Source organism: Panthera uncia, chromosome E1 (genome assembly GCF_023721935.1).
Source record: "Panthera uncia isolate 11264 chromosome E1, Puncia_PCG_1.0, whole genome shotgun sequence".
NCBI lineage: Eukaryota > Metazoa > Chordata > Mammalia > Carnivora > Felidae > Panthera > Panthera uncia.
The window spans coordinates 45765290-45988687 of record NC_064814.1 but is presented as its reverse complement, the minus strand read 5'-3'; the positions used below and the strand labels follow the sequence as shown (position 1 = coordinate 45988687).

The 223398-nt window shown below is 45.7% G+C and overlaps 10 protein-coding genes across 17 annotated transcripts; 7 read left to right on the top strand and 3 right to left on the bottom strand.

The window, feature by feature from the left end:
- The first annotated feature begins 8111 nt into the window (after positions 1 to 8111).
- P2RX5 (purinergic receptor P2X 5) lies at positions 8112 to 23890 on the top strand. Of its 2 annotated transcripts, XM_049636822.1 has the most exons (12): positions 8112 to 8451; positions 11974 to 12124; positions 12774 to 12845; positions 13134 to 13209; positions 13297 to 13393; positions 13670 to 13750; positions 14082 to 14220; positions 14778 to 14914; positions 15370 to 15463; positions 15586 to 15651; positions 17642 to 17724; positions 20222 to 23890. In XM_049636822.1, the coding sequence occupies exons 1-12, from the start codon at positions 8315 to 8317 to the stop codon at positions 20289 to 20291; spliced, it is 1203 nt and encodes a 400-aa protein (XP_049492779.1). In that variant the 5' UTR covers positions 8112 to 8314; the 3' UTR covers positions 20292 to 23890. The 2 variants fall into 2 exon arrangements, with proteins under 2 accessions (XP_049492779.1, XP_049492778.1); XM_049636821.1 differs by lacking the exons at positions 17642 to 17724; positions 20222 to 23890 and having other exon boundaries at positions 15586 to 17629.
- A 1964-nt stretch (positions 23891 to 25854) lies between these two features.
- Positions 25855 to 26684, bottom strand: EMC6 (ER membrane protein complex subunit 6). The gene is made up of 2 exons (XM_049636828.1): positions 26579 to 26684; positions 25855 to 26405 (listed from the first exon to the last, which is right to left on the bottom strand). Exon 2 carries the CDS (start codon positions 26365 to 26367, stop codon positions 26035 to 26037), a length of 333 nt encoding a protein of 110 aa, XP_049492785.1. The 5' UTR covers positions 26368 to 26405; positions 26579 to 26684; the 3' UTR covers positions 25855 to 26034.
- A 182-nt stretch (positions 26685 to 26866) lies between these two features.
- TAX1BP3 (Tax1 binding protein 3) lies at positions 26867 to 31857 on the top strand. Of its 2 annotated transcripts, none has more exons than XM_049636826.1 (4): positions 26867 to 26994; positions 29942 to 30061; positions 30460 to 30537; positions 30847 to 31857. In XM_049636826.1, exons 1-4 carry the CDS (start codon positions 26956 to 26958, stop codon positions 30982 to 30984), a joined length of 375 nt encoding a protein of 124 aa, XP_049492783.1. In that variant the 5' UTR covers positions 26867 to 26955; the 3' UTR covers positions 30985 to 31857. The 2 variants fall into 2 exon arrangements, with proteins under 2 accessions (XP_049492783.1, XP_049492784.1); XM_049636827.1 differs by lacking the exon at positions 30847 to 31857 and adding an exon at positions 30731 to 30840.
- A 1020-nt stretch (positions 31858 to 32877) lies between these two features.
- CTNS (cystinosin, lysosomal cystine transporter) lies at positions 32878 to 50622 on the bottom strand. 3 transcript variants are annotated; one of them, XM_049636825.1, is made up of 11 exons: positions 50303 to 50622; positions 47692 to 47771; positions 43696 to 43774; positions 42035 to 42119; positions 39054 to 39157; positions 38808 to 38939; positions 37939 to 38038; positions 37736 to 37855; positions 36523 to 36693; positions 34554 to 34671; positions 32878 to 34270 (listed from the first exon to the last, which is right to left on the bottom strand). In XM_049636825.1, exons 2-11 carry the CDS (start codon positions 47750 to 47752, stop codon positions 34137 to 34139), a joined length of 1104 nt encoding a protein of 367 aa, XP_049492782.1. In that variant the 5' UTR covers positions 47753 to 47771; positions 50303 to 50622; the 3' UTR covers positions 32878 to 34136. The 3 variants fall into 3 exon arrangements, with proteins under 3 accessions (XP_049492782.1, XP_049492781.1, XP_049492780.1); XM_049636824.1 differs by having other exon boundaries at positions 34177 to 34671; positions 50105 to 50622; XM_049636823.1 differs by having other exon boundaries at positions 34177 to 34671.
- Positions 50379 to 81807, top strand: SHPK (sedoheptulokinase). Of its 2 annotated transcripts, none has more exons than XM_049636820.1 (7): positions 50379 to 50440; positions 56666 to 56807; positions 64740 to 64923; positions 65461 to 65613; positions 66598 to 66773; positions 70509 to 70709; positions 74907 to 81807. In XM_049636820.1, the coding sequence occupies exons 2-7, from the start codon at positions 56774 to 56776 to the stop codon at positions 75317 to 75319; spliced, it is 1161 nt and encodes a 386-aa protein (XP_049492777.1). In that variant the 5' UTR covers positions 50379 to 50440; positions 56666 to 56773; the 3' UTR covers positions 75320 to 81807. The 2 variants fall into 2 exon arrangements, with proteins under 2 accessions (XP_049492777.1, XP_049492776.1); XM_049636819.1 differs by lacking the exon at positions 50379 to 50440 and adding an exon at positions 50870 to 51113.
- Positions 81808 to 83959: 2152 nt separating this feature from the next.
- Positions 83960 to 112433, top strand: TRPV1 (transient receptor potential cation channel subfamily V member 1). The gene is made up of 15 exons (XM_049636818.1): positions 83960 to 89457; positions 90262 to 90428; positions 90506 to 90658; positions 91147 to 91287; positions 91435 to 91733; positions 92313 to 92492; positions 94487 to 94645; positions 96095 to 96190; positions 97886 to 97956; positions 102077 to 102242; positions 102673 to 102739; positions 105177 to 105499; positions 106922 to 107049; positions 107590 to 107705; positions 112245 to 112433. Exons 1-15 carry the CDS (start codon positions 89171 to 89173, stop codon positions 112415 to 112417), a joined length of 2526 nt encoding a protein of 841 aa, XP_049492775.1. The 5' UTR covers positions 83960 to 89170; the 3' UTR covers positions 112418 to 112433.
- Positions 112434 to 119663: 7230 nt separating this feature from the next.
- Positions 119664 to 153303, top strand: TRPV3 (transient receptor potential cation channel subfamily V member 3). Its single transcript, XM_049636817.1, has 17 exons — positions 119664 to 119782; positions 126148 to 126252; positions 126426 to 126512; positions 127466 to 127620; positions 128362 to 128538; positions 133298 to 133438; positions 135210 to 135490; positions 137597 to 137773; positions 138724 to 138882; positions 139535 to 139636; positions 141487 to 141560; positions 143738 to 143903; positions 145388 to 145454; positions 146762 to 147036; positions 148073 to 148185; positions 149314 to 149393; positions 149898 to 153303. The coding sequence occupies exons 1-17, from the start codon at positions 119664 to 119666 to the stop codon at positions 149990 to 149992; spliced, it is 2373 nt and encodes a 790-aa protein (XP_049492774.1). The 3' UTR covers positions 149993 to 153303.
- A 2680-nt stretch (positions 153304 to 155983) lies between these two features.
- Positions 155984 to 174368, bottom strand: ASPA (aspartoacylase). Of its 2 annotated transcripts, none has more exons than XM_049636815.1 (6): positions 173983 to 174368; positions 170124 to 170319; positions 168336 to 168429; positions 165132 to 165239; positions 161018 to 161127; positions 155984 to 157342 (listed from the first exon to the last, which is right to left on the bottom strand). In XM_049636815.1, the coding sequence occupies exons 1-6, from the start codon at positions 174216 to 174218 to the stop codon at positions 157145 to 157147; spliced, it is 942 nt and encodes a 313-aa protein (XP_049492772.1). In that variant the 5' UTR covers positions 174219 to 174368; the 3' UTR covers positions 155984 to 157144. The 2 variants fall into 2 exon arrangements, with proteins under 2 accessions (XP_049492772.1, XP_049492773.1); XM_049636816.1 differs by having other exon boundaries at positions 165132 to 165233.
- A 5197-nt stretch (positions 174369 to 179565) lies between these two features.
- SPATA22 (spermatogenesis associated 22) lies at positions 179566 to 194654 on the top strand. 2 transcript variants are annotated; one of them, XM_049636813.1, is made up of 9 exons: positions 179566 to 179661; positions 181058 to 181172; positions 182886 to 183014; positions 185155 to 185215; positions 185346 to 185441; positions 186854 to 187196; positions 189363 to 189492; positions 191314 to 191411; positions 194333 to 194654. In XM_049636813.1, exons 2-9 carry the CDS (start codon positions 181130 to 181132, stop codon positions 194522 to 194524), a joined length of 1092 nt encoding a protein of 363 aa, XP_049492770.1. In that variant the 5' UTR covers positions 179566 to 179661; positions 181058 to 181129; the 3' UTR covers positions 194525 to 194654. The 2 variants fall into 2 exon arrangements, with proteins under 2 accessions (XP_049492770.1, XP_049492771.1); XM_049636814.1 differs by having other exon boundaries at positions 179583 to 179661; positions 181064 to 181172.
- A 5889-nt stretch (positions 194655 to 200543) lies between these two features.
- Positions 200544 to 201604, top strand: LOC125927665 (olfactory receptor-like protein DTMT). Its single transcript, XM_049638159.1, has one exon. It carries the CDS (start codon positions 200544 to 200546, stop codon positions 201486 to 201488), a length of 945 nt encoding a protein of 314 aa, XP_049494116.1. The 3' UTR covers positions 201489 to 201604.
- Positions 201605 to 223398: the final 21794 nt, after the last annotated feature.

The window sequence follows — 223398 nt, the reverse complement described above, 5'->3', positions numbered from 1 at the left end:
TGGGAGAAAACACCACTGACCCACTTTGATTCTGCAAAACTTTGAGATTTCCTAGTCTAGGAAAAGGTTACCAGCCTAACTCCTGGAATTCGACACTGGGGCTTGGGGTCCTTTGTCCAATGATGAAGAACTCACCTAGTGAGTGAGTGAAGACTGGCTAGCCAGTAAAGGACACTAGTACCACTAGGTCAGGGGTTTCTAACTTTTTTCCTAGGCCATAAACCCCTCTGGTGGTCTGGTGAAACCTAGGCACCCCTTTTCAGATTTCTCCCAACATTGTATTATGAAAAGTTGAATTCTGCGTTGTGAACAGCTGTCTTCCCACCATCTAGTTTCTTCCATTAACATTTTATACTATGCTTGCTTTATCACATATTTTCCCATCTGTCCATCCATCAGCTTGTTTTCAAGTACATAAAAATAGAAGTTTACAGGGGCACCTGGGTGGCTCAGGCGGTTAAGAGTCCATCCGACTTAGCCTATAGGGTCATGATCTTGTAGTTCATGGTTTGAGTCCCATGTCGGGCTCTGTGCTGACAGCTCAGAGCCTGGAAACTGCTTCCGATTCTGTGTCTCCCTCTTTCTTTGCCCCTCACCGGCACATGCTCTGTCTCTCTCTCTTTTTTAAAAAATTAAAAAAAAAAGTTTACAAAGAACCAATTATATTGAAATACAATAATCAGAATATTGAAAAATTCTTATGGAGACTCATGTGCTTCTTTTTTAAAGCAACAGGTCTAATAACTACCCTTCTTTTATTTATTTTTTAATGTTTATTTTCGAGAGAGAGAAAGAGACAGAGTGCAAGCAGGGGAGGAGCAGAGAGAGAGAGAGGGACACACAGAATCCGAAGCAGGATCTAGGCTCTGAGCTGTCAGCACAGAGCACGACACGGGGCTCAAACTCCCAAACCGTGAGATCATGACCTGAGCTGATGTCAGACATTTAACTGACTGGGCCACCCAGGCGCCCCTTAACTACCCATCTTTTAAAGTAGTGGTGAGCTTAAAATGTATTTTGAGATATCTGCAATAACTGTAATGTGGGAAAATATCTGTAATTTCTATTGGTGTGAAGATACAGATACTGCTAACATGGCCATGTTTTGTTGCCTACATTCATAATTAAAGGAAATGTTACATTTCAGTCAAAGAGTGGTAAAAAAAAAATGTAACATATAGAGACCTCCTACTTCATATGTTCTGGTGCATTTAATAAACGCAGTGTCCTAGGGGCACCCAGGTGGCTCAGTTGGTAAGTGTCTGACTCTTGATTTTGGCTCAGGTCATGATCTCACAGGTTGTAAGTTCAAGCCCTGCATCAGGTTTTGTGCTGACAACATGAAGCCTCCTTGGGATTCTCTCTCTCCCCACCTCTCTCTCTCTCTCTCCCCCTCTCTCTCTCCCTCCCCCTCCCCTGCTTGGGCTGTCTCTCCAAATAAATAAATAAACTTAAAGAAAAAAAAAAAAGCAGTGTCCTACCCTGGGCTTTGTACTTTTGCAGCTAATCTTAATGATCATTCCAGAGAGTTTTAGCTCTGTTTTCTGAAGGAAGAAACAACCCCACAGGTCTAGTTATAGCAGAGCTGTTGGAACAACAGAAGATTTTTGGATCTCCAAATCGAATGGTTTTTTTCCACAAAAGCTTCCCGTCGGCTTGGCAAGACGGAGCTGACAGCCCTGGGCGGAGTGGCGGTTTTCAGACTTTGCTGGCACAACAGTTGCAGGTGGCTCAGTTCTTCAGGTTCCTTGGCCTTGCCCACTAAGGGCTGTGATGCTCTGGCCCAGCTTGGGCCTGAAAAAATCTGCTTTTTTGGCAAGCCCTCCAGATGATTTTCATGCAAGGGTCACCCCCTGGGAGATGCTAATTATGAGATCAAATGTGTTCATCTGATTACACTTCTGTCAATGGATAGGCCTTAGCACAGACTTGGAGCCTTGGTGACCTAGAAGTTGCTTCAGAAGACAAATTTAACTTAATGCTCTGGCAGAATTATCTCTGAAATCTATGAATATGCACAGGCTTAGTCACTCTGTCCTCAGACGCTTCAAATATGCCGGCTAATGGCCAGAGGCATGGTGATCAGGAATCAGTCCATCCTCCCTCCCTCCGTTTCTTCCTTCCTTCCTTTCTGTCCCCCTCCCCCATCTCTTATCATTCTACAAGACTCCGTGACCACCTACTCGATGAAGGCCCCGTGGTACAAAGTAAGGTAAATCCCTTTCCTGCACTCATAGTCCTATATGACAGATATGTATCCAATGGTAACCGCCTAAATTGTACAGATCCTGTCCTTTGGGTATTTAGGGAAGAAGAGGGGGTCCTGGAAGCCTTCATGAAGGAGACAGACCCCTGTAAGGTGAGCCTTGAAGCCATGGAGGACTGAGGGGAGACCAGCCGTGGCAAAGGCACAGAGGTTGGAAAATGACAGATGTGGTAAAGCATGTGAGCCAATTCGGCTGAAGCCGAGTGTGCATGATGTGGCGTGTGAGCTGGAAAGGCAGGCGGGGACAGTAAGTACGATCAAGAATCACCTAAGGAATCACCTTGTGTACAGGAACTACGTGAAGCACAACTACTCACGGTGTATTTTTCATACGAGGATTTCCTGCACGTTCTCATTTCATTACTACCTCAGTTATGTGAACTGGAGAGTGGAGGGGAGTGGAAGGGATGGCTGTGAGGAATTTCGTGAAGGTTACGGGAGAAAGCAGTGCAGGGAGCAGGAGGAAGGAAAAGATGAGATTGCCCTAAGGTACACCTTGTGAGAGATGTCGCTACTCTGAGGGTTTGGTTGACTTGAGTGAATCTTTAGCCTTTTTAGTGCTCGGCAGACCATCACTTGACTCTGCCCTTTTTAAGTACTTGATATCTCCGTAGAGTTTTTCCCCAGGTTGCATTTTGAGAACTAAGTAATGAATAACAACCCATCAATTAAGATGGGTCACACAAGCCACTGATGGACTCAGAAATGCTTCCCACAGAGAGGAGCCACCTTTTCCTGTTGACTGTACTGAAATGGCATTAATAATGCATCTGCTATTTCTTAAATGGACCAGTAATGTCTATTAATGGAATGTGTTTATCATAGAAGGACTGTCGGAGGAAAAGAAAAGCTAAAGGACAGATTACTTTGCAAGGTCTTTTATTGTGAAACCCTTCCCACACCCACTCTTATTGTGAGACCTTTCCCACTCTTGTCCCTTCTGGGCCATCCAGGATACTCAGGACTCAGAAGGAAACCCAGGTCTGCCGATGGCCCTCTAAGGCCTTATGTTGTGGTGACCTCCTCTTGTGCCCCAGCACAGACTCAAATCTACCTCTAGGCCTTGCGTGAACCCTCCTCTCTTAGGGGTGGGAAATAGAAACACATTCGCTGTGTGTAAGTAATATCTGCACCTCTGCTGCAAGAACCATATTATTATATGGAATTTGTGGTTTTTAAATTTCTTTTTGTCTTCCTTTAATGTTTTGGAGAACAGTTTTTGTTGGCCTCCTTGGGCTAAAGGGAAAGCTTTAGTACCTAGGGGAATTTCCACCCTTGCTAGGGCTATAGGGAAAAGTATGTCTTCTGAGGCCACAGGGTGACCAAGTGCTACTTCCAAGCCTCTGATGGAAACGCAGTGATGCTATTGGCTACTCCTGTGGAGCCACCCACCTGCAGGCAGAGTGGTTTCCCTCTTAGAAGCTCCTCATCTCCTAGAGACTGGAGTTTTTCTTGATTAAAGGGGTGATTTCTGGGGCACCTGGGTTGGCTCAATCGGCTAAGCGTCTGACTTACAGTTCGTGAGTTCGATCCTCACGTCAGGCTCTGCACTGTGAGTTTGAGCCCTACGTTGGGCTCTGTGCTGACAAGCACGGAGCCTGCTTCAGATTCTGTGCCCCCCTCTCTCCTTGCCCCTCCCCTGCTCATGCTCTGTCTCATTCTCTCTCTCTCAAAGATACTAAACATTTAAAAAAAAGATTATAAAGGGGTGATGTCCTTATAATTCTCCTGCCTCCAGGGCCCACTCTATTGCACCATACCCCCTCCCTTATGATCTACAAAATTCGTGGGAATAAGAAGAGAGAATGGTATAGAGAAAAGGTTGGAGTCAGAATCATGAGGGTCTGTTTCCCCTTAAATAAAGAGTCCAGCACATTTCTTTGGGGGAGACATGTGAGGGCTCTGTCTGTGTCAACTTCAACATTTGAGGCTCCATCATGTTTTTAACTAGAAATTATCCCAGGACCCGGAGGAGACCAAGATGGCCACAGCAGGGGGTCCAGACCACACAGAACAATAAGCTTAAAATGTTGGCAAGTCTTAGGAGCAAGTGAGATGATATAAAAAGAAAAAAAAAAAAAAAAAGCCCTTTAAAAATTCATTTTCCAAAAAAAAAAAAAAAAAAAAATTCATCTTATAATTCCCTATCACTTTACTGCTGGTGCCTTAACTCTTTCAGCTGGACAGTCTTGTGAACCAGATGAGAATGCTTCACTCACTGCCAACACTCATTATAATGAAGCATCATGTAGACGTCTCTGGGAGAGGGGAGGGAAGGGATGTGGTGGTGAGCCAGGGAGGGGTTTTCACTACTTTGAAGACAGGCCATTCACCCCTGACCCCTGACCCCGGAAGTGAAGTTTCAAGGCACGCGGTCAGTTCTTGGCATGCCAGAATGCGCTCCACCCCCCGCAGCAGTGGGAGCTCCTGCAGAAGGTGCCCATTCTCTTGACGGACCCCTCACTCCAATATGGCATCATGAGAGAATCCATTGCCCTCTGCGGAGCTCTATACTTCTGGGCCTTGGCAGTGGCTTCCCTCCACAGCAGCAGGGCAAACGTGTGAGCTACATATTAAAGGTCATCCAGAGGAAGCCACAGTTCCAGAGGGCTGAGCCCTGAGTGGATGGCTGGGAGACCTAGGACTAATTTTAGCTTTTTAGGTGACCTGGGACCTTGTTCCATCAAATGTGTAATGGGATTGACAGCTACCTCTCTGGCTGGGTTCACAGAATGAGTCAAGTGAATTGATGTGGAAACTGTAAAGCACTGTGCTCATGGTGACAAATGGAGATGACCGCTGGGGTTGGAGAGCCAGATCACCTGGATTCAAATTCTGGCTCAGATGCTTACTCGTAGACTCATCTAGCCTCTTAGGGAAAAATAAAGATAATGATTGTACCAACCACATAGGTGGTTAGGGTGGTGATGATTAAGTGAGCCCACACACATAGTGCATTTAGAAGAGTGCTCGGCAAGTAGTGAGTGCTAAGACATCTGGTAATGGTGACGATACTGGAGCAGGGTGCCTTGGGGCTTGTAAGACGAGATAGGGTTAGGTAGAAGCTGGAAAAACTATCAATCAAAAGCAGTAGGCAATTTTCTTTCAAGTGGAGAATTCATCTTGGATCTGGAAACATCCCTTAGAATTTGAATGATGGAGATGTAAAGTGCATAGGCCCCTTCTCCTGCCTTGGGTATATTGGGTGTTTGGCTGAACTGGTGGGAGTGGTGAGCTGGCCTCCCCCATATAGAGGCAGATTGCAGATACTTGGGTTTGCAGCTTTCTAGAAGCATTTTTCACAGTGTTGTGACCATGAGCCCCAGGAAGAAATACATTCCACATCAGTGGACACACTCATACTAAAAACAAAAGTTTCACGAAAACTATACCTACCCTACACTGGTATTTTCGCTCTCATTTTTGCTTTTGCTCTTGAACTCTTCAACTCTTGAAATGTCTCTCTCTCTCTCTTTTTGAATGTGCTTGGTTGTAACCCTGTAAATCGATACCATGACCCACTGATGGGTCTGGATCTAGCAGTCTTAGGGAGCTGCGCCATAAGGGAATCCACAGGAAGGGTCTGGCCCGGCCCCAAGAGTGGCCCTTTCCCCTTCAGTCTTCCCTCATATGGTCCCTAAAGCTTTAGGATAGTTGTGTCAGAAACCGCAGCCTGGTCTTGGCTGAGTCATGGGGTGGTTCGAGAGGGGCTGCCCACACTGGTGGGCGAATAAGTGCAGAGACCCTTCCCTAGAAGGGTCTAGAGTGGCAGTTATATGAGCCACAGAGGGCAGGGAGCCTTGCATTTCAGCCTCTGCCGCAGCGCACAGTAGGTACTCGGTATAGCGAGAACAGGGGAGAGTGCACTGGACTGGGGCTAGTGCTAGGCTGTGCCCTATGACCTGGGGCCTCAGTGATCCAACCTGCAAAATGAAGGCCGTGGCCTCTAGGATCTCTCAGGAGAACACGCAGGCCATGCCACAAAGCCTGGAACTCCCTTTGTGGGGGGGAGAGACCCAGTGGGGCACATCCTATACGTGGCTTATGCAAGGGTGAGGGGGCTCTGTAGGAGGTGATGCTTTCCAGCCTCGAACTCTTCAGGCCAGATCTTGAGGTCTTGAAAGGCCTCCTCGTGGGCTCAGGTTAATGGGAATCTTCACAGATGTGGTGTCACTCCATTGAGGCTGCCTCTTCCCTGAGTATTGGAGATCCATGTGAGAGGAGGGCTGAGGAAGAGGCCTGTAGGAGAGTGGAAGGGAGGTCTGGTGACAATTCCCAAGCCTCCCCCCCAGGATGACATCAGCTTCTAAAATCCTTAGTCATGACTGGGACAGGGTGGCAGCTCCAAATCTCCTCCCTATTTAAAAAAACCAGGCCTGATTTTGTTCACTCACTCAACATATATATATTGAACTAATATATGGCAGATACAGCAGTGAGCATAGTATACAAAGATGTCAAAGGCAAGGTCCCCATCCTCCAGGAGCTTTCTGGTCTTAGTGGGGGACCCAGTCAATAAGTAAGCAAGATCCTATCCAAGAATGACAAGTGCTTTCAGGGAATAAGAAGGGGTAATGGAACAGAAAGTGACTGGGGTGGGGAACCTAGGAAGGAGGGACAGAGAGAGAGAGGGAGACATAGAATCCCAAGCAGGTCTCGTGCTTGGGTCAACACAGAGCCCTACGTGGGGCTCCATCTCACGAACGTCAAGATCATGACCTGAGCCCAAATCAAGAGTCAGATGCTTAACCCACTGAGCCACCAGGCGCCCCTGTAGTTTTTACTTTTAGAGGCACATTTGGTGAGCTTTCGGGATCCTTCCAACTCCTGCAGCCTGTGGTTCAGGGAAGGGAACTTCTCACAGGTATATGAAAGGCCAGGGTAGAGAGAGGAGCCAAACTGTTTCTGGTCAGGTGGCAGGATGTAGAAAGTGAGTGGGCGTACTGTGTTAGCTCAAGGCAGGGGGTGGAGGGGGGGCACACATAGCTCGCCCAGGGGCCTGCCTCTCCGGGGCTGTCGTAACTTCTAAAACTGATCTCAGACATGCCCTCCTTCATCCCAGGGCTCACACCCTCTCATTTCATTTCACCTCTTGTGAAGAGGGGTGCAGGGTTAGCACCCTAGACTAGGCCCATCTCTTGCTTTGAGGACCTTTCAAACAGTTGGTCTGAACACCCCCCTGGCATATTTTATGATCCTAGGTCTTGGTTGCCTGCATCTCCACACCCCCAGCCCATCCGTCTGTCCTAGGTGTGGTGGGGAGTTCATGCTGTGGGCGCTGGCTGGGGCCTGCTTGCCAACTGACCCCCTGGGAACGTGGGGTTTTAAAAGAGAGGCAGCTGCCGCAGTAGGAACACCCACTTAAACACAGAGGACACAGGAGCCGTGGGTCGGGCCTGTCTTCAGTGTTTTCAGCCTGAGTGGTGAGAATCAAGGTTCCCCAGAGAGCAGGTAAAATCAAGAAACCTGGTGTGTTTGCCTCCAACTTTTTTTCAACCCCTCCTCACTTCCTGCGCTGTAGGTCCCTCCTCCCCTGGCCTCAGTTTTCCTATCTATTCCATCTATTCAACGCCCCCTGGGATTTCTTTGGGAGTAGAGAAAGGTGGGTTTGAAAAGCAGCCCTGCCTACTCTCCTCTCCTCGCCCCTGCAGCGCCGGATTTCCGATTTCCTGCGCCGCACGTGCGGTCCTGCGCCTCAGGAGTGCCCTCGCCGGCCGGTGGCCCGGCAGATGGTCGGGGTGTCGCCGTCAGCAGAGGAGGAAGAGGGCGAGGTGGCAGCAAGGTCGCGGCCCGGCGCCGCCCCCGTCCCCATTCCCACCCCCACCCCCCGGGCCCCGGCCGCGGCTTCCGCAGCCTCGCCCGCAGCGACCGGTGCCCCCGCGCGCTCCTCGCCCTGCACGCCCGGCCGGCGACCCCGCTGCTTGGAGTCGCGCCCTCGGGAGCCGCAGTGCCGAGCCTCCTAGGACCCGCGGGGAGCAGCGGCGAGAGGCGACTCCCATGCGGCACCCGAGCGGAGGCCCGGGCCGCAGGCGCAGGTGAGGCAGCGCCATGGGGCAGGCGGGCTGCAAGGGGCTCTCCCAGTCGCTGTTGGACTACAAGACCGAGAAATATGTCATCGCCAAGAACAAGAAGGTGGGCCTGCTCTACCGGCTGCTGCAGGTCTCCATCCTGACCTACCTGGTGGTGTGAGTTCTCCGGGGGCTGTCGGGGGGTGGGGGAGGCGCGGGGCCACGGCTGCCCCCTCCAGGGACCTGGGACCTGGACGAGCGTTCCTCGGGCTCGGCCAGGGGCTCTTAGGTCTAAGGGTGGCAGGTAAGGAGAGAGCCCTCTTCCCCCACCGGCTCTGGAGGTGATGAGATGCGGGCAGGGAAATCTGTGTTCCTTCATTTATCAGCCTCTCCGTGGGCAGCTCCTTCCTCTGGGCCGGGGCCCTGGGGTCGGGGCCACTCGAAAGGGGCAAAGACGCAGGGGCCTGGCTCCAGCTGTCTCTCTGGGAGCCTCCCTGGTCTCTTTGGTGCAGGCCCAGGCACCGGGTGGGTTATTTATAATCACTGAGCTCAGTGGCAAGCTCCTGGCCGGGACAACTCAGCAGCCTGGTATGTCCCAGCACTCCCTTCTGGTCAACTCAGCACACCCCGGGCAGGCGGCCTCTCTGGTGTCCCGCTGGGGGTCCTGCCCTGAGGCCCTCTACCGGGCACCCAGCCGGACCTTCTGCCTCTACCTTTCCCCCCTCCCACCTGGCGGGAGCTGGCACCATGGGCAGAGGGGGCAGCTCCTTGGAGTTGCTGGGCCAGGCACTGTTCAGTACCCTCCCCCCAAGGAGGGAGGGAACAGGTGGAGGGAGGAAATGATACCAGATGTCTGGGAGGCTGGTGTGCCTCTTTTGCTGCTTCAGTAAATGCTGTTGAGTCCCTACTATTTCCTGACTGGGGGAGGAACAGATGCTCCTCCTGGGAGCGCCACCCTGACCTCACTAGGAGGCCAAATGCCCCCACTGCCCCAACTGCCCGTGGAGCTTCATCCCAAGGCACCTGCATGCCTCCCACCTGAGGGCCTTTGGACACGCTGTTCCTCAGCCACGTGCGCCTTTACGCCTCTCCTTGGTTAGCGCCCGCTCATGCTTCAGACCCACGTTCTCGAATAACTCTGATGCATTCCACAGGGATCGTTTGCTTAATGCCTGACTCCCGTCCATTCTGGAGACACTATGAAGGCAGGCAGGGCCTGGCATCACCTAACTGCTAGGAAGTAGGTGTGAAATGAATGAATGAATGAGTGAATGAATGAGTGTTGTTCCCTGAGAATTTGCTCAATGTTTCTGTCCAGGCTGGGCCCAGTTTGTGCCTACTAATGTTGGCTCACTGTCCCAGCCCTCTCAGGGTTCCTTGGAGACAAGGAGAATCTAGGGCTTAGGGCATAGCAGGTCTGCCTCCAGAGATGAAGAGGGTGGGCACATTTTAGTTGGCACCTGCTATGCAAAGAACCCTTACTGGCATCATGGGAAGTGAAGGCCATCCCCCATTACTCCTGCATGACCTCAGGCAGGCAGCTTCCTGCCCTCTCCTGGCCTCCCAACTTTCCCAAGCGGTCAAGCTGTATCGTCTCTAACCTTAACTGTCACGTCATCAGTAAGTTGATGAATTGTATTTATTGAGCTCTTCCCTGGCCTGGCAGGCACTGTGCTAAGCAATTTACATGTGCCATCTCATTGAAAAAACAAAATTTTTTTTGATATTTTGAAATAATTTTAGATTTACAGAAAGGTTACAAGAGTAGCATAAACTTTTTGAAACGTCCTTCACCTAGATTGCTCAGATGTTAACATTTTACTACGTTTGTGTTGTCCTTTTCCCTTTTTCTCTCCACACATGTGATGTGTGTGTATATATGCAATTTTTTCTGTTTAAGAGGAAGTTGCAGACATTATGCCCCTTTACCACTAAATACTTTGGTGTGTATTTCTTAAAACCAAGGAATTCTCTTATTTAACCAAGTACAGCTACGGAAATTAGATAATTAACATTGAATCAATATTATTTTCTAACCTACAGACCTTTTGTAAATGGTTCCAATAATTACCTTTATTTATTTTTTATTAAAAAAAAGTTTTTATTAAGTTTATTTTTGACAGAGAGAGAGAGAGAGAGAGAGAGAGAGAGAATGAGTGGGGGAGCGGCAGAGAGAGGGAGACACAGAATCCCAGAATCCCAGGCAGGCTCCAGGCTCCGAGCTGTCAGCACAGACCCGATGCAGGGCTCGAACTCACAGACCGCGAGATCATGACCTGAGCTGAAGTTGGACGCTCAACCGACTGAGCCACCCAGGCACCCCTAATAATTACCTTTAATAACAAAAAAAAAAAAAAAAAAAAAAATCAAATCCTGCCTTGCATTCATTTGTCTTATCTCCTTAGTCTCCTTTAATCTGTAATTGTACCTGAGACTGTCTTTGTATTTCATGACACTGATGTTTTTTGAAGAGTGCAGGATTTTTACTTTATTACAGTTTTTAAATTGAAGTAAAATTCACATAGTATGTAACGCACCGTTTCAAGCATTTAAAATTATCCGATTCAGTGGCTTTTAGAATACTCACCATGTTTACAACTGTCACCGCTATCTTGTTTCAGAACCTTTCCATCACCCCAGGAGGAAACCCGTAACTAACTGCTAGCAGTGGGTTGGCATTCTCCCTTACTTCACTTAACAGAATGTTTCCAAGGTTTACCTATGCTGTCGCGTATATCAGTCATTCATTCCTTTTATGGCTGAACACGATCCCACTGTATGGATAAACCGCATTTTGTTTATCTGTTCTGTGTGGACAGACATTTGGGTTGTTTCTCCCTTTTGGCTGTCACAGACAACATTGCCGAGACCATTCGTGTGCAAGTTTTTGTGTGCACGTGGGTTTCCAGTTCTCTGGGGTGTATATTTTGGAGTGAAGTTGCGAGGACAGATCATTACCTTTTGAGGAATGGTCAGACTTTGCCACAGCAGCTGTACCGTGGCAGGTACCCGTTTCTCTGCAGCCTCACCAACACTCGTTATTTTCCTTTTTTTTTTAACTGGGTTATTTGTGTTTTTTATTGCTGAGTTGTAAGAGTTCTTTATATGTTCTGGGTACCAGACCCTGACCAGCTATCTGATTCGCAAATATTTCTCCCCTTCTGTGGGTTATCTTTTCATTTGCTCGACAGTGTCCTTTGATGCACAAAAGTTTTTAATGTTGGTGAAGTTCCACTCATCTATTTTTTCTTTCATTGCATGTGTTTTGGGTGTCAAAGAGTATAGGATTTTGTACTCTTGTTTTGTAGAATGCCCCAGGTTGGATTTGTCTGAGGTGTCCTCATGATTAGTTTCAGGTTGTGCCCCATTTCCTTTAACTGTCCTCACACCCCTGGAGGGAGGCACTGTTGTCCCTGTGCTGACCCCCGGAGTTCATCGGCCCTCCCGAGGTCACATCACCAGCGCAGGGGTGAGCGGGCTGGCACAGCCTGGGCCAGCTTCAAGGCCTTAGCCCCTGAGGGCAGCCATCTTCCTGCTCTCGGGGTTGCTTGTCGCCTCTGCTGCTTGCAGGACCGGGTCTCAGGCAGCAGTGCCGTCGTGGCCCCTGCCCAGGAGCTGGGGAAAGGTGAATACCCCGGGGAAAATTCCCAGAGGGTAGCAGTGACGCTGATGCCCACCTGCCGGGCCCTCTTCCCACAGGTGGGTGTTCCTGGTGAAGAAGGGTTACCAAGACACCGACACCTCCCTGCAGAGCAGTATCATCACGAAAGTCAAGGGCGTGACCTTCACCAACACCTCTGAGCTCGGAGAGCGACTTTGGGATGTTGTGGACTACGTCATCCCACCCCAGGTCTGAGCCCCACCCAGCACTGGGACCTCAGCTAGTAGGGCTTGGCTCGGGGTGGGTCACATAGGAAGCTGCTGAGGTACCCAGGGACTTCATTGATTTTCTCCCTTGGCCCGGGACAGCTGCCAGGGTTTGCAGATGGAGACCCTGCACAGATCCTTCCCCCAACACCAACCCCTTGTCCTCCTTGACTGCACCTATGGGACCGCTCCCTTCCCAACAAACCCTGAGCCTGTAGAGACCAAATGGGGCCCCAAGGAGTTCCAGATCAGTGTGAGTCAGGTGGCCTGGCACAGAGAACTGCTCCCATACATTAGCTGCTGCCCTTGGGAATGGCTCCCTGGCCTATTCACAACTGGCCCGGGCCAGGGCCTTGGCCACCCTGTCAGTACCTCTTCTCCCAGATCTGGGCTTAGATCCCAGGGGCTGAGGTCAGAATAGGGATCCGTGGATGGGGCCAGTTTGGGGTTGTGGGCCTGAAAGGGACCTATCGAAGGACATCTACTCAAGGACTTCAGAGTCAGTGGGCAAATGGGTGGGATGCACTGATTTTGTGGCCCCATTGTCCTCAACAACCCCTGCCAGGAATCCTGGGAAGGAGGGTCCCCGAGAGGGTAAGAGGATGTCCCTCAACCCCTCTCTGGCTTCTCAGGGAGAGAACGTCTTCTTTGTCATCACCAACTTGATCGTGACCCCCAACCAGCAGCAGAAAACCTGTGCTGAGGTTTGATTTGGTGCAGAAAGCTGGGGGTGGGGGGGGTGAGCCTCCATCAGTGGTTGGGGTCTACCCTTCTCCTGAAATAGGGGTTTCTGCCCCCTTCCAATGCCCGGAGGATATGTACACTGGAGCACAGACCTGCATCGCTTGGGGGGAGAGAAGCAGGTTTCCCAGGGTGTGTGTGGCCCCACTCAGGGGAGGAACCCCCGTCCCAACACCTGGGGTGGGGCCTTGGTTATGAACTGGAGCCCCTGCAGGGGAACGCCCAGCCAGGTGCCCCTTCTCTTCCGGCAGAGTGAAAGCATTCCGGATGCCTTGTGTTACAGAGACAGTGACTGCCCTCCTGGGGAGCCCGTTGTGGCTGGAAATGGTGAGGCCTGGAATGGCGGGGTTGGGAGCAAAGCGGGGGGATTGGAGCCAGGAGGCTTATAGCATTGTTCCTGTCCCAATCTCGCAGGAGTGCGGACTGGCCGCTGCCTTCGGGTGGGGAACATGCAAAGGGGCACCTGCGAGATCTTCGCCTGGTGCCCAGTGGAGACAAAGTCCAGGCCAGCGTGAGTGGCTATGGCCTGGGGACCCTGAAGAGCTACCCGGGCAGTGAGCGGGTCTCAGCCTGATGGTGGAGACATGTGTACTCTGAGATCCTCTTTCTGAGGACGCCCCACAAAGGCCTGAGGATCACCCCAACATGAACAAATTGGTGGTCCTCGGCAAAGGCTCCAGGGGACCCAGGGAGCAGGCAGGCTTCAGCCGTGCCACAGGCCTGGGGGGATGTACAGAGGGAGCAGGGCCAGGGCCTCCTGGACAGACTGTCCTGGCTTGATTTGCAGGAAGCCACTCCTGGGCAAGGCTGAAGACTTCACCATTTACATAAAGAACTTCATCCGTTTCCCCAAATTCAACTTCTCCAAGTATGTGGGACTTGGTTCCTGGGGATCTAGGGCCTGCCTCCTTGTTCACTGTGCGTGGGCCCGTGTGCATGGGCGTGTGCGACATCTGCATGTGAACGAACCACTGGGTGATGCTGGGGCACGCCTCCCCTCTGCTGTGGGAGGGGCGTTCTGTCCTTGAATGGAGGAGGGTGCTGAGGGGGAGTAGCCAGGACTTGAGTAGGGGCTGAAGTCGGGGACTCAGCCTGGACCAAGTAAAGGCCCTGGGACTCCTGCGTCAGTCAGGCTGTGTCTGGCCTGGGAACAGCCAGTCTCGGCTTCATTTCACTGTCTGTTCGTGGCCTCCATCCAGGACCAATGTGCTGGACACCAAAGACAAGGCTTTCCTGAAGTCCTGTCACTTTGGCCCCGAGAACCCCTACTGCCCCATCTTCCGACTGGGGTCTGTGGTCAGCTGGACAGGGAGCAACTTCCAGGAGATAGCCCTGCAGGTGGGTAGCGTGCACTCAGGAGCCCTGCCTGGGGGCTCGCGGGCCCAAGAGCTCTGGGCCTGGGCCCAGGAAGAGGGTGGTGAGGAGGGGGACCCCTGGGGTTGGGTAGTAGTGCAGAGTCCCCTGCCCCAGGGACTCACTGTCTTCAGGATTAGCTCTGACGCACAGCCTGTCAGAACCCAGGCACTCAGTGAAACGCACAGCGAGCACCTGCTGTTTGGTTCGTAGTCCTTGGGGGCATCAGTTGAAACCGAGCCCGAAGGAGCCCCACTGGTGCGTCTGGCTCTCATGTAAGGTGCTGGCTCCAGTAGTTCCCTTCTCCTTGGAAGCATGAAACAGGGGACTTGGGGGGTGGGGGCTGTCACAAAGTGCTTTTCTCAGCCTCTCCAAAGGGACCTGGAGCTTCTGCCTTCCTCCTGGGAGGATGCTCCGGCGGGGCTGACCCGTGGCCTGAGCACTTTCCCCGTCTTGTCCAGCTCTCGGTGAAGAGCCGGTCTGTGACTTCTGCCCATCTCCACAAAGTTCTGTGCACTAATTCTTGTCTCTTCTTCATCAAGGGTGGTGTGATAGGAATTCAGATTGAATGGGATTGTGATCTTGATAAAGCTTCTTCTGAATGCAACCCTCGCTATTCTTTTAGCCGTCTGGACAACAAATTTTCAGAAAACTCAATCTCCTCTGGGTACAACTTCAGGTAACTGGGGCTAGACTTGCTGTCTTGTGATCCTGGGCACATTTTGTCCTTTTCTGGGTGCCAGCACTATGACACCCCTTACTCGGGGGAGGTTGTCAGAGTGGGAGGTGTAGGGAGAAGGAGCTGAGGAGAGGTGAGGGGTGCCAGCTGGGAGCATCACTGGGAGAGGAGAGAAGTTCCTGTCACCCTGTGGGTTCGCCAGGAAGCTGAGGCTTAGCTTCTTAGCTCGGTCACTTCCATCAGTGCTTTAGTGGCCCTGGGTTGGCCCAGTGTGTCGTGGGAAAGCCCTTGCCTCTTGGGGGATGTCTGTAAGGATTTCAAAGATCTGGATGAGTCTTTACCATAACGTTAGCAAGAGGGTCTCCAACCTCCCCGGGGGTGCTCATAAATCTCCAAAGCGGCCTGGTATGTGTTGCCAAGCACAGAAGGTCTCCCCTGGGCCGTGTCTCCCCTAGGTTTGCCAAATATTACCGAGATGGAGCTGGAGTGGAGTTCCGCACCCTCATGAAGGCTTATGGGATCCGCTTTGATGTGATGGTGAATGGCAAGGTGTGTGGGTGTATCTCCCATCCTGAGGCTGGGCAGGTCTGGAGTGGGGCATGTTGGGAGTACCTAGGAATCTCGCTGTCCGCCCTTCCTTGTTCACCCTGCTGTGTTTCTCTGTGCTACAGGCAGGGAAGTTCAACATCATCCCCACAATCATCAACATTGGCTCTGGGGTGGCGCTCATGGGTGCTGTGAGTACCTCCTTCCCCTCACCTTCACCCTCTGAGCACTGGCCGGGGAGGGGGACACTGCTCCAGAGGTGCTGTCCTTATGCTTCAGAAAGAATAAGAACGGGCGAGGTCAGTGGGATGCGGGTAAAGAGGGCTTTCTGGGACTTGAAACCTGCCAACAGCCCCCAGGTGGCAGTGACTGACTGACTTTCTCTTTCCAGAGCCAGAGAGGTATCTGCCTGGAGCTCTGGAGCTGGGGGCGGGGCTGGGGTTCTCTGGGATCCTGGGTCAACCCTGAACTTCTAAGCTTCATCTCCACTGCTGCTAAAAAGAAGCAGGATCCAGCTATATGCAGGGCTGCTCAGCTGTGGCCCTACTGCTAATGCTCTTCTGTGTGGGGCCACCCTGTGTGCTGTGAGATGATTAACAGCATCGCACTACCTCCCCGCTAGATGCCCACAGTGCTTTCTCTCCCCCTTGTGAAAGCCAGAAATGTCTCCAGAAATTGCCACATGTCCCCCGGGGAACAAAATCACCCCCGGTTGGAAATCCGGGGGCTAAAAAGATGAGCATCGAGGGAGTCAGGCTGTGGTCCTTCCTCAGATCTGTCCAACTGGGCCCAGAGGGACGCACAGGAGAGGAAGTAGTTGCTGGAGGGTGGGCATTGCTTTCCCCCGAATCTCTTGTCATGCCCCTTTTTTCTTCTGGAAGTTTTTTTTAAAGACACGGGAGCTGTCCGTGGGTGGCCCTTGCCCATCCTGGCAAGTTCCTTGCCAGGGTTTCCGGCAGCCTCGTCCTCTTGGCCCCACTGGAGGCCTCTCGCAGGACCTAGGATGGACTTTTTATTGAGGCCAGGAAAAACCGTGTAACAGTATCAACAAGTCACAGGATTCAACAAGGCTGTTCTCCTGAGAGGTGGTGGGTGACAGTGAGCCCCAAAGGATTCCTCTTCACTGCAAACACCCAGTTAGGGAATCCTGTGTTTGCTTATGTAACTTTCTTAGAGAGGGGCCACTGTCAGTCATTACTTTCTTATGATGTGGGTAAATCGGAACACGAGGGTGTGGGGTACATACCTATGAAATCAAGGTAATGGGAAAGGTGGTGGCGGAGGCTGGGTTGGGTGGTGTTCTCTGTGGAAGGAGGAGTTGATAAATAACATTTGGGGCATCTGGGCAGGGGCGGGGGAAGAGTTGTGCAGTGCCCTGAGTCAGAGGCCCAGGTCTCCCTTGGCCCACCCCCCTGCTTCATCCCCTCCTCTTTCTGGTAGGAAACACCCCCACCCCTCCATGCTGCGGCTGGAGTGGCCCTCTGGTGGACGAGACGGGCGTGTGCACCATGCACTCTGGTCCAAAGCCCCTGTGAACAGGTGTGGGTGGGTTCCCCTGAGTTAGCTCCGTCCTCAACCTCATCCTGTCGTTTGCCCCATCCCTGACCACCCCTGTCATTCTTGTTCTTCAGATCCTCTCCAACCCGTCTCTCACACTGACTACCAGAAAGAACGTTAGAAATTTCTAGAATGCCACAGTTCTGTGTCTGCCCCTATTCAAGGCCTCCCCCTGAGGGATTAAGACCAAGGCCTCAAAGGCATTATAAGAAAATTTTCAGGCTGGTCCCCATGTCCCCATCCCCATCTCCAGAAGTGTCTCTTGCTTTTGCAACACGGGCCCTCTGGAATTTCCTTTGCTCCCTCTGCAACGCCTGTGCTCAGTAGACATTTGTTGAAGACATGATTGGATGGGGTCAGGGCAACGCAGGGGTGCCTGGCCTGATAGAGCAGATGGAGTCCATCTGCTAACTCCGGGCTAACTTTGGCTGTACCACGGACAAACTTTGTGGCCTGGGACAAAGGTGCCTCTTTCTGAGCCCAGTTTCCTATCTATTGATTGGGGATAATGGTGCTCTTTATGGGTTTTTGTAGGGTCCGACGGAAGGTACTGTGTGTCAAATGGCAGGGTGCTTTCTGGAAACCTAGGATTCTGAGTCAGGAACCCTAACTCTTTTGCTGCAGGGGGCTTTCTTCTGTGACTTGGTACTTATCTACTTAATCAAGAAGAGCCACTTTTACCGAGACAAGAAGTACGAGGAAGTGAGGTCAGTTATGCTTCTTCCCCTGCAGCCTGGGGGGACCTTTGTGGGGGCCCCCTTAATCAGAGCTCCCTTCCCTGGCCTAGAAACTTTACCCTGGTTGGATGGTAATGCTTGGTGTGTGGCGGCAGGGCCATTGGGAGCTCCCCTGGAAGGGCCGTGGAAGGTGGAATGTTCTGAGAACATGCTTTATAGAGCTGGATACAGCCTCAGAGCAGCTGGCAGAAGAAAAGGCCTCCAGAGGCCATGGGCAGGGGACGTGGTTTCCAGGCCTGACTCTGCCGCTATCTGCCATGTGACTTCAGACAAGTCCGAGGCCTCCTTGGGCCTCAGTTTCTCTCTCCGTGAGCATGCTAGCACTTATGTTTTAGGATTCTTGGACTTGGTAGTCCTGGTTGGCTGGGGTTGAGGGTAGCTGGAGTGGTAACGGAAGAAAACGATAGATTTCTTGTTTTTTCCTGTGGGGGCCATTTCCAGGCTCTCTCGGGCCCTGAGCATGGTGATGTGTATGCGTGTATTCATAGCAGCAGAACATAGTATGAGTGGGAAATCCTGATGTCTGTGGGCATACTGGAAGGGGAAAGGGGTTCTGACCCAGCCATTCTGGAGGAGCTGGGATCAGAATGGGCAATTGCAGATGGTGGGCTCCAGATGGGCACCTGGGCACTCCCTCCACCCCACCGCGGCCTGGGACAGCAGGTGGAGGGTCAGCCCGCATCACTTGCCTGGACTGAACCCAGCCCTGATGCAGGCTGAGCCCTCAGCCCTGACCCTGGTCGCAGACGGAGCCCTCATTGCCCATGCCTCCTGGCTGAGCTGCTGGAGGAAGAGGGGTGCCCCCCACAGGGCGAGGGGCTCTACAGGGCCTGCCCCACGCCCCCACCCCGCCAGTCTGGGGAAGGTGGGCTGGGCTCTGCAGGCCAGGGTTAACTGGGTCCTGTCCTGCCCAGTGTCCTACGGGTCCTGGCTGAGTCCTCGCAACAGGACGGGACCCCAGAGGCAGAGGAGGCGGCGGCGGGGCCTGGGTTGGCCGAGCAGCCGGAGGCACAGCACGGAGGCGGCAGCCAGAAGGAGAATGGCTGCCCGCCAGGTGAGGGGCTGCTGGGCTGAGGACCCGAGAACAAGCCTTGCAGAGACGGCCTGGCCCTCTCCTCTCCTCCCTGCTCCAGGGTGACCTGGACACAAGGCAGGACATCCGGGACGCAGGAGCACCCACCCAAGCTGGACTTTGTGGGGGACAGGGGTGCTTTAGCTCCTTTGTGATCCCCATTATTTCCTCAACACCCCTAAGTTACCACAAAGCAGTCTGCTTGCCGTGCTATCCCAGAATTAAGACAAGAGTACCATGTCATTTCCTCAGGCTTCCTCTGCCTGGCACCTCTCCTCTCTGAGCTCTTTGTTTGTATGAACCCATTTCAGCAACTTAATGAGGTGGACACTCACAGTCCCTGTTCTAATGAGGAAACCGAGGCAAGAAAGGTTGTGGCTTGCTCAAGTCACACAGCTAATAAATGGCAGAGCTGGGATTTGAACCTAGTCAGTATGTCTCTAGAATCCAGTTCTTCTCCCTGATGCTTTTCTGCCTTATCAAGCCCCCCATTCCCCTACTCCTCATCAGATGCCTTCCAGAAATTCTGGAGCTGCCCTCGCCTTAGGAGGGTGGTGGTATGTTGACAGGTGGGCCTGCAGGCTGCCCTTCCCTGGGGAGCCTGGCCGTATCTGCAGATGCGACCTCAGCCTGGTGCAGGAGGCGGCCCTGGGCTGGGTCAGGAGGCTGGCCTTAGGCCTCTCCTTCTGCCTGTGTGTCCTTGAGCAGGTACGTGGCCCGTTTTGGGCCTGTAAACGCCCTTTATTTCCCCAACTGGGGGCTGCACACAGGGGATCCTCTTGCTCAGTCAGGCTGGGCTGCTAACTCTCCTTTTGTAAACCATATCCATTTACTGGCCCGGACCGGGGGACTTTCCTCTAGTTCCCAGCTTTCATTCTTTGTTGACTCAGGGACTGGCAGCTTCCAGTGGGGAGCTGGGCCTGTGCAGGGCAGGAGTGAGAAATGGACTGGGAAGGAGAGGCAGGCAAAGGAGGGAGAGAAGTGAGGAAGACAGAGACAGGGCTGGGGCATGGAGGCAGGGAGGCTGGGGTCCCAGCAGCAGTTCCCAATGTGCTCCCTGAGCTCCTCAGCCTGTGAGAGGGAAGAATGACCACCCCGCTGGTGTTGGCTGTGGGACCAGCCTTGCCTGTTGCTCTGGGAGGCCCCGGTGCCCTCAGGGTGCCACCACAGGGCAGCTGCTCATTGCTGGTACAGCTCCGGAGGCCCCGGCCCGAGCACCTACACGGACCTGGGCTGTGGCCAGGGACTCCGCCAGTCTGCCCGTCTCTGCGAACTCTCTGCCTGCAGTGCCACCAGCGAGAGGCTGCCGCGGGTGGAGTCTGCCCTTAGGGAGGCCTGCCCTCTTCACAGGGTCCCCAGTTGTCCTCTGTGTGCCCCCTACTCCCCCCCACACAGGTCTGGCCACCCGGGGAATGGAAAGGTGAATGTGGAGCAGCTACAGAACCTGCAGACAGCGGAGGCATAGCCAGAGGTGTTCGCTGAGAGCAGATTTGGTGAAGATGTTGCGGCAGAACCGCCTGCAGCTCTGAAAATCTTTGTGTTTGCGTGGGAGAGGTGCTTCCGGTCACAGCCATCTCTTCTGCACCTTGGGATCTTACTGCAAGCTTTTCGTTGTGTGTCAGGGGAGGGAAGCCTCCTAGTGGCCAGTGTGGCTCGGATCTAGAAGAGGAGGACTTGGAGAGGGAAGTGGGGAAGGCCAGGGGCCTGAGTGGTACTCGAATGTTGTCATTTTTCCGAGAACTCCGTTCATTCATTCATTCACACAGTGAATGCTATGTGCTGTGGGCTGTGCTCTATCCAAGAGATGCTTAAATGAGATGCTGACCTGGCCCCCGGGTGCGGGGAGCACACGTGTAATTCCTTCCAGAGCCAACAGACGTCACAGCCCGGCTCAGCCACTCTGGCCTTCCTCCAGCCTCTAGCTGAGACTTTCACAAATCCCTGTTGAGAATGATGGCTCCTCAGAGAAAGACTTTGGCCGGCATCCAAGGGGACGTTTGGCCTTGCCCTCAGGGATAAAATAATAGGTGGCCAAGGAAGCAACCAGGGAAGGACTGGGCCTGGAAAGAGGCAGCTAGCCCTTGAGGGGAGAGGCAGCCTCTGAGGGTTTCCAGGTAAGGTGGGGAAGGGGAGGCAGGGAGGCTTCTGCTCCAGTCCTCCTGCCTAGCCTCAGGAAGCTCTGGGCATAGTGTCTCCCCCAAACGGGAGACCAGCTGCCTGGGTCGTTTCTCCCTCGCGGTTCTGTGGGGCTGAGTGTCCCTACCCGCCTTCCCTCGCTTTCTCCTCATAGGCGGGGTCTGAAGGGCTAAGGAGATAAGAATAGGTGGAGCTCACTTGGCAGGTGGAAGCAGTTGTTAACAGGGAGGCCCTCGCCCCTCACCCCAGCCTCTCTCCCTACCCTCCTCCTTCCCAGCCCCACACTGCTGAACTATGCTGCTTCCCCCATTTAGTGGCTGCAGAGCCTCGCTACTCACTCAGAGGTGTGGCCTGTGGACCAGCAGCATCAGCATCACCTGGGAGCTTGTTGGAACGGCAGTCTCTGCCCCCTCCGTCGTCCTCCGAAATCAGAACCTGTGTTTCAACAAGACTTCGGGTGATTTATACGAACGTTCCCGTGTGAGAGCACTGGTTAAGGAGATACGCAGCGCCTGGTTCTGAGGGAGGAGAAGGCCAGCTTTGGCAGCCGCTGCGGATTTCAGGTCAGACTTACACACATTCTACTTTGAGAGCAAGAGGATTCCACCCCACCCCCACCCCCGGGAAGGTGACATTATGCTCAATGCATTTAAAGTAAAATATTTTGACTAGATAATACTTATATGATTCAAAAACCAAACAAAAGGTACAAAAGAATAGACAGTGAAAAGCCTGCCTCCCACCCCTGTTCCCCAAGGCGACGTTACTGATGCCAAGAGGCTCTACTGTTTTGCTGAGAATCTGCTTGGTTGCTTGTGCCCTCGCTCAGCAAATGAACTTTTCCTGATGGCTGCAACGTCCCATCAAGTCTCCTCTGTCACGAAGGGACACGATGGAATACAGTGAAGTACCGGGCTAGCTCCCTTCTCCCTCTCCCACCGTCTGAGGAGTCCTCGTGTAAACCCAAGGGGAGAGACCTATAGCTCATCACTAACTGTTGTCTGGTCTGCTCGGTAGCAAAGGCCTGTGGGGCTGCCTGTGGCTCAGCAAGCTCCATGGTTGGTTTGCACAGCTCCCCGGATGCTAAGGAGTGTCCTCTTTGGAAGTGCTCTCTCTGGGCCTCCCTCAGGCCAGAAGGGTTTGGTTCTCCTCTGCACACAGAGGAGGCGGGAAGCATCCTTCCACCAACCGGGGCCTTTGGAGAGGGACAGAGGGGCTTGCAAAAGGCTTTGCCACTGGAGCAGGGCATGGTCCCCGAAACGGGAAGCTTGCTCCTTCTGGAGCAAGTGGCTCCTTCACTCTGGACTGGTAACCTGTCAACAACCCACCTGCTCTCTGAATAGAAAGTGAAAAATCTGGGTGATCTACTATGGTGTTTCACTTCCTCACTAAAGCAAACCCTAGGATTTGATATACTTTTACATTTGGGAGGAAGCAGAAAGGGCAGGGGTCATGACTGCTTAGGAGTTGGTCTGGTTTCTTTTAGCCTGTTTTTGGAATTGCTTTGCGGCAGCCATATAACCTGGGGAAAATTGTACTATTCGTTTTACACTGGAATGAAAATGTCTCCCTACAGTTTTCATTCAGTTGGTAAATATTTATTGAGTACCTGTTGTCAGGTGATGGACTAAATCTGGTAACAGTTGTGAGAAACACAGAAACTGTCCCTGCCCAAGTGCTTACAGTCTAGGAGGTGAGCCTTAATCAGTGGTCACACATAGAATCACAGACCGAATTTTCAGTGGAGTAGCCAGAGGTTTCCCCCAGGACGTGACATATAAGCCGAAATCTGAAAGCAGTCTAGTTGATGGGGGAAGCATTCCAGGTAAGGGAACCACATGTGTAAAATAAATGCTTTGACATGAGGAGTAATTGAGGAGCTGGATGGAGATAGTGTGACTGAAGCCGGTTTTATGAGGCTTTCTTTCCATCAAGTCTCTTTAATCTTAAGGGCTGCCCCATTAAACTTCACTGCCACAGAGGACCTAACCTAATGGTTTCAAGTCCAGCCAAGCTTTCCAGGTGGCCTCCCCTACATGTCATGGGTCTGTGCTCAGAAAAGCCAGTGACCCCATTACAGCTTCTGGATAGTGCTGCACACTGCCAGTTTCCTTGCTTTTGCACAGCTCCCCACTACCCCCTCTTTCTTTGCATAATCTTGGTGCATGAATGGGAGGTTCATAAATCTTACAGAAACTGGCTTTGAAATGGCAAGCGAAGTGGGAACTCGAGCTCTGTTTGGGAGAGTCCCTTTCTCTCAGGACGCCAGTTGCCTCACCAGGTAGATGAGCACGCCAGCCTCTACAGAGCTCCTGTCCGTGCTGACATTACAGGATCACCTGAACCGTCGCCTATGCTCACATTCAGGCTGTGGCCTAAAGCTATCTACCTAGTAGTTTCCTAATGATTAATTCCATGCCTTGGGAGTGCCATGATGCTGGCTAACGGGATTTGAAAACTGGGTGCTACCAATGTGCCATCAAGAGGACCAGCCATGAAAGAGCAAAGCGCCCTCTACTCCTGATGCAGGGGTCACCAGGACTGCCCAGTCATGGCTGCCTTTTTGCCACCATCCCATCAGCTCTTTCTCCGTGGCTTGCTGCCCTACTGGGGGACCAGTTGTAAAGGGGGAACATGACTTCCTCCAGGTGTCTAAGCACCCCAGCTATGGACGACAGTGCCCTGCAGAGTCCCTAAATCACCCCACTTGGAATGGCATCTTGCATGTCCGGAAAAGGACTCCACCTGGTTGCTACCCACTCCCCTCCACCCAGATGACACAACTTTTCTCAGAGCATACTCTCCAGTGGACCCAAGAGCACCGTCTCCAAAAGGCACACCTTTCTCCCAGCTCTTTGTTTCCCCTCAGGCCAGTGCACAGAATTAAAGGAGGAAAGATGGCAGCCAATATCTGAGACCTGCCCCATAAATGTATTCTGATATTTTTATTTGGTTATAAAACAATAAAAAGTTTTAACTGTAAACATGTCTTGATTTTTTTTTCCCTTCAAGTCTTAGTCACCCCGTGTTTTAGAGGAAAATGTAAGGAGAAAGTGAGCCCTAAAGAGGCAGACACAATTAGTAAGCAATATATTATGTTCCTTATTCTCTTGCAAAGAATTCAAATGGAAATAAGGAAACTCTTTAAATGAGCAAACATTAAAGGACTAGGAAGGCACTGATAAAACTGGTAATTTTCATTCAATGAGTGTAATTTGATAAAACTCTGGAAAGCATTTGGAATCAAGCTTTTATCTTGTTTTAGGAGCTTATTAAGTTCCCTGAAAACAATACAGACATTGATATTCTTTGCAGTATTTTTTTTCTAACAGTTAACATTTCAAACAACCTTAACTGCCTAGAGATAGAGAAATAGTTAAGTGAATCAGTTCACTTATTCCACCCCCTCACCCGCCCCCATATCCAGTAGGACTCTCCCTTTACTCCACATCAGGAGTGAATCTTCCCTTCTCCAGAGAAGGCCCTGAGGGGACGGGGGAGTTTAAGAAGGGGGAGTATGCAAATCATGAATGTGAGCCTCTTTAGTCGGGGTCTGAGAAAGGGTTTAGAGGTCTTTGGGAGGGGGAGGCAAAGCTGTGGCCTCACCGGCTTCTTCCCTTCATGTGCAAGCATGTGGTCCAGAGCCCCAAATGGGATTCAGGAGGCCTGGGTCCCAGATCCATTTACGTTATTGGCCATAGACCATACACCATGTGTCAAAGGAGACTTGGACTCAAGCTCTCCGATCATCTTCTGATCTAAAGCTGATCTTTTTTGAAAATCCAAATGTCACATCACTCCTGGCTAAAACTTCCAAAGGCTCCCCCAAACTGCTCTTAGGACCAAGACCAAAAAATCCCCACCGTAGCCTTCCAGGTCCCGGTCATGGCCTCTTCTCTAACTCCAGATACATGTCAAACTCCCTCCTGCCCAATGGCCCCCACACATGTGCTTTCTTGCAAGAAGCCTCTTCAACTTTGTTCCTCAACACTGTTCTTCAACTCTGAGGTCTCAAATGTAATGTTATCTCCTCAAGGCTTTCTTGATCCCCACTCCCCAACCTGAGCTCAGTTTGGGGCTCCTATGTGCTCTCTTCACAGCACTTACCATAATTTAAATATTTGTGAAATTAGGTAATACTGGTCTTCCTAGTTAACTATAAATTCCTTGAGCAACATGTTTGCTACTATAACTCTAACGCAATACATATTTCTCAATTAAGTATATGCACTTTATTCTGATGTAACCCCTCAACCCCGACAAGAAGGGATCGTAGATTAGCATATAGACAGACACTCTAAACAAGCCCAAAGTTTAGCTTCAATGTCGTCTGTTTAATCTCCATTAGACATATTCTAGAAAAGAGCTTGAACTTATTTAAAATGGAAATGACAGCCAGCTGTAACCAGGTGAAATGGAACTAAAATGGCACCATTCATACCTGAAAGCAGTGGTTACTGGGAGGGAAGGCTGGAATCTGAAAAGGTACACTCGTCAGTACAGCAAGAGGAATTAAAAGACCTGTATTTGAAATTTGGCTCTGCCTCTTTCTAGCTGTGCCTCTAATGGCAGAGGTATATTTAACCAGAGCCCCAGCTTCATCAACGAGGGATAACGTATCTACCCCATAAGGATATTGCTAGAATTAAGCGAGATAATGGGTGTAAAAGGTACAAGGCACAACGCCTGGCATATAGAAAACACAATAAATATTAACTGTTATTACTTCTCAGGATGTTAACAGTAAGTTTTCTTTTTATTTAGGCCCTACTGGCCCTCTCTGGGTGGCCTATGTGTAAATGCAGGGAAATTACAGAAGCCAGTCCCAGCTCTCCAATTTTGCACCCACGGCACACATGGGGTATGAGTTAAGGTAGGCAAAAAACTCCACGAAGTGTCTCACGCTTCATTTAATCTGAAGAATATTACAGACTCTTCGTCTTCAGATATAAGTTATGACGTTACAGAACAAGCAGCGAATTCAACAATTTAAAAACTAAGTGTACACGGTGTTAAATCCTGGCGACAGTCCTCCCAATCTGGTTTTTTAAAAAAGTCATCCCTGCCCCCATTCAGTAGACGTGCACCATGCCATAGAGGAATGTCCAAAACAGGACGTAGGTGAAGAGGCCTCCGATGAGACCTCCTGTAAAGAGCGGTCTTCGTGATTTGAAGTATTTGTTCCACCTCCTTCCCGCTTTGAGAATTAAGAGCAGGGAGAGCAGGACGGAGGCAAGCAGGTAGAAGATGAAGCCGTAGAGGCCGGTGAGGCCGAGGATGCCGGCCGTGGCCCCCGACAGCGCTGACACTGAGGTCCGGCAGTAATCCAGGACAGCGGCGTTGCCTCGCACAGCTGCCTCGCTGATGAACGGCGGCCCTTCCCGCTTGGCCACCACAGCGGCCATCGCACCCGCCGGGGTTCAGCCTCTGCTTTCTCGCGGAGCTGCAGAGGAAACCAAGTTACAAGTGGCCCCGGGAGCCTGGCGAGTTGCGCTCACGCCGCCCCTCCCCCCCCGGGACTTCCAAGACCTCCCACCATTCGCGGATCTCGGACCTTCGCGAGACGCAGAGGGGGCTGAGGGTTCGGACCGGCCCTGCCCAGTTTCGCCCAGGTACCTGCAACACGGCGGCGGACACAGACACTTAGCGTTCCCTCAGACGGCCAGCGGCAGACAACCTCCCCACGCCATCTTGCGCTGGAGGTTGCTGGGAGGACCCAGGTTGCGCATGCGCCAAAACCTCGCTCCCGCCCCCTGACGCGTACGCGGCGGGCTCCTCGAGCACGCTCCACCCCCTCCCCGTCCTTCTGCGCACGCACAGGGACTTCCGAAAGCTGAACAGCGCTCCGACCGGTGACTGGCTGGGGATCTGCTAACTATTCATGAGGGGGCGGGCCGAGTTGGGTTGCCTTTGTTAACCAAGGAGGGCGCGGCCGCTGGGATTTTCGCTGCGGGCTTCACTGAGCTGAGCTTGGTTGCCAGATTGCGGTCGAGATGTCCTACATCCCCGGCCAGCCGGTCACCGCTGTGGTGGTGAGTGCGCTCGCGGGCTCCTCCTCGTCTTGGCTTGTCCCCACTTTGCAGATAGGTAAACTGACGCCCCAGACAGGTTGACAAAGCGTTGAACCCAGGGCTCTTGCAAACCGGCGCCAGGGCTCTGGTCCCGGCTCTGCCTGAGCGGGACCGCGGTCTTCCCCAGCCAGGCAACAGAGATGGCTGGGACCCAAGCGCCTCCTGAAGACCCTGAACCGAGGCCGGACCCCGCACATTACCGCCGTTGCGTCGGACTCCTTCCTGCGGGAAGGACTGAGGAGAAAGTCCCCAGCTGTGGGAATACCGGGAGAGCGCCCCCTTCCCAGGCCTGAGTCCCCAGCTGAGCAGCCGAGGGGGGCGGGCACCGGGCCCGACGTCCGTGAGTCGCAGCCTCTGGAATGAGGAAGTGCTTCCTCCGCTGCAGCCGACGCCGCCGCCCAGAAGGAAACTTGGGGGGTGGAGATGGCCTGAGCCTGAGTAGCAGCCCAGTATCCTTCCCATCCAGGCTTGCTTGTTCGGACCTTCCGCCGCCCGCTCCAGAGTGAAGGCTCATGCAGTTGGCTCGCTCCTGCTCCAAACTTTCCCCGGATCCCTAGCCCTGGGGCAAAGTCCAGGTTCCTCGCCTGGCACTTCGGGCTAGCTCAGGGCCCTGCCTACAGCCCCCCCCCCCCCTCCCCCATTGACTTGTCTTGGGTGCCAGATGCTATTAGACTAGGCAGAGGGAAGAAGGCAGGCTGGGACATTAGACTCAGAAGCCAGTGCCAAAGCTGAATGAAGCCTGGAGGCAAACTCCAAGGCGGAGGTGGGGAAACTGAGTCCCAGAGAGAAGTCTAGTCATGTCCACGCCTAAAGGAAGTCCTCAGGAAAAACCCAGATCTCTGAGAAGAAATGCCTGCCAGGCAGCATTGGGTCAGATGGAAGTCCCAGTCCTGAGGCCATGGGACTTGCCGCAGAATCTCAGATGGGTGTACAGCGGAGCTCCTGCAGTCAGAAGTTGGCAGGGTGTGAAGCTGCTGATAAAGGTGGCATGTGAGTTTGAGCTTAGAGAACGAGCTGTGGCCTGGGAAAGTACATTTCTGGATCTGGGGACAGCTGTCCTAAGCTTCACCCTGGCCGCACCAACCTTGGCTTTCTAGATCCCTAGCTGCCTCAGAGAGAAGGGGCCAGGTTTGCTTCTTATGGAAAAAAGGGGGTGTACGGGAGGCACCAGAAAGGGGCCTTAACCTTCCTGACTTCACCTAGTGGGTCAGTGACAGGGCCTTGTCTTCCAGCCCAAGGGCCTGTACTCCCTTCTGACCTTGAGGGTGGGTCAATGGTGTGCAAAGTTCTGTTTTGGAGGAGGGGGAGCAAGCCTGGAGGAGCTCACACTTTTGGGCACAAGGACCTAGGTCTAGTGGGCCTAGTTATACTTCCTGCTTCCCCTCTCTCCTATTCTGGCAGGTCCGCAGGCCTTCCTCAAAACTGTAAGACCATGACCTTCCAATTCTTGGGAACACTAGGATCATGTCTGAACATGGTGGGGGTCTGGCCTCTCCCTCTTGCGTTTTGGATTGGGGAAGGGGTAGAGGAGGCTTCCTTCCTGCTTCCTCCCATGTAGTTACCATTTTGCGAATGTTAAAACCATTTTCGCTTCTCCTCTGAACTCTGGTTCCATAGGTCCTTCTGCCTTCTGGACACTTGCCTGGGTGGCTCCTGGAACTCCAAAATGCTTCTTCAGGGTCACCAGCTGAGAGATGGTTGTGTTCAGCCAGGCCAGGTGGCTGCGTGTTTCCCTTGACTCCTCTCCACCATGGGCAGTCCCCAAGTCTGTTGACCTCATTTTCCAAGTAGTCGTGTTCCCTGGCCTCCACATCCCACCTCTGGGATACACCCGTTGCCCTCCTGACTACCCAAGTGGTCATTCTAGCCTCAAACCTGACCATGACCAACCTTACTCCTGGGAGCCCTAGTGGGCCCAGAATCAAAATCAGGTGTCCAGACTCCTGTCACTCCTTCAAGGCCTGCTGCAAATGATCCTTCCTCCGTCCAGATCAAGTCACTTTGGTTTTTTTTCCTTCCTGTTAGAACTCAACTTTGGGTGAGGGGGAGTGGTGGGGAGGGGGCGGGGGCGGGCAGTGATCTTGTCCCACCCCTACTATTTGGTGATTGAAGGGTGCCTGCTGAGGGCTTTGAAAGGAGCTTGGCAGTTTGGGGATCACAGACCTAGAACCCTCTTCTGCCTCCTACACTGCATGAACAGCAAGGTCTGGGGCTCAGGGAGAAACTCCTTCCTTCAGGGCTAGCCTCTTGGGCCCGCACTCCGCAGCTTTTCTGATCTGGCCCCAGCCTTACCTCAGCACCCAGTTCCAGACCTATGCTGTACACTCATCTCATGGACATGTATCTGTACCACTTTCAAGTCTATGCTCTTGTCCCTTGGCCAGGACAGCCCTTCCTCTCCTTTCTGTGCAAGTTTGAACTTCTCTGCTTTTCTGGAGCATCTCCAGTCTTGCCCTTGATAGCGTTGGCTCAGCAATGAGCTGCCTCAGCAAGGTACCTACATTCCCTCCCCCCTCCCCCCACAGGGCCTGACCCCTTCTGCCCTGTGTGGTCCTTCCCCTGGGACATAGCCCCCTTCCTCTCCCCTCCCAATCCATAGCAGCCATAGCATGCTGGCTCTTGGGCCAGGAGGGGCTTAAAGCGCATGTTGACTAAGGTTGGTGCCTGAGACTAATAGGAAGGGGAACAAGGCTCCGACAGCTTGCGTAGGTGGATTGTTGTGGCTGAGTTCTGAGTCTCACCCCCGTCTCCCAGGCTGGTGACCAGCTGGAATCTTGAAGAGGGCCCTGGGCCCCACCCCCTTGGCATGGCTCTGAGCTGGCTTAGCAGCCTGAGGCTACTGCTGGACACAGATCAGATTTGTTGTCCACATACCCACCTGCCTCCAACATGTTTTTCCCTTTGCCAGCAAAGAGTTGAAATTCACAAGCTGCGTCAAGGTGAGAATTTAATACTGGGCTTCAGCATTGGAGGTGGAATTGACCAGGATCCCTCCCAGAATCCTTTCTCAGAAGACAAGACAGATAAGGTGAGAGAGACCAGGGGCCTGGGATCTCTCCATTGGGCTCAGAGGCCTGAGATGGTGGGTCTCTGCTTCCAGGGCCTTCACGGAGGGAGCAGACCTCTGTCTTTCAAATAGTCCTCCCTAAGAAGGTTTAAGAAATGATCTGGTGGGAATACATAGGGATGGAGGTGGGGGAGTGGACCTCCCAGCCCTAGGAAGACTCACTCAGGAGTCCAGGAGGAACAGGAAGAGGCCGGCAGGAGGTGCCAGAGCATGGTGGGGCAGCCCCGCTCTCCCCTAGGCTGTCTTGGCACAGCCTGTGCTGGGGGCAGGCTTGTGCAGAGTTGGCTGGGAGTTTGCCATGTTGGGCTTTGCTTTCTGGGTAAGGGACCAGTCTAATGACCTAGGCTGTCTCTTTCCAGGGCATTTATGTCACACGGGTATCTGAAGGAGGCCCTGCTGAAATTGCTGGGCTGCAGATTGGAGACAAGATTATGCAGGTAACACATGTCCCAGACGAGGAAAATAACGCTTGGGTCAGGGTCTGAAGCACTTGGGTTGGGGGCTGCCCCTGCTTCCTGGGGCACCTGGGAGGCTCCCTGAAACTGTTTGGAGCCCCTGCTGGTGTTGCCCCCAGAGGAAGTTGGCTCTCTCCTCTGTGTGCCTCAACTGTGGTACTTGGTGATCCCTCAGCCAAGAGACATCAGCTTGGGAGCCTGCTTGGGTGACCCAGGACCCCAAAACCCAACCTGCTTCCAGATCCGAGAGGGCAGAAAACTGAGGTAGGCTCTATTTTCTCCTTGGGCCAGGTGAATGGCTGGGACATGACCATGGTCACGCACGACCAAGCCCGGAAGCGGCTCACCAAGCGCTCGGAGGAGGTGGTGCGTCTGCTGGTGACGCGGCAGTCGCTGCAGAAGGCAGTGCAGCAGTCCATGCTGTCCTAGCAGCCTGCTGCGGTCCCTGACTTGTGCCTGCCTGCCTGCATTGACGCCACCACGCTCTGTTTGCCCCTCATCTTGGCTTCTGATGTGTGCTGGGCCCCAGCTCTGAAAGGCCAGAGCTGGTCCCAGAGGCCTGTCCCTGGCCTGACTCGGCCTTCCTTCCCCTCTCCCACCACTGGCTTGAGCGTCTGGGACCAGCTCTCTCCTGCAGACACTGATGGAAAGTAAGGGCCTGGAGTTGAATTGTATTCAGTCTGTAGTGACCACAGGTTTGGCCCGCAGACTCTGCTGCTGCATGGCCTCAGCAGTGACCAGATGGGCAGAGGCCCCACTTCATGAGAGCCACCACAAAGTCGGAGGATGCCAGGTGGGGCCAGCCTTTCCCACACTCAGTCCCAACTGTAGGGCTTGGCCTTGTCCCTGTGTCTCAGCTCTGCAGTGACCGTGCCCCATGTTTTTCCCTGCCTTCCCCGGCAGGGACTCGACACACTACCAGAGGTGCTACAGAGGTTTGCCCATGTGGAAGCCAGGCAGGCTCACAGTTCACCCCATTACACCCCATTTCCCCAAGGGGCGCTGACCTCCCCAGGATTCACCTGCTTACGAGACTTAGACGAAATTCGAGGCTGACATTTCAGGGCAGTTCTGAGGATTGCCATCTCTATGCCTGTGCGTTTAACTTTATATTTTTTTAATCACAACTTTGATACAAAAGCATTTTTATCTTACCGTTTGGAGGTGCCAATTCTACTTCTGAATTTAGCTTACTAATTCACACCTGGGAACAAGCATTGCTCTGGTTCCTGTGGAAATGGGGCAGTATGAAGCTGCCCATACCTGACATCTTGTGCCCAAATAAAGTGCTGGAATTCATAAGGGGTTTTCGCTGAGGCGTGGGGTAGGGACATCTGGGGATGGATGACAACTAGAGCTCTGGTCGTTGGGCTGGCTTAGCTTGGTCCCCGTCCACTTCTGAGACGAAGCCCAGCTATTCCCAGGCCTGCCTGTTGCTGTCTGGTCAGGGCTGCCTCTGTGGGAACGTCTGGAAGCACCTTCACTGGAACTGGGGGCAGGGAATTCCGAACTTCCCATGTGTCATTTATGTGCTGCTGCACCTTGCAGGGGTGGGGGAGGACTCATGGGCACCGAGGTGTTCATGGGAACCCCTCCCACCCCCCGCCAAGACTCTTGGGAGCATGCAGTTTCCTGCAGGCAGGAGTGCAGCTCCACATTCCAGAGGCTGTCCTCCGAGGAGATGGAGGTAAGCTGGACAACACTGGGGCCTCTGCCTGGCCCAGTGTTGCTGTGCTACCGGCTCTGGGGATTACTGTCATTCATGGATCTGCCTCCAAGCATCAAATCCAGTTTTCCAAATTTTCAAACTGGAAATTTGGTATCTCCTATTTTTGCAGGGTGGCACCCAATAAAACAGGTCTGTGGGCTTGGTCAGCCTGCAATCTCTGCTTTTGGGGAAACAAGATCTGAAATTCTTTGATATTTGGATAGAGGAAGAATCTGGAAGATAAGACCCCACCCCCACCCCTGCCAACATGAAGAGTATACACTTAACCCACCCAACCTGTGCTCACAACCACAGTCTAAGTGTCATAGAGAGACATGGTACCTGTGGGACCTACCTGGCCCTGAGCAGGCAGGCATCTTGCACTACCCACGAGGGCTCCCCGATGAAGTGCAGGATCGGCATGCAGCTACCTTGGGATCAGTGTACTTTGCAACCCCTGGCGTTTCCTTTCACGGGTTGAGTAGGGCTGTCTCCCTAAGCCCTAAGGATTGTTTCTGAAGCCAACACACCTGCCTTCTGCATCTGGCAAAGGCTCAGTGTGCAGAAAGGAAACAAATCAGGTTTTAATTAAGGATACAGGCACCTCACATTGATCTCGTAGTAAAAAAGTCTTGAGAGTGAACTGACAAGGCACATCCTGGGACACTCCCCTCCTGCCACAGGAAGGAGAGCTGCCTGGGATAGAAGAGAAGGGGGTTTGGAATAAAGGTTGGGCCCATGAGGATTGTGTGAGGTGGTTTCAAGTCCGTATGTCAGGCTCAGGCTCCTGAACAGCCAAAAAATTGGTGAGGCTCAGGTAGGAATCTGGGGGAAGTGAGGGAAGGGGGCCAGTTTTCCCCTGTAGGGGAGCTACACTCACCAATTGGCAGGTCTTACAGGCCTCTAAGGCACAGGTTTGTGTGTGTGTGTGTGTGTGTGTGTGCGCGCGCGCGCGTCCATCCCATACTCCAGATGCAGGATGAGGAGCAGTTGGAGGGGATTACGTGGGGCCCCAGACTCTGGGAAAGTGGAGGTAGGCAGAAGGTGAAGAAATTAAGCTACTTACTTCCAAAACATCCCTCAAAAAAATCCAAAAGGGGTTAGTGTGATAAAGATCCAGAGGGATTGGGCATAAGCCTAGCTCAGAACCAATCTGTTGGGCACTTCAAGGCTCAGAAATACAGTTTCTTTGCCAGACCCTGGCCGGGGCCACCTGCGATTAAGTTGTGGGAGTTGAATTATGTAGGAGTGTCAGGACGGTGAGTGCTCAGAGATTGTGGCCTTCAGAGAAGGGACCCCAAAGGCCTGACCCCAATATCCTATCCCCTCTGCCACCAGCACCAGCACCTCTGAGTCCACTGGCCACGTCACCAGGCTGCTTGGTCTCTGGGAACACGGCAGTGGCAGCAAAGCGCCCTTGGTTCACAACTGCAGGGTCAGTCCTTCAAGCTGCTCCCAGAAACACTGGTTGTTTAGGTCAAGGCCTTCGGCTCCAAGCTCAGCACTCAATCCTGCCTGGGACGGCTGTCAGAACCCGTGTGTGCTGCCTGAAGCCTTAAAGAAAATAAAGACGGTGGCATCAAGATGCAGGAGGGCCAGATGCCTGGCCGGCAAGGCCTGGGAAGGGCCGTCAGCAGTGTGGTTTTCCGTATCAGAGCAGAATCTGCTGTCTGTCTCAGAGAGAGGTTCCTCCCCAGCCCGGCCTGGGAGAATCCTGGCTGAAGGCAGGCTGGTTTGCGCATAAGGCGTTTGGCCCCGAGGAAGAGAGCGCTTCAACACTGTCAGCACAAGGCGCCAGCCCTGCACTCCAGACTCTGCCCCAGCCTTCGTGGCGGGCGCAGGGCCTGGGCCATTTATGCTGGGTCCCTGGGTGCTAGTTCAGTTGGTCATACCCTGGTTTCTTTCTGTATAAGCAGAAGTGCTGAATGAAGAAGACAATATCGAAGAAGATGGAGAAGACGCCGAGTCCAAACTTGGTTGGGTCTCCAAAGATCAGTGTCCACTGGTCTGTTAATAGCCACAGGGGACAGAGTTTGGCTTTAAGTTGGCAGCTCCTGAAGCAGCTGGAGCATATGGGGCTGTGGGGGTGGGGGGGTCCTCATCTGCCCAGGAAACCACAAATCCTCCAGCTGCCAAGGCCCCTAGGTAAGTCTCACCTTGGGTGTTGGGATTGGCTTGGATTCCCAGGCTGAAGGACTGGGGGTCAGATGGAGGGGTGTCCCAGGAAGCCTGGCCCCCACCCTGTGCCTCCAGCCCGCTGAACGGGCAGGCAGCCTGCTGGCTGACTCACCATTGTTGTAGGACTGGAGGAACATCTGGAGGAGGCTGAAGCTGCCCCCGGTGAAGTCCAGAAGCACGTTACCAATGCTCCAGCCCTCAGTGCTTTTGTAGTAAAAGTTCATGTAGGCCTGAGTCAGACACATGGGCAGACATAAGGTCGGCAGTGAGGGGGCTGAGTGGCTGCCTCATGCACCTTGTGACCGCCACTCTAAACAAGAGCAGCTCTAATTCCTCCCACTCATGTGCTTGGGCCTCAGCTCCAAAGAACACAGTGACCTTTGGGCTCTGACAATCTCTGCCAGCAGAGGAAGGAGTATGGGCGGGTCCAGGGGGGGTCTCATCTGGGTGCACGGCCAACAGCCCTCCTCCTCCCATCCCTGCACCTAGCAACTGCAAAGGAGTGGGGGATGTTGCTTCTCCATAGTCTTCATCCTTTCCTGTTCTGTGACAAAACCCTGCCCTGGTTTTCTAGCAACTGATTTTTCTTCTCATCTCCATTGAAGGGTCTTCCTAAACTCAGCCTGGACTTCGTGTTGTGCTTATCAACATAGGCTAGGAGTCTGATTGTCTGGTCTGGTACCCCAGCTCCACCCCAGGAAGGAGGTTATCTCGGGAGAGTTACTGGAGTTCTCTTAACCTCAGTTTTCCCCATCGGTAGAGTGGACTGGACTTCCACCACAGCTCTGGCTGGGCTCTGGGGACTCAGCTTCCTAGGTCTAGTGGGTGGGTCTACGTGGACATCCCCCCACTTCCTGCCGCCGCTGCCCCACATCCTTCCTCCAACACCAGAACCCTCTGGACTTCTCTGACTGGGGCAACCTCCCTATCATCCAAGAGGGAGGGCATGGCCCCTGTGGTGGTCTTCTCTCAGCCAGCCACCTGTGAGTTCCCCTTTGTCCTCTCCCACCCTCTTTTATGCTTGCGGCCACCTCTCCAGTTTTGGGACAATTCCAAGCGTCTCCAGGTGGGGCTCCTGCCTCCTAGACTGACCAGGCCCAAGCCTTCCCACACTCAGGAACTGTGGCCCCGGTTCCCTCAAGACCTATCCCCCTCAACTGCGAAGCCTTCTTCCCCAGCCCCCTAGGGCCCTCTTAGTTTCAACACTGCTCAGCCAGCAAGGTCTCCTTGCTGCCACCCCCCCCCCCCCCCCGAATGCCCCCTCCTCTCTCATCCACACAATTAAGTCCTGCTCATCCTTAAGGCTCTTGATCTGTTTCCGTGCCCTCCAGGAGATGGACCTTGACTCTGGCAAAATGGTATCCTTCCTGAGCCCAGGAAATACAAGCCTCCCTGCACCAGGGAGACTGAAAAGGGGGCTTTTGCACTGGAAATGGGGTAGGTTAAAGGAGGCCCTAGATTCAGGGGTGGAGCCCACCATTAGCAGCTATTTCACACCTTCCCCTGTCCTGGGCCATTGGGCTATGGGGCAAGATGTGTTTGACTCTAGGTCTCTGCATCTGAACAGGCCTTAGTACTTGAGGGAGCATGCTGAAGGCCCCTAAAGTGGACCCTGGATGAGACCTCTGAGGAAGGCATCTCTGGATGGGAGATGGAGGTCAGAGGTCGCAGCCCTGGGCCACTTCCTCTCACTTAATCTTTTCCAAGTATCCGGCTGCTGCTCTTCAGGGTCATCAGTTGTGCTAACAGGGGGCGAGAGTAGGGGGCAGACGAAGTCATTAGGAAAGACTGGGATGGCGAGAGAAGTGACCTGCACAACCTGACTCTCAGAGTGGAGCATGAGCTCAGAGAAGTCTCCACTGACTTCCTCAGGCGATTCCTGGCTCCAGGGAGGAGCAGCAGTACTTAAGGCCGGCTTTCTGCCTGGCCCTGCTCTGGCTGCGCTCGTGGCTTCCACTGCAACCTTCCATTCATGCCTCCTCACCCCGGCTACGGGCTGCCCCGTGGGAGGACCTGGGGTCTGTATCTCATCCCTCTCACTCTAATGGCCATGTGGAAAGTAAGGAGGGCCCTGGAGGTACCTGTGGAAAATACTTGACCAGCGTCACCGCGAGCTTGATGTAGGAGAAGCAGAGGAGAAACCGCAGCCACGTGGTTACCCCGACTGCAGCCAAAATCATGGTGATGAGCACAAAGAGCCACGAGAGCACCAGGAAGCTGATGGCAGGCCAGGACACGTGCTGGCTGCCTCGCTGAGGATGATGGAGAGAGGGAAGGGAAGGGGATAGGTGGTGGGGGTTGAGAGTCCAGTGCCAAGCACACCACTGTCGCTATCAGGATCTCTAGTTCAGTCATTCTTGGACTTTCCAGAGCCCATTTGCTTCTTGTTCCCACACTGCAGAACGGGTACCTCTCAGAGGCCACCAAGGGCTGGGAACGTGGCCCCCAACACACTGGAGGCCTGGTGCCCCATTCCAGCCCAGACTTGTTCCATGATCCAGGTGGAGCCTGATCATCTCTGGAATCTATCCCTCACCCCTACCTTTCCCCAAAGCAGGTCTCCTTCACCAGGCTTCACAGAAAGGTAACCTAGAAGGTCCATGACAGTGGGAACCAAGCAGTCCCCGGCTGACCTTGCATGTGCAAAGGGAACTCCCTGAAGGAAACACTGCACCCACAGGGAAGTGAGAGAAGACGTGCAGGTCAGTGATCCCCTGAAAACCGGCCTTATGGTGCCTTCTTTGCTGAGGCACTCAACAGCCCCCAGCAGTGCAGCGGAGGCCATTCTCCTCAGCCTGGCACTCCAGACCCTTGGACCCCTCAGGAGCCTGCTCCCCTCACCGGGACCCTGAACCCCAGCCACAAACATCTGGTCATAGTTCCTCTCACTGCCCCCTGGCCTTCAGAGTTCTGTCCTCCCACTGGGGCCGCCCCACCACCACGGCAACATCACTTATACTATGGACCACAACTCAGAGCCACTTCCTTGACGCCCTCCCCCTCCTCTCTGGTTGTGTCAGGGCCTCCATGAGCTGCCCGTGTCCTCCCGTCCTACTCAACTCTCAACCCGCTGGGTCATCACTGCCTCTGTGTCTCTCACCCCACACCTGGGGGTCCTGAGGGCTTGGGCTCATGGGTGTTCCCTATGTCCAGCATGGGGCCGGGCCTCTTATCTCGGCCCCAGTAAGCAGATGCCGAGTTTCTGTGTCTTCTATAAAATAGGAGGTATGGGTGGCGGCTGGTGGTGGTGGGTGTTGGCACCTGAGGTGGGGTGGGCACCAGCTCATCTCTCACCTCGTACAGGAAGCACTGCACGATGATAACCAGGGTGAGGGCGACTGCGTGCAGGCTGAAGAAGACGTCGTTACTATCCACGGGGTTCACTCCATTGGGGTACTTGAGGAAAAACTGCTCCTGTTTGAGGGGTTGGGAGAAGCCTGGGGGTGAGGTGCAGCCAAACTACCAAACAACCGGGGCCAAGCTGCAGTGGGCATTACCTTGATGTAGGGCACCCAGAAGAGGCCAACGTTGAACACACTGTAGGCCACGAAGCCTGTCAGGTTCAGCGCCACGAAGTCAAAGCTTAGACCAATGACACTGGCATGGGAGCGACAAAGAGACAAAGCAGGGTAAAAGGTGAGACTGGAAAGATGGGAGGGGACAGAGCTCCCAACACATGGGGAGGAGGGCCCAGCTCTCCCAAGGAGAGCACTGTCCTCAGGCCCCTTTGCACACCGCAATCGATGCCACACTATCCCACCCTCTTGGGAACCAGTGTCCTCCCTCCTTCCCCTGTCTCTGCCTCCATAAGCCCTGGCCCGGAGGGAAGTCTGGAGGCCTCCTTCAGAGAGAAAGCATCTCCGTCCCTGGCTCCCAGCTTAGCAGCCCTATGAGGCCCATGTGGCTGGGGTAACTGCAGGACAGCTTGGGTCCTTGCTATGCAAAGACACAACTCCAGGCCCACTTTGTCTTTAAAGTCAGGGTGGGGTCGCTTAACCTCCAAGGCTGAAGGACCCAGCTGTAGCACTGCAGCAGGACTTGACACTAATTCCTGCAGGGCTGGATGGACCAAGAACCGCAGATGTGGTGGACTCCTCCCTCCCAGCACATTCTCTGCTTCCCTGAGAAGCCCCAATTCGTTGCTTTCACAGGGAGGGGCTGAACTGGGCCACAGACCAAATGCCTAGCACTGCAAGTCCTGCCACAGGCTCTTAGAGCTTTCATACTGGACAACTTTCTAGAAAGGGCAGGAAGAGAGAAGAGCCGAGGAAGAAAGTCTGAACCCATGCTGCCTACAGCCTCGCTGGGATGCCTCCCATCTTACCAGCCCCAAGTGACTGCAAGTAAAGCTCAGTGAGTTGGTTACCTTTTCCGCCTCCAGTTGGTGATCACCTGAGGGTAGAAGGAAATGGACCAGGCCACAAAGTAAATCCAGCCAATCACCTGGTTTATGATGCTAACGATATTGCTGTGGACGACCAAGAAGCGGATCCTCGGGCTAGAAAGAATTTGGGGATGAGCGGAGGCTGGGCTCGAAGGAAGCCCCCATGTGCCCAACGATGCCCGCCTCCCATCTCATCATTTAAGCCTATGTGGGCTGAGGCCAGCCTACCCGGTCTGGTTGGAATGGTTTCCGTGCAGATAAGCAGTAAGTTGTCCAACATTTTGAGACGTCACTTGAAAAGAGGAATCTGTCACGCCGGGAGGCACCACAACCTGTTAGGAAAACTGAATTCGATCCAGTGCTACATAGTTATTGGGACCTGAGTGTCCAGCTCCAGGCTCCACTCTAGGAAATAGTGGGACGGATCACACACAGTGCGGACCTTCCAAGAGCTTACTAACAAAAGGGAGAAACATTGGACCAACTACCCCTCCCCCAAGAACCCCCTCCCCCCACCTGTGTGTTAGACTTTCTGAGCAGAACAATAGCCCTGCCCTCAGGCCTCAACTCCCAGGGAAGGTGGGACAGCTCTCCTCTCACTAACCATGTGATCTCAGGCAAGTTATTCAACCTCAGTTTGCTCACCTGTACAAGTGGATAACAGAAGTGTCTACCTTTCAGGGTTGCTATGAATGACATAAAGTCCATAAATACTATGTCTGTTATTACTTCTACTTCTGCTATTATGGAAGGCTCCTCAATATCCACAAACAACATCTGCCCCACGCCCAGTGTGGCTGCCAAGTGACAAAACAGAAGAGGTACAATCAACAGACACTTGTCAGGGAGAACATTCTCACCCTCATTTCTGATAAACATTTTATGTTTATCAAAAGTTCTCTCCAAGAAAGAGAGAGGCTTGCCTGCAACATCTGATCTCCCAGTCATTTCCTTGGATACTCTCAAATCCCCCGAATGTGGCAGGGAGCAGGATGATACCTTTGCTGACCCAAACTGTCTCCCCCTCTTTGCTCCTTGGGTAATGCTCTGGGCCCCACACCTCCACCCATATCACAGGCGTTGTGAGGATGCAGTCATTAGAATTCAGTGGCTTCTTTATGAGGACCCTGGAAGGACTTTATGTTTTTAGCATTAGAAATCAGGGGGCTTTGGCGGAACAAATAAAATGGTATGAGCGGCTGCCGCAAAGCCCAGAGTCTAATTCATGGCCCACCTCTTGCAAGCCACGTCCTCATGATGCATACTACTTTTGGCTATTTTTTTCTTATTTTTAACAGGTTTTCTTGGCAATGTTGTTTGTATATCTGTAAGTGGGCCACTACGTCCCTTCAGGAACTAGGAAGGAAGAAAACTGGTCAACTGGAAATCAACTGGTACAGGGCAGAAGGAAATCATAACTACCACTATCTTTTTTTTTTTTTTTTAATTAATAAACTTTATTTTTAAGAGCAGTTTTAGGTCCACAAAATCTACCACTATCTTTCACTCTGTGCTTTCTTTCTGCATGCCAGGTACAATCCTAGACATTTTATACTCGCTATGGCTTTTAATCCTCATAACCCTTGTCAAGCAGACATTATTAACCTTATGTCTACAAGTGAGGAATCTGTGATGTGCTGGGTGGGGTACCTTGTCCAAGGCTCATAGGTCAGGCCCCTAGTTCTAACCAGTAGTTTCCAAAGGCAGGAGACAGGACTGGCTAGAGTTGGATGGGAGGGGCCATATAGGTTGGCTCCTGGAAAGTGGGTTGGTACTCATATGGATCACTCTAAAACTGGATTTGACTCCCACCATTGATTTTTTTTTTTTTAATTATAGTTGACATACAATGTTATCCACCATTAACATTTTTATGAAAGTGAATTATAACATATGTGCAGAAAAGTTTACACATCACAGCTTGATGAAATAATATCCACAAACCAAGATCAAGCACTCGGGTCAAGAAATGGAACACTTCCAGCATTCAGAAGCCCTATTCGGCTCTTTTCCAGTCACACCTAAGCCCCAAGGGGAAACCACTATGCTGACCAACACCACAGATTTGCCTTGACTGGGTGTGCACTTTATGCACAAAGAAGCATACAATCTACTTTACTGTGTCAGGCTTCTTTTGCTTAAAATGATGTTTGACTTTCACGGATTTCGAAAAGATGATACTTTTACTTAGCAGTCTGACCTGAAACTAGGCGATCAATGTCATTCCTCAGAGTCTAAATTTGATCTGTGGATCATGCCAGACGTCAGCTGGGTGCCACAACCTGCTGTAAGAACCACCAGGCTTTTCTTACCCTGCAGCAGGCTTCATACCCCAGGGCAGGAGGAAGTGGTGAGAAGTGGCTCAGTCTAATGAGGCGTGGTGCTCACCAAAGGGTGAGAGGGGACTCCCTTCCCACACAAGGCCCTTCTGGGTTGACAGGCTTTATCTGATCGCATGCTTTAGTGCCGTTTTCTTGCCAGGGGCCTCAGAGCCAACTTGCAGCCCATTTCTACAACCACACAGGGCCTGTGACATGCCTCAGAGTTATCCCTGCATTTATTCTGTCTTTTTTTTTAAACCACTGTTTATTCTCTACATTATTCTCCCCTATTGGTATTTTTTACTTAGTCAATTTGTAATTGGCTCAAATGTTGGTAAGGTAGAAGCAGTGTGTATATTAACATATAAATGCATAAGGGCTATGAATCGTGATCATTAGACAGCATTTGGCACTGATTTTTGGAAATAACACTCAACCAATGGAATCTCAGAATAATGCTTTGCAAACTTCAGTGTGGACCTAAATAATCTGGGGATCTTGCTCATACGCAGGTTTTGAATCAGTAGGTCTAGGATGGGGCCCATGATTCTGCATTTCTAAAAGGTTTTCAAGAAGGGACAATAGTATTGGTCCACCAATACCCTCTAAGTAGCACAATTTTAGAAAATCATCATATGAATTTCTTCTACGTTCCCAGGACCATTTTTGCCTCAAATTTCTTACCATCACTTTCCTAATTCCATCTATGTGGCATAAAATGCCCATCGTCAAAGAGACCAACAAAGCCAAAATCAGAGATTTCGAGAATGATGGAACAGGGGCGGCCCACAGTATAAAAACAAGGTGGCCTATTTCTACAGGTACGCACTTAAAGACTATTTTGTTACCCAGCAGTTCTCCACCCATCAGTTAAAATTCATTACTTACTTCATCAGGGAGCTCAAGGATAGTAACATTTTTTGAACGAAATGTGATTTGAAAAGTGATCACCAAAGTTGCATTTAACGGATGCCTGTGGAGGACAAGAGTCTGATTACTACTGAGAAGCCGGACACTGTGAGATCTCAACCAACCCTCTCGATTTCACATAGGCCTGTCACTTCTCAAGCAATTAGCATTAAATGTGCTATGTGCTAGGTCCTGAGTCTCAGACAGGTGGGGTCCTTGCTCCTTAGGAGCTTTCTATCTGTATTAGGAGACAAGAAGCCCATGGGGGCCAGGTGAGACCCTGAGAAGGTGGGGAACTGGCTGTGACTGCCAGAGGCCAACAGGACCATGCCATTTGCTCTGGTGGAGAAGGCTTCCAAGGACTCAATTGTGAGCAGGGATAGGTGTGTCCCTAGAAAGCCATGAGATGTGTCTGATGGGAGTAGTCGGTGGTGTCCTCAAGTGTGGATGTACAGGCCTGGAGTTAATTTGGAAGGCTATGGAATGCCACTCAAGGATTCTGGAGAGGGACGATGTGGTGAGGGGATGGCCTGTCAGATTTATAAGGTATCCACATAGAGAGGTGGCAGGAATTGGGACGGAATGCAGGTCTGTTAGGGAGCCTTGCTACCAAAGCTTTGGTCTGAGATCAGACTGCCCAGGAGAGGTAAAGAAAAGGCAGAAGGGCAAAGAGTAAAGGACAGGGTTCTAGACCTTCATCCTGGGGAATCCTCCTGGCTGGGAGGCAAGAGTAGAGAGAAGCAGTGAAGAATATGGAAGAGGAGGCAGGCTCTCTGGCAGTCTGTACTCAGCCAGCACCTCACCCCTAAACCAGCAAAGGTCAGCAAGGAACACTCTCAGACAAGGCGAAGCATGAGGGTTGCCATGAATGGGATTCACCCAGTATGTTCACTTCTGCTTTCAGGAGGGATCTCAGAAGTGTTGGTGAGCAGCTCAGCAACTTGCCCCCTGATCTTCAGGGCTGTCATCAAATGCTCAGAGCCTTGGGAAGGACCACCCTGAGGTCTGACATCAACTGCTGGTCACTTAAGGACATCTCTCAGAAGGGGAAAAGGTTCACGTCTCTATGGAGAATCCCCCTTCCTCCTCTTCTGACCAGAAACAAGGATTCAGCGGCTGGTGGGGAAAGACTCTAGGACCTCAATCTGCAGACCACCTGCTATCGCCTCTCTTTCTCTGGCTTGTCTTTTGGTTTTTGTTTTTAAAATTTTATTTTTTCAAGAGAGAAGGGACTTGATAATACCATATAGAATACCATATAGCATATCCACTGACCCTTCTCTGGCTTGTCTTTTTCTAATTTTTATTTTGAATGTTTACTTATTTTTGGGTGGTGAGGACAGAGCATGAGCAGGGGAGGGGCAGAGAGACAGGGAGACACACAATCCGAAGCAAGCTCCAGGCTCTGAGCTGTCAGCATAAAGCCCGATGTGGGGTTTGAACTTGTGAACTGGGAGATCACGACCTGAGCCTAAGTTGGACGCTTAACTGACTGAGCCACCCAGGCACCCCATAGTTTGTCTTAAAGTGAAGAGGCAAAGGCATCACACTTGAAATATGAACGGAGCCAGGGGTCAGCTCTGACCCAGCCACAGGGTGAATGAACTCAGCTGATAGTAGAGTTGAGCCCGGGAACTTACTGAAGGGTGATGCTGATGTTGGCCGAACTTCCATTTTCCAGCTTCACAGTGGGAGGAACAGTGAGATCGACTGTCGACTCTGGAAGGGCCCAAACCAATGACAAGCCATCAGGTCAGAGAACTCAGGCCCACAAGGAAAAGCTGGGACAAGGATCCCTGACATCTGAACTCATGAGCGCTGACTCACGGCAACCCCCATGTTCTAGGAGAAGATGTGGACGCCCTGGGGGGCATAAGTGATGGACCTGGAAACCTGAGCCTTCATTACATTCTTTTCCCTCTGACACCAGAGAGACAGAGGCAGACACAGGCCTGAGCAGGAAACAGTGTAGCTTCCTCTTTCCCACACCAAGAAGCTCTGGGGCTGAGTTACCCAGAGATAGGAGCCCCAAAAACTGTCATGCAGGAATTCAAGGATCGATCCGGGACTGGAAAATGTGGACTTGAACCACCTCTTCAGATGGGAAAGCACAGGGGTCTCCTCTGTTCATGGGGCTAAAATGGCCCTGTAGAACTGCTCCAGCCCCTTCCTGTACTCTCAGAGACACACAGGGCCCAGCTATCCTGTTTCTAAAGAACCCTTTTGGGCTCCATACTAACTTAGCTAAACCCATTCACTGATCCCCTTCCTGAGGCTGACTCTGGGGGCTGGAGAATGGTGAACACCACAGTCTCACATAGGGATTTCTTCTTGGCATTAAGGTGTTGATGCAGGATAAAGTAGACAAATAGGCCTTGGGAGTGAGGGCGGAAGCAGGTTGGGAAGGCCAAATACCCTAGAGCAACCTGGCTATAGAACCAGAGTGAGCCAGCCTCTCCCCCACCTCTTCCAGTGTTCTTTGGGCAGCCCACACTCACACCCCACCCCTACTCCCAGGTGTGCTCAAAGCCCCAGGCACCTGTCCACCTCACCTCCCTTACCTCGAGGCCTTCACGGTTATGCAAGGGCTAAGGAGTGGTCACGAATCTAGACTGGGCAGGAAAGGGAGTCCACAGGGGAAAGAAGGAGCTCAACTTGATTAAAGAGGGAGCAGCTGTAGGCAGCCCCAGGTTTCTCTCTCCCCACTCCCCTCTGGGCAGAAGATGAGGAACTGAGATCTGAGATTTTTAGGTGTTCAGATTGGAAGGGAACATAAAAGTTCCCTAATTTAACCTCCACTGTCTGATCCCATTTTTCATTACTCCTACCTGGAAGGTGCTCTTCCTCTGCCTGAACATCTCTAGGAATAGTAACCTCATCTCCTGCAAAGGAATTGGCTAGCCTGGAACTTGTACTCCCGGGCCTGGCTCTGCTGCCTGGGGCCCCTGAGGGGCCCACATTAGCCCTGCACACATGAATGCAGACCCAGGCTCTGTCACCTGCATCTGCAAGCCTCCAAGCTGAGACTCCCACAGTCTGAGGTCTCTAGTTCCATGCTCTCAGTACAGCTGCCTGGCTGAGTGCCGCTGAGTAGGTCTGTCCCCATGCTGGCCCTTTCAGAGGCCAAGCTTCTCAGAGCTGAGTAAGATGATCCCTCCCTTAAGTGTAGCCTCAGGGCCTGGAGGCGGCTTTGGCAACTCTGCCCCTTTTCCACACTCTGATGTCAACGCGAAGCTTTGTTCTGGGCTTGTTCTGGGCTTGCACAGCTGGGGGTGGGGTGGAGCGGGGTGGGGCAGTAGTGTGTAAGTCCCTGATGTTACTTTCTGTCTAGAGTTGAGGGCCACACTAGACAAGCAAAACCACTGACGAGACAGTGCCCAGGACAGGGATACTGAAAGTGAGGCCAGGCAGCTACCCACACCTCTGGGTCCACCCATAAGCTCTGGTGCCCTAGGGTTCTGCTGGGCTGTGGTCAGGGTGAGTGAGAGATCAACATGCCTTTGCTCATCCGCAGTCTTTGCATTTTAAGAGAGGAGGCTGTGAACTCTCATAGAACCACATCAGGGAATGTTTACTCTCCCCTCACTTAGAGCCAGGGAAGACAGTGGCACTTAGCAGCTGACAGACTGGGCTCTGAAGTCACACGGTTCATCCTGGCTTTGTCACGTCCTCGCTGTGTGACAACGGGTAAGGTTCTGAGCCTCTATGGGTCTGTCTTTCCTCACCCATAAAATGGGGAGAATGGCACTACATGTAACACTGGTGTTTGCGACCCACCCTCCACATGGCCTGAGTGCTAAATAATTGCTGGTGACCATTCTCGTCATCATTTAAACACTGCAGAGCATTTTTAAGCCCAAGATGGAAGGCAGTTACAAAGCAGGCATCATATCCAGGGAAAGCATATTTTACAGTTTGCCCTGGAGGAAGAGTCTCTGGACACATCAGAATTACCAAATAAGTCTTAATGAAACCACCCCAAGTTTCCCCTGAGAAAAACCTGGGTTTTTTTTTAAGAAATACTTGTTGGCACCGCCCACTGTGCTCCCCACCCCACCCACTCTGCTAACACTGTTAACCCATTCTCTAATTATTGTAACAGTGAGAGGTGGGTATTCTCATTTCCAATTCAGATATAAGGAAACTGAGAATCCCAAGAGGGAGTGTCTTGCCCACACGGCTCAGTGATGGAGGCAGGATTCAAACCCAAGTTTCAAGCCCAGGTTCTTGCCACTAGGTCGTAGTACCTCAAGATTCCACCCGGAGAAGTCAGACACCACAAACTCTGAAGGCCAATCATCTCATCCAGTCCTGGACGACCGACGCCCAAAGTAAAGAGCAGACAGGCAAGGCAGAATGAGGTCAGAAACCCAATTTCACTCACTTGATTTTATGGTGGTTTCCACCATTCTTTTTCAATGAGATTCAGGAAAGGAGGTGAAGTAATAAAATGGAGCAGGGATCCTAGGCAGGTTCCACCTTTGCTGTTTTCTAGCTCTGTGACTTTGGGGAAGACTTTTACCCCCTCCTGGGCCTAAGTTTCCCCTCTGTTTAATTGAGATGGTGGTGGCTGGATATGCTCTTCTCTCCTAAGGCTTTATCTAAAGCCTGCTAATGCGGGTGTGACATACACTTGGGCCTTTTAGGCCCCAAGAATATGATCCCACAGGTCTGGGGCGGGATTCTGGAATCCGTATTGAGGAACACCAGGATGGTGCAATCTTCCCTTTCTTGGCAATTGCTTATCCACAAGGTGTGACTGCAAAGTAACATGACTGATTGTTTAATAAACCTGGAAGAGCCTTCAAGAGGCCAGATAACTGTAATGGTACAGCCACTGTGTATGGTTGGGAAGCCTCTGCAGGATTTGTATTGCTTGTATAAGGTTCATTTGAAATTGTTAGGGATTTGAAGATATCCCTTAAATAGCCTTGCTATTGTCCCTTGACAATAGCCAAGCTGATGATCAAAATAACTGGCCTGCCATCTTAGGAGTGCTAAACACTTTCTTTTCTTTTCATGAAGGAATCTCAGCAATGTTTCAGGCAGTAGGAGAACTGATAGAATGATGCAGCCCTCTAAGGGCCCTGCTCTGAAGATCAAGCTTCACAAAGATGCACAAACCCTAAGGCATCTTTCGACGACCAGCCTGCGTTCTGTGAGGCCCTACCCCTTCCTGGGCTGCGGCACCCTGTTCCTCGGTTCCTAAGAGAAGGTCTTTTCATCTTACCAGGGGATGCCAGGCAGACTCCTCAGGTATCTGAACCTGAGAGAAGAACCAGGTACAAAAAGGTGGCCACCTCATTTGCTTCTGCGCATCTCCCAGGACCCACATAATTCCTCTGTGAGGTCTACAGGGCAAGAAGTTGTCGGAGTTCCACAGTTTGACTTTGGTGACATGGAAAAGTAACAGGGACCCTGTGAAAAAGGCCAATTATCTTGGAACCGTCTGGCTCCCTGTCAAACTCCTGGACTCCAGACCTGGGTCTGCTCCATCACCGATTGGTCGTTTGGCCACGGGCAGGCAGGCGCATGCAGAGTCTGGACAATCCTAAGCCACTGGCTACAAACAGGTCAGGCCACTTACTCTATAGCACCATCTCCCTCTTTACAAAGAGGCCCATTTCTAAACTTACCACATTTCTCTATGAACTTCAGGGGAAGAAGGATAGAAATCATCAGCCAACTGCTTATCATGTTCTTCAATTTCAAAGAACTAGGAAAAAGAACACACAGCAAGAGAAGTTCAGGTTAAAGTTGGAGCAGCTCAGCAACAAGTGGACAATATGCCATTTGGAACCATGGCATAGACAGTTCATAAAGGACTTTCACCTCACACCTGTGACCTCATGGGCTTTGTATCACCAGCTTGGAGGAGGAGACTCTAGGGTGAGTGGGTGTGAGGAGACTTAGTTTTGTTTGATATGTGGGGAAATGGGCTCAGAGAGGCTAAGCGTGTTGTGTAAGGTTCCACTCTGAGGAAGTAGACAAACACTGAATTTTTCCCCTCTTCAACTGCTTCTTGCAACCTAGTTAACGAAAAGAAAGAATGCACTCTTCCCGGTTGAGGGTCCTTTTTTTCAAAAAGTTATTCACACTGTAGTCAGATATTTGACTTTGCGAACCTAAAACCCTTAAGGAAATTAATTTCATTCCCCGTCCAGAGACAAAAGCCTAAGGGGCTAATGCCACCAACTGACATTTGGTTAAGTCCCTCCAGGACTAGCAGGGATCACTCATGATGGGGAGCCAGTGAGGGACAAGGCCCTGATTAGCCCAGGAGAAACTCACTGGTGAAGCGAGGGAGATGCACTGCATAATACCCATAATCCCCGACACACAGCAGGTGAACCATGTGTCAAGATGGGGCAGGTCAGCATGGATATCTGTAACTTGGTCTATACATGTTGCCTTGGCACACAGAGCCCAGGCCTTCCCACCTGACAGCCTCTGGGGATCCCTGTGGGGACAGCTAGGAGAGGTCTGTGTGGAAACATCCCTTTGGTTTCAGTTTTCCCAAAAGGCCTCAAGGAGCCTCCTGATACACCCCTCCCTTCAAATAAGTCTTCCTCACTGCTCCAGCCTGCCTGACTTCTGCTTGTCCTTGCCTCCTCCAGGGGCCTCTCTGCCTGATGCAGCTCCCTTTGACTGTTAGGTCTTATCTCCGGAGCTTTTCCCCTTGCTGGCACTGACCTCCTCTCTCTAGCCTTCTCTGGAGGCCTCGCCTTTGGCATCCCTGTGCCCTCTACCACCCACTTTCTGTACTGTGACCTGTAGGGAATTGCTCTCCTGTGTCTGGAATGACCATGCATCTCCCATTCACTCTTGCCACTCTCTGCTCCTCACACCTGCCCATGTCCTCAAGTTCAGGATTAAGAATGTCCCTCAGGGTAGAGTCTAGATTTTCCTCTGGAAATCAGATACAAATCAGGCCTAACCAACTCTTCTCTCATCCTGCAGGAATGGAATGTGGGCTGAAAAACTCAAATATTTGGTTAGCAAAGGTCTCCCAGGCTCAGAGGCTGAGATACCTTGGAGGAAAGACATCAGGACAGATAGACATTAAGAGGTAAGTCGATTAAAATGTGAGAAAAAGGTCAGATTCATAGCTACACACTAAAACTATGTCTTGTGAACGCTGCAAGGTAGAAATGGAGAATTTCATGACAATGGGCTCAGTCAGGCATGCCCCTCTTCCTGTGTTAAGGTCTATCTTCCAGGCCTCACTCAGATACCACTTTAAGAGGTCTCTCACTCCCAAACCATCCATTCCAGAAGAAACCTGTGGCTAGGGGTCTCCAACTCCTGTCAGGTATCTGATTTAGTCCTGTCAACTGTTTTATAACCTGGAATTTCTTGCGTCTCCTCTTGAAGAATACAGAAAGTGGCAAGGAACGTGTACCCTACAGACAGACTGCACAGGTTTGAACCTGAGCTCCCCACTTATTAGCCGTATTACTTTGGGGTGCTATTTAACTTGAGGAGTCAAGTTTCAATTTCCTAATGTAAAACAGGGACAGTGAGACTACATCATACGACTTTTAAAGGAGATGAAAAGTAAAGCATGGCTTGTGGCCTTCCAAAGAGCCACAGTTCACAAACAGAGTTAATTCGTGGTATTAAAATTTCATGGTGGTGGGGACAGTCTGGTTAGGAAAAAAGACTGAGAAACAAAGTTGTAAAATGATTACTGCTGTTGCCTAGGGCGCCTAGCAAGCTCTCATAAAGCATAGGTGTTACTTTTTCTCAATTCTGTTGAAAAGGCAGGGCCCAGTCATTTGTCATCCTTTCCTCCAGCCTGAAAGCCCCGGAATGCAGGGCAGGGTCTCATCATACCCAGTTCCCCAGAGCCCAGACCCGCGCTCAGCACATCAACTGGAGTTTCTGGAAGGGCCTTCTCAGCATCTCCTCTCTCCAAAGTCGACTGCAAACTCCGCGACCTGGATTCAGGCGGCAACTAACCAGAAGGCGGGGAAGGGGTTCAGACTTGCACTGGGATAGAGCCACCCACACCGCCTCATCAGCCCAACGTCCCCTGCCTCTGCTCACCACCAAGCGGGCCTTTCAACCTCGAGGCTGTCCGGTGTCTCGAGGCCGGGACTGCTCGTAGGTGGTGGAGCCCTGGCGCGGCTGGGGGGGAACTAGATGCGCTGCAAGATCTCAACCGACTTACTGTACCAGTCTTTAGCCCTCTGGGGTTCCGTCTGGGAAATGGGGGGAGGCTGTTGGGGCCGCGCCGGCTCTCACCTGAGATCCTCTAGGCCCGGGGAACCCAACACACGGCACGCAGGAGCCGTTTGTGACTGCACCCGCTTCCCCCGGCCGGCTTGACTTGGGGTGAGGGCGGACCAGAAGTCACCGGACTCCGGCCACCTGATTCTCCGGGTACAGATTTCGGCGCTATGCACTCTGGGAACTGTAGTTTAGTCGTAGCCCGACCATCAGGAAGGGTTGGGGGCGGAGCAGAGGGGCGCAGGCGTCTTGGGAGGGATGAGGGCTCGGGTGTGAGGGAAGATTAAGCCCCCTTTACGACACAGAGACCCCTGGAGCGCCCAGTGCCTGTAGGCGTGCCCTGCGCTAGTTCGGTAAACGAAGCCCGGGCAGCGCTGCACTGCCCTGGAACTGCTGCCTTGCAGGACGGGCCTTCTAGGTCCCGCCTTCCATAGCCTCTCCGCCTATAGCCAGGGCCTGCCATGAGGGGTGGTGCGGGGCTCCGCTTTTCTTGACCAATGGGAAGGCGAGAGGCCTCCATGTTGGTGTGGCTGAAGGATTGGCAGGAGAGGCCTCGCGTCGGAGCCTTGAAGCCGGGTGGAGGGTGCGGGAGGGGGCGCTACTCCTCCGACGTCACCTGTGTTGCGCTTTGAAGCTTTGGCAGCTTCGCCCTCCGACTATGGCTGCACGGTCGGTCATTCTCGGTATCGACCTGGGCACTACGTCTGTGAAAGCGGCCCTGGTGGAGTCCGCGCCCGGCGACCCATCCGGGTTCTTGGTACTGGCGAGCTGTGCCCGGGCTGCGCGGGCCGAGGCAGCGGCCCAGAGCGCTGCGGCAGGGCCCCAGGTGAGGCAGCGTCCTGGAGTTGCACCGCCTCGGGGAGCCACTCTCTTGCTCCTCAAAGGAGGCCTCCCCCCCACCCCTTTTCTGCAAGGAAGTCTCCCCGATTTCTCCAGCCTGCCTGACCTCTGCCTGTCTGCTGCAGCTCCCTTTGATCCGTTAGGTTTCTTCCCGGTAGCTTTCCCACCTGCTGGCACCGATCTCCTTCCTCACTCTCTGGCCTCTGGTGTCCTTGCTTATGGCGCTGTATCCCCGTGCTCTCAGCCCTCCACTTGACCTGCGGGAAATTTCTCTCCTTGTGTCTGTGGAGTGACCTCAGGCCTCTCTTGTTCTTGCTGTCTCTGCACCTCACACCTGCCGGTGTCAAGTTTAGGATTCAGTTTGTTCCCCAGGGCAGAATCTGGATTTTCCTCAGGAACTAAGAGGAAGAATCAGGGCGAAAGAGGCTCTTCTCATTCTGCAGGGGTGGAATGTGGACTGGGGAATTGAAACACTTGGTCAGAAAAAGACACCGGGTTCCAAAAGCTGAGACACCTTGGAGGAAGGACTGCAGAGACTGAAAGACAGGAGAGAGAAGCCGATTAAAATGTTAGAAAAAGATTGGATTCATCATTATACTCAAAACTAGTGTCTTGTGAGAGTTACAAGGTAGAAATGGGGGAGAATTTCACCACAATGAGAGCTCTGGGTTCAGTAACATCATCAGTTCTTAGAACTGGATTCCATTAATTCCCTGAAAAAGGTAGATTCCATTAATCTACCTGGAATCTAATCTACCTTTAATCTAAAACTGGATTCCATTAATTCCCTGTGTTCAGTTAATTGACAATAGAAATTAATATGTAGGAACTTTCTGTGTAACCTTTGGACTTTTTTTCCTGGATCTCTGCTTGTTCTCCTAGTTGTAATAGGCCTCTAAGGCCCCTTCCAGCCACAAACTCCGATTTTTCTGGGCCATACTCCCAAGAGCTTGTTTTTCACAATCTCTTGCCAGTTATCTGGACTCAGTTGTTTACAGTTCAGAGTCCGTCTTGCTCAGAAACATTTCAGAAGATAAAGATTACAGGAGCACTTTGCATTTTCATTTTTTTTTAAATATATGAAATTTATTATCAAATTGGTTTCCATACAACACCCAGTGCTCATCCCAAAAGATGTCCTCTTCAATACCCATCACCCACCCTCCCCTCCCTCCCACCCCCCATCAGCCCTCAGTTTGTTCTCATTTTTTAAGAGTCTCTTATAGCCCTTTGCATTTTCATAGAGACTTTCAAAATTAGTTTGGTTGGGGCATCAGGGTACTTTAGAATGATTATTTCACCTCATGGACTGTGAAACGGGGGCAAATTCAGCTCTGACCCTGTGGGGGTGAGCAGCTGGGATTAGAGGATGTGAGTTTAGGCAGTGCCCTTTCTCTTGCAATAGGGCCACTTCTTGAAAACTGCTTTCTCAGCTTCCCCCAGCGTTCAGCAGGCTGTTCCGCGTTTACAGGCACACAGTGTGCCACACCTGCCTAATGAGGGGTTTTGGAGAGGCCAGTAATACCCCCCTTGCATCTTCCATGTGTGCTTTGTGCTCTGGGACAAACGGCATTGCTGTAATTTAATCTTTAGCAGAATTTCTCCACCCTGGCACTGTTGATACTTGGGTCAGATGATTCTTCGTTGTGGGGAGCTGTCCTGTGCATTGTAGGATGTTCAGCACCCCTACCTACTACATGCCCGTAGACCCTTCCTACCCAGTTCTGACACCCCAAAATGTCTCCATATTGCCAAATGTACCCTAGGGGACAGAAACACCTGGTGTCCCTGTGTTCTCTCTATGTCCATACTTTTCATTCTTAAGAAGTATTGTGTAGAACAAGGCCAAGCTTGGCAGCTGTATAGAAAGTCAGGCTTTTAGGTGTTTGCAACCTTAAAATACCAGGATTTTTGAGTGAATCTCTGTGACCCTTTCGGAGTTAGTTTTTCCTTTCTGGGCCTCAGTTTCTTCATCTGTAAAGAGGGGTGTGGAGGAGGAGGGTTGACTTGAGTTTCTAAGTTCTGTTCTCAAATCTAAAGTTCTAGGATTTGATCTGGATAGAGTGATTGATAGTCTGAACCAAGAAATGGAGGCAGCGCCTTTCCTGTTACCTTGTGGGTATGCCCATTGTTCGAGAGCTACTCCCTCATCATACTCACCACTGAAACTCGAACTAATTGCTGAACACTGACTGCCTCCTTGTCTTCGCTCCCACCTGGCCCATTTCCCTCCTTCACCGTCCCACCCACACAACTCACACACCAGTGGGCCCATTTTAAACAGTGGCTCCTCTGTCCTGGGTTGATATACCATCTGGCCATGTGGGAACTCTTTAAACTAGCACTGTCCTGTAGAAACTCTAGCTATGAAGCTGACCCACACCTGGAATTTCCAGTTCTCTAGTATTAAAGTAAAAAGTAACAGCTGAAATTAATTTTAACTGCATATTTTATTTAGCTCCCTGTATCCAACAAACTATCATTTCAATATATAATAATGAATATAAATTTATTAATAAGGTATTGTGCATTTTTCATACTAAATCTGAAGTCTGGTATGTATTTTACACTTGCAACACATCTCAATTCAGTGCCAGCCATGCACCTCCTCTCTGCTGGGCTCTCACTGCCCAGCCAGTTCTGCTGTAGTCTCTCCCATATACAGTCTCTTTAGGGTCTGGGGCTGCCTCCTCAGGAAAATGATTTGTGTTCCCTCTGCACTCTTTTCCCCATTCTACTCATCCTCACCTTCCTTTTTTTCTGTTTCTTTGTTCACGCTTGTTTGGAGCCTAGAACTGCCCCTGCCCAAGGCCAGCAGGCTGACGGACGAGTGAGGGGTCTGTCCCAAGGAGGGGGAGGGCTGTGTTCTGCCCTGGGCAGGATAGCCTGGGGCTTGAGGGCTCAGTCTTCAGATGCTTTTCCAAGACCGGAAGCTTTCTCAGTTCCCCAGAGACCAGACATTTATTAAGAACGGAGCCACATTTCTCTTCTGAGTTTTCCAGGGGTCCTTCTAGTTGTTAAGCTTATTATACCTTGAGGTGATTTTTGTGTGCCAGAAACATTGCACTTTGGTTGAAATCAAAGTAAGTATTCAATTTACTAAATTCAGAACTCTAGTTCTTAAACTTTTAAATTTAGGTTATAAAGCTGGTTCCATTTATAAGTCTAACATGTCACTATCATTTTTGAGGGCTTTTGAATAATACTTAATGCTATTTCAGTTAAGTATCTTAGTTATACAGTATATAAATATATATATTTATATATATAGGTAAATATATATTTATCTAGTGTATAACTAAGATACACTATATACACTAGATAAATATATATTTATCTATATATAGATTTATATTTATATTTTTTATAAATAAATTTATAAATTTATAAATATTATATTTATATATATTTATATTTATATATATTTATAAACCTATCTATCTATCTATCTATCTATCTATCTATATATTTAGGTACTGTAGTTGCCTGACCCACAGCTTTTCAGAATACTTAAATAATTCTTATAAATCTAATAAGTTAAATGGATAACTACATAAACTTTAAATGCTCTTATATGTTTAAAATCCTTTTATAAATATACAGTAATGAGATTTGAACTTATAATCACAAATCTAGATCAGTTACTCAATTTCACATTTTAACTTGGAGTTGCGGAGGTAACCTAGGCCAAATTCTCTTAAACATATAAATTTACCTAAAATACCAAATGCTCAGATTTCCTTAAGCACAAATGTTAATCACATAGGTATGACTCTTTTAAACATGCATGTTTAATTCTTGATCAAGGAAGCAGTTCTGTCATCTGGGTTGCTTTTCCAAGTCTATATATTTTGGTGGCCTCCTTAGCTTATTGAGACTTCTTACTGATTAGAGGCATCTCCTGGGATGGGATGGGATCTTGGAGTCTGATTTCTAGCCTTTAACAGAGACTTCATAATTTAGAAGAAGAGATGGTCATGGAAACCTAAATTTTTTGGTGTGAGTCACCTACTTTTGAAGTTATATTAGTTTCTACCTCCCACCCATCTGGATGTACTGCTTGATTGGATTTGGCATTTCATTATCTCTAAGATCCCTAAATGTGTTTTCCCATCTGATTCCAGACATCTCTAACTTTTTTCAAATCCTGCATTCTATTCATATTCTTGTCTCTTAAGACCACTGGACCCAGAGATATTAGCATGCTATTTGATTATGTTCTTAACTCTCATGACTTTGTTTTTCAAGGTTATTTTGCCTAGACAAGTTTGTAAGGAGGCAAATCAGGGGAAAAGGCAAATCAGGAGAAGATGGTCCTGACTTTCTTGAATCTCATTTCCACCCCTAAAAATCTTTCTATATTATCAGTCTCGTTCTGGGTACCTTATCTCATTGCCTAATTAATATTCTGAAAACACTGCTCTGATGATGATACTGTCCCATTCAGAAAGCCCCAAGGGCTCCCCATTGGCTTTAGGAGGAGCCCCTTACTCTGGGGCTCAAGGTCTGCCATTGGGCTCAGCCTCTCTTTTATAGCCTCATTTCCCACCACACCCTTGCATGGACCATCTCACTGTTGCTGTGCCCAGGTATTCTCTGGGCTTTCTTCTTGCCTGCCTCCCCTAGTGGATGTTTTATTCTTTTTTTTTTTTTTTTTTTTTTTGGTAAGTTTATTTATTTATTTTGAGAGAGAGAAAACACGTGCGCAAGTGCCCCAGGGTGAAGGCTCGTGTGTGAGAGCCAGGGAGGGGCAGAGAGAAAGGGAGAAAGATAATCCCATGTGGGCTTTACGCTGTCAGCACAGAGCCTGATGCAGGGCTTGATCTCAGGAACCGTGAGATCATGACCTGAGCCAAAATCAAGAGTTGGACAGTTAACTGACTGAACCACCCAGGTGCGCCCCTGCCCCCCCCCCCCCCCCCCCCCGCCCCGCCCCGTCGGTGTTTTGTTTCCAAGTCTAAGGCCTGGCCCTAAAGGCACTGAGGAAATGTTTGTCAGATGGATGAACTAAAGTCCCAAGTAGAAGCAAACACTAGGGCTTGTCCACGAGGCCTTTCCTGGCTACACCTTTCCTTCCAGGTTCCTTCCTGCTGTGTTCCATCCTGCCCTTATCCCAATCCTCTGTGTGCCTTGAGATAGACCCTTAATTTCTCCTTACATCTTGGTCTTGTGTTTTCCTATCCTTAATGTTAGACTGTCAGTTCCTATAGGGCAGGGGCAGTGCTCTTCTCAGCTCAGACTTGCCCACAGTAGAGGGCAGAGTCTTAGCCATTTTGGAACCTCATCTGCCCCAGCACCTCACCTGTGTGGGGAGGGAGTGGAATCTCATCCACCACATTCCTACTCTAGGAACTGCTGGAGGTGGTGGAGAACCCTCAGTCCCACATGTCATCCGTGAGCCTAGTCAGCAGGTCCTGGAAGTGACCCCAGTGGAATTAGCTGGGCAGCCGCTACCCAGGAAATCCCTTGGGCCTCTGCCCCCCCCCCCCCCCCCCCCGTCTGTGTGCCACTGCCTGACACGTCCTGTTCTGTTTCCAGGGGCAGGAGCAGGATGTAAGCAGAGTCATCCAAGCCCTAAATGAGTGCCTTGCTGCCCTTCCTCAGCAGTTGCTCCAGGAAGTCGGTGGCATTGGAGTATCAGGACAGATGCATGGAGTCATGTTTTGGAAAACAGGCCAAGGTATGCTGGGCTCCAGGGATGATCATGTGCTTCTAGCAACCACTGTGGAACAGCAAAGTGCTGCAGGAGGGCTCTCTCTGAAGGATCGGGTCACCCTGCAGTAGGAATGGAATGGCACATATTGTCTCTTGTATTTTGTGTACGTCCTGTATGTTGTGTACCTCCTATCTTGTACAAATGTGTAATGAGTAAGTGAACTGTCCACTCACACACCGTCCATCAGCAGGGTGAGGGAAAAGAGTGACTTGTCTCTGATTCTCTGTAGGATTCAGTGGAGTGGATTTTCCACAGCTTTCTCTTTTGTGTCAGGGTCTCAGAGCATCAAAGTAGACAACTAAGAGATTAGTGTGGTTATAGGAGATGCCAAGACACAGTGGAAATACTTTTGAATTTGGGCATAATTTTTGTTGTTTGTCATAATCACAGACATTTGTGATTTTTGAATTCCAGGGCTTGTCCTTTTTATGGGCTCAAGTGCTAAGAATTATTTAGTTGGTTGCCTTATATCTTAAATGCCACAGTGCAGGTGACCTGTTCTTTTTGGCCTCTAGGAAGAGACTTATTAAGCCAGCAAAATAATGATGAGTAATTTACATGCCAGATGTTGGGCTAAGGATGTTACCTGCATGATCACATTGAACATTCCTGACATCTTCATGATATAGGTTACATTATTGTCCCCATTGTGCAGATGAGAAGTGGAGGTTCTGAAGTTAATATGCCTGGGCTCATATGGCAGCAAGTGGGGACTCCAGCTTTTGAACCCAGCTTGGTGTGACTTCAGACACTAAGCTTTTAAAGGCCTCTTGGAGAACCAAAGCTGCACGAGGGTGCAACAGTTCAATGAAGCCAGGAACTTCCCAACAGAATGTCTGAGGAAGGATTAGGATATTATGAGCTCCTATTACAGCAAGCATTAAAAAACTTTTTTAACTAAAAAGTTCTATACAGACATAAAAGTAGGGAGTATTATGGACCAACACACACCCATTACCCAGCTACTTTACTGCAGGGTTTTTTTTATTAAGGTTTAAAAAATTTATTTTGAGAGAGAGAGAGCATGCACGAGCTGGGGAGGGGCAGAGAGAGAGGGAGAGAGAGAGAAACCCAAGCAGGCTCTGCACTGTCAGTGTAGAGCTGGATTCAGGGCTTGATCTCACGAACCGGGAGATCATGACCTGACCTGAAATCAAGAGTCAGACATTTAGCAGACTGAGCCACCCAGGCACCCCCTACTGTAGGTATTTTAAGTAGAGGATGGATGGCTACTTTGGGGGCTGTAGTTAAGGGGATTTGAACACCAGATCCACCCCTTTTTGCCTGGAGAGTCAGTGATTCCAGTTCCCCGGGGCCAAGTGAGTGGTGACCTGCTTCTCAGCAGCATGACTGGTGTCTAGTGATGCATCCTTTGATCAGTTCCCAGGAGGGGCTGGGTGACTGTAGAAGCCAGTGTAGGACCTCTTGCTTCTTCCCTCTTCCTCATCTGCCTGTTGTCAGGCTGGCTGGGACCACAGGAGCTGCTTGGCTCCAATCAGTAGCAGGAGGAGAAGGCCAATTAGGATGTTAGAGCTGACCTCTCAGAGGGAGTCTAGGTTGTAAAAACTTTTTAAACTCCTTAATTTTGCATTAACGAGAATAAATGTCCTTTTAATACTAAAACCTGTCCCAAAGAGGACAGCAGAGATCTAATGATTGTGGTCTGGTCATCTGCCTCCCTTTCTGCCCATTTCCTGGACTCTGTAACAACCACACAAACCATTGCCCACATTGTTGGAGAGAGCTGCTTAATATTTCATTGAGTCAGCCCACATGCCTCCTTGCTTTGTTTTCTGCTTCTGGGAAGGAGGGGAAACCACTATTTGACGATGGTAATACTTGCTTAGCAGAGTTGAGTGAAATCGTACTTGGGATCAAGACATTGTGTTTTTAATGGTGGCCATAAATCAGTTTAGCTTCAGTACCTACAGTGAATAAGGCTCAGTACTTGACCCCACGGGAGACGTAGAAACTAGCAGACGAAGCCCTCACCTTCCAGGGCACACTCAAGGCAGTCAACACAGACAGGCACCAGTAAGCCGAGCGGAGAGCTAATTGCTTCCATGAGGGCACAGGCCAGCCAGCAGGGAGAGGAAAAACAGTGAGAGTGTCTTCTGAGAGGCCTGTGGTTATGCCTGTAGACTCCATTTCGAGGGTCAGTAATAGCAGGAGAGAAGTGGGCATGATAAGACCAAGCTAAAAGGCAAGCGGCTGACTGGGAGAAAATGTTTGCTTGTGTGAATAATATGGGTACATATAAAGAAATAAGGACAGAGAAAGGACAAATGGTCCTGTGGAAAATGGGCAAAGGATACCTATAGGCAGTTCCTAGAAGAGGAAATACAAGTGGCTAATAAGCATATAAAAAGAGGCTCAATGTCATTAGTAATTAGGGCAGGGCAGATGAAAACAACAATGAGAAATCATTTCCACCCACTGAGTTGTAAGAAATCAAAGTCTGAAAATGTCAAGGTTGGGAAATGGGGTGGAAAATTGATATTTTTAGATATGGCCGGTGGTAGTATAAATTAGCATGGCGGTTTGGAGGGCAGTTTGGCGGGGGCCTGTTCCAAACAAGGGGGCTGCTGTGACTCAGCAGCTTTGCTACTTGGTATCTGCTCAGGAAAATTACTTTACCATGTATGTGCATAAGGAGGTGTAATCACGGTCGTTCATTACCTTGTTATGGTAGCGAAAACTGGCGTTTAAGCTCTGGGGAATGGATGCATAAATGGTGGTATGCCCAGGCTGCAGGAGGATATGCAGTGTAGTCAAAAAGAATAAGGTGCATTCACATACACTCACATGGAAAGGCCTCTAGAACATTTGCTGGATGTTAAAAACAACCCCTAGAAGAAGAAATATAGTACAATGCTGTTTGCTTAAAAAAAAAAAAAAAATAGACAAAAACAAAATAAAGTCAATCAAGCCAAACAAAATATGTTGTGTGAGTGTGAAAACTTGAGATAGTTCCCCACAAGTGCTAACAGGGACAGGAGTGGGGCCAGGACTCAGGTAGGGGTATAAGCGGACCTCTGGCTTTATCTGTAATAGCTGAACATCTCATACCGAGAATGCATTCACTTGTCACTTCTGTAATTAAAAAATTAAAAATATATCAATTCTTTGCCGAGAGAGAGAGAGAGAGAGAGAGAGAGAGAGAGAGAAGGAAGAAAGAAAAAAGTTAACAAATATCAGACCAAATTCTGAAACAGAGTGGATTTGAATCTTGGTTCTACCATTTAATAGCTATGTGACCTTTGGCAAATTTTTCTTAACTTCTCTCTGCTTCATTTTTCTTGTAAAAAGGGAAGAATTATCATGCCTATATTATAAGGCTGTTATATAGATTAAATGAATTATTTTTGAAGTGCTTTGAAGAATACCTGGTACATAGTAAGGATTCCATATTTGTTTTCTCATACAAACAAAATAAAACTTAGTCAAAAAAATTTTTTTTAAAGGATCAAAGAGTTTTGGAAGCAGATAAAGGGGTTGAAAAAAAGCTGTAGAAATCCGGCTTTAGGGCTGGAATAAGAATCCCAACTTTAGGGACACCTGGGTGGGTCAGTCAGTTGAGCATCTGACTCTTGGTTTTGGTTCAGGTCATGATCCCAGGGTCATGGGACTCCATTGCACTGAGCATGGAGCCTTCTCCCTCCTGCCACCCTCTCTCTTTCTCTCCCTCTCTCTGCCCCTCTCCCACTCACTTGCTCTCTCTTTCTCTTTTTTATTTAAAAATAAAAGAATTTTTAAAAAGTAAGAAATATATGTTTTAAAAAAAAGAATTCCAGCTTTAAGTGTAGGTACAAATACAGTATGTAGTTGTGGAGGTGCACTGCTTTGCCCTGACCCCTACCCCAAGTGAAACTTCATACACTTCAGGTGCATGATCTGTAAGGCACCTCCCTGCTCTTCTGGTTACTGGCTGGGGATACCAACCAGAGTTTGACAAGCTGTCTCAGAGCCTTTGCCCTGACCCATCTACCTGCAGCATGTATCCCCAGACATTCTTTTAAAAAAAAATTTTTTTTAATGTTTATTTATTTTTGAGAGAGACAGAGACAGAGAGCAGGGTAGGAGCAGAGAGAGGGGGAGACACAGAATCCGAAGCAGGCTCCAGGCTCCAGGCTCCCGGCTCCCAGCTGTCAGCACAGAGCCTGATGCGGGGCTTGAACTCACAAACCGTGAGAACATGACCTGAGCCAAAGTCAGATGCTTAACCAACTGAGCCACCCAGGCGCCCCCTCCCCAGACATTCTTATGGCTCACATTTCTACAGCAATGAAAAGTATCAGATATTATATACTTGCTTGTGTATATTCTATATACCTAGCGTAGAAGCTTCATGACAGTAGTGACTTTTTCTTGTTGATTGCTGCATTCTCAGGGACTAGAACCCGTGCCTAATACATATTAGATACTTAATAAACATGTCATTCAATCACCCACATATGAATGAACAAATGGATGTTTCATGGTCTGGAACAAAGAGGGGAGAGGCAGTTAAGTTTCTTTCTTTGGTTCTTAATGAAAAAAATTTATAGGAAAATGTAATGATTTTGGCTCCCAAATCTGGGGCCTGAGATCAGACATAGCCACAAAATAGCTGCATGTGAGGCTTTGCCCTGCTTTGCTTTATGGTAGGCATTGTTCTCATCTGGAGGCCATCTCAGGACATATGGAGAACAAATTCTCATCTCTGTCCATTAGATCCGGAATGTTCTTGTTACTGATAACCTTTCTCAGCTGGCACTCAAGATTCTTTTCCCATTCTGCTACAGTGGTTGTATTTATATCCTGTGGAAGTGTGAGATATATTCCTTATATGAGAAGAGGAGAAAACAAAACATATGTAGGGATGTGTATTGTCTTTCTTGAAGGCTGCTGCAAATCTTAGACCACAGACAGAGTTTAGAAGGTAAAGATTCATTTGCATCACCATTATCATCACTAACATTAATTGAGTACTGACTGTGTCAGGTACTGTTCTAAATGCTTTACATGTGTTAACTCATTTAATACTTACAACCCTACACACACAACACACACTACATACCCTAACCCTAACTCTAATCCTTCCCCTTGCCGCTAGTCTGAGAGTGAAGTCGACACATGGCAGGAAGAGCTACCAGGACCCAGGAAAGAATTATAAGTGTCCTTTACCTCTGGGCTTCCGGATACAGTTGCCACCAAGATGCTGAACTAGTTTGACAGCTGGCTGTCTCTGCCAAGGTCAGTTTTAGAGGAATCATAAGAGAAAAACACCAAGGAAAGGGGAGAACATTGTGAGAGAGCCTGGGGTGATGGGGCTGCTTTGATTTGGGATGTGTGGGTTGACAGTGGCTTGGGTCTGGGGCAAGAGGCAACCAGCCTTGCCTGTGAGAGGATAAATCAGGAGGGGAACAGCTGGTCCCCTGGACTGCCATGGCTGTGGGACAAGCAGCATTGTCCGCATACCCTCAGCAGCTCAGGTGTCTTCAGGAATAAAATCAAGGCAGTGGAGAAAAGCAGGAGTCTCTTTCCAAATCCCAGGGCTGGTGACATTGTAATCTAAGGATCCTCAAAACATTGTTTTTTCCTGGGAGGCAGAGTGGAAGTACTGACCTGAGGAGATGTTTTGCACGGTGGGATGGATTAGCTGCAGATTTACCCCAGGATTCATTCATCCTTTCCAGCCGCTTGGAGGCTGGCAGGGATGGAGATCTGGCCCATTTACACTGACTGACAGAGTAGCCAATAGTCCCAGCACAAAATGAGTTCATGGGCCAGGACAATAAGACATTTGAAGAGCACAGCTGTTTCACAAGAAAAACATTGTGCCAGGTGATTTGATGGAGATTCTTTGAGAAACAACTGTTAGAACGGTCAGTCTAATTTAAAATTAGCTTGACATACCTACTAAAATGTATGAAAGGAGAATATTAGCAAGAAAACATAAAAAAGACCAAGGAGAATTATTAGGTCTGAAAAAATATAATGGTTGAAATAAAGAATGTAATAGACGGGATTAATAACAAAATGGATAGAACTTCAGGACAAATATGAAAATAAAAGATGCAAATTTAGAAAATCTCTCAGAAGGAAGAAGAAAAGGACAAAGAAGTAGAAAATATAAAAGAAAAGGTAAGAGAAAAATGAAGATACAAATAGAAACACTAGCATCTGAATAATAGGAGATCTAGAAAAGGAAAAATAAAAGTGGTAGAGGAGGAAATATTTGAAGAACTAACGGAGAAAATTTACCATAATTGACAAAATAATATGCACCAGACTGAAGGGGTGCATAGAATGTCAAAGAAGGGAGAGAAGGAAAACCTCACAGCCAGATATAGTGAACTTTCAAGGATTTCAGACAAAGAAAATACCAAAAGCGTACACAGTGAAAGACCAGATCCTATATAAAAGAATTACAAGCAGATTGACTAGACATTTTTCAATAGCAACATTCTATGTAAAAGTGCAATGGAATAGTATTTTGGTTACCTACTGGTGTATAGCAAACTACCTCCAAACTCAGTTACTTAAAACAGCAAACATTTTATTATATCTTGTACAATTTACTTCTGCATATCAGATAGAGCTACTGTACACGGAGTTGATGGAGGTTGCTTGGAAGTATTTGTGTAGTGGACAGATGGGTCTGGAGGGTTCAAGAGTGGCTCTACTCAATGCTTGATGCCTTGGTAGGGAAGGCTGGAAGGCTGGAGTCAGCCTGGAGGATGGCCTCTAGATGCCTACATGTGACTTCTCCATGTAGTTTCTCCAGCATGGTGGCCTTAGGACTTCTTTTTTTTTTTTTCTTAAGTTTATTTATTTATTTTGGTGGGGGGAGGGGCAGAGAGAGAGAATTCCAAGTAGGCTCCACATTGTCAGCATGGAGCCCGATGTGGGGCTCAATGTCATGAACCATGAGACCATGACCTGAGCCGAAATCAAGAGTCAGATGCTTAACTGACTGAGCCACCCAAGTGCCCCAGGTAGTGGGACGTCTTACATGGTGGCTGGCTTTCCCCAGAGTGAGTGCTCCAAAAGGCTCTGGTGGGAGCCGCAAGACTTCTATGACCTAGCTTTGGGGGTCCTAGGATGTCACTACCCCCACATTCTCTTGGTCAAGCAAATCATCAAGTCCAGCCTAGATTCAAGGAAAGAGGATTTAGATTCTGCCCCTTAATGGGAGGAGTAGCAAGGAATTTGTGGCAATCTATCACAAATCTACAAAGTGTTTTTAAGTATTGAAGAAAAGGAACTTAGGACCTGGAATATTACAACTGTCCTTCAAGTATGAGGATATGAAAAGATATTCGGAGCCATATAGGCCTTTAGATGCTTTGCCACAGAACGAACTATACTGAAACTAGTTTTGAGCAATTTAAATAAGAGCAGAGAAAGATCCAGAAGATTTCAAGAGATAAATGACATAAATGAAGTAAAGATGGCTAGATTCCTGAATAAAGTTTGATGCCTAAAAATCAGTTAGCTAAGACCAAAGTCAAAGAGAAAATATATCCATCATCATCCAGAATCCAGTCTAGGTAGTATCCTCATGGTAAGAGTTGGAAGGATGGAGACTAGGGGACTTGAGAGTGTGCTAAGTTTCTTTCCTTACAGGGTGAAAGGGGATATAATATCAACTGTAAAAAATGAATAAAAAGGAATATAGAAGAAGTGGGATAAATGGAGGGAGTAGGTGACTTGCCCAGGGCCACACAGCCATTGGTGATGGAGCCAGGTATTAAACCCAGGTGCTCTTATATCAGAACCCAGGTGTGTGAGTGAAGCATTATCAGGGGTGATAAAGTTGTGCTTTAACCTCACTAGCAGAATGGTCTCACGGACATGCTGCTGCTGGTCAGTGGCTCTTTTCTCTGTGTTTGGCAATCTCCTTTGTTTCAGGCTGTGAATGGACAGAGGGAGGGGCCTCCCCCGTGTTTGAGCCCAGAGCTGTGAGCCACCTGGTCACATGGCAGGATGGCCGGTGTAGCAGCGAGTTCCTGGCTTCTTTGCCCCGGCCGGAGTCCCATCTCAGTGTGGCCTCAGGGTTTGGCTGTGCAACCATCTTCTGGCTTTCGAAGAATAGGTACGGACAACTGTTTTTGAATTGGATTCTGGGTTTCCGGGGAAATGAGAGTGGCCAGAGGGCTATACCTCCAGCTGGTCAGCATCACTCCACATGCTGGAGTGTTCCTCAGTGAGGTGGCCTGGCACAGAGTGTGGTCACAGGACCTAGACTTGGTCCAGAGCTGCTTCATTTCTCAGAAGTTTTGGTTATCTGATTCTAACCAGGGGCGGAAAGAAAGGGGCAGAGAGGACAAGGGACTTGCCAAGGGTCACGTGCTGAGTTAATGGTAGGGTCAGGGCTGCTGAGAATGGCCAATGTCCGGTTTTCCCAAGCGTTCTCCCCTGAGACCACTCCCCTAAGGCTGACCCCAGCCAGCTGTGTTTTGAGTGGCTGGGAGGTCCTCACCCCGGGAGGTTTACTTGTCAGGGAGCTGTTTGTGGGGTGCTGGTTGCCACCCGGCTATGCCATGTCTAGTTTACTGCCTGTAGCTAGGTATGGTGCATGCTTTCAAGTTGCTATTAGACCATGTTGAATTGTTTTTGATATGAAAACTAGCCCAGAGTTCCTGAAGTCCTATGATGCAGTGGGCACCATCCATGACTATGTGGTTGCCATGTTGTGTGGCTTGCCAAGATCCCTGATGTGCGACCAGAATGCTGCTAGCTGGGGATATTTCAACACTCAGAGCCAAAGCTGGAACTTGGAGATGTGAGTATATCCTTGCAGGCCGGCTCCAGGCTAAAGGTCAGAATCTCTAATGTGAGAGCTTCAGTGGGACTTTCCCATTCAAGAAGAGTGGAGGATTCCAAGAGGCCAGGAATCAAGTTCCAATGTCCTTCAGCCCGTTTCAGTCACCAGGCATGGGTGGGCCTAGCTGTCAGCGAACCCTTGCAGGGGATTACCCTGTACGCCATGCTGTCCTGCTCTTCCACAATTGCCCAGACCTAGGTTGGCTTCCCCAGTTCTCTGTGACTCAGCCCTAGCCTATAGATTTCAAAGAATAACTTTCACTGTAATAAAGTTTAAAATAAGGTTAAAAAATGGAAGTAGCAGTCTTGAGAGATGTCTTTTAAAAGTTCTTTTTAAGCAATCTTTTGCCTTTTCAGATCCAGAAATCCAGTGCCCTATAAGTTCACTTCCTTCAGGGTCCAAATTCTGAGCTCTGTAATAAAACAAAAAGCACCTGGTAGTTCAGGTAAAGGACTTTCCAGCATGTTTTATAAAATTGACAGCCCGTGTTCACTAACCCCGAGTGATGAATGCGTTTGGTATTCAGGAGACTGATGGATTTGACTTTGGTTTGGCCTGTGCTAACTGATTGTGACTTTGTGTTGGAACTCTATCTCCCTTTGCAGAGTATTTGTGTTCCCTTCAAACATAGGAGGCTGAGTGGGGATGATATCTGGCTCTTGTGTAATCCTTCCTGATCACCCCTGCTTACACTGGTTGTTTTCTTTCCTGGAAGGCTAATCCTAAGCTTTTGAAAGCCAGTGTTCATTCTTTAAAAAATACAAGTCTACTTCTCATGGTTTTAAAAAAAGCCAAAGAGGCCCTCTCTGAAAACACTGGATTCTACCCTCCCTTCCCGTATGTGTTATCCTCTAGTGCTTTCCTTTGTTGAGTTTCCTGGAAACAACAAAGACCAAAAAAACCCAGCACCAGGTAAATACACTGTCCATTTTTGGATTGCAGATTGAGGACCTCAGGCTTTCCCATCCACCTGCTCCCAGACATCGCTGAGGCCGGCAGCTTGGCGGGCAGAACTTCCCGTGCCTGGTTTGGAGTCCCAAAGGGGACGCGGGTGGGCGTGGCCTTGGGTGATTTACAGGCCTCCGTCTATTCCTGTATGGCCCAAAGGACAGATGCGGGTAAGTCTTTCTTCTTTTCCTTCCTCAGACTTCTACTGGTGCCTTCTAAGCTCCAGGTCTGTGTGAGGGTACAAGGGGAACATGTACCAAAGCCTCGGCATCCTGTTGATCGTTATTCTGTAAACATGAAAAACAGCCTCATTCCTACAGGTTCTGAAGCCCCTCCCCTGGGAGCTTGCAATCCTATAGGGCAAGTTCTGTCCCTGACCACAGTCTGTGCTTTTCCTTTCCATGGCCAGGTAAGGGAAATGACTGTTTCTAGCTGGCTGATTGCTGTGTAACTCCATGACCAAGAAAATAGATTAGTAGATTAGGGTTTTTGTTATTGTGTTTCTCAATGAAAGTTCCATCTCATCTGATTAGAAGTGCAGAGTCTTTTCTGTATTCAGTGTAAGAGAGTCACAGTGAGATGGAGGCTGCAGTCTAGGGCAGAGCTTGGTCGACTTTTCCTGTAAAGGATCGGATAATAAATATATTAGGCTTTGTAGGCCATGTCGTTTCTATCATAACTATGTAACTCTGCTGTTAGAGCCTGAAAGCAGCCATAGCCAATACATAAATGAATGGGTGCTGCTGTGTTCTAATAAAACTTCATTTATAGACACTGAAATGTGAATTTCATAGAATTTTCACATGTCATGAAATTTTCTTCTCCTTTTGATTTCTTTTCAACCATTTAAAAATGTAAGAACATGCCACTATGATTGTAAAATGCTGCAGCCCCTTTGGAAAACAGCCTGGCAGTTCCTTAAAAGTTAAACATGACCCAGCAATTCCACTCCCAGGTGCACACGCTGAAGAGAACTGGAAGCACGTGTCCACACAAACAAGTGTCCACACTTCACCCAGATGTCCCTAGCAGCATTGTTCATAACAACTTATAATTCAAAAAGTAGAAATAATCCAAACTCCCACCAACTGATAAATGCATTTAGAAAGTGTGCTATATCCACACAGCTGAAATGCCACAACATGGGAGTGAAAGGGAGGAATGAAAGAAACCAGTTCCAAAAGGCCGTGTATCGTATGTTTCCATTCCTGTGAAAAGTCTAGAACAGGCAAATCCATAGAGACAGACAGCAGATGAATGGTTGCCAGGGGCCGGAGGAAGCAGTGATTGCTGATGGGTACAGTTTCTTTTTGGAGTGATAAAAATGTTTTAAAATTAGATAGTGGTGATGGTTGCACAACTGTGAATATACTAAAAACCACTGAATTATACCCTTTAAAAAGTTGTTTTTTATGGTGAATTGATGTGAATTATATCTCAATAAAGCTATTATTTTAAAAAAAAGTGAAAGCCATTCTTAGCTCTCAGACCATACAAAAACACATGGCTGAGTGGGTATGGCCTGTGGGCTGTTGTTTGCCCCTCCCCGGGCTAGGGGGAGAATTGGGGCCTACCTGCCCAAGCTAGGTGGTTGCAGGATGGGGGTTTCATTTGACCCTCATGGCAGCCTGGCCAAGTGAGTCCACTCTGGGAGCCCCTCCTTGTTACTAAGGGGAATGGAGAATTCATTCATCTTACCTGAATTCTCTTTGTAGTCACGTCTTCTTTCATCCATCAGATAGAACTATTACACTTCAACCCTGACTTTAAAAAGTCTGACCAGCCTTCTCTATGTAGTTTTTTCCTATTTCATTTCATTTCTTTTCTTTTCTTTTCTTTTCTTTTCTTTTCTTTTCTTTTCTTTTCTCTTTTTCTTTCTTTCTTTCTTTCTTTCTTTCTTTCTCTTTCTTCTTTCCTCTTTCTTTCTTTCTTTCTAATGTTTATTTATTTTTGAGAGAGAGACAGAGCACGAGCAGGGGAGGGACAGAGAGAGAGGGGGAGACACAGAATCTGAAGCAGGCTCCGGGCTCTGAGCTGTCAGTACAGAGCCCGAGAGGCAGGGCTCAAGCCCACAAACCATGAGATCATGACTTGAGTGGAAGTCAGACGCTTAACTGACTGAGCCACCCAGGCACCCCTATTTTGTGGTATTCCTAAGAAATAACATTTCAAGGACTGTTATTGTTTTGTTTGGGGTAGCAATTCCTCATTCAAGATTAGCTGAGAGGGAAAAGTGAAATTCTGCCCATTTTGTTGGCACTTATATGTGATAAAGTCTTTTAAGGTCAGAAGTTTTTCAAAACCTTCTTTTCTCCCAAATTTTCATCTAAAATCAATGCTCTGGGAATATGTTAAGTTTGTTCTGTGGCTTTTAATTTTCCCAATACACCAGCTCTTGCCTTGTATCATTTCATCTCAAAGTGTGAATGTCAGGGAACTCATGTGGGCTTTGGAGTCAGTCCCCAGGCCTGGGTTAGAATTTAGCCCCTCTCCTTCTTCTGGTGTGGCCTTAGGCAGGTGGCTTTTCTTCCTGAGCCCTTGTCATCATCTAAAATGAGGGTGACAACACCTTTCTCATGGGGTGGTTATGGTGACACAGTGGGCTGGTGCCTGTAAAGAGCTTGGTTCTTTCTTACTACTCTGGTGGTTTTTAAATCATAGGCTGTTCCCTCGACAGAGGGCTCTCCTGTGCCTGGATGTAAATGTGTGTCCTACATAGTAAGTGAGGGGCTAGTTAAGTGGGAAGAAGCTAAGAATTAGGCTCCCTCTTCAGTGAGCTGGCTGTAGTCTCTGGTTCCAGATTGTGGCTGCTGGCTGTAGTCAGTTGTGCTGTGTCTAAGGGCAAGGTTGGTTGGCCTCCATCCTTGACACCTCCACTTCGGGGGACAGGTAGAGGGCATGTTGCTTCTGATAAAGAGTCACGGGGAAAGGCTTGATGTGGCAGAAGGTAAAGGATATTGACTTTCTGCGATTTGTTTCTGGTCTCCTTGCTTCCAAACCCCCACTAGATGGGAAAGTTAAACGTTGACCTCAGTTATTTCAGACCCCAATAGACTGAGAAGCACAGGCTTTTTGGCCAAGTCTTGTGAGAAGTGGAAGAGAAGAGACTCCTAGAACAGTCCACAGGCCCTGGCCTCAATCCAGAGGAGAAAATCATCCCCTCCGTGCTGGGTCTGGGACCTTTTCCCCCACTGGTAGAGGAAGGTTAAGAGAGCCATGGAAATGGGAAGGAGGTGGTGCTTGCCAAAAATGAATGAAGCCTCACCAGAGAGTTAAATACTTGGGCTGAGCTCTTTCTCCCTGCAAATATTTCTCTATTGCTGCGTAACAAATCACCCCAATATTCAGTGGCCTAAAACAGCAAACATTTATTATCTCTCAAAGTTTCTGAGAGTCAGGAGTCTGCATGTGGCTGGATGGTTTGGCTCAAGGTCTCTCATGAAACTGCAATCAAGCTGTTGGCCCCCTGGGACTGCGGTCATCCAAAGGCTTGACCAAGCTTGGCGGATCTACTTCTTAGCTCATTCATGTGGTTCTTGGCAGGAGGCCTCAGTTTTTTGCCACATGGGCTTCGGCACAGGGCTGCTCATGACATGGTGCCTGCCTTTCCCCAGAAGAAGTGATCCAACACAGAAGCTGCAGTGCCTTTTTATGACCTGGTCTCCAAAGTCACACATGGTCACTTCTGCTTTATTCTCTTCACTAGAAGCAAGTCACCGAGTCCAGCCCACACTCGGGGTTGTGATGGGGGGGGGGGGGTGTGCGCGCAGGAATTAGGCTCTACATCCTGAAAGGAGGAGTACCAAAGAATTTGTGTACCAACACACTCTCCCCCTTGCCCTTTTGTGACTTGTGACCTCTGGGTCAGCGTGACAGGCCTAACTTCTGCTTTCTTTGGACCCTAGTTCTCAACATCAGCACCTCTGTTCAGTTGGCAACCTCCATGCCTCCAGGATTCCAGCCGGCACAGACTCCAGACCCAACAGCTCCAGTCACCTACTTCCCATACTTTGACAGGACCTACCTGGCGGTGGCAGCGTCACTCAATGGGGGCAATGTGCTGGCCGCGTTTGTCCACATGCTGGTACAGTGGATGGCCGATCTAGGTAAGGTGTTGCCCATACAGTGATGTGTTCCTGCTTGTCCTTTCTATGTAGCAGTGTCTTGCTGCTGAGTGTGTTATTTAAGCTTCTAGATTCATGTGTCAGACCCAGCCAGGCTCCAACACATTCCTTCCTTCCTTAGGGATCTGGATGTATAGCCTTCCTTCCTCTCATCTTCTGAGCTGCCATCACCTATGGTTTTTTTTTGAGGGGGCATCTTCTCCCCTAACCTTGACTATGGAATATCATAATAGTGTCTTAGCTCTCCCCTGCCCCACTTGGTCACCTTCTCTGTCAAGTAGTCTCTGGGTCCCTTGCATTTGAAGTCTTCCTTCTAATGACTTCAGACAGCTGAAAATAAAATGATCAAATGTGGATGGTATTTGACAGTATTATAAAATCCTCATAGCACTTATTCTTGGCAAGTAGTTCCTGACTCCCTTTCTTAGAAGGATCCCTGGAAACTCTGATGCCCTCCTGCTTTCTTCAGGATAGAACCGATCAGACCTCTCTGTGCTCTTCATTTGCAGGGAAACCTGCAACCTCCTTCTTTCAGAAGAGGTTCCCTTTCCAAGCACTTAAGGTAGAAATGAAATTTCTGGTCAGCCATGCAGATCTGGGGAAATCGTGTTCATCAGGTGCACTGGTCCACCTGTAGGAGCTCTGAATCAGGTCATTCTGGGGAACTTTCAGCATAGTAACAAAGTGAGGCAGAGCAGCAGGGAGCCCATAGGAAGCTCATACTGGTTGTGTAGACAAGCGTCACTGACCCGTGTCAGTCCTCTCTCAGGCTGCCCAGGGATGTCAGGATTTCAGGGGAATTCTGTCCCCTTGGCTCGGATCCCCTCAGGAATGTTTCATTAAAAGAACAGAACTCAGATTTTGTCTTGCCTTGCATCAGAAAAGGTTTTCAAGAATCAGTCATCAGAACCTTCAGGCAAGCCCTATATTTAGATACTGGTTTAACTGGATGACTCTATCAATTATTGACTGGTATTTCTCTTTATACGGAAGTGACTGTTATTTTTACCCCTGAAAGAGATGGTAATACTTGATTTCTCTGTAAGATCTTTTCAAGAAGAAAAGTCTTTTGCATTTTCATGGTTCTTATTTTCATGAAACTGAGTACTTTGAAGGTTAGTATTATAGGTAGCTTAACCTTTTATGAAATTTCTACACTGTGCCATTTGATTAAAAAGTATATAGATGCAAATACAACAGGTTTATTCAGATAAAAGACATCACATCTGTTAACCAGAAATGGAAATATTAAAGCATAAGGTGTAAAAATTAAACTCTCTCTCTCTATTCAGACTACCCTAGGTTTGCATTGTTTTCCAGAAGTTGGAAAACAGGCAGTTCCACCCTCGTGTGGTTTAGAGCAGGGACTCTGGAGCCAGGTGGCCTGGGTTTGAATCCCAGCCCCACCACTTCCTTGTGCCCTTGGGCAGGTTCCTTATACCGTCTGTTCTTCACTTTCCTCATCTGAAAAGAGGTGCTAGTACCTACCTCAGAGGACAGCAAGGATCAAATGAGTTATACTGCAAAGCGCTTAGAATGATGTCTGGCGCATAATAAGTGTGATACAAATGCTTGTGTGGTGGTGCTACCCAGGAGAGTGGCCTCAGTTCTCAGCTCTGTCCTAAGTCATTATGTGGCCTTGGCAAGTCCTTTCCCCTTCTGTGTTTTTTCAGTTCCGATGGTCTGTGTTTCTAAGCCCATGATGTGAACATGTGGCAACTCAGTATTTAGATTCTGATGAGGTGGTAAGCCAAGGGATGCAGAAACAGGGCTAGAAGCCGGGTCTTTCCAGTCTCCAGCTGGTATAGACCTTCCTTCAGGTGCTCCTCAAGGCTGGGGTTGTGGCCCAAGTGTTTCCCAGTGAGGAAGAACACTTTATTTTAACATTTTCTTAACATTATTAAGGATATACAAGCACATGGTTCATTGTTGTTTTTTTTTTTTTCTTTTTAACTATAGACTTTCTTTTCTTTTGAAAGTTTTCCACTCATGTCGTTTTTCTGTTCCATGATCTACTTCAGGATACCACATTGCATTTCATCATCCCATCTCCTTAGTCTCTCTGTTTTCTTTCTTTCTTTTTTTTTAAAGTTTTTATTTATTTAAGTAATTTCTACACCCAACCTGGGGCTCAAACTCATGACCCCGAGATCAAGAGTCACATGCTCCTCTGACTGAGCCAGCTGGGCGCCCCTCTCTGCTTTCTACTTGATTGATCTGTTTTTTTCTATTTCATCTCCCTTCCTTTTCTTCCCATCAGTTTCATGGTTTTATATTCTTCATCTATTCTTTTAGAAGTTTCTAACACACTGTGTTTCCTAGGATATGGAGAGGTAATCCCTCCTGCATATTGCAGTGCTGGTGTAAACCAGGCCTGCTTCTAAGGGGCAAGTATGATGTGCATAACTTTTGAACCAGAAGTTCTCTTCCAAGGACTCGGTCCTACATATTTATACACTTGTACACACATGCTAGGTTATTCACCAAGCACATGATTTTTCTGAGATTTTAGTAGAATTTTTAGAGGGAGAGGAAAGACATTTATTCTGGGTTTTTTTTTGTTTGTTTAAAGTAGGCTCCATGCCCAACGTGGTGCTTGAACTCACAACCCGGAGATCAAGAGTCGCATGTTCTACTGACCGAGGCAGCCAGGTGTCCCCATTCTGACATATTTAACCAAAGTCCTGCTGATTACATTTTGGCTATAATATTTAATTATTTCTCTCTCCCTCTGTTTCATTCCTGAGTGTCTATGGTTGAATTTGTACAAGTTAAATGTGCTGCCAATGAGACTCCATGGCGACTCTGGGGTGGTGGCTGTCAGCACTGGCCTGCACACTGGAACCACTTGTGGAATTAAAAAAAAGTTGTTTTTTTTAATTTTCTTAAAAAAAAAATTTTTTTTTAACATTTATTCATTCTTGAGAGAGAGACAGAGCATGCGTGGGGGGAGGGGCAGAGAGAGAGGGAGACACAGAATCTGAAGCAGGCTCCAGGCTCTGAGCTGTCAACATACAGCCTGACGCGGGGCTCGAACCCACGAACTGTGAGGTCATGACCTGAGCCAAAGTTGGACACTTAACTGACTGAGCCACCCAAGCTCTCTAAAAAAATTTTTTTCTAAGGTTTATTTATTTACTTAGCACTGCCCGGGAAGGAGTAGAGAGAGACAGAGAGAATCCCAAGTAGGCTCCATGGGCAGTGTGGAACTGACACTGGGCTCAATTTCATGACCAGGAGATCATGACTTGAGCTGAAATCAAGAGTCGGACGCTTAACCAACTGAGCCACCCAGGTGCCCATGCTTGTGGAGTTTTTAAAACAATGCTGATGTCTTCATCCTGCCTGTAGAATGCTGGTGATTTGGCTGTGGGGTGGGATGGGGCAGGCATTTTATAGAAGTTCCTCAGGTGATTCTACTTCAAAAGCGTGGTCCTTGGGCCAGCAGTACTGGCTTTTAGAAGTGAATAACAAATACAGAATCTTAGGGCCTGCCCCAGCCATACTGAGTCAGAAACTGCGTTTTAATAAGATCCCTAAGTGATTCATATACATATTCAAATGTGAGAAGCATTGGTCTAGACTGGTGGTTTTCAACCTCTGCTGAGGCTGGGCTGGATTGTGATCAGCACTGTGATCCTGGGGTTTCTATGACACTGCTAATAAGTCTAGTAGCAGCTGTGATGATGCTTTTTTTTTTTTTTTTTTTAAGTTTATTTTTGGGAGAGAGAAAGTGGGGGAGGGGCAGAGAGACAGGGAGAGAGAGAATCCCAAGCTGAGTCCCATGTGGGGCTTGAACTCACAAACCATGAGATCATGACCTGAGCCAAAATCATGAGTTGGATGCTTAAACGACTGAGCCACCCAGGTGCCCCATGATGATGCTTTTTGATCTGTGTATTCATTTGTCCTCCTTGGGAGCATTGTTGTAGGATGATTAGTTGTAGGATGGTTAGCGCTTACAGCAACACTTATGAGATCTCTCCTTTAAGTCTAGTCTGGGGTCTGGGGCAGAGCACAGCTAGCCAGACTATGTGAGTCCCTGAGCCAGGAAACATCTAGCCTCAGTGAGAAGCAGCAAGTAGATCTATCCCTGCCCTCTGGGAATTCCAAACTGTCTCAGCCTGCAGCAACAGGTGGGGTGCATGAACTCACACAGGTCTTTTCTGTTCCTGGAAGGTCTGGAGGTCGAAGAACCCACTGTATATTCGTGCATGATCCAGGCAGCTGCACAGCAGAGAGACACCTGCCTAACTATCACTCCAACGGTGTGGGGCGAGAGGCACCTGCCGGACCAACTGGCCTCAGTGACCAGAATCTCCTCCTCTGACCTCTCCCTGGGTCATGTGACCCGGGCCCTGTGCCGAGGCATTGTTCAAAACCTGCACTCCATGCTTCCATTTCAACAGCTCAAGGAGTGGGGTGTGGAGCGGGTGATTGGCAGTGGGAGTGCGCTGTCCAGGAACGAGGTTCTGAAGCAGGAGGTGCAGAGGGCGTTCCCTTTCCCAGTGTCCTTTGGGCAGGATGTGGACGCAGCTGTGGGGGCAGCTCTGGTCATGCTCCGGAGGAACCTTAACCAGAAGGAGTCTTAATACATTCTTTGGCCAAAGGACTTGCAAATTTTATCTAATTAGCGATTCTCACATGACCTTGGGGTCATCCTTTTCCTGGACACGTTTGTGGGCAGCTTTTTTTTTTTTTAACGTTTATTTATTTTTGAGACAGAGCGAGACAGAGCATGAATGGGGGAGGGTCAGAGAGAGGGAGACAGAATCCGAAACAGGCTCCAGGCTCTGAGCTGTCAGCACAGAGCCCGACGCGGGGCTTGAACTCACGGACCGCGAGATCATGACCCGAGCTGAAGTCGGCTGCTTAACTGACTGAGCCACCCAGGTGCCCCTGTGGGCAGCTTTTAAGCAAAGCTTGTTCTCAGGGCACCATCTTGACCAAGAACCTACCTTCAGGGCATACTCTAATAATGCAGCCAGGACTCATCAACTGGATCCCAAATCAGTACTTTCCAAAAGAGACTCACCTGGGAACTGGTCCCAAATATAAATATGGTGAAGAGAAGAGAGAGAGAAAGAAAAGGAACAGTACCCCAGCATCCCGGTCAGCAGGCTCATCTATGACTCACCTGTAGACAAACAGAAAATAAATATGGACTTTAGGCACCAAAAAGTCTGGTGACTGTGCGCTCAAAGTAAGAAAAGAAGACCCCCCCCCCCCCCCACCAATCCAGCTTTTTGGATTGTTTTTAAAAGGACATGAAACGCAGGCTTGGGTCACATGCACTGTTGGAAAAGTCCTTCCCTACTGGATTGTCCCATGTGACCCTGAGGTCCCTTTCTCACTCTTGTTCTCCCTTGGCCACAGCTGGTTATAGCTGAGGCAGGGGGTCGCCCAGGGCAGTAAAGCAGACTGGCTGAGATGAAGATGCAGGGATCCATGCTGCCTTCTCACCATGCACTTCCCCTCCAAGGACAGCCTGCTGCACTGGAGCTGCTCCAGATCCTTAACACAACTGGCTCGAAGGCACAGAACAGGGAAGGAAAGGTGGGTGGCATGACCAGCAAGGGGGACGGATGCTATGTGGCCCCACCATTCAAGCACATTGTTCCCAATAGTCTGACCAGGCAGGACCCTTTTTCGGAGGTGTGTCTGGGCAGCAGTGTATTTTTCTCCTGCACATTCTTGGGAGGCCTTCCACGGGAAGGGATGCAGCTGGGCATGCTCCTGTCAGAGAGGATGGTCAGTTTAATCAGAGAGAACTCCTTATCCTGCAGGCCCTAGATTTTCTTTCTCTTGGTGTCGGCCTTGCTGGCCTACCATGTGTTTCTGGCCTGCAGAAACATCCCACTAGAGTCAGCATCCATGTGAGGCTCCCAGAGCATCTTAAACCTTTCTGTAGTTGGTAGGGATGACCATGGAATGGCTCCAGGAAAAGGCTGTCATTCCTGCATCTAGTTCCAGACTCCTAAGAGTGATCCCAAGGCTCAGGCAGGCCTGACTCTGAGACTCCTAGGCAACTATGAGTTTGGGAAGTGGCCATGCTGTTTCTTTGTAAAGGTCACTTTATGAATTATGTGGTTGTCTGAGCTCTTAGATTAATCTGCCTTGCCATGCTGATTGGATTTCAGATACTAAAGCTCATTCTTTCAGAGCTTTGTCCCTTTAATAAGACACCCCTGTCTGCTTTGGGAACACTGTAAATTATGGCATAGCTGTAGGGCTTGGTTTGGCAGGTTGGACATAAGGATCATTTGTAGGTTGTTCTGCAGAAAACCCCACCTGCTCCATGATTGTACCAGGACAAGTAGCTGAAGATCACTCGGGAAAGTCATGTGAGTTTTCTCTCAGCCAAGATGAGTTGACACCATTATTCTGGAGCCCCTATGGAAGGCCTGTGAGAGAGGTCACCTTGGGATAGGCCAAAGGATAACAGATAGCCTGTCCATCAGGAGGAGTTGGCCCTCTGACTCCTGGGAGGCAGCCTGTCTTGTATTCTCAGGGTGCTATGGATGGAGCCTGTAAATGTAAGATTAGGAACTGGATGGAAGGCCAGGTAGCCCATACCAGTGCCCAGTGCGGTGCTGGAACTCTCTGTTCCCTTTCCACATGTCCACTCTATCTCTGAGGGCCGAGCCTTGCGCAGTCCAAGCTTGCCAGCTAAAAGCTCTGTTACTGTTTTTATTGCACAGGCCTGGAGCCTCTGCAGTGGGGTTGAGCACAGCTTCCAGGGCCTCATTTCTTCAGCCTGAAATCATAAACCACTCACTGCTTTTGCCGTCATTCCCTGGAGGTACCAGTAAGTGTTTGATACCAGTGTGATCCTCAGATGAGGAACTGGCCTTTAGGACTGTTTGCCCATATCCTGATCTTACGAGCAGGTGGTAGACTTGCACTTTCTCCCCAGATTTGCTTCGGCCAGCAAAATGTGACCAGAAGTGTTCTACTTCTAAGCAGAGGCCCTTAGGAGCCAGTGTGTGATTTTCCACACTCCGTTCCCTTTGCCAGGAGTGACTGGTGGTGTCCCGGAGAACGGAGGCTCTGTCAGCCTGTGTTCCATGTTAGGGCACTATGGTGTAGAACCCTCACCAACAAATGTGCAACATGAAATGTGACTGAGAAATAAACCTTTGATGTTTGAAGCCACTGAGATTTGGGGTTGTTGCCACAGCATAACTTAGTTTATCCTGACCACTACAACCACAGTAGAGACTGTGTCTAAGAAGTCTCAGCTGCACCCAGCACAGACCCAGACATTTATTGAACACCCACTAGGAGCTGGGTGTTCTGTCAGGACAGGGCTAAATTGCCAACACTAGGACAGATTAACACATGTGTGCAGAAGAAGGAACAATTCATTCTTTATGTAAGTGACATTAAGCTAAACCTTGGAGAGTTTCAGTCCATCAATACCAACAGCAGTTAACATTTTTTGAGCTATGTAGTAAGAGCTAATCTATACTTGTTTGGACCTATTTGATCTATATGGTAACCCTAGAAGGTGGGTACTATTATCTTCATTTCTCAGATGAAGAAACCGAGACACAAGTTAAGTAACCTACCTAAGATCACAACTCTAAGATTCAACCCCAGAGCCCATTTTCTTTAGCATTGTAGGCTGAGAGAGCAGGTGTATTCACATGAAAGTGACCGGCATGAGCAGGGTGTGATGAACTGTCTGGTGTAACTTGGTCACAGGGCTTATGAAAGGGTGTGATAGAACTTGTGGCTGGACGTGTTGGCCAAACTGTGAAGGGTCCTAGATGCCAGACTGAGGGGTTTAGACTTTCTCCTGTGGGCAGCAGAGTGGAGGACAGACTTCATGAGCTTTAGGAGTGTAACTGTCAGCCATGGGGACTTTAGAGTGGAGAATGGGTGTTACAGGAGGTGGGGGCCCAATTGGAGGGGCCTAGAAAACAGCTTGTGAGAGACAGTAGGCCTGAACCAATGTGGGGGCAGAGCCTGCCACACATACCCTTCTTTTGGCCCTTGACTATGACTAGATGCATATAATGTTTATGTGGCTTTCATGTTCTTTATTCTTCTCAACTGACTGAAAGCTGCTTGAGGGTAGGCTTCCTCTTAGGTGTTCTCTGCCCTGCCCTTCTCCTTAATCTTGGGCTGATGCCCATGTTTGAATGTCCTTCTCCCAGGGAAGAACACAATACCTTGTCCAAGGCCCAGCTCAGATGCTATCTTCCTGCTGCACAGTCTCCCTGGAAGCATATCTGTGACTGGATTATAATTGCAGCTGGCATCTGGGACCCAACTCAGTGTTTGCTGTTGGCATGGCCTGTTGGCTCCTGGCTTGTGCCTGTTACAGCATGCCCCACCCAGTAAAGCGTCAGAGAGAGCCTAGCAGTTTTTCCTCATGTGTCCTGGCCTTCTCGAGGTCAGAGACCCATCTTATTCATCCTACTCACTTGCTGTGGTTTGCTAGTGCTTGGTGGGGCTTCAAGGAAGAGGGTGGTTTGCACCTGACCTCTCAGCCACGATTAGATGGACAGATAGCCCATCTTTGAAATTGAGAGATTCTGGGTTTAGAGATGTTCACTGTGTGACTCATGAAACATTAAGCAAATCTTGTTTTTTTTTCATTAAAAAACAATTAGTCACAACCTCGAGCTAATGGCCGGAGATAGCTCAACAATCAGCAGATGCGGTTCTCTTCTGAAATGATGAGCACAGTAACCCCTCATGCTTGCCTAGAGCTTTACCAGCTCACAGAGACCATTCATTCACATCCAGTATTCTTATTAATCCCCAGAAAAGCCTCATAAAGCAGGCAGGGCAGGTGCTTTCACCCATTTTGGGGATAAGGACCCAGAGCTTCAGCTATCAGCCCAAATTTATGGAGCGGGGTGTCTGCTGGGCGTGTCTGGGTCTCCTCTCCTGCCTCTATTCTCTGCCCATGCTCCTGACCCTCCAATCTCTTCTCTGTCTTGTTGCCAGTACCCGCCCTGGGTCCCAGCTCTGCAGAGCGGGGCTCAGCTGTCGGGTGCTGAGTGGATGCCCCATCCCTCCCCAGCTTAGATGGCCAGCTCCATCCACTTCTGGAGTGCGCTGTCCCCTCTCACAGAGCCCTGCCCTCCATGGGAACTGACTCAGGTGGGTACCTGGTGACACTAATGCACAGACCAAATGCAGAAAGGAAAGTAGTTTTCTTCTAAGTCTGCTGTTTGCCATTTGTATCCGGATCCCTGAAGCTGTTTAAAATCTGGGAAGCAAGACACAAAAGTCAGGAAGTTAAAAATCCACACAAGATTTAGCAATCCCAAGATAAGACCGGTAGAGTTGGCACTGTCCTTGGGTGGGTTACAGGTACTCGCGATGGTGCTTTAACCACCTTCTCTGGGGCCGGAACTAGCTCTGCTTATTCCTACTTGGGTCCTCCCAGAAATGAGGGGCTGACGGTTCCTGATTTGGGTAATCAGGCTTTTATTAGCACACGACAGTTTGCTGGTTTCTAGCTGTACCAGAAAGTTTGGCTTCAAATCCATGAGGGACCCAGATGGATGAAGAAAATAAATGAGGATCCCATTGCCAGGGTCAAGGGCTGAGTTTAAGTCAATGTGCCCCCCTGGTGGTGACGCTAAAGAACTGCAGCCATTGATGACCTGGGGCCCAGCCCACTTGGCCCACCCACGTGCTGGTGTGGCCCCTAGCACTTTGCTGCACTGCCTCTTGTTCCCATCAGACCTGAGCTTGGGGTACGTGCCCCCTCCCAGAATTCATCACTGAAACGTGATCTACTTACAAAGAGTTTTAATGGATACATCATTACATAGATTCAAGAACACCTTGTTGGCAAAATACCACCCAGAAAACCAGGCTGATGGCAGCAGTGCTCAACCCTAAGGTCTTGTGTCTGCTTCCATTTCTTGAGTCTTAGTAGAACCACTCAGCGCAGGTTTGGCTCAGATAAAACCATGCCAATAAATGTATATGTTGTGCTCCTTTGGGCAAGTTGTGGAGCTAGGTAGGCTTAGAGAAGGAGAATTGAGGGTGCAAGAGCCCTGTCACTCTGGAGCCATGAAAATCTGCCAAATAAGACACAAACCTCAGAGAAGTTAAAGCTCAATACAAGCTTTAGGAAGCTTCAGACAAGACTAGTATGGTTGTCACTGTCCTTGGGCAGGTAACATAACCTGTCTATACTTCATTTCCTCATCCATAAAATGGGGGACAAAATCAGACTCTCCTCATGAAACTTTGTGAGAGCCTGATGAGCTAATGCATAAAGTGCTTATCCCAGAACCTGGCACACTGCATGGTCTTAATAAGCATCCACTGCTATTATCGTTGTCTTTGTGATCACACACACTGGTTGCTGCAGGAAGGTGCGGGTCTAGATTTCTGTAGGGTTTAGAGGTGAGCACTTTGGCTGGGGCCTTGGTGGAGAGGCTTTTTGGAAGAGGTGGGAGTTGAATGATAGAGCCTAAGCATCCAAAGGTCCCACCTGCCACCTGGTCCTTAAAAGACAGGTTAAATGGATGCATAGTGCAAACACGTTGGGCAGAAAGAGGACAGGGGAAGGGGGTGGAGGCAAGCACAGTTAGTATGGCTTGGGAGGAGATGTATCCAGGTAACAGGAGGGGCTGGGCCACAGTGGGAGTGGAGACTGGGGTTGTCGGCTCAGGGTACCAAGCCAAGGGGTAGGGCCTTATTCTGTAAGGGGGCGCAGTCAGGAGGATATTCTAGGTCTGGGGATTGGGAGGTCATGAGTCAGGGTGCTGGGCACTTCTGGTGCCTCAGGTGAGAGGAAGTAGCTGCCAGCCGCAGAGGATCCATATGAGCCACAGAAACGTAGCCTGGACAGAACAGAGAAGGAGAGGCTGGAGATGACAAAGTATGTCAGACTTTGACATAAGAAAGTTGGTGCCTTAGGGGCGCCTGGGTGGCTCAGTCGGTTAAGCGTCCAACTTCAGCTCAGGTCATGATCTCGCGGTTTGTGAGTACAAGCCCCACGACGGGCTCTGTGCTGACAGCTCGGAGCCTGGAGCCTGCTTCGGATTCTGTGTTTCCTTCTCTCTCTTCCCCTCCCCCACTTGTATGCTGTCTCTCTCTATCAAAAATAAATAAATGTAAAACAAATTTTTTAAAATGTTGCTGTCTGATAGGCAGTAATGTTGAGGGGAGGGAGTGTGGAGGGCAGAGGGGTTCATCTTGGGACATGCTGATGGGAAGGGGTTTGTGGTCTTTACCTGGAGTTTCCAGGAGAGCTCAGGGGAAAGGATGGGGCTGGATCCCTGGATGAGGGAGTCCCTGGCTTGGGCATGTCAGATGGGTCCTTGGAGGAGTGGGGGGTCTCAGAAAGGGGTAGGAGGAGATAAGGGTCCTTTTCCTGTATTGAGGAAAAGTTGTCAGGGAAGGAGGAGAAGGGCCAGGATTTCCCTGTAGTCCTCGCAGCGTGCATGGTGCCACGTAGACTCTGGGAGATGTTGTCAGTGCCCAATGGCTATGTTACAAAGGGGACACATTTAGTGACATGTGTTGTCCTCACTGGAGGCAGAAATCACCTTGGAAGCTAAGGGGACACCTCTGGTAGAGAAGTATAACCCTCCCCTTTCTTGGACGTTGCCCTGGGCTGGCCAGTTCTCTCAGTGCCTTTCTCAGATGTCTCCCACCCATGCCCCAGGGCTGCTGTGGCTGAGATCCGGACCAGGCCCAGCCAGTGTGTGAGCCAGAGGCTGTCCCTAACACAGCATCAGCATGTTGGTCTCCACACAGAGGTGTTCTCTGCAGCACCTCTGGCCCACACACATGGTTAGAAGGAACAGTGACCCTAGAGAACTTGTAGGTTGAAGGGTCACTGCTGGTGAGTTTTTAAAATATGTGTAACAGATGGTTATGCATGATTAAGAATGAATTCCATGGTCCAGCAATCCCACTTCTGGGTATATGCCCAAAAGAATCGAAAGCTGTGACTCAAAGAGATATTTGTACACCCATGTTCAGAGCGATATTCTACAGGCAAAAGTTGGAAGCAACCCAAGTGTCCATTGACCGATGAAGGGCTAAACAAAACATGGTCTACACATACAATGGAATATCGTACAACCTTATAAAGGGAGGAAATCCTGTAGTATGCTACAAGATGGATGAATCTTGAGGACATTATGCTAAGTGAAACAAGCCAGTCACAAAAAGATAAATACTGCACAAATTCACTTCCATGATGGTCTTAGAATAATCAAATTCATAGAGACAGAATGTAGACTGGTTGCCAGAGGCTGGGGGAAGGGAAGAATGGGGAATTAGTGTTTAATAGGTATAGGGTTTCAGTTTCACAAGATGAAAACAGTTCCGGAGATGGATGGTGGTGACATTATAAATGTACTTAATGCTCCTGAATTGTACACTGAAAAGTGGTTGAAATGGTATTTTTTCATGTTATAGGTATTTTACCAAAATTTCTCAAAAAAGGATGAATTCCAAGGTTCATTTAAAATTTTTTTTTTGACATTTATTTTTATTTTTGAGACAGAGACAGAGCATGAACGGGGGAAGGTCAGAGAGAGAGGGAGACACAGAATCTGAAGCAGGCTCCAGGCTCTGAGCTGTCAGCACAGAGCCCGATGCAGGGCTCGAACTCATGGACCGTGAGATCATGACCTGAGCCAAAGTCGGCCGCTTAACCGACTGAGCCACCCAGGCGCCCCCCAAGGTTCATTTTAATTGAAGCTAAAATGGCACACATATAAAAAGGTGTCCAAGCAAGGGACATGGTATGGCATGCTGAAATGGTGGCTCCTGTGCCCAGGCCAGAAGCTTCACCTGGGCAGTCATCTAATTGCACAGATTTCTTTTCCTTTCTTTCTTTCTTTCTTTCTTTCTTTCTTTCTTTCTTTCTTTCCTTTCTTTCTTTTCTTTCTTTCTTTCTTTCTTTCTTTCTTTCTTTCTTTCTTTCTTTCTTTCATGTTTATTTATTTTGGGGGCGCCTGGGTGGCTCAGTCGGTTAAACATCTGACTTCAGCTCAGGTCACGATCTCGTGGTTCATGGGTTCGAGTCCTGCATCGGGCCCCGTGCTGACAGCTCGGAGCCTGCTTCAGGTTCTGTGTCTCCTTCTCTCTCTGCCCCCACCCCCAGCTTGTGCTCTGTCTCTCTCTGTCTCTCAAATATGAATAAACATTAAAAAAATTTTTTTTAAAGAAAAATAAAAAATGTTTCTTTTTGAGAGAAAGAGACAGAGTGCGAATGGGAGAGGGGCAGAGAGAGAGAGGAAGACACAATCCGAAGCAGGCTCCGGGCTCTGAGCTGTCAGCACAGAGTCCAACGTGGGGCTCGAACCCACGAACTGTGAGATCATGACCTGAGCCAAAGTCAGACATTTAGCCAACTGAGCCACCCAGGCACCCAGCACAGATTTCTCATATGTAAAATGAGTATGCCCAGGGTTGTTGTGTGGCATGGGAGAGTGGGTTTGTGCAGCTTCTCTGTAAACTGTAAAATGTCGTGCAGAGTCCACGAAGTGTCTGCACTTCAGTGTCTTGACTCAGGGGTCAACCTTGTGAGCTACTCCAAGGAGGGCTACGATGGGACTTTTCTGGCACATAGCTGCTCATTTCAGGCCATGTAGGGCCCCCGGCTTTTTGGAGTCCTGTAGGGTTCCTACGGGCAGCTGCTGCCAGGATGGGTTCTGCAGGGCATTTCAGGTTGCAGACTGTATACACACTCAGAAGGACTTTGCAGCCTTTCTCAGCCATGTTCCAGGAGGGAATTATGCCTTACAGTATTGACTTTCCTCCTATGCTTTTACAATCATACTAGGAGAAATAAGAAAATAGACACGGAAATAATTTTCTGTGTTTTGTGGTTCCATGAGGAATCCCAGTTGAGTAAGGCTGGGCCCTGGCAGACCCAGAAGCCTCCACCTCAATCCTACATGAGGCTCCACAGAGAATGAGAGGCCCAAGAGAGGCAGGCATTCGTCCAAGGTTGCACAGAGTTGGCAAAGCTGTCATTCAAAACCAGGTCCCTGAATGTCAGGCCAGGACTGTGTGATGGGTGATGTGACCCTTTACATTCCTTCCACATTTTCAAACTGGAGCAGTTTCATGATGCTGGGTTTTACTTCTCTGGTTGTTGAGTTTTTTTCCCCAGACCACCCTATCTGTAAGAGTGGTGGGTTTGAGAGGCCTGAGCAGTGGCCTCCTTTTTCTTGAGAGCTGAGGTCACAGCTCTGGCTGGCTCTGGGCTGTGTGTGGCTAAGTGCACTGTAGCCCTGGCATGGTGGGAGGAGGGGCAGCAGCTAAGTGGTTTCTGAAAAAGGGAAAAAATGATGGGAAAAGCTCTGGGATCCTCTGGGAATCAGAACCACGGCAACAGCAGCTGCTGCCATTGCTGGAAACATTTTCCTTGAGTGCCAGAGTGTACCCACAGCCCATCCCTGCCAGTGCTGAGTGACCGCGGCCCAGGGAGGGGCCACGGACCCTCACAGAGGCAACTCTTCTCCCCACACCAGTCCAGCTCTCCCTTCAAGTAACAAAGCCTTGGAGCTCGCCGGCACCTGCTGTGTCCGGGGTGTGCTGCACCTAACTGGTGAGTCCTTTCTGTTGTTTGCTGGCCGGTGCCGATGCTAGCACAGGGAGCTGTCAAAAACTGAGCCCTGCCTCTGTCCGCTTGCGTGACTATGAGCAGTTCAACTAGCCTCTCAGCACCTTAGTTACCCCATCTGAAAACTGGGGATAATAACAGTGGCTGCCTCAAAGGTCATGGTGACGCTGAAGTGAAACTATAGCGGTGGTGCACTTAGCCTAGTTAATCGTAAACACTTGGCAAGTGACTGTGGAGGTTGCTATTGTCATTGTGTATGAGTTGCATCAGGGTCATCCTGGACCCTCCTCCTGGAGCAAAGAGGCCAGTGGTTTGTGGCTGGAGGTTTCGCCACATAGCTCCTTCCAGGCTGAAGGGGTGCTGGGTGGGGTGGCAGGAGTCCTGGGTTCTCACCCAGGCTCCACTCGCTCTCTGTTTTAGATAGGGTTCCTGTGGCTCTTCATCCATAGGCTGGGTAGCCCCCGGATCTCCGTCCCTCTTTAGGAAATGCTCAGGTAGGAATTTCTCTTTAGGAATGATCAGGGGTGGATCCTGGACCAGTTCCCAAGAGCCTGTAGGGAAGCTGGAGGCAGACAGATGCTTTGAGCAGAGAGGGAGCAGGAGAGCTGCGCCCCAGGATGTGTCACATCCCGCATTAGGGAGAAAAAGGGGGCTTCGCCCAGGTGGTGGGAAGTTTCCTTCCTGGCTCTGGAGTTGAGAAAGATCCAGAGGCCAAACCAAGTTTTGCTGAGCAGGGTCATTTTTTTCAGGACAGTCCTTTAGTCTCCATTGGTGGGTTTGTGAATCTTGCCTAAACCAGAACCGCCATCTCCATCAGACACCCCAAGTCATAGCTGGAAATTTCCCCCATCATCGTAGGACATTCAACTGTGATAGGTACCTTGCCACGGGGCTCATGTGCTAGACACACCCGGGCCTGGCAGTGGCAGACTATCTTGTCCCTGTCCACCCTGCAGCCCAGAGCAAATGGCCTCTCAGTCCCTGTCCTGCCCTCTGCTCTGGAAGAAGCTTAGTTTCCAGTAGGGAATCAAGTGTGAGGCATGCAGTGCAGATTTGGGGTTTGTTGACTGACCGAATGATGGTACTGTGTGGGCTGCTTCATGTTTATTGGGTTTGGTTAGATTTGGACCAGTCAGAGGGAGAGGCAAAAGGTGACACTGTGGAATGATTTGTGGGGGCCCCTGCTAATGGGTGCTCTGGTTGGGATATTAAGAACTGTGAGTCAGGCATCAGGTTTATTCTTGGTTTTGTGGCCAGTCCTACCAAGGGGAGATGCCCTGCGAGAGTCAGGCCCTGGCAGATGGCCTGGTTCCTACTTGTACTTCATTTTGGCCTTTGAGCTTCCTGGGATGCTTGTTTGAGCAGGAAGGTGCTACAGGTTGGGGCTTCTGAGCAGAAGGGGGTTGTCCCTGCCTGCCTGGCCCCAGGGCTAGGGGACTTTGGGCTGATCAGTTCCTCACCCTGGTGTGAAGTCCGGGGCTGAGTTTAATGGCTGAGAAGACCCCTGTGGTGGAGTGCTAGAGATACTCTGCAGTCAGGCTTCCAGGTATCAAATCCAGGTTCCACCTCATCCTAACTATGGCCTCCAGCAACCACTGTGCCTGAGTTTCCTCATCTGTCAAATATTTACCTCTTGGAGATGTGAGAATGAAGTGAGCACATGTGAAGTGTTAGAATGGTACCCACCCTCGCACAGTACGTGCTTAAGCACGTTAGTTACTTTCGTTCTTACTAGCCTCCTGTGCCTTTTAATGGTAGCAGGCTCCACATAGTATGGACATAATAAGATGTTCTCTTCCGAAAGCGCAGATGAGTGTTGGTGTTTATGCTTCTGAAGCTTCTCATGGCTTCCTACCATCCACACAATAAAGTCCAAATCCTGTTCCTTGATGTTCAAGGACAATAGCCATCTGGTTCTGCCCTGCTGCCTGTCCTCCAGGCCCACTGGCTTCCTCTTCACCAGCTACTTTGGGATCCCCATCCTCTCCCCTGGCCCCGGATCAACCCTCATCTCCTTCTAGGCCCAGATCCTCTGTCACCTTCTCCATGAAGCCTTCTTCAGGACCCTGGCCCCTCCTGTGATACCCCTGCCCCAGCCAGTGCCTGGTTTCTGTCTCAGATGGGGCTGAGTCCTCTCTGTGCCCCCAGCACAGGCCTGGGTACCCAGTAGGATTCAGTAGATGGCTGTTGAGTGATGGGATGAACAAATGGGTGAGTGGTTGGAAGTAGGATTCCCTGTGGCCAGGAACACTTCCTGCTACAGGGTTTCCATCTGAGGGATAACCCAGAGAAAGACTCGAGCCCCCCTGAGAGTCGAGCCCCCCTGAGAGGAACAGCAGGCAGGATGGAAAATGGGCCGGCAGTCAGCTGTCTGTCTTCTTCGCAGGGTGCAGAGTGGTGAGGCTGCCTCATTTATTTTTCCCCCAAGGACCTGGGCATCAGATAATAGCTGATTTATTGCCGAGGCCCAGCTGTGTGCTCTGAGTGTTCACTGCCTGAACTTGCACTTGAAAATGCAGGTTGTGAGCAGCTTCCCATTTCTTGACTGGCTATTTTTTGGAATCCAACCACTGCTGGAACATGAATCTCACTAACTTTCTTTGGAAATTGGAACAAGAAGGGTCTATATCTGATCTCTTTCATGTCCCCAACAGTGACCACAGCTTTATTTCATAGAGAGGGGGATCAGGCAAGTGCCCTGCTCAGGAAGAGGTCATAGGATGTGGGGGAGATAAGGCAGTGCCAGATAGAAATTGCTAGACTGCAAAATGGATGGTGCTAACAGGGCCACGAAGGATGATGGACAACCAACTGGGCCACTCTGGACGGGGAGGGAGCACAGCCAGTGCAGAGCCTGGGGGTGTGGAGGAGGCAGCATTAGTGTTGGACCCCAAAGGGAGGTGGCCTCTGAAAAGTGATAGGATTTAGGCATGAAGAGGAGAAGGAAAATGCCCCCCAAGTGGAAACACTGCAGAGGCAAAGGCCTCTGAGATGTGGGACAGCCCTGGGTACCAGGGAGTGGGGATGCCCTGCTGGATGGAGGGAGGAGTGGGACAGAAGGTTAGGAAGGGGGTGGAAGACACTATCAAAACAAGTTCACGGCCATATGTGCTAGTGCTAGCTGCCAGCTGCACACCACATGTTCAGGCCTGGAAGGCCTGCACCAGCCTCTAATCTCTTAAAGTTTAAAAATTCAGGGATGCTTGAAATTTCACAAAAATGACAAAAAAGTGCAAAAAGTCCCCACCAACTCAATAGTTGCAGCTGCCAGGTCGAAGAGCAAAAGCAGGCAAGCACGTGGCTGGTGACGGGGACACGTGGCACAAGAAGGCCTGTGCAGCATGGAGTGTGAGTGTGTCAGTCTCTGCCGCTCACCCTGTTCACAGAGACACAGCCTGTTCTGCTCTTTGAGGCTGAGCCATTCTCATCACCGAGTCCCTCCCTCAATGCCCAGCCATTGACAGCCACTCCCATTATTTCCTTTATTCTGATCTTGGAGGGAGGCAGAGCAGTAGTTATGATCCCACTTTGCAGATGAGGCAACTGAGGCCCAGAGAGGAGAGCAATCCATTCAAGTCTTTCAGAGCTTATGGCTTCAAGCTGGGGGACACATCCACCCTTGAGCCCAATGCCCATGGGGTTGCTAGGCCTGCTCACCCCTGGGGCCTCTGAGGTAGGAGGTATAGCACCCCTAGAAGCTTTAGTTCTGGGGGGCTAGGACCAGCAGCTGTTGGATCTCTGGGGTGTCCTGCTTCACAGGGGCTTTTGCAAGGAGGGCAGATGGGGGCTAGAGTTGTGGAGTCCTCAAGCTGGGCACACACCTGATCTTGGTGGCTGCCTGCAGGCTGCCTCTCAGGCCACAACGGATCTGACAAGGATGAAGAAATGGGGGAGCTCAGACTCAAGGGAGTCTGAGGAGCCACCCCAAGAAGACTCCTGCTCAAACCCCCTGGATGGAGACCCTAACTCCAGGCCAGCTCCAGCCAAACCCCACATCTTCCCCACGGCCAAGAGCCGCAGTCGGCTTTTTGGGAAATGTGACTCGGAGGAAGCTTCTCCTATGGACTGCTCTTACGAGGAAGGCCAGCTAGCCTCCTGCCCAGCCATCACCGTCAGCCCTGTTGTCATCATCCAGAAGCATGAGGATGGCCCCACCTGTGACAGGTAAGCTGCATCTGGAGCCTGAGCCCCTCCCCACCAGGAGCCCACTGGCTCTGCCAGCTGAGGCCCCAGCTATGGAGATACCATGTGTTCCTCTAGCTTATGGGCTGAAGGTCATAGAGCCAGGGAACTGGGGAGGCTTCACAAATTGTCTGGTCCAGCATCTGCACTCCTAGGAGCCTCAGGACACATGGTCATGGATGCTGGCCTATCTGCTGATCTTAGCTGCAGGCTGATCTCTAGGTTTCCAGGCCTCAAATGCTCACCAGCCCCAAACACTTAGACTCTTAAGTTGAAAACCTCAGGGCCAGGATGCTTTTTAGAGAGCGCAGAACAGTTCCAGTGACAAGCCCAAGGGCCCTCTCACTTCCTCCAAGGCAGGTGAGGGAGGTACATGGGCCGGCTGACCTCCAGGCCAGTGTGAAGACACTTTTTCACTTAACAGGAACCGTCCAAACTGCTGCAACTCCCCGCCTTCAGCCCCCTCCGGGCTACTGCCCCCAGAGCCCCAGCTCCTGAGTAGGCAGAGAAGTGAGTGGCTTGGGTGTTGGGGGAAGTGGTGGCAGCAAAGACTTTCTAGATGGTGCCTACAGGCAGGGAGGGGACAGAGTGTGAACACATGCACCCCATCGTTCCCTGTTACATCAGTTTCCTGGACGGTCATCTAGACTGAGGGATGGGTTTTATATCATGTTTTTTCACCTTTTGGTTTGCCCTGGGATTTAGTCATACTCCCTGACAAGCTCTGGAGGCCCCAGGGCTGAAGGGAAGTCAGAGCAGGAGATGAAGGTGTTTTCTGGCCTGCAGGCAGTCTTCCCAGAACTCTGCTCCTGCTGGGTCTGAGAAGAACCTCAAGCTGTATGATCGCAGGAAGATCTTTGAAGCTGTCGCTCAGAATAACTGTGAGGAGCTGCAGAGTCTGCTGCTCTTCCTGCAGAAGAGCCAGAAGCACCTCATGGACAGCGAGTTCAAAGGTGGCCCCTGCAGGGCCGGGCTCCTGGGTCGGGCCCCAGCTGTCATGCGCTGCTCTGACCCTCACTTTGTCTTGCAGACCCAGAGACCGGGAAGACCTGTCTGCTGAAAGCCATGCTCAACCTGCACGATGGGCAGAATGATACCATTCCCCTGCTCCTGGAGATTGCCCGGCAGACGGACAGCCTGAAGGAGTTTGTCAACGCCAGTTACACAGACAGCTACTACAAGGGTGAGGAGGGGGATGGGGTTTGGCATGACTCTGTGCACAAGCACAGCTGGAGCCAGGTGGCATGCCTGGGCAAGCCTCTGAGCTTCGTACTCCCTGCACCAGCCACTGCGTTGGCATCTCCTGGTCCTGGGGGGTCCTTGCCTCCCCCACCTGCTGGACTTGTTTTCTCCTGGTGCTGAGGGTCCCATCCTCCCCTCTGTGGACTCGGTGTTCTTTGCTTCCAGAAGCCATGGCTACTCTCCCTGCTACTGTTCCTTGACCTTGGGCAGTTTTGACTATTCCAGGTCATGGTCGTCATGGTCTGGTGTTCCCTGGGGGTCTCTACTTCTGCCTCAGGGACTCTCTAAGCCCCCTTTGGGCATTCTGGCCTGCTCCCCTCTTGTATGGGGGAGTCATCTGGCATTTTCTGCCCAGGTCTTCCCCCTGCACCTATCTAAGCACCCCCACAGGACTGTGAGTACAAAGCCAACAGCACACACCCTCCACAGGCCAGACGGCCCTGCACATTGCCATTGAGAGGCGGAACATGGCACTAGTGACCCTCCTAGTGGAGAACGGGGCAGACGTCCAGGCTGCAGCCAACGGGGACTTCTTTAAGAAAACCAAAGGGCGGCCCGGCTTCTACTTTGGTAGGGAGACCATGGGGTAGACCCTTGGATTTTTGACAATTGCCAAGGGGAGGTATCGGGTGGAGAGAGAGGGATTTGGAGGCCGGGTGGTCCAGGGACCAAGCCAATCTATTCCTGAGGCCCATCATATGCCTGTGTTGGCCACAGGTGAGCTGCCCCTCTCCTTGGCTGCATGTACCAACCAGCTGGGCATCGTGAAGTTCCTGCTGCAGAACTCTTGGCAGCCAGCAGACATCAGTGCCCGGGACTCGGTGGGCAACACAGTGCTGCATGCGCTGGTGGAGGTGGCCGACAACACAGCCGACAACACTAAGTTTGTGACGAGCATGTACAACGAGATTCTGATCCTGGGGGCCAAGCTCCACCCTACACTGAAGCTGGAGGAGCTCACCAACAAGAAGGGGCTGACGCCACTGGCTCTGGCTGCCAGGAGTGGGAAGATTGGGGTAGGGGGGAGGCTTCGGGCCTGGGCAGGGAGTGTGACTTTAGATGGTGGTGTTGGAGGGACGGTCTGCCTTGCTGCATGCCTGGCATCACCATCACGCAGAGCCCTGCTACTGTGACACTAGCCTGTAGGGGTAGGGCAGGGGGCTGTTAGAGGAAGCCAGAGGAATTGTGAGATGCTGGGAAGAAGCCAGCATCACACCTGACTGTTTCTCATTTCTACGTGTGAGCAGCACTAGCCAGACACAGAGTAGGGGGGACGGGGGGTGCTAGGGCCTGGGGATAGGAGTATGTTGAGTCAAGGGTGAAATTGATGTGATCAAGTGTGATCAGCCAGGTGTGATCAGGCAATGGGTCTGATGTGGCCGCATTTGGGGTCTGAGGCAGTGGGTGGGTTGATCTTGATGGTGGTCGGGAGGCTGCTGGATAGAGGTGAGGACTCTCCTAGGGCTTGGGTAGAGTCTCCAACTGAGCTGGGAAACAGACTTATTCCTGAGGCAGAGTTGGTAGCCTGGTAGAGACACATCTTGTGGTTGGGGCTCCAGGATGGTCTCTAACAGGCTCTCATATCCCCATGGCAGGTCTTGGCCTATATTCTTCAGAGGGAGATCCAGGAGCCCGAGTGCAGGCACCTGTCCAGGAAGTTCACCGAGTGGGCCTACGGGCCTGTGCACTCCTCACTCTACGACCTGTCCTGCGTCGACACTTGCGAGAAGAACTCGGTGCTAGAAGTGATCGCCTACAGCAGCAGTGACACCCCTGTGAGTGGGCCGGGGTGGGACTCAGCCAGGGTGGGCTTCTTGTCTCACTGCACCCCCAGCCTCCACTCCAGCCCCTCGATCCAGCTCTGCCTGTCTTCTCATCACTGAAAACCTGCTGCGTGGGGTCTAGTCCCAGAAGCTTCATCTCCCCATTTGTTCCCACTGAATGTTTTCCTTCATCATACAGTGTACAATGATATTCCCATAAAAGCGTAAATATTTCAGATATACACAGACAAAAACAACCTTCTTTTTATACCATATAAAAACATGTAGCTTTATTTTGTTTATATAAATGGGATCAAACTATGCAAAATGTAAAACAACCAGTTTTTTTACTTACTGGTGTATCTTGTAGATAATTTTATATCAGAGTAGGTATGGATCTGCTTCATTAAAAAAAAAAACCCCCGCAGTGTTCTGTAGGAGGGCTGGGGATAAATGCCCATTGGAGGACATTTGAGTTATATCCAGTTTTCCGCTCTTACAGTACTGCGGGCCACTTAGCATGGGTTTGAGAAAGTTTCTAGGATGCCTGGAAATGGAATTGCTAAATCAAAAAGTATGTATGTTTTAGCATTTTAATAGCTACATCCAAGTTGTCCTCCACAGACTCCATCAGTGCATTTGCCCCCACCAGTGGGAAAATCTGCCCATGCCCTTGCCACCCTGGGTATTATCAGTCTTTTCTCAAAAACTGGTTTAAGTTCTTGGGGCCTGAAATGCTATCTTATTGATGTCTTAATTCTCATTTTCTTGGCTAATATGAGGTGAATAATTTTCTCATATATTTACCTGGCCATTCATATTTCCTTGGTAGATTTCCTATTCATTGTCCTTGGCCATCTCTTCTGCTGAACTGTTTGCCCCATTCCTCTTTGTTTCTAGGTTCTCTTAGTATGGAGTGAATCCATCCTTTCTCTATTGCATATATTGCAAATATTTTATTTTCTTCGTCTGCCTCTTGTCTTGTAACTTCAGTCAATGCATCGTTTGCTTATGAAAGGTTTTTAGTTTGAGAGCCAAATTAGTCTTTTTCTTTTATAACTTCTGTGACTTTTATCTTGCTTTGTAAGTCCTTTTCCACTATAAGGTTATACAATATCCTTCAATATTTTTGTTTAGCTCCTTTGTAGGTATTTTACGTTTGTCTCTTTAATTTGTCTAGAATTTATTTTTGTGTAGGGGTGAGGTAGGCATCTTACTTAAATATTTTGTTTCCACATGAGGGTCCCAGGGCCACTAAATGAAAAGCCTGTCCTACCCCCACTGCTTTGAAAGGCTACTTTCCCTGTCTGTTCTTTCTAAGGTATACCTGCCCCCGAGGCAGCCCCAGGGGCTAGGCTGGAGTTTGTGCTGGTGAGGAGGCTACCACAGTATCTTAGAGGGCAGAGGCTGTGTTTACAGGGGCAAAGTCTAGTGGGGGAGAGAGGTCTAGACTGCTTTGCTGTGCCCCGCCAGCCTTCACCTGGGCTGCCATGCTGGATCAGGGCATTGGATTCAGAATCCCGAATGGAGTGTCCCCAGAGAGCTGGCTCATGTAGGAAACAGCTTCAAAAAGGCTGAGGTGTTTGGCTTAGAGAGGAGAGGGCTCTGGGGCCACGCTGCCATTTTCATGTCTTAGAAGGCTCTCTCAGGCAGAAATGCAATACTGGGGTCCCTGAGTGCAGAACTGGGACAACTGGTGGAAAGCAGAGAAGTAAGACCAACTTTACTCCAGAGAATTGATCTTCCTGACAGTTAGCATTTCTCCCCAGGCTGCTCGAGGCAGCGAGGAGCTTCCCATCCCAAAGGCACTGAAGAAAACATTGAACCGGGACCTTACTGGGGGAGCGAGAGCTTGGGCTGGGGGTTGGGTCAATGACCTGCAAAAGAGGATGATTTTGGCTTGTCCATCTTAGGAATATACTGGAACTTCAACAGAGATCTCTTGGATATGAGACTTTGTCATTCCTGGCTGGGGAGTGAGCCTCACCTCTCTCTGCTCCCCTTAGAATCGCCACGACATGCTTTTGGTGGAACCGCTGAACCGACTCCTGCAGGACAAGTGGGACAGATTTGTCAAGCGCATCTTCTACTTCAACTTCTTCGTCTACTGCTTGTATATGATCATCTTCACCACAGCAGCCTACTACAGGCCTGTGGATGGCTTGGTGCGGCCTGAGGCTCGGGGACTGGGGAGAGGGATGGGCATTTCTAGAAGACCCCCGAGACCCAGGCCCAGGCCAGGCCCTGGACTCCTTCCCAGCTCACTGGAGACATGGAAGGATCAGCCGGAGCTCCTCATGTCCCTGTACACAGCCCTCCATGTCTCAGGCTGTCCTGGCAACACTCCCTCCCCCTTCTCAGTCCCTCCTGTGGTCTCCTGGTTCTGTGAGGCTGAGTGTGTGGTCTATGAGGTCCCTGATGGCTGAGGAGGGGCAACGGGTTAGAAAAGATGCAGGAACTAGGGCTCTAGAAGCAGCTCTTCCCTCGGTTGGCTGTCTGTAGGGTCATGAGTTGGCGTGAGCCCTGAGCCTATTGCCATCCCACTGGCCTGCCCACTTTTTGTTCATTCACTCGCTCATTGTTTGTTCCCTGGACATCTACTTTTGAGCATTTCTTCTGTGCTAGGCCCTGGGCCATCCATCAGATCGGCTTGAGACCAGACTTCTTCCTCTACCAAGAGCCATGGACTCCTTTGAGTTACTAAACTGAATCCTTTCCATTCAATACCCAAGCACTTAATTTGCTGCCTTTGTTTCCAGGGCGCCTTGCTTATAAATGTGATTTAAAACCCCACTTCCTAGTTAGGTGAAACCTGACTTCTATCCACCTAGTAAGGCCATTTAACCATTTCATTTTATGAGAAAAGAGAAATGTGCTAATAAGACAAGCTAGTGAGTCAGTGTTTATCAAACATCAATGGCAAGCAGAAAGGAAACCCACCCCAGGAATGTATCTGAGACACAAGGATGACACACACGTGTGTGGGACATCTCACCTCCCACCATCCAGGGGAAACCCCAACAGTCATGGGACACCAGGGGTTCACCATGGGCTGTGGGAGCAGCAGGAAGCATATGGCATTAGCGTCTATGAGTGTCTCCACCTATGCCATCTACCTCCTCCCATAGGTGCTCCTGGCTGGACAGTATCTGGGAAGGAGCACAGCACTGTAAGGATGCTCTGCTTGGCACCTAAAAGATGCCACTTTGGGAATCAGCTCCCACAGAAGGGCCTCCTTGCAGGTGTCCCCAATAATGCACTGTCTTTAATGATGCCTCTCTCCTGATGGAGGCTGGGCCTCTTGGGCAGCCCAGCTCTTTTTTTCTTTTTTTTAATGTTTATTTATTTTTGACATAAAGTGAGTGTGTGAGTGGGGGAGGGGCAGAGAGAGAAGGAGACAGAGGATCTGAAGCAGACTCTGCTGACAGCAGAGAGCTGGATGTGGGGCTTGAACTCATGAACCGTGATGTCATGACCTGAGCCAAAGCCGGACACTTAACCAACTGAGCCACCCACATGCCCCCAGGGGTGGGCTCTTAATCACAGGGCTTGGTAAATGCTTGTTGAGTGAATGAATGAGTGAATTGAGTCACTAACTTCTCTGCACCTTGCAGCCTCCCTATAAGCTGAAACACACTGTTGGGGACTATTTCCGAGTCACTGGCGAGATTCTTTCTGTATCAGGAGGAGTCTACTTTTTTTTCCGAGGGGTAAGCATTCCTTCCCACACTGTGAGTTTCCATTATCACCAAAACAAAAAGCCAAGAGACTCACTCATTGCTCACTCATTCTTGACTTCAGGGGAGAGATGCCCAGGTGAAGATGAGGCATTCGTGCCCAGTGGGTTTCCGCAGACTCAGGACAGTTCGAAGTGTTCGAAGACAGATAGTCAGGACTTTCCACCGGACATACAGTTGACCCTTGAACACTGCAGGGGTTAGGAGCACCAACTTCTCACACAATTGAAAGTCTGCTTATAACATTTGACTGCCCCCAAATTTAACTACCAGTAGCCTACTGTTGATTGGAAGCCTTACTGATAACATAAACAGTCAATTAACACATATTTTGTATGATACATGTATTGCACACTATATTCTTACCATAAAGTAAGAGAAAATAAGAAAATCATAAGGAAGAGAAAATACATTTACAGTACTGTACTGTATTTATATAAAAAACTGCATATAAGTGGACCCTCACAGCTCAAAGCTATGTTGTTCAAGGGTCAACTGTAATGTTTAATTATGAAGTAGAGTGGAAGTCTCTTAAGTGACAGGATCATGACTGGTGGTTATTTAATTAAAACCATCTGTTAAAGCTCAAAACAATGAAAGAAATCTACACATATACTGGAATCATTTTATTTTGCCTGAAAACTCATACATGTACATTCCTTGGCCGTTTTTCTAATATATGAACAGTCTTTTCTTTGAAATTGGAACCACTGTTACATATACAAGTAATTGGAGATTATGGTGATTTTCCCCCTTAACATTTTTTTTATTAAAAACTTTTTTTAATGTTTTGTTTTCTGAGAGAGAGAGATAGAGAGACAGAATGTGAGCAGGGGAGGGACAGAGAACAGGGGAGACACAGAATTCAAAGCAGTCTCCTGTCAGCACAGAGCCCGATGCAGGGCTTGAACCCATGAACTGTGAGATCATGACCTGAGCTGCAGTTGGATGCTCAACCAACTGAGCCACCCAGGTGCCCCTCCCTTAATCTTTTTGATCTAAGCTACACCTGATTTTTTTTTTTTTTAGTGACTTACCTTTAAGGAATCTTTCCAAATCATTGGATGCTGTCTTCACAGAAACAACTGTCTTTTTATTTTTGTACTCATATTTTATATTATAATAAGATACAAAGCCACAGTAACAAGTGCAGTCTTGATGACAAGGATTAACTGTGGGAGGGAGCAAAGTGTGTGGGTATCCTGGAGAGGGTCTCCTAGCCACCAGCCCTCACTGTGGGCATCAGTCAGAATGTTTTCAGGGAGTAGACAGCACTGGCTAATCTGGTGACTTAGTGCAGTGGAGGCTGCTTAAAGAATTTTTACTATAATGCATAGTTCTTGAAGAAAACTAGGGGAAAATGCACAAATTAGAAAGAAGAAAAGAAATTGCTCAATCTCATCATTCAAACACAGCAATTAATAATATTTTGGTGCTTTTCCTTCCTGTCTTTATTTCTACCTAGAGTCGTAATTCCACTCTCTATTTTTAACAGTCTCTCCTGACTGAGTCACATAATGTTACCCTGTGAACCTGACCCTCGATGTTCTACCCTTTTCAGAACCTCTGCTTCGATGCATTTGTTCCATCGTCGGCCATTTAGGAGCATTGCAAGTACACTCACCATTTCACCTTTCCTGGCTTCTTACTCTGTCTATTTGTTTGCAGATTCAATATTTCCTGCAGAGGCGGCCGTCTCTGAAGACCTTGTTTGTGGACAGCTACAGTGAGATGCTTTTGTAAGTGTTGCTTTGACTCTTATGACTTGATAGCAGACGGTATCTTTTGGCCCAGTCCTAAAGTTATAGCCATCAGTTCTCACCCATCCTCTCACCTATGCTAAGCCTGGAACATAGTAGGACCTCACAAATGTGTTGAATGAATGACAGAAGGCCCTCAATACATGTGTGGATGAATACTGAATCTCTACTCTGTGTCATATACGCACCAGGTGTTAGGAAATGACATACATGGGCTCATGTGGCTTATAGTCTGAGTTACAGTCTGAATACCCTTGGTCACTTTTTTTCATGCGTTTGTCCAACCATCTGGTAGTTACTGAGTTGGCATTGGAATACTGAGATGAAATAGATATGACTCCTGTCTTCAAGGAGTTTCCGATCCTTGGGGTAGTGTTTCTCAACCTTGGTACCATGGACATTTTGGACTGGATGATTCTTTGCTATGGGGGCTGTCCTATGCATTGTAGAATGTTTAGCAGCATCCCGGGCCTCTACCTGCTAGCTGCCAATAGCACTCTCTCTGTCCCCCATTCTTGATGACCAAAAATGTATCTAGATATTGCCAAATGTCCCGACTTGGGGGGGGCACAAAGTCACCCAAGACTGAGAATCATTGCTTTAGGGGGAGACAGATAAGCAAAAACCATAGTTATAGAACAACATGGATGTCACCAGGACCCTCCTTCCTTCACAAAATAAGCTGGAACCTTACGAAATTTCCTTGGAGGACCCAGGATACACAAAGGGGGTTTTCAGATGGGGATGGGTTCTCCTGGGATTTATACTAAGGACTTAACTCTGATCCCCAAATTTCCTTCATTCCTGAGGCCTCTCTATTCCTGGCAAATGAAAGGAGTTGATTTCTTATCCTATTGTAGCTAGCTTGTCCCCATGTGTTTACCATAATCTTCAGATACTTGCACTTTAACTCCAAAGGGCTGGGTCTATAGGGTTAGTGCAATGCTGGTTTGCTTTACTAAGAGAAACAATGTTCTCCTACATAGCACTGTGCCAATAAACTTGATTCTATTCCTAGGAGGACTTACTGCAGGCAGGTTAGAAATGGATTTTATTTTACTTTTTCAAAGCTACTCATGCCCATGGGTAAACATTGAAGAGAACTAAAACACTTACAGCCAGTATATGAATTCCTCATCTTAAACCTTCCCATCTTGTAATTCTCCTTCCCAGGGACAATCACTTTTCATTCTTGCAGCTCTTTCTTCTGATGTTTTCTCACCTGGTGGATGAGGATTTAGCATCCTTTTACTTCCTTCCTCTCTGCTTCTGCTCCTCTAGCCTCCCAATATAGTTTGAAGTAATTTTTGTTTTAGTTGGTATTGAGTAATTTATGTTATGTCTCTACAAGTAGTATTCACAGTTGAGCTTCATAATATACTGTACTTCTTTTTTTGTTTGTTTCTCCTAAAATTTGTAATTATCTTGTTGTTACTTGTTTAGTTTTCTTTGTACCTGTTGTTAACTTGTCCCACACATCTCAAAGCCTCTCAGTAAAATTTTTCTCAAAGTCAATCACATAAATTATATGATTGGAATCCCTGCTCCTAGTTTTTTCCTTGAGAGATCTCCTCCTAGAGTGCTGTCCTCTCTTTCTTACTGGGCTGGTTGCTCTCTGGGCCTGCTGCTTAGCCATCATCCTGGGACTCCTCTTTGTTGCCATCTTTGGGATGCTCACTGTTTTCATTCTGGGCTAGACTTCCTGTCTCTTTCTTGGTTTTCCTCCTTTTTCCTCCTTCAGTATTGTCATTTGGTGAAAAGGATTGTCTCCTGGTGAAGGGCACAGTGATGACAACTTTTATTGTGTCTGGTTCTTGAGTCTCATTCTCCCACATGTGCACCCGAGGTGTCATCCCTTCACTAGCACCTTAGAGATCCCTTTCACTTCTCTCCTGATTTGGATCTCTTATTTTCTGAACCCCAAGTCTTCCTTTTTACTGATTCACTCCCTTTTTGAGGGAAAAACATCCTCAGCTAAAGAAAAAAGGCACATAGTAGGGAAGGGGGGGGAGTAAAATTTATTTGAAATCTGGCATGCCTGAGAATATTTCTACTATACCTTCACATTTTATTGATATCTTGATTGGGTATAAAAATTTTTTTAAAAATTGAAGATATTTCTCCATTGTTTCCCTGCTTCCAGTATTATAGATGACAAGTCCAAAACTATTCTGATTCTGGATCCTCTTTTAATACCTGGTTTGGTTTTTCTCTTTGTAAATCTGTGGTATCTTCTGTTTGTTTCTAGTGTTCTGAAACTTAATGATATGTCTTGATTGGATTTGTTTTTATCCAATGTTCTGGGCACTTGGTGGACTCTTTCAATCTGGAAATTTATGTCCTTTATTTTGGGGATATTTTCTTGAATTATTTCTTATGATATGTATATTGAACCTCCTGACTTAGTCCTGAACCAGTTCTTATATCTTCTCACTTGTGTTCTCTTTATCTTTGGCTATTCTTTCTGGGAAGTTCAAATCAACTTTAATTTCTACCCCTTCTATTGAGTTTATTACTTTTGATATCACGTTTTAATTTCTGTGTGTTCCTTATCTATAGCACTCTATTCTTGTTTCATTGATGCAATATCTTCTTTTATCTAAGACTATTGAAATAAAATTTTAAAATAAAATACATTTTCTTCTTTTTGCATAGGCTTTATTTTCTCTAAGTTGTTGTTTCCCATTTTCTTGTTTTGCTCTATCTTTCATATTAGAAGATACCTGGGAATTTTTTGTTTTCTGGAAATTTTTTATATCTGCTCATGAGTAAGAGTGGAGGACTGAAAAGCTTGCTGGGAGCTCTTAATGTATGAATGGGGCTTATCAGTTTTGAGCTTCACTATAAACTAGTCTAGGTTAAGCTATTTATTGGCAAACATCCAAAGTTAGTCGATTGCATCTTTTCAGTCTTCTGCCTGGAGGAAAGAAGTCTGGCTGCTAGCTTTCTGAGAACTGAGTGGAGAAGAGGGCTTTCTGTAATCTGTATTATATAAAAATCACATAATCTGCTTTTGGTAAAATACCAATGCTTTCACTGTTGTTTGATGAAAGTGGGTCCAAAGATCCTCTCCTTTGTCTTCTTCAGAGACAAAACCTCCACTCTTCCTTATTTTAGGTCTCTTCATCTCCTTTCTGGAGGTCTCTAACCCTTTTGAGGCTCCTTGGTTAAAAGAGCTGATTCTCAGCTTTCCCCACTACAGATTTGGATTTGGGTCTGCTAAGTCAGTTTCTGTTTGTCTGCTGCTTCCCAAAAGCATATGTGGGGGCTCCATTTGCCACCCAAGGTAACTCTTTACCTATTTCAACTGGTGTCAGTTCTTATTTTCGCCAAGGTTCTGAAAATACAGAGGAATAGTTTTCCTTTGCAGCAGAATTCCAATTGATGAGCCAGTTTATTGACATCAGTTTTCAGTAGACTCACATCATCACAGTGGTGTTTTTTTGCTTGGTTCTTTCACAGAAATGGGAAGTGAGGTTGTCAGCGTGGTCGACAGTATAAATGTAACTGGGGGTACTTTCGAGAGGAGGCTATGATGAACAAGGAGACCTGGGGTGAATATGTAAAGAAAGGACCACTGGGCAGACTCTGTCATAGGATCATCAGATTTACTACACCTTATCCATGGATCCTACTTGGGCAGCCCCCACCAGACCAAGTTGCTGAGGAACATCTTTCCTGGCTCTCCTCCTGAGTTTGATGGTATGGCCAGCAGACTCCACCTGTGATTTTTCAGGAGAGCATGGCCTGTACCTCTTCACTGCTAAAGCAATGTTTCCCAGACTTTTTTCATTATTGCCTTTTTAGACATTTTTTCCTAATTGCCCCTCCCATGAAATCTAATACCACAAATATACTGTAGAGTTGTCCATGCAATGTATTTCTATTTGTGCTTTCTACAAAAAGAGAGTAAGATTTTGTACTCCCATAACCAACTTTTTCCCCCTTGGGGATGCTATTACTCCTACTGAGAATCACGGGCTAAAGGAGACAGGACAGTCAACCCTAGCTCCCGCAACAGCCTGTTGTCTGTGCTTCTGAGGGGGTGCCAGGCCTCCTGGGTGCTCTTAGACAGAGCTTCCTATCCCTCCACCCTCAGCTTTGTGCAGTCACTGTTCATGCTGGGGACCGTGGTGCTGTACTTCTGCCACCACAAGGAGTACGTGGCCTCCATGGTGTTCTCCCTGGCCATAGGCTGGACCAACATGCTCTACTACACCCGCGGCTTCCAGCAGATGGGCATCTATGCTGTTATGATTGAGAAGGTGGGTGCCAGCATCCAAGCAGGTTCTCCGTAGAACCTGTTTACCTCATGGGTATGTGGGACATGGTCTACAAACTCTGTCCATCCTCTGTAATGTCTGGAGAGGTGCTGGTTTAGTTCAGCACCCACTTTCCCAGATAATTCCTCAAGATTCAGGCCATCTGGTCTTGACCTGGGTTTGGGGGCTCCCCTGAAACTTGACCCCCTACATACCAGGCCCTGCTCTCCCACCAGAACAAAGGCCATGGTGGGAGAAGCTGTGGATGACTTCCTTATGACACTGGAGCTGAAAACCACCAAACCAGACCCTTCTGCATGTTCTCCAGTTCTACTTAGGCTCAAGATTAATCCCAGGCTGACATAGTCGTGACATTTCCCTTGGCCGGCCTGGGGACTGGACTTGGTTCTGACAAGCCTGCTCTCTCCTGCAGATGATCCTGAGAGACCTGTGTCGCTTCATGTTTGTCTACCTTGTTTTCTTGTTCGGGTTTTCCACAGGTAATGGGCTTGGTCAGGGCTGGTGGCGGGCAGAGCTCCGGCTACCCTCAGCTTCCTGAGGTCTCTGCAGGGGCTGGGTGGGGAGAGGCCCACTGGGGTGTGTATCTGCAGGTGACAGAGTGGATGGATAAAGAACGCACAGAAATGAGCAGGAGAACCTGGAAATGTGATTCATAAAATATTGTAAACAATTTTAGAGGTATGAAGTGCTGCTTGCCTACAGTATAGCTGCATTTTGGCTTAGTTTTCATTTTATTTTTATTTTATTTATTTATTTATTTAGGGTTTTTTTAGTTTTTTTAAGTTTTTATTTTGATATTATTTCAGATTTTCAGAAAAATTGCAAGAATAGTACAAATAACTTTTCTGTACATATTACCCACAACCCCCAAATTTTATCACCTTTTAAAATCACTTTCCCTTCTACACACACACACCACACTTAAAAAAAAAGAGTAAGCTACAGACATGATCAACCCTTTACCACTGGATAAAGCCTGCATTTCCTAAAAACAAGGATATTTTCTTACATAAACAATGTATAATGATCAGAATAAGGAAATAAACATCAATACAGTACTATTAACTAATCTACCAGCCTTATTCAGATTTCACCAATTGTCCTAATAATGTCTTTTGTAGAAATAAAAATCCCAGATCATGCATTATATTCAGTTGTCATGCCTCTTTAGTTTCCTTTAATCTGGAGTGCTTCCTCAATCTTTCCTTGTTTTTTTGACCTCAGCATTTTTAATGAGTAAAGGCTAGTTTTTACAATGTCTCTCAATTTGGGTTTGTCTGATGTTTCCTCAAAATTAGATCCAGGTGTGCATTTTTGGTCAGACTATGGAGGAAGTAATGTGTGTCTTCCTCAGTGCATTGTATCAGGGCTTCCGTAACGTTTGTTTAGCCCTTGTCTGGTGGTGTTAACTTTAATTACTTGGTTTTGATGGGTGTGATAAGTAATTTGTGAGGAGATGTTTTGAGACTAGGTAAATATCCTGTTTCTCATCACACTTTCAACCGGTAATTTTAGCATCCACTGATGATTCTCACCTGAATCACTTAATCCTAATGGTTGTCAAATGATGATTTTCTAACCCTGTCATTCCTTCTACATTTATTCACTGGCATTCTATTATAGGGAAGAGCTTTCCATTCTCTTACACTCATTTATTATTTATGTCAGTGTGGCCTCACAGATTCTTTTCTGTTTTTGTTTCATTTTTTGTGGAATCTCACTTTGTTAAATGAGTTATAATCTTACTGTCACCATCTTGATGCTGAGATTGTCTGAGAAATCATCTTTGGGAGCCTCTTCAAGCTGGCTCCTGTGCCCTTCTGACACATCCACAGAATTTCTGGGCACCTGGCTCTGCTTTGATCCTCGTCTGAGTTCTGCAATTACATGGTTCACATGTATACCCTCTCCTTCCCCCTCCCCACAGCCTGTTTTGGAATCTCTGTCTTGGAGTTATGGACAGCTTTGACTAGGAGCTTTGATTGATAGGGATGCGTGTGAGCTCTGGCACCCTGTGTGAAGGTCCTGGTCTATCAGTACCCACAGGAAGGGACTTGGCCAAATGGGTTAATGGATACTGGATGTGCAGTAAACATGGGCACAACAACTACAGAAGCTCTCAGGCTCCAGACTACATTTTGCAAAGAAAAGTGTAGAATGCAGCAAGAGACCATTCTGCTCTGAGCTGCTTAGTCTCCATCATTCTGGAATGTGCTGGCTTTGGGGCACCTTCTAAGGGGGACAGGAAGACAAGGGTGACTGAGAAGCTGGGTGTGGATCCAGGACTGATACGTAAAGTTAGACAGGTTGTGCACTGTACAAAGGCAGCTAGATTCACATTGTATATGTACATTTGCATATTTTTTAAAACATTTTTTTCCCCTAGCAGATGATGATAAAGTTCTTATTGTAACAAAACAGTATACAGTTGACCCCTGAACAAAATGGGAGCTAGGGGCACCAATTCCCTGCATAGTCAAAAATCTGCAAATAACTTTTGACTCCCCCAAAACTTAACTACTAATGCCTACTGTTGACCAGAAGCCTTACCACATATCTTGTATATGTATTATATACTGTATTCTTATAATAAAGTAAGCTAGAGAAAAGAAAATGTTATCAAGGAAATCATACAGAAAATACATTTACAACTATGCTGAATTTATCAGAAAAAAACCTGTGTATAAGTGGACTCTTGCAGTTCAAACCTATGTTGTTCAATGGTCAACTGTACTATGACGGTTTGCTGATAGTTCTGAAGAAGAGGGTTTTTTTTTCTTTTTTAATTCACACAAAAGTGCCATATGGCGAGCAGCATTCTTACTGCAGACACATCCTGGGAGATGGGGCGTGTCTGTTGGGGGGGTCTGTCTTGGCTTCCATCCAGTTGCACCTGTCCCTGCCTCTGCCCTGTAGCGGTGGTGACACTGATTGAGGATGGGAAGAATAATTCTGTGCCGGCTGAGTCCACATTGCACAGGTGGCGAGGGCCTGGCTGTCGGCCACCCGACAGCTCCTACAACAGCCTCTACTCCACGTGTCTGGAGCTCTTCAAGTTCACCATTGGTATGGGCGACCTGGAGTTCACCGAGAACTATGACTTCAAGGCTGTCTTCATCATCTTGCTGCTGGCCTACGTGATTCTCACCTATATCCTCCTGCTCAACATGCTCATCGCCCTCATGGGTGAGACCGTCAACAAGATCGCGCAGGAGAGCAAAAACATCTGGAAGCTACAGGTGGGTTGGTGGGTGGGGTGTGCACAGCGGGAGGGCACTGGCTGTTCTGTCGCTGCTTAACACAGCGGGGGTGTATGAGCCCCTGCAGGGTTTGAGGAAGGGCAGAGAGCCCAGCCAGGCCTGGGGGATCAAGCAGAAGCATCTCTCCCAGTTGACTCCTTTCTGGCCCCTCCTTCAGGGTTTCCCTGCTACGCATCACCAGCTGGTATTCACAGACACTGTGTTTACTGTGACTGGGCAGTGCCCAGGAGAAGGAAATGGAAGGCTCAGCCCCATGGGATGCCCACCTCACAAGAGCTTGGTCTAGGGTGGGCCCCAGACACCAGACTTGGGGGGAGCAGCTAAAATGGGGTTGATCTTGACAGCTACGTTTTTGAGCCACCTGGTTCTTAATCTGCCTTCCCACCTAATAATAAAAGCATCGTTCTAATTATTAAGTAGCATTGACTCTATACCAGGTACTGTTCTAAGTGTTGTATATGCTCTCAGTTAATCCTCACAGCAATGCTGTCAAGTGGCTACAATTACTATCTCCATTTTTGTATAAAGGCACTGAGGCATTGAGCACTTAGGCATCTGTGTCCAAGGTAACTACGATCTTCCTCAATTTACAGTGGAATTACGTCCCAATAAACCCACTGTAATTTGAAAATGCATTTATTACACCTAACCTACTGAACGTCACAGCTTAGCCCAGCCTACCTTAAATGTGCTTAGAACACTTAACATTAGCCTACCGTCGGGCAAAATCATCTAACACAAAACCTATTTTATAATAAAGTGTTGGCTATCTCATGAAATTTGTTGACTACTATAATAAAAGTGAGAAACAGAATGGTTGTATGGGTACAGAGTGATTGTAAGTGTACTGGTTGTTAGCCCCTGTGATCCCATTGCTGACCGGGAACTCCCAGCATCACAAGAGAGGATTGTATCATTTATTGCTAGCCTGGGAAAAGATGCACGCTCAAAACTCCAAGTATGGCTTCTACTGAATGCACACTGCTTTTGCACCATCATAAAGTTGAAGATCATTAAGTTGAACCATCATAAGTTGGGGACTGTCTGTAGTAAGTAGCAGTTAGGATTCAAGTCAAGCTGTCTCATCTTGAGGCCCTGTTCTTTACTACACTATCTGCCCCTCTGTGAGTAGGGAAGTCTGGGGTGAGACACTCTACATCACTCATGGGAGGCCCTGCCCTAACCCCAACCTGGCAGGCACCTCAGTGCCTGAGCAGGTCCGGGCCGGATGCGCTGAGCTTGGAGTGTGCACCTGTTGGGCTATGGAAACAAGCCTGGTATGGAAGGCACTAGAGGTCCAGCTTGGGGGCACTGGGGTTGGGAGAAACTCTGCAGAGGTTGGTCTTGGAAGCTAGCCCCTGGACAAGCCTCTGCCCTTCAGCCCTTTGTGTCTTCCCACAGAGAGCCATCACCATCCTGGACACGGAGAAGAGCTTCCTTAAGTGTATGAGGAAGGCCTTCCGCTCAGGCAAGCTGTTGCAAGTGGGGTACACACCTGATGGCAAGGATGACTACAGGTGGTGTTTCAGGTAATGTTCAGGCAGGAATCAAACTTAGGGAGCTCAAGGGCTTAGCTAGATATCAGGGATCCACCCAGAGCCAGCTATGGGCACAGAGGCCATTCTAGGGCTTTGTGGGCATAGGGGACTCACTGCAGCCAGCTGTGGATACAGAAGCCTTCCTCAGGGCCTCTTGGGACCAGTCATGTGCATAGGGGACTCTCCCAAGGCCATCTGTAGTTAGGTAAAGGGCTATCCCAAGGCTGAGCTGTGAGCATAGGAGACCTACTGGAAAATGAGGTGTCCAAAAGGGGTCATCCAATGATCAGAGTCAGAACCAGGAATCCAATATTTAAAGTCCTTGGGCCCCATGATATGGTCAGAGAATACAGCTTTGGGGGTGGTGTCCAAAACGCAGGCCCTTTGCAGCCTTCCCCTTACCGGCTATGTCTCCCTATCCTGCTCTATGGGCTTCTTGGGATTGGCCTGTGGCACCAAGCCCTCAACCGGGAAGATAGGCATGGCTTTTAGGCCATCAGCTCCCAGCTCCCTTGTCTCCTTGCCCTGCAGGGTGGATGAGGTCAACTGGACCACCTGGAACACCAATGTGGGCATCATCAATGAAGACCCGGGCAACTGTGAGGGCATCAAGCGCACCCTGAGCTTCTCTCTGCGCTCAGGCAGAGGTGAGGTGTGAGGGAAGGGTGCTGTAGCACAGAGGTGGCCTGATGATGGGCAGGTGAAGCCTTGGGGTTCCTTGTTCCTTGGAGGCCTTCTTCGCCCCGCAACCTGAGCCCCTTCGGCTCAGGTCTGATCTCACTGTTTGTGAGTTTGAGCTCAGAGCCTGGAGCCCACTTCAGATTCTGTGTCTCCCTCCTCTCTCTCTGTCACCCTCTCCTGTTCACACTGTCTCTCTCTCTCTCTCTCTCTCTCTCTCAAAAGTAAATAAACATTTAAAAAAAAAAAGAATGAAGCAAACCTAGTTTTTATTGAACACATTTTGAGTTATAACTACAATTTTGCACTAACTCTTTGTTTTTAGATTTTAGAAAATTGCGGTAAAATATACGTAACACAAAAGTTACCATTTTTAAGTGTTCAATTCATTGGTGTTAATTACATCCACAATTTGTGCAGACTTCACCACTATTTCCAAAACCTTTTCATTATTTCAAACAGAAACTCTTTACCTATTGAACAATTACTCCTATTTTTCCCTCTGTCTCTATTCTACTTTCTGTCTCAGTAATATTCCATTGTATGTATATACCATGTTTTATTTATCCACTCATCTGTTGATTGACATTAGGATCGTTTCCACATTTTTGGCTATTGTGAATAATGCTGTGAACATTGGTGTCCAAGATTCTGTTTGACTCCCTGCCTTCAATTCTTTTGGAATTAAACTGCTGGGTCATATGGTAATTCTGTGTTTAGCTTTTTAAGGAATGCCAAACTATGTTCTATAGCAGCTGCATTATTGTACATTCCCACCAGCAATACATGAGGGTTCCACATCCTCACCAACACTTGCTATTTTCTGGGTTTTTGTGGTGGTGTATTGGTTGTCCTCGCCACTTAATGGATGTGAAGTAGTCAAAATGTCCATTTCATTCTCATGTTTGAAGACTATCTTCATTGAATAAAGAATTCTGGGTTAACAGATATTTTTCCTCTTTTTTTAAAAAAGTTTTTTCCAACACTATTTTTCTCCACTGATCTCCATTGTTTCTGATGGAAAGTAGCTCATTATTTGCATTACTATATGTAATATGTCTTTTTTTCTCTGGCTGTTTTCAAAATATTCTCTTCATCTTTGGTTTTCAGCAGTTTGACTAAGACGTGCTCAGGTTTGGTTTCCTTTGGTTTTATCCTGTTTGGTGTTTGCCTGAGATTCTTCAATCTGTATGTCAGTGTTTCATCAAATTGGGAAACCATATATATTTTGCTTCACTCTCCCTGTCTTCTTTTTTGGGGACCCCAGTTGCATGTGTTTTTGATTACTTGACATTACCCCATAGGTTTCTGAGATTTTGGTCATGTTTCCTTAATTTTTTCTGTTTCTCAAATTTGATAAGTTTTATTGATCTGTCTTCAAGTTTACTGATACTATACTCAGCCATCTCCAAACCGCTATTAAGCTCATCCAGTGACTATTACATTTCAAGTATTGTGCTATTGGTTTTTAAATTTCTATTTGGTTATTTTTTTTTTTTTTGTAGTTTTCATTTCTTTTCTGAGATTCTCTAGTGTCCTCTCATCAAGACCATATTTTCCTTTGTTTTTTTTTTTTTTTTGAACATACTCATAATAGCTGATTTAAGTTATCTGCCTGCTAAATCCAACATCTGGGCCATCTTGGAGTCAGTTTCTATTGACTGCTTTTTCTTCCCCCTTACTGTGAGTCACATTTCCTTGTTTCTTTGCATGTCTAGTGACTTTTAATTGTATACTGGGAATTATGGATAATATGTTGTAGAGACTCTGGGTTGAATTTTTTTTTAACAATTTTTTTTAATGTTTATTTTTGACAGAGAAAGAGAGAGAGAGAGAGAGAGAGAGAGAGAGAGAGAGACATGAGTGGGGGAGGGGCAGAGAGAGAGGGAGACACAGAATCCGAAGCAGGCTCCAGGCTCTGAGCTGTCAGCACAGAGCCCGATGTGGGGCTCGAACTCACAAACCGTGAGATCATGACCTAGGCCGAAGTCGGACGCTCAACCGACCGAGCCATACAGGTGCCCCGAATTTTTGTTTTAATTGGCAGTTCAATTATTGATGATGAATCACCCTGAACTTGTATACACTTAATTTTAAACTTTATTATGGTAGATATGTGAAATGCCAAGTTATTTGCCAATCCCATAAAACTTGTGGGACTCAACCTCCCAACTGTTTCCCCTGAGGATCTTGTCAGGGCTTAGTTTTAGGCTTTGTTAGGGTGGGTGGGTCTTGAGTAGACCTTACTCTAGGGCATGTAGAGTAAATAGGGTATTTCTGGTATTTTAGCTTGATCCTCATAGTAGGAAAAAAAAAAAAAAGTGTTAATGTGGTGGTCTCTCCACTCAGTACTGCTCAGCTTCTAGTGTTTCTGTCCCACTTTCAGCCCCATAGTGACCACTGCCTAGTGAGCCTTATGTGGTCTCACACTGTGCAGGTATGATCCAGCAACCCATCCCAGAGACTTCTGGACCTCCACCCCTACAGCTCCCTTCTTCCTCTTCTCCTGCACCCTGTCCCACAGATTCTAGCTGCTTTGGCTGCTCCAAACCCTGATCTCTTCTTCCTTAGCTCAGAGGCACTGCCATACTCTGTTTGGACTCCTGTGTGCTGCACCATGGTCAGAGAAATTGTCCCTAAGCAAAGTATCAGCGCAATCATGGGGCTCACTTTGTCAGTTTCACTTCTCTCAGCAATCACAGTTTCCAGTCTGTGTCCTATGTCTGGAAACATTTATTGCAAGTATTTTATCCTGTTTTATGGTTGTTTACAGCAGAGTGGCTAGCCTAGTACTAGACACTCCATCAGAGCTGGAAGTAGAAATCTATTTTAACAAGAGGCTTACTTTGGAAAACTACTTAAGGGCGTAATCAGTTTTCCCAAGAGCCTCCTGCAATCCCGTAATTTTCCCACGAATTTCACTGGAAGCACTTCCTGTGTCATGCCATAATACTTATTGATTATCTCTTCAATTGTTACCTGGTCTAACTTTTCAAAGATGGCTTTGTCTGTAATTTGAGCAGGTGTCCGACATCACTCCTATTGATTTTGTGAAACCCCACATCTTTAAGAGACTTGGTGTTTCACTTTGCAGTTGATTTACATTGTGTTTGCATGACATTGTTGGCTGCTTCTAACATTACACATTCACTGAGATATTATATTGGCTAAGTGGCAGGGACACACTTATTCATTCATGTTACTTGGGGTTGGGGCCAGAGATGGTTAGAGGTTCCCTGATTTTACATTTATAATTAATTAGTGAATATTTCCTGAGGATTTTGCTTTCCTGTACAACCTTGTAACATGGACACTTTAGTAATGAATAGTCATATAATTCAGATAACAAGGAACTCTCCCACCCACAAAGTGTGTTGTGATTGGGAAGGGGTAAAGGAATGTATAAGAGAAAGGCCAGGGAAGAAAAGTGGTTAGTAGCTGAGCACTAAGGAGGGCACTAGGGAGGGCATGTGTGGGAGTCTTGGCATTAGGACTGTGGGAAGTGGGCACTGGGAGCCCCTGCCTCCTTTGAGAGTCTTTGAGCTGGAGCTGGGCCAAGCAGTCTGTGAGGCCAACCAGAAGATTGTGTCTCAATGAGACCTGGCCTGTATCCCCATGAACCCAGCTTCTATGCCTGCGTTCCCCAAGGGATCATCCTTCAGGAGTTGATGCTTGGTATTAGATTGTGTTTGGGGGCAGGCCAGTGTCAGCCTGCAGGCCTGGGGTAAATACTGAGACCTGGAGACTTCAGCTGGAGTGGTCATGATGGACCAGCCTCCCATATTCCTGACACCTTTGACATTAGCAAAGGAGCCTGAATTGTGACCTAAGAGTGGGAGGTATAAATTTAGGCTGATTTTCCAGAGAGATTAGACCCAGGGTGGCCAACCAGAGGCCTTGGCTGACCAGGGCTCTGGCAGTGGGAGGAGAACATGTACAGCTTTCCCTCTTCACTGTCATTTTGCCTAGGTGGCTGGGAACCTGGAGATGGCTATGGGGGAAACAACTGGACCCCCTTCGGGAGCTTCCTGCCCATATATGAGAGCCCCATTTAAGGCCTGGTATCATCATGGTTTCCTGGGCACTATTCCCAATTTGCTGTGCCCTGGTGGGGCCCGGTCCCCAAATCCTGATTCTTTGGCTGGTGTCCATCACCCTATAGCTGATGTGATGTGGAGCCACCATGGGGCAGGTCCCAGTGTTGCTCTGTGGAGACCTGGTCTCCCTCCCATGTGGGCAGGGGGGAAATGGAAGCTGGGAAAGGCAAGCAATGGGCTCTCATGAGGCCCCTGCAAGTCAGGTTAACATGAAGGAAGAGAATTTAGGAAGTGCCAGAGAAGATGAGGCTCCTTAAGCGGGTAAGGAAAGAGGCAATGGCATGTATCCATGTGTCTCAGGAAGCACCGAAATGTCTGGGTCTCCTTTCATCTGGAGATTGGTAAGGCCAACAAATAAGTGTTTATTGCTGCTTGCAGCATCCAAGGCAGTAATGATGTTTTACCCTTCAGTTTCAGGAAGAAACTGGAAGAACTTTGCCCTGGTTCCCCTCTTAAGAGACACAAGTACAAGAGAAAGGCACCCTGGCCAGCCGGAGGAGGTTCATCTGAGGCACTTTGCAGGTTCCCTCAAGCCAGAAGATGCTGAGGTCGTCAAGGATCCTGCTGCTTTAGGGGAGAAATGAGCGACCCCTACAGGGTTCTCTTTTTTTTTTTTTTTTTTTCCCAACGTTTTTTATTTATTTTTGGGACAGAGAGAGACAGAGCATGAACGGGGGAGGGGCAGAGAGAGAGGGAGACACAGAATCGGAAACAGGCTCCAGGCTCCGAGCCATCAGCCCAGAGCCTGACGCGGGGCTCGAACTCACGGACCGCGAGATCGTGACCTGGCTGAAGTCGGACGCTTAACCGACTGCGCCACCCAGGGGCCCCTCTACAGGGTTCTCTTAACACTATTGGGCCTCAGGATATGCCACTGCTGCCATACGGCACTCTCAGCAGCCTGGCCTGGTCTGTGCCTGCCTCGGCACTTTCCTCGCCTGCCCTGGACAAGCTGTGTGAAGCATTGTTGGATGCCTGGGAAGAGATAGCCATCCAACCCTCACTGTCCCCAAGTGAGTCTCCTAAAAGGAAAGGATTTTGCTCGCTCTCTGTCTCTCTTTTTTTTTTTTTTTTTTTTTTTTTTTTACAGACTTTGTTAAGTATCATGAATGATGTATCTTTATGTGGATGTATGTGATGCCCCTATTTTATTTTATTTTCTATCACTAGGACTAAAAGTGAATGAGGCCCAGGAAAACACCTCTTAGAACATGTCCTTCAATGTAAAATGCCGAAGCTGTTCTCAGTATTGGGTTTAATACCTTCCTTGAACAAAGTGGTCTGGGGGTGATGTCGTTTATTCCTCAGAGAAGGTGGGGGAGGCTGGCCCTATTCCCAGCTCTGGTGGAATCAGGTTTTTCCAGAGTGACTTCCTCCTTCTGTGTGATCCATCACAGTTCCAAAAATTTTAGCTCTGTTGCTGTTCAGATGAAAGTATGGAACCCTGTCTCAAAAGCATGTGGCAAGAGTTTTTTAATGATCTTCTATTTGTTGTGACCATCGTCCTGCTCCCCTGCAGTGGTATGTATCTCCACCTCCATCCATCCTGTTGTCCATCAAATACATAAGTAAGTAAGCAAGTAAATAAATAAATAGGTAAATATCATATCAACTGTGAACTTTGTGCCAGTCACTGGGCTAGCATAGCGAGTTGGCTCTGTGGTCTGTGTGTGTGTGTGTGTGTGTGTGCATACTACCGAGGCTGGGACAGTTAGTAAGGTTACACAGTCAACAAAGAGCATTGCCTGGGTCTGACCCCAGGCAGTGTGACTCCAAAGCCTGGAACTTACCTGCGGTGCCAGGCAACCTGGCTGAGAAGGTGCTGGGGCATGCCAGTCCATCCCTGGGGAAGGGAGACGTGCTTCCTCTTGTGGGCCTGAGACCCCTCGCTTTATCTGTAAGCCTTTCTCTGAAGGTGTCATGTAGATGTCAGATATTTGCAACTTTCAGACTTACCCAGAGCTGGAAGGAAGCTTGTGGGTGTCCTTTTGTAAAATGAATGATCATAACCTTTTGTGTAAACCTGCGTTGTTTAAAGAAGGACACATGCAACTAGCCCATTCTTTCCCCTTTGTAGTGGTCACTGTCTCCTTATTTCTCTCTGTCCCTGTGTCTCTCCCTCCATCACCTGGAGGCAGGATGAGCCACAAGCCAGAATCCCCAATGGGGAGGCTGCTGAGCTCTCCTAGCCTGGAGATATCTGCGGCCTGCTAGGATGCAGACAGGGCTTCTCCTGACCACTGTCAGGGTGGATCTGTTCAGGCCTGAGGCAGTTGATGGAGCTCTGCCTGGCTCTCAGTCCTTCCTCCTTCTTCACTATACCAAATGGTGTATTTCCTAGACCAGGTCAAGGCCTTGGCCCATCCCTGTGTGCACTCACCCTTTCTCTTCCACCTCTTTCTTCAGGAGAGAGCTTGTGTGCCTGCCACCAGAGCCTGATGTCTGCAGGGCTTGGGGGGTGTAGGGAGGAGGTGAGGTTGTGCTTGATTCCTGCCCAGTATGTCCTTTGTGGTCGTTTTACAGTTCAGGGCAGACAGACGCTGACCCCAGTCTGGTGAGATGGGGCCCCACGTAGGGCAAATGTCCAGGGGCTGCCTAAAATTCAGGCCTCTGGGGAGCGAGATTAGGGCAGGAATATCTAATGGCTGCCCTTTTCCCTCTTGCTGCCCCATCCCATCCGGGCCACGGGCTGCATTTCCCCTTTGTGTTTTGTTCCGCACACACAGCGCATCTGGGAGGTTCCTTTGGTCACTGTTTTCTTTTTTTTAGGCTCTGCTTGTTTCACGCACCGTCACAGAAGGAGCTGAAGTCACTGATAAAGGGTGGGCACAGCATGGCTCATGGCTGCTATGAGGAACGAGGAGCTGGATTGCGGAGGGCAGTTTATTGGTCCTTCCAGGTTCCCAGGCCCCGGTGCTGCAGTGACTGAGTGCTAAAAGTCACCCATGTGGTGTCCAAGGCTGAGTGCGCAATACTGGGTTCTGCGGGGCTCCAGGCTTGGCAGAAGAAGGCAGGACTCCTGGCTCCACTGTGCTATGAGGGCCCCAAACACGGGTGGGAATCCGTCTCACCTGCAGCCCCAGCAAGTGCAGCCTGGGGTTCCACTGGTGGAGGTGTTGTCTTTGGTCTGGGGTGCTGACTCAGCTGAGCTGGGTCAGTTCCCTGCCTGACCGCACTGGTGACAACATCCCCAACAGGGCTCCTTCCCCCTTGAGGCTGGACCAGCGCAGCCTTCTGTGATTAAGGGGTCAGGGCTGACTCAGCGGCTTGGGGCCTGACTTGCAGCTCCTGTCTGCTACCCCACCGAGCTTGTGTGTCACCCAAGCTCATCACCACTCCTTGAAAGTGCCTGGATCTCTTGCCTCCCAGTCCTGCTCCTGTTGTTCTTCCTGTGTAGGCAGTCCTCCCTCCTTCCAAGTTCAGCCCAAATGCTCTCGCTTCCCTGAGCCCATCCCTGACTTCCCCATGGGAGGGATTTCCTTCCCCCTCAGTGACCTCAGCCCTTTTTGTCCTTATGACCTGCCTAGTGGGGCCATGGTTCCTGCCTGAGCCTGTCTCCTGTGTGGCCCACAGTTTCTTGAGGGTGGAGACTGCTTTCTCCAGTTCTGAATCCTACACTGGCCCCTGTTTCCCTGCCTTATCTCCTACTGTGGGCTCTCACAATGTGTTGGTTTAAACGGGATTGAATGCAAACCAGCTCAGATGGCAGGAGCTGCTGTTTCCTTGTATCTGGGGTAGGAGGGTGGGGGGTAGTGGCTCTGACTCTGTCGTTGACCTGCTCCCTGCTCCATGCACAGCAGCGGAGGCTCCCCTTACTCCTTGCTGGGCAGAGTAAGTGTATTTGGGTGGAGGACAGGGGCCTTTTAGAGCAGCTCTAACCTGATATTTGAGAAAAAGTGCTAACACCAGGCAAAATGTAAACATTGAAATTTGGCAACAGCTTCACCCCTAGGGTTCTGAGGCAGTGAGAAGCAAGCTAAAAGGGACAAGGGGCTAGTCAGAGGGGCAATTAATTGAATCTTAGAGGGAAGACGATGATTGATCCAAGATCAGGCTTTCATGAAGGAGTTTCAGGCAATGTTTGTGGGAACCGGGCCCCCCTTGATGTCAAACTGCAAGAGCGGGGACCCTACTTCACCCACACTAAAGCCTCTTGGCCCCAAAGCCAGATTTCCTGCCCCTTACCGGCCACAGGTCCTGCTGCCCCATGGTCAGAAGCCTGAGCCTGCTTCCTGCCTCTCTCCAGGCCTGGCCATTTGTGGTGATGAGAGCCAGAGGGACTTGCCCCAGATGACAGTTGGGAAAATCCCTGCTGCATCAGTCACGGGTGCTACATCCCTGTCGGCAACACTTCCTGTTCCCTCCCAGTCCTGTCTTGCCAGCGGGAACAGGTATGCAATTCCTGAGTGACAAGAGACAGGCATGGCTGCCCCAGCCTTAGCTCCACCCCCTTCACAGCTGCAGCCTGGGTGAGGAGGGGGGCAGAGTCTTCCCCATGGTCTGGCCTGTTGGCAGGTGGCCCAGGTGGTCCAGGAGAATCAACTGGGATGATAAAGCCAATATGAATTAATAGCTGTTACTGTTTCTTGAGTCCTTTCTGTGCTCTGGGCCTTGTTCAAGTCCTTTCTGTGTGTTTTCTCAAGTAATTCTGCAAGGTGGATTTATTATGCACATTTCACAGGTGGGAAACGGGAAGAATGACTGGCTCAAGGTCATATAGCCAGAAAGGGGTGAGGCTGTCTGGCCCCAAGGTCTGAAGTACATAATATCTGGTTGTAAGCTTTGAGTGGGAGACTTCCTTTGTCTTTGGAAAGGTCTGATCCCAGACTTTGACGGACAGATACCAAGTCTCGGGGCTGGCCACCTTTGGATCAACCAGGCCAGTGCTTGGCTGTGGCCTTTCCTCCCAGAGCTCAGGGCAGAGCACTTGACCATTCATTAGGCTCTCTCACCAGCATGATCTCTTTGACTCTTCACAGCATCCATGGGAAGTAGGTATTATAATTCCCATTTCTCAGTTGTGGAAACTGAGGCTCATGATACATCAAATACAAGAGAGAAAAGAGTTGGGTCCAGAACTTCAGCCTTGGCACCTGCTGCCTCCCCTGCCTTCTTCCAGGTTGGGCTGCTGTGTGGGTGTGGGGGTGACTCAGGCAAGGCATGTGGGTGGGCGGGCGCTGCAGCTATGGCTGGTGGGTGTGGCCTGCTTGGCGCCTAGGGCAGGTGGCCCAGCCAGTTCTGCCTCCGACGCCTCATTTCAGCCATCTCCCTGCCTATGATGAGAGCCTCCCGCCGCCTCAGCCATAGTCCCTCTGGGGGTCCTTGGGCCTGGGACATGCGGTGATCTCAGAGCAAGGGCAGCCACCACCACCCGGACCTTACCAGGTGAGTCCTCACCACACATGGCAACCAGTGCCCTCCAAGGTCCTAGGGGACCCTAGGGCAAAGACCTAAGGGGTCCTTTAGGTCACATCCACCCTTTGCTGATAGGCCTTGGGGGAGGGGTTGGGAAGAAGCTTGGATCTCTAGCAGGAGAAACAAAGTTAGATGTGAGCTCTTGGCCCAGGGAGTGTGCCAGAGCACAGGTTCTGATGGACCCAGGAAACTTCCCTGAGGTTTGGAGATCTTGAAGAGGGGGAAGGGCTCACACCCTCCAAGGGGCAGAAGTGAGGTTCTTGTCCCCATCAGCAGGCCCCAGGGATGTGGCTCTCTGGGGCAGGAGTGTAAGGGGGTAAGGATGAGATGAGGTAGCCCAGAGCTTGAGAGAGACAAGGCCCAGGCAACTCACAGGTGCTGAGCCAGCAGCTGCAGGGGCTCCCCGTGGCCCCCAGGCCTGGTCTGTCTTCCAGGGAAGGCCATTCCAGTCAGTATCAGGACTTGGGAGGCACTTCCCAGGTGAGGAAGCCCAATCCCAGAGACAGCGAGGGCAAGGCAGCGAGAGAGTCCCACAGGTGAGAATGCAGGGTTTGTGGGGTGACTCAGGGAGTTAATTATCACTGCTAATTATAGCTTCAGACCAGAGTTTTCTTGACCCTCTCCTGCCCACCTTCCCAGAATTGCCCCAACTCATGGGCCCAGGGCAGGGAGGAGGGAGCAGCCAGCTGTCATAAGTGAGAGCCATAGGGTCCTTGGGTCCATTCAGTCCATTTATCAGAAGAGAAAACAGAGGCCCAGAGAGGGGTAAGAGACATGCCCTGCATCCCTCTCCTTCACTCTTGGTTTAGCTCAACCTTTTAGCCGTATCTGGCCATAAGCCACTGTGGGCTGAGGAAGGTGGTAAAGGCCACCCAGCCTCATCCTGTAACTGTGGATATAGTCAGGGACTCACATGATCATGATTCTCTCTCAGTAGGATACTCCACCCACCTGGCCTTAAGGCCCCTCTTCAAAGGTCCTTGCCCCAAGGTACCTGCATTCCAACACCAAAGCCCTCCCCTGGATAACTCCTCCTTTCCCAGGGCTGCTAATTTTGGGGGAGGACGCCTGTCCCATTTCCCAACCTCACTGCGGTCTGATGGCAAACTGCTCCGGACACTTTTTCCAGGAACTTTTCCTATTTGGACCAAGGTTACCAGTGGCCCTGGCTCCATCCCACCCACCTGGACTCTTCCTATAGAAATTTGTCCTCTGCCCCCACCTCCATGACTCTGAGGGAGTTCTCTGGGGGCTGTTCAAGTTGAGAATGCCCCCCCCCATCTACTGTAGAGTCACCTCCTGTCCACACAACCCTTTGCCCTGTCCATCTCATCCTACATGGCCAGCCTACGCTTACCCATGCCAATGGCCTCCACGGCAGCCTCCTCCCAGCCCCATGGCCTGGTCTCCTCCATCCTCCACTCCACCTTCCTCTAAAATGGCTGTCTCCTATGTAACCCAGGGCCCTCCCATGCCCCACTGCCCTTGGGACCAGCCGCAGCTCCTGACTGATGTTCCAGGCCCATACAACATGGCCCCACCTACTTCTGAGCCTCTCCCTGCCAGTGGTCCCCATGAACTCCCCAGGTTCTGCAACCACACCAGCTTCTTGCCACTTGCTAACTTTCTTGAGCCCTGGTCTTTATTCAGGCTTTCCTATACAGAGAAACCTCTAAGGTCCCCTTAGTGTCCTCAAAAGACACGTCAGTCCCTCTCTTTAGCATATCCCTCAGAGGGATGCCAACATGGCATCCAGCTCCATCAGTATGAACATCAGTAAAACAGTTCAAGACTGAGGGGCTGCCTCCTCTGCATTGGGGAGGGGGCTCCACTGCTCCCTTCAGGTGAGAAGGGAGTCCAATGGACAGATAGCTACAAGGCCGGTTGCACTCAGCTCTGGGTGGATGACACAAAGATAATCAGTGTGTTAGCTGCAGAGACTACCAGGGTGCTAAGAAATCCAAAACACCAGAGAGGCTGGAGGCTGTATTACTATGAGCATAGTGTCTGGAGTAAAGGATGTGATAGTCTTATTCTGTTGAGGATAGCTCTGAACACAAAATCTGATAAGGACATTAGAAAAAGCAGAGCTAATTCTTGGGAGTCCACCTGAATATTGGTGGCTGGAGATGATGTCTTGAGAGAAGCTAAGGGCATGGTGGTCTCTACCTAGAAGCTCTGTTGGGCTCTCCTAGGCTGCACAGGAGCAGGGATGCTGGAGTAGGGAGCAGGAGAAATTGCGGGGACAATCTCCCTGTCCCTGGGAAGAGTTGGCAGCCTGGGAAGGTGGAGAGTGAGATCCTTATCCTGGGGTATGATCAGGGGCCACATGGTGACACATGGGGGTCTGAAGCCCCCTGAAGCTCCTCCATGCCTACTCAACCTAAGCATCTGTGCTGTGATTGTGTTCCAGTCATGAATGTCCACACTAAGGAAATGGTGCCCCTCATGGGCAGAAGAGCTGCTGTCCCCAGTGGGAACCCTGCCATCCTGCAGGAGAAGAGGTCAGCAGAGATTACGCCAACCAAGAAGAGGTAGGGCTGGAGGGCTTGGTCACTGTGTTGTAAAGGCACAGGAAGGATCCTGGTGTCCATCCTCAGGGATCACTTGCCTGGGGTAGACCTAAGACTCTCAGTTCATCTGGGGTGACTTGGTGTCCAACTAGGTATAAATGGGGGGAGGGTGGGGAAATAGCACTGCATACTCAGGGGGCTGAGCTGGGGAAGTCAGTACAACCAGAATAATCAGGGAGGTCTCCCTGGAGGTATCAGAGGCACTGATGCAGAAATATTCAGGAAGCCTTCTGGGTGAAGCAAGGGATTTCTGGAGCCATCCTTGAAACAAGGAGCAAGAAAGCACATGGAAATTTCGGGTAGTCTGGGCCCCCAAGTGGGTACTTTTTTTACATACACCAACTACTTTCCTGTCCACTGGGTGCTGAGCCACAGCTTATTCAAGCCCTTTAATGCCACCTGTGTAATGGGGACACCAGCAAAGGCACCAACTCATAGGATGATGGTTAATTGAGGTTGTTGGCATAATGCTCTGTGCCTGGCACATAGTCAGTGCCCTGCACATGCTAGTGTTGATAGTGTTTTTGTTACTTGGAGATTCATCTTCATCATTGTCATTGTTATTATTATTCCAAAGAACCCCTGGGAACCGGATGGGGCTGGGATGGCTATGACTACTTCCCAGATGGGGATGTGGAAGAAGCAGGAGCAAGGAAAGTACTTCTCCAGGGTCATCCCTGTCCCCTGAGATGCCTCCATGGCAGTCCCCCACACCCTCAGCTGATTTGGTGCCCCTCAAGCCCGAATGGCCCTCCTCCCCACAAGCTGTGCTTTCACTAGACCCCAGTGAGCTCCAGGTCTAGTTCAGCTCATTTGTCCTGCCTCCTCTGTGTCCATCCCAGGCCCCCTCTTGGGCCAGATGTAAAATTGGTGCTTTCCTTTTTGTCTGTTGTTTTGAGTAATAATCACTGAAGTTTTTTATGCACCAGGGCCCAGGCTGGGGAGACAGAAAGAATGCCATCCCTGCTCATAGTCTGGTGAGAAAGGCACCCAGAAGAATGTGGGAAGTGTCCTGACAACCAGGCAGGATGGGGTCTGAGAAGGGGTGGGTCGTTCTGATCCTGTGGAAAGTCTCAGGGCACTTCCTGGATGAAGTGCTTTGAAATGGGTGATGGCAGGTGGAGAAGAAAGGAAAGAGCATCCCAGAAAGAGGCTAGGGGCGGAGACCAGTGAGGGACTGTATAGCTGAAGTGCTTTGTGGGTGGAGGAATTTTGGGGAACATGAGTCTCATTGGAGCTGGGTCTTGGGGATTGGTTAAGAAATTTAGACAAACCTGAGGGCGGTAGGGAGCCTAAAGGGATTTTGTGTGAGAGGGAGGGCATGGTGAGATTTTCATTTTGGAAACGATACTCTGGGTGATCTGTGTGGATGATGGTTTGGAGGAGAGGCTGGGAGCAGGGAGATGACAAAGCTCTTGGGAAGCCTGAGTGACAGGTGGTGAGGTCTGAACCTGGGTGATCAGGGATGGAGAAGAGGGGGTCGGGTCAGAAAGGTATCAGGATCATGGGGTCTGCAGGATCAGCTATAAGAAGTCGGGGACAAGGAGGACCAAGAGACATCCCCTTCATCTGGTGGGGGGACCTGCAGGGATGATGGGGCCATCTCTGACATGCTCATGTCAGGAGAAAGAGCAAGATGAGGAGAGACAAGCCAAATTCAGATGTTAATTTTGGCTGAGAAGTGTCCGAGGGACATCCAGGTGGAGGCTCCATCCTGGACTGTAGGAGAGAAAACTGAGTGGACACTGAGTTCAGACAGGTATTGGCAGGACTGTGGGGACAGCCTGGACCTGGGTGGGCTTGCTTGTCTAGGTAAGGGTGGAGGTATCCCTGAGCTAAGCCACCAAATACCACCCTCCTGCCTCTTTCCCTTTCCCCCTCTCACATTCCTAGGGGAGGTTTGGACCTCAGGGAAGGATTTCAGACAGGGTTTCAGGAAAATCCCAGGATCTTTCCACAGCCAAACTGCCTTTTCTGAGCCTATCCCTGTTCATGACTTAGCTGTAGACTCAGCTCTACCTATGGCCTCAAAAGCCAAAGGCCTGGGTGTGAGGTGTGGCTGTTGTCTCCTGAAATGGTAGCCCCTTCTTCCCAAGAGCTCTTTGAGGGCCCTCACATGCCTATTTCTCCCCATACCCCAAAGGTTTGAGCATCTCCCTCAAAACTGAGTATAAGACTCAGCCTAGAAAGAAAAATAAAAATTCTATGTAAATAAAGAAGGCCAGTTTGATCAGTAAGTGAATCTGTACTAATGGTGGGATTGAAGACACCAAGAGGTCTAGGTGGGGAGAAATTTTTTTGGACCTGGAGCTTTTCCTCAACCATCATGCTATTTCTCATGAACAGCTACCACTATGGCCTCCTTACTGAATCCTGGGCAAGGTGACACCCTGGGATAGAGGCCCAGGCTGATGAAGGGTATGGAGGAATGGGTCTTTTGGAGACCAGGGCCCTTGGGCATTTCTTGGGACAAAGTGGTTGGCCACACAGGCTCCTTCCCAGCTCAGGGGCAGTTCATTATCTTCAAAAGGGACAGAAATGCAGGAGACATGGTGCAGAGCTGTATGCTCACCTGAGTTAACAACACACTTGTGGTGCCCTCTGGTCTGGATCAAAGGTAGGAACAAACAAACAGCATATGCTGCATATTAGGAGCTAGGATGGCACATGGCCAAGACTTCACCATCTGTCATGATGGCAGGTGAGATGTGGCATGTGCAGTGGCAAATAGGGCAGGTGTGGGATGGCCCTCATGATCTAGCAGCTCCCCATCCCAGGAATTGGGTCCTTGCTCACAGTCAGTTATCTCTCCAGCCCAGCTCTCAACACTCTTGTTCCCTGCCACCAAAGACTTCCTTCCTCAGACATAGTCCTTGCCTTCCTGCCATGGAAGCTTTTCTCATGTTGTGCTCTCTGCTTCTGGGGATTTTTCCAAGCCACAGATCTGCTCCAAGATCCAGAGCAAGTCCCACAGTGACAGAGCACAAAGCCCATTCTTGTCCCTGCCCTCAACTGAAGAACCTTCTCTTCCCTTGAGATCCCATAGCCCAGCTCCTCCCTAAAGAGACTGAGGTGCCTATTGGGATGATGTCCTAGCTTTGGTTGAAATCTCTGAGGACAGGATCCATAGAAGGGTCATCTCTTCCTTCCCTGCTCCCCAGGTTTCCTACACTGAGCATATTAGTAGTTTTTTTTTTTTTTAATATTTTTAATGTTTATGTATTTTTGAGAGAGTGAGAGAGAGAGACAGTGACAGAGCTCCAGAGGCAGAGGGGCAGAGAGAGAAGGAGACACAGAATCAAAGCAGCTCCAGGTTCTGAGCTGTCAGCACAGAGCCCGACGCGGGGCTCGAACTCACGAACCGTGAGATCATGACCTGAGCCAAAGACGGCCGCGTAACCGACTGAGCCACCCAGGCGCCCCTAGTAGTTTTTAAGTAAGTGGGTGAGTCAGTGAAGGAGCAGGTGAGACAACAAGAGACAGAGGGGGTAAGTTGATGATTAAGTGTCCTGGTGGCTTAGCACAGTTCCTCGGCATGAGGGAGGACACTTCACAGTAAGATAAGGAAATATTTCTTCCCCTCCCCGGGAGCCTTGTTTTCCAGGCCTGGAGTAGATAGATGCTGTCATGATCTGATTTTCTGCTCCATCCTTGAGGCCCCTTTGGACTCTGGGAGGAGGCCCTGAGAAGGAGGAGAGGTAGAGGAGAGTCAGGGGACCCTTCCTTAGCTTCATGTGCAAGACTGAGAAAAAGAGAAGAAAGCTTTGGGCAGTGAGAGCCCAAAAGGAGTCACTTGAGGGATGCAACCTCCCAACATTTAAAGTTTAAGGTTTAATCCTACCTGCTTATTGGGCCAGTCTACCAGTCTCTGCATCTACCCACTGATCTGCCCACCCAAGTACTCATTCCTCAGCCATCCATGTATCCATTCATCTAGCCTTCCATGTATTCATGCATTCGTGCACCATCTACTCATCTATCCACCTTATTCACCCATCCAACTAATCTGTCCATCTATCTGACCAGCCATTTTTCCTTCCTCGCATTTATCTTTCATACGTTACCTGTCCATGTTCTGCTCCTCTGTTAAGTCTTCTGAGTGTCAAAGCTAGTGCTGGGTTCTGGAGAATCAAGGACATTGCAGTTATAGTTCCTTCCACTGAGGATCTTACAGCTGAAGGTCAGTGTGTTGTCTGGAGCAGGAAAAGAAATGGCCTCATTGTGCTATGCCCTGGTCCGATCCGTGGGGCCAGTTCTGACCGATTCACTAGAACGGTAGCTCTTCAGAGCGATCTTTGCCCATTTGTGCACCATTTAATCTCCAGCTCCTAGAACAGTGCCTGATACACTGTGGGTGCTCAATAAATGTTTATTGAGTAGATGCACTACTGAGGAGCCCAGGCAAGCAGGGACAGCTTTAGGGTGGCATTTCTGGGGCACTCCAGGGATGCCAAGAGTGGTGATCAGACTGGATGACCTCTGATGCCCACTTCAGCTGCACAGTCCATTCGTGGATGATTTTAGAGCTGTCCTGGCTCCAGAATCCAGGCCTTCTCCATCCTGGGGGCATACAGGAGGTAGAGGCAGAGACCGAGGCAGACTAGAACCCAGATTTTGGGCTCCCCATCAGGGGTTTACTTCTCTTTTGGAAGAAGGATTTGATTTCAGGTCAGATCAGAACGTTCCTCTGATGGGCAGAAGATAGGAGGGTGAGGCCCAATGTGCTAGCCAGCCCTGTCTCCCACCGCATTTCTGTCCCCACCCAAGTACTGGATTTGTTCTGAGACTTCCAGGTTTGTGTGTACCTGGAGAGGAGAGGAATTCCCCAGGCAAGACCCAAGTCTCCCTCCTGTCTGCCCCATCCTGGGAAGTGCCTATGTTGGGCAGTCTCCACCTGCAGCTAATCCCTAGAGCTGCTTTGGCTGGAAGATCCAGAGGGCTGAGGGGAGAGCAGTGTGGATACTGGTATAAACTGGAATCAGGAGTCAGGTTCTCTGACCAACTTGGCTTCCAGCCTGGTGGGGTGACTATGGATGAGCTGCTGCTCCAGCCTGAGCCTCAGTTCCCTCATCTATAGAATGGGGCCATGATCCCTTCCCTGATGCCCTTCCTTCTGAACTTGATATGGCTGGAATCATACCTTGGGAGCTCTTCTGTGGTCTTGTGAGAAAAGGAGGGAGTGTGTTGATCCTTCTGGGCCTGAAAGAGGCAGGCAGCAAAGGCACTGAGGAGAGAGGCCAGGTGGCAGAAGGCCATCGTTCCCAGGTGAGGTCACCAAGCCGGCAGGTGTGCTGCAGCAGCCACGGCGTGGGGAGTATTGCAACAACTGACCGCCAGCCTGATCCTCACTACTCTGGATGTCATGAGAAAGCTTGTCCCTGAGTGTGTGACTGTGGGTTCTGAGAGTGGGCTTGTCTGTGTTTGTGGGCGTGTCTAAAGGTGAGGCCCGTCTATGTCTGGTTGGGGAGTCCTATCTTGGGTCTGTGTCTTGCCTCTCATGGGGCAGTAAGTCTGTCCTTTTCCTTGGGGCTTATCCAGGTCACAGACCCTGCGCCCAAGTCTCTCTTCCGGCCCTGGGGGAAAGCATGCCCTTCACTTGCCCCTCTACTGCTCCTTGCCTCCACTGTCCAAAGTGCTTTCCTGAGTTTTCCTTCTCCACAAGGGGTTCTTAGCCCTGTACCCGGAACTTTTATATCCACTCACTGCTCTAGATCTATTTTCTGTGCCAAAAAAACCAATATGAGAGGTGGTCAAAGGGGGTTGAATGTGGGGGTGGGGACTGTGCCCTGACAGCCAAGAAAGGCCCTTGTAGATGTCAGCATCTAGGGACCTCTCCCTGGCAGGGCTCTTCAGATCTGAGGCCAGAGGGGCAGTTGGGGGGCATGATGGGAAATTGTGGTTCTTGTTGCCATGTTCACCATCGCTGGTGGGTCCTTTGCACCTGCAGACAGGCAAGTCCCCTAAGATGTTAGGCCACCCTGGTAGAGACCCCTGTGTTCATCTACTCAGTATTTTTAGTGACAAGAGCCACCCAAACCCAGCTTTGAATCTTGGCTCTACCGCCTGCCTGCTGTGTGAGCTTGGGCAAGTCGCTTGACCTCAGAGCCTCCTCAGGTCCCCCTGTGGAATGTGGATGATTGGGATGGTACCCATCCTCAAGGGCTGCTGTGAGGGAAGAGTGAGGCCACGAGGGACCGGGTCCAGCACAGAGCCGGCCGAGAGCGAGTGCTCTGTGTGGCTGGGCACTCTTGGAAGCAGGGTTGCAGGACACACAGGTGGACAATCTCTGCCCCAGCTCTGACGGCCTTGCTTGGGTGTCCCCACAGTGCACACTTCTTCCTGGAGATAGAAGGGTTTGATCCCAACCCCACAGTCTCCAAGACCTCTCCCCCCGTCTTCTCCAAGCCTATGGACTCCAACATCCGGCAGTGGTGAGTCCCGGCCCCCCTGCCCGGCCATCCCCACCCCCTGCCAACCCAGCCCTCAGTTCCAGGGGGCGGGGGCGGTGACTCATTCTGGGCCACGTGGCCAGGCCCGGTTGCGGCATGCTACCATTGTCCAGTTTTAAACTCCTGTGTCCCTCTTCCTTTCCCCCACCCTCCAGCCTCTCTGGCAACTGTGATGACATGGACTCTCCGCAGTCCCCTCAGGACGACGTGACAGAGACACCGTCCAATCCCAACAGTCCCAGGTGAGCCTGGCCCTTCCTCTCATCCCACGGTGTCCACCAGGTGGGTGTCAGAGACACGGGCACCAGGACCCAGGAGAGAGAAAGAAGCCTCCCTTCCCGGGGGCTGGGACGAATGTCTGGGCCTATGGCTGCGGCATGTAGGCATTTTTGTGGGGGGAGGGGAGTACTACATTTTATAAACTATAAAAAGTATTACCCATTCATTGTGAAGAATTCAAGCCACAGTATGAAGCAGAATGAGAACTTTAACACAATCCCGTCTACGTAACTTAAAAATATATGCATATAAACCATGAAACATCATATGCATTTCCGCAAGAACACACACAAACAAAAGAATGTGCGTTACCATGGTTGCCTATTCGGAGTATGGGGGCCCAGAGAGATAGATTTAAACAATTCAGACACCACAAAAGATGAAAGTGGGATTTTCCTTCCTCTACTCTCATACTTTTTTAGGTAATCACCATTAATAGTTCTTCCTAATCACCTTTACTATGTGTATCTAAATATGTGTGTGTGTGTGTGTGTGTGTGTATTTAAAAGCTTACTTATTTTGAGAGAGAGAGAGAAATAGAGAGTGTGCGGAGGAGGGGCAGAGAGAGAGGGAGACACAGAATCTGAAGCAGGTACCACACCGTCAGTGCAGAGCTGGATGCAGGGCTCCATCCCATGAACCGTGAGATCATGACTGAGCCAAAATCAAGTGTCAGATATTTAACCGACTGAGCCACCCAGGAGCCCCCAAGCGTATATTCTGAAAAAATGTGATTGCATTTGGATTAGGAGGGAAGCCTGCATAGGGCGACATGGATCCCAGGGGCCCGGAGCACTAATGGAGGGGGTTCTGGGCTTTGCAGCACCCTGCAGGCATCGTGGCTCTGGTGGGGGAAGGGGCGTGAGTGGGGGTGGGGGTGCATGTGTGGTGAGTTGGAAACACTTTCTGGCCTCAGTGCAAACCTGGCCAAGGAAGAGCAGAGGCGAAAAAAGAGGCGGCTGAAGAAGCGCATCTTTGCAGCCGTGTCAGAGGGCAGCGTGGAGGAGCTGCTGGAGCTGCTGGTGGAGTTGCAGGAGCTTTGCAAGCGACGTCGTGGCCTGGAAGTGGCTGGTCAGTGCCTGGCTCCGGCAGAGACGGTACAGGGCTGGGGGCCCTGCGTGCTTCCTGCTGTCAACCTTCCCCCATGACAGCCCGTGAGGAGGGCGTGTGAGGAGCCCAGAATGCTGGGCTGGGGACTTTGAACCTGACTCTGGGGCAATGGGGAGCCATGACAGGGCTTAAACAGGTAAAGGTCGTGGTCTGGCTCCTGCATGGCGGATGGGAAGGAAGCTATTCAGGCGAGGTGGGGACCGCAGCATCTGAGTGGGGGAAGGTGACCAGCTCTTCAGCAGTGGAATTGGCTGGACTCAAGGACAGGGAGGGCGAGAGAAAGGGAGGAGTCTAGGGTGGTGCCATTGGTGACTTGGTGGATGGTGGGGCCCAAGCTGTTAGCTTGGGGAATAGCTTGTTAGGGGGAGGTGATGAGCTTTATTTGTAGGCTACCAGGAGGAGGCAGGCTGGAGATTTCAGGGTGTCAGCACTGAAGTGGACAGTGGAAAGCCATGCAGTGGGTGAGGTTGTCCCCTATAAGGGAGAGGGTACAGAAAGCAAAGAGCAAAAGGCCTCAGATAAGGCTCTCCGGGGCCTTGGGGGAGGAGTAGCTGGAGAGGGAGGAGGGGAGTGTGCAGCAGGGGAGGGCCTGGAGCAGGGTCTAGAGGTTTGAGCCTGCAGCCCCCACACCCTGACCCCCCCCCAACCCCGCCAGGAGCAGACAGGCCCCTCCTGCAGCTCATTCTGTTTCCCTCCCTGCAGACTTCCTTATGCACAAGCTGACGGCCTCTGACACGGGGAAGACCTGCCTGATGAAGGCCTTGTTAAACATCAACCCCAACACCAAGGAGATCTTGCGGATCCTGCTGGCTTTTGCTGAAGAGAACGACATCCTGGACAGGTTCATCAACGCTGCATACACAGAGGAGGCCTACGAAGGTATGCTGCCGTGCAGACAGGGATTGCAGAGGGTCAGGTGGGAGCCAGGCCACGCAGGGACACTGCTGTCACCGCAGAAAGCACTTAGCATTAGCACCACATAGCAAGCACGCCTCTGTTCCTTTGTTCTGCAGATAGCTTTGAGCACTGACCACATGCCAGGCATTGCCTTTGGCACCAGGGTACAGTGGTGAACAAGACAGATGTAGGCCAATGCTCCAAATAAGGTAATTTTAGATGGAAAATGCTATGAAAATAAAATAGAAGAAGGTAATTGGATCAAAAGTGACTGGGGACAGGCAACTTCAGAGTGGATAAGCAGGGAGGTAACCTTTGACCTGCAGCCTACGTGGTGACAAAAGATTTGGAGCAGGGCAAGGGCAAAAGCCTGAGATGGGAATGAGTTCGACACACTGGAGCAATGGAAAGGAGGCCAGAGAATCTGTCAGACAGCTGGGTGAGGCCAACACATGGCAACTGTTGTCATCGCTACCATGAACCACCCCATTTGGGTCTCAGTGTTGTGGTTTCTCTCTTAAATGGGCTGGAGAAGGGCAGGGAGATCAAATCTGAGATGGTGTTTCGCTGCCCAGCAAATCTGTTGTGAATAATCTGTAAGATGTGTCCTCCCTGGAGTTTTTGGACTCAGTACACATCCCATTAGGGTCTAATGAGGTACAGAAATGATGGGCTCAGGAATTACTGGATGCCATCCTGCTGATATGCCATGGGGCGCTAACCATTGCTCTTTGCAGGTGATGGTCTAGCTCGGGCCCTCAACTTTTCTCATGGGAGAAAGTCATTTTAATTTTTATTCATTTATTTATTTAAACTACAGACTCTCTAAAGGGTTTTCGTTACATGCAGGAAAAAGTCAAAGATTGTGAAAACTCCACACTGTTGATCAGAAGAGAGGAAACCCAGGGAAGACTGCTGCCACTGAGTGCTGAGCTGCACACTGAGCTCCCTGGTGGCCAAAGCAAAGAGAGAAACTGGATGAGCTATAAAATGTTCTCAGCCTGCCACCAGGGAGTTGATAGTAGTCTTGTAGCCAGTGAGGTTTAGGCCAGTGCCTCAGGCTTATCTGTCCTGATTCTTCTCCCTTTCAGTCCCCTTCTGTCCCCCTTTCTTCCTGTCAGCATTACAGGGACTTACATACTCCCTTTTCTAGTAGCATGTTCCCCTTGAGGGTGGGGATGGAGTCTATCTTGCCCATAGTGGATTCCCTGGGATGCTTGGCGTCTCACATAAGATGTCCTTAATAAATGCTTTTCGAATGGGTGAATAAATGAAGATTAGCGTATTAAGGCTTTGCTGTCCCAGCTGCAACCCCTGACTTCTGTCCTTTCTCAGCCTCCCCTCACCCCTTCCTTCTTTGTTGGTGGGCTTGTTGGGGGCTGTGAGCACCCACTCTCTCTCCGCATGGTGGGAAGAGCCATTTATTTCTGTCTTCCCAGAAACCAACCCCACCCCATTTTTTTCCCTCTGATGGTATCTTCTGGCATCTTTCCTTCAGTCCTGGGTGCTGCCTGCCGCCTGGGGCTAAGGGGCTGCAGCACCACCAGTGTCCTCTTTTTCCTCACTCTGGGCATGTTACTTTGCTTTTCTTTCTGAGTCTCAGTTCCCCCGGCAGGCAGAGGCTAATGTTTCCTCCATATGCTGCCAAGAGGATCCAAAGATAACTAATATTTCCTCCATATGGTGCTAAGATGATCCAAAGACCACTTTTAAAATATTATAATTTTTAGCATTTTATTAGAGGCCTTCAGAAACGTGCCTTTTCCAAGGCAATTTATGTAGTTAAAACATTTATTATTAAAAGTTTTAAACATATATTTGAGATATTAGCTTAATGAACCATTATATATCCATTGTTGAGATTCAACATAACTATTTTTAATTACATAAATAACACATGAAGAGAGTTTCATTGTCAAACATTTAAATATTTAAATTAAGTTAAAAAAAATCCTTTGCCTATTTCCTACGGTCCAATCCAGAACTGATTATTATGGTGTGTAGACTTGGAAGACTTTCCCAGGCTTTCTACACATGTGTCTATGCGCACATAGAAGTAGATGGTTTTATTTATTCACTTACCTCCTTAACATAGAATAGTATGGTGCTGTTTGCATTGTTCTACGACTTGCCTTTTTTTTTTTTTTAACTATATGCCTCAGACACCTTCCCATCTCAGAATATGAGTCTGTATGAAAGTCTGTCTACTTAAAAAAAAATTTTTTTTTTTAATATCTACTTTTGAGAGAGAGAAAGAGGCGGGTAGGGGCAGAGAGAAACGGAGACACAGAATCCGAAGCATCTGCCTCCTTTTACCTGCTTAGTCTGAGGATGGCTGTCCTGTGGCTAATTTCACTGTTCCCCTGTTGATGGCTATCTGAATGTTTTCTAATTTTTCACGATGACAATAGCACAGTGCACATTCTTTTTTTTTTTTTTTTTAATTCAAGTTAGTTAACATATAGTGTAATAATGATTTCAGGAGAAAATTCAGTGAGTAATCACTTACATATAACACCCAGTGCTCATCCCAACAAGTGCCCTCCTTAATGCCCATCACCCATTCAACCCATCCCCCCCCCCCACCCAACACCCGTCCAGCAACCCTTAGTTTGTTTTGTGTATTTACAGTTTGCCTCCTTCTCTGTTTTTATCTTATTTTTCCTTCCCTTTCCCTACGTTCATCTGCTGTGTTTATTAAATTCCACATATGAGTGAAATCAAATGATATTTATCTTTCTCTGACTGACTTATTTTGCTTGGCATAATACACTCTAGTTCCATCCACATTGTTGCGGGTTTCATTCTTTTGATAGCCTAGTAATATTCTATTGTATATATGTACCCCATCTTCTTGATCCATTCATCAGTCAATAGACATTTGGGCTCTTTCCATAATTTGGCTGTTGTTGATAGCACTGCTATAAATATTGGAATACATGTGCCCCTTCGAATCAGCATTTTTGTATCCTTTAGATAAATACCTAGTAATGCAATTGCTGGGTCATAGGGTTAGCTCTATTTATAATTTTTTGAGGAACCTCCATACTGTTTTCCAGAGTGGCTGCCCCAGTTTGCATTCCCACCAGCAGTGCAAAAGTGTTCCCCTTTTTCCGCACCCTCGCCAATATCTCACAGTGCACATTCTTGTCTATGACCCTGTGCTCAGTGTGCACATTTCTGGGAAAATACTTTGATTTGGATTTTCTGGGTTCGAGGAAATGTATAATGATAATTGCCAAATTTGCCTCCAAAAAGTACTGCTTTATTCTCCCCCAAATACTCATTCCCTCACCCTTCACTAATATTGGAAATTATCCTTTTGTTTGGTTTTGGTTTTGGTTTTTGCCAATCTGGCTGGTGAAAAGTGGAAAAGTGTTAACTTGTTAGATTCTCACTTTCATTTTCTTGATTATCGGTGATTCCAAACAGGTTTCACTTTCTTCATTGGCCTTGTGAATTTTCTTCTCTGTGAGGTGCTTGTTAATAATTTTTTTCTCAGTTTTCTATCAGGTTGTTTGTCTATTGGCTAATATATCAGGAACTTTTAAAAACATACTGTCTCTATATGTCAGATATTTTCCCCAGCCTATCAGTTGCCTTTTAACCTTCTTTAAGATGTCTTTTGAAATACAGAAAGCTTTAGTTTTTATCTTATCAAACATGTTTGTTTTTCTTTTGTGGTTGTTTCTGCATTTTATAACTTGCTTAAGAAGGTCTTCCCTGCAAAAAGGTTAGTTATAAATGAACTTTCCATTTTTTTTTTAAACGCCAAGTTCTTTAATCCACCAGGACTTTATTTTGTGTATGGCATGGCACGGTGGCCTCTCTCTGGAAAATGCTGTTTCTGGTGGGGCATTCCGAGACCCTTCCCCACCCCCAGCCTTCCAGTCCCTTCCATCTGGAGGCTCCACAGCCTCCACCAACAGGGTTAAGGTCCCTCCAGCCGCTTCCTGCTACTGCTCCCCTGTTCTGTTCCTCAGTCCCTGGGGCACCATTCTCCCAGCTCCTAGGCTAGTCACCCCTTCTCTCCCAATCACTCCCTCAGGCCATGCTGAGGACTCTTTCTCCTAAGGGTCTTTGGGCCTCAGCATTTCTTTCTCCTCTGGAGCGACAGTTCCTCACAAATCTGGGCTGATTCTAATGCATCCTCCAATTCTGCACCCAGAGTGATGGGAAAATACACAGGTAGAAAACCCCAAACTCTGGTCATGTCACTTCCCTGCTTCAATGCCTTATGACTTCCCACAGTGCTCAGGATAAAGTTCCAACCTCTTAACCTGGCCTACGAAGTCTTGAGCCAGCCCACCCAGCCTTGATAAACTTAAGCGGTCTCAGCATAGAGGTCACTTCTGGGAACTGTGGCCCTGCCCCCCTCCGGCTATGTTAAGAGTTCTGCTCTAGGTACCACAGCCCTTGCCCCTCCCAGTATCATAGCACTTAATTCCCAGTGAGACCGTGAGCTTCTCGAGGAAAAGAATCAAAACCACACCCCATGTACTTCCCTGTCCCCAGCGCCTGGCACGGGAGCACAGAGCAGTCACTCCATCAATATTCCTTGCGTCCATGCGAATGAATGGAGCAAATAATGAAGCTGGGATTCTTGACAGCTGGACGACACAGACCAGACAGGCAGCTAGTGTTTAGCTGTGGCTCTGTGGAGGGTGTGGAGGCCCCAGAGGAGGCGTCACCCAGGGCCCAACCGCTGAGCGACCCTCCCCCATCCCCACCCTGTCCGCAGGGCAGACGGCACTGAACATCGCCATTGAGCGGCGGCAGGGAGACGTCACTGCGTTGCTCATCGCTGCTGGCGCCGACGTCAACGCCCACGCCAGGGGGGTCTTCTTCAACCCCAAGTACCAGCACGAGGGCTTCTACTTTGGTGGGTACCGCCCCCGCCCGGCACGGGCTGCCCCAACCGGCGCTGGGGGACAGGGCCTGGAGCCCCCACTGCTGATCCCTGCCTGCTCAACATGTCCAAGGCCCAGCAGTATAGAGCCGGGACCGGGGAGGCTGCAAGGGGCAAACCTTTCTGAACCGGACATCCAGGGTGGACCAGAGAGGGAGGGGCTGGAGAGGTGGGGAGAGAATGGGAGAGCTGCATTCTGGGGGCGTCAGCTGTGATCTTAGAGGGCACTTGGGCATCCAGTTGAGCAGCCCTGTGTAGGGAACCGAGACTTGGGGGACAAAGCCCTATTTTATAGGCGCAAAGACAGGTCCCCAGAAGGGGAATGATTTGCCAGTGTAGTAAGGAGCTGATGCAGGCACTGGGCCCAGTGCCTTCCAGGAATGCACCTAGGAAGTTAAAAGTAAGAGGGGAAAATTTCCTGACTCACAAGTTAGAGAATCCAAAAGCAATTGGGGTCAAGACACTCTGGGTGAAGAAAAGATCATTACATATACTTTAGATACAGTGAAATTCACAGTTTTAACGGACCATTCTGTTCAGCTCCACAAATGCATACAGTTGTGTAACCACCACCACTATTAGGACAGGACATAAATAGTTCCATCACACCCGAAAATTTCCCACACAACTTTGTCAACCTGTCTTCCCACTCCAGCCCTTGACTGACAACCTCTGGCCTATTTTCTCTTCTGAGTGGTTTTTCAATCAGGACAGCCTGGGTCTGAGCAGCCAGGAGGACAGGGTCTTGTCCAGTCCATTGCCCAGCGTCAGACCCCTTTGGAGACAGTGTTGGGAAATGTCTGTAAGGAGGGATGAAGAGAGGGAACAGGAGGGAGATTGGAGAGAAAACAGCGGGAGACCTGTTGTCCAGTCCTGGTTCTATCCCAGGCTTGCTGTGTGACCATGTGTGAGTCACCTGCCTTCTCTTTTTTTAACAAGCATTTATTGATCACTTACTATATATACCAGGCAGTGTTCTAGGTGTCGGAAATGTATCAGTGAACAAAACAAAGATCCCTACCCTCATGGAACTTATATTCTACACTGGAGGAAAACCATCAACAATAAACATAATAAATAAGAACACCATAAAATATGTTAGAAAATGCTAAGTGCTATTGAAAAAATAAAAAGTAAGGCAGGGGAAGGGGAATTGGGAGTTCCAGAGCAGGAGGGGGGGGATTCCAATTTTAAATAGTGTGGTTAGGGTAATTAATTGAAAAGATGACGCTTGCACAAGAGATTTGGAGGAGGTGAGGGAATGAACAATGTAGATACTGAGAAACAGCACTACCAGCAGAGCGGATGGCCTGTGCAGAGGCCCTGAGGTAGGAAAATGCCTGGTATGTTCTAGGAAAAAGAAGAAGGTCGTTGTGCCTGGAGGGGAATTATGAGGGTAAGAGAGAAGATGATGTCAGAACATGTAGGGCCTTGTGGGCTTTTGTTCTAACCTGAGCTTTTATTTTGGGTGAGGTGAGTCTCGTGTGTTACTAGGGTCAATCTGGCTGCTGTACTGAAGGCTGAAGGTAGTGTTGGAGGGCCAGAGTGGTAGAAGAGAGACCAGTTAGGTTATAGAAGTGATGTAGCTTTAGCCTCCCCCATACAGGGCAGGTGTGGGGAGAGGTCACAGGGAATCTGAGGGATCAGTCCTGCTAAGGATATGGGCTTCAGTCCTAGGGCTTGGGGAACACTCTTCTGGTCTAAGAGGGAACTGAGCTCTGGCGCTCCCCCTACCACCCTCCAGGCGAGACACCGCTGGCCCTGGCAGCATGTACCAACCAGCCAGAGATTGTGCAGTTGCTGATGGAGAACGAGCAGACAGACATCACCTCGCAGGACTCGCGGGGAAATAACATCCTACATGCGCTGGTGACAGTGGCTGAGGACTTCAAGACGCAGAATGACTTTGTGAAGCGCATGTATGACATGATCCTGCTGAGGAGTGGCACCTGGGAGCTGGAGACCATGTGCAACAATGATGGCCTCACGCCGCTGCAGCTGGCTGCCAAGATGGGCAAGGCCGAGGTGGGGCCTGGTGAGGGGGCAGGAAGGAGAGCAGGGAGGCTCACTGCCACTCTGCCAGCTCATGGGCCTTTCTGGGGACTCCACAGATTACACCTTGGCCTGGGGAAGATCTTGGCCTTAGGTCTTGAAGTGCATTTTGGCCTGAGTTGGGTTTGTTCTGAGTGAGTGACCACACAGGACCACTGAGGTGCGGCGTGTGGGGCCCCTGCTCTGGACTTCAGTCCCTAACACTCTGTTTCTGTCCCCTGCTCTGGAACCCTTTGTCTGGGGTCAGGGTGAGGGAGCTTTAAGACCACAGTGACACAATACCTCATGTGCTTTGTGGCTGAGGATTCCCAGGTGGCGAGGCACCCAAGCGGAGGCTGGGCCTGACCCTCTGGGCCTTCAGCCTCTCATGAGGACAGGAGTCCGGAATGGCTGCTCTGGATCTGGAGAGACCTCAGTCTCTCATGTTGAACCTCTGAGCCGAGTCCCCAGCAGAGAGTGTGACTGCTTGCGGCCCTTTGTGCCCTGGTGGTGTGGCTGAGGAACTCAAGGCTTAGCCTTGGTGAAGACTCGAGCTGGGGTGGGCTCCCATCTCTGTGGCTGGCTGGAGTCACAGCCTGGTCTGAGATCAAGGTCAGGATTCTGGTGGGGGGCAAGGCTCAGAGAAACTTGCTCCTCAGCCTCCATGGTGTCTGATCCTTGGGAGGGGACTGAGGCTCCCGGGAGGCTGTGGGAGGACTGGGTGGGTGCAGGGGCTGTTGAACAATCACAGCTGTGCCAGCCTCGGGGCAGCTGACAAGGGAGGTGGGTGCCCCGAGGGCCTTGGGTCTAGACCCAGCGGTCAGGCCTGGGGCTCACAAGGGACCTTTTCATTCTCTTGTGGGGGAAGGAGGTGCCGGAGATTGGCTTCGACAGAGGAGGAATTGTGTACATCCCCACTCTCCCCACTGTCTCCTACCCATAGCCGGGACACAGTTTGTGGAAGGCTTTGAGGAGAGTCAGATTAGGGCTGCAAGTGGAGCTTCCTCTGAGGCCCCCTCCCTGCCAGCCACTGAGGCAAGTGCTGTGTCCGCATGGAGCATGGCCCCATGGCCCCTTGATTCTCTAGAGGACAATGTGCTCCCCTGTGGCCAGTCCTGGGGATGGGGCCCCCTCATTCCTGGTCCCTTCTCTTCTTCATTCAGTGTTTTTGGAAAACTTTTCTGGACGATGCCCAAGGTGGCCACCATGCTAGGAGTGGAGGGTGCAGAGACACTTAAGACACACCCTGTTCCTTGAGGCTTTTTGAGGCTGGGGGCTCAGGATGGGGAGACCTGCCTGTCCCTGGGAGCTCTCTGCCTGGGCTGTGGGGACAAACCTCCCATATGAGATGACATGGGAATATGTGAGATCACGGCTCTGATGCTGTTCTCCCCAGCAGGACCCTCTTCCTGGGCCTTGGGTTGGCGCCCCAGGAAGCCCTGGCCCCTGTCTTGGGAAGCAGTGAGCTGGAGAGCAGTGGCTCTCCACTTTGCCTGCGCTTTGGAACTGCCCATGGAGCTTTACAAAACACAGATCTCTGCATCCCCCCTCCAGAGATTCGGACCGAATCAGCTGGTGGTAAGGGATTGCTGAGTGTTCCTCATGACTCTACCATGCAGTGGGGTTTGAGGATCACTACCTGGAGAGTGGGTTTCCGAGGCCTCTCTGTCAGGCTGGCACTCTTGTATCACCCCTTGTCTGGCCCACAGTCAGTGGGCGAGTGAGCCTCAATGGGCATGGTCTTGACTGAGGGATAGGGAAGCCAGAAAAACTTCTAGTATCTTCTCACATCCGGGTCAAACAGAAATTAGTTCTCAGAATTGTCAATTCCCAGATTCTTCACTGAATGGGGTCCCCAACTGGTACGAGGATTTACGAGCTGATTGTGCAGCTTTCTGCATCATGCAAAGGGCCTCCACACCTTTCGTCCCTGGTATTCACAGTCCCTGGAAGCAGACTGAGCAGCAAGTTTCATACCCATTCCACAGATAAAGCTGAGCCCAGGGGTCTTGGTGGCAGACGCACGGGCAGGATTCAATCCATCCAGGTGGGAGCATCTTCCCAGCCCTCCTCTACAGCTGTTTCTCTTCCTGTCCCCAGATCTTGAAGTACATCCTTAGCCGTGAGATCAAGGAGAAGCCACTCCGGAGTCTGTCCAGGAAGTTTACTGACTGGGCGTATGGGCCTGTGTCGTCCTCCCTCTATGACCTCACCAACGTGGACACTACAACAGACAACTCAGTGCTGGAAATCATTGTCTACAACACCAACATTGATGTGGGTCTCCTGGGAGGGCTGGGGAAGAGTAGGGGCGGGAGGCTGGCCTCTGGCCGGGGGCTCAGGGGCCACTGGGAAGACCCATGCCACTAGCTGGACATGTCTGTAGTCTTTTGCCTTAGCAGGCAGAGTTGACACAGAAAGGGGAGGAGTAGGGCAGGTGCTGTATTTGCCTGTTCCCAGCTGACCTTGGGTTGTAAACTTTTGTGGTGGGGGTCTCCTGGGCCCAGAATCTTGGCCTGGGCAGTGTGAGAGTGGGGGTGCGAGGGTGGGATGACTGGTGTTGATCTTATCTATCCTGTTTCTCCCCCTCTTCCCTAATGGTTCCAAAAACCCCCTTACCCTCTGGGAAGGCATAGCTGGAGCAATCAGGGAGGGCTTCCTGGAGTAGGCAAGAGGGGGGAGATCTGTAAAGCTGGAGGGGAAGAGAGAGGATCAGCAGTGAGAGGTTTTTGGCTTTTGGGGGAAGTGAGGCAGCAGGCTGGATCTTCATCCTCCACGTGTTACCAAAAGTCATGCTCCCCAGAGCCTGCTTTGTCTGGGGTCTCCCTGGAATCCTCATGGCAGCCTGACAGGTAGGGCAGTTTGATTGCTATCAACTTTATGGATGAGGAAACTGAGGCCCTGGGAGGGTCAGGGGTTTTCCTAAGGTCGTACAGTGAAGGGGGCCAAGTTGGGGCCATAACCCCAGTCATGGCCCTTCCCCCTCATAGCCCTTGCTTCCCACTGAGCAGCAGGTTCTCCTGCTGGAAACCTGGCTCCTGTGGGGTTCGGCCGCTGCCTGGGGGCTCTGGGAAAGAGCCTACAGAGTCAGAAATTACCTTCCCAACATTCCCAGACCAACCAGTCATGGGACACAATGACTGGCCCTTCTGCCAGGGGTGGTGCTGACTCAGAGCTCCCTCTGGAATGAAGGCCCTTTGAAAATGGTAGTGGTGTTCCACCCCCAGAACCGGCATGAGATGCTGACCCTGGAGCCCCTGCACACGCTGCTGCATATGAAGTGGAAGAAGTTTGCCAAGTACATGTTCTTCTTGTCCTTCTGCTTTTATTTCTTCTACAACATCACCTTGACTCTCGTTTCCTACTACCGCCCCCGGGAGGAGGAGGTACGTTTGCGCCTGGAGGGAGGGTGGTGCGATGGTCAGAGCTTCAAGAACTGGGAGCAGTCCCATGTGCAGATGGGGAAACTGAGGCCCAGAATGACGAAGACATTTGCATGGCATTCCCCAAGTGTCATCCTTCACAGTTTCTAGGGAACTGAATATGTCTCCAGTGCTTAGCTATTATGGGGAGATCCGGAGAGCTGGGAGACCCAGACCCTGCCCAGGCTCCATCTAAATCTAGAGCTGATTGGGTGTTTCTGCTGTGAGGGCCACAGGAAATGGGAGGAGGGGGAGGTCACTTTGAACAAGCTTTCCCATCGCTCTGGGGCTCAGTTTCCCATTCATTACACAGGGCCCAGAGTTTCAGCTGTGAGTGTCCTGTGAGTATCGGGATACGGATGGGTTCTGAAACGAACGAATGCCATGAGGTGTGAGGGGCTAACATGGACTAGATTGTGTCCTCACTGTAGAGTTCCGGGCTCCCACTGTGAGTGGGGCAGGGGTAGGGAGCTGCCCTTCTTTCTCTCACACCCTACAGAGATCAGGCTTCGTGCTGGCCTTTGGCTCAACTTGAGGGTTAGGCATGTGTATGTGCATGGTCCCTGCCTTCCTCATTCCCCATTCTGCACCCATCCATTCCTTCCCTTCCTCCCAGGCCCTCCCACACCCCTTGGCCCTGACGCACAAGATGGGGTGGCTGCAGCTCTTGGGAAGGATGTTCGTGCTCATCTGGGCCACATGCATTTCTGTGAAAGAGGTGAGTGGGCCGCAGAGCCCGTTTGGACTTGCCTGAAAGGCAGGCAGAGTGACAGCAGGCCTGCCTTTGATCCAGCCTGCTCTGCCTTACTACTGAGAGGCTTTGGGGAGGCGTTTCTTTTCTAAGTTTTGGATTTCTTAGTTACAAAATGAGAATAAATAGATCAGCAGGTCTGTCCTACCTACTTTCCACCTCTCCACCCCCCTGCCCATCTATCAGCCATTTATCTACCCTCCCAGCCACTCAGTGACCCATCTTCCTGTCCCTCCATCCACACATTCGGTCACCTGTCACTGACCCTGTCATTCATCTGAATTCACAGCATTTCTCCCCACTGTCCTTCTATCCTTCATCCATTTTCCATCTTTCCATCTGTTTATCAATTGATCACTTATCAATCCATCCATCTAACTAGTGAATCAATAGATACATGCTGAACACCTTCTGTATGTGGGGCCCCGGGGGGAGGTGATAAGGAGGGAGGGAATTTGTTCTCTTTGAGCTCACAGTCTTGTAGGGGATTTCAGATAGACATAAATATCTGCACTTTAAAATAGGCTACGAAAAGGGCCCTGTGTGGGGTCCAGACAAGTGCTCAGAGGAAAAGAGATGACTTTTATCTGGGGATACGAGAGGGAGGGAAGGCTTGAAAGCAGAGATGGCCTTTAGTGTGCGAGGGTAGGATTGGGCATGAGGACACTGGGGAGGAGGCCATTACAGGGTGGGCATGGGGAACAGCATACAAAAAAGGCTCAGAGGCGGCAAAGCAAGGCCGTATAATTTTTTTGTCTTTTTTTTTTAATTAAATTTTTAATTTTGATTTCAGTGCAGTTAACATAGTGTTCTATTAGTTTTAGGTGTACAATATAGCGATTCAACAATTCTGTACATTACTCAGTGCTCATCAGTATAAGTATACTCCTTAATCTTCATCACCTATTTCACCCATTCTCCCACTCACCTCCCCTCTAGTAACCATCAGTATGTTCTCTGTAGTTAAGAGTCTGTTTCTTGGTTTGTCACTTTGTGTGTCTCTTTTTTTTTTTCTCCTTGCTTGTTTGTTTTGTTTCTTAAATTCCACATGTGAGTGAAATCGTATGGTATTTGGCTTTCTCTGACTGACTTCTTTTGCTTAGTCTTATACTCTCTAGCTCCATCCATGTCATTTCAAATGGCAAGATTTCATTCTTTTTTATGGCTGAATAATATTCCATTATTGTGATATATAGCTATATATCTTGCATTTTCTTTATCCATTCACCTATCATGGGACACTTGGGCTGCTTCCATAGTTTGGTGATTATAAATAATCCTGCAATAAACTTTGAGGTACACGTATCCCTTTGAATTAGCGTTTTTGTATTTTTTGGGTAAACACCCAGTAGCGCAATTACTGGATTGTAGGATAGTTCTATTTTTAACTTTTTGAGGAGCCTCCATGCTGTCTTCCACAGTGGCTGCACGAGCTTGTATTTCCACCAACAGTGCACAAGGTTCCTTTTTGTCCACATCCTCGCCAGTACCCGTTGTTTCTTGTGTTGTTGATTTTAGAAGCTGGGCCACATTTGCAGAATGGCAGGGAGCTGTGTGGCTGTACTGCTTTGCAGAGTCTGGGTGGGGATAAGGGGGTAGTGAGAGGTGTGAGAAGTTTGGGGGTGCAGCCATGCTTACCCTGGGGCTGCCTCTGCGTGCCAGCACAGATCCCCTTCCGTATCCCTCACTTGGGCTCCGGCTTGGCCTTCACACCCTCCCCCTCACTGAGTCTCAGTCCTGGGGAGACACTGCCTTCCTCAGATCCTCCAGTGAGAGGCATGAAGAGGGTGCAACTTTTCTTTCCTTTTTGGCCTCAGGGCATGGCGATCTTCCTGCTGAGACCCTCAGATCTGCAGTCCATCCTCTCTGATGCCTGGTTTCACTTTGTCTTGTAAGTAGGTCTATCCCATTGGTCAGCACCGCACAGGCAGGGCTCAAGTCCTGTGTCGTGGGTGCTGTGTCCTCTGGAATGACCATCCTCCCACGTCACCATGTCTCAGTCATCCTGCCATAGTCTCGTGGCCAGGGACCTCCTTTCTCCCCTCTAGTAAGAGAGGCCCATGGATGCCCATGGAGAGGACCAGAAGACCCTACCACAGTGCCCACCATCAGGCTGCAGTGATGACTGACTTCACCCTGACATAGAGCCCTGGGCAGCAGATGGGGCAGAGAAGGCAGGAGGAGGCTTAGTAGTGTTGTTTACTTCTTTATGAAGGGATGGATGGTCTGGGCCAGTTCCTTCTAGTTGTGTGGGGGTCCAAGGTTACCATGTCGGACTCTGGCAGATCAGGGCTGGAAAGCACTGGAGAAATCATAGAGTCTCATCTGTAGCATGAAAAACCAAAGCCCAGAACATGGAAGTGAGTCATGCAGAGCCTCAACCCCAGCCTCCCAGTCATCTTCATCTTATGCTAGAGGAGGGTTGGCCGCCTTAGGGCCCTAGCCAGAAAACCCAGCCCAGCAGCCTTTCTGAACGAGGTCACATGCAGATGACATCAGAGGCTTACGTGACCCTTGTCTCTAAATGAACAGAGGCTGATTCGGTATTGCTGCCTGTGAATGGAGCGGGATTTGCAGCATGGGACGAAGAATGTTTGGCTCTATAGCTCTGTAGGTCCCCTCTTTTGAGCATTTGGGAAGCTGGGTCTCTATAGGACCTTGAATCTTGGCCCAATGTTTCCAAATACCTAGGTGTTTTGTTACCTATGTACCTGCCTTCTAGAGGCACGAATGGAATTCTTCATCCCTGCGGGCAGGTGGGGTGCCCAGATACTTCAGTGAGTGGTAGGCCAGGTGCAGGACTGCCCCATGATGGGAGCCACATGGGAGTCTTTTTCCCTTTGAGAAAATAAGATAATTCCAGAGAAGAATTCATTTATACAGCCACTGGCTTTAGTGCAGACAAAAGGCACGGATGCACTGTCCTTCTCTTCTGCTTCCTAGGTGCTTTGACAGTGATGAGGAGGGTGTATACACGCTTCCTCACTTCAGTCCAAAATGTATCGATTACCCAAACATTTGCTTTTCACTGCATGAGAAAAACAAGGTTGCCTGTGTCCTACTTTGGCTAGTTAGATATTTTATAACCGTGGAGACTGTGATGTTATAAGCAAGAGAGCTTTTTATCCAGATGTCTGCATAGCTGATGGTTAGCGATGTTTAGGAGTAATTTTGATCCCGTGTGTTTGTTATATATTGTACCCTAATAATTTTAATTGTGGTAAAATACACGTAACATGAAAGTTACCATCTTAACCATTATAAGTGTACAGTTCAACAGCGTTAAGTATATTCATTTTGTTGTGCAACCAGTCTCTGTTTAGCGTATCTATCGTTTAGCATGTGTTATAGCTTTTAAAAAGATTTTACTTATTTATTTATTTTTAATATTTATTTATTTTTGAGAGAGAGAGTGTGTGTGAGCAGGGGAGGGTCAGAGAGAGAGAGGGAGACACAGAACCCGAAGCAGGCTCCAGGCTCTGAGCTATCAGCACAGACCCTGACGCAGGGCTTGAACCCACAAACGGTGAGATCACGACCTGAGCCGAAGTCAGACACTTAACCGACTGAGCCACCCAGGCACCCCAAAAAAGATTTTTAAAAGTAGGTCGTGGGAGACTTTTGTTATGAATGGCTTTTAAGTATAGACATGGTCAGTTTTTGTCATTTTTGTTAAAAATGCAATTATTCACTGTATCCTGTCTACCCCAGTGGTTTCCTGACCTATGTGGGGCTCAGAAATCACGTGGAATCACGTGGGTGATTTAAAAAATATCCAACCGCTTGGGCTGCTCTGCAGGGCTTTTGAACCAGAATCTCCTTGAGTCCTGGGGATCTGTATTTTTAACAAGTCCCTGTCAGCTGCAGCCAGCCCACTGTTGGCTCTGACTCGCATCTGCTGATGGCTCCTGCAAGGCTGGATTTTAGACATGGTTGAGTGGGGCCAGGGCAGCCTCGCCTGTCTCTTTGGCATTAGCCCACAGGGTGCGGGAGGTTGGGGGTTTGAGTATCTACCCGTATGCTGAGGAGGAGTAAGTAAGGCCCTTGTCTCCTGTGTCTCCTGAACAGTTTTGTCCAAGCTGTGCTTGTGATACTGTCTGTCTTCTTGTACTTGTTTGCCTACAAAGAGTACCTCGCCTGCCTTGTGCTGGCCATGGCCCTGGGCTGGGCCAACATGCTCTACTACACGCGGGGATTCCAGTCCATGGGCATGTACAGCGTCATGATCCAGAAGGTGCGTTGGAGCTTTTGAGCATCGCAGACAGGCAGGCTCTGCAGCGGGGGAACCCTCAGAGAATGTCCATTTTCAGGTGGGGAGACAGGTCTGGAGAACAAAAGGGCCTTGTTTCATGGGCCAGCCTCTGCTCTTTCTCCCAAACCCCACTGTCTCTCTTTGCCTTTGGTCAGGCTTTAAGTGTCCAGACCCGAAAACACCTGGCTTGTTGGACACAGGGAAGGAATAACGCTTTATGAAGTGTGCTCACACCCAGGCAGTGGTGTGCTGGTAAATATTTAACGACCAGCTCTCTGGGAAACACACACACACACACACACACACACACACACACACACATTATGTTTATTATAAATTTTACTATGCAAAGGATGAGTAGTACACCATTTACAAATAATAAAATAAATTATGCTCTTTATTGTAAATTCCACATAGCGAGTTGAATCCAGCAGAATGATTTGTTGATTTTGTTGAGCTCTTCCATCTGTTGCCAATCTGTGGTTGCAACTGACAAAAGTATTGTTGCAAGCATAAATGCTGGTTGGTATTTTTCTTGATTTGAAGGTGTGAGATGAAGCCCTATGTGGGATCTTCCCTTGTTTGTCAATGATGTGACCCACTTATTTGCTGAATCGGATGATCATTTTCAAATGCTGGAAGACTGTTTCATTAATGTTATTGTGTAATTTACCATACAGCAGCTACAGATAGGATACATTCGGAAGTTTAATCTGCCGTAACATTTTCTCTATCATTGTCTTAATTCCAGACCTAGACAATCAGCAGAATAATGTCTCTGATTTGTACCATTTACCAATTTCCATGGTGTAAATCCTACCATGGCTGATTTCCAGCTACCAACATGACATCATCAAACAGAGTCGGGAAGAGATGTGCAGTAACACATTATGTAGTACACGCACACCGTATGACTGCTGTAGATGTAAATAACCTTAAGAGCATAGGTAATTGTAAAATAACTAAGTGATGGGTGTTGAATATTATCTTTGTTTTGAACATAATTTACTTAATTATAAGCTTATGCGATTTAATTTTTAATAATGGTTGTGTTTAAACACCAGCTTACAAAATTCATGAAAACGTAACCGTCAGCTCTTACGAGCGTGTATGTGCTGGCTCCAGCACACCACTGCCCCCAGGAAGTATGAGGATTTCAGATGTGAGTCTGTGAAGAAAGGTGCTCCCATACAGGCTGAATCATCAGGGACTGAGACAGACTGTGTTCCAGGAGGGAGGAGGGAGGTGAGCAGGAAGGGAAGGGAAGGGAAGGAAGGCTTCTTGGAGGAGGTCGGCCTAGAGCTGAACTTTGGAGCATCAGGGGGATTTGTCTAGGGGAAGGGAGGACAGCCTGAGGGAAGGCATGGTTAGGGTGAGGGGCCTGGTGAGGGGAAGCAGTAAGGAGATCAGGGTCTAGTGAATATGTGCTCAAACCTTACCCTTGAATCATGTTTCTTTCTTTATAGGTCATTTTGCATGATGTTCTGAAGTTCTTGTTTGTATATATTGTGTTCTTACTTGGATTTGGAGTAGGTAATTGATTTATAAATAATAGGAACTCCCACATTTGTAAAGCACCTTCTATAGATGTCAAAATGATAAGGCACAGGAGCAGCCTCAGCAACACTTATGTCACCTACCAGTGGAGCACTTGCCATGCTTAGCATTTTCCAAGCATTGTCTTTTTACTTCTCCCAATATCTCGACTAAGGGGGAGTCATCATCCCTGATCATAAGGTAACTGAGGCTTAGAAGCAGACCCGTCACTCTTGTCCATCCACACTGTGGGGTATGCCACCCACATTCACATCCAGCATGTTATGTGGCCCCACAACCTGAGGTAGGCTGGGCAGGTGGTTTTGGCCCCATTTTACAAACAGGAAAACTAAAGTTTGCAGAAATTTGACTCATCAATGGTCTTTGAAAAATAGGAGTAAATTAATGCATGGAGATAACCTCCTTTGGCCCCACGCATCGTGTTACTTGTTTACTTTGGATATATCTATGAGAGCCTCTGGTCTGCTGGGGACTGGAGATAGGGAGGCCCCACTTAAAATCTCTTCATTTGTACAACCTGATTTTATTTTTATTTTATTTACAACTCCTGCAGAGAAAGATATCATTGTATTTTCCCATGCCAGTTCTCCTCCTCCCATCCACCAGCCCCCCCCCCCCGCCGAGGGATCATTGGCATTTGAAATTAGGCAGCCATTCCCATCTTCTGGTATCTTTGCTGGACCACAATGTGCTTATTTATTTCCTCCTTCACTTGTTTATTTATTCATCCATCCATTTACTCATTAATTTGACCATCCATCCATCCATCCATCCATCCATCCAACAATGAGCCACTAGTATGGTGTGTTGGAGAGAAGAGAAGAAAGAAGCCAGGTCTTGGCCAGGGGGTCTCCCTACAGAGCATTAGAAAGAGACTCAGGACCTTACAGTCTTGGAGGATGGCCCAGGCTATAGGAAGTTGGGAGTCCAAAGCCTGGTTGGGGAACCAGGGATACATGTGGATTATAATTCACAACTCTGCAAGTCTGTGAGTGATCAAGGGCCAAATGGCAGGGTAGAGGAGCCTGTTTTGTTGGGCAGGAAGAGCTTTCTGCAGGAGGTCAGGGCAAAGAACCAGCCTGATGAAGCTTCCGGGAGCTGAGGCTGGAGGTGGAATCTAAATGGCCAGAGAGAATGAGGCAGTAGGGCTGCAGTGTGTATGTGGCGGGGGGGGGGGGGGGGGGGGGGGGGGGGGCATGTGTCTACGTGCAAGTATGCATGAGCTTGTTGGGTAATTAGCCAGGCACAGAGCCAGAGGAGAACACCCTGTTATGTCCTCCCAGCCCTGGCTTCATTGATCGAGAAGTGTTCCAGTGACAACAAGGACTGTAGCTCCTATGGCAGCTTCAGCGATTCGGTGCTGGAACTCTTTAAGCTCACTATAGGCCTGGGCGACCTGAACATACAACAGAACTCCAAGTACCCCATCCTCTTTCTGTTCCTGCTCATCACCTACGTCATCCTCACCTTCGTCCTCCTCCTCAACATGCTCATCGCCCTGATGGGAGAGACCGTGGAGAACGTCTCCAAGGAGAGTGAGCGCATCTGGCGTCTACAGGTGAGCCTGGCAGAGGCCCTGGCACGGGGGCCTTCACGGGGACCAAGTTCAGCACACGGTATTGACAACTGTCTTTACCAGTGGATCTGGGGTGGAGGCCTGGGAATCTGCATAAGCGCTCTGCGATCAGCCAGGTTTGAGGAAGTCTTAGTCCAGGTTCCCTGGGTAGAGGGTCTAGGCAGTGTGACTGGACAGCGGCACATGTGATGCAAACCCAGGCTTATGGACATGTACTGCTCAGAGTTAATGACGTGATATGTGGATGTTGAACTGTGACCTTAGACTGCATTGAGAGGAGCAGCATAGGGCCTAGGACAATTCTGCTGTCCTCGACCCTGGCTGCCACCTCTTACACGCTGTGGGCCTTATACACTGAGGACACTACCCCACAGGATGGTCCAGAACCGGTTACCAGGCCTGAGAGAGGACTGGAACCTGTGCCTCACAAGAGAAGGTATTGGAACTAGAGTTCAAGAAGGTGAGGGTTTCCTCAGATATCTGCAGAGCTACTTGTGGAAGGACAGTTTCCTTCTGTGGCCCCAGAAGGCAGAACTGAGGTGTTGGGGGCAATGACCAGGAAGTTTCTAATTATTACGGCCTTCTTAATTGGTTCGTTGATTATATTCAGGATAGATTTGACAAATTATTGACAGGAAAACTGCTGAGGGGTAGTCCAAGGCTGGCATGGAGGTGGGACTACGTGATGTCTGCCCCTCTCTTCCCTGTGGGATCCCAGGATCCTAACATTTTCACTTAGGAAGCTGCTCGACTTCCAGAAACATTGTTTACGTTATGTTTAAAGCAATTTGAACACTTTCCCCAAACTTACTGGTTTTTCATTTTTGAAATCTGTGGATTAGCCGAACCCTCAGGATCTATGCGTTAAGCGCCCAGTGGAGGGAGAGCTGGCTGTTTGGTGGTGTGTGTGCGTGTACTTGTGTGCGCGTGTGCGCGTGCGCATGCGTGCACATCCCTGTGGAGCTGTCTTCCTGGGCTGGCTCCTCACTGATGTGCTTAGGCTCATTTATGTCCCCAGAGAGCCAGGACGATTCTGGAGTTTGAGAAAATGTTACCAGAATGGCTGAGAAGCAGGTTCCGGATGGGAGAGCTGTGTAAGGTAGCGGAGGAAGATTTCCGGCTGTGTCTGCGGTAACAAAGGGAGAGGGGCCCCCGGGTGGTGGTGGTCTTTGGGCGGGGAGAGAGAGATGAGGCGGTGAACGTTGGAGAAACGGTGCCACCGCTTGCTTCCCAAACCACAGCTACCGTCGGTTCTGACCTCCTCGGAACAGGGAATTTGCTCTCGTGGGGTTGCTGGCCCTGGGATGAGGTTTCTCCAGCTTCCGAAGGGAGAGGAAAGGAGACTGCTGGTTGCAGTTCCCCTCTCTGCCCCCTGCAGGGGCCTCCATGGCCTCTCCCTGACACTGTCTGGTTTAGGAAACATTTGCTGGCCTGGCACTCTTTGTCTTCCTCTCTATCCTGTGTGGGTTCATGTGACACCAGGGGACCCGAGGCACATTTCGTCACTGGCAAGTGGAAAGTGAGACAGCTACTTTCGACAGATATCAGGCTGTCTGGTTTTTAGAAAGTGCTTGTTCATGCCGTGACCAACTTTTCTGACGATCCTACCCCCGTCTGACTGCCTGACCTTACACACTGCCCTCTGTGTATCACCTTACCGGAAACAGCTTCTCTGACTGAGAATCCCACACTGCGGAAACCACCGTTTCTGGCTGTCATCCTTAGCCTAACAAGTGTCTCTCATTTTGACACCCTCATTCTAGAGATGTTCTCTGAATGTGAACTTCAGCCAAACCACTGCCTCCATTTATAATCTAGCACCTTAGACTCTGCCCACTCTTACTGGGGTTTGAACCCTAACCACCTTCACCTAGTGAGACCTTAACCCTAGTTTAACCCTAAACTTCTAAACTTCCACAAGTTTACTCCTCACACTGTCATATCTCAGCCTGGGCCCTCCTCCCCTCCTTCCCCATAGACCAGTAAGGAGCAGCTGTAGCTGTCTAAAGATGTCCCCTTGACACCTCTCTGAGTTTTGGGGCCCCACACACTGGGAGGAGACCAATCCCTTGAGGCCTGGGAAAATGGGGACTTGGGTAGATTTCAAACCCTAAAAATGCTGACATGACCATGTGAGGTAGGAGTCCCAGATCCCTGGGGTGGGCAGAGGAGGGCTGTCTAGGGCACCGCAAAAGCCATGCTATTTGTTTGCACCTAATGAGGTGCAGTTGAGAAATAGGATGACTATCACACTTGCAGGATCAATGAGGTGAAGTGGACTGAATGGAAAACGCATGTCTCCTTCCTCAATGAAGATCCAGGGCCTGTAAGACGGACAGGTACTGTTGCTGTCAGAAAGCGTGGCCACCACACCTGTCTGACCATGTGATCTTAGGCAAATCGTGTGTGAGGGCCCCGATTTTCCCCATCTGCAAAATGGGAGGGTTGAAGCAAATTGGTTCTCAGGTCCCCTTCAGCTGTGGCAGTAAATTTTTTTTTAATGTTTATTTATTTTTGAGAGAGACAGAGTGAGAGTGGGGGAGGAGCAGAGAGAGAGGGAGACAGAATCCGAAGCAGGCTCCAGGCTCCAAGCTGTCAGCACAGAGCCCGATGTGGGGCTCAAACTCACAAACCGTGAGCTCATGACCTGAGCTGAAGTCAAATGCTTAACTCACTGAGCCACCCAGATGCCCCTCAGCTGTGACATTTTATAACCCTACCTGGAATAACTTTTAAAAATCAGGTGGTGAAAAAAGAATTAGGTGGTGCATTGGGACATGGAAGCCCATGTTACAGAGCGCTGCCTTTCTAAAATAGGGATTTTGGGGTTCTTTTGAAAGCAGATTTCAACAAAATCCAAGATTCTTCCAGGAGCAACAGCAAAACCACCCTGAACGCCTTTGATGAAATAGATGAATTTCCGGAAACTTCGGTGTAGGAGCAGAATGCAGAGCTGGTGTGGGCATGGGCCATCTGAGGCTGCTGGCTGGCCCTGGACTTGGTGCTGAGGGCTTTGCAGAGTGGAGGAGCCTGGCTCTGTGTGCCTACAAGCAGAAAGCATCCTCACGCTGAGCGGCTGACTGAACTGAGAGAGGCTGCTGTCAGTCTGAGTGGGAAACACCCTGGATTTCTTTTTTTACTCAGCAAAGAGTTTGTGTAAATCCATGGTGGGCAGTCCTGAGCCTGGGAGTCCCTGAAATCCAGGGTGAAGTCTCTGGGCTCACGAACTGGAGGTCATTTTGGCTGGGAGAGAAGCGTGGCAGGGAAGGGACAGAGGCCTGAGGAGCAGAACTTCCTTCCTGCCAACATCTCCTTGACGCGCTCCCCCCCTCCCCCGGCCCCAATCCCGGCCCACACATTCCACCGGCTCCCTTACTGTGACTGGGCTCCAGAATTGAAGGGATTCTTGATCCCATCCCAGCACAAACAGGGGACTGAACTCAGTGGGACATCCTGGGGGAGGAGGGGACTGAGCTCTGGAAATGCCTTTTTGGACCCTTCAGGGAATAGGAAACTACTCTTGGAATGAGAGCCTTGGCACGGCAAGGCTCGAACTGTCTCACACTGAGAGACACTTTTAGTAATTAACACAGGGTTTTTATTTTCAATAGAGAAAAGACATTTCAGTTTTGAAAATTACTTCAGATGAAGTATGTGGTTTTAAAATAGATTTTGGGATTTGGGGCAGCTATAAGTATTATATACTTGGCCTCAGGGTGGCCAGAGCAGGGACAAAAGGCTTTTCTTCACACACACAAAAGTCCACATGAGACATGCCAGGCAGGGCCCGTGTGGGCTGCTGCGACCTGGGGGAAGAGCTTGGCCCTTGTCCTTGTCCTGGGCCTGCAGTCACGCATGCCTCCCAGCTGGGATCGTGGCTTCATCTGAAACAGAAATAGCAGCTGTTCTGTTTATACGGTCTTAAATCTCAGAGGTTACTATTATACAACAGTATTTCTCGTTGGAGGAATTTAACAAAATACCTGAAATGCTCTGGCATTTAATATTTTTGTTAACTGTGAATTTTGAAGCTGAGGAGAAGGAGTGTGAGAAAGGAGTGTTTGCCAAGGCACAGGGCTTGTATTTAGAGCCTCGTCCTCCAATTTCCTCCCCCAGAAATTACACAAGGTCATCTGGGGCAGAGGTGCAGTGGAGACAGAAGACTTGTTCCCGATCACTGGAGCCTAGACAGCCAGAAAATCTACTCTGCCTTATGTGTCTGGTAAAAGGATTCATGTGGGAATCTTGGAGGGTGGACTTACAGTGATATTAATCATGAATTTTTAATTTTAAAGGGCATAAAAATAAATTTGGCTTTTAGACAACTTAGCAGTTGGCTAGTGGATCTGAGCTGAGGTAAACCGAGGAGCGCAGGCCGAGCAGTCCACTCTGGGGACATTTCTCCACTTGGGGCTGCTCTGCGTGGCAACTACCCTGGGTGAGTGGACACTTGGCCTTTGTGTCCCTGATGGGCCGGGGCTGAGAGGGGAGGTCGAGGGCGAGCCTGAGACCTGCAAAGTCTGCGGCAGCCCCTGTATTCCCAGCAGATGCCAAGCAGGGCTCTAAGCCGCACTCGGGTCAAGTTCCTGTGTGGGCAGGGGTAGCAGGCACTTGACATGTCCTCTGGAAAGGGGAGGCTGGGGGAGGAGGGTTGTCACGGAGGTAGGTGGAGCACGTGTGTTCCGGATGGGCGGAACCAGTGCCAAAGGTTGGAAATTTCAAGGACAAAGATTTTGGTTCCATTCATCCAGCAACTACTCCAGATATTTGAGATGTTTATGCAGAACTTTTTAGAGATGTTGTTAAAGATCACGGTCAGATGGACTTCGAGGTCCTTTTAGCCTGGAGATCAGCATCCTATATCTGGAGTTCCCTACTTGCATACATCCCGAACAGGTGCCCTGATCTGAAGTACAGCCATTTGGATCCATGGTGCCACGGTCTGGTCATTCCAAAATTGTTTTTGTTTGGATATGAATGGACAGAGCCACATGGCTCTCCATTTCCCACTTGAACAAAACCTGGGAAGTGAGGCAAATGGAAATCAGTAATGGGATCTTGGTCTTCTCACACATATGGAGAGCTGTTCTCTGTGGGTCTGAATGGAATTTGTTGGCAGGACCATTTTCTGTCCTGGATATTCATCCCTTAAAAAGCTTTCAGCCTAGATCATCTGAGCCTCGGTAGGTTTACCAAAGCAAAAGGAAGCAATGAGTCAGAGCAGAGATCATTGGTTTAAAAAGATCAGTTCCCCTATTTTACACCTGGAAACTACACCCCAGAAAGGAAAGTGGATTTGTTTAAAGCCAGGCAGGAAGTCATACCAGAGCTGTTGGAGCTGGAGTTTCTGACTCCTGGTCTCTCCCAGCTCCGTTTTTTTTGTTTTGTTTTGTTCTGGTTTTTTTTTTTTAGCACAGTTATTCAGTAAACTTGAGTCTGCCTTTGTGGTTGCCACATATGTTAGGTCAGGGAGGGCTGGGGTTTTGCTCAGATGATTCATGATGGCAGTCTGCATTGTCCCAATGGTCCCTATGACAGATTTAAAACTCAAGTGTGCACATAGGTGTGTCCAAACCACACACACACACACACACACACACACACACATACCGTGCCACATTGAATCCATGGGCATATAAGGACATCTTAAAACTTCATGATTTACATTTCAGTAATTTAAGGGGTAGGCATTTTCCAGGCATGGAATCTCCCATGCTTGGATAATGGTTTTGGCTAGAAATTTTCCTTGAGCTAAACTGCCTCAGGAGGAATCTATTATTCTAGACATCATGTGATGTATCTGTTTGGAATGAAAATGGTGCTTACCTTCCCCTCTGGGTTGTAGCAGAAGGTATGAGGTTGTACTGTGAAGTAATTAAGCTCTTAGAAGGCCCCTGCCTGAGAGAGCCCAGTATTATTGAAGTTCCTTTCCTTCCTCAAAGCCTGGTGAACTGTGGCCTTTTGCTCTGGGCGGGGCCCAGGTCAATGGGCCTTCATCCGGGCCTGTAAGCCATACTTGATTTTTGCATTGATTTACATGTTTATACTGTGATCTTGGTCCCAAACATAGAATTGTCACCTTGTTCTCACTGAATGTGCCTGATCCTTGTAAATTTTAATTCACATACTTGATTTTAGTGTTATGTGTGTAACTCTGTGTTAAATTAAGAAAGAAGTCATAGAGAACATTTTAGTGCCAATGAAGAAATGCTTTTACTATTTCTAATAAATATTTATTTTGCCTTGTCATGATCATGATTTATCCTTGTCTTAGGTATGCCAATATGAAGACCAGCTGGGAATCCTGGAGAGTTGCTTTCTCTAGGGATAAAGGGGAGCCCGCCCACTTTTTGGACCTGAAGCATTATTATTGGTTCCAGCTCAGGGATAGAGTCAGTATGCTGAGACAGGTCACCCTTGTACATCTCCCAGTGTTTATATCTCCCAGTACACTGAATGTCCAGTATTCCATCTGAACCACTCGACAAGTCTGGGGTCAGTTTGAGTAAAGGGAGACCAAGGGAGTTGAAATGACACGCTCAAGGAATCACAGCCAGAAAATGTTAGCGGGTTAGGCCAAATGACCCCCAAGCAGTGATCTATCCATCATGCCCTACTGGCTCTCCACTTATTTTGCATGGTTACAAAACCATGGCTCCACGTGGAGACCAGAAAGTGTAAGTCCCTTCTGTCCACCTCACAGGAACTTTGTGAGGAGGCAATGATGTTACTATAGTTATTCGCCAACTCCAATGTATATGCATGTTTAAAATTCTTTTACTTCATAAGGATGGCAGTTTTTAACTTGAATGCCAAGACACCGCTGGGTCTTGATGGGTTGCAAAACTTGCAAACAATCTATTAATAAGTGATTCGCTGCATTTGGTGAATTTTTTACTTCCTTCAAATGACTCCTAGAGTAACACCCTTTCCTGGGATGGGTCTTTTTGAGTGGCAAAGAAATGAGAATTATACATAATCTACATCCTAGCTCAAACAAGCTTCGGCCTGTAATCTAGGAATGTGCTATCCACAGGAGCATACTGGGTGGACTGATAGAAAAAAAAGGTGGAAACCCCTGTCATAGGATATGTTCTGGGAGTGGGATGCCTCGGTCAATCGGTATGAACAGTTTTATGGCTCTTGATATTGTGAAGAATTACCTTCCAAAAGGTATTTTGTAACTTAAGCCTTTAAGAGTGTATGTTTCCTATTTATAAAGCTTTTCCAATCACATTGATTGTTTTAATGACACAGTTTTATAGAGTTGATAAGTATTATATCCCCATTTAATAAGCAGAGAAATTGAGACTTGGAGAGAGGTAGAAGGACACATAAAGGTCATGATGCTTTTTCCTGGGCCAAGGATCCAGGCTCCCTGAGGTTTAGTAATTAGTGCGAGTCAGTAGTGCCAATGAGTTTGAATAACAGAGTGGCCTCAGTCACATTTCAGAATAGGTCTCATCCAGGTAAAGGGACTATGGGGGTGGGATAGGGTTTCAAGAAGAGGGAACAATGTGGGCAGAGACCTCAAGTTACTAGGGAGCTTGATGCAGCTGAGGATGGAGAAGTCCGTGTGGCCAAGTTTCTGGGAGCAAGGGGACAAGTGACATGAAATAGGGGTGGAGTGGTAGGCAGAGGACTTGTCCAGCTGTCGTGAGGCTTTGAGATTTCATATCAAGGGTTAGGGGAAGCTACTAAAAGGTTTTACACAGGAGAATTATTACATGTGAACATTTCCCTGTTTTTGCAATGGGGTTGCAGGCTAAAAAGGTGTATTTTTCCCTGTGTCATCCTTTGGGACGTAGTGACATCTCAAGAGTGTAGAAAAGTAAATTTCACTTGGGAATGATGGGAATACTGAGGATGTGGCTGGGAAAGAAGGAGAGGAGGCAAAGAGAAGATAGGGATATTGGTGGATTATGAAGATGCTTCAGCAGAGAAGGGATGTTTGAGCACACTTATTGGGCACTTATTAGATTGCAGATACTGAAAAGACATCGGTAGTATCTTCAAAATGGGACGGAAGCAGAAGGGGCAAAGAGGCAGAGGCCAAGAAGGCTTTACAGATTAAATGAGAGTTGAGGAGCATTTTGAACGAGAAGTAGGAATTAGCTAGAGCGAGGGCTGAATGGGGGAAAGGAGCAGAGGAAGGAGGGAGAGAATTCTGGGTGGGAGGACCAGTCTGTGTGAAGGCATATAGGAATAAAACAATGTGAAGCGGACCAGAACTGAGAGGACCTGAAGGGCCATGCATTTAGAAAGGTTGTAGGGGAGGGAGGGGCAAATCACAAAGGGCCCTTGTGTTAGGAATTTGAACTTCAATGACTTGTTATTCTGTCCTGGCCACTGTGCTAAGAGCTCAGCTGCATCAGCCCACTTATTCTCCGCAGTAATCCCAAGAAAGGGACACTATTATGATGACCCCCATTTTACAAATGCAAACATCAAGTCTGTAACTGAAAGTGGCTATAGCTCTAGGTTTTAAAAAAATCATTTAATTAGAAACTCTGAATACTGTAAATATTGAGTCAGAGGAAATAAGACTTTACATTTACATTGTAAATTTTATAGGTAACGAAAGTTTGATAGAAAAATAAAGTACTCTTGCCAAAATTTACATCTGGAAAAAACTGACCCAGAAAAACTGGACTCAGACATAAAACACGAAGGAACTTTCACAGTGGAAGAAGGAAGATTGATAAATTGAACTTTCACTCAGAATTCAGAAGGAAGAGAGTTTATTCCAATAAAAATCATTTTGGCAAAGTACGAAAATATTGGTGCAGAAAAATTTAGAAACAGTTTATTTGTGCTTTATAAAACACTGAATATGAAAATGAAATTAGTTTAATGGGGTTTACTCTGGAGAATGAGATATTTACATACATCTTTGTTTCAGATAACAGTATGATACATACTGGTAACAGTATGATACATAGGTTGGTACATACATTTGAAACCATAAACATGGGTTCCTTGGGGTCCAAATCACAGGATAAAAACACTCTTTACTTGGCTGCTGGGGCCTAAAAGAGGAGGCAGGGAGGCTCCTGCAGGGGCTGGAGGGAGAGAGGGAGGCAGCATTTCAGCCCAAAGACCTTTGAGGGGAAGAATCGTGGGTGTGGAGGCATTTTGGGCATTTAGATCACGGGCACTTTTTTGAAAGAATGCATCTGTGAACCAGAGACATGGTTTTGGGTCACATTAGTGTCCGCTGCTGTCTGCTATTTCTGTCTTTACCGCCTTTGCTGCCGGAGCCCAAAGACTTCCTCACGTGTTGGCTGGGAACAAGGGCAAGCACGTTCTTTCAAAATGAGAAGCGACTGTTGGAAGGAATATGCCTCTTCCAGGTTTTCCCAAGTTGGGAAGGAACGTTAGCTTCCCAAGGGGAGTGTGAGATGTCTGGAGGAGGCTCCCCGCTCCCCGAGGTCAGTGCAGAACAAGGGGCCATGTCGGGGCAGCTGTGCTGTGTGGGCGACTGTCTGCAGACAAAGGGCCATTCAGGTCCTTGATTTATTCCTAGTGTCACCTTTATAATCAGCCCTCATTTCCTGTTCACATTTCATCTTCAAAAGGGCAGTTACAATTCTCCTATGGATATCACAACTATTGCTAAAGTTACAGATGGGATGCTTAATATATTATCATTAATTCAGGTATGAAAAATTTAAAAATCACAAGTCTGCATCATGAGTTTCGAGTAGCATTTATACATTACTTGAAAACACATTTAATTCTAGGCTCAAGTTAATAACTTTTAAGGTATAGTATCCATTTCAGTTTTGAAATTTGAATTTAAAGGCTGTTTGTTAAGAATGTTAAACTCTCAAAGTATAATATATAAAAAGTTATACAGAAATAAGAAATGAACTTCTTTGAATAAGCTACGTGTCCACTATGATACTTTGAGAAGATACGCATTAATTTATTCATTCATTCAAAAACTTGCCTGAATGCCCACTGTGGTAAGGCACTGGACTAGGTACTAGGATATGAAGTCGAAGAAGCCACAGCCCTGCCCTTCAAGAGCTTACAACCTAGTGGAGTTTGTCAAGATACTGTGTCACAGGTGGGCTAGAAGTGATTCTTAAGGTAACGAGGAGCGAATACTTCTTGCGTTGAGTGTTAGTTTGGTTGCCTTTGCAAAAGCTTCTTTCTTTTCATAATACGCGGCCTCGTTTACAAACACTGGGTACACAGTACTGCCTCCGCCCAACGGAATAATCTTTCCATCAAGAGTTAAAAACACAGGATCCCCGGGGTGCAGCGGTTTCCAGTCTTGATCCTCTCAGGAAACAATTAAAATACGTAAGTTACATTTAGACTTTTTCCCCACCTTAAAAGTTTTATGTCGGGCTCTCTAGACAACTAACAAATTATAGCAGTGTCTAACAAAAGAGATACTTGAGAGATGTGTTGGGAGGCCCATGAGTGATCTGGCCAAACTGAGACTGAACCATTAATTTGGGCGGCAGTTTTAAGAGTTCCCCATTTAGTTTTTATACCGCATACATGTGACTGGAGTTTGTTTCAATACCAAGTTTGCCTTGAATGTTGCCAAAGAGATTCAGAATATTAAAGGGCCAAATAAATGCCATGTCTCCCTAAGTGTATGTTCTACCTGTTGCTAGCAGAAGTTAAATCTTGTTCAGCAAAGTTTAAGAAATAACAGTGTGCAAGACATTGTACTATAGGGATGTAAAAAAATGAGTCCTTGTGCCTGCCCACCAAGGGACTCTATTCTGATGGGGCTTAGTGAGACAAAGTGGGGATGGGCTGGGGCCTGTCTTAGGATAAGGTGAATGTTCTCCATGATAACAACGGAGTTATCTGATCCAGACCATGAGCCCTCAAATACCAGTGCTGTCACATCACAAGAACCCTAAAGCAGCTCTTCCCACACTTTGATATGTTTTCAGACTGTGTACAGATTTTGTTAAAATGCAGATTCTGATTCTAGAGGTCTTGGGTTCTGTGATTCTGCACTTCTAACATTTCTCAGCAGCACCTGGGAATTTATTATTAAAGCACAATTTCTTTCCCCGCTGCAGACGTGCCTTCATGTTAACAAGTCCCCAGAGATTCACATGCATAGTATTAAAGTTTGGGAAGCTCTGCATTACAGTAAGTTTCTCAACCCTACCTGCACGCTATAATTGACTGGGCTATTTAAAAAATATAGATGAGTATGAGGCACCTGGGTGGTTCAGTTGTTTAAGCATCAGACTTTTGATTTCAGCTCAGGTCATCTCATGGTTTCATCTCACGGTTCATGGGTTCCAGCCCCGAGTCGGGCTCTGCGCTGACAACATAGAGCCTGCTTGAGATTCTCCCTTTCTCTCTCTCTGCCCCTCCCCTGCTTGTGCTCTTTCTCTGTCAAAATAAATAAATAAACTTTCTATATCTATATCTATAGATATCTAAATATATAACTATAGATATAACTATACCCAAACCTGAGCCACATGAAAATCACCTGGTAAACCTAACTGATTTCCTGTGTGCACCCTGAGGAACTAAATCAGAATCCCTGGGGAAGGGGCCTGGGAATCAAGATTTTTTAAAAGCTCCTCAGGTGATTCTCCTGTGGCCTGAGTTTGAGAAGCACCACTTTAGTGCTTTTGTAATAGGCTTTGGGCATTTGGGAGTACATCCTCTAGGTCATTCCAGTGAGCATCCATGACCAAGAACTGTCTCTCTTTGAATAAAACCTGGACTCACAAGCAGGTGTCTGTCTATGTCTCTCTCTCCAGGATCAACTATCCTCAGTGTTCGCTCCCTGATCTCCATGGACACTGGTCTTGCTATTCCTCAAACACTCCAAGTTTGTTCTAGCCTCAGGGCCTTTGGACTTGTTTTCCACGTGGATGACTTCTCATTGCCCAGGCTCCAGCTTCAATGCCATCATCTAAGAGATGGCTCTTTCAGACCATTCCATCTGATAGGAACCCTCTGTTAGCCTCTATTATTCTGTTCATTTCTTTTATAGTACTCATTACAATTTGAAATGATCTGGTTTATGTATTGTTTACTTATTCATGGTCCATTATCCCCTGATTACTATGGAAGCTCCGTGAGGGATCTTGTCTATCTTGAACCTCAGGGCCCAGGATAGGCTTAGTAGTCATTCAAATATATGTATTTTTTAAAAAAATATTTATTTATTTATTTTTGACAGAGACAGAGCACGAGGGGGGGAGGGGCAGAGAGTCCCAGAGAGACACAGAATCCGAAGCAGGCTCCAGGCTCTGAGCTGTCAGCACAGAGCCCTACGTGGGGCTCGAACCCACAAACAGTGAGATCACAACCTTAGCCCAAGTCAGACGCTTTACAGACTGAGCCACCCAGGTGCCTCTCAAATATATTTATTGCAATAATTAGTGAATCACTCACTCCTTGTAAATACTGAGCAACCAAATCAATACTGTCCTTCCTTTCAAGACCTACCACAAACCCTGTTTGTTACTGATCTCATTAACCTCACTTCTCTGCTTCACCAGGATGATGTTTGTACTCTTCAAGGATCCTTGAGGAATACAAATCTTAAAAAAAATCCTGTGTTGTAGCCAGTTATGACATCATCACCTTGGCCTCTGTTTCTTGTACTTGCTATTTTTGTTACCTGTAGTGCTTTCCTCTCTCCCTCAATCTTTATATTTCTTTCCTTTAAAACATTGCCTAAGGCTCCTTCTTCTGGTTTCCACCCAGATCCCACTAAGGCAGAAAGCAGGATTTGCTCCACTTGTCTACAGACAGCTTATTTTATTAAGTTGTAAGTCTGGATGACTATTACTAGGGTCATTAGATCGGAGTCTGAACTGCCTCAGTAGTTTTCCACTCTGATTACCCAGGCCAGTAAGATTAGATTATCTCAAAGTGGGATCCTGGCATTGTTATGTTTCAAAGTCTCTCTAGGCAATGTATGACCAGAGTTGAAAGCCCCAGACTAGATAATCTGCCAAGTCTTTTCCATCTGTCTGAGGGTGCATAGGGTTCTCACAATTGATATGGATATTTTAGCTTTTTGGAATATTTGCTTCTCCTTGCTTTTGCCTTTGCCTTTTCTAGATTTCAATCTCCTATGCTCTCCCAAGAGCCTTTTTCCCCCCTTAACTATGCCATTATTGATCAAACCAGAGAAGGAGCAGATACTGGGGTTCTGAGGAGAGTCAGGGAGTGGTGGTAGAAAACACCGCAGAGAAGGAGGTTCTGAGTGTTTTGCTCTAACTTATTCAGTGGTGATCACAGGGAGGTGGCAGCAATGTGGTCAACTGCAAAGAACATTAGTTCTGGATGTGCCATTGATAGCTGTAAGACTATGGGGAAGATCTAAATTTTATTTTCTTTAAACAACTTTTTTTTTTGAGTGTAGTTGACACAATGTTACATTAATTTCAGGTGTGCAACATAGTGATTCGACAAGTTTATACCTTACCTGTGCTCACCACAAGTGTAGTTACAACGCTATTATAATACCATTGACTATATTCCCTATGCTGTGCCTTTTTACTCTGTGACTTAATCATTCCATAACTAGAAACCTGTGTGAGCCTGTTTTCTTATGATAAAATAGACACAATAATTCCTGTCCATTGCACTTGGGCAGGAATTTCACCTTCCCTGAGAGGCCTTGTCTGACCTCTTCCTCCCCACTTCATTATTCTTTTATGGCATCTGGTTATCTTGATTTCTAAACCACAGTTTAGAGTTTAGTACATCTATAAATCTCATGAGAGTATAGACCATATTCACTGATGTATCCCCAGAGCCAGCAGAGGATATACTCAATAATATTTATTGAACGAAGGTCTGAATACCTTACCTACACTGCTAATGTGGGTAAATGTAGGTAATGCAGGTAAACGAGCTAATGTATGTAAAATGGTTTATGCATTGTAAAGTTCTATTTGAAAGTGAGACATCATTAATTTGAATACTTTAAAGAAACAGCAAATGTTACCTGCAGGTCAGGGTGGATAATAGCGGCAATATCTCCATTTTCATTCCTAGGATAATCAACTTTCTCCATTATTTTATAGACTTCAATAGCACAGGGGGGGAATTCTTCTCCTATGGTGAAAACAACGTGTATGAATAGTGATTAAGAAGAATCTCTTGAAAAAAAGGAAGTTGAAACTTTAAGGGAAGAACAACACCCCAAAAAGGAAGACAGTTACAGGGAGAACATACCATTTTAAGTTAAGGATATTCTTAACCAACATTCAGCCAAAAGAGGTTCTCAAATTATTCCTATTGGTACACCATCCACAAGTACACTAATGGGGAGAGGCAGAAAGCAGAACTTGAAAAGCCACGATAGGCTGGGAGTCAGGACACCTGGGCTTCAGTCTAGCTGTGTAATCTTGAGCAAGATGCTTAACTTCTGGAGGCTCACTTTCTTTACTTGTCAAACGAAGGTTTTGGCAATATCTCGGAGGGCCCTTCCAGCTCTGACATTCTATGACCGCACATCCTCAGGGGGACTTCCGGCAGGTTAGGTGACTTCAGCATGGTGCTCCTTCTCTTAACTAAGTATGTGAGACCTTAGGATGCAGGCAGCCTGACTTCCAAAGATGAGGCAACATTAACCCAATGCCCAGAAACGTGTAAAGGGAGTAGTTTACATGTACACCAGGCAGCTCTGTGTAAACCGGATGAATTTTCATCCAAGAGAGGATCCTTAGTGTGCTATGGTTGCAACTCAAAGGAAACTCTTCCTTTGTCCTTAGAACAGAAAGTGCAGCCCCGGGTTGGAATGTGGATAGCCTGTGATCACTTCTGTATCAGTTAGCTTTTGCTGCTTAACACACTACCCGAGAACTGAGTGGTGTGAAACAACCGCCCCCAGTTTAGCTCATGATTCTGTGGAATGTTTGGGCAGTTCCCCCGGTGTAGGCTGGCTTTCTGATTTCTGACTGTCTTGCTCATGCATTTGTGGTGAGCTGGTAGGTCAGCTGGAGGCTGGATGATCTAAGATGGTCTTACTCTCATGTCTGGCATTTGCCAGGCTGGCAGCTGGAGCTGGGGTGTCTGAGTTCTCCGCCTCATAACCTCTCATTATTCAGCAGGCTAGGCTAGGCTGATCCACATACTGGCAGTACAGGGTTCCTAGGAGGAGCAGAGAGCAAGCTCCAGTGTGCAAGTCCTTTTTGAGTTTCTTCTGCGGCACAAAACAAGTAACGTGGCCAAGCCAGATTCAGGAGGTAGGGAAATAAACTCCATTTCTTGGCAGAAGGATCTAAAACACCACATTGTGAGAACACGGACGGACACAGGGAAGGGAAGAATTTGTGGGCATTTTTACAATCTACTCCATCTTCCAAAGGGAAGATAGAAACTTATCAGGTGTCATCTCTTTAAAGCAGAAGGTCTATTAGAAGGACAGAAAAAAGTGGTAGAACGTAAAGAAGCATTCTAAGTTTGCTACTTAGAATCTCACAGTTGGAAGAAGCCTCAAATGCCTAACCTCATCAGTGCTTGAGAATTCTCCACGTCTTTCTGGCCAAGTGATCATCTTACTCCTGCTTGGATGGCCTCACAAAGTGTGGTCCATTCCACTGTCGGTCAGCTTTGTTAATCAGACATTTATGTCTCTAGGTGACTTCATCCCACTGATTCTATTCTGTCCTCAGAGTCACAGAAAACATGTCTAATTGCTGCTTTCCAGTATGACACGTCTAAAACTCTAATATAAAAAGTCTCCTTTTGCTGGCCTAAGAATTTTTCTTCTCTACTTACATATGTCACATTCGTGAGGTTATATGTGAAGATACTTTGTAAACTGAAGTTCTACGTGCATCTTAGGGATGGCTCTTATATTATGGTTTTTAAACTCTTCAGCCTTCTCAATTCTCTCCTTGGCTAACCTCTACTTCATACAGGTTCCTCCTGAAATACGGACTCAGAATTTATTCACATTCTCCAAGTGGTGTTTATTCAATGCAGAAAAGAGACCATCACTTCCCTTATTCTGGGATTTTTTTTTTTTAAACATAAAAGCAAATTTTGAACCTGAAATGTAGTTAACCTAAAATATTTGCCTCACACAATTGTTAAAGGTTGTCAGCACTTTTTAGATCTACCTTCTAACCACAGATATTTTCCTGCAAGCTTCCTGCCACCTTTCATTTATATATAAGCATGTCACATATATCCTCATCCAACTTACTAGTAATAATTTTGAGTAGCACAAAGCCAAGGATGGAGCTCTTCTGCACATTTCTAGAGAGTTTTTCTCTAGGTGGTTATCTCTTTGTCAGCATTCTTTGGATAATGGTGTTCTTTCCATGTTAGTTAGAAATCCACCAAACTGGAAAGTCAAGATTAATAGTGGTTTAAAATTTTTGAATTGCAGGATCCTTTGCTTAAAGAAAACATTACACGGAAGAGCAATAAAACAGAAGAACTGGTCTGGTAGGAGCAGAGGTAGGGGTGCCTGTCCTGGAGCTACAAGACAGCCATGAGATCCCCACCCCTGGGGATAGGAATCTATGGACTATGATTTGAAAAACATGTCTTTCCTCTCATGTCTGTGGTCTTGTACCTGGGTTCACTGTTCCTTAATGTAAGGTAGTCCCCACTTACTATCGGAAGGGTTTCTTATCAATTAGTGGTGACCTTCCCAATACCAGGTGCATGAGACAGTTATAGAACCAGTTCTCAGACATAGGTGGTAAAAAGCTGATCTTCAGTCTTTATGACTCTGGAGTCAAAGGATTCCCAAGCACAGAAGAAATTCCTGTGACTGCAGTAGGGTGCACAATCTGAGGTTAAGGAATTATACTCCCCCATGACACTGAACTATTCTCCAGCTTTGTCACTATAATGACTCATTCCTCAACGACAATTCCAATTAAGCCTGCTGGAGTAATTATTTATGTAGGATGTCCCTTTCTCTCTCTCTCTCTCTCTCTCTCTCTCTCTCAGGAATTCTTAAATTTTTACAAATTTTATTAACTCTTTAAATTTTAATTCCAGTATAGTTAACATAGAGTGTTATATTAGTTTCAGCTTTCTTTGATTTTATTTCAATTATACTTTAGTTTTAAATTTCAAGTACATTTATTTTTTAATAATCAATAGGCTTTATTTTTTTGCTGTTTTAGGTTTATCAAATAAATGAGCAGATAGTAGACTTCCATATATCATCCTGCCACCAGCCCCATTTAATTGTTTTTAATTACACAAATAATATGCAAATACATCGTTCACCTTGAAAACAATTAAAATAAAATTAACCTGTTTTTTCCTCATATATATGTATGTGTATTCTAGCAAGTGTTTATTATTATTATTCTGAAGCAAACTGGTATAGTGCTGTATGTTTTGGTTTGTAGCTTGCTTTCTGTAATTAACAATGTATTTTGAAGATCTTTTCACATTAATTTATTTAATTGTTTACCAATGGATCAATATTCAGGTCACTTCGATTGTCTTGCTGTTACAATGATGCTGATGACCGCCCTTGCATGTGACAACACAGCGGGTGTGCCTGTGCTTTTGCATGTCTCTGAGGTATGGACTTGCTGGGTCACAGGATTTGTGCATTTTCAGGAGTGGATACTATAAAAATTATTCTCTAAAGTGTCCTTACTGGATTTATACCAGCAGGGAATGAGAGCACCCTCTTTTCCTACACTTACCATCAGTTAATGTTATCAGGTTTTAATATCTGCCCACTCTGGTGGGAGAAAATATTTTCTCACTTTAACTGGTGTTTCTCTGATTAGTAGTAATGTTGGACATCTTTTCATGCGCTTATTGGATATTTGTATTTCTTAGTGGTTCTTTGCTGTTTACGGTGTAGATTAGCAGAAAATGAGGATTTTATTTGGGGAGATTTGTTAGTAGCTGCTTTGCTTAAATGTGTCTACTCTGGTCATTGAGGAATGGCTGAAGTGAATAACATTTTTAAAAAACATCTAATATCATGAGCATGGCAAATTTGACAATTGCTATATCAGCATTTAGTGGTTAGGTCACTATGTGTGTTCATTTCATCTCACTTTTCTGATTTACACACACACACACACACACACACACTAACAAGGAAATAATTCCTGCCTCCTACTTACCTTCATTGAAATTATGTATAAAATCAAGAGCATGTTTGATCATTTTTCTCATTTGATCCAAAATATCGGCTCTCAGAACTCCTTGAGGCTGGGGACCAACTTCTACACCTCGGTACAGAAGGGGTACATATAATATTTATATAAATATTACAATATATTAGACAACTGAGCACGTTCATATATTAAGACCTAGAATATCATCATTAAAATGATTAAAAAGGTAGACCATGTAGCATCATGGAAAATATTTGAGACAATGTTAGGCAAAACATAAAAGCAGAAGATTTACATGTACACATTATAAGCATAGTGAATAAAAACTGAGAGAAAACATGAAAAAATATCAAAGAATTGTATTAGAGTAGTAAGATCTTGGGGTCATTTTTTGCTTAAATATCCTTCAATATTGCCATATTATCAACATTGTCAACATTCAGTCTTGACAGGAGGAAATGCATCTATTTGAGTCACAGAGATTTGGTGCCATGGATGGTTAACATGACCATCTAGGTGACCCTAGAGCAACATTCTTGCCCTTAACATAACAACTAATTCTAATGTGATAGTGCAATAGTTTTAGTTTTCCCTAGGATTAATTTGTATTCATTTATTCTCACCCCAATACAATCCATCCTCACACCTACAAAACAGTCTCTCTAAACCAAATATCTAGTTACCTCCCTCCTGTTCCAGTCTCCCATACAGTTATCCCCCATTTATCAAAAATAATATCATTCATTCTTTTCTAACCAATTCATATCCATTCATATACATTCTTTTTCACCCATTCTATTTTTACCCAGTTCTCTTATTTCTTGATTCACAAAATCTGTATTTGACATTTATTTTTTATTTGTTGTGCTTAGCTTTTTTGCATATACGTCTGGACACACATTTAAGTATGTGGTATAAATGTGGTTAATGTATGCATTTTGTGTATAAATGATTTGTACACATGTGTTAAAACATGTTCAAGGATATGTCTATATGTGTGTTGTAGAAGACATTATTGGTTGCCCATCCAAAAGCCATTCCACTTCTTCCTTACTGATAGAGTCCTGATTTTGGTTCGATATCCAGTCTTCCAGGCAAGTGAACTTTTCTCCAGCCCAGGTGTAAATATGGAATAGTTTAAGTCGTTTATAGTACTCCCATTATCCTAGTGATTGATTTAAGAATGGATATGTGATCCAGTTCTGAACAAGTGGTTATAACAGAGGTCTGCAGGGAGTTCCTAAGACTTTTCTTTCACCCATTAGATATTGTATTATTGGCATATGATGCTTAAAACTACAGTGGACATCTTGTGGCCATGGGGGCTGCTAAAAAACTCCACTAAAGATGGTATACTAAAAAGATAAGAAGAACCTGGCCCCTCACGATGTGCTGAGCTGTAATGTAAAATAATAAATTTGTTTTATTGTTTAAGCCATTTGAGCTTTGTGCGGCCAAAAAGATTGTACATATTCTTGTTTGGAGAGGAGATGGAAGGTGTGGAGAGCAGCTGTGATTGGTAGAAGAGGGTGTCTGAGTCAGAAGAGTCAGTTACTGAAGGATTTTTTCCTTCCTGATTGTGAGTGGAAGATAACAGGGTGGCCATATTTTCTAAACCAACAATTACCCTTGACACAAGATCCTGTGTCAGAGAAGAATGTTTAAAGTTTTAGGAAATAGCCACAGCATAGTCCCAAGTGGAGCTGAAGAAGTAGTGGTCATAAACTTAAATCTTCTGAGTCTCAAATGAGGCCATGGTTGATCTGGGAAAGTTAACTTAGGAGAAGACTCTGTCTAGAGTATTCTGTGTGTGTGTGCACGTGTGTAGGTGTATGTGTATGTGTGTGCATGCACACACATGAGAGAGAGACAGAGAAACAGAGACAGAAAATGAAGAAGATTCTGTGAATGATCATAAGGCTGGCTGCAGAAAACAGCTTCTTTCCACAATAAAGTTTACTTAGAATGATCCTGCCACATTTCAGCTGCCTTGGTAATAGAATACAAAGGTGGTCCTTTTGGAGGCTAGTAGAAGCTAGAGCAAATTTCTATGAGACAATAGAGATATATTGTAAAACGTTGGGTTGGAGATAGTTTCTGTCTGAGCTTAAGTATTTTCCCCCCAGTGAGTGGATGGTATAAAAATATTCCAAATTAATGAAGTTGGCAGGATAACATACAGTATTTCTAATTGTTTATGATGATCTTAGTACTCTATCATATTGAAATATTTGAAAGGCTTGGCCCTAAAAAGGGGCAAATATATTGGTAGATATTTGTTCTAGTTAAGAGCAGCATTTCCCCACAAATATCATAGACCAAGAATGCTTTTTCAAAGTGTGGAAATCTTCAGCTTTATTTGGTGTCCCAGAAAAACAGGATCTCTATCATTCATTGTTAAGCATTTGGTTTATTTCGAATAATTACCTATACTTAGATATTTACCTTTGCCCCAACAGATCCCCGATTATGCACCAAAATTACCAACAATTAAATAACCAAGATAACTTTAAATTTGCTGATACTGTTTGACAACTTGTTTTGAAATTAAATTACTCTTGGTTAAAACCATCTTAGATCTCACAAAAAAGGATTTTAAGTTGTGCAAACAATTATGCTAGCAGGTCATTCAGGAAAGAGAGTGGAATATAGAAAAAAAGAGACTGTGCAAGCCTCCATGTTGGAACTTGCCAGAGGGTAAAGATGCATTCACAGCTCAGTAACTGACACGGAAACGAGTGAGTGGATAGATAGCAAACAACTCTTGGGAGACATGAGTACAAAACAGGTGCTAAGAGGAAAGTTGGGAAAAGATTTTTTATGGGTCTCTGGTGTTTCTGCATGTCTTGCCAGTAAGACACTGACTGCCTTGGTTCCAGATTATTTTTCAAGAATGTTTTTACAGTGAACAGTCTTGGAAGATAGAGATGATCTCTTTCTAGGCACAAGGGCAGGCATGTTTACTGCATATTATAAAAGATTAGAGTTCCCTCAGTTCACTGTTTCTCTCCTGGAATGCAGAAACTGCTCAATGAAACTGAGGACATTTGATATAGTTAGAGCCTGCCTGGAGTTAGTTTGCTTTTACTTGACAATTATAAGCCATAATGATAAGCAAGGTAGCTATAAATATTCTCCAGAAAATAATTGTCTCAGAGTTTCATCCAGGACATATTTTGTGCAGTTGTGACAATGGGAAATATGACTTACCAACAGGATACTTGGCTATAGAACGAGTGGTCGCATATTTGAGGGAAGGATGCTCAATAAGATAAACATAGCAGGGTAATGGAGCCAAAGAAGTCTGAAAAGAATTTAAAACATCTTTCTTATTATGTAAAGACCATATGCTTTGTTCTCTTTGCCACTAGAGAGTCAATAATGTCTTCAATATGCTTTACTCCATCAATTAAGTAATAGAATACAAAGGTAAGACAGCTTTATGAAACACTCTAAAATTCAGTGTTATTATTATAGCTTTGAAAACACATCAATGAATTACATATAAAATTGAATTATACATAGCTTTCTGGGCAAAAAGTACATTAAACAATTCTCCAGAACCATGATAAAAAATGTATGAAATAAATTTTGCTTCTCAATGGATTTGGCTATTTTTGTTTTCACCACTGGTGACACTTCCTATTTAGTTTAGTATAGGTCTCATAAAGAATTCCGTTTCTACCCTTATGGTCCAGGTCCGTACAGATGTTAGGTAACCCCCCCCCCCCACCTCGACTTATCTGAATGAGAATTCAAGATAAGGCCTCTGGATTTTGATAACATTGTCAGCCATGCTGCTTCTATGCCCGGTAACCAGAGCATTCAACTCTCCCTTCAATGAGCAAAAAGAATCATTGCATTATGATCTCCCACCAGAACTGCTAGCCAGTTATTGTCAAAAACTCAAGGGAAACAGAAGTTAACAATTAATCTTTACTGTCTGCTAGGTATAAGGCTCAATGCTGTATCTCATTTAAGGCTTTTAACACTCCTATGGGTAAGTGTTATTATGCCAATTGTATACAAGGAGAGCAAGGTTTGGGGTGTGGAGTATCTTGTCCAAGGTTAGTGAATGAGAAAGCGAGGATATAAGCCCAGGTTCTCCTGGATACACAGGTCAAACTCCTTCCACTTAAGCATATTGGCCCTCTGGACGGAAGAGTAGCTATTATACAGAAATAAACACATAGTTCATTATTTGTGTTTTTTTGCTTTGTTGTTACTTTCTAGCAATTTTCCTCTAGCTGTCAGCCCTGGATTGCTGAATTTTTCATCTTGTAAATTTCTGAGCCTTAAAATGATTAGCTATACAAGTACTGAAAGAACAGACATGTGTTGGGGTATCTGAGTCAAATGGAGACAAGGGCAGAACTAAAAAGAGCCAGCCTTTTTATCACTGGTCTTTGGTCATATTAAATGACTATTTCTCAAGCTTCCTAAAACTAGCATTGAGCTATGTCAACTACACCATTTTAAGTGTGGGTATTGATTTTACCAAACAGCTTATGGTTTAGTGGCTGTCTGGATAAGTGAGTTATAATTTTATAAACACGAGAATCCGCAACTGTTTGATTATTTTGTTCACTGTGTTTATTATTTTACTCATTTCCTCAACTTTTCTCCTGCCGTCAACACCACCACTATTCTGGTGCGCTCCTCCCACTCCCTCATCTCTCTTGGACCCCCTCTTCCAACCCTTTTCTGGTGGCTCTACATCTACAATTGACTTAAAAGTACAGGTACCATGCTAACTTATAAATTAATAACACTGGGGCACCTGGGTGGCTCAGTTGGTTGAGCATCTGACTACGGCTGAGGTCATGATCTCACGGTTCATAAGTTTGAGCCCCACATGGGGCTCGCTGCTGTCAGCTTGTCAGCACAGAGCCCACTTCAGATCCTCTGTCCCCTTCTTTCTGTCCCTCCCTGCTTGAGCTCTCCCCCAAATAAGTAAATATTAAAAAAAAGAATTTTAATTAATAACATTGACATTACCTTAATATAATGACACATCTGAATTAAAAAGTCATTCCTGGAATCTTCAAGAATAAGAGTGCACCCCATGTTAGAAGTAGTGTTGTGAAGGTCAAAAATAATGTCATAGGAATATTCATTGTCTTTTGGACCAAATAAATGATTGATTTCTTGAGCCCTTCTCACTTCATATGGCAAATCCTTTGACATTTTTTTGCTGTTATTAGCAGAAAGAAAAAGATTTAACAACATCTGTGGCTAAGATAACATTAAACATACAATAAGAACACAGTGTATAAGGAAACAGTTGCCAAACCTTTAATATGAAAAATCTGTAAGTCAAGTGGAAACTTATTTCAAAATTTCATAAATAAAGACTTCCTTCTTTTTTCTCCATTTGATTTTATGTAATGGTGCATCGGCATGCTCACAAACAGTAGTTCATTCATGTGGCTGATCCCAGGGAGGACATTTCAAACAGAATTCACCATTTGACTTCAATGTTTAACAAAAGGTATTCATTAATTTAATCAATAGTTTGGTTTTTTTTTTTTTTTTAATAGTTATGTGCACTGGGCTATTTATTGGGGCTAGGCTATCAAACACACACACAAATTTTTTTTTGTCCTCTAGCTAATTCTAGTCCACAAAAATAGTAAACTTAGGTGATCATGTTACCTAATTAGGGATTCTAATTGAGGTCCCAGGAACCATTATGGTCCAGGGTAAGCTTTACAAAGTCTGTAAACTCCACAAAAATGCAAAATTTTGCAGGCATATGCATACATATTTTTTTTCTGGGATGAGGTTTTTATTGAATTCTCAAATCAGTCTCTACCTCTCCTCACTCTTTAGGATATTTTTTTCCCCCTTACTGTATATGTTGACAATTTAAGTTTATTTTTCCTCATTAAACAATGGTTTAACTCAACCACTTCTCTATACTTCCATCTATTTCTGTTCCCTGACTATTTTTGCTAGTGTCTTCAAGGGACCTACAGTTGGAACCTGGGTAATTCCTGCCTAAAATGCAATCAAGAAGGTGGAGCAGCCATTTTTTGACCATAAAGCAAAAAGAATGAGGACAAAAGCTGCATACTAAGGAAGGTGCAGTGGGAAGACAGAAGAGACCTGTGGCGCTTATGTTATTATTGAACCACTACAACCAGCCCTCGACCGCCAAGCTCCAGATTGATTTGTGAAAAAGAAACCTTTACTTAAGCCACTGTTTTCAGGTTTTTATTATATGCAACCATAGTTCCTAATGGATAGGTATGCATTTTAAAAGTTAATTCATGGGGGCCCCTGGGTGGTTCAGTTGGTTAAGCATCAGACCCTTGATTTTGGCCCAGGTCACGATCTCACAGTTCATGAGATGGAGCCCCGCATAGGGCTCAGTGCTAACAGCCGGGAGCCGGCTTGGGATTCTCTCTCTTCCTCTCTCTCTGCCCCTCCCCTGCTTGCATGCTCTGTCTCTCTCTCAAAATAAATATTTAAACGTTAATTCATGAAACAACTCAGTGAGGTTCCTCTACACCCAAGTGATTTGCTTCTAATTCTCCCCCATGTCGGTAATGGCATCACTAACCACCCAGTTGCTCAGAGCCAAGGCTTGAAGTCTTGAAAGATAATGGACACTTTGAGTTCTCATGCCCGTGGCCCAGGTCTCATAGGAAGAGTCTCAAGGGATGAAGCAGAAGGAATGGGCAGGGGCAAGATCCTAAAAGGCACTTTAATCACACTAAGTTACTTAAATCTATGCCAGATAGATTTTTGAAGAATTTTCAGCTGGGGAAGGGCATAATAAGATTTGTCTGTCAGGATGATCCCTATGGCTGCTATTAAACTGAGTCAATGGCAGGAAGGATTGGAGTAAGGCTAGATGAAGAAAGATTCTTTAGGAGGCTACTCAGTCCACAGATGAAATGAAATAAGGTAGCGAAAATGGAGAGGAGTATTGGATTGCAAAATATTCAATGCTTGAATAAACGGGAAGATTTAGTAACTTGGTAGACATGGGGCTTGAGGAACAGGGAAGATTCTAAGTTGATTTCCATAGAAGATTTGATGAGTAATGGTGACATTACTGAGATGGGGAATATAGGAAAAGGAGCAAATTTGGGAGAGGGAAGTCAGGAGAAGGTAATTAAATTTTATAAGTGTGATAACTACCCTGAGAGAGAACTGCCTAGCTTCTGAATAGTGTTAAAGTATAAGAAGCAGAAAGCGAATTTAATTTTAAAGACTGCTCTCACGGACAATGCATACTACTGATGGTCATAATAGGAAAACCCACCCCAGTCCATTTCAGAGTTATTTAAGAAGTTAACATGCCGACTAAAAGCATTATTCTTCAACAAATTCTTATAAGAGTTAGTTAAAAGCTATTTTAGGTGAATAGATAAATCTTTAAAAAGATTTTTTTAACGTTTTATTTATTTTTGGAGAGGGGGAGAGAGAGAGAGAGAGAGAGAGAGAGAGAGAGAGATTGAGAGAATGAGCGGGGGAGGGGCAGAGAGAGAAGGAGACACAGAATCCGAAGCAGGCTCCAGGCTCTGAGCTGTCAGCACAGAGCCCGACATGGGGCTCCAACCCACGAACTGCGAGATCATGACCTGAGCCCAAGTCAGAAGCTTAACCGACTGAGCCATCCAGGCACCCCTAGGTGAATAGATAAAATCTTAATTATATCACCATAACCTCAGTCATGAAGATAAAGCATTCCTGAAATTAAAATGTATGCTAGTAAAAATATGCTTTGATACACAAAATGTGACTCATGTATAATTCTCCCTAAAACATCTACTTCATAAAGTGAGGCATATTTGTACTAAAGGTAGTAACTGTATTTGATCTGTTGTGAGATTAAATTTAAGTAACTCTGTAAACTCAAGTTAGCCTTCATTAGAACATGAGTACACAGGGCAGTGGCTGCTGTGTGAGTTGTTCCTTTGCACATGTTCCATCTCAGTTAGTTGTTTTCCAACTCGTTGTGGATAGAAACCATTTTGTTCATAGTACTCCCACAGTACCTGGCACAGTGCCCCGTGGAGAGTAGGTGTTTAATAATATTTTTAGGTAAATAAAAGAAAGTGGTGAAAAATAAATACTAAGAGGCCTATATATCTATACTAGGAGCTATAAGGATGTAAACAAAGGCAAAAACAATTAGCATTATTTATATTATGTATTATATTGTAATACCTAGAGTGTTACTATTGCATACACTGCATGCAATGTATTATGAACCAGCTGCAATTTAAATTCAGAATATGCAAGTGAAGTGCTTTTATCTCTCAGGGATCCACCACTGAAGCCAGTACATCTACTCCTCATTTCACAAGGTGGTGTGATGGTTTTTGATGATGGGTATTTATTCACTTTTTCATATTCAACAAATATTAATTGAAATATTACAATTTTTTTGACTAGAACTTTATTACTGCCATGAATATAGTTGTATAAAAACATAGTAGCAAACCACCTAGGAAGCTAACAAATATGTATGCAAGCATACAGGCCAAAACTAATATAATACAAAAGACTATTAAATCTGTTTTTTTAAAGATATGATTTAAAAATAAAAACCATTGTTATTGTCTTAGTCTGTACAGAATGCATTTAAAAAGAAAATCAGTTAAGAACAGTCTGATACTTTTAAAAGTTTATAAAAGAGCATGTGGAGGCCCAGTTTAGGTAATTGAGTACTTCATAGCGGAGTATGATTAAAAGTGAAAGTGATCTGTTTCACAACAGCGACTATACGTACGGATACGTATATCATGTGCTACATATACGTGTTCTCTCTCTCTCTCTCTCACACACACACACACACACACACACACACGCACACATGCTACAACACAAAATGTAGTCTTACCCAAGATTTTCAGGGTCAAAAACTCGATTCAGGTCACAGTCAATATATCTGGTACACTTCTTCACTGCTCTTGGGTTGGTAATAAATGGTTTTACCTCCAGCCCTGTTCTCTGAATCTCAGTGCCATTCTCCAGCCAGCGCTTAACTAGAAATACTCCTGTTAACTCATTGCCATGAGTTCCTCCAAAGATAGCAACCTTTTTTATAGGATCTTCAGTAACATGACAAGAAGTCATTTTTGTCAAGTAGTTTTACCTGATTTCTGCAATTCAGAAAAGAAGAAATCAAATAGAACTTAATTTCTCAAGAAAAGTTTAGAGATTTAAATCTAAATGGTACTTTAACCAAAGTGCAAAGTGCAGAGTTCTCTTGAGCAGAGTATAATTTAATATTCTGTTACAAGTTCTGAGCCCTGTTTATTATAGGGACACTCCCTTCCTTTAGCCCTGCCCTTTACCATATTTGGATTAAAATATGCAGAGATGAACTAGATACAGCTGTTTAACTTCTTACTCCCTCACATGGTCAGTAGATCTAAATGCAATAATAAATTAGCCTCTCATACTAATACAAAAATTCTGGTTTCCTTTCACCTATAGCCAATGTCACCTAATGGTGCTTCCATGACTATCTGTAATAGTAAAAATAGTTTATACCTTTCTAATCCTCAAAAATATGAAAAAAAATTAAAAATCTATAAAAAATAAAGAAGGGGCTCATAATATGCATGCTATGATTTGCTATTTATGTTTCCACTCACATTTCAAAACATTTCTTCTCTGAAATGAGTTCAGAGCCTTTTCATTATCTGAGCACATTTGAATCTCACCTCCATAAACAGCCAAAGGCGGAGAGATCCTGAGAGATCTCCTGTGGAGCCAGCACCATTTCTTTCAGTATGCTTATTCATAGTCAGAGACACAAGAACCAAATAAATGATCACTAGGACGTAAAAAGCTACTTTGAAATATGTCTTAATTTCCTTCTCATGAAGTTTTCGGTAATTCTCTGTCAATTTCTTTAGGAATCTTTCCCACGTTTTGCCTTACTATTAAAGGAAAAGCAACTGTGAATAATTTTCAAGTCTTCATAATGCCTGAAAATGTCTTGGGGCATGCTATATATACTAACCGAATTATGAGTTTATTATAATACACAGTCTAATTTACTAGAAGCCCAGACTCTTCACTGGAATGTGTTACTCAAGCAGGGGGTCTTATTAGGGGAAACTATTCAGAATACTAAGATGATTACATCCCTTTGGAGAAATGACTCTGAACCAAATCAGATTTGATTTCATGCTTGATCATCCAGAAAGACAAATGTGTTCAAGTTCTGGAAATACCATGTACTAGTAGCGCCAGATTGTTTGATAGGGATACAAGAGTAATTCCTCACAACCTCAGAGAAGTTTAATTTGTAATTAAATTTCCCACATTACCTCAGTTTATTCATATATTTACATTATAAGACAGGGTGGGTTAGGCACTGACATGGCCATTGTAGTGCTAAAGGAAAAGTCCCTCAGCTACCAGGAGAAAACTGGGCCGGGGACCCAGGTTTTCTGATTCTAAGCCCAGTGTTTTTAACAGAACAGGGTGCTTCCTGTTATTTTTGGACTCCCCCAAAGTTCTAATTTTGCTCTTTTGGAATTCGCATAAACAGTTACTACAGCGTGCTCAGGAAACAAAAAGCATACAAACAAAACAGATGCTAGAATGTAAGATGTGAATGTTTCATAATGTTTAATAAACCAATCCCTATGTTCTTCCTTAGGAGATTATAATGCAGAGATAGAGAAAGCAAAATAATAAAATCCAAATTTACACATTAAAATTACTGTTCTAACCTAAGAAAAAGCCCATGTAGCATTTGATTTTTCTATCCACATCAATGTACACTGAACACTAATGTAGAGATGCTCAAAACAAAAGCAAATGTAAACAAATTATGGTTGTATTTTTTACTTTGGTCTTAAAAACTGTAACTATGGTGAATTATTAACACTTGATTAGGTTTTGTTTCTTTTCTGATTTGTGGTTAGTTCTGTCCTTTGCCCAGTCTCTCTGGAAATGCTGCTTTGGTTATTTACTCGTAGCTGGCACAAATGACTTGCATTTCGAGGCTTGTTTTATGGAATTTTAACAGATCAGCACTTTGAAGCACATTTAACATTCAGAAATAAAGTTTCCCTTACATGTCAAAATGAATAACTTTTTTTGCGAGCTAGTGAATTGCAGTAATTCTGTCCTATACTTACCTTGTTTATTGTGTACAGAGTTTGTCTTCTGCGGAAAGCTTTATTAGAAAAAAAAGAGAGCATTTCCTTAGAACTAGAGCAACAGAGGCTTTTCATACTCTTATACCAAGTTAACTTCCGAAAGATTTTTAACTCCCTGTTTCCCAAAGCACACTAAATTTTTGAGCCCTACAAAAACTACAAATTTTCACTAGTCTAATTCTTTTTTGAGAGTTCAGAGAACTGATGGTGTATAAAGTAGAACCGTTTCTAGTTATCACTATTGATGAAGTTTTGGGGTGACAGGGTGGGGGGGGGGGCAGAGCTGACGGCCAAGAAAGAATTCTTGAAGACGCCTTTGGTGCAAAAACGTGATTTTATTAAAGCACGGGGACAGGACCTGTGGGGGGAAAGAGTTAGTTGCACTTGGGGTAGTGACAGGTAACTCATTATATACCTTCAGGTTGGGAGGGGGTCAGGGTTAGAGTAATTCTCTAAGGAATTTTGGAAGCAAAGTTTCCAGGACCTTGAGGGGCTAGCTGTTGCTAGGGAAATGCCATTTATTACCATTTAGTAAAACCTCAGTCATGAGACCCTTCAGATTCTATCAGGGGGCCATAAGCTTGGAGTATGATTGCCAGCATATCTTGGGGGAGTTGAGAGAAAGAAGTTTCCAAAGGAATTTTTATATGCTAAAGTAGACTTACAGGATCCTCAAGGTTGGGATAATGTTAAGCCAAGATTCCCTTTTGCCCCCAGCAAAGTGTCATCATTCAGGCAGCTGAGATCCTAGAGGGAGGTTACTCTGCCGGTTTCAAGGACTTGCTAATGGACTGTAGGCAGTAAGGGAATTCAATTTTTCATTTGTCTTAGTTTCCCACATCACCATGGCAAGCACTTAAACCCCTTTCCTTTGTTCTTGGGTAGCCAGAAGTGAACAAGGAATATCACACATATTCCACCTGGGGGGTGGAGGGGCGGGCGGTGGGGATTGCTGTCAGCTTGTCCCATGCTCCCTCATCACTGTCTCATTATCATGTTGGATATTTAATGTTTTGAAGTATTTAAAAGAATAAACCTAATAATTTCCAGCACTATAAATGTTTTGTAGGGATAGCGGTGCCTGATTATTAGTAAAATAATGTAGTATAAAACAAAGGGAGAATAAATTTTTCATAGTCTTGGATGTCCAATAAATCCACGCAAGAAATTTTGTGGCAGATGCATTTAAGATGTTGTTTCCAAAATAGTATGGCTGAGGGATAAGGAAGATCTTCTCTCAATATTACATATAAGGTATCTCATACATAATGTGGTTGTCCAGCAGTCATGTATTCAAACTACTCTATTTAAATTTTTTCCTTCCCCCATGGACCTCTTGCTGTCACCCATCCGGACCAACTTTCCAGATGGTAATAAATAAATGTCACCAAAAACAAGATAGGGATAAAATAGATAAGTTTATACACAACTAGTAAAGATTCCACATTGCTCATTCTGCAGTTCTGGCAGATTTAGCACAGCATGTTGTCCATAGTGGGCTTAAAATATTTTCTTTAAATGAGAAATCCATTTGGGGGGAACATGGGTGGGTGTTATATATGTGTGTATGTGTGTGTGTATGTATGTATGCATGCATGTATATGTTAGGTCAAAATCTGCTTCCCTAAAGCTTTTATTCATTTTCTAATAGTCTCCTCTTTGAGGGGGGCACCTGGGTGGCTCAGTTGATTGAGCATCTGATTCTTGATTTCAGCTCAGGTCATGATTCCAGGGTAGTGGGATGGAACCCCACATCCGGCTCCACACTGAGCCGGAGCCTGCTTAGGATTCTCTCTCCCTCTGCCCCTCTCCACTTCTTGGCACTCTCTCTCTTACTCTAATAGTAATAGTAATAATAATAATAATAATAATAATAATAAAATAAAAAATAAAAGTCTTCCCTTTGGAACCATGACAACTAACAAGTCTTTTCAGACATCTTATGCTGTGAAGTCTTCTCTTTTCCAAATTAAATGAAGACACAATTACTTCAAACTTATTCCTGAGTTTGGCATTCATACTCATTCTCCTTCTTTTGACCTAATCTTATAAGAAACTAGAGATTACCCTGGAACAATGCAGGGGTTAGGAGCGCTGACCCCCAAGCAGCTGAAAATCCCTTCTAACTTTTTACTCCCTAAAACTTAAATTACTAATAGACTGCTGTTAACTAGAAGCCTTACCGCTAGTCAATTAACACATAATTTACATATGTATTAAATATCATATCCTTACAATAAAGTAACCTCCAGAAAAGAAAATGTTACTAAGAAAATCATAGAGAAAATACATGTACAGTACAGCACTCTAAAAAACCAGCTATAAGTGGACCTGTACAGTTGAAAACTGTACCGTTCAAGGGTCAACCGTACTAATAGGTTTCATGGTCTCATAGTCCTAGGCCTGTACTAACAACCTTCCCTCCATCTGTAGACCCTCCGCACATTTCTGTTCACCTCTCCCAGGCTTCAAATGGCCAGAAGATATAGTAACAACATAGCATGGCCTTTGACTTCAGACAGAGCTAGAATTACTATTCCTGGCCTATAGTAAGGACTCAGTAGATGGTAGCTACTGTTATTAATTACGGGCTAACATTTACCGAGCATTTACTGTGCCCCAGGGCTGTTCATTTTTCTCTTTTAATAGTTTTAGGGGAACTGAGTAAATAGTTATACCTGCTTTACTGAGAAGAGAAGTGTAGGTGTAGAGGGGGTAAATAACTTGCCCAAGATCAGAGGTGTCTGGCCAGCGCCAGAGTTCCGGGTCATTGCGGCATTCCATTTCCTCTCCCGGGCCTTGACCGCCCTTTCCCTCCACTGAGCTCTCGCACAGTGCAGTCCCTGCTCTTAGAGTTGCAGGGCCCTCCTCTTAACCGGGGCCTCAGCTCTCCAGCCAGCCAGCCGCCAGATGACTAATTCCCAGCCCACACGAAGCAAAGTCAAACAAACCTTATGACCTGCTTTTCAGGCCCGAGGCCTTGTTATTCTCTTCTAGGTGAACCTCCAATGTCTTAAAAACGTTTTAGGTTTTAGAACCTAAAAAAATGTGTGCGCTGGGGAAAGGGTAAAGAGGAGTGTTGGGCCACCAGTCGTGGGTACGTCTCAGCGGTGAATAGAACGGCTCGTCCCTAGAGCCATCCGGCGCCTCGTACCTCACAGTAGTGAACAGGGAGGACAGGCGCGTGAACATCTTTTTCTCACCGTCCACTGAAAGGATTATGCCACAGCACCCGAGCCCCAGAGGCAGGTGGCTCCTGCGCCTGCGCAGTGGGCGGCGCGGGTGCAGGTGCGCTTGCGCAAAGCTCGACTTCTCGCGCTTCTTCAGAGGCCGGGAAGTCAGCGGCAGCTGACTGGGCTGTGTTGGCAACGTCGACGACGACGGAGCGAAGAGAACGGGTGACAGTTGTTGGAGGGTTGGGAGCCTGAGGGTTAAAGTTGCGTGTCGTGTTGGCCCGAGGGCCAAGAAATGAAAGAGTGTATTGTCTCTAGTTACCAAACTGCCCCAGTCCCTGGGTCAGGAGAGGTGGTTGGAAAGAGAATGTAGGCCTGACTGGACCGCCCAGGAGTGGCCAAAATAGGCCCTCCTTGCCTCCATTTGAGCTAGTGGCCTTTGGGGGCTGTGTGTGCGTGTGTGTGTGTTGACTGAACAAACTTTTTGCACGTCGACGCTGCCAACCACCTAACTGCCGTTAGAGTCCAGTTAGAAGCTGGGGTGGGGGCACCTCAGGGTCCCCGGCCCTCCGGTCTGGGGGAGGATGTCTCATTTTTGTTGATTTTGTTTGCTGGCACTCAGAAACGTAATGACCCTTGTAAGCCCCGCTCTAGGTTCATGGTGTGAGTTGCGTTGGTATTTCTGTGCGGAGAAAACGTCGTATAACCTCAGTTTTGCTTCCTAGAATGACATCAAGAATATTTTCTAAAGGGCCCGCGATATCCGGTTTCAAGCCCAAGATTTGGAAACAAAGCAGAGGCAGTCCCTGCCCTTATGTTTCCCCATTTTTATTTCTTTAAGTGATATTTGGAAATTAGTGTTTACCTCAGTATGATTTGCGGTGTTACTTAGTTGTTTCCTCACTGGATAATGAATTTAGGAGCAGAGATTACCTTATTTAGGTTTGTATTTTGCCTTTTCATGTAATAGGTGTTTGTTGCATTAAATTAGGATTGAAATATATTAGGAGGAGGCTAAACATGGAAAAAAATTGCAACAAATTTTGTTGTAGAAGAAAAAACAAAGAAAAACCTTGTTTCACTTGTTGAAATTATATAGATTGAGTAGATATTTATTATTGCAATTAATCTGGATATTGAGGCCTTAGTCTTTGGTATTCTGTAATACAGGGATCTCCAGTTAATGGCCAAAGCAAGTGATCTGCACAGTGTTTTAAAGTGAGTTGGAGCGTGTTCTCACGTGGTTAGTTCACTTGTGTAGGTTTCCTCCCTGGCCCTGCGAGCCTATCAGTTTGCCAGTGTTGTAGCCATTTCCCTCTTTTATAAATCTGGTTCAGAATCTTCATTGTGGGTTTTTGGTTGTGAAACATGTTATGTGGACTGTGTGGAAAAAAAAAAAAATGTATGTTTAGGCAGCAAGGTTATAGCCACCTCAGTCCTAACCAATTTTGAACAGAATTGGAAAAATGGATCATGTTGTAAATTCTTATTCGGGAAGCAGGGTTCTGTAAAGTGTTTACCTTATTTTGAAGCCATAGTGTTAAATCAAAATTTCAGTAATTAGTAGGCTGAGAATTTGATTTTTTTGTTGATATAATGTGAATTGCATATTTCTTGGAAGGTTTAGTCAGACAACTTCATTTGTAAATTTGGAGTGCTAAAGACAAAGTTACAGATTTTAATATTGAAGGAAATGAAGAGAAACCTAAATGAAAATTCAACTCGAAGTACAGCAGGTATTGAACAACTTTTATTTTTAAATTTTCTATATTTTTATATTCCATGTAAATCTTGTGTAGTTTATAGAGGGAACATTTTGGAAGGAACTTTAAGGAAGACTGAACATATAGTCTAACCTCTTTTAGGTGCAGAGAAGTAAGATAACTTACTCAAGGCAAAATAGTGACAGAAGTGGGAGTAAAATGAAACTTTCCTGGATTTACTCTAGTGTTCTTTCTACCAACCTTATGTGTTTGAGTTGTTCTGCACTTTTAAACTGAAAACAAAAAAATAGGCTTATTTCTATTTGTATTTGTGACCTACTTATTTAAAATATTTCCAGAAGCACTCCTGTCTCCGTAACAACTTCCCTTACCATTTCTTCTTTCCCAATTTATTAGTTAGTAAAAGGACAGATGGTAAAAATGAAGAGAACCAGGGAAATGGTGATAATGTATAGTGAAGATAGTAATAGCTGTTGGATGTACTGTATTCTGGCCATTATATGTATTATTTTATTTAATTTTTACACTGGCTCTCTGGGATAGGCATTGTTATTAACATCCCTGTTTTCCAGATGAGAAACTAAGGCACAGAAAGGGTTAAATCAGTAACTTATGAAGTGGCAGAACCAGCATTTGAATCTAGCTCTAGATGCTAGGCTCTAGCATCCGTGCTCTTAATCACTATATTATCCTGCCTCTCTATGTATGTCATATTAGCACAACGAGTTTAAGGAAATTGCCCAAGTTTATATTTTGAAGTTGTGATTCAAACCCATGCAGTCTGATTTCAGAGCTCACATAATTTTACCAGCTTTTCATCAGATAGTTATCACAGAGACTATATTCTCCCATAGTACATGTTGATGGACCAGCTAGAGTATGGTCTAGTGGCAAGATACCTGAATTGAGATTTGGGAACCTTAGTTCCGTTGTGGCACCGTGCAAGCTTTTTGGATCCCTTTTTTGCTCTGAGATCCCTTCTAGTTTTAGTGTTTATAAATTCTAACTCTTGGCTTGACTTGAGATCCCAGGCCTCCCATCTGGATAGCTTGGAGGTGATATTTATTTATTCTCATGTGGACTGGATATTATCACTTTAAGGCGTTCTAAAAGTGACCCACAGACAATATGCATTAGAGACAACTGGAGTGCTTGTTAAAATTGTAGAGTTTTGGATTCCAAACTAAATCTGCTGAAATAAAATCTATGACAGTGGGGTCTAGGAGCTGGCATGTTAAGCACAAGTCTGTGTAAATCTTAGTCAAATGAGAGCTGTGGCCCTAAAGAGTGTGCTATCATAGTCTAAAGAGTGGTTAGGGTTTTGGAAAGCAGGGATCAAAGTTTGGTTCTCCCTCACCTCTGTTGTATTTAAAGGATCCCCTCCAGTTGACATGGTAATAAGCAAGCACAGGAGGGAAATAAGGAAAACAAAAAGTGGATTTAGAAAGGGTCAGGGGGTAAGGAAGGAGATGGGAATTACTTCCAAACAAGAGGAATTAAGTCAGTGTTAATGTAGAACAAGAAAGGAGTTTTTGTAGAGACAAATGAGGCTATTTGGGATCTTAAAAAGAATGTAAAAATCAATCCAAATATGTAGAAATATATCTATAATATAAAATTAACATACAGAAGTAGACAAATTCAAGTTGTATATTATACAGTTACTCTATAACTAGATCGACTATTTGCCTATTATGTACTAATTTATTGATATATTTAATTTAGGCTGTTTGCCTGTACCATTGTTCAATCAGAAAAAGAGGAATAGACAGCCATTAACCTCTAATCCACTTACAAATGATCCAAGTATCAGTACTGCTTCTGACAGTTATGACTTCCCTCCTTTACCAACAGGTAAGAAAATAAGGTGAAAATAAGAATGAAGATTATAGAAAATTACCATTTTTATTTTATTATAATGGAAATAGAAAGTTTACTTTTTCTTCTTTCCACCATCCAAATACAGGGATTACTTGGCTCTTTCTGAACATTCCAGTACAGTAGTTTGAGTTTCCTTGTCTACAAGGATGGCTTAGCATTTAAATGGAGTATCTTAGATCTGGAGCCTTTGTTCTAATGAAGTTGTAACCCACATTGTAAAGATTTGTGTTTTTCTTTTTCAAGATACATGGATATTGTGACTTAGGCATGTGGTGATAAAGAATGGAGAAACTCAAGTTGCGTCAGGAATAGGGATAAGTATGCATGTGAACACAGGAAAAATGGGGGTAGCAGGGTAGAAGCCTAACATTTCTGCTGCTTGGCTTTTTTCTCTTCTCTTAGCATTTTTGCCTTTCTTCATTTGATGCTTCATTTCTCTCATCCAGTTGGCTTCCTTATAGCTTCAACTAGCCCATGAACTAAATTGCCCTTGCTGGGAGTTAACATAGCCTTTTTAGTTCTAGTTTTCAGAGTCTACTGTTGACTGCCTTCTGTATCTTTTGATTAAATTCTAGAGACAGAGAGCCTTTGGTTCAGCACATCTTTTTCAGAGAGGTCATTAAAATTCTGGTTTAGCTTTATGATTAGGCCTCTCATCTCTGTAACAATTAGCTGTGGTGGTGGGTGCAGAGAGGTCTTAATGTTTGCTGACTTTTTATTTCTCTTAAGAAGAAGGCATGGATAGGCAGGTATTCTGAAATATACTTGGTATATACTGGTTATATACATTTATATAATTTTGAGGATACTTTAAAAATCTTTAATAGGCTCTTTTGCAACTGGAATTTTAAAATCTATATATGTAGCCACATATAAATATAAAATATATATATTTGTTAATTTCATCCAATGTGCTATCATAGACCTTACTTAGTCTGCTTCTAAGCTGTAATTATTTTCTTTCACGTTTGAGGAATTTAAAATAGGAATTTGATATTACTCTCATTTTTATGGATAAAAGATAAAAATTCACATGGATATACATAAATGGGCATTTATCTGGTCATCCTCTGCCATCTAAAAAATTTCTCTGACGTTTAAAATATTTTTATAAATAGCATGAATGTTGGACTTGAAAAATAACAACATTTGGAGCTACTCCATAGGGAAATGTTCATCCTCCTGAAGTACTGAACTGTCCAAACTCTGACCAGGATTACAATCTGTCAGAGATCTATAAGATTCTTATACTGGGTAAAAGATAGGACTAGATCAGTGATTTTCAAATTTGTGTCTTGATCCGTTAGTCCGATTGGGAAAAAGTTAATCTTTAAAGAAGGAAATAGAAGAGAATAAAGTAGAATAAAAAATATGAGAGTGCATCACAGATAGTAAGGATACAAGTTGATGGTGCAGTTTTATGTTCTCTCTCCTTTCTCTCATGCACACACATGCATACCGTGTGTGTGTGTGTATGTGTGTGTGTGTGTGTGTATATATATATATATAGATATATATATGTTCTGGGCTATGATGTAGTTTTATTTCAAGTTATTTATTTATTTTGAGAGAGAGAGAGAGAGAGCACGCACAAGCAGGGGAGGGGCAGAGGGAGCGGGAGAGAGAACCCCAAGCAGGCTCCACACTGTCAGCCCAGAGCCTGATGCGGGGCTCAAACTAACGAACCATGAGATCATGACCTGAGCTGAAATCAAGAGTTTGGAGGTTAACCTACTGAGCCACCCAGGTGCCCCTGGGCTATAATGCATTTTTTGCTGTGGGTTGGGGTCAAAAAAGTTTAAGAAACATTGATTACGCTGAATTCATGTTACAAAATACAAGGTACTATATATACTAGGATTGATTGTGGAAAAGATACAGATTAAACTATTATCCTTGTTTAAAATACAGTGGAGAAGAAAGACATCTATAAAAATTAATAAGGCAGGCTGTGACAAATTCCACAACAATGCTATTAAAGAACACATACATATCTTCGAGTCCACTGCTTATTCAGGCTTTTAGTTTCCCACGAATTAAATAAGTATGAAATAATTATTTTTTAAAAATGTTACCTATCTTACTTTTATCTATGTTATTTATATCTTTTGAGATTGGGCCTGGGAAGCTGTGAATCCAGAGTTGCCTCCTTTAATGAAAACACTGAACACAGGGTATGTGGAAAAATGGACACCAGTGACTGTGTGTGTCTGTTATTGTCTGATGTCATTTTTCTGTGTACATTTTACATTTCTCAATTTGGAAACAAACTACTAATATTTATAAGACATGTTTCCTTTAAAGGCAAATGCCACATTCAGTTTCTCCTCCCCTGAGAAGTCAAGATTCTATGTCTAAGTCTATTCAATCAAATACTGAAAGAAGCAAGAGTGGTTGGAGGTGAGTTTACTTAAGATTTCTCTTTCTTTTTCTCCTTCCCTTCTCCTCCTCCCCTTCTTTCCCTCCTCCTTCATCTCTTTGTCCTTGCCTAGACAAAATTACATTTAGAACATTTTTATACTTAATAATAACCAACTGTGTGGGCTCACCTAGGACTGTAGTTTTTCCAGGGCTTGTCCCCAGGCCAGGAGCACCTCCTAGACAAAAACATTGGAGCAGGTTGCAGATGTGTTGTTTACCAGTAAGGAGTTGGGAAGCTGAAAGAAACTTTTCTAAACTGAGTAATACAAGTTATCCCATAGTCATGGAAAGACAAAATTATGTTTCTGTTCTCACTATTGGAAATAAAATTGCTGTCATATGAGGAGGTGATCGATGTAGGAAAAGTTTTATAGAGGTGTATCAGACAATTAATTAATAAAAATGCCAGTAACATTTTTTCCTGGATATTGTGATGTTTGCGATATTTATCACCTTTGAAAACTTTGTAATTATTTGTGATTTCTTTTCTCGTTATTTTCATACCTACTTTTGCACCTAATTTACTTGAGAAGCCTCTTCACATCATACAAGCTTCAGGCCCCATACAGTCTGGACTTGTGCCTGGTCTCTAGGAAACCAGGACCTTTTCTTGGATTATTTTCCCTAACGAGGGATGAGTTGTGTTATTTGCCCCCTTGTGATCCTGGTGATATTTTCAGAGAAATTATTCAGAAATGAGAATTTGTGACCTGGACTAGTTTCTCCTTGTGGAACTCTTAACTAGTATGCTCAGAAATTATACTTTTGATTTTGGCCTCATTAACATTATGTTCTCATCAGTTCTGATCTCCTTATAGATTAAATTAATCCAACTCCCTTAGATTAATATAATACAATCCTGCAACAGATTCATAAATTGGGCTTTTAAGCTATGTAGTAAAAGTACAAAATTTCTAATTAAATAGTTACCTATACTGCCTATATTTATTCTCGTTATTTACAATCATCTATAAGCCATAGTTTAACTTGTAAAAATTTTACTTTGTAGAAAATTTAAAAATAAATGTATAAAGAAGCAATAAAATGTCCTTAAAATCTTACACTCAGAGACAACCACTGTCATATGAAGGCTTATATGGTTTAAAAATATACTTTATAGCACTGGAATCTGCGTGGGGAGAGTAGGATTCTCTGGGTTCCAGATTGATAGTAACTTGCTATATAACTTCACGCAAGTTGTTTTGTCCCTCCGTTTCCTCACCTAAAAAGAGAGGTATAATATATTGTAGAGTTGTTATGATAATGCATTTGGAATTTCCAACTAGTCAGTAGTTACAAGGTACTTTATAAACCACAATTTTTCACTATTAATTTTTTAAAAGGAAAAGTATATAGAAATAAAAACTAATATTAATTTTAAACTATTACAGCTACAGAGATGACAACAAAAATACTAGCTGGAAAACTTGGGATAGAAATGATTTTAGGCCTCAATGTGAAAGGACAAACTTAGTGGCAAATGATGGAATAAATTCTTGTCCAAAGAGTTGGGGAGCTCAACAACAGAAACAGTTGAAATTATCCGAACCTCCTAACTCATCTCATCAAAGAGAAACTGAAGTACTCAGACAAACACATTCATCAAAAATACCTGGCTCCACAATGAGAGGTCTAGACAAAAACAGTGCATTACAGGCATTTAAGTCTAATTTTCAACAAAACCAATTTAAGAAGAAAATGTTGGATTATATTCCAGAAGAAAGCACTCTCAAGGTAAACTTTTAAATATGAATTATTTACATTTTTGTATTTACATTTAAAAAATGAGATAAACATTTAGAAGTTTACAGCGATAAGAGCATTTAAAATCAATCCCATGGCATGCATTTCTTGGTTAACACAAATATCTAGTTCCCTTGGAGTGGATGAATGTTCATTTCCAAAATATTTTCTTAGAGGTTGTGAATGGCTGCTCCTGTTCATGGTTGCTTTAGAGTATCCTACCGGGTTCTGAATTTCACTGTTTATTGATTATTGGGATGATGAGTTTATCCATTACGTATAGAAATTCTCAAAGTTCTTCTGTAAAGGGCCAGATAGTAAATATTTTTTACTTTATGGGTCATATAGTCTCTTAGCTATACCACTCAACTCTGCCTTTGTAGCTTGCAAGCAGCCATAGACAATACATAAATGAATAGGCTTGGCTGTGTTCCAATGAAAATTTACAAAAATAGCAGGATAGATTTGGACTGCAAGTCAGAATTTATTGTACCTTTCCAGTTTCGTATTCCATAATCTACTAATTCTCCAATACACTAACCATTTCAGACCCTTCACAATTCTCTGACCATGATATGCACTCTGTATATTTTTCTCTATATCTGTACCTCAGCCTTATTTCCTCCTATCACCACTCTTTGCTCTAATTGTTCTTTGTAAATATCTTTAATATATTCTATGTGCTGGTTGTTCACTACCTTCCCTTGTGCCCTGGCTCAGTAGATTCTTTACACTCTACTCTTGTCTGTGTTTTGGAAGGCTGAATTGTCCTACACAGTACAGCATCCTGAGGTCCCTAGGCTAGCTCCTGTTAGGGATCAGCCAGTTGGGGTCACTGGCAGGAAATTAGAGGGTGGGGAGAAAGTTTAGGGTTTCCCATTTTCTCCCTGTTTAAATGTTGTCATAGTCAGTAGCTGTCATAGTCTGTCATAGTCAGTAGCTGATCCTAAATGATACAGCCCCTCCATGAGTCCAGCTTTCACAGGTGTGGTAATTTTACTTCCTCCCTTTGTCCTTTCAGCCTAGGAGTGACAGTAGTTTCTTACTGTTGTTAGTCTTTGAGGGCTTAAGTACCCTGTGCTTGTTCTGTACATACACTCGTAAGAAGTCTTTTCAACAGAAAGTTTGTTTTTTTTTTGCTAGAAGTCTGACTAATATAGCATATATCACAGTGGCTTTCAACCTTATGTTTCCTTGTATACAAGAATGATATGACATAGTTTACCTTAGTAACAGTTGTTCATTATGGCAGTAGCTCTCAATGGCAGGCATTGGTATTTTGGTTACGAAGAGAAGGAGAAAGAAGGTAATTGTAGTTGGAAAAAAAGTCCCATCAGTTGTTCTTTGATGTGTCCCCACCCTCACAAAGGAAAGTACCCTCCCCCCCCCCCCAAATTAATAACTTAACACACTGTATTCTTAGTTGATTTTTTAAAATGCCAAACACAATTCCCATCTCAGGGCCTTTATACTTTAGTGTTCCTCAGTCCTCATTTCATCAATGTATTTAATAATTCCTGTCTGTCTTTATCCTTTTACCCTGTTTTTAAAAAATGCATAGGATATATCAACTCCTGACATTCAATTATGTATTTATTTGTTTATTTTCTGGATCGTCCATTAGATGGCAGAATCTGTGAGGGTAGATATCTTGTCTGTTTTGTTCAGTGTTGTTTCCTCATTAACAATATTTGGTGCATAGTAACTGCCAATGAGTACTTTTGTAATGAATGAGTGAATGTGTCTGGCTCCCCTCTTAGAGTATTAACACGTTAGGGAAAGGAATTGTGTTTTACTCACCTGTGTTTATCACAGGATTGGCACACGATTCTTTAAAAACAAGTAAACGAATGAATGTCCACATGAATAATTCTTTGCTTTAAAAATACTCAGTGAATAAATGAGTGATGAATGTTCATATAAATAATTCTCTTCTTGATTAATGGTCTCTAATCCTAGTTTCTCCTGCTATAAAGTGCTAATGATGTCTTTAATTTAGGGGAATAACTACTAAAATTATCAGTAATGGGTTTTGTTGCATATATTACACATTTTATGCCTGGGGACCTAGAATCTTTAACATGGAAAGTGAAAGAGTATGATGAAAAAAAAAAAATGAAAGGATTTTCTAATGCTGTGTTTTTATTTTTTCAAAAGGAAGACTCATCGTATCAGTTAAAGCTTAAGGAAAAAGATAATTCTTTAAGAATTATATCTGCAGTTATTGAAAGCATGAAGTACTGGTGTGAACATGCACAGAAAACTGTACTTCTTTTTGAAATATTGGGTAGGTATCGTACTTCAAAAAACCTCAGTAGTACTATTTGGACGATAGTTTTGAATGTCAATAGGAATACCTAGGGAACCTTAAAGAAAAATAAAATTTGCAAAAGGAGATTATGTTTTATTAGGATTTTCTTCAATTCCTGAATTTGTCATTGATTTGGGTGACTTAAGATGTATTTGGTTATTTATGGTAATATCCTTCTGATTTATAATGTTAAAACTGGAAAGATTGTTACAAGAGCTCTAAGTTAATCCTTGAGGTAGGTGAAGAAATGGGGCAATTCATTAGAGTACATTTGACTACAACAAAGCAAGTTAGCTGCAGAAATGGATCTAAAAACCAAATCTCCTTTATTCTCAATCTGGTGTTCTTTGTACTATATTATACTAAATCCAGTAGTAATTTCGTATATAGTTAAATCATATTTTAAATACTCTAAAAGAACATCTATGAAGAATCCTTTAGTGATAGGAGAAAACACCCTATGATTAATCTGTTTCTTAAATTATTACTTAAAAGTTTTTAGAATGTTTCCAGAATTTGATTTTACCTAGAATGAAGAGATAAACAAGAAGTAGAGACTCAAAACATATTTCTTTTAATTCAAATAAAATAAATATTTAATACTGTTTAAATTATTTAATATTCTAAATATATAGAAAAATAGAGAATATAAATATCCACATACCTATGTTATAGATCTATTTGAAGCCCCCATCCTTGTTTCTTCTTCTCTAGAGATAATCCCTGTGGTATCTTTCCTGTCCATGCTTTTATAATTTTACTATGCACATTTGATTTCACAACTTATATTTTTTGCTGTATGTGTTTTAAAATACACATATTCATATTCATCTAGAATTATGTTTTTGATTTTAGCCATCTTTCTGTCCTATCACAGTGTTAGCTTCATCCTGAAGCTCCAAATGTGGTCTCTCCAGCACTTCTGACTCTTTCCTTTTGGTATTAAGATGACTATCAAAATTTTCTGTACCACACATGCTTATACCACACTGTCACATTTGTTGATAGTTCCTTCTCATTGTGTTTTCCAGAAACTAGCAAATGACTAGCCAATCTTGAACTCTGTAGCTGGGAATGGGATATGCTGATGGGTTAAATTAGTCTCCTGGATCTGTGGGTCCGTCAGATCCTATCCAAATCATATGGCTAAGAATGACATAGCAGAGGTTTCCTAAAGGAAAATCTGGGTATTATTAGGGGGAATGGAGACCTCAAAATAACAAATGTTCACTGTCAGTACTCAACAGGTGGTTATTAAAGAATGAATAATGCTCTCATTTGATAATTTATTGAAATAAACATGAAATATTATTTGCATTTTATATATGAAACAGATTTGAAAGAGGTTAAACAATTTGCTCAATTTAGTTAAGTTGAACTGGAATGCAAATAAATGATTTCTGATTCTAACTCAGTGTTTTTTCCTTCATTAAACCATGATGCTTATTCATTATGTTTTTGTATTTTATTATTATAATATAGAATGGTCTGAGGATTTAACCACTCTGTAGAACACACTGTAAGAAAAAAGCATCAAATGGCCAAATATTGTCCATGGTATGAACTTTGGCACATAACCTGTTCCTGAGTTAGACAAGGCCAAAAATTTTGCTTTCCTTGGTATAAAGCAGTTTCAGAAATGTCATTCCCTCTTAAAGTGTTGTCTTTATTATTGTATAAATAAAAGTAGGAGAGCTTGGTGTAGGAATAGTATTTAAAAGTCACTTCTCACTGTTAAGTTTTATTTACATTTACCAACGCTGTTTCTCCCCCCTCCCCCATTTTAATGTTGCTTAGCTGTTCTTGATTCAGCTGTTACACCTGGTCCATATTATTCAAAGACTTTCCTTATGAGAGATGGGAAAAATACTCTGCCTTGTGTATTTTACGAAATCGTGAGTATTTGTTTAAATATTCTTTGCAAAGCCTGTGCCAACAAAACATACAAATGTAGGCTGTAATTCCATATTCTTTGCAAAGCCTGTGCCAACAAAACATACAAATGTAGGCAGTAATTCCATTGCGGTAGAAATTCTGTTAACAATTTAGTAGTACTTTCAGCATTTTGTTTGGTTTCAGTTCTGACATTAAAGTTTATTTGTTTAGCTAATCTAGAGAAACTACCTGCACCTGCCAGGTGCTGTGCTAGATATAAAGGATACAAAATGGAATATAAGTGCTAAATAGCTTTCTTTCAAAGAGTTTATTACAATCTCAGGTAGAGAGACTTACATAAATGTTAAACCGTGGCATGATAAATGGTATGATAGAGGAATGTGCAGTGTGCTATAGAAGTAGATAGGAAGGATGGGGCAGATCAGAAAGATTTTTGAAGAATGTAGTAACCTATCTTATCTTACATATTTAAAGACTCCTAAAGCCAGAGTGTGTTGGGGGAGGGAAGAAGCGTGAGGAGTGCACTCTAAGATGGGAGGGCAGCATATGCTAAGAGAGAGCATGGATTGTAGAGGAAACTGCAAGTAGTTTATAATTACCAGAGCCTGGAGTCAGTAAGTGATGGGGGTGAGGATAGTGGCTTTAAAATTGAAGGAAGGCAACGAGTGGGCTGGGATATAGGAAAGACTGTTTGTGACAAAGAAGGCTGAGGGTGACAAAGGAGGGTGGAGATCACAAAGGAGGCTGCAGACTTTTAACTTACATACATTATAGAAGAGTTGAGTATTAATTCTGAACTTGTCCTTGATTCCAAAATCAGACTTGGATTCCAGTTTTTACTCCCACCATTTACTAGTTTTATGACCTTGAGTAAAGCTACTTCAACTTTATGAGTTTTTTAATCTGTGAAATGGGGAGACTAATTCCTACTTTGAAAGGTTATTTTGGAGATAAGATGATAAAACATGAATGTATAGCATTTGACATAGAGTAAATGATCAAGAAATAGTAATTATGTTATTAATTTCTGTAATATTTTTAATAGGTTTCTCTAGTCTGATAAGCTTAAAATTTTTTATTGAAGTATAATATATACCTAAAAGTGTAAAAATCATAATTGTGCAGTTCTATGAAGTATCTGTGAAGTGTCACAAAGTGAACATTACCAAGGTTAAGAAATAGAATATTATTGTCACCCTATGTATCCTTGTGTCTCCTCACACTATCTCCTGTCTCTACCTAAAAGTAACTACTGTCCTGACTTTTAATATCACAAATTAATTCTGCTTAGTTTTGAACTTTATATAAATAATATTATATGGTACATCTTTTATGTCTTTCCCTCAACACAATTTTTGTAAAATTCATCTGTGTTGTTGCATGTAGCTATAGCCCATTTATTTATATTTCTATGTACAGTATTCTGTTGTAAAACAATTTAATTTTCTCTCCTACTGTTGGTGGCATCTGAGTTGTTTCCAGATTTTTTGCTGTTAGGAATAATGCTCTGGGAATATTCTTCTCTGTGTTTTTCATGCATATGCACGCATTTCTGCTGAGCATCTACCTAGAAGTAAAATCACTGCATCATTGTGTATCTGTATATTCCAATATAGTAGTTATTCACCAAAGAATTTTCCAAAGGGTTGTACCAGTTTACACACTCACAGTCAGTGTAGGTGAGTTTTAGTTTTTCTGTATTCTTATCAAGACTTAGTACTGTCAGTCTTTTTTGTTTCAGCTATTCTAGTGGGTGTTTAGTGCTGTCTTACTTCTTTACATTCCCGGGTGACTAATGAGGTTGAACACCTTATATATGTTCACTGGCCACTTAGATACCTTCTTTAAAGTCTGTTCAGGCCTCTTGTTCTTTTTTTCTATTGAGTTATTGTTTTGTCCTTCTTTATTTAGAGGAGTTGGTTTTGGTTTTGGTTTTTTGTTTTTGTTTTTGTAACTATTCTGAGTACAAGTTTTTTGTCCATTATTTGTCTTGCAAATATTTTCTCATACTCTATAGTTTGCTTTTTCTTAACGGTAGCTTTTGAGGAACAGAAATTCTTCATTTTAATATAGTCCTTTTAGCAATTATCAATATTACCCCTTATAGCTAGTGCTTTTTATGACCATTTGGTGAAAGCAATTCCAGAATAATTTTATTCATGGTTAAAAGGAATTGATGCTGGCTGTGTTTTTCCTGTTACTGTTTTTTTTTCCTGTTTTACTAGTCCCATTAAGGCATGGGTCCTTTTGGGTCCTAACTCTAAGCTGGGGGTGATGGTGGAGGTAGTGACCAGAATCTCTTTTCCTTGTGGACCTCTGACTCTGTTTTTTATCTCCCGGTCCTGGGAGCCTGTCAGAAACTCTGCTCAGTTTTTTAGACTCTTAACTGCCTTGACTATACTTGATACAGAACCTCAGTGAGAAACATCCGTAAATGTCAGGACGCATTCTGGACCCCTGTCTTCTCCCAAATGGGTGTCTCCATATTCCCCCACTGCGTTGGTATCTCTCTAATGTCTACAAGAAGATATAAATATTTCATCCAGCTATTCTGGTTGTTCTTAGCTAGAGACTTGGCCTAAACTACCTGGTCTACCATCTACTAAAAGTGGAACTCTAGCAGTCTAATAGAAGTGAATAATTCATGTGCCATTACAGTGGGAATTATTCAGTCTTTTAAGAAGCAATAGCTCACCAGCTTGTAAGGAGCCCTACGCAAGTGAAGGTCTTTCCTCTGTGACAGGGCACCCCTATATGCCCAGCTATTATGGTCTTGTCAGCCGTGGGGCTCTAAGTCAGCTGAGGGAATTACAGCATTTTGAGGTGATTGATATTTAGTTGATTATATTTTTAGTTTCAAAAAATTGAAATTCAGATGAAGTAAAAAAATAACTATTGATATTTATTTTTTTAAAAACAGGATCGTGAACTTCCAAGACTGATTAGAGGCCGAGTTCATAGGTGTGTTGGAAATTATGACCAGAAAAAGAATATTTTCAAATGTGTTTCTGTCAGACCAGCATCTGTTTCTGAACAAAAAACTTTCCAAGCATTTGTTAAAATTGCAGATGCTGAGATGAGGTATTATACTAATATAATGAGTGAAATTTAAATAGTGATGAAGGAAGTTTAAATAGTATAATTTAAAGCATTTTTGTTATTAAGTTATCATCTCCATGGTTTTATAGCTACTGTTTTTCTGTATTTCATTTGTTGAATTAAAATACTTCAGTCCTTTTAAATGTGGGAAGAGTTTTTTTTTTTTTTTATGACAGTGGTGTATTTGCTAAAATTAACCATTTTGGATAAAAATGTTCAATATAATAGGAATAGATACTTATTTAACATGAAGTAATAATGCATTTGAGTCAGCACAAAAGCCAACATCAAGCCTAATGGGGAAATAAAGAGACATTCCCTCTAAAGTCAGGAATAAGACAAGGGTGCCCACTATCAGTACTGTTACCAGGCATTATACTGGAGCTGTTAGTCTATGAAGTTCATTTTATTACTTTAAAGTAATAAAATGCTTTAGTAAGCATGTATTATACATACAATTTTATATATATATATATATATATATATATATATATATAATTTGCATTTCTCTCTCTACTTCTTATATCTGTCTTTCTAAAATACATTTGCACTCTGGTCTTTCCTCTGTACATCCTCTCCCTGCCCTCATTTTTTGGATCTCTATTGTTTACCTGTCTATGAAGCAAACAAGTGGAGGGGAGTGATAATCTCCAGCTTTAAAAATAATCAGGGTGGAGGAATCCCTCAGAAGGTGCATGAAAGGAGGATACAGAAGATGATAGCAAGTTCCTTTCTAGCTTTGTAGTTACTGCTTTATACCAAAGATTCAGTTGTGATGCCAGTTGGGAGATCACATCCAGAAAGATTCGTGTACGCTCCTTTAAAATATGGTATATACTTTGAACCAGGAACCTATATGTGGTGCTGTTTCTTCCATAGCTTTGATTCATGGGTCCAGGAATCAAAGGATGGTAGCAGGACTGACTTTTGTTATTATTAGACCAAATAATGTACTCACAAAATTTTTGCTTCCCACCCCCACAATTTTGGGCTGCTAATTTAGAGATCTTATGTTCTGTTGTAGTCTGGTTTGCCCCAAATGCAGACACTGAGACGAAGTCTTATTATTCACTAGTAGTTTATTTGGGACTGTTACCTCACAGGGGAAGAGACAGAAGCAAAGAAGGGAAAACCAGTAACCGGGGTGGCTTATTTAAGTTGGCCACTACTGGGGTGAATAAGACTTGACGAAATGCATCATAGGATCATCCACCTTAATGAAAACAGGGGAAGCATATATTCATCAGCTCCCACTACTTTTTTTTTTTTTAATATTTATTTTTTTGGGAAAGTGCAAGTTGGGGAGGGATAGAGAGAGGGGGACAGGGGATCTGACAGCTGGCAGCAGCGAGCCTGATGTGGGGCTCGAACCCATGAACTGCAAGATCATGACCTGAGCCAAAGTTGGATGCTCAACCAACTGAGCCATCCAGGTGCCCTGCGACCACTTGTTTTTTAAGGGTTGGCCCACGGATCCTAAACTTCCTTACACTTTCGGGTTGTGTACAGATGAATATTAAACTGGCTTCCCATGGTATTCTACTCCATGGAAGCAGGAAAACCCTATGACAGGACGCAATAAGCAGGTGGAGCAGGCCTGAGGTAATGCAGTTAGATTGTGTCTCCATAGAGCTGGTTGGAGTCTGCAGAACTGGTTACTGCAGCTGTAGCTGGAATAAAAGACCGTCTGAAGAGAATCTGAAGTGGTGCACAAGAAGTGTCTGGTGCAGTTCCCAAGGAGTGCTTTAATGGTTTTATTCTACTAGAAGCTGAGACTGCCACTTGGCCATTTTAAGTTCTTTATGTTACTGAACCAACAGGCAAACAAAGGAGTTACCATACTGTCTGGAGTAATTCAATCCAAATTAACAGTAGAAAAATGAATTTCTCTACACATTGAGGAAGCACTGTCTGATACCCAGGAGATTCTTTGGAGTACCACTTAGTAAAATATAATGGAAAACTACAGCAACCCAATAAAGGCAATAACACTGAGGATTCGGACTCCCAAGGAATGAAGGTTGAATATAAAGAAACCATCCAGCTGAAGTCATACATATAGAGGAAGTATAGAAGAAGGAGTTATAAATACTAGCTGTGGCTTTGTGATCAATGCAGTGTAAGAAAGAGCTGGAAACTAGGAGATAATCTGACACATATGGAGAATGATAGAGGTGATAGTGGTGGTGGGGTGCTATTAAAGTTTCCTACGGAGGTGAGAAGCTAGACATACCTCAAAGGAATGAAAAATCTAGGTTTCTATCTTTGTGCAAAGCTGACTTGAACATACTCTGGGAGAGGTCTCTTTTACTCTAGTACTTTCTCTGTATCTGCATATGGTTGGGTCATAGAGCTCTAATTTTTATTAGCTGCAGGTTTCTCTCTCCCTTCGAGTATGTTTATGAAGAACTAGGTTGTAGTGAGAGATCATGCCACCCTGGGAATCTTTCCAAAATATGTCTTTCATGACATTTTGCTCAAAGACAACTGATAACATCTTGTTGCCTACAAGATAAAGCCTCTTACACTGTAAGATGTTTTAGGATATTCACAGTCTGGTCCCTCTTCGTTTCTATGACTTCTCCAACCATCCTCCTTCACCTCCCAAAATGTAGGCTCCAGCCCCACAGGACTACTGTCCATTCCCTAAACAGGCAGTGATTGAGCATCCATATATGAGCTTCTGTCTATCCTCACCGCCCCCCCCCCCCCCCCCCCCCCCACCAAAGCATGATCAGGTATGATGGGTGATGTAGTCAATCACTGCTCCAAAACTCTGAGAGCATTTGTCCTAAGGGGTCCTGGGTAATTTCTGTGTCTTGTGTCTTTAATGAGTTCCTTTAGGATCTAGACTCCTTTGGGATCCAGAGCCCCTTAGTCCCAGGGATGTGTAGAACGGGAGATGTGAGAAGGGATGTTGCAGACACAAGTGACAACTACAGAGGCTGTCACTTTACATATCTTTGTAAATAAAGGTAAACAGGACCTTAGGTTAGTCTCCTGGAGTGCTCAGACACACTAAGTAAGTTGGGCAGAGGGTGAATGAGCTGGTCTCTTAGGGTCCTTCCAACCTGAGGGTCTTGCTTTCCCAGGTTGTATGATGTTCTGTAGGATGGTGCTTCGGGTATGATAACCCTCCTTTTCTTTACCTCCCTGGCTCCCAAGACTTCCCCACATTCTAGAACTATTTTGATTGATGTTCATAGTTACATTGAGTCTTTTTATTAATTATAGCATTCGTAAATATTACTACATAATGCATCTCACAAGATTGTATCATTTTAATGGGTCTCTGAGGCAAGCATTTATTTTTTTTTAATTTTTTTTTAACGTTTATTTATTTTTGAGACAGAGAGAGACACAGCATGAACGGGGGAGGGTCAGAGAGAGAGGGAGACACAGAATCGGAAGCAGGCTCCAGGCTCTGAGCCATCAGCACAGAGCCTGACGTGGGGCTTGAACTCACGAACCGCGAGATCATGACCTGAGCCGAAGTCGGACACTTAACCGACTGAGCCACCCAGGCGCCCCTGAGGCAAGCATTTAATACACAGGTTCTTAACGCTGGAATATATATTTGAATTACATTAGGAGCTTTAAAATACTTTGGATAGCCCTCTCCCCTCAAGAATCTGATTACATTTACTGGTACAGTAATCAGTATTTTAAAAATGTGCGTCCTTACTACTTAAAGTGGTCCACAGACCAGCAGACTTGGCATCAGAAAATATAAAATTTAGTGCCTAAAAAAATGTAGAATTTTAGGCACGACTGCAAATCTACAACATCAAAATTAGCATTTCACAGGACCCCTAGGCAGTTCATATGTAGATTTTTAGAAGCACTGCCTCTTGGGCCTCCCAGACTGAGAACCATTGATTGGCCATGTGAACAAGATGAGAGGCATCATTAATGGAGCAGCTGAAGCTCCTACGCCTGATCCGTGGCAGTGTCTACTAGCTCTCTGGTCTGTGCTTCCTAATGAGACGTTCGCACCAGGGATGGTGCCCGCTCATTTTCCAGAGGAGAAAAATTCTGATAAATGAGGTGTATGAAACTTCACTTGATGTCATTATCTGCTGCAACACCAGCACATATGTCCACGTATAAAAAATTTTAATGTGGCTCAAACAGCATCAGCAGGGTGAAAATTCTAGCCATTGGACTCAGTTATGCTTCTTTAGGGAGGGAACTTTTAATATTCCTTAATGCTCCTACTGAGCTTTCTTAGCTTTGAGGGACTCTCTGAGGTGTGGGTGTCTGGAGAAGCACTGGAATGAGGTCTCAAGGGTAGAAATTACCTTTATTTTTTCCTTTCCTCCACAAATTACTAAACCTGTCTATACATGAGATTTTTTTTATGGCAATACCACTGAATCCTATGGATACAACACAAGGAAAAAGTGATGGTGTGGATGTGTATACTGGGTTGTCTGTTTCAGTTAAAGAGCAGTGTGCTTGAAGTAGTCCAAATTTTCCATGAGTTAGAGATTATGTCAGGGAATTCTATAATAAAATGTCAAAAACTAGTAAGTTCTTGTTCTGAGAGTATTTAGTAGGAGTAGATATTCTAATAGGAGTTTGCTGTCTGTAAAGTTGAAGGAATGCATGTCTCAGCCTGAAGAACAGCCAATAAATATTTACGAAACACTGGCTACATCCAGGCACCATGCCAGGTGCTGGCACTTCTGTAGTCATGAAGGCAGACACGGCCTTTCCTGCATGAAGTTTACAGTCCATTAGGGAGGACAGCTATACACAATACCTTGGGCAGTATTAGGGAAAAGCACAGGATCCCATGGAAACATAGCAGCAGGTTCACACTTGGTCTGGAGGGGACAGGAGAGGTGTAGCTGAAAGTGATGTTTAATATGCCTGAAGGGTAAGTAGGGCAAACCCAGGTGAAGAGGGAGCAGGGGGAGGAAGATGCTAGGCATGGGGGCCAGCAAGTGGAAAAGTCTGGAGGCAAGAAATTGTGACTTTCAAGTCCAGCATTTCTGGAGAGGTGAGTGTATGTCACTATGGGGCCAGGTGAAGCTGTGGAGGTAGGCCAGGGTCAGGTCAGGAAGCAATTTTGTGCCCTTGAAAGGAATTTTGCCTTTATCTTAAGAGCAGTGAGAATCTATGAAGACTTTAGGGAGAATGATGATCAGATTTTCATCTTAGAATACTGCAGTGTGAACGAAGGATATTAAAGGAGAGTATTCAAGCATGGACACAAGGAGATGAGTGAAGAGGCCGTTTCAATAGTGCAGACAAGACATGATGTCAGCCCAGCCAGGATAGTGATGGTTGAGATAAGGAGTGGATAAATGAGAAAGAGATTTATCGTGTCAGAATATATAGGACTTCATAGACTGGATGTTGATAATGACAGAAAGGAGGGAGTAAAAAAACTCTCAGGTGTATGACTTGAACCTGGATTTCTTTTACTGAGATATGAGAGACTTGGAGGCACAGATTAGGAGAGGAGCAGGGTGAGATCATGAGCTTTATTTGCGGTCTGTGGAGCTGAAAATGCTTGTGATATTCTATGATGAGATAATCACTACACAGTTGGGAATACAGTTCTGACAGTGATAGAGGTCTATCCATGAAGTTTAGATGGTAATTTATGCCATGGGAGTAAGCAACTCTTTTAGGGCTGTCTATGTAGCATTATAAGAGAATAGGATTTAGGAAAAAAAGCCCAAGAAAACACCAATATATAAAATTCTGTTATGGAAGACACCAATCACAGTTATTGAGAATGAAGAGCTAAGAAACAGGATGATTGCACAGAAGGGATCAGAATGTTTCAGAAGGTATGGAAGAGTCAATATTATTAAATGCTAATTAACTAGAAAAAAAATTGAGCCAGAAAATGATTAGGTTAAGTGATTTGTTATATTTGTGGTTATAGAGTGTTGTGGATAACAAGGATGAAATCAATCTGTTGCAGAACAGCTTACAGACCATGTATCTTAGAAATATTTTCATTTTTATTCAGTTTTTTAATGGACACCATTATTTCCTCCTAAAGGACACAGACCATGACAAGAAGAAATCAAACTATTGTCTCAGACTTCCTCCTTCTGGGCCTGCCAATTGAGCCAGAGCAACAAAATCCGTTTTATGTCCTGTTCCTGGCCATGTATCTTATCACCATACTGGGGAATCTCCTGATAATTTTCCTGATTTGCCTGGACTCCCACCTGCACACACCCATGTATTTGTTTCTCAGCAATTTGTCTTTCTCTGATATCTGCTTCTCTTCTGTGACCATTCCGAAATTGTTGCAAACCATGCAGAGCCAAGACTCATCCATCCCTTTTGCTGGCTGCCTAAACCAAATGTACTTCTTTCTGTTTTTTGCAGACCTGGAGAGTTTCCTCCTAGTGGCCATGGCCTATGACCGCTATGTGGCCATCTGCTTCCCCCTCCACTACACCACCATCATGAGCCCCAAGCTCTGTCTCTCCCTGGTTGTGCTGTCCTGGGTGCTGACCATGTTCCATGCTATGTTACACACTCTCCTCATGGCCAGATTGTGTTTCTGTGCCGACAACATAATCCCCCACTTTTTCTGTGACATGTCTGCTCTGCTGAAGCTGGCCTGCTCTGACACTCGAGTCAATGAGTTGGTGATATTTATCATGGGAGGGCTCATTCTCGTCATCCCATTCCTACTCATTGTCATGTCTTATGCACGGATTGTGATCTCCATCCTCAGGGTCCCTTCTGCCAGGGGCATCCGCAAGGCCTTCTCCACCTGTGGCTCCCACCTCTCTGTGCTGTCTCTTTTCTATGGGACAGTTATCGGTCTCTACTTGTGCCCTTCAGCTAATAATTCTGCTGTTAAGGAGACCGTCATGGCCGTGATGTACACTGTGGTCACCCCCATGCTGAATCCCTTCATCTACAGCCTGAGGAACAGAGACATGATGGGAGCTCTGGGAAGACTCCTTTTCAAAAAGAAAATTTCCTTCTCTGTATGATGGTAAAGCTGAGGATTTTTACATAATTTTATCAGGTAGATACACTGATGTTGACCCAGGCTTCTTTTTTTTCTCTCACCATGAATTTTTCTATTAAAAAGACCTACTAAATAATTGTTCAGTACATAATACAAATGAAGTGGGGTTATGTGGTTGCACTCAGAAAGGGGATCCCAATGACCTGCTAGCAGGTTCTTTCTATTTGCTCTTCCCAGGTGACCCTGAAGAAACATTATTTTTAAACTTTTAATTGAGCTTTCTGTTTCCAGTTGTGAAACAACTAATATGTTATTAGTTTTTATTATATTATATATAATTATATATTATATATATATATTTATTATTTATTTTATTTTATTTTATTTTTATTATAATATATTATATATATTAAATTAGTTTATATTATATGTTTTGTTTGTTTTTTAACTAAAACTCTGCTTTAAGTAATGCCCTGCTCTCCCAGGTCAATATTGACTAAAACTCAAGCCTCTCACTCCTCTGCTTACTTTCACTAAACTGGACTTTCACTGTTGAACGCAGATTTTTACGTACCTCTTCCTGAACAAGGGTTCGCGTTATTTTGTCTCCTCTTCTCCTCTGATTTATTTTCATGTCTACATTGTCTTTTTGACCTGATCTGAACCTAAAATGAACTTTCTATCTCATTTGCTACAATAGTTTGTTTTTGCCTGGGAGCTAACCCGTACCTGGAACTCTATAAGTTACTCACACAGGTATGGGAAAGCCAGAGCCTGGTTAAAGCCTTACTGTTTAAGGCTGTCTTCCTCCTACTTAGTATTTTGAATTTTTTCAACAAATAGTACATCCATGAACTTATGCTACTCTTATGATTACTCCACAAAGGAATCTTATTACCATCTTAAAGATTGAAAATGTGGAATTTGATAACTTGCCAAAGTCCCAGAATTGGTCAATATTGAGCCTAAGATCTCAGACTATCTAATTTTAGAATTTCTTCTCATTTCCCCCACCTCAGAAATAAGGGAAAAGCCATTGATTTTTCAGTCAGCCCCATGTATAGCATTGTCTAGAATTCTAACTTTGGACTGTTCATTTCCTGTTATCTCTGATAGCATCTAAATCCATTATTTTAATCCTCTCAAAAATACTGCCTACCTCCACATATCTATCTGAAGTCTAAATCTTTTACAAGTTCTCAATTTTTGTTTTCATCTTCACAGTAGACCTCTCCCCTTGATGCTCTATGAGCACTTCAATCTTAACCTACAAAAAGTTGAATTTTTATATTTACCCCCAAACTTCCACTTTGCTTAAACTCCATTTGTTTTTAGCTTTACAGAAGTATAATTGATAAAAATTGCACACATTTAATGTAGACATCTTGATGAATTTAGACTTATGCATACACCCATGATACTATCACCACAACCAAGATATTAAATATATCCATAATATCCAAGAATTTCCATGTGTTCTTTTGTGTTTTTTTCTTTTTTGATAAGAATACTTTACATGGAATCTATCCTCTTCACATATTTTGGAGTGCACAATGCCATATTATTAACTGTAGGTATTATATTGTACAGCAGATCTTTAGAACTTAGTCATCTTATGTAACAGAAAGGTATACCCATTGAAAAACCAATTCTGCATTTCTTCGTCCCTCTGCCCCCAACAAACACTATTCAATTCTCCTTGTATGTGGTTATGACCATTTTAGACACCTCTTATCCAGAATAAAATCATGCAGTATTTGTCCTTCAGTTTGTGGTTGTTTCACTTAGCATAACATCCTCTAGTTTTATCCACGTTGTCATGAATTTTAAGACTTCTTTCTCTTTTTTTAAAAAAGATGAATGATAAGCCACTGTATGTATGTACTACATTTTCTTTATCCATTTATCTGTTGATGGGCATTTGGGTTGTTTACATATCTTGGCTTTTATAAATAATGCTGCAATGAACACAGAAGTGCAAATGCCTTTTTGAGATCCTGGTATCATTTCCTTTGGATATATACCCACATTGGGACTGCTGGATCACATGGTAGTTCTATTTTTAGTTATTTTGAGGAGACTCCTTACAATTTCCCATTGTGGCTGTACATTCCCACCAACTATACGTAAGAGTTCTCTTTTTTGGGGATACCTGGTTGGCGCAGTCTTTGAAGCATCTGACTTCGGCTCAGGTCATGATCTCACGGTTCTTGGGTTGTAGCCCCGCATCGGGCTCTGTGCTGATGCTGCTCTGTGCTGAAGCTGTGAAGCTTCGAGCCTGGAGCCTGCTTTGGATTCTATGTCTCCCTTTCTCTCTGCCCTTCCTCCACTCGTGTTCTGTCTTTCTCTCCAAAAAATAAATAAACATTAAAAAATTAAAAAAAAAAGAGTTCTCCTTTTTGACCACTTGTTATCTTAAAAAAGTAATATCCATCCTAACAGATATGAGGTGATATCTCATTGTGGTTTTTGATCTGCATTTCCCTGGTGTATTAGTGATATTGAGCAACTTTTTCATATACCTAATGGCCGTTTGTACATCTTCTTTGGAGAAATGTCTATTCAAGTCTTTTACTCATTTGTTAATGAGGTTATTTATTTTTATTTTGCTGTTGAGTTGTAGGAGAATCTTACATAGTTTGTATATTAACCCTTAATTAGATATTTGCAAATAGTTTCTCCCATCCAATAGGATGCATTTTCATATTGTTTCCTCTGCTGTGCAGAAGCTTTTAAGTTTGATGTCTCATCAGAAGGTATCAAGTACTTAGGAATAAACTTAACCAAGAGGTGGAACACTTGTATATTAAGACTGTAAAACACTGATGAAAAAATTTAAAGCAGATAAATTAATGGAAAGACAGCCCTTGTTCATGGATTGGAAGAATTAATATTGTTAAGATGTCCATATTTCCCAATATACAGATTCACTGCAATCCTTATTTTTTTCCTCTTTTTTAATTAATTATTTTAGGGGCCCCTGGGTGGCTCAGTTGGTTAAGCCTCCAGTTTTAACTCAGGTCATAATCTCACAGTTCATGGGTTAGAGCCCTGCGTCGGGCTCTGGGCTGACAGCTCAGAGCCTGGAGCCTGCTTCAGATTCTGTGTCTCCTGCTCTCTTTGCCCCTCCCCCACTCATACTCTGTCTCTGTCTTTCTATCTCCCCCAAATGAATAAACATTAAAAAAAATTTTTTTAATTTAAATTCAAGCTAATTAACATACAGTGTAGTCTTGGCTTCAGGAGTAGAACCATGTGATTCATCTCTTACGTATGACACCCAGTGCCTCACAGTAATCCTTATTAAAATCCCAGTCGCGTGTTTTATAGAAAAAGTCCTACAATTCATATGGAACTATATCAGACTCTGCAAAACCAAAGAAATCTTGAGCAAAAAGAACAAAGCTAGAGGCATCATAGTTCCTAATTTCAAAATATATTACAAAGCCACAGAAATCAAAACAGTAAGGTAGTGGTGTAAAGATAGACATACAGTCCAATGGAACAGAGTAGAGGACCCAGATATAAATTCATGTAATATACAATCAACTGATTTTCAAATAGGGTGCCATGAACATGCAATGGGGCAATGATAGTCTCAACAAGTGGTGTTGTGAAAACTGGATATCCACATGAAAAAAGAATTCAGTTGGATCTCTTATCTTACACCATACACCAAAATCAACTCAAAATAGAGTAAGGGGTTAAATAGAAGACCTAAAACTGTAAAACTTTTTGAAGAAAATATATAGGGAAAATTTCTTGACATTGATCTTGGCAGTGATTTCTTAGATTTGACACCAAAAGCCTAGGTAGCAAAACTAAACATAGACAAGTGGCACTGCATGAAATGATATTTCATTTCTTTTTTTTTTAATTTTTAAAATTTTTTTTTAATTTATTTTTGAGACAGAGAGAGACAGAGCATGAACGGGGGAGGGTCAGAGAGAGGGAGACACAGAATCCGAAGCAGGCTCCAGGCTCTGAGCTGTCAGCACAGAGCCCAACGTGGGGCTCGAACTCACGGACCGTGAGATCATGACCTGAGCTGAAGTCGGACGCTCAACCGACTGAGCCACCCAGGCGCCCCTGATATTTCATTTCTTGATTCATATTATCTTCCATCCAGTTACCCAAAGAACTGTTTGTGTGTCTATGTATTTATGAAAATGGGTTATTATTCAGTTTTTCTTTTTCCATTTACTATTATGCTTGCTGATTTATTTTAATATTCTCCATGTGTTACCTAAGGTACAGTAGTTGGTATAACAAATAAACCCTGAAATTTCAGTGGTGTGATACAGTGAATGTTTTTTCTTGCTCATGTAAAATTGAGTTGGCATTGACACATGGAGAGCCCTATGTTTCATGTCATCAGGTTGATGGAGGCTCCATAGTCACCTCAGGTGTTGACATTCAGCCCCGAGGAAGACAGTGGGTAGAGGACGACAGTGAAGAGTTCAATGAACTGGAACTAGAAATGGCATACATCACTTTGACCTACACTTTGTTCTCCAGAACTCAGCCACATAGCTCAACTTAGATAAAAGGTGGATAAGGGGATGTGGTGAGAAATTGCTTCCTCCTGGACTGCCATGTAGATAGATAGTTAGATAGATAGATATTATTTTGAAATATTACAGAGTCACAAGAAATTTAAAAAAATAGTACAGAAAGATAATTTGTACCTCATCTAGGTTCCTTCAGTGGTACCATTGTATATAAGTAGAACACGTTAACAAAACTAGGAAATTGACTAGCACATCACAATGAACTGGACCACAGACTTGGATTCTACTAGTTTTGCTGCACTCATTCTTTTATGAAGATTATGATGATGATGATGATGATGATGATGATGTCTTTGTGTGTAGTTTATGATAATTTATTACATATATGGATTCATATAACCATCAAAATCAAACTCCAGAACTGTTGTCTCACCACAGAGGATGTCTGCTGTGTTACATCTTCATACTTCAAACTGTAGTATATTTTGAGAGTAAAAGGGGTCTGGGACTATAATGGGACTGTACAGGAAACACAGGTATATATGATAATCTTAATTTTAGTTTATATAAATGGGATCATAGATGTTCAAAAAGCAACAGAGGGCAGAGAGAGAGAGAGAAAAAGGGAAAATGAATGAATGATGAGTACCTCACATGCCATGTAAGAGTCTAGTGTGTAGAGATACATATCTTTTCCCTTTGTGTAAATACAGGTATGCATCTCATTGGTGCTGTACTAAAGAAGTATTAGCTGTTTAAAAAATGAAAGGAAAAACTGGCTACATTTGACCTACTGATAGACAATATTACTATAAAATGGGGTCCCTTGCTGGGGGATTTTCTTTTTTAATTTCAATATAGTTAACATACAGTATTATATTAGTTTCAGGTGTACAATATAGTGATTCAACAATTCTTTACATTACACAGTGCTATTCTGATCCCCCTCACCTGCCTCCCCACTGGTAACCATCACTTTGTTCTCTGTAGTTGAGTCTATTTCTTGGTTTCTCTCTTGCTTTCTTCTCTGCTTTGTTTCTTAAATTCCACATATGAGTGAAATCATATGGCTTTGTCTCTCTCTGACTGACTTATTTCGCTCACCATAATACTCTCTAGCTCCATCCATGTTGTTCAAATGGCAAGATTTCATGACTTTTTTGTATGGCTGAATAATATTCCAGTGTGTATGTGTGTGTGTGTGTGTGTGTGTGTGTGTGTGTGTGTGTATTTGTTTATCCATTCATCAGTCTATGGACACTTGGACTGCTTCCATAATTTGGCTATTGTAGATAATGCTGCTATAACCACTAGGGTGCATGAATCCCTTTGAATTAATGTTTTGTATTTTGGGGGTAAATACCTAGTAGTGCAATTACTGGATCATAGGATAGTTCTATTTTTAACTTGTTGAGGAACCTCCATACTGTTCTCCAGAGTGGCTGCACCAGTTTGCATTCCCACCAGTAGTGCAAGAAGGTTCCCCTTTCTTCACATTTGCCAACTCTTGTTGTTTCCTGTATTGTAGATTTTAACCATTTGACAGGTGTGAGGTGATGTCTCCTTGTGGTTTTGATTTGTGTTTTCCTGATGTTGAGCGTTTTTTTATGTCTCTGTTGGCTATCTGTATGTCTTCTTTGGAGAAATGTCTGTTCATGTCTTCTGCTCATTTTTTAATTGGATTATTTGTTTTTTGAGTGTTGAGTTGTATCAGTTCTTTATATATTTTGGATATTAACCCTTTATCAGATATGTCGTTTGGAAATATCTTCTCCCATTCTGTAGGTTGCCTTTTAATTCTGTTGACTTTTTTCCTTTTCTTTGCAGAAGTTTTCATTTTGAGGTAGTCCCAATGGTTTGCTTTTAATTTTATTTCCTTTGCCTCCAGAGACATATCTAAAAAAATGTTGCTATGGCCAAAGTCAGAGACATTATTGCCTGTACTCTCTTCTAGGATTTTTGTGGCTTCAGGCCTCACCTTTAGGTCTTTAATCCATTTTGAATTTATTTTTGTGTATGGTGTTAGAAAATGGTCCAGTTTCATTCTTTTGCATGGTGCTGTCCAGTTTTTCCTATAACATTTGTTGAAGAGACTGTATTTTTCTATTGTACATTCAATTTCTCCTTTGTTGAAGACTAATTGACCATATAATTGTGGGTTTATGTCTTGGTTTTCTATTCTGTTCTCTTAGTCTATGTGTCTATGTTTATGCCAGTACCATACTGTTTTTATTAATATAGTTTTGTAATATACTTGAGGTCTGGAATTGTGATGCCTCCAGCTTTTCTTTGGAAATAACTTTTTTTTTTAATTTAAAGTTTGGCTGGTTAACATACAGTGCAATATTGGTTTCAGGAGTAGAATTCAGTGATTCATCACTTACACACAACACTCAGTGCTCATCACAACAAGTGCCCTCCTTCATACCCATCACCCATCTAGCCCACCTCCCACGCACCTCCCTTCATCAACCCTCAGTTTGTTCTGTGTCATTAAGAGTCTCTTGTGGTTTGTTTCCTCTCTTCTCCACCCCCCCCCCACCCCCGGCCCCACTGCTTCCCATACATCAGCCTGTTTTGTTTCTTAAATTCCATGTATGAATGAAATCGTATGGTATTTGTCTTTCTCTGATTGACTTATTTCACTTAGCATAATACATTCGAACTCCATCCATGTCATCGCAAATGGCAAGATTTCATTCTTTTTGGTGTCTGAGTAATATTCCATTGTATATCTACACCACATCTTCTTTATCCATTCATCAGTTGTTGAACATTTGGGCTCTCCCTATAGTTTGGCTATTGTTGATAATACTGCTATAAACATCAGGATGCATGTGTTGCTTCAAATCAGCACTTTTGTGTTCTTTGGGTAAATATCTAGTAGTATAATTGCTGGATTGTAGAGTAATTCTATTTTTGGTTTTTTGAAGACCTCCCTACTGCTTTCCAGAGTGGCTGCACCAGTTCGCATTCCCACCAAAAGTGCACAAGTGCTCCTTTTTCTCCACATACTCACCAAAACCTGTCGTTTTTTGTGTTAACTAATTTTAGCCATTCTGACATGTGCGAGGTGGTATCTCATCATGGTTTTGATTTGTATTTCCCTGATGATGAGTTTTGTTGAGCATCTTTTCATGCATCTGTTAGCCATCTGGATGTCTTCTTTAGACACTTTTTTTGGAGGGTGTTGAGTTTGATAAGTTCTTTATAGATTTTGGATACTAATCCTTTATCAGATATGTTGTTTGCAAATATTGTCTCCTATTCCACAGGCTGCCTTTTAGTTTTGTTGATTGTTTCCTTTGCTGTGCAGAAGCTTTTTATCTTGATGAAGTCCGATTAGTTCATGTTTGCTTTTATTTCCCTTGCCTTTGGCGGTATCTAGTAAGATGTTGCTCTGGCCCAGGTCAAAGATGTTCTGCTTGTGTTCCCTTCCAGGACTTTTAATGGTTTTCTGTCTCACATTTAGGTCTTTCATCCATTTTGAATGAATTTTTGTGTAATGTGTAAGAAAGTAATCCAGTTTCATTCTTCTGCATGTCGCCAGTTTTCCCAACACCATTTGCTGAAGGGACCTTTTCCCATTGTATATTCTTTCCTGCTTTGTGGAAGATTAGTTGGCATGTAGTTGTGGGTCTGTTTCTGGATTTTCTACTCTGCTCCATTGATCTGTGTGTCTCTTTTTGTGCCAGCACCAGACTGTCTTGATGACTACAGGTGTAGTATAGCTTGAAACTTGAAATCGTGATGCCTCCAGTTTTGTTTTTCTTTTTCAGGATTTTACTTTGACTAACAAGATCTTTTGTGCTTCCATACAGATTTTAAGATTGTTTGTTCTAGATCTGTGAAAAATGCTGATTGTATTTGATAGGTATTGCATTAAATGTGTAGATTGCTTTGGGTAGTATAGACATTTTAACAATGTTTGTTCTTCCAACCCATGAGAATTGAATGCTTTTTCATTTCTTTGTGTCCTCTTCAATTTCTTTCCTAAGTGTTCTCTAGTTTTCAGACTACAGGTCTTTTCTTCTTTAGTTAGTTTTATTCCTAGATATCGTATTGGTTTTGGTGCGATTGCAAATGGGATTGATTCCTTGATTTCTTTTCCTGCTGCTTTGTTACTGGTGTATAGAAATGCAACAGATTTCTGCACACTAATTTTATATCCTGCGACTTTGCTGAATTCATGTACAAGTTCTAGCAATTTTTTGGTGGAGTCTTTTGGGTTTTCTACATAGAGTATCATGTTATTTGCAAACAGTGAATGTTTGACTTCTTCCTTGCTGATTTGTCTGCAATTTATTTCTTTTTGTTGTCTGATTGCTGAGGCTAAGACTTTTAGTACTATGTTAAATAGTAATGGTGAGAGTGGACAGCCTTGTCTTGTTCCTGATGGTAGGGGAAATGCTCTCAGTTTTCCTCCGTTGAGGAATGATATTAGCTGTGGTTCTTTTGTATATGGCCTTTTTGATGTTGAGGTATGTTGCATCTGTCCCTTCTTTCTTGAGGGTTTTTATCAAGAAGGAATGCTATATTTTGTCAAATTCTTTTTCCGTATCTTTGACAAGATCATATGGTTCTTATCCTTCTTTTATTAATGTGGTGTATCATATTGATTAATTTGCAAATATTGAATCATACTTGCAGCACAGGAATAAATCTTATTTGATCATGGTGAACAATTCTTTTTTAATTTTTAATTTTTTTAATGTTTATTTATTTTTGAGAGAGAGAGAGAGCAATCAGGGGAGCCACAGAGAGAGAGGGAGACACAGAATCTGAAGCAGGCTCCAGGCTCTGAGCTTCATGGTGAACAATTTTTTTGATGTCCTGTTAAATTATATTTGCTGGTATTTTGTTGAGGATTTTTGCATCCATGTTCATCAGTGATATTAGCCTATAATTCTCATTTTTAACGGGGTCTTTGTCTGGCTTTAGAATTAAGGTAATGCTGGCTTCATAGAATGCGTTGGGAAATCTTCCTTCCATCTCTGTTTTTTGGAAGAGTTTGAGAATAGGTAGTATTTCTTCATGAAATGTCTAGTAGAATTCCCTTGAGAAACCATCTGGCCCAGGATTCTTGTTTGGTGGGAGATTTTTTTATTACTGATTCAATTTCTTTTCTGGATATGGATCTTTGAATTTTTCTATTTCTTCCTCTTTCAGTTTTGGTAGTTTGTGAGTTTCTAGGAATGTTTCCATTTCTTCCAGATTTCCAATTTGTTGGCATATAATTTTTCATAGTATTCTCTTATAATTGTTTTATTTCTGTGGTGCTGGTTGTGATCTCTCCTTTTTCATTCATGGTTTTATCTATTTGGGTCCTTTCTCATTTCTTTTTGATATCTGTGGCTAGGTGTTTATCAATTTTGCTTATTCTTTCAAAGAACCAGCTCTTAGTTTTGTTGATCTGTTCCATTGTTTTTTGTTTGTCTGTGTGTATATTGTTTATTTCTGCTCCAATGTTTATGATTTCCCTTCTTCTACTGGGTTTAAGTTTTGTTTGCTGTTCCTTTTCAAGCTCCTTTTGGTGTAAAGTTAGGCTGTGTATTTGGGACATTTCTTGCTTCTTGAGATAGGCCTGAATTGTAATATACTTTCCTCATAGGACTGTCTGTTGCATCCCAAAGGGTTTGGACTCTCATGTTTTCATTGTCATTGGCCTCCATGTATTTAAAATTTTTTTTTAACGTTTATTCATTTTTTGAGAGATGGAGGGAGACAGAGCATGAGTGGGGGAGGGGCAGAGAGAGAGAGGGAGGCACAGAATCCGAAGCAAGCTCCAGGCTCTGAGCTGTCAGCACAGAGCCCGATGCGGGGCTTGAACTCACGAACTGTGAGATCATGACCTGAGCTGAAGTCGGACGCCTAACTGACTGAGTCACCCAGGTGCCCCTGGCCTCCGTGTATTTAAAAAAAAATTCTTCTTTAATTTCCTGGTTCACCCATTATTCTTTAGTATGATATTCCTTAACCCCCATGTATTGGAGGGCTTTCATTGTTTCTTGTGGTTGACTTCAAGTTTCACAGCATGATCCAAAAATATGCACTGTATGATCTCAACTTTTTGTACTTGTTGAGGGCTGATTTGTGAACAGTATGTGATCTATTCTGGAGAATGTTTCATGTGCACTTGAGAAGAATGTATATTCTACTGCTTTCAGATGAAATGTTCTGAATATATGTTAAGTCCTTCCAGTCCAGTGTGTCATTCAAAGCCATTGTTTCCTTGTTGATTTTCTGCTTTGACAATCTGTCCATTGTTGGAAGTGGGATATTAAAGTCCCCTACTATTATGGTATTATTATCAGTGAGTTTATTTATGTTTATGAATAATTGATTTATATATTTGGGTGCTTCCAAGCTGGGGCATAAATATATTTAATTGTTAGATCTTCTTGATGGATTGACCCCTCAATTATGATATAATGCCCTTCTTCATCTCTTGTTACAGTCTTTGCTTTAAAATATAATTTGTCTGATATAAGTATGGCTACTCCAGCTCTCATTTGACATCTATTAGCATGACAGATGGTTCTCCATCCCCTCGCTTTCAATCTACTGGTGTCTCTAGGTCTAAAATGAGTCTCTTGTAGGCAGCATAGTTGGCTCTTTTTTTTTAAATCCATTTTGATACCCTGTGTATTTTGATTGGAACATTTAGTCCATTTACATTCAGAGTGGTTATTGAAAGATATGAATTTACTGTCATTGTGTTGCCTGTAGAGCTGGTGTTTCTGGTGATGTTTTCTGTTCCTTTTTAGTCTTTGTTGCATTTGGTCTTTTTTTTGTCTTTTTTTTTTCTCCACTCAAAGAGTTTCCCCTTAAAATTTCTTGCAGGGCTGGTTTAGTGGTCACAACGTCCTTATTTTTTGTCTGTCTGGGAAACTCTTTATCTCTCCTTCTATTCTGAATGACAGGCATGCTGGATAAAGAATTGGTGGCTACATATTTTTCCCATTCAGCACGTTGAATATATCCTGCCATTCCTTTCTGGCCTGGCAAGTTTCTGTGGGCAGATCTTCCCAGATCTGTCTTCACTTGTAGTTTGAGTACTTTTTTTACCCTTGCTGCTTTCATGATTTTTTTTTTCCTGTGTATTTTGTGAATTTGACTATGATATGCCTTGGTGATGGTTGGCTTTTGTTGAATTTAATGGGAGTTTTCTCAGTGCTCCTTGTATTTTGATATCTGCGTCCCAGTTCTATAGCCCTGGAGCTGAAAGTTTGCACCCCTTCCTCTTCAGGAAAACTTCACAGAGGAGCAATTAATCACACCTCATTTCCATCAGAACCCTGCGTTCACCCTGCCTGTGTCCAACTTTTTAATCTCAGGTTCGTGACTGAGCTTAAAAACTCCAAATTTAAGGATTCCTGCAGCACAGACCCATGCTCTTCCTCTAGGGGAGGGTCTTACCATGCTTTTGACTTTTGCTGGTCTGTGCAAAAAAAGCAGTGGCATGACTGTGCAGCTGTTTGGACTTTATGTCAAAACAGAACAGAAAGCCAGCACCCCTGCGTACTGCCCCCAACCTGAGGGAGTCCCCTCTCTTATGCCTGGAAATTGCACAGCCCATTTGCACAACCCATCTTCCTTGTGACCCAAGGGATCGTCAGACCATGCTGTCACTCCCGGGATTCTCTCCTGCTGTACCACTTGAGCACCTTTAAGCCAGGCACTTCCCTCACTGGTAGCAGACTGCTAAAAGTTCAGATTTTGTGCTCCCCTGCTTATATTACTTTGCAGTAGCTTCTGTGAGCCAGCTCCCTCCTACTGCTGTACCCAGAGCAATATCTCCTCCTGTAAACTCTTCGCACTTTCTCCCTTCCAAAAGGTGGTTGCTTTTCTGTTCTAGTCTTGCAGCTTTCATTCTCTCAGACCCCTGATTTTTTTTTGGTGTTCAGAATGATTCGATAAAACTAGCTGTGTTAAGGGATGAAACAAGCTTAGGGTCTCCCTACTCCTCTGCCATCTTAGCTCCAGGAGCCAGCCAGCTTTTTTTCTTTCTTCTCTTTTTCTTTCTTTCTTTCTTTTTTTTTTTATTTTGGCAAAAAACCCCACATAATATGAGATCTACCTTATTAGTGAATTTGTAATTGCACAGTAGAGCACTATTAACTCTATGCACTTTGTAGTAGGGCAGATCTCTAGGACTTTTGCATCTTGCATGATTGAAACTCTATACCCACTGAACAGCAACTCTTCATTTCCCTCTTCCCCAGCCCTGAGCAACCAGTATTCCACTTTGCGCTTCTATGGGTTTGACTACTTTAGAAACCTCATGTAAGTGGAATCATGCAGTAATTATCTCTCTGTAACTGTAATGTCTCTGTAACTGACAGCATAATATGTCCTCCAAATTTATGTTTTGTAGCATATGACAGATTTCTTTCTGTTTTAAGGCTGAATAATATTGTTTTATGTATATACTGCAGTTTCTTTATCCATTCATCCACTGATGAATGTTTAGGGTATTTCTGTCTCTTGGCTAATCTGAATAATGCTGCAATGAATATGGGAGCACACATATCTTTTCAGGATCCTGTTTTCATTTCTTTTGAATAAATACCTAGAAGTGGGATTGTTGAATCATTTGAGAATTATATTTATAATTTTTGAGGAAATTCCACACTGTTTTCCATAGTGGGTCCACTATTTTATATTTCTACCAACAGTGCACAAAGGCTACAATTTCTCCATTTCCATACAAATACTTTCTATTTTCTGGTTTGTTTGTTTGTTTGTTGATAATGGCCATCCTAACAGATGTGAAGTGTTACTTCATTGTGGTTTTGATTTGTACTTCCCTGATGATTACTCATGTTGAGCATTTTTTTTCATATGCCTATGGGCCATTTATATGTCTCCTTTGCCCATTTTTAAATTTGGTTATTTTGTTTTTTCCTCCAGCTTTTCTTTTATTTTCTTTTTTTAAGTTTTTATTTAAATTCCATTTAGTTAACATGCAGTGTAATATCGTTTCTGGTGTACAATTTAGTAATTCAACACTTCCATACAACACCCTGTGCTCATCACAACAAGTGCCCTCCTTAATCGCCATCACCTATTTAACCCATCCCCCTTCTGGTAACCATCAGTTTGTTCTCTACAGTTAAGAGCCTGCTTCTTGGTTTTCCTCTCTCTCTTTTTTTCCTCTATGGTTGTTTGCTTTGTTTCATTTTTTTAAAGGTTATTTACTTATTTTTGAGAGAGAGAGAAAGTGTGAGCAGAGGAGGGGCAGAGAGAGGAAAGAGGGAGAAGAAGAGAGCCAAACAGGGTCCACACTAATAGTATGAAGCCTGATGCGGGCCTCAAACCCACCCACTGTGAGATCATGACCTGAGCCAAAGTCAGATGCTTAACCAACTGAGCCACCCACGCGCCCACTTGTTTGTTTTGTTTCTTAAATCCCACATATGAGTGAAATCATATGGTATTTGTCTTTTTCTAATTGGCTTATTTCTCTTAGCATAATACTCCGTAGCTCCATTTATATTGTTACAAATGGCAAAATTTCATTCTTTTTTATAGCTGAATAATATTCTATTGGTTATATATACCACATCTTCCTTATCCATTCATCAGTCTGTGAACATTTGGCCTATTTCCATAATTGCCTATAGTAGATAATGCTGCTATAAACATTGGGTGCATGTATCCCTTTGAATTAGTATTTTTTTTAAATTTTTTTTAATGTTTATTTATTTTTGAGACAGAGAGAGACAGAGCATGAACGGGGGAGGGTCAGAGAGAGGGAGACACAGAATCTGAAACAGGCTCCAGGCTCCGAGCTGTCAGCACAGAGCCCGATGCGGGGCTCGAACTCATGGACTGCGAGATCATGACCTGAGCCAAAGTCGGCTGCCCAACCGACTGAGCCACCCAGGCGCCCCAAATTAGTATTTTTTTATTCTTTGGGTAAATACCTACTACTGCAATTGCTAGATCATAGGAAGTTCTATTTTTAACTTTGAGGAACCTCCCTACTGCTTTCCAGAGTGGCTGCATAGTTTGCATTCCCACCAACAATGCAACAGGGTTCCCTTTTCTCCACATCCTCACTAATACCTGTTGTTTCTTGCATTGTTGATTTTAGCCATTTTGACAGGTGTGAGTGATATCTTATTGTAGTTTTGATTTGTGTTTCCCTGATGATGATTGATGTTGAGCATCTTTTAATGTGTCTGTTAGCCATGTGTATGTCTTTTTTTGGAGAAATGTCTATTCATGTGTTCTGCCTATTTTTAAATTGGATTATTTGGTTTTTGAGTGTTGAGTTGTATCAGTTCTTTATATGTTTTGAATATGAACCCTTTATCAGATATGTCATTTGCAAATATCTTCTCCTATTCAGTAGGTTGCCTTTTAGTTTTGTTGGTTTTTTTCCTTCACTGTGCAGAAGCTTTTTATTTTGATGTAGTCCCAATAGTTTATTTGTGACTTTGTTTCCCTTGCCTCAGGAGACATATCTAGTAAGAAGTTGCTATGGCCAGGAGTGCATGGATGGCTCAGTTGGTTCAGTGTCCGACTTTGGCTCAGGTCATGATCTTGTATTTCGTGAGTTTGAACCCCACGTTGGACTCTCTACTGTTAGCACAGAGCCCTCTTTGGATCTGTCCCTCTCTCTTTGCCTCTCTTTCTCTCTCAAAAATAATTAAACATTTAAAAAAAGGTGCTATGGCCTATGTCAGAGGTTAATGCCTGTGTTCTCCTCTAGGATTTTAATGGTTTCCTGTCTCACATTTAGGTCTTTCATCCAGTTTGAATTTATTTTTGTGTGTGGTGTAAGAAAGTGGTCCAGTTTCATCCTTTTCATGTTGCTGTCCAGTTTTCCCAGCACCATTTTGGAAGAGACTGTCTTTTTCCCGTTGGATGTTCTTTCATGATTTCTAAAGATTTATTAGTCTTATAGTTGTGGATTTGAGTCTTTTCTCTCTTTTTTTTTTTTTTATGAGTCTGGCTAGAGGTTTATCAATTTTGTTTATCAATTCTTTTCAAAGAACCAGCTCCTGATTTCACTGATCTGTTCTATTGTTTTTTTAGTTACTATATCAGCTATTTCTGCTCTAATCTTTATTATTTTCTTCCTTCTCATATTTATTCTTCTTTTTTCTAACTCCTTTAGGTATAAGGTTGAGTTGTTTATTTGAGATTTTTCTTGCTTCTTGAGGTAAGCCTGTATTGCTACAAACTTCCCTCTTAGAACCTCTTTTGCTGCAACCCAAAGGTTTTGGATGATTGTGTTTTCATGTCATTTATTTCCATGTCTTTTTTATTTCTTCTTTGATATCTTGGTTGACCCATTCATGTTTAGTAGCATGTTATTGTAACCTTCATGTATTTGTGGTCTTTCTAGATTTTTTCTTGTGGTTGATTTCTAGTTCATAACACAGTGGTCAGAAAAGATGCATGGTATGACTTCAGTCTTTTAATTTGTTGAGACTTACTTTCTGGGTTAATATATGATCTATTCTGGAGAATGTTCTGTGGGCACTTGAAAAGAATGTATATTCTGCTGTTTTAGGATGGCATAAATCTGTTAAATCCATCTGGTTCAGTGTGTCATTCAAAGCCATTGTTTCCTTTTTGGTTTTCTGTTTGGATAATGACCTGTCTACTGATGTAAGTGGGGTATTAAAAGTTGAAAGGGAATTTTCAAGGTAAGTTTGAATATGTGAAGTTTCTCTAACATGCTACCTTTAGAATCTAAACCACACCTAGGCTTAACTCAGTTTTATTTAAGTCTGGCTGATTCCTTTAAGACATGGTGTCAATCTTTTGCTACCCCAGTGTTCTCTTTCCCCTTTGCACACCTTCTAATAGGATATAAAAAGTTTGTGCATATATAGGATAAGTGAGCCTTAAGTACATTTTAATGAGAGTAGACAGTAGGTTCTTTGTATAAAGAAGGTTAGAGTTGGGAAAACCTGACAAAACACAAGAGAGGTAAGGAGTGGTGACATGCTCAGTTTATGACAAGATGTGGCATTGCATGAATTGTTTTCTTGTCTATGCTGAGGCTAGAGTCTGAGAAGTCTGTTGTAACAAATGTGGATGTAAGTTGATTTCCATTTTATGATTCTCACATGCTTTCAATGTGGTAAAGTTCCCATTCAGCACTGCTTTTGATAAGTTGTGTTTTAATTTTTAAACTATTTTAAAAATAAATTTGAGATTTATTCTCTGACCTATATTTTATTTACAAGTGTTGCTTAGTCACTATTTTGGGATTTTTTCCAGCTATCTTTGTTATTGATGTCTAGTTTAATTCCATTGTGGTCTGACAGCAGACATTGTATGATGTCTATTCTTTTAAATTTGTTAAGGTCTGTTTTGTGGGCAGAATGCCTGATGAGCTTGAGAAGAATATGTATTGTGCTGTTGTTGAATGAAGTAGTCAGTAGATGTCCATTATATCTAGTTGATAGGTGGTGGTGTTGAGTTCAACTGTATTTCTACTGATTTTCTACCTGTTGGATCTGTACATTTCCGAGGGATGGATTTTGAAGTCTCCAACTATAATAGTGAATTCATCTATTCCTCTTCTTCTAATGCAGTCCTTCTTGGTCTCTGTGGTACTTTAGCCTCAACTTCATGTCCTGACATTTTCACATGGTGTCTTGTCAATGGAAAGTTTGGTCTTCTGGTGAGAGAACTGAAGTTGGGAATGATTTATGTTGCTATCTTGATGACACCACTCCACAAATATCTTGCAATTTGTGACTTGAATTTTATCCTTAATGGTATCTTTTGATGTCTTAATGGTGTCTTTTGATGACAGAATTTTTTAAAATTGTTAAATGTAGAGCTTTTAATCAATCCTCTTTATAATTTTAATTCTTTACAAACAAAATTATTTTAAATCCAAGACACTAAAGATACTCTATACTGTCTTCTAGAAGATTTTATGTTCTATTCTATTTTTAAAATATTTATTTATTTTTGGGAGAGTGCAAGTGGGGAGGGCGGGTGGGGTGTGCAGAGGATCTGAAGCGGGCTGCGCGCTGACAGGCTGACAGCAGCAAGATCTCATGGCGAGATCATGACCTGAGCTGAAGTTGGACACTCAACCAACTGAGCCACCCAAGTGCCCCTGTTCCATTCTATTTTGAAAATCTTTCACATTTGCATCTACAATATACCTGGAAATGATTTTTGTATTTGGTATGAATAGGCATATCCAAATACTTGGAAAGTAAGCAACACATTTCTAAACAACCTATAGGTAGAGTAGGAAACCACAAGGGAAATTAGAAAATATTTTGAATTAAAATAAAGTGAAAGATGCATATCAAACTTAGTAGGATACAGCTAACTCAGTGCTTAAAGGAAAATCTATGGCACTGAATGCTTATATTACAAATGAATGAAGTTCTCAAATAAATGATCTGAGCTTCCAACCTAAAGATATAAGGAGGAAAAGAGGAAATTAGAGCAAGCACAAGAAAAGAAATAACAAAAAGAACAGAAATCAATGAATTGCAAACAGAAAAATGAGACAGAAAAATTGAAAACAAAAGTTGGTTCTTTGAAAAACTAGCTAAAATAAATACACTTTTAGTCAGAATGATTAAGAGGAGAAAAAAGAAAAGGCACAAAGCATAAATATTAGGAAAGATATATAAGATGTCACTACAAAGCCCTATAGTCATTCAAAGAATAATAATGGAATACTATGAATAATCTTATGCCCATAAATGCTACAGCTCAGATAAAATGGGCAAATTTGTTGAAAAACACAATTTCCAAAGCCTACTCACAAAGAATAGATAACCTGAATCATTGTTTCTATTAAAGAAATAGAGTTTGTAGGTAAAAGCCTTCTGACAAAGAAAACTTCAGATGGCTTTACTGATCAATTATATGAAGGAAAAAGGATACTTTCTATGCAATTCTCCCCATATTTAGAAGAGGAGGAAATACTTCTCAAGTCATTTTATGAAGCCTTGATATCAAGACCAGATAAAGAAATTATAAGGAAACTATAGACCAATATTCCTCACGAACATACACACTAAAATCCTCATTAATGCAAACAATCTAACCATACATGAAAAGGGTTATATATCACTATCAAATGGGGTTTATCATGGGAATGAAAAGCTGTTCATTCAACATTCAAAAACCAATCAATCTAAACGATCAATCAATAAAGCAAATGGGAAAAGCCATATGATTTTAAAATCAGCATGGTGTTAAACCTCAAAGAAACCATTTAATTAAGGCTGTGTCCCAAAGTATAATTCTGTGGGTAAGTGTATTGTACAGTTGTTACCAAGTGACCCTTTGTTATTAAAAAGGGAGATTTACCTGGGAAAAAGAATCATCTGAACAAATGCAGAAAAAGCCTTTGACAAAAAATTCAACATTAATGTAACCAGTTTGTGATTAAAACTCTCAGCAAACTGGAAATAGAGGAAACTTCTTCCACCTAATGGAAGAGCAACTTCTAAAAAACTATAGCTAATATCATAGTTGATGGTGAGAGATTGAATACTTTCTCCCTAAGTTCAGGGACAAAGTAAAAATGTTTGCTCTCACCCTTGTTATTCAGTATTGTATTTGAAGTCCTAAGCAGTGAGAAAGGGCAAGGAAAACAAATAAAAAGTATATAGAGTGGAAAGTAAGAAATTAAACCATCTCTGTTCATAAACAACATGATTGTCTATTTAGAAAGTCCCAAAGAACATAAAAAATGGTTCTAGAATTAGTGAGTTTAGTAATAACATAGGATACAAGGTCAGTATATTAAGAAGTTTCATTTCTGTGTATAAATATAATATTAATATATTAAAATTATATTTATATCACCTAGAAATAAACATGTGTAAAGTGGAAGAAAAACTCTTTAAAGTGCTATTTACACTAACACCAAAACATTTAATACTTAGGTATAAATCTTACACAATATATGAATGAACTATATCTTGAAAACTACCAAACACTGATTAAAGAAGTCAAATAAAAAAATGGGTAGATGTAAAATGGTCATGGATAGAAAACTCAATATTGTTAAGATGTCAACTCTTCCAAAACTGATTTAGAAATTGAACACAATTCCAATCAAAATTCCCAGTTTTTTGATACAAATTAACAATATGATTATAATATTCATATGTAAAGGCAAAGAAACTAAAAATTAAAACTGATTTTGGAAAAGTAAACAAACTAAAAGGACTCATATTGCCTGGTTTCCAGACTTACTGTTAATTAAAATAATCAGGAAACTATGGTATTGGAGAAAATATAGAACTATTGATGAGTGTAACAGTATAGGATAGTACATAGAGTCCAGAAATAGATCCACTCAAGTGTTGTCCACTGATTATTGACAAAGATGCAAAGATAATTTATGGAAAATTATCTTTTCAATGAGCGGTGCTGGAAAAATCAGATTTCCATATGCAAAAAATAAAAATGAACCTCAATGCATACCTCACAATCTCTACAACAATTCACTCAAAATGGATCATGCACTCATACAAATATGAGTACTGAGAAAGTTCCCCCATAGCATCCTGTTTCGTGAGGTAAGAGAAGTCCCAGGGCAGAAAACAAGGAGCATGTGCAGCAGAATTGAGGTAACGTGCTGTCAGGTAGCTTCTGATAAAGCTCATTGAAGTCAGTGCAGTTACTGAAGCTGTGGCTAAAATAAAAAATGAAACTGAAGAATTGAAAATGGTGCACAAGCAGTGTCTTATATAGTTCTGAAGAGAGGAGTGATTCTATCAGGGGGTGGCTTTACATAACGATGGTTTCACTGAATTAGAAATTGAGCCCACCATCTGGACATTTTGCTGTTCTTATGTGAACTGATGCACAAAGAGAAGAGTTGCCATTCTGCCTGAGGTGGTGATGTTGATTACTAAGGAGAATCTGGGTTGCTGTACACAAATGGTGCAGCTAGGATCATGTCTGAAATTCTGGGGAATTCTTTGGGTGCCACTTAAGATTTTGTCTAATAATAAATCTTAATGGAAACTATAACAACCTAATAAAGGCAAGACCAATGAGGGTACAGATTTCCTAGGAATGAAGGTTTGCATGATACTGCTATGGAAAAAACTCCCATCCAGACAGAGATAATGGCGAATGAGAACATAGAATGTGTTCATGAAAGAAGGATTTATAAATGTCACCTATGGCCTTGTGATCAATCACAGTACAAGGAAGAACTGGAAAATAAGAGGTAATCTGACACATAGGAAGAGTGGTAGAGATGATGGTGGTGACAGAGTTCTATGGAGATTTTCCAAGAGAGGTAATGAAGTAGAAGTACCTCAGTGGGATTCAGATCTGAGTTTCTTTTTCTATCTCTGCATGAGGAAGAATTGAACATAATCTGGGAGAGTTTAGATTTTCTCTTATTCCAGTACTTTCTATGTACCTGCATATGGTTGCGTCATAGAGATCTAATTTTTGTTAGCTGCAGGTTTAACTCTCCCCTTGAGAATGTTTATGAGGAACTAGGTTGTAGTGAGAGAGTATGCCACCCTGGGAATCTTTCAAAAATACTTGTCTTTCATGGCACTTTGTTCAAAGACCACTGATGACATCTTCTTGGCCATAGGATAAAGCCCCTTACATTGTAAGATGTTTCAGGCTATTCAGTCTGATCCCTTAATTTCCATGGCTTCTCCAACCATCCTTCTTCACCTCCCAAACTGTAGGCTCCAGCCCCACAGGACTACTGCCCATTCCCTAAACAGGCAGTGACTACTCATCCATATATGAGCTGCTCTCCATTGCCACCTTTAGTCAGGTGTGGTCAGTGATGTAGTCAATCACCACTCCAAGACTCTGAGAGCATTTATCTTAAGGAGTCCTGGGTAATTTCTGTGTCTTTAATGAGTTCCTTTAGGATCTAGACTCCTTTGGGATCCAGGGCCCTCTAGGCCCAGGGATGTGCAGAATGGGAGATGTGATAAGGGATGCTGCAGACACAGGTGACAACTACAGAGGCTATCACTTCACATGTCTTAGTAAATAAAGGGAAACAGGACCTCAGGTTAGTGTCCAGGAGTCACCCTCAGACACACTGGGTAAGTTGGGCAGAGGGTGAATGAGCTGGTCTCTTAGGGTCCTTCCAACCTGAGGGTCTTGCTTTCCCAGGTTGTATGATGTTCTGTAGGATAGAGCTTCAGGTATGATAGCCCTTCTCTTCTTCACCTCCCTGCCTCCGAAGACTTCCCCACATTCTAGAAATATTTCAGTTGATGTTCACCAGTTACAATCTTGTGGTCAATGATAGCATTTGTAAATATTACTGTGTCATGTATTCTTACAAGATTGTATAATTCCAATGTAATGACGGCTCTTGTGGTAGGCTAATTTAATGTAATAGTCTGAGGCCTTGTTTTATTTTAGAATCACCTTGGAGCTTTAAAAATCTTTGCACAGGCCTCTTCTAAGATTGTG

Excerpts from the sequence above, each read along its gene's own strand:
- P2RX5 (XM_049636821.1), top strand. The coding sequence starts at position 8,315 with ATGGGGCAGGCGGGCTGCAAGGGGCTCTCCCAGTCGCTGTTGGACTAC. Across the intron at positions 12,846-13,133 it reads AGCAGAAAACCTGTGCTGAG|AGTGAAAGCATTCCGGATGC; the intron begins GTTTGATTTGGT and ends CTCTTCCGGCAG. Across the intron at positions 13,210-13,296 it reads GCCCGTTGTGGCTGGAAATG|GAGTGCGGACTGGCCGCTGC; the intron begins GTGAGGCCTGGA and ends CCAATCTCGCAG.
- EMC6 (XM_049636828.1), bottom strand. The coding sequence starts at position 26,367 with ATGGCCGCTGTGGTGGCCAAGCGGGAAGGGCCGCCGTTCATCAGCGAG.
- TAX1BP3 (XM_049636826.1), top strand. The coding sequence starts at position 26,956 with ATGTCCTACATCCCCGGCCAGCCGGTCACCGCTGTGGTG. Across the intron at positions 26,995-29,941 it reads AGCCGGTCACCGCTGTGGTG|CAAAGAGTTGAAATTCACAA; the intron begins GTGAGTGCGCTC and ends TCCCTTTGCCAG. Across the intron at positions 30,538-30,846 it reads TTGGAGACAAGATTATGCAG|GTGAATGGCTGGGACATGAC; the intron begins GTAACACATGTC and ends TCCTTGGGCCAG.
- CTNS (XM_049636824.1), bottom strand. The coding sequence starts at position 47,752 with ATGATAAGCAGTTGGCTGATGATTTCTATCCTTCTTCCCCTGAAGTTC. Across the intron at positions 42,120-43,695 it reads AACATCAGCATCACCCTTCA|GCATCCGTTAAATGCAACTT; the intron begins GTAAGTTCCCGG and ends TGTCCTCCACAG. Across the intron at positions 37,856-37,938 it reads TCTGGGTGCCCTACATCAAG|GAGCAGTTTTTCCTCAAGTA; the intron begins GTAATGCCCACT and ends CCCCTCAAACAG.
- SHPK (XM_049636819.1), top strand. The coding sequence starts at position 50,946 with ATGGCTGCACGGTCGGTCATTCTCGGTATCGACCTGGGCACTACGTCT. Across the intron at positions 56,808-64,739 it reads GTTTTGGAAAACAGGCCAAG|GCTGTGAATGGACAGAGGGA; the intron begins GTATGCTGGGCT and ends CCTTTGTTTCAG. Across the intron at positions 70,710-74,906 it reads ACAGTGGATGGCCGATCTAG|GTCTGGAGGTCGAAGAACCC; the intron begins GTAAGGTGTTGC and ends TGTTCCTGGAAG.
- TRPV1 (XM_049636818.1), top strand. The coding sequence starts at position 89,171 with ATGAAGAAATGGGGGAGCTCAGACTCAAGGGAGTCTGAGGAGCCACCC. Across the intron at positions 91,734-92,312 it reads CCAGGAGTGGGAAGATTGGG|GTCTTGGCCTATATTCTTCA; the intron begins GTAGGGGGGAGG and ends TCCCCATGGCAG. Across the intron at positions 92,493-94,486 it reads ACAGCAGCAGTGACACCCCT|AATCGCCACGACATGCTTTT; the intron begins GTGAGTGGGCCG and ends TGCTCCCCTTAG.
- TRPV3 (XM_049636817.1), top strand. The coding sequence starts at position 119,664 with ATGAATGTCCACACTAAGGAAATGGTGCCCCTCATGGGCAGAAGAGCT. Across the intron at positions 143,904-145,387 it reads ACAGCGTCATGATCCAGAAG|GTCATTTTGCATGATGTTCT; the intron begins GTGCGTTGGAGC and ends CTTTCTTTATAG. Across the intron at positions 147,037-148,072 it reads AGCGCATCTGGCGTCTACAG|AGAGCCAGGACGATTCTGGA; the intron begins GTGAGCCTGGCA and ends TTATGTCCCCAG.
- ASPA (XM_049636815.1), bottom strand. The coding sequence starts at position 174,218 with ATGACTTCTTGTCATGTTACTGAAGATCCTATAAAAAAGGTTGCTATC. Across the intron at positions 170,320-173,982 it reads TTTGACCCTGAAAATCTTGG|CAAAAAAATGTCAAAGGATT; the intron begins GTAAGACTACAT and ends TGCTAATAACAG. Across the intron at positions 168,430-170,123 it reads AGATGTGTCATTATATTAAG|ACTTCTTTGGCTCCATTACC; the intron begins GTAATGTCAATG and ends AATTCTTTTCAG.
- SPATA22 (XM_049636813.1), top strand. The coding sequence starts at position 181,130 with ATGAAGAGAAACCTAAATGAAAATTCAACTCGAAGTACAGCAG. Across the intron at positions 183,015-185,154 it reads CTTCCCTCCTTTACCAACAG|ATTGGGCCTGGGAAGCTGTG; the intron begins GTAAGAAAATAA and ends ATATCTTTTGAG. Across the intron at positions 185,442-186,853 it reads AGAAGCAAGAGTGGTTGGAG|CTACAGAGATGACAACAAAA; the intron begins GTGAGTTTACTT and ends AAACTATTACAG.
- LOC125927665 (XM_049638159.1), top strand. The coding sequence starts at position 200,544 with ATGACAAGAAGAAATCAAACTATTGTCTCAGACTTCCTCCTTCTGGGC.